The sequence below is a fragment of the Schistocerca cancellata genome, chromosome 4, assembly GCF_023864275.1.
Source record: "Schistocerca cancellata isolate TAMUIC-IGC-003103 chromosome 4, iqSchCanc2.1, whole genome shotgun sequence".
Taxonomy (NCBI): Eukaryota; Metazoa; Arthropoda; class Insecta; order Orthoptera; family Acrididae; genus Schistocerca; species Schistocerca cancellata.
The window spans coordinates 169742743-170031100 of NC_064629.1; the positions used below are offsets into that span (position 1 = coordinate 169742743).

Sequence of the window (288358 nt, forward strand, 5' to 3'; positions counted from 1 at the left end):
GCATGCTATTGCTGAAGTGGCTAACACCACACGTCGAGCAGGTAATTGGATTCCAGAAAGCAGGATTTAGAAAGTGAAAATCATCGTAGACCAACTACATATAATAAGGCAAGTGCTCAGAATTTCGCAGAGATCTTCACCGTCTTTTTGTGGACTTCCAAAAAGCGTTTGATAGTGTGAAAAGGCAAGCAATATTATAAGAATGTGAAAGATCGCAGGTTTCAAGAAAACTAATAAAACTAACGCAAGCATGTATTCAATAGACAACATGCACTGTGAAAGTGAATGGAAAGAAGCGAGAGAAGCTCAAGCTGAGGTCTGGTGTGCGACAAGAAGACGACCTCTCTCCCCTTCTGTTTACTCTGCTTCTAGAAAGAGCACTGGCAAAGGTAACAAGCCAGGCTAATGTTGTGTTAATGGCACAAAATGAGCAAGATCTGATTCAGATGGCAAGAGCGTTCATTGAAAAAGCGATGAGAGTAGGCTTGAAGATGAATATGGAAAGACCAAACACTCTGTGGTGAGCAGGGAGAACGATGACAGACCTTTAGATGCGGATGGTGAAGTCTTTGAGAGGGTAAAAGAGCTCAAATATCTTGGGGCATTACACAGTTAAAGGTTTGAGATAGACCGAGAAATAATGACAAGAATTCAAACAGAAAACATGTCTAGGTTTGCAGTCGGAAAACTGCTCAAGTTCCGTCTTCCACCGAGATCCACGAAGATTGGAATTTATAGGACTGTAATACAACCTGTAGTCCTATACTGAACAGAGGCCTGAACTCTAAACCGAAAGATTGAAAGAAAACTCGTGACATTTGAGACTGCTGCCCTGAGACAGAATTTTGGACCAGTGAAGGATGGGAACGACTACAGAAAAGGAAAAATCCAGAATTGTAGGACTTGTACAAATCACTGCACATTGTGGCTGTGGCTACAGAGAAGAGACTGAAGAGGTACAGGCATGTAATGTTTCGAGAAGGCCAGATCACCGGGTAGGTGGTGGAAGAGGACATCAGAGACGACAGACCTTGGACAAGACCACGACTGACATGGACTCACGGGATCAGTGAAGATCTGAGTACGATAGGACTAGCTGGTGAAGAACGCTTGGATCGAAGAAGATGGAGGAAGCTGACTGACGAAGCCAAAGACCGGCTGCGATTTGTGCGGCCAACCTAGGAAGTGAGTACACATTTGCATGCAGATCGGGAGGAGCAGTTCAGGCAGGGTGGACAAAAATGTGAAAACAATAAAAATACAACACATTACCATGCCCATTACGGTGTGGCTTTCAAGGTAATCTTCTCCCCAAAGCATACCACAAAGGTTCCATCATATTGAGGTCTGGGAGTGTGATGTGGGGAGAAGCGACAATTCATCCTGGTGCTCCCAAAACCAGTCGTGGAAGATGTGAGCTGTGTGAGCAGCGTGTAGTCTTGGAATACAGCATCATGGCAAAATGGTCACATAATCCTTGACAGTAATGAGACCTAACACAGTAACCACAGGGCCCATGGAACACCACGATACACACTGGACTCGCATTCGGGAGGACGACGGTTCAATCCCGCGTCCGGCCATCCTGATTTAGGTTTTCCGTGATTTCCCTAAATCGCTCCAGGCAAATGCCAGGATGGTTCCTTTGAAAGGGCACGGCCGACTTCCTTCCCCGTCCTTCCCTAATCCGATGAGACCGATGACCTCGCAGTTTGGTCTCTTCCCCCAAAACAACCCAACCCAACACCACGATATGGCTGCTCAAAACATCGCTGAATCACTTCCATGTTTCACTCTTGGCACATAAACCCTGCCAGAAGTTAGAAACAATGTGAAACAAGACCCGTCCGACCAAGTGACATTCTTCCATTGCTGCATAGTCGTGGTTTTATGGCGTCGGCACCACGTTTTCCTGTTCGAGACATTTACATCACAAATGAGTGGTTTTGGAATTCCACTGCGCCCTGTAATTCCCTGCTTATGGAGCTCCCTTCGTGTTGTTTTGGTGCTGACGGGATTCGCCAGTGGGGCGTGAAGTTCTGGAGTGACTTTTGCTGCTGTCATCCTCTTTATTTTTCGTTACAGTCAATGATCGTCCGCAACGAGCGCTCAACACATACTCTCGTCCGTCTTGTGACTTGCATGATGTTTTTCCTTTTTCCTTGCATGCGGTATAAATCTTCGATAAGATATCGAAACAGATGACAGAGGGATAGAAAAACAAAATCGCTCAAAAGAGGAAAGGCCGCTGGACCTGATGGGATACCAGTTCGATTTTACACAGAGTACGCGAAGGAACTTGCCCCACTTCTTGCAGCGTTGTACCGTAGGTCTCTAGAAGAGAGTAACGTTCCAAACGATTGGAAAAGGGCACAGGTCATCCCCGTTTTCAAGAAGGGACGTCGAACAGATGTGTAGAACTATAGACCTATATCTCTAACGTCGATCAGCTGTAGAATTTTGGAACACGTATTATGTTCGAGTATAAGGACTTTTCTGGAGACTAGAAATCTGCTCTGTAGGAATCAGCATGGGTTTCTAAAAAGACGATCGTGTGAAACCCAGCTCGCGCTATTCGTCCACGAGACTGAGGGCCATAGACACGGGTTCCCAGGTAGATGCCGTGTTTCTTGACTTCCGCAACGTGTTCGATACAGCTCCCCACAGTCGTTTAATGAACAAAGGAAGAGCATAAGGACTATCAGACCAATTGTGTGATTGGATTGAAGAGTTCCTAGATAACAGAACGCAGCATGTCATTCACAATGGAGAGAAGTCTTCCGAAGTAAGAGTGATTTCAGATGTGCCGCAGGGGAGTGTCTAGGACCGTTGCTATTCACGATATACATAAATTACCTTGTGGATAACATCGGAAGTTCACTGAGGCTTTTTGCAGATGATGCTGTAGTATATCGAGAGGTTGTAACAATGGAAAATTGTACTGAAATGCAGGAGGATCTGCAACGAATTGACGCATGGTGCAGGGAATGGCAATTGAATCTCAATGTGGACAATTGTAATGTGCTGCGAATACACAGAAAGAAAGGTCCTTTATCATTTAGCTTCAATATAGCAGGTCAGCAACTGGAAGCAGTTAATTCCATAAATTATCTGGGAGTAGCCATTAGGAGTGCTTTAAAATGGACTGACCATATAAAATTAATCGTCGGTAAAGCAGATGCCAGACTGAGATTCGTTGGAAGAATCCTAAGGCAATGCAATCCGAAAACAAAGGAAGTAGGTTACAGTACACTTGTTCGCCCACTGCTTGAATATTTCTCACCAGTGTGGGATCCGTACCAGATAGGGTTGATGGAAGAGATAGAGAAGATCCAACGGAGAGCAGCGCGCTTCGTTGCAGGATCATTTAGCAATCGCGAAAGCGTTACGGAGATGATAGATAAACTCCAGTGGAAGACTCTGCAGGAGAGACGCTCAGTAGCTCGGTACGGGCTTTTGTTGAAGTTTCGAGAACATACCTTCACCGAGGAGTTGAGCAGTATATTGCTCCCTCCTAGGTATATCTCGCGAAGAGACCATGAGGATAAAATCAGAGAGATTAGAGCCCACACAGAGGCATACCGACAATCCTTCTTTCCACGAACAATACGAGGCTGGAATAGAAGGGAGAACCGATAGAGGTACTCAAAGTACCCTCCGCCACACACCGTCAGGTGGCTTGCGGTGTATGGATGTAGATGTAGATGTCGATGTAGAAGATGCCTCTTGAAGCACCAAACACTGCGCATACGTTGGGTAAGGAAGCACCCCCACACGAATACCAACAATTTACCCATTGTCGAATGCACAGAACTCCGACGTAATGCACTCAGTCCATACAGAACACTGTTCTGACCATGGCTGACACTTGCAATTGAAGACACAGCACAGGTGCCGTTCGTGGCAGAAACAACAGTGCCACCTCCGTGCTTGGCTAGCATCTGTATTTATGTTCAAGCAAGCATTTTTCGCGGTGCTTCCATATTTTTGTCCACGACCTGTATGTCTATTCTTGGTCTCTGTTTGTACATTCGTTCTTCATATACATCAACATCTGCATGGATACTCTCCAAATCACAGTTAAGTGCTTGGCAGAGGGTTCATCGAAACACCTTCATAATAATTCTCTATTTTTCCAATCTCCAACAGCGCGCGGTAAAAACGAACACCTATATACTACCGTACGAACTTTCGGAGGAGAAAGTTTGTGATTGAAATTTCGTGAGAAGATTCCGCCGCAATGAAAAACGCATTTAATTTAGTGATGTCCACCCCAGATCCCGTATCATCTCGCTGGCCTCTCCCCTATTTCTCGATAATACAAAAGGTACTGACCTTCTCTGAACTTTCTCGATGTACTGCATTAATCCTATGCGATAAGGATCTCACACCGCGCAGCAGTACTCCAAAAGAGGACAGACAAGCGTAGTGTAGGCAGCCTCTTTAGTACATCTGTTGAATCTTCTAAGTGTTCTGCTAATAAAACGAAGTCTTTGTTTCCCCTTCCCCGCAACAGTTTCTGTATGTTCTTTCCAATTTAAGTTGTTCGTAACTGTAATTACTAGGTACTTAGCTGAATTTACTGCCTTTACATTAGACTGATTTATCGTGTAACCAAAGTTTAACTGATTCCTTTTAGCACCAATGTGGATGACTCCACACTGTTCATTATTTAGGATCAATTGCCAGTTTTCGCACCATACATTGTAATTCTGTCAGAGACAGCAAAGGACTTGCAACACCAGTTGAACGGAATGGATAGTGTCTTGAAGGGAGGATATAAGATGAACATTAACAAAAGCAAAACGAGGATAATGGAATGTAGTCGAATTAAGTCGGGCGATGCTGAGGGAATTAGATTAGGAAATGAGACACTTAAAGTAGTAAGTGAGTTTTGCTATTTGGGGAGCAAAGTAACTGATGATGGTCGAAGTAGAGAGGATATGAAATGTAGACTGGCAATGGCAAGGAAAGCGTTTCTGAAGAAGAGAAATTTGTTAACATCGAGTATAGATTTAAATGTCAGGAAGTCGTTTCTGAAAGTATTTGTATGGAGTGTAGCCATGTATGGAAGTGAAACATGGACGATAAATAGTTCGGACAAGAAGAGAATAGAAGCCTTTGAAATGTAGTGCTACAGAAGAATGCTGAAGATTGGATGGGTAGACCACGTAACTAATGAGGAAGTATTGAATAGGATTGGAGAGAAGAGGAGTTTGTGGCACAACTTGACAAGAAGAAGGGATCGGTTGGTAGGACATGTTCTGAGGCATCAAGGGATCACCAATTTAGCATTGGAGGGCAGCGTGGAGGGTAAAAATCGTAGAGGGAGACCAAGAGATGAATACACTAAACAGATTCAGAAGGATGTAGGCTGCAGTACGTATTGGAAGATGAAGAAGCTTGCACAGATAGAGTATCATGGAGAGCTGCATCAAACCAGTCTCAGGACTGAAGACCACAACAACAACAACAGATATCTTTTCTAAATCGATTTGCGATTTATTTTGATCTTTTGAGGACACTTTTGTAGTTCTTGAACACATTTTTATCGTGGGCTGATTATTAATATAGACACATATAAAGAGAAGTATGTAAAAGAATAACCATAGTTCTTTTTACGTTCCTGGGGTAGAGATATACCTATGTCACACATCCATGGATGTTATGGTTTTCGCATATTGTTTTATTCTCGTATAGCCCTATTATTGTATTATCACATTTTCGCTTTGCATTGCATATATCTTACCACTCTTATCTATGTACACCGTCTAATGTTGTAAACTTAAGATGTACGGAATGAACTTCCTTGTATTTTGATGAAGGTTTCTCGGGTCTCCAGCCGGATGGTAGCCCGGTTGCTTGTATTTTGTCGAATATTTCACTTCAGGAATTTTTAACATGTTGCAGCCCTGTCGGCAACTGTGATAAATTAATATGTCAAAAACCCGCCTCATTTGCGAAATGTTACTGGTCTTTACCCAGGTTCGAAAAAAATCATTATTTTTTCGAACTCATACGTGACAGTGTTGGTTATCATGATACGTATTCACAAAAAAAGTTTGAGCCAAAAATGTTTAAAATTGAAGGGGGAGTAGCCTGTTTTTTTCTAAGAAATTGAAGAACTGTGATCTTTTTAACACTACATACAAACGAAAAATGTAGAGAAATTATAAAAATTTTGTTTTCCTAATACATGGCAAGAACTTAGCGTAAAATAGAATAACTACGACATTATACAATATTTTTCCCAGTATGAAGGAAAAATAAATACAAGATGACACGATACTTTCGAAAATTGTATTCTTTATTTTCAGTTTATACATCAGATCACATGTACACCGTATGTGTGTGAAGAACACGCAATTACATCAAAACAACCCAGCATCGTAGGTTAATCCATCACATTTGATTATAGTTTCTCCTCTTTGATGTTTGGCGAAATCAATTTTTCGACGAACTTCCTTGTATTTTGTCGAATATTTCACTTCAGGAATTTTTAACATGTTACAGCCCTGTCGGCAACTGTGATAAATTAATATGTCAAAAATCCGCCTCAGTTGCGAAATGTTACTGGTCTTTACCCAGGTTTCAGCTAGATTAATCTAGCCTTCTTCAGAAGCATAAAATAAACTAATACATGCCAGAATAAGGCACGGTCAGACATAAGAAGCTCAAGTACCGTGGTACCATATCAAGCTACGTTACTTAGCTAAGGAACAGCCACGGCCCCACTTCGTGGAAAGCGGTCGGTTAGTCCAACGTAGCGTCCGCGGCTAACCGACCGCTTTCCACGAAGTCGTTCCGGGGCTGTTCCTGAGCTAAGGAGTTCCAACGTAGCGCCCGTGACTAGCCGACCGCTTTCCACGAAGTGGGCCCAGGGCTGTTCCTCAGCTAAGCAACGTAGCTTGACATGGTAGCACGGTACTTTAGCTTTCTATGTTTGACCGTGCCTTATTCTGGCATGTATTAGTTTATTTCATGCTTCTGAGGAGGGCTAGATTATTCTAGCTGAAACCTCGGTAAAGACCAGTAACATTTCGCAACTGAGGCGGATTTTTGACTTATTTATTTTACTTTAGCTTGCTGCAATGCTACTTTGTCCTTTTTTGCTGATGCTTGTTGCGTTCGATAAGCTTATGTGAGTCCTAATTTTGTTATTATTTCTGAAGTAACTCTGAGAGCCAAAATTATATTTCGGACACCTGTTCCATATAATACTGTGTAAACTTTCATTAACATTTTGAGTTAGACATCAAGCACACCGTGTTAGTAGTGAATCACCATTTAAACGAGTGTAAAGACGCAGTATTTTATCAAAACAAGGTTGATTTATAGATGTTTTTATATTAGAATCATGTGATCCAGACTCAATTTCTTTTGCCAATACTGATTGACAAAAGCACCATGATGACTATCCTTTCGGGCAGTGAGAATGCTGAGGATTTTTGTCAGCAGTAGCGCAATGATATATTGATGCATACATTGAATCCTTCATATTCTGTAAATAATAAATTAGTTGACACTATTACAGCTGTATAATGTCAATCATATCGAAAAGTATGTTCATAATACCTTTATATCACCTTTACATCTATATATTGCTTTTTTGTAATACTCGTCAAGATTTTTTTTATCGTTGTGTCCTTCAGCTCTCCGTGACATTTGTCATCAAACGTATCGAGTCGTCCGTTATTTATTTTTCCTTCATACTGGGCCAAATATAGTATAATGTTATAGTAATTATATTTTACGCTAAGTTCTTGTACTGCTGTAATTATCCAAGTTCGTCGAAATGCACAATGGAAATGAATGGGTGCAGGTGATCTGACAGTATACTTACGTACGTGTCACCTGTCAAAGTCGTATCTAGACGTTTCAGGAGTTCCATATCACTCCAACTGCACACGCCTCACACCATTATAGAGCCTCCACCACCTTGAATAGTCCCCTGCTGACATGCAGGGTCCATGGACTCATGAGGTTTTCTCCATACCCATTCACGTCCATCCGCTTGATAAAATTTGAAATGTCACTCGTCCAACCAGCTGACATTTTTCCAGTCATCAACAGTCCAATGTCGGTGTTGATGGGCCCAGCCGAGGCGTAAAGCCTTGCGTCGGACAGTCATCAAGGGTACACAAGTGGGCCTTCGGTTCCGAAAGACCATATCGATGATGTTTCGGTGAATGGCTCGCACGCTGACACTTGTTAATGGCCCAGCATTAAAATCTGCAGCAATTTGCGGAAGGGTTGCATTTCTGCCACGTTGAACGATTCTCTTCAGGGTCGTTGGTCCCGTTCTTGCTGGATCTTGTTCTGGCCGCAGCGATGTCGGAGATTTGATGTTTTACGGGATTTCTCATCTTCACGGTACACTCGTGAAACGGTCGTACGGGAAAATCCCTATTGTTACCTCGGAGATGCTATGTCCCATCGCTCGTGCGCCGACTACAACACCACTTTCAGACTCACGTAAATCTTGACAACCTGTCATTGTAGCAGCAGCAACCGATCTGACAACTGCGCCAGACAGTTGTCTTATAAAGGCGTTGCCGACCGCAGCGCCGTATTCTGCGTGTTTACATATCTCTCTACTGGAATACGCATGCCTATACCAGTTTCATTGGCGCCTCAATGTATGACTTATTTTTGTAAATGGAAGCGATTTTCGAAATTGCTATGTAATTCACCAACCTGTACATATTTTCAAATTATTAAAATCAGCGGTGTCATAGGGAATCCTCCGTTGACCATCCTAAAGCGATATATACAATTTATCCCCTTACTCAGGCCTGTTTAAATTGTTTTGTGTTAAATGATCACTTTAAAAAATTGAACCTGAGGTATGACATGCAGAAAGGCGAATTGAAAACATAAAGTCTGCACACTAATGCCGTATGGCTGGTTTAATAAGCATTGTCAGCATCTGAATGGAGAATAACAATTGGCTTTCTCTCGCTCTATTTGCGAGTGGAACAGATAAGAAAATGAGTTATACAGGGTGAAAAGTACTTAAACCGACAAACTCTGGGAGATTGTAGGGGACATTAAAACAAATATTTTTCCTAATGTCATTTTTTTCCTGTGAGGAGTATTTAAACTGGTTCAAATGGTTCAAATGGCTCTGAGCACTATGGGACTTGACATCTATGGTCATCAGTCCCCTAGAACTTAGAACTACTTAAACCTAACTAACCTAAGGACATCGCACAACACGCGGTCATCACGAGGCAGAGAACTGAAACTGGTAGAGGAAGATTTCTCTGGCGGTAAACTAATTAAACCAACAAACACTTTTCCATTTTTTTATGACCAAGAGACAACACATTAACACAACCCAATTTCAATTACAGTAGATTTTCAAAAATGCCTCCATTGACACGTAAACAAAGGTTACACCGTCGGATCATGTTCTGTCTGACACGGACAAAAACCCCAGGAGTACCCTGAATTGCTCCTGCTGCTGCTACTATCCGGGCAACCAGATCCTCTTTTGATGCAACAGGAGTTGCGTAAACAAGGTTGCGCATCTCTCCCCACACAAAAAAAGTCCAGAGGGGACATATCTGGGGATCGAGCAGGCCATGGTACAGGACCACCTCTGACAATCCACGTTTCTGGGAACCGTCGGAACAGGCATCGACGCGCGCGACGACTGAAATGTGCCGGCGCCCCGTCATGTTGGAACCACATGCATTGTCTTGTAGGGAGCGGTACGTCTTCCAGCAATTCAGGCAATGCTCTGGCGAGAAAATTGTAATAGTGCCTGCCATTTAATGGCCTAGGTAGCAGATACGGCCCAATTAAACAGTCCCCAACAACACCGACCCACACATTAACGAAGAACCGCACTTGATGAGCGCTAGTAACTCTGGCATGTGGGTTATCCTCACTCCAAACATGCGAATTGTGCATGTTGAAGACTCCATCATACCCGAACGTTGCTTCATCGGTAAACAACACAGAGGGTGGAAATGTAGGATGCATTTCACGCTTGTTCCAGATACCACTGCGAAAACTGTGCTCTAGGTGGATAATCAGCTGGTTCCAGGTTGTGGACACGATGTAAGTGAAATGGACGTAACAATTGCTCTCGAAGGACTGTTCTTACATTCGTCTGATTCGTCCCCATGTTACGTGCAATTGCACGAGTGCTGATTGAAGGATCCCGCTCCACATGCTGCAAGACAGCTTCCTCAAATTGCAGCGTTCTTACCATGCGACGGCGTCCCTGTCCAGGTAATCTGCTGAATGACCCGGTCTCACGCAGACGTTGTTACACAGTAGCAAAGGCCGTGTGATACGGAATACGGCGTTTACGATATTGTTGTTGATAAACCCGCTATGCAGCGCGTCCGTTGTGGTGCGCTACGTAGTACGCACCAACCATATCAGTGTACTCACTCCAGGTGTATCGCTCCATTAGTAAACAGAGACAATGCACTACTACACTGGTGGACAGCAGTGCCTACAACTGAAGATCGTAATACGGACTCTAACAACTGAAGAGCGTAATACGGCCTCCACCGGTTTAAATAATCCTCATAGGAAAAAATGACATTAGGGAAAAATATTTGTTTCGATGTCCCCTACAACCTCCCAGAGTTTGTCGGTTTAAATACTTTTCACCCTGTAGTGGTGCCGGGTACCCCCCGCCACGGCCCTTAGGGTGGCTTTCAGAGTATGTATGTAGATGTGGAGGTAGAGTGTCCAACCGTCAATACTTGACCTCACACGTTTAGTATGTGCTGAGAATATTTTAGGGCCATCAGTACTGCTCGGCAGTATTTCTAGTGTTGACAATACATCTAACCACGTCCTCAGACGATCAATATATTGGCGGTTTCATAATATTATTGAACATGTGAGGGCCACGTAACTCTGCAGACTGCAGAGTGTAGTTTTCGCTGGTCACCCAGGCACCTTTTTCTTTTAATTCGGATGTTGAGATCTTTAAGTGTATACAGCCAATCAGGGTAACTTTTTACCAGTCAAGGTATGTTTGTACCACTTGCCACACTTGTTTCAAATGGCTGCAGCTGCACCTACTTGCGTTATTTTGCACTAAAACTAACAGTTTTATTACCTCTGTGATATCCAGTTAGTATTTCAGTCGTCTTTCCACCTTCCAACAAGCTCTTAGGCGTGTGATTAGCTATTAATTGCTCTGAGCGTGAAGAGTGCTTCTGACGACTGTGATTTAAGTTGAACAATGCCAGGCCGATACCAACATCTTGATATTTCGAAGTAAACCTGCAGTACTGAATTCACAGTGTTTACTTTTACTTCTCATTAACACCTTATTTCCTTCTGGTACGATCTAAATTTACCCAGAGCATTAGATATACGAAAAATTCTTTGTTATTTAAGACTGGTCTGAAGTTTTCCTAAATGACAGTGTAACTTTGTACCAGCGTTAAAACTGAAATTTTACTCTAATAGGGCATAATTAGTGTACATTTTCACTTTTCCAAGCACTCAGTAACTGTAGATGCAAAATATAAGAACTTCTGGTGTGATGCGTAATTTGTTTCGTGTTCAGTCTTTTCAAAAAATGGTAAAACCTCTCGGAAATGCGCGTTTACAGTACTGATGACTAAGGAAAACGAATCCCACTATGAATGATTTCAAGGCAGTTGTGCGTATACTGTTAAGTGTTCCAGAGTGTCATCGCGAAATATCACAATAAAAACTAACAATAAACCGACCGTGACGTCCCCACTCCCGTGTGCAATAATACTGTGGTCGACTATTAACTCACTTCGCCACTCCTAGTGACATCTAGTGGAAACTTGCAAACTGGGCAGGTCAGCCTGCCCAGTATAGCCCGCTACCTGCCGGAGAGTTTGTAAGGGTGTCGGGTGCCCCTACCTGGAGAATGCGGTCGGTCCCTTTGTTTACGGCAAGCAGGTGCAGGTAGTCACGTTGGGCAAACTGCTGCTGGCAGTCTGGCTAGCGCTACAGGGTCCGAAATTCGTTGTATCTTGCTGTGTGTTGCGTCTGAATAACAGGCTAGCCGAGCACTGCAACGGGCAGGCTTGTGCAATTTGTAAAGTATTACAAGAATAAACGTATTTCTAAATCAGAGGTTTTGTTGTTGTAATTCATTGGAGTGGAAATAAGGCGAGGGCAGTGAGAGTCCTCTCGTATTATACACTCAAAAATTAAATGTACCAATGCATGATCAGAGGTCTGCAAGAGAACTGCGTACGTTTTATAGTCCTCCGGGGCCGGATACAGGGAACACGCGGAATAGTTACGTTCGCGCGCGCCTTTGTTCGTTCTGGTATAACTACGTGAACTTGTATAAACCGCGAGTAACAGACCACGTGCACACATTTTCTGTTCTATTGTTAAGTGCTACCTAGCGTATTCGGGACGTCGGGAAAAACAGTCTTAACTCGAGCTGTTAGTTGATGAGTCTTGTCTCGAACGCAAACTACATGCAGTTCAGACACGGACGGCGCCAACCATTTTCTATGACTTCATCTGTTCCCTCCGGAACTTCGTGCCTTCGGAGACTGCAGCCCCACCTCATCAGCTGCCAGCGTGTGGTGTCACTGAGTTCCAGTTTGCGCCGACTGCAGCGTGGTAAGTGCAACTGTTGTTGGCTTCTTCTTACCATCTGCCTATTCCCGAAATGGATTCTGTTGAGAGAACAAGATTGGTCAAACGGAGAGGTGTTGTAAAGGCCGCTCTCGCGCTGAGGTAGTTTTGTGCAAGCTGCACACAGTCCTGTCATTAAAATGCCAGACACAAGATTAAAAGTGTCACAGATTCAACCTGGTTTTGAGTCCGCGCAAGCACGGCTGGCTTCTGAAGACGAATCTGCGTATTGTAGTCGGGATGGGGCGGAATTTGAGGATTCCCGGGACATCACTGTATCGACTATCAAGAATTCAATGGAGAGACACGCTCACCTACCAGAACACAAGCAAAGTCAGTTCTTTGAAGTTACCCTGTATAAACCTGCCAAATTTTGACTATCTTAAGTAGACGTCGAATAGAGATGCCTTTTTGAGTCTAATCATAAATAATAATTCAGTTGATGATGTGCAGAAGTTTCGCTACCTCAGTTCTACTTGGCGAGGTGAAGGAAAGAACATTTTGAAACATATACCTGTCGCATCAGGAAATCTATCGATTGCTTGGGGGCTTATCATGCAGAAGTATGGTAATCCAAAAATAATTGCAGCGAGACACACAAAGGCTTTGTTGGCCATACCTACAGTCGGCTATGGAATGACAACCAGTTATAAGCAATTAATTAATAATGTATTTCAAGGCCTTAGAAGCCCTTAAATCGGACATGCCACTTCATGAAGTGACTCTTTCAGCAGCAATTCTGGCTGGTTCGCGACCCACAGACCATGAGTGGGAAGTGAAAATGTCTGTATCCATATTCACTATATTAAATAAATTGATAGATTTCTTTGGAAACAAAATGTCTGACCCTTTGAACTGATCAGATTAATGGACGTCACTTCAAAGGATCCTCCCGGAAATGCCAGTGGCTAATGTAATAAACCTCTGTCTCCTACCAAATCCAAGATGTTTAAAGCACTAAATATCGACGAGCGACGGGCATTTGTAGCAAAAAATAAACTTTGTTTTTTGTACATGTGCAGTAGTCACATCTCGAGAAAATGTAAGGTTTCTCTTTGTAACACTTATAAAGAAAATCACAATTCAAAGAATACTTTGATAGAAATATGAATCTGGAAGTTATTCTTTGGCCCATCAGGTTACGGTGAGGGTTTAGTATGAGCTGTTATGCTTTGTTGACAACAGATGTTCTCAAGATAAACAGAACGGGGGTAGACAGCAATATTCTATTGTGGCAATATTCTACTGTGGCTATTCTAGCTAGTAGGAACCAACTGTTCTTTATGTCAAACACCCAAACCACCAGATGCCAGAGAGTCGAGTCGGTATGAAACGTATATTGAGAAAGTGTCAACCAAAATTCCTATATAATTTGTGCTATGTGCTGTCGACCAGGAGAACGTGTGTAAACGGTAAACAATTAACACTTCACAAGTGGAGCACAGGAAAAGCATAACTGTGAGCATCTTTCATGTAGAGCTCCCGTGTGGAAGCTGGTAGCCGTTGGTTTGTCGTACCAAAGGTCGCAGTTTTGAGCCCTATTGATGCCAGTTTTTGTACTGTAGTATGACTGAAAGTGTTATATGGTAAAAAATGTTCCTGACATGTAAAAGGACTGTTCGGAGTTTTTAGCAATGCCCTGCTGGCTGTCTGCTTTCGCTTTGTGTATTTGAAAGTTCGAAATCTATGGAGTACGTTTGTAGTTTCACATAATAAACATTAACAGTTGGAACAGAAGAATAAAGAAACAGTTGCATCACACATGCCAAGGTATTAATAATAATTCTTCTTCTTCATCTTATTATTATTATTGTTGTTGTGTATGAGTAGGGACTCCTTTTCTGGCTGAAGGAAAATATACTTCCCTTTTGACTGAAGGATTTCTTGTTGCATAGGAAGCAGTCTGCAGAAGGTAAACATGTTACACTCCTGGAAATTGAAATAAGAACACCGTGAATTCATTGTCCCAGGAAGGGGAAACTTTATTGACACGTTCCTGGGGTCAGATACATCACATGATCACACTGACAGAACCACAGGCATATAGACACAGGCAACAGAGCATGAACAATGTCGGCACTACTACAGTGTATATCCACCTTTCGCAGCAATGCAGGCTGCTATTCTCCCATGGAGACGATCGTAGAGATGCTGGATGTAGTCCTGTGGAACGGCTTGCCATGCCATTTCCACCTGGCGCCTCAGTTGGACCAGCATTCGTGCTGGACGTGCAGACCGCGTGAGACGACGCTTCATCCAGTCCCAAACATGCTCAATGGGGGACAGATCCGGAGATCTTGCTGGCCAGGGTAGTTGACTTACACCTTCTAGAGCACGTTGGGTGGCACGGGATACATGCGGACGTGCATTGTCCTGTTGGAACAGCAAGTTCCCTTGCCGGTCTAGGAATGGTAGAACGATGGGTTCGATGACGGTTTGGATGTACCGTGCACTATTCAGTGTCCCCTCGACGATCACCAGTGGTGTACGGCCAGTGTAGGAGATCGCTCCCCACACCATGGTGCCGGGTGTTGGCCCTGTGTGCCTCGGTCGTATGCAGTCCTGACTGTGGCGCTCACCTGCACGGCGCCAAACACGCATACGACCATCATTGGCTCCAAGGCAGAAGCGACTCTCATCGCTGAAGACACGTCTCCATTCGTCCCTCCATTCACGCCTGTCGCGACACCACTGGAGGCGGGCTGCACGATGTTGGGGCGTGAGCGGAAGGCGGCCTAACGGTGTGCGGGACCGTAGCCCAGCTTCATGGAGACGGTTGCGAATGGTCCTCGCCGATACCGCAGGAGCAACAGTGTCCCTAATTTGCTGGGAAGTGGCGGTGCGGTCCCCTACGGCACTCCGTAGGATCCTACGGTCTTGGCGTGCATCCGTGCGTCGCTGCGGTCCGGTCCCAGGTCGACGGGCACGTGCACCTTCCGCCGACCACTGGCGACAACATCGATGTACTGTGGAGACCTCACGCCCCACGTGTTGAGCAATTCGGCGGTACGTCCACCCGGCCTCCCGCATGCCCACTATACGCCCTCGCTCAAAGTCCGTCAATTGCGCATACGGTTCACGTCCACGCTGTCGCGGCATGCTACCAGTGTTAAAGACTGCGATGGAGCTCCGTATGCCACGGCAAACTGGCTGACACTGACGGCGGCGGTGCACAAATGCTGCGCAGCTAGCGCCATTCGACGGCCAACACCGCGGTTCCTGGTGTGTCCGCTGTGCCGTGCATGTGATCATTGCTTGTACAGCCCTCTCGCAGTGTCCGGAGCAAGTATGGTGGGTCTGATACACCGGTGTCAATGTGTTCTTTTTTCCATTTCCAGGAGTGTATTATCTACTAAGGGACATTCATAAATTATCCCTATATGCCTCCTGCTACAAAAACATCTGCATTGATGAACTTTAACAAGAAGTATCGTGATGACTTGGTTAGAAGGACAGGGAACCTTACAACTTTTAGTTAATCTCTTATTAGACTGGGGAATTTCGCAGTTTGTGTCAGGTCCATTTTGTGAGGCTGCGATATACCTTTCTGTGCGTTAACTATAGCATTTATCATTTGTTAATACTCTGATTCTACGTCCCCAAACATATCTGCTAGTTTCAGTACTTTTTCACACATGGTTACAAACTTCGCAATCCTTTTAAATTCTGTGTCTGACTCTTTAACATGCACCTTACTATACCTTTCTAGCCTTTCCATCCCAAATTTTATTGTGTCCTCATTTTCTTTTATTGCACTTACTGTTTGTGTGACTTTTACTGCTGTCACTTGTTCCTTAGTTAACCTAAAAGTATCCTTGGAATTCTTCTCCATCTCCCCTATGTGTTCAGTATTCAGTATTCAATTTATTCACCACTGACCACTTACAGCGGAATAGGTCTGAACATTAAATATACAATTAACAATAACTTTACAGTAAAGTTTTTACAATTTAATTACTTTTCTTTTAGGAATATTCTTATATACCAATGTCAATGCTTATTTCAAAATATTCTGTTATCTTATAAAATGGGTGTTTGAGAAGCCAGTCATAAACCTTACGTTTGAAAATATTATTGGTTAGTGACCGAGCAGATGCTGGAAATTTATTGAAGAGTTTTAAACTCATTATTTTGTGTGAGTTTGCAGTCTTTGTGAGTCTGTGTCTTGGTATGTCAAAGTCCAGTTTCCCTCTGGTGTTGTGGGGATGTATGTTCAAATGGTTCAAATGGCTCTGAGCACTTATGGGACTTAACTACTGAGGTCATCAGCCCCCTAGAACTTAGAACTACTTAAACCTAACTAACCTAAGGACATCACACACATCCATGCCCGAGGCAGGATTCCAACCTGTGACCGTAGCGGTCTCGCGGTTCCAGACTGTAGCGCCTAGAACCGCACGGCCACTCCAGCTGGCCGGATGTATGTTCTCTCTGGTTTCGAACTCATTTAAGTTGCTTTTGACATAAAGCAGTGCTGTGTAGATGTATAGATTCACCACAGTTAATATCATGTGCTTGATAAAGAGGGGGCGGCAGTGTTCTTTGGGCTTAGCTTTGCTTATTATTCTGATTACTTTTCTTTGAATTTTCAGAATTTCACTGACAAAGCAAGAATGTCCCCATAACAATATGCCGTAGGAAATGTGTGACTGAAAGAGGCCAAAATATACCACCTTTAGATACTCATCAGTGACTACATCTGTCAGTCTCCAGATGAGATAACACACTCTTGCTATTCTCTTGCAGATATGGCTAATGTGTTCCTCCCAGTTTAATTTTGAATCAATGTGGAATCCTAACAATTTTATTGGTTTGCTTTCAACAGCTGTAGTTAAACCCAGAATTAGTTCTTGTGTTTTATCAGGATTACACAGGAGTTCATTAGAAGAAAACCAATCCATTACTAGTTCTAGTTTTTCCTGTGTTGCCTGATGCAGTTCTGTTGTGACATGGTGTGTATTGAGCAACATTGTATCATCTGCATAACACACAACTGAATTTGCTCCTACATGGTAAGGTAAGTCATTAATTGCAATGAAAAACAGAAAAGGACCTAGGATCGAGCCCTGAGGCACTCCAGTCCGAACTTCCTTCATTGAGGAGCATCTATTTTTAATTGATACATACTGTCTCCTGTTACTTAAGTATGATTCGATTACATCCAAAGATGGTTTGTGTATGCCATAAAATTCCAGTTTTGCAAGTAGTGTGTTAGATGGTATGCAGTCGAAGGCTTTGCTAAGATCGCACAGTATGACTGATACTAGATCCTTATTTTTGAATGTAGTTAACACCTGGTTAACAACTTCAGTGACAGCAGTAGTGGTGTTTTTACCATGTTGATATGCAAGCTGTCTGTTGGAGAGGAGATCATGCTTATCAAAATAGTTATTTAGTTGACTGTACATTACATATTCAAAAACTTTAGAGAAAATTGGGACAATAGAAACTGGTCGATAGTTTTGGGGCAGATGCTTATCTCCCTTTTTAAAGACTGGTATTACTTTAGCGGTTTTGAGTGCATCTGGGAAAACTCCAGATTCTAAACACACATTAAAAATGAAAGAAAGAGGTTGACAGATAAGGTATATTTTTTTTCATTACATAGTTAGAAAACCAATAACAGTCCATACTTTTGGAGTTGGTGAACCTTGCCACAGCTTTTACAATATCCTCTGGGGTGACAACATTCCAGTGGAAAGTATACATACTATGGGGCACAGCACCAAGATGATCTAGTGCACAAGTGCCATTTTGCTTGATTTTGTTTTTCAGCTCACTCACTGAGGTTAGGAAGTAATTATTTACTTCTTCTGGGACCAGGATTGCATCTTGTGTATGGGTTTCTGAATTATATTGGTTGATGATATCCCATGCTGCTTTACATTTGTTGGGAGCACTTTCAATGTAATGTTCACATGCTTGTTTTTTGGCCAAGGACAGTTTGTCTTTGTAGATTTTTTTACATTTTAGATAAGCTCTGTAAGAAGTATTATCTAGCTCAGGTCCTTGTTTACAAGAATTTTTATATATTCTGTACAGTCTGAGCATCTCCTTCCTAGTGAGAGCTAGCTCATCTGTATACCATTTTAGCTGTTTGTTTTTCTGTTTATGCTTAGGGCTACTTTTGATTAATGGTGAGCAAGAGTAACATAACTCTATGAGTATTTCCAGGAAGTTGTTAAACACCATTTCACCAGCACCCTTTCCAGGTTGTGTGTTGTATACAAAGTCCCAGTTAACATAAGATATTCTGTCAATAAATAAATTAATATATTCATCTTTCTGCCCTCTTACCCATGTAGCATTAGACTTGATTCTGACTGATTTGTCTGATTTAGGCAACTGATCACAGGAGAATGTTAAAATCAATGGTTCATGATCAGCTAGGGCTCCACTGGCAAGTCTGACATCGTACATATCTCTAGAAAAATTTACTGTAATATTATCTAAGCACGCCTTATCCCGTGTTGGTGTGTAATTTGTACATTGTAAATTTAGTGATCTTAAGATATTAAAAAACGTACTAGTAACATGTTCATCACTGTTGGCCATTTTAATGTTGAAATCGCCACAGATAATTAGTTTTATGTTAGATTTTAGTATTTTCCTCATAAGCAGCTCAAATCTTTCGAAAAATGTATTTACATCTTCTCCTGGTGATCTATATAAGCTAACAATTATAGTATTCTCTACGTTTAGTCTTATACAGCTAAATTCTCCATCTAGTTCTGTACAGTAAGAGCTAACACCTGTTTTAGTAAACATTATACTTTCTTTAACAAATATTAGGACACCTCCATTCTTTCTTTCACTTCTACACATAATGTCTCCAACAGCATACCACTGAGGAACAAAATATTGTACTTGATCTTCTGTCAGCCAATGTTCTGAGATACAAACAACATCAACGTTTTCAATACTGCAAAAATGTTCTAATTGTAATACTTTGTTCCTAATGCAGCGAATGTTCGTTTGCATCACAGTAACAGATTTATCTTTATTGTGTATTGTCTGAGAACACTCTCTCATTCGAATGTCGCTTTTAGCACCTAGTTCAAGTACAGGAGGTTTATTACCCGCCGATTCACAGACTTTTATACTAAAAAATGACGTACATTCCAGGTATTACTCAAACCGCTACTTTCGTAGATTGTTTTATTCCGTGTGAGTCTTTCTTTAATTATTTCATTGACACGTTCCCACACAAACTTTTTCCCTTCATAGTTTAGGTGGTGCCCATGTCTGGTGTGAAGGTTACGCTTAAGTTTACTTATATCGACCACAGCACAATTTGCGTATTCAGAGCACAGTTTCTTTATTTTAATATTCGTTCTTCGAATTTCTTTATTAACGCACCAACTATAGATTAGATCGTGCCTATGAGGCACTGTAGCAACAACTGTATTCCTTGATTTATTTTTTTCTAGAAAGTTCTGAAGCACTTTTCGCAGACATCTGCTTCATTTTTCGCAACATCATTTGATCCCGTTATGCATACGACAAAGTCATTTTCTTGCGTGGATTTTGTTTGAATGCAAGCGTCTAAAACGTGTTTAGCTCCCGCTCCAGATTTAACAACACTGGTCACTGCTAATTCTCGATTTATTTCTCGAAACACACTTGATAAATTCCTGCCATGGTGATTTCTTTCCAATGCTCCATGTCCATTTGACTATGGGTGGTATACTGTTGTGTGTGTCTTACTAATATCCAACAATTTACAAACTCTCGTGAAAAGATCACTTAAGAAATTTGACATTTGGTCAGTTAGAAGTACTGACAGAGTTCCATATCTTAAAACTGTGTGTTCTGCAAACGAATATGCTACTGTCTCATAATCTTGACATTCTATTGCCTTGGCTAATGTAAACTTACGTGGAATGTCAACTCGTGTCTCTACCAGTGTTTCAAACGTTTAAAGAGCCTACAATGTCCATTGAACACTTTTGGAAATCATTTTCCTCCATATCAGTTATTTATAATGGCATTTTTATCTTTGTCTGTGTAAGATTACTCTTTTGGCATAATAGACACATATGTATGTATTATTCTATGTATATTGTATTTCATTCCCTTCCATTGCTTATACATCTTTATCCTTTCCGACATTCTATGCATGCCTTTGTTTCCTCCAAATGGATTATCCTATGTTTCCTGTAGTATCTGTTGCTTTTCCTCAGGACTAATTTCGCTTTCTGCTTGTGCGTCTACTGATATCTCCTCACCACGTCGTATTTAAGTGCTTACTGGGGTCTGTCACACACCCACCTGATTACCCTTGGTCTTTCCTTCCAGCTGGCCTCTTGTCAGTACGCTCATTGGACGATATCCTACTAAGGGCGTATGCGTTGCTTTTCAGCCTATCCAGCTTGTAAATTACGTCATAGTCATATTCCTCAAGTTTAAGTCTCCACTTCAGGAGCTTCTTGAGCTGGGATCTTTCACACTGAACATCCTTATTAATGTTACCACTGTTTTTCTGTCGTCCCTGTATGTATAGTTGGAATTGCTTTATTGCAAATACTATAGTTAGCAGTTCTTTCTCTACGGTACTGTAATTTAATTCCACCTTGTTTAATGATCTATATGTGCAAATTTGCTAGACAGACAAATCCTTACCAATTTTTTTGCCTTGCAAGAAGACTGCCTCTAGAGTTGAATTTCTTGTGTCTGCTGTCTGAATGGTTTTGTAAAATCTGGGTACTGAAGTAGTGGTGGATTAACAATTCCTCCTTTAGTTCCTCAAAAGCATAATTTTGTCTTTCGATTCTTTTGTTGCCCTTCAGTGTGGAAATAACTTCACTTTTTCCACCTTTGCCATTTCCAGTTTGATCCCCTTATCCATGATACAATGACCCAATAAAATCACGTTTTTTCTTAAGATTTCACAATTATCTGGTTGCAGCTTTAACTTGTGCTCTCGCAACTTACCACAAATTAAATGGAGCTTCTTCTTATGCTCCTGCAAGTTTCTTCTGTAGCACTGTATATTGTCTAGGTACACGAAACATTTAATACCTTGCAGACCTGACAAAACTGTGTTCATTAATCGTTGGAAACGTCCTAGGGCTCCCTGGAGTCCCACTGGCATTACTTTGTATTCATAGCATTGGTAGTTTGAGCTGAACGCAGTCTTCTCTCTGTCCTTCTCGTTCATCAATATTTGGTAGTACGTGCTTGCAAGGTGAGGTGTCGAAAATTACTTTGTCTGCTGTAATTGACCCAAGATATCGGAGATATTTGTTAGCAGAAATGGATTGCCTACAGTAATGTCATTCAGTTGTCTGTAGTCCACTACGATTCTCCACATCTCTTCTCACTGTCATCGCTTCTCTTTGGGACTAGCAACAAAGGTGCATTCCAGGCACTCTTGCTTTTAACAATTATGTCATCGTTCAAAATCTGTTCTATCTGCTTTTCAAAACCTCCTTCTGTGCTTCGAGATTCTGTATGGTCTAGTGTTTATGACTGTCCCTGCATGTTATGCTGTTATCGGGATTCTGTGCGTCACTGTGGAGGTATGTGGCTTTTGTCACTTGGTTGATTGAATACGTATACATTCCTGTGCATGCTTCTACTAATGCACTCTTTTCTTCAGCATTTAAATGTTCCACTCTCAGCTGTTTTCGCAAAACCCTTCCACGATTTCCAGTCTTTTCTTATGGCTGCTTCACTGCATTTTACTTCGTGTACCTTTCCTAATTGCAGTAATCCTTCCATCACTAACTTGACAATCTGAAATTGCACTTTGTCTTCTGGCAGATTTGTTGCAACTACTATGGACCTGCCATTTCGCACTTTCACTAGTGATTCCGGAACATAGACTCCTTTTGAAATTTCCGATTTCGGAATAACGATTTCATTTTCCCCCCTGCTCGTAGCACCTTTCTGTCAACTTTCAGCTGCAATATCCTTTCCTCGCGTGGTCCGATATCTTCTTCAGACTCCTGATTCATCTCGAAGTCACATTCTTTTGGCTCCTTTCCACTGTTGAGTGAGTATCTTTCCCTTGTTAACTTTACACTTTTCCCACACAGTCTAATTTAACGTTGTGCTGTATTACAAAATCTCTACCAACGAACCCGTCATATAGGATGTCTAACCCTGACCCATACACATGAACATGTCTTCAATATCTCTAACACCAGGCACACTTACGTGTATTTTCACCGCTCATGATGTACTTACTGCTTCGCTGATAACACCATTTAATCGAAGCATTTCGCTTAATCTATTCTGGCTGTACAGTCTACGGCCGAATACGCAGATAGCGTGTGGGCCAAGTCTCGGCCTCTCTCTGCTTTACTCGTTCCTCTGCAGAAATATTTGGTACAGCGCGATATTTGATTTATTATTGTGGTGTAGCGTTTCTCAGTTGGACAACTCTCTTCAGCTCGAGAGAATCGTGGCAGTAGTGCTGTTTACCCACCACTATTTGTTCGTGGTATGAAGGATTTTCACAGATCCAGTAGACGGTTGCACAAAAAGAGGAAGTCGAGCGATTTATCGTCACAAGCCATTACTGCTGAATGGGAATGATAGAAGAGAGGGACTGGAATTCTCAACATATATTATGCAATTTCCTAAGTGATGTGTGATGCATGGATGCTGTGAAACAATATTACAATACCATGCAGAAAGAATTTGAGGATTTACTTGACAATGAAACAGCAAAAAAGTACAATGATCAATAGACGGGATTCACACTTTGTTCTAAATTTGCAGGCATCCAGCACGTGAAGGAACTGGTGTTATGAATAGTAAAATATCTGTTGTCTCATGCAGTATTCCACTATCAGTTGCAACTGTTTCTGACGAAATTGAACGAAGATTATGGAGACTTTATATAATACTGAAAAGTGTGTTTGTTAAGTGAAGTGGCATGCCTGGAAAGATTTTACGATTTAAAACTCGCTATTGTTCATTTTATGAAGGAAAAAGGAGTGCAGGAGCGGAAATTAGGACATCCAGAATGAATTGAATGCCTCACATTTTAGGTGAATTTGACTGCACACAGCCCACAGGCAGACACTGCAAGGTGAGAAACAATTTCTTTCTGATTTGGTGGAAGTACGTTTAAAAAGAAAATCTCGTTACAGAAGGGACACATTCTGGCAAACACACTCCAGTTCCCTAAGCTCACTGCTATGAAAGAAAACGCAATAGGTCTGAAGACTTAATTGTGGCCTTGAAAGAATTACAAGGACAGTTTCTGAAGCGTTTTGAGGACATTGTTAATCTTTCATCTGTTTTCGAGAACATTTGCCATATGTGTAGAAAGTGCTCCTGTGCATGTGCAGATGTAACTAATTGAGCTGCAAGGTAATTCCTGTTTTAATGATAAATCCTTTTACGTTACAACCAAGTCGTATGAAGGGTGCACAAGCATTTAAATGTGACTCATGCACAGCTTCCCCCTCTGCCCCTCCAAGTGCTCAGACCGCTTGGCGTAGAAGTGGAGGAAATGTGCAGTAAGTCTGAGTGCTACAACACTCATGCCAAGGCATGGCCTACAAACCAAAATCTTGCCTGCCCCTGGTCTATGGGAATACTCCTTCTCTTTAACAAACATAGCTGTGCAACTGTATGTATTAATAGCCTTAATTTCTTCCTCCTCTCTACAAAATACACTCCTGGAAATGGAAAAAAGAACACATTGACACCGGTGTGTCAGACCCACCATACTTGCTCCGGACACTGCGAGAGGGCTGTACAAGCAATGATCACACGCACAGCACAGCAGACACACCAGGAACCGCGGTGTTGGCCGTCGAATGGCGCTAGCTGCGCAGCATTTGTGCACCGCCGCCGTCAGTGTCTGCCAATTTGCCGTGGCATACGGAGCTCCATCGCAGTCTTTAACACTGGTAGCATGCCGCGACAGCGTGGACGTGAACCGTATGTGCAGTTGACGGACTTTGAGCGAGGGCGTATAGTGGGCATGCGGGACGCCGGGTGGACGTACCGCCGAATTGCTCAACACGTGGGGCGTGAGGTCTCCACAGTACATCGATGTTGTCGCCAGTGGTCGGCGGAAGGTGCACGTGCCCGTCGACCTGGGACCGGACCGCAGCGACGCACGGATGCACGCCAAGACCGTAGGATCCTACGCAGTGCCGTAGGGGACCGCACCGCCACTTCCCAGCAAATTAGGGACACTGTTGCTCCTGGGGTATCGGCGAGGACCATTCGCAACCGTCTCCATGAAGCTGGGCTACGGTCCCGCACACCGTTAGACCGTCTTCCGCTCACGCCCCAACATCGTGCAGCCCGCCTCCAGTGGTGTCGCGACAGGCGTGAATGGAGGGACGAATGGAGACGTGTCGTCTTCAGCGATGAGAGTCGCTTCTGCCTTGGTGCCAATGATGGTCGTATGCGTGTTTGGCGCCGTGCAGGTGAGCGCCACAATCAGGACTGCATACGACCGAGGCACACAGGGCCAACACCCGGCATCATGGTGTGGGGAGCGATCTCCTACACTGGCCGTACACCACTGGTGATCGTCGAGGGGACACTGAATAGTGCACGGTACATCCAAACCGTCACCGAACCCATCGTTCTACCATTCCTAGACCGGCAAGGGAACTTGCTGTTCCAACAGGACAATGCACGTCCGCATGTATCCCGTGCCACCCAACGTGCTCTAGAAGGTGTAAGTCAACTACCCTGGCCAGCAAGATCTCCAGATCTGTCCCCCATTGAGCATGTTTGGGACTGGATGAAGCGTCGTCTCACGCGGTCTGCACGTCCAGCACGAACGCTGGTCCAACTGAGGCGCCAGGTGGAAATGGCATGGCAAGCCGTTCCACAGGACTACATCCAGCATCTCTACGATCGTCTCCATGGGAGAATAGCAGCCTGCATTGCTGCGAAAGGTGGATATACACTGTAGTAGTGCCGACATTGTGCATGCTCTGTTGCCTGTGTCTATGTGCCTGTGGTTCTGTCAGTGTGATCATGTGATGTATCTGACCCCAGGAATGTGTCAATAAAGTTTCCCCTTCCTGGGACAATGAATTCACGGTGTTCTTATTTCAATTTCCAGGAGTGTATGACACTAACACATCTTTTTTCTGTGGCACAGTCTACTACCCTAACGGTGGGCTTGTTTGCCATGACAATGCCTGACTATATAGCTTTGTCACCCTTTAGTTTTCCTGAACTACTTTCCCTGTCTTGCTTGACGCTGGAATTCTATTCTTTTTCCATGTATGCCAAGGGCCTTCACAACAATCCTTAGAGTAGTGACCTGATCACGTACGCTTAAAACAAGTCACATCTTGTACCTTGGTGCATGATAAACAACAGTTATCTGGTAAATTACACGGTGAGCATCTCTGTTCACACATTGAATGCAGTTCGTTGACTTTTCTGCAATTCCCGTTTATTGTGCTGGGACCACTTTCCTTGCCCATGCAACGCATTCCAAAGTTGTGTGACCTTGTTTATCGCAATCACAGCAGAATACTTCCACCTTGTTTTTCCTACCACTTACATGCTATATGCCCTCATAAACCACACGTAAAACATTGTAACTCTTTTCTTTCCCCAGCTGACTTCAGTGTGTGTGTTCTCACTCCTTGTACACTGGGCTATTCCCCATTCTTTCATTAACAATACAGCACTTTCTTCCTGTAATGCTAATTCTACTGTGTCAACTGATCCAATTTCGTCATATCGACTTCTGACTATTGTTTGTATTCGATCATTACATAGCCTTTACATAATTTTTAACACGTGCAAACAAGATTCCACGTTCCTCTGCCTACACAAATTCAAAAGCTCAGTCATCATTTTCAATGATTTCCCCTCAGGTCCCTCTTGTTATTGTTAAAATATTTCCCTAAAATACACATCACTTCCTTGGCACTTATTTTACTGTTTACTAATGAGCTAGCTTCGCTATGGGGGAGCATTTTATAGGACTTACAATTAGCACTTTAGAACCACAGTTGCAATGGTTACAAGAGTATTTAGATACGTACCAGTTTCTCCTGATGCATGGGAACGATGCTTGCGTCTCTCTGCCTCGTGATGACTGGGTGTTATGTGATGTCCTTAGGTTAGTTGGGTTTAAGTAGTTCTAGGTTCTAGGGGACTGTTGACCATAAATGTTAAGTCCCATAGTGCTCAGAGCCATTTTTTTATGCTTGCGTCGACCATGTGGTTCTGCTCAGTGGAACAGGACCTTCCTCTTGAAGGAAACGTGGCCTTGCATCTGGCCATGGCTGCTTTCCCTGGATGCGCTTCTCCCTGCAGCTCGCCATGGGATGGATTCGCCAGTAGTGGCTGTGGGACCCTCGCAATTGTTCTGTCATTTCTCTACATTGCCCCGCACCATTCTATGACTCCGTGATGGACTCTATAGTCATTGTGCAAATTTCTATCTGGTTGAAAGCTGCAGGTCTGTACATAGGTGTCATGTAAAAAGGTTTCCGACGTGATTATGGCCACGCAATGGGAATTAATAGACTTTGACCACAGAATGGTAGTTAGAGCTAGATACATGGGACATTCCATTTCTGAAATCGTTAGGGAATTCAATATTCTGAGCTCCGCAGTGTCAAGACAGTGCCAAGGATATCAAATTTCAGGCATTAGCTTTCACCATGGACAACACAGTGGCCAACGTATTTCACTTAATGACAGATCAGTCAAAAGCTGTAACAGCAAATGCGAATGCGTTAATCAAGGCTAGTGAAGATGTAGGTCTAAGGATAAGTGAAGACAAAACTAAATACCTGGTTACTACTAAAATGTCAACAGCAGTAGATCAGGAAATGTTAAGAGGTTGGAGACATGCAGTTTGAAAAAGTGAACACATTTAAGTATCTAGACGTGGACATCACTTCGAGAAATGAGATCGAATCCGAACTGAAGAAGAGATTACGAGCAGGAAACGCGTACTACTTGTCACTGAATAGATTACATTCATCACGGATATTGTCTAAGAATTTAAAAATTAGAATATACAAAACTATTATTCTACCAGTTATGCTGTATGGGTGTGAGACTTGGTCTCTCACTGTGCAAAATGAAAAGCCGTTTCGAGTGTTTGAAAACAAAATTTTGAGGAAAATTTTCGGAGCAAAAAGGGATGACATTAGCGGAGAGTGGCGAAAACTGCATAACGAAGAGGTTCACGAACTCTATTCAAGCCCTGACATAATCAGTATTATTAAATCACGTAGGCTACGATGGGCGGGTCACGTAGCTCGAATGGATGAGGGCAGGGAAGCGCGCAGAGTACTGGTAGGGCACTTAGAGGGAAAACGTCCTGTGGGTAGACCGAGACGTAGATGGGAGGACAATGTGAAGGCGGATTTGAGGAGCCTAGGTATTGAAGGTGAATGGAAGGAAATAGCCCAAGACAGGGACAGATGGCGAAAATACGTTGCTGCAGTAATGGACTCTGGAGTCCGGTATGAGCAGTGTGCTTGTGTGCTTGTGTGTGTGTGTGTGTGTGTGTGTGTGTGTGTGTGACAGATTAGTGGCGTTTGGGTAGAGCTGTCAGTGCTAACACATAAGCAACTTTGTGTGAAATAACTGCAGAAACCAATGTTATATACATATCTGTTAGGACAGTGTGGCGAAATCTGGCGTTAGTGGGCTATGGAAGCAGATGACCAACGCAAGTATTTTTGCTAACAGCACAACATCGTCTGCAGTACCTCTCCTGGGCTTGTGACCATATTGGTAGGACCTGAGACAACTGGAAAATTGTGACCTGGTCAGATGAGTTCCGATTTCAGTTGGTAAGAGGTGGTAGTAGAGTCCGAGTGTGATGCAGACACCACAAAGCCACTGACCCAAGTCGTCAACAAGTCACTGTGCAAACTGGTGGTGTCTCCATAATGGTGTGGGCTGTGTTTACATGGACTGGGCTGGAACCTCTAATCCAACTGAATCGATCACTGAATGGGAATGCTTATGTTCGGCTACTTGGAGACAATTTGCTGCCATCATGTTCCCAAACAACCATGGAATTTTTATGGATGACAATGTTCCGTATTGCCAGGCCACAATTGTTCATGATTGGTTTAAAGAACATTTTGGACCATTCAAGCGAATGATTTGGTCATCCAGATCGCCCGGCATGAGGCCCATCGAACATTTATGGGACACAATAGAGAGAAAATCCCGCACTGGCAACACTTCCACAATTATGGACAGCTATGTGATACTGCGTGAAGAATTTGACAGAGCACTGAAAGACCTGAGTCGAAACAAGGCCCCCAGAGTAGACAACATTCCATTAGAACTACTGACTGCCTTGGGAGAGCAGCCCTGACAAAACTCTACCATCTGGTGAGCAAGATGTATGAGACAGGCGAAATACCCTCAGACTTCAAGAAGAGTATAATAATTCCAATCCCAAAGAAAGCAGGTGTTGACAGATGTGAAAATTACCGAACAATCAGTTTAATAAGCCACAGCTGCAAAATACTAACGCGAATTCTTTACAGACGAATGGAAAACTAGTAGAAGCCGACCTCGGGGAAGATCAGTTTGGATTCCGTAGAAATGTTGGAACACGTGAGGCAATACTGACCCTACAACTTATCTTAGAAGCTAGATTAAGTAAAGGCAAACCTACGTTTCTAGCATCTGTAGACTTAGAGAAAGCTTATGACAATGTTGACTGGAATACTCTCTTTCAAATTCTGAAGGTGGCAGGGGTAAAATACTGGGAGCGAAAGGCTATTTACAACTCGTACAGAAACCAGATGGCAGTTATAAGAGTCGAGGGGCATGAAAGGGAAGCAGTGGTTGGGAAGGGAGTGAGGCAGGGTTGTAGCCTCTCCCCGATGCAATTCAATCTGTATATTGAGCAAGCATTGGAGAAAACAAAAGAAAAGTTCGGAGTAGGTATTAAAATCCATGGAGAAGAAATAAAAACTTTGAGGTTTGCCCATGACATTGTAATTCTGTCAGAGACAGCAAAGGACTTGGAAGAGCAGTTGAACGGAATGGATAGTGTCTTGAAAGGAGGATATAAGATGAACATCAACAAAAGCAAAACGAGGATAATGGAATGTAGTCGAATTAAGTCGGGTGCTGCTGAGGGAATTAGATTAGGAAATGAGACACTTAAAGTAGTAAAGGAGTTTTGCTATTTGGGGAGCAAAGTAACTGATGATGGTCGAAATAGAGAGGATATAAAATGTAGACTGGCAATGGCAAGGAAAGCGTTTCTGAAGAAGAGAAATTTGTTAACATCGAGTATAGATTTAAGTGTCAGGAAGTCATTTCTGAAAGTATTTGTATGGAGTGTAGCCATGTATGGAAGTGAAACATAGATGGTAAATAGTTTGGGCAAGAAGAAAATAGAAGCTTTCGAAATGTGGTGCTACAGAAAAATGCTGAAGATTAGATGGGTAGATCACGTAACTAATGAGGAGGTCATATTTTATTGTAAAAATACAGCAACCAGCCACTTTTTAATGCGTTTTATTTATGCCAATATGCATTTCGGGTTTGCACCCATCTTCAGCTGGCAAGATCCATGTAATTTGCCAGGTGAAGATGGGTGCAAACCCGAAATGCATATTGGCATAAATAAAACGCATTAAAAAGTGGCTGGTTGCTGTATTTTTACAATAAAATATCATTATCCACGGCCACGGAGCTCAACAGTCCAAATATAATGGACAAATTGTTAATGAGGAGATATTAAATAGGATTGGGGAGAAGAGAAGTTTGTGGCACAACTTGACTAGAAGAAGGGATCGTTTGATAGGACATGTTCTGAGGCATCAAGAGATCACCAATTTAGTATTGGAGGGCAGCGTGGAGGGTAAAAATCGTAGAGGGAGAAGTTTGTGGCACAACTTGACAAAAGAAGGGATCGGTTGGTAGGACATGTTCTGAGGCATCAAGGGATCACCAATTTAGTACTGGAGAGCAGTGTGGAGGGTAAAAATCTTAGAGGGAGACCAAGAGATGAATACACTAAGCAGATTCAAAAGGATGTAGGTTGCAGTAGGTACCGGGAGATGAAGAAGCTTGCACAGGATAGAGTAGCATGGAGAGCTGCATCAAACCAGTCTCAGGACTGAAGACCACAACAACAACAACCGAGGAGGCGGAGTTCACGAAGTCTGTCTTGGGTCATAGAATTCCGCAGATACTTGTTCATAAGTTTGAGATTCGAAAATGAGCGTTATTCTGAAAAAAACAGGAATAGCTAAAATGATGTACATAAAATCTGGAACGTATGCAGTTATGACTGACTTGTCTGTTACTAACAGTTTTGCTAAGTCATCTACAGAGGTTGATGAGGCTATTTCATTTTTCTTAGCGTTCTTGGAACCTATCGCCTGGACTGGAAATTCACTGAGGAAATCCTCGGAATATTCATTTTGAAGAATCATTTTGAATCTCTTCTTCAGAAGCATAATTTTGAACGTTTGGGAAATTTTTTTAAAGAAATTGTTAACATTATGCATACAATCAAATTTTCTTTTCAACAGGGCTACAATAATGTCCAAGCAGCCATAAAAACTGTGGTTCTGTAATACATCGCTTGATCAAATAGCTGCTCGTCCTAACACAATTCACCAAAATGTGTTTTCACTTTTCAAATTGTGGTAAGTGCCCCATTTCTTTGTCAAAGATTTAGTTGATGACATTACTTCTTCAGAATACTTTCAATAACAATACCTCATCAGCTGCATTCTAAACAAGAGAATATGCTTCATCAAGTTTTTCATTTTCCGACTGTATAATTTGAGATGCTAAATTAGTCCTATTCTAGAATCATTTATTGCAGCACTATCTGAAAAATGAAATCAAATTTATGTAATTGGTTTTTTCAAAGCAACAGGGTCTTCTATTTTTTCCCTTTTCTTAGATATCGCTAATATTTTTGACAGAGCCTTAAGGTCATCTGCATAAGCATGACTGAGGGCTTTAATAGACTTGTATCTCGAAGGCCATTGTATTGGGCAAAAATTTTTTTAAGATGCTAGAAGACAGATAAAGTTCCCTACTGTGCCATAAAAGGACCTGACTTGTTGCAGCATTGTTAAGTACAAGATTTAAATGATGGGTTGCACAATGCACATATTTTGCAGTCCTTTATCTTTGTTGAATTCTCGCTCTAACATCTTTGTTTATGCCCAACACATTGACACAAACGTCATAACCCAGAGTACGAAATTTAGTTACCAAGAGTCCTTTTTCGTCTGTTGCACTTAGGATTTTCTTTTCTATTCTTAATGCACTTTCAGCTTTTATTTTACGAAAACCTAAACAGCTTTCATTTATCTTCACGTTACAAGACTTTCCAGTGACATCATGTGAAACTGTAACATATCTAAATAGCTGACTTAACTGATCAATTTTTGTAACTCCCTGTATTGTATCTGTAATAACAGAAAAGAATGGGGCACCTTTAATATCATTAATAATTTATTTTTGAAACACATGGGAAGGGACATTTATTAACTGATCTTAAATTGAAGCGCTAATGTACTTTTGTGTGTATTTTGGTTTATTTGTTAGATCCACAATACCGAATCTTACTTTGCGAGAAATTCGATAACTGCTAAAAAGTTTCCACTGTTTGATTTTTCAATTTCCTCCCTATGTCTCCACAAAACTATATTATTGGATGCCAGTGTTGTCATATCCGCAACTTCTCAAGAACCTATTTCCATATCTTCTCACTTCTCTTTAGTTCTGAATTCATATCCTCGTCAATTGTGTTTTTCTTACTCCACGAACTGAAGTTTCGAACTCCTTCCCTCATATCTAACTACGATTTCTGTCCTCCAAAGAGCTAACACTACAGTAAACAGAGCCATTTTTAGATGAATAACATAGCCATTCTCTCCAAATTCTTTGTCCTGTTAGAGTGAATGTTTAGTGGAACAGGGTCTGTTTTCCTGCTTGACATCTATGAGGAAGGACACTCTAATTGATAAGTATTTTGTCTGACCAAGAAATTTTTTTAATCATTTACATCTAACTGATAATCTGCACGATCATTTGAATAGTCTGTGATAACACACCTAATTATATTTATGCCGACTTTGTTACACCACTGAGATAACACTACCACCAGAAAGAGAAAAAAATAAATATTTTCACTACTTTGTTTCTTTTTCAAATTCTCACATTCTCTTTCTTCATTGTGCAATACGTAACTTTAAAAAAATTCATTTTCTGTAGAAGTACACAGAAAAATACGAAAAAATGTTAAAATTAAACTGTTCAAGTTAAGTTTGAAAAGTATCACACCACTTAACGATATATCTATTATTAACTTCCTGTGAAGAGAGCTCATCTGAAACTGAGTTGATTGTTGACTGGTCATTACTACACCTCAACATCTTATTGGGTATTTGACATTGTTCTCGAATGACGTTGTGAGATACGTAAGTCAGATGTTTAGGAAAATGTGCATAATACAATCTCAGGTACATTGTACGTTGGGAAAGGCTAATTATCTACCTAAATGTGATATTTTGTTATATATTTTCATTGTTGTCTTTGTTTTGTTGTGAGAACGAACTCTTTCGCGACAGCACTGTTGTATAAAACATTCTCAGACTTCTTGCCGAATCATTTCAGGGGCAGTTGCAACTAGCTGTCAAAATTGCTGCTATAGTGGCCTTTATGATCGGTAATTACATCATACATCCACCACTCCCACCATAGCATACACTTTACGACGAATATCTCTGGCTCTTTCGTGTATCGAGAGCTCGCTTCCATGCACCGCTAAGATTATATCCACCGTCACGGTTGAAGAGTTTCTAACGCGTTCTTATTTCTACAGCCTCTCTAATTACATACTCCCAGTATGTCGGAGCTTGCGACAAAACTTTTGTTTCTTCAAACCGCATTTTATGTTTGTTTGTGAAGCTGTACTCAGCAGCTGTTGATTTTTCCACTTCTCGATTTTTAATATGCTGTTGATGTTCTGCACAGCGGTCAGAAACGGTGCAGGTAGACTAACCAGTGTTATTGCTTTCCCACTCAGATGATATGTAAATTCCAGGAATTCTTAGGCCGAGGCTATCCTTAACAAAATGCAGTCGGTGGCCTATCACCTGAATGTTCAACATTTTTCACGTTTACTTTTCGTGGAAAACGGTGACTTTATATCACGTGACCCATAGCCGTTCTTTCGGAACACACACTTCAAATGATTAATTTCGGAATCGAAGTGGTTCTCGTCAGAAACGGTTTTTGCGCTGTGTACCAGTGTATTTACAGCGGCTCTCTTCTGGGCTCAATGGTGAAAACTATAGGGTCTAAGATATAAATCAGTGTGCGTCGGCTTGCGGTACACTGAGTGGTCGAGACGTCCATTTGACTTTCGTTGTAGCACATCTAAAAGCGACACCCTTCCCTCTGTCTCGACGGCGCACTGGATGTTTGGGTACATGCTGCTCGTATGTTCAGTATCCAGTCCAGAAGAAAGCAGCTTTAACTACACTGGTATACAGAGCAAAAACCGCTACATTCCTGCAGGGAGGGAAAGAGGAACGTGATAACACACATTTAAAGAATTTAAGGGAAAAGATGATGGTGTGACTCACTGGGAAAGGAAAAGAGGAGAGAGTATAACTGGGAGAAGACAGGAGCATGGGCTTTGCTATGTTACAGAGGGGAAATTGGCCATACGCGTTAATTTTTGAGGAAAACGTTATGAGGGTAACAAAAGAAAAAGTGCTTCAGCTTCTTAAAAACAACAGGCCATTGAATTTGCGCTGAGTAGAGTTTGTTCCAGATGCGGACAGTAGGGGCAGCGGAGTTTGCGAATGTTTTTGTTTTGTGAGTGGGCATAGCTAGGATATTTGATAAATGGAACCTTGCGTTTCGATTATGATGGCATGAAGTGTTTAATCGCTGATGCGGGGTAATAGGGTGCTTGTGCATTGAGGGGTCGGTGAAGAACACATATAGCGTGTGCTAGTCACGTAATTCGTCTGGCCGCTGCTACCCTAAATCGGCGTATGAAGCACTAATGTGGTTATATCGACGGATGTTGCTGATTTAACGCACACAATCATTCATGGGTTGTTCTAACTATCTTGTGTTTTCGCTACTCGTGCCATGTTGAACTTCATCACAACGGTGGAAGTTCAGTAGAACAATTCTTGCCCGGGTTTATCTTTCACATCCTGTCGTAATACGTTATGAAACTTTTTGAGGGCATAGAGGCAAGCGAAAATGTTCCGGCTAATGCCCATCCAACATTACACCGGATTTCTTCACTGTTTTCTGTTATGGTACTAGAATACCCGTCAAGGTGAATAGGAGGCGATTGTTCACGGAACTTATTGTTCATGGAACTTATTATTAAATCGGCGCAACAGGCCGTAGCGCTTTTGTTTTGTGTGTTGGTATTCCGGGTGCTGTGGTTTATTTATCGATAGCAATTTTTTATTTGTAGTCCACCGTTGCTATCTGAGTTTAGATATTGCCATTTTGTCATTTGGAGATAGTGAGTGGAGCTGTGGACGCTAGAAATTGGAGTGCTAAATGGAGCAATCTGAACATTTCCGATATATTCTTCTTCTTGAGTTCAATAGCGGGGCGACAGTAGCGGAGGTTGCCTGAAACGTCTTCGCCGAGTAAGGGAATATTTCCATTGGACAGAGTACGACAAGAAAATGGTTTTCCACGTTCAGGAAAACTTTTGAGGTTTGATGACATTCGTTTAAACGCATTAATCCACAATGATCCACGTCAATGTACTTGAGAACTTACAGATGTGATGAACTGTGATCATGTCACCATCGTGCGAGACTTCCACGCTTAGGGAAGTTAAAAAATCGGACGTATGAGTACCACATGCTCTAAGCCAAAAAAAAAAAAAAAAAAAACAGCTGGTGGCCATATGTGCGTCTCTGCTTGCTCATCATCAAATGTCTCGTGAACAAAACCGACCATTTCTAACCTGTATCGTTACTGGTGACGAGAAATTGTGTCTTTAACACAAGGAAAACAAAGGAATGGTTGAGTCCAAACAAAGCAGCAACTCCCCGTATAAAGACCTGCAGGTATCCACAAAAGATAATGTTAGGCATCTGGTGGAACAGCGACGAAGCAGTGTATTACGAATTGCTTCCCCGAGGTGTAAGCATCACTGCACATATGTCGTCCAAGAACAACGACCAGGAAGACTGCGTGAAGTGACCTTACTCCATGTCAACGCCCGCTCGCATTCTAATGGACTGACAAAAAACACTATACAGGAGCTGGGTTGTGAAGTCATTCCGCACGCACTTTATTTACCTGATCCCCACAGATTTTCACCTGTCTCTGTCGAACAGCCTTGTGGGAGCCTCCTTTCCGGATGAAAACACCCTCCGAACTTGGCTCGCCGAGTTGTTCGCCTCCAAACCACGTGATTTCTACAGTTGCGGAATCAAAAAGATACCCCAGCGTTGACAGTCTGGTATAAATAATGAAGGGAAGTATATTATTGATGACAAAAGTCTCTGTTATGTGTATCTGTTGTGTTTATTAAACTTATGGAAAAATGCTAATAACTTATTCACTAACCTAATTGTTTCTGATGGGATACTAAAATTACTTGTGACTTTTTTGCATTTAATTTAAGCCACAGTTTTATTCGCCAGTTTTGACACTGGAGACAGATCATCATTCATCTAAATGATTTCAGTACTTTTGATATTTTTAGCTAAGGTAAATCTTTTTCTGTGGTTCATGGTGTGGGTTCCTGTAGTCATGTCCTAGTTCATGAACCACGGGCAACGTATGAGTGGCCAAGTAAGTGGTCCCGACAGTCGGGATACCGGTTACTTCGGAATAAGGCTGGGCATCTCGGACATATTCTGAGTCGTGGTCACCTTTGTGCTCATATGGCAAAGACTACCAAATCCACCGGTTAGTCCCTAAACCGTTAGGGGTAATATCCAATGGGACTCGGGGCAAGTAAGGCTGGCTACCTGCTTCCCTGGTACTTTAAATATGATGCTGGCAACAATCAGAGCAAAATGCCTCGGACCTTTGGAAGTGACGGAGTCCCACCTCTAACTGACAAACAAGGGACTCCTAAGATACGACTTGGCAAACAAATGGTAATGAGATGGGGAGCTATTAATATCAGTGGGGGCTACTCTGGGAAGAAGGTAGAGCTGGCAGAGGCTGCAAGTAAGATGGGGCTGGACGTTTTAGCTGTTAGTGACATTCTGGTAAGGGGTGAGAAAGAAGAGGAAGTGGGAGAATACAAGGTCTACCTGTCAGGAGTCAAAGCAGGAATAGCACAATGGGGTGTAGGGCTTTACATCAGGAAAGAAATGGAACCCAGCGTAGTTGCAATAAGGTATGCAAACGAACGACTGATGTGGATAGATTTGACAGTGTCTAGCAAGAAAATTAGGATTGTGTCAGTATATTCGCATTGTGAAGGGACAGTTCAAGATAAGATGGATAGTTTTTATGAGGCACTCAGTGATGTAGTTGTTAGAGTAAAGGACAAGGACAGTGTTCTGCTCATGGGTGATTTTAATGCCAGGATTGGAAATCGAACAGAAGGGTATGAAAAGGTTATGGGTAAATTTGGAGAGGATATGGAGGCCAACAGGAACGGGAAACAACTCTTGGATTTCTGTGCCAGTATGGGCTTAGTAATCACAAACTCCTTTTTTAAACATAAGAACATTCACCGGTATACTTGGGAAGGCAGGGGAACCAGATCTGTCATTCACTATATAATAACAGATCAGGAATTCAGGAAGGCTGTGAGAGACACACGTGTATTCAGGGGATTCTTTGATGACACTGATCATTATTTAATCTGCATTGAAATTGGGATTGTGAGGCCGAAAGTGCAGGAGGTCAGGTCCATATGTAGGAGGATAAGAGTGGAGAAACTTCAGGATAAGGAAATCAGGCACAAGTACATAACAATGATCTCAGATAGGTACCAGGTAGTTGAATGCAGTCAATTACAGTCATTGGAAAAGGAATGGACAAGGTACAGGGACACAGTACTAGAAGTGGCTAAAGAATGTCTTGGAACAGTAGTGTGTAAGGGTAGGATGAAGCAAACAGCTTGGTGGAATGACAGTCAAGGCAGCCTGTAAAAGGAAAAAGAAGGCGTATCAAAAATGGCTACATAATAGAACTCAGGTAGACAGAGAAAGTTATGTTGAAGAAAGAAACAAAGCCAAACAGATAATTGCAGCATCCAAGAAGAAATCTTGGGAAGACTTTGGAAACAGGTTGGAGACTTTGGGTCAAGCTGCTGGAAAACCATTCTGGAGTGTAATTAGCAATCTTCGAAAGGGAGGTAAGAAGGAAATGACAAGTATTTTGGACAGGTCAGGAAAACTGCTGGTGAATCCTGTGGATTCCTTGGGCAGATGGAGGGAATATTTTGAAGAGTTGCTCAATGTAGGGGAAAATACGACCAGTAATGTTTCAGATTTCGAGGTAGAATGGGATAGGAATGATGATGGAAATAGGATCACATTTGAGGAAGTGGAGAAAATGGTAAATAGATTGCAGTGCAATAAAGCAGCTGGGTTGGATGAAATTAAGTCGGAACTCATCAAATACAGTGGAATGTCAGGTCTTAAATGGCTACACAGGATAATTGAAATGGCCTGGGAGTCGGGACAGGTTCCATCAGACTGGACGAAAGCAGTAATCACACCAATCTTTAAACATGGAAACAGAAAAGATTGTAACAACTACAGAGGTATCTCTTTAATCAGCGTTGTGGGTAAAATCTTCTCAGGTATTGTTGAAAGGAAAATTGCGAGTATTAGTTGAGGACCAATTGGATGAAAATCAGTGTGGGTTTAGGCCTCTTAGAGGTTGTCAGGACCAGATCTTTAGCTTACGGCAAATAATGGAGAAGTGTTACAAGTGGAACAGGGAATTATATCTATGCTTTATAGATCTAGAAAAGGCATATGACCGGGTTCCTAGAGGAAGTTATTGTCTGTTCTACAAGATTATGGAATAGGAGGCAAACTTTTGCAAACAATTAAAGGTCTTTACATGGATAGTCAGGCAGCAGTTAGAGTTAACAGTAAATTGAGTTCATGGTTCAGAGTAGTTGCAGGGGTAAGACAAGGCTGCAACCTGTCTCCACTGTTGTTCATATTAGTTATGGATCATACACTCCTGGAAATGGAAAAAAGAACACATTGACACCGGTGTGTCATACCCACCATACTTTCTCCGGACACTGCGAGAGGGCTGTACAAGCAATGATCACACGCACGGCACAGCGGACACACCAGGAACCGCGGTGTTGGCCGTCGAATGGCGCTAGCTGCGCAGCATTTGTGCACAGCCGCCGTCAGTGTCAGCCAGTTTGCCGTGGCATACGGAGCTCCATCGCAGTCTTTAACACTGGTAGCATGCCGCGACAGCGTGGACGTGAACCGTATGTGCAGTTGACGGACTTTGAGCGAGGGCGTATAGTGGGCATGCGGGAGGCCGGGTGGACGTACCGCCGAATTGCTCAACACGTGGGGCGTGAGGTCTCCACAGTACATCGATGTTGTCGCCAGTGGTCGGCGGAAGGTGCACGTGCCCGTCGACCTGGGACCGGACCGCAGCGACGCACGGATGCACGCCAAGACCGTAGGATCCTACGCAGTGCCGCAGGGGACCGCACCGCCACTTCCCAGCAAATTAGGGACACTGTTGCTCCTGGGGTATCGGCGAGGACCATTCGCAACCGTCTCCATGAAGCTGGGCTACGGTCCCGCACACCGTTAGGCCGTCTTCCGCTCACGCCCCAACATCGTGCAGCCCGCCTCCAGTGGTGTCGCGACAGGCGTGAATGGAGGGACGAATGGAGACGTGTCGTCTTCAGCGATGAGAGTCGCTTCTGCCTTGGTGCCAATGATGGTCGTATGCGTGTTTGGCGCCGTGCAGGTGAGCGCCACAATCAGGACTGCATACGACCGAGGCACACAGGGCCAACACCCGGCATCATGGTGTGGGGAGCGATCTCCTACACTGGCCATACACCACTGGTGATCGTCGAGGGGACACTGAATAGTGCACGGTACATCCAAACCGTCACCGAACCCATCGTTCTACCATTCCTAGACCGGCAAGGGAACTTGCTGTTCCAACAGGACAATGCACGTCCGCATGTATCCCGTGCCACCCAACGTGCTCTAGAAGGTGTAAGTCAACTACCCTGGCCAGCAAGATCTCCGGATCTGTCCCCCATTGAGCATGTTTGGGACTGGATGAAGCGTCGTCTCACGCGGTCTGCACGTCCAGCACGAACGCTGGTCCAACTGAGGCGCCAGGTGGAAATGGCATGGCAAGCCGTTCCACAGGACTACATCCAGCATCTCTACGATCGTCTCCATGGGAGAATAGCAGCCTGCATTGCTGCGAAAGGTGGCTATACACTGTACTAGTGCCGACATTGTGCATGCTCTGTTGCCTGTGTCTATGTGCCTGTGGTTCTGTCAGTGTGATCATGTGATGTATCTGACCCCAGGAATGTGTCAATAAAGTTTCCCCTTCCTGGGACAATGAATTCACGGTGTTCTTATTTCAATTTCCAGGAGTGTATGTTGAAAACAATAGACTGGCTGGGTGAGATTAAGATATGTGACCACAAAATAAGCAGTCTTGCATATGCGGATGACTTAGTTTTGATGGCAGATTCGATTGAAAGTTTGCAAAGTAGTATTTCAGAGCTAGATCAGAAATGTAAGGACTATGGTATGAAGATTAGCATCTCCAAAACGAAAGTAATGTCAGTGGGAAAGAGATATAAACGGATTGACTGCCAAATAGGAGGAACAAAGTTAGAACAGGTGGACGGTTTTAAGTACTTAGGATGCATATTCTCACAGGGTGGCAACATAGTGAAAGAACTGGAAGCGAGGTGTATCAAAGCTTCTTCTGCAAGAAGGAAGTCAGTACAAAGACTAAGTTATCTGTGCACCGTTCAATCTTTCGACCAACTTTGTTGTATGGAAGCGAAAGCTGGGTGGATTCAGGTTACCTTATCAACAAGGTTGAGGTTACGGATATGAAAGTAGCTAGGATGATTGCAGGTACTAGTAGATGGGAACAATGGCAGGGGGGTGTCCACATGTTACACGCATGGGAGAAGCAAGGTTACCCAAGAGACTCATGGGTTCTGCAGTAGAGGGTAGGAGGAGTCGGGGCAGACCAAGGAGAAGGTATCTGGATTCGGTTAAGAATGATTTTGAAGTAATAGGCTTAACGTCAGAAGAGGCACCACTGTTAGCACTGAATAGGGGATCATGGAGGAATTTTATAAGGGGGACTATGCTCCAGACTGAACGCTGAAAGGCATAATCAGTCTTAAATGATGATGATGATGAGGTAAATCTTTTGTCACATTATGTCAATGACATTATTGCAACATCTGTTGTGTATGGTCTTCGTTATTCCCCTAACTGAATTGAAATGTACAATGTGGGACAACTTCAGTCTCCTGTAAAAATCAAAAATTTGTCTTCTGATACTTGAATATGGTGAGGCATCGCTCCTGAAACTGCTTATGCCGTTTTAAAAGTTATTTTGCCCCCCCCCCACCCCCTTGCACGTCAACACGCCGTTCTTATTTCGGCATTTTTGACTATAGCTACAGAACATTACACTGTTTGTGATTGTTGAACGCCGAGTTCTAATCCCTAGCAGAGAACATTCCCTGGTGAACATTTTTTTAAGTTCTATAACTGTGTAGAAAATCATGGAATTAATAGTACATGTGACTAGTACCGATCTTCTAATTAATTTGTGATGAGATAATAAGGATTTGTGATTTCTTCGTCGTCTACTTGGAACTAAATATAATTGTGTTGAGAATGGAGTTGACTTAGTGGCAGTTTAATTTCTGTAGCTTTGCACACCTCATGGGGGTCGCAGGGAACTGAGGCACTAGGAGCGCGTAGCGCCAAATTACGTTGCGCATCTAATAAGTTTGCCTGTATTTGTATTACGGTACAGGATATTGAAATTATATATTTCGTGAGTGATATTCTTCAAAACCTCAACAATTTTGACGAAAAAAAACCATGTTATTCTTGTATTCCTGAAACATCATCTGTGAGCGTCAATGTCTCAGCTGTTTTGGCGTCGAAGAAAATCGAACATAATGAGATAATCTCAGATTATCTCTGTGTTCTGTTTTTGATGAATTGTTTTTCCTTTTCACATTAAAAACTTGGAACATGTCTCGTTCTCTTACAGGGAGAACCACCGTTTAAAAAAGTATTAATTCCCTGAAGTCTCTGAGGAAAATGGATGGTCTCTCATTTTTTGGGCTCTGTGGGGCTGGACCTATTCAAGTATGGGATTACAATTTAGTAACACCGTATCAATGTTGAAGGAAATACCGATCAATTCTTCGAAATATCTACCGGAGATGTACGTTAATTACATCTCTGCGTAATTAGGAAACAAGTGAATGAGAGATGGTGTTTGATATCTGTCTGATATAAACTTTGTAGTGGTATTGTGTATGGAAAGTGACGGAGATGTTCGGGTGGTAGTGAATGGGCGAATTTAGTGGGATGTTAGATGTTTTTATTTAATTGGTTTAGTGTTCGTTTTTGTTCTTAGTGAATGTGATATTTATAGTAGTATTAATGTTGCTAAAAGAAACCATGGGAAATCAATCCAAGTTGTCGGAAGAAGTTCCTTCGAAGGATGGGCAGCGTCATGTCACGACGCTGCTGTTGAAGCGCCGTTTAGTGAAAGATGATATTTGGTAATGAACAATTTGCATTGTTGCTGTACTCGCTACTATACATATGCATTATGAAGCACTTGTAGGCGCATTGTGAAATTATGTCCTCGAAAACTCAGAGTAGTTCCATCCGTTTTCTGACAGTAGTAAATCACACCTTTACGCAGCGTATACGCTAAAGCATTGAATAGTCGTGTATAAGGAGAGTTATGGTATTGTGAGTACTGGGGACTTTCATTGTTGTCAGCCCAGCATTTAGCTGACGCATCTATCAAAGCTCGATGTATTTGCTCCAGTGCAGTTTCTATCCCAATGGTCGAGTAATCACACTACCCCTTTCGCTACAGTTTTTTCGTCCAATAGACCTGTTAGTTCATGTTTAGCTGATACCTTACCTTCAGTGCGTAATCGAATTTGTCTTGCATGTAAAATTTATGGTATAAGATTTGTTATACGTGTTAGTGTCATTCGTAACATCTCGGCGATTAGAATTTCTTGTCGTATCATGTCATTTTTCAGTGGTGGTGGTGCATATTCTTCATGAATAACGCAATTTCACTAACTCGTTTTTATTTTTGTTTAGTTTTACCAAGAGCTTGATCTCAATCAACTCTCGTAACAAGTTTTGCGTACAAAATATATTTGCTTCCGCAGCTGTTGCTATTAAAAATTTTTGAAGAAATGTATGCTGCAGATTTCTCGATGCGAGCAGTATTTCCCATATATGTTGTGTTGTAAGAAATAGCGTCGACGGTATGCGGGGGGGGGGGGGGGGGGGGGGGCGGGCGGGCGGGCGGTGGCGCCTGGAGGCTGGAGGACACACACACACGACAAAAGAAACAGCGGTATGGATGATGAAAAGTTTACGAACTTTAGTAAGTTACCTTCAGTAGGTATCATCTTACCTTGTTTAGGGTAATATGCTGTATTGGTGATCTTAACGTAAGTTCGGTATGTTCCGTGGTTTTATACTGGATATTTAGCTACTTGTCTGCTGATCAAGGAATTTATGCGTGTACTGATTTCATGTTCTTCAGGAAATTTGAAATTTTAGTGCACTTTGTTGACATTTTTAGAGAAAGTATAATGTTTTTCAATTTCGTCAACAAAAAATAACTTTCCAACATTTATGTAACACATAAAGTAAGAAATTATGTTAGTTATGTTAATGCTGAAAAAAGTCATCCCAAAATACTTGGTTCATAATAATTAATGTTCTGATGGAAAATCCTGGTAGAATGAATGATATGGAAAAAGGACTACTAGTTACCATGTAAAAATCATTGAGCAATCAGTAGGCACATAAACAAGAAGCTGAACAATGGATCTCTGTCTTCCAACATGTACTCGTCTTTAGAGGATTGGCTTTTTATTATGTATGAATATTTTTTGTCTTTTATATTTTTTATAGCCTTTAGAATTGTTATATTGAAAGAGAGAAAAATTTCCTAGTTTCTGTAAGTTCTTGGCTATTTTTATGGAAAAGACTCTATAGGCCTATGTACAGACATTATGAAAATGTCATTTCATTTATTACTGTTATTTTAAGTTGAGCTATTCAAGCCTGCTATATCAAACGGTTTGCTTTATGATTCTGGGGCTACAATCACAGTGTTGGAGTAATGCTGTTCAGTACTTTGCCTTCAATCACTTCATTTAAAGATAAGAGTTAGTTTCTTTGTATAAATTAAACATAGCTAGTACTTCGTGACTTGGATTAGACTCAGTTTCGTGTTTGTTGGTGTTGCTGTATTTTTTTAAAAAAATACAATAGTTACAGTCTCTATTTCAAGTCATTGACTGGGTGTACTGGAGACTCATAAAAACACAACAATTTGTTTACAGTTTTCCTCAAAATATCATTAGTTCTAAGTATACGTTCTCTCATGCTCAAGTTTTCAGATCGTCTTCGATGAACTCTTCAGTTGAATAGTAACATTTCTGCACCAGTTTGTCATATAAGGTATCTTCAATATGTGTAAATTGATACTGAACAATTTTTTGAGATAAATAGTTGTAGCTCCATTACAAGTTGCATTGAGAAGTATCTTTTTTTCTTTATGGTGACTAGTTTCGGACACAGATGTCCATTTTCAACCTTCCATATCGTGTTACAAATGTACAGGCAATAGCCTATTTACAAGAACTACCCCAGCAGTGATAATCATAGCAGTACTATAGCTGACTCGACAGCAGTAAATACACCACATAATAAGGACTTTAGAGAACTGTCTGTGTGGTGTAAGTACTGTTGTTGAGATGGCAATAGTGCCGCTTTGATCATCACTAAAGGGCCTGTTTTTATACATAGGCTATCTCCTGTCTATTTGTAACACTTATGATATGGATGGTCTGATAATGAATTTAAAAAGTTACTTCTAAATGCAACTTATGCTGGAGATACAGCCATTTATTTCAGTTATAAGACAAACTGCAGACCTATGTTTCAGCTGCAATTTCATGAACAATTCTTTCTCTTTCAATTTGTTGAAAATTTTGATAGCCATATACGGTGGAGTTTGAGCATGAAGTTTTAAACAGAGAGCGGGAAGCGTAAAATTATTTTCCTTTCTGGTGTTGTAATCATTTTGAGACTGAAACTTGGGATAATCCATGTAAAATGATTTTTCATTCTGCAGCATAATTTCCTCTCTCTGATGTTATAAAAATTCTTTGTCTTTGGCTAATTCAGTAGGACCTAGATCATCCTAATACACTACCCTAAATTTCCATATTATTCCAAGCAAGCAGTGCTTCACACTAAAGATCTTTGATAGATCACAAAAAACTCCTGTGTCATGTAGGAAGCTATCTAGAGAGGGTCTCATTTTGTCTACAAACTGATTGGCAGCAGCTAATGTGCTTTTGCTTTTTGAAATCCATGTGGATATTTTGAAATTATATTAAACTTTTGTATGAAATTGTGGATTCGTATTGTTGAAAGTCTTTGGTGGGATGAGAGAGAGATTGGGTGATAGTTCCCCATATGTTCTCTTGTCCCTATTTTGAATATTGCATGCTTCACAGTATCTGGAAAACAGCCTTCTTCAAAGGACTGATTAACTGTTGTGGATAGTGGTTGTGCAATTATTTTAGAGACTACCTTGAACATTTTGTAATTCGTCTCATCCTGCTTGTGTTTTGCTCTTTAATGAGTAGGCCTATAGAATTTTCCATATCTTTTGCAATAGTTCTGCTGAATGTACTGAAAGGTTCACCTTTAAATTCCTCAGGGCCAAAGAAAATTACCTTATGTTTAACTTTCTGTATTAATGTTTGATTTATTTAAATTTATAAACAATTCATTGAACATTTCTGAAATTTGAGAAGGATTTACAATACTTTTGTCCTCTATCTTGATTTCAAAAATATTGTGAGCTCTTGCTGTAGCGACTGTTTATGCTTTGTTCACTGACCACCGAGTCTGGCCTGCAATTTGTTTTTACTGTTCAATATAAACTTATTATTTAGTAGTTCTTTTGCTGACATTACAACTTTCTTAAAAATACTTTTGTAGTATTTTTTTACATAGGTAACGAAAGCAGGACATCAGTTGTTTTTCAGTTCCATGTGTAGCTGTCTTTTTCTTGTACTAGATATGTTTATTCCTTCAGTAATCCACTTCACTTTATTTCTTACTTTTTTACAGTATACAGTAAGAGGGAAAGTTTCATTAAAAACATGCAGGAAGTTTTCCAATAATTTAGAAGAATTTTCAGATTTTAAACATTGTGTTCTATAGTGTCATCGCCCCCCCCCCCCTCTTTTAATCTGTGTTAGAAGTAGTTCATATTTTCCATGTTAGACTGTTGTTTGGCTTTGGACCTTTTTTTTTTTTTTTTTTTTTTTACAAGGTTCTATCGTTTTTGATAACTACATAAACAGGGCACAATGGTCAGAAAGTGCCAGATCTAAACCAAACTTATTTGCCTCATTATGTAATGTGCAAAAGATGATGGGTAGGAGTTACTAACTCACATCATCAGTATGTCTTTTTTTCTGTTTTGAAATAAAGAAACTTAGAAGTGTTCAAAATGTAACCATATCTTCAAATGATTTTGTGATTTAAATGTAAAATGACCCATTCTACAGCAGTACTATCTATTGTACAAAATGATCCATGGACCATTAAACTAACTAACTGCCTATAATTTGTTAAAATATTATATATGCCTGTTGCTGATCATTTGTTTATTCAAGTAAAATCAGAAAAATCGGCATTGGAACCTGATTTTTGAATTGTGTCAATGAATTTTGTTCAGCTGGTAGCTTCAGTAACTAAATCTATGTTGAAATCAGCAGTTATTATAACTCTTTTTCTTGGTTTCCTTTTTAAGTTTCCACAATAGACCCTGGAATTTCGACAAAAATAATTTCGTTAGTTCTTTGCCTGAAATTCTATACACGGATAAAATTACAGTGTTGAGGCCTAACTCTACATGAAATCTTTCAAAGACACACTCTTCATTAAGAGAATCATAATTGTATCTTGTTTTATATTCCATTGACTTTTCCACAAGTATGCAGGATCTTTCCTTGTGTTACATTACTCCTACAAAAGTTATATGCAACATGTAAATTTCCAAGGTTATTTAAGATTTTGGAGTCCTTTGTAAGCCAGTGTTCATTTGAGCAAACAGCTTTGATACTTGCACTTTCTTACAGTATGGTGTGCAAGGTGTTAAGTTTCTTCTGCTGTTTGGATGGTTTGAACAAAACCTAATTATGTTTAAGTGCATTAGGAAGGTATTTTTATTGTCGCTAAGGGCATCTGCTTTGAAAGGTTGTTTGTGCATTTTCGTTTCAACTCTGTTGTTAATTTTTACAACCCCATCTCTGCAGGCCAATTTCCCTTAGTTAATATGAATTTACAAATATCACTGTACAGACTGCTGAATGGAGCTGAGCCTAACCCTTTTAAATATAGCCCATCTTGTCCTACACAATTATTACTAATAAATTTATTAGAGTCCACAAATATTGCCCCATGCCTGTTGCACTGCTCTTTGGTTCGGTTATTTATTCTGTCTGTGTATTTATCACTCACCACTTGTCTGTGCAGGATACCACTTAAAGTGATCACTTTTCATGCGTCTTTTACAATCTTTTCCTACCTGCCATTTTGAAGCGAGTTTGTCTCGAGATGGATGAAAATACCTTTATAGCTTTCATTGCTATTTACACATGTAAATGCATTTCGTTTCATTGCCTGCATGTTTCTGAACTGATTAATTAATCCATACTTATTGCTGGGCGGACATCTGTTATGGTAGTCTGCACTGCAGTGTTTTTAATTAGTGAATTGCTAATTATCAAGAAGTAATTTCCAGCTATTTGTTCATCACTTTTTTTCTTCCCTTGCTTTTGTACTTCACTGCAATTACTTACATTTGTTTTAATTACTTCCTACCTCTATTTTGTCATAATCATCACTTGTCTCATGTTGCACACCGCTTGTAGAACTTTGAATTCTTTTGTTTTTATGGCTATTTTCCAATCACTGTTCCACAAATCCACAAACTTTTTTCGTTCAGAAATTTAGTGTTTTCTAGCTTCAAGAACATGTGTTTTATTCATGTACTTGCCTCCACTCGTTATGTGCAAGTGTTTTTGTGTGTCTTGTTATCTGTTCAGTTTCTGTCATTGTGACATAGTTTAGCCATGTCACATCCATTTTTTGTGTTTGATTAAGTTCTTAATATTATTCTTACTTAGGTTCTGTTCAGTGTTAGGGTTTACATGGTGAACAACAAAATTAGTTGTGCATTGCTGAAACTAATGATTGTGAAAAATAGAACTCTGTCAATGAAACAGTGCTTAACAATTGTGGGAGATACTGGATAATTTCATATTTATGTGTAGGTTTTGGACCAGTAACTGCTATTTATATCTGTCTGATGTATTGAATCTGTCCAGTGAATTAAAGACAAGGGTCGGTGTGTCAGCTAGCCTGGGTGTGGTTTTTTATGTGGTTTCCTGCAGCCCACTAAGTGAATACTAGACTGTTGTAAGTTCCACTTCATTACGTGCTTTTCAAACATTTAGAAAAACTTTCGCTCACTTTCACATGAATCACACTATGTGCAGACGGTACATACATTCCATATGGGGGGGAGGGGGAGCAGTGGGGTGGTGACAAGAAAGGCATCCAGCCATCCCTTAAATTAACCATGCCAAGTCTGTTGATTATTGTGCTGATGTTGGACAATGCCACAAGAAAATGATGGTGATTTACATTACATACTTCACTTCTCATGGACTGACATAAGCAGTGATTGTGTACTAGGAGATGTAAAAACTACAAAAAATAGTGTATTATATGTAACAAAAATTTTAATTCTGTGTCTGGGCACGATTGACCTTAACTGTGAACCCACTTGCACCAGATGGCACCTTTTCAGGTAATAATTAAATTTAGTACAGGATATTGCAACCACCTCACATCACATGTCATTAGTAGCCTCATACCCACATGAAACAAAACACCATGTTAACAGCACATTTGTCAGTAACTTACATTTTCTATTTAAAGGCAAAAGATTGGATGTAGTTGCTACATCTCAAATACATACTCACCAAAGGAAACAATCTGATTATGTTTTAAAATATAATAATGTCAATGTGTTGCATTGATAATCAGTCCTGTCTTGTCACAAAACTGAGGCACTTGTGATGGTATGATGACACATTTCAATCTACTTTAAAAATTAGCTGTTAAAGAAGATAGCAGATATAAGTTTTTGCCATACAAGAAGGAAACAGATTTATACATGCAAGAGCAAAACAGATTTGTAGGATCTGAGCAAGGGTGACAATGGTGATTGACCTCTACCTTAATGCTGCTATGGAAGCTGTGGAGCTTCAACTCTTGTAGCCACCAATTGTAGCACAGAGCAACTGCTACGAAAATTTTCAGAAGCATTAACAGCTTTTTCAGTAAAATGATGATCCGATACTTCAACTGAAGAAAAATCTGTCTTCAGCTCCTGTCAAACTCTTTCGCTGGTGCTTCTCCAGTGTAGATGATGATGAAAACATATATAAATCTGTCGTCATAATTTTTCTGTGTATTGTTTAATTATGCAAAGAATGAAAATGGTTACTTTCAATTTGCATTTATTAAAACCGATAGAATTGATGAAACAACAATCTTCTTGCCAACACAAAAAATTCATGGATTAATTTTAAAATTCGTGGAACATCCCGGGACAGTGTGTGAACATTTCTCCTTGGAGCAATGGCCATGATGTGTGGGTAACAAGTGGCCAGGTACGCAGAATAACTAGAATGGCTAAGGCATTCTCCCTATTTTATCATGACATGAAAGAAAAGATCAGATCACAAGAATACTAATGAGATCCCTACTTTGCAATGCATTAAATGATGAAACCACTCCTATGCATATACATTGGATTGGTGGCTGCGGAAAGTGTGTTGTCACCAACAAGTTTGCGATATATACAGTGTACAACATTAAACTTCAATTATTTTATCTTTAAGGGATTTAGAATTTTTGGGCATAAATGTAACAATGAAGGGGGAATAATATAACCTCTCAAAATTTTTTAATTTAATGACTTATTTGTGATTGATTATATGTAATAAGATTGATTTATCCTTTACTAGTTATGAGCATAAGATTTCAATATACATTTTACATGTGTCTCGTGCAGAGAAAGTTCTAGTGTTGTTTATCCAGAGTGCCTTAGGACAATGTTTTCTCTGCATGTGAAACCAATAAGTTAAACAAGAAATGTATGCCAAGATCTGAAAATAGGCTTAGGCTGCAGCTAGTAATGCATAACTAAATTGTTTTATGAAATTGCCAAGTTCCTTTGTTTGATTAATTATATATCTAAATGACCACATAGTTCTCTGGCTTTCGGGAATAAAATAATGTGGAATATCCTTGTCCTTTCTGTAACATTATTCTTTATAACTGTATGTTCTGTTCAGTTATGTTTAATGGTCTCTCTGCTGGTGTTCTTGTTCCACGATACGCTAGTAGTTTCCTTGTCCCCCCACCCCCAATTTTTGCTCATAATCACACGGCTAAGACTGCTGCTTGTGTGAGCTTTCAAATATGTGATATCCTTTCACATCTAAATCAGAACTATTCTCTGTATTTTATTTGTAGTGATTCTTTACGGCCAAGATACACTGGCCAGCCAGAACATTATGATCACTGACCTACTATTGATATAAACCTGTCCAGGCGATAGCAGCGTCATCTGGCGAGGCATGACTGCTAGTCAGGCACACGCATGGTGCATGAAGTATCAGTGTATGTGCTGTCCATGCTTAGAATGGGAAAGGTGCACAATCTATCTGAGTTTGACTGAGGGCAGATTGTGATGATCCAGAGGCTCAGCACAAGCATTTCAGAAACTGCGCGACTTGTCGGGTGTTTGAGGATTGCAGTGGTGTCTTCAACCCATGCCGAACCCAAGGTGAAATCATGTCCAGATGTTGTGGGATTCGTCAGCCACCCCTCATTAAGATGTTGGATGTCTTAGGCTGGGCCAAATAGTAAAACAGGATGGGTGGCGAACTGTGGCAGAACTAACATCAGACTATAATGCTGGGCAGAGTGTACATGTGTTACACAGTGCACCAGACACACCTGGGCGCCCGTAGCTGACAGCCCAGGCATATGCCAATGTTAACACCACGGCGTCATCAACTATGACTGAAATGGGCACGTCACCATCGGCACTGTACATAGGCTCAGTGGCAGAATATTGTGTGGTCTGATGAATCCGTCTTCGTCATACTGATGGGAGGACGCGAATCAGTCGACTCTTTGAAACCTGTAATGTGCCGTGGAGACAAGCAGGTAGCACCTTTATTATGCTCAGGGGAACATTCACGTGGGCATCCATAGGTCCAGTGGAGCTTCTGCAAGGCACCATGATGACCAAGGAGTATTGTACACTGGTTGCAGACTATGTACACATGACAATTGTGTTTCCTGATGGCAGTGGCGTTTTTCAACAAGATAATGCACCACGTCTCAAGTTCAGAAGTGTGAGGGAATTGTTTGAGGAACATAGTGGCGAGTTACAAATTGATGTGCTGGCACCCTAACTTGCCAGATCTGAACCTGATTGAACACATCTGGTATACAATTGAATGTGGCATCAGAGCTCATTGCCCCCCTCTCTGGAATTTATGGGAATTAGGTGACTTCTCTGTATAAATGTAGTCCCAACTCCCTCCAGCAACCTACCAAGGCCTCATTGCTTCCATGCCATTATGTGCCATTGCTGTTATCTGTGCCAAAGGTGGACAGACTGGCTGTAAGGCAGTTAGTCATAATGTTGTGGGTAATCAGTGTAAATTAGTTAATTGTTGTACTACTGTTACATTTGCATGAATGTCTTGAAGTTACAACAGATTTTTGTTGATGCCTTTCTGTAGACCTTTATCTTCTCTCCCAAGAATTTTGTGAATTAATGCCATCTATTTGCAAATTACTTTCTTTTTCAAGCATATTATTTGCGGTCTATTGTTAGGATGTCATTCTGATATACATGTGGAGAAATTTTTTCTCCAACAATAATAATTTGCTGTCATTATTTCTAGTACTGGCAGTGAGATGTTCAAATCTTGTACTTCTCCTTTATAGAAGGCAGGACATTTCCCCATTTGGTGCCTTACCTACATTTCTGATTTCCACATCAGTGTAATTTCCTGTCCTTCACTTTAAGTGTTTTTTTTTTTTGTTAATGTTTAGCAGTTTTTTTTGTTTGTATGCATTTTGCTATTCTAATATCTCTTCACCTAAATTGGTTTGAAGAAATAATGTGTGAGGATTCTGTGACTGTGCTTTATCACAAATAATTTCCATTACTGTATCTGAGTACTGAATTCCATAAGCTTTCAGCTCAATGTATTCTGGAAGTTTTTAAATCAATGTATATATCTTAGGATACATCTTTGATTTACCACTACTGGGATAGGACATGAACTGACAGATTCTGCAATCGATGATTTATCTTCTGATATAGTTTTATCACCTTCAGGCAAAAGAACAAAAAAACATCTGATGATGTTGCTATTTTTCGGTATGTGAATATCACACAATTTTGAAAGTGTTTCTTTGCCACTATTAATTTTTGTACCCCCTGATCTCTATGACATTGTGGTTATTTAATTTAAGAATATTTATTCTGTCCTCATTTTCTCTCTTTCCCTTCCAATGAATAGGCCTAATTAATAGTTTAGAGTCATTTGTGAGTACAAATTTATCATTTGCTGTCATATGTTTGATGAGTTTTCTCTAGTTTTTATTGCATTTCCACTTCATTGCAACCCCCAACCACCACCAGCTAATATATGGTCACATGAAGTTTGTCATAATTAATAATCTTTCCTTCATGGGGGACAACAGCCATATAGAATTTTTTGAAAGATATTTCTGCCATTTGATCGTTAATTGTTTGTTTATTCTACACAATCATCATTTCGGTATTGTAACCATTCTCAAGTGCATGTTGAAATGTTAGAATATGTCACAGACAGGTCACACATATTTTACCATTTGAACATGCGCTTGAGAACGACTAAAAAGCCAAAATAATGATTGTTGTTGTGGTCTTCAGTCCTGAGACTGGTTTGATGCAGCTCTCCATGCTACTCTATCCTGTGCAAGCTTCTTCATCTCCCAGTACCTACTACAACCTACATCCTTCTGAATCTGCTTAGTGTATTCATCTCTTGGTCTCCCTCTACGATTTTTACCCTCCAATACTAAATTCGTGATCCCTTGATGCCTCAGAACATGTCCTACCAACCAATCCCTTCTTCTAGTCCAGTTGTGCCACAAACTTTTCTTCTCCCCAATCCTATTCAATACTTCCTCATTAGTTATGTGATCTACCCATCTAATCTTCAGCATTCTTCTGTAGCACCACATTTCAAAAGCTTCTATTCTCTTCTTGTCCAAACTATTTATCGTCCACGTTTCACTTCCATACATGGCTACACTCCATACAAATACTTTCAAAAATGACTTCCTGACACTTAAATCAATACTCGATGTTAACAAATTTCTCTTCTTCAGAAACACTTTCCTTGCCATTGCCAGTCTACACTTTATATCCTCTCTACTTTGACCATCATCAGTTATTTTGCTCCCCAAATAGCAAAACTCCTTTACTACTTTAAGTGTCTCATTTCCTAATCTAATTCCTTCAGCATCACCCGACTTAATTCGTCTACATTCCATTATCCTCATTTTGCTTTTGTTGATGTTCATCTTATATCCTCCCTTCAAGACACTATCCATTTCGTTCTACTGCTCTTCCAAGTCCTTTGCTGTCTCTGACAGAATAACAATGCCATCGGCGAACCTCAAAGTTTTTATTTCTTCTCCATGGATTTTAATATCTACTCCAAATTTTTCTTTTGTTTCCTTTACTGCTTGCTCGATATACAGATTGAATAACATCGGGGACAGGCTAAAACCCTGTCTCACTCCCTTCCCAACCGCTGCTTCCCTTTCATGCCCCTCGACTCTTATAACTGGCATCTGGTTTCTGTACAAATTGTAAATAGCCTTTTGCTCCCTGTATTTTACCCCTGCCACCTTTAGAATTTGAAAGAGAGTATTCCAGTCAACATTGTCAAAAGCTTTCTCTAAGTCTACAAATGCTAGAAACGTAGGTTTGCCTTTCCTTAATCTTTCTTATAAGATAAGTCGTAAGGTCAGTATTGCCTCACGTGTTCCAACATTTCTACGGAATCCAAACTGATCTTCCCCGAGGTCGGCTTCTGCCAGTTTTTCCATTCATCTGTAAATGATTCGCGTTAGTATTTTGCAGCTGTGGCTTATTAAACTGATTGTTCGGTAATTTTCACATCTGTCAACACCTGCTTTCTTTGGGATTGGAATTATTATAAACTTCTTGAAGTCTGAGGGTATTTCGCCTGTCTCGTACATCTTTCTCACCAGATGGTAGAGTTTTGTCAGGACTGGCTCTCCCAAGGCTGTCAGTAGTTCTAATGGAATGTTGTCTACTCCTGGGGCCTTGTTTCGACTCAGGTCTTTCAGTGCTCTGTCAAACTCTTCACGCAGTATCATATCTCCCATTTCATCTTCATCTACATCCTCTTCCATTTCCATAATATTGTCGTCAAGTACATCGCCCTTGTATAGACCCTCTATATACTCCTTCCACCTTTCTGCTTTCCCCTCTTTGCTTAGAATTGGGTTTCCATCTGAGCTCTTGATATTCATACAAGTGGCTCTCTTTTCTCCAAAGGTCTCTTTAATTTTCCTGTAGGCACTATCTGTCTTACGCCTAGTGAGATAAGCCTCTACATCCTTTCTTTTGTCCTCTAGCCATGTCTGCTTAGCCATTTTGCACTTCCTGTCGATCTTATTTTTGAGACGTTTGTATTCCTTTTTGCCTGCTTCATTTACTGCATTTTTATATTTTCTCCTTTCATCAATTAAATTCAATATTTCTTCTGTTACCCAAGGATTTCTACTAGCCCTCGTCTTTTTACCTACTTGATCCTCTGCTGCCTTGACTACTTCATCCCTCAGAGCTGCCCATTCATCTTCTACTGTATTTCTTTCCCCCATTCCTGTCAATTGTTCCCTTATAATGTCCCTGAAACTCTGTACAACCTCTGGTTTAGTCAGTTTATCCAGGTCCCATCTCCTTAAATTTCCTCCTTTTCGCAATTTCTTCGGTTTTAATCTACAGTTCATAACTAATAAATTGTGGTCAGAGTCCACATCTGCCCCTGGAAATGTCCTACAATTTAAAACCTGGTTCCTAAATCTCTGTCTTACCATTATATAATCTATCTGATACCTTTTAGTATCTCCAGGATTCTTCCATGTATACAACCTTCTTTTATGATTCTTGAACCAAGTGTTAGCTATGATTAAGTTACACTCTGTGCAAAATTCTACCAGACGGCTTCCTCTTTTATTTCTTAGCCCCAATCCTTATTCACCTACTATGTTTCCTTCTCTCCCTTTTCCTACTGTTGAATTCCAGTCACCCATGACTATTAAATTTTCGTCTCCCTTCACTACCTGAATAATGTCTTTTATCTCATCATACATTTCTTCAATTTCTTCGTCATCTGCAGAGCTAGTTGGCATATAAACTTGTACTACTGTAGTAGGCATGGGCTTCGTGTCTATCTTGGCCACTATAATATGTTCACTATGCTGTTTGTAGTAGCTTACCCGCTCTCCTATTTTTTTATTCATTATTAAGCCTACTCCTGCATTACCCCTATTTGATTTTGTATTTATAACCCTGTATTCACCTGACCAGAATTCTTGTTCCTCCTGCCACCAAACTTCACTAATTCCCACTATATCTAACATTAACCTATCCATTTCCCTTTTTAAATTTTCTAATCTACCTGCCCGATTAAGGGATCTGACATTCCACGTTCCAATCCGTAGAACGCCAGTTTTCTTTCTCCTGATAACGACGTCCTCTTGAGTAGTTCCCGCCCGGAGATCCGAATGGGGGACTATTTTACCTCTGGAACATTTTACCCAAGAGGACGCCATCATCATTTAACCATACAGTAAAGCTGCATGCCCTCGGGAAAAATTACGCCTGTAGTTTCCCCTTGCTTTCAGCCGTTCGCAGTACCACAACAGCGAGGCCGTTTTGGTTAATGTTACAAGGCCAGATCAGTCAATCATCCAGACTGTTGCCCCTGCAACTACTGAAAAGGCTGCTGCCCCTCTTCAGGAACCACACGTTTGTCTGGTCTCTCAACAGATACCCGTCCGTTGGGGTTGCACCTACGGTACGGCTATCTGTATCGTTGAGCCACGCAAACCTCCCCACCAATGGTGAGGCCCATGGTTCATGGGGGGAGGAAATAATGATTGTGTAAAATAAATGAACATTTAACAGTCAAATGGCTGAAATTTCTTTAAAAATTTAGCATAACTATTTGGAAACTTGTGTTTACTTAATGCAAAGTAATTTCATTTTATACTGTGGGAATTTTCACTACATGTATATCTACATCTATACTCTGCAAACCACCATGAGGTGCATGGCAGAGGGTATGTTGCGTTGTACCAGTTCTTGCAGTTTCTTCCTGTTCTGTTCTCATATGGAGTGCAGGAAGAAAGTTTGTATGAATGCCTCTGTGTGTGCAGTAATTGTTCTAACCTTATCCTCAAAATTTCTTTGTGCGCAATACGTAGGGGATTGTAGTATATTCCTAGAGTCGCCATTTAAGGCTGGTTCTTCAAATTTTGTTAATAGACTTTCCTGGGATAGTTTTCATCTATCTTCAAGAGTCCTTCAGTATCTCTTTGACATTCTCACATGAATATCTGTAGTCGTATTTGGTATATATATATAGTTCTACACTATGTTTTACTAAATTTCATTGTTTCAGTGGCAATATTTACATAAGATGATTTTTAAGTGTTTTATAATATTTTAATTGAGGCTACATAATGTAAGAATCTTTGATAAGCTTTACTTATTTAGAAACAAGGTCCTCAATGAAGTCAACAATGTTTGCACAAAATTTTAACATTTTGCGTTCTGTCAGTATTAGCCCACTGTAGTAGTTTCATATGAATCACAATTTCCAATTTTTACCTTTTTTTGTATGAAAGTCCTTAGTTTTTCTTTTGGAGATCACTTAAAGTGCTGCAACATACATAGGTGGGTTGAGTTTTCACAGACTAGCGTTTTTATGAAATCTTTATAATTTTATTAAAAAGGAAGACACTTCCTAATGTTCTGCAAAATTGTATTTATTTGGTCATGAACTGGCTTTCAGCTTCTTATGTTGTGAGTATTTCTTACAGAAAGAGCGACTGAATTGTAAAATTTTACGGTTAGATACATTACTATAGCATTTAAACTAACAACTTAAGAAAAATCATTTTACAGTGGAGCTGTGGGAGGCTCTTCTATAAATTTCTTGGATCTTGATATACATATAAGTATAAGAAAACGTGTTTAGCATTTACAGAAGAAACATAGCTATTGGTACAGTAATCCCTGCAAGCTCCCAGCATCCAAATCAGCCTTTCAAGCATAATTACAAATCGTCAAACAAATCACTTCCAGTAATGGCTATAACTCTGCCCTGATTGATAATATTCTTTAAAAAAAATGGGTGGGGAGGTGGGTGGCAGAAAGATGACCCTACTGGAAATAATGGGAATCAACAAACATGACACAGAAAGCCAGTCTAGAATTAAATGATCAGACTCAGTTTCCATTTTCTCCCTTGTTAAATTAAGATTTTGTTAAAAATACGAGATTTAGTCTGTAAATTAATTTTATTTCTCATAATTTGTTATGTGTATCTGTATAAAAGTTTTGTTTCCCTTCCCTTTTTTAGTTAACGTAATTATCGTAATATTTTCCTATGTAAATACTTTGTCTTTTTTATATCTTCTGTGCAAATAATATCAGAGTAACTCGTGCATCATGTTTACCTGTGTTTGTGACATTCAGTTGTCACCTGAAGATAGTCTAAGAAGCTGAAAGCCAGTTTGTGGCCAAATAAATATAATTTCGCAGAGCATTAAGAAGTGTTTTTAATATTACTGTCATGTTCTGTCAAGTACTGACAGAAAATTCAATAACTTTATAATTTTCTTCAGATGCTTACATATTAATCAACAATTAATCAACAATTATGCTCTGATGAATAATGCAGACACGTCATTAGTGGGTACCATTGGAAACCGCTGAAACGCACGATTTAGGTTTGCGTGAATAGACTTTTTGTAAAACTAACTATAAAGAGAGGCTGTTCACCTTCTTAATTTGAATAAATTTCATGTAAATTGTCTAAAATCAGCTTTTTCTGTGTGTTTGTGATTTTTGTGTGTGGGGGGGGGGGGGAGGGGGGGAGAATTTTTTCTTCCTAGCTTTGTGTAATTTTTTCCTTATGTTTACCCCAGTTTTTCTTTTTAATTTAAACTTTTGCATGATCCTATTTACAGCTCTCATGAAGAGTGTGTTATTCCTAGTTATGTGAAAGTAGTATTCAAGGTGTTTGTAACTTCTTCATATTGTAATACTGTCATTTTTGGGTGCCCAAAATGTTAATCATCATCATAATCATAGTTGTGGGTTGGGTTTTAAAGAAGGTTTTATGACAAGACGCACATAACTATTCCCCTGCATTTATTTTTAATTCTTTTGAAGTAAGATGTGGCTGGGTTTTGCTGTATAGTGAATAGTAGTCATGTTTGCTTTATAGGTTTCTTCTGTCTTTTTCTCTCTTTTTTTTTAAGAAATTAATTTACTTTTTAAAATAACTATTTACAATGAAGACAAATTGTTCCATCATCATCTTTTTGTGTTTGTGATCAGTGATCATTGCTTTATTACTGAGACGTTTTACTCACATGTTATGTAGCTTCATTCTTAGTGTAACTTCTCAGGTGACATTTAGTTGAAGTTACTATCCCTATGCTGAATTTATCATCCATTATGAATAATTAAGGGATACCTTCCTTAGGAAAGAAATTCCAAATATAGTGAACACAACGAAAAATGTCCCCACAGACAGCTCTGCAGAAGCTCACTATCTTTTGTTTCATGCCTTTTTAAACATGATTCATGTGGTTTGCTACTTGTTCCATGGTTTTTAAACAAAGTATTTTGTATAAAAAGAACAATGCTGAAACAAATTGTTTGCAAATATTTGAATGTAATGCATTTTGTGAAGCAACTGAATAGAAAATGACCTAAAATTTCAGGAGAAAACACAATAGGGAACAAAAACACCATTAGTTATATTTTCTCGAGTGGTGTCCCATGCTTTGAGGATTATTCCTTTATCTTTGTGTGATACTGAAGCATGCCTTTTGCAAAATGAAATTTAAAGATGTAATTATGCATTATGGTACCTTTGATGGTTTGACTAAAATGTATTAGCATGCGCCCCCCCCCCCCCCCCCCTGCCCCCCAAGATGATCGATATATTTCACAGTGTGTAACCATGAAATTTAATGTAGATGATAGAAAAATTTTAATTTGATTTCAAAATGGTAGGTAGCAATTGTCATGTCGTGCCACTACAATGTGATCAATGCCGAAACCACCAAACTTTCAAATGCTGTAAATTGGAACTTTTTTTTTTTTAAATTGACATATACCCATTGCCATGTAAGCTGCTTAATATGTATATGCTATTTGCATCTCATGACAGGTGCCTGGTATGATTATACAAATGTGAAAAGGGGCAAATAGACCTGTTAACACTTTCTTTTTCCTCAAGAAGTGTACCTCATTGGTCAGTATGAAGTGCATAATGCAATTAAAATAATTCATTTCAAAGTGGGAAAAAAGCTAGTCCTAACTTTTTTGACTATTAGTTTCTTCCTTAGGGAGGAAAAACATGATTGTAGGGAAGATTATAAGAGAGAGGCAGATCACATGCAACCCAGAATGATAGGGACTCACCTGTTGCAAGGATGATGGTAAACCTGCCTCTTCCCTAATCTGTCCTTTTTCTACCCTGTGGAAAGAACTAATAGTTTTAAAAACTTGGACTAGTATTATCACTTTTAAATGTGTTGGCAGTATTGGAATTTTGCCTTCTGAAGGCAAGTACTGACCAGACATTTTCTTTCATTGTAATTTTATATTTTTGTTAAGTGAATTTTACTTTTGATACAAGTAAATTAACTTTTAGACCAGTACAAACATTGAAAAATGTAATAAAAATGTTAATGAGTACTGAGTGAGGTGGTACAGTGGTTAAGGCAACGATTCTTTATTAGCTATTGATCACATGTAGCAGAATGGGCTTCACAATTGCTATGCAATGTCCGTCCCTGGTGGCTGAGTGGTCAGTGCAACGGAATGTCATACCTAACGGCCCGGGTTTGATTCCCGGCTGGCTCGGAAATTTTCTCCACTCAGGGACTGGATGTTGTGTTGTCCTTATCATTATTTCATCCCCATCGACATGCAAGTCGCCGAAGTGGCAACTCGGAAGACTTGCACCAGGCGAACGGTCTACCCGACGGGAAGACCTAGCCGCACGGCATTTACATTGATATACAATAGCAATCCCTATATTAATTACTGTTCACAGTGCATGTACAAATAATTTATTCTAAATTAACCTGTTGTACAGAACTGTAATCGTAATTCTATGACTCGATTTTTGCACCACTCATATCCAAGAATTATCTCGGACTGTGGAATGGACTGTTAATGAACCATTTAAACAACTTACATTTAAAATTATTGAAAGGTGCCTTTATTGCGGAATGTGGCAATTTATTAAAAAATTTAGACATTTCACTTTGTGAGAATTGCTTGTGTTTTTTTTAATTTAATTTTTTTTTTCCCATCCTGTGCCAAGGAATGTCAATACACTTCTTGTTTCTGGTGTCATGGCAGTATATGTTCTCTTTGGTGTCAAGCTCTGCTCTTGTCTTTCACATATAACAATGATGCATAGATATAAACTTTATTACTGTCATAATTTTGGTCTTAACAAATAAAGGGCAGCAGTGTTCCTTTGGACAGATCTTACATATTATTCATAGCATTTTTTTTCTGAGTCACTAATACACCACTTATGTGACTTGAATGATCCCATAACAACAACCCATAAGATATGTGAGATTGAAAAAGTCCAAAGTAAGCTGCCCTAAGATATTAATTTGGCTACATATGAGATAGGAGACGCTATATATCTTTCTGCAAATGTGATTAATATGGGGTTGCCAGTTTAGTTTGGACTCCATGTGTATTTCAGGCATTTTTACAGGTTTTTCTTCTATGTCTTTTGTTAGTCCCAGCAACAGGTGTTGAGTTTTCTCTAGAATGCACAGTAGTTTTCTTCTTCTTTTGTTTCAGTCTCTTTGGAATATGTTGGATCAATCATTTTTTGTGTGTTCTTTCCTCAGTGTCCAATATTTCCTCATTCTTTCTGATCTTTACCTCTCTTCTTTCGAGATGATGCGTTTGGGATTTTGTGTAGATTTGTCTTGGAACTTTATATTTTAATCATTAGTAATTAATTTAGCTGTTCAATTGATAAGTGTATTTTCTGAAACCTTTAGTTCTACAAGATCTTTCTCAGTTTATTTAAGGGGCTCCGGAACGCCCTATACTTGCAATGTTAAAATAACGCTTATAAATTACATCTTTCCTCACAAAGTATTTGAGGTAGGAAGTTGAACTTTTTACAGATTATTTATTGGAATATGGGCTACAACATAACACAAGGATTTTGCAAAATTTTAGTTCAGTTATTAAAGATGATTTTTTTTCAATTGTAATGAAAATTCACAACATTTTTTTGCAATTTTTTATTTATATATTCAAAAATATACAGTTTTTTGGAAAAAGGCTGTGTTAAATTATGCAGAAGGTACTGTGTAACATTTACTGAAAGTTTGAAACAAATATGTTTGGAAGATCCTTAGAAAACATGTAATTAGTATGAGAAAATAAAAGTTTTGGGAATCGAGCGACAAAGATTGGATTAACTTTTTAGTGCATTCCAGGTCCATAGGATGGATTATCTTCATCCTCTGCAAACTCCTCCTCCAGCTTCCTCTTGTTCCTCCTCCTGTTTACTCTTGCTTGTATTTCTAGACTCTTTACAGCCCTGTCTGCAGCCCGAAGGCGTTCCTTGTCTAAAGCAAGCATCGCTCGTACCATGTTAGAACCTATCTTCATTCCCATATTTCTAAATACCTTGCACTTTACAATGTTGCCATCATTGAAAGTCGCAGCAGCATCATACACACCAAAGTGAAGTGTTTCTATTCCAACAAATACAGTCTTGGGGATTCTCGACCATATAACACTATTTACACTTTCATTGGGGGTTTGAGTTTTTCTGTGAATACACTTTTTCAACAGTTCAGGTGCTGCTAAATCTCTGAAAATAGGTTAGCCACAACACATACTTTATCTCACATCACTAAAACGTACCTGATGAACACGGACGTTAATAATAACACCATTTGACAGCAGTTTAACAGCGCCACAGTGGGTCACGCCCATGTAGAACACATTTCAAAAAAAATTTAAAAATAGTTGTAGTCTTCGGAATTGAATAAATTATATATCTATTAAAAGGTAATAGTCTGCAGATTCAGAAAACGCAAAAAAGTAAAAATTGAACTTTTCATGATTTTGAGCCTATCCGGAGCCCCTTAAACGAGTTGGGTTTTGTTTTGCAGTTATGAAAAAAGTCAAAGATTTGTTTGGTTAATCTGTTAGAGTTCATTCTGAGAAGATGCTCTTAAAAATTCATTCTCCTTTTTCTCACTGCGTATGAAAAATTTTAGCCTTTGTTGTAGAGAATTTCATTTTTGATGTATAATATCTTATTATCTTGGAATTTTGGTCCTATGATTTTCCTTAAAAATTTTCTTTCCTTTATTTCAAGTTTCTCAGCTTGGCCTTGGAAGTAGTGTTCAGTGTTTCTGCTGCATACAGTGCTTCTGGCTTAATCACTGCCTTGTCATGTGTAATTTTGGACTCCCATAAAAGGGATTTTTTGTTGTATGTATCTTTTGTCAATTGGAAGGCCAGTTAAAGTTTATTTTTTCTGGATTCCATTGCTTTGCTTTCCTCAGCATTCCAACTAATCCATTCTGAGATATTTAAATTCTTGTACTACTACAGTCTTTTGTTCTTCGACTTTGAGGTGTTTATGTGAGTTCTTGATGTTTATCATCTTAGTTTTTTCGAAGATGTGAAAATCTATCTTAGGTGCTTGTTTCTGTCGTTCAAGACTTTGCTCCTGTGCTTCTTCTATTGTCTCAGCAAACGGGCTCATATAATATGTGAAGGAAATGCAATTTACTTTAAGGTTCTTCCTTTTGCAACCCAATCTTATACCACTCATTATATTTGTGTTCCATTCTCTGACTACTTTCTCAAGCACACAGTTGAACAGCAATTGTGAGAGTCCATCCCCGTCACACTCCTGTTTTTATTTTGAAGGGTTGTGATTGTTCACCCATGAATTTAACTTTCGAAAATGTATTTGTGTTTTTAAGGGTCGCATTTGTGATATTAGTCATATCCTTATCCAAACCCATTTCTTCCGGGACTGCTGAAATAGATTCTCTGTCTATTGAATCATATACGTGTTTTGAATCAAAGAAGGATATGACATTGTGTTTTTGTCCAGGATTTTTGGTACATCATAATGTTATTGAGGTTTAGTATTTGTTCCGAGCATGATGTGCCCTTTCTAGCCCTCCCTGGTATTCCCCGATTTGCGGGTCCAGTTGCAGCTCTGCCTTGTTCAAAAGGATGTTAGAAAGAACCTTGTATGTTATATACAGCAGTGATATTTTGCTGTAATTGTTGGGGTCTGTCTTTGTCTTTCTCGGGGATAGGGTGGATGAGAGCTGTTCTCCATTCTACGGGGGCCTCCTCTCCTTCCAGCTTTTATTGGAAAAACATTGAAGGGATGTAATTGCATTTTTGTCAGCTTTTTTACATAGTTTGGCCACTATTTGGTTTTCTCCGGACACTTTATTGTTCTGAAATTACCTTTCGTAGTTCTTCAGTCATTGGTGGTTCTGAATCCAACTTCTCACTGTTATTTGGGATGTATTCCGATTTTTCAAGGGTGGGTTCACAATTCAGGAGCTTCTCAAAGTAGCCTGCTAGTATCGTGCAGTTTTATGTGTTATTGTGAGTGGTGGTCCCGTTTACACCTCAAAATTGGAGGGTGGGAGCTTTGTATCATGATAACCTGTGTTTGAACATTCTGTAAAAGCTTCTTGTGTTATTTTTAGTAAATTTTTCATAGATTTGGAGAAGAGTTTTGTTTTCATGCGTCTTCTTTATCCTTTTTATACTTTTGTGTACCAGTTTTTTAACTCTAATGAGATTTAAGCTGCTTCCTTCTGTTTTCTGTGATTACCAGTTTTGCCATTTCTTGTTCCAATGAGAGCATCATGCTCTAGCAACTACCAGGTGTGTTTATTGTTTTTTATGTTGGATGCTATTCATTCGGTTGTCATAATGAACTTTACCTTGATATCCTCCCAACTTTGGGTCTGAATCTTTTCTGTTGCTTTTGTGAATTCATCTGATTGTAAATTTTTTTGGTGTTGTACTTTTGACTTTGGATTTTTTCTTGTTTGGGATGACTTTGAACTTAATTTTAGAGAGGTAGTGGTCCTAATTAAAGTTTGCGCCCTGCGTACTGTAACATTCATGATTTATTTGCGAGAAATTTCCTTGATTGCCACATGATCCACGTTTGAAATACCACTAGGTTGGGATTTGGGGATGTCCATGTCTTTCCATTTCCATGGTAATTTTTTGAAAGCTGTAGATTTAAGAATTAGGTAGTATGCTTGGCTAAATTTTACTAGCCTGGTGCTATTTCTGTTGGTTCTTTTGTGGGCAGCATAGTCTCCAACAATTTTCTTATATTTTCATTCTTTACCAATTTGTGCATTAAATTCTCGAAGAAGAATGGCGATATGTTTATCCAGAATTTTCTGAATAATTTCATTTAGTTTTTCCTTTGTTTTTCATGATATCTTTATTAATAGGGGCTAGGGCATTGATAATAGTGTAAATTTTGTTTGTACTTGTGGGTGTAAGACTAGTGTTTCTCCAGAGGAGTATCAAAATCAACTATTGAGTTAAGATTTTGTTTTGGTCAGTTATAAAGGCTGTTTCAAAATGTGGTATATTTTTCGTCACTCTGTCCTACTTTCCCGTTGTATGTCCTAAAACCTTTGGCCTCGAAGCTATGTCCTAAAACCTTTGGTGTCGAAGCTATCTATATCTATGTATGGCATTTCTTGACTAGCTACTGTGAATATGCTGCGGTTCTTTAGTGTATCTGTAAAATGTTTTAGTTTTCCAATCTTCAACAATTTCTTCTTCTTCTTCTTCTTCTTCTTCTTCTTTCTTGGCTCTACAGCTCATGATGAGCCTTGGCCTCTTCTGCAGTTTCCTTCCATTTCTCTTAGTCCTTTGCCAACTCTCCAGTTTCTATAGCCTATCTTCCTAAGATCTTTGATTACTCCATCTTCCCATCTGGCTCTTGGTTGACCACATCCTCTCTGCCCTCCTGGCTTTCCTTGTAATATTCTTTTTCGTACTTCTGTATCATTCATGCGAGACCCATGTCCCGCCCACCTTAGTCTGGATGATTTCACTATCCTTCTGATGGGTTGGTCTTTGTATATGATATACAACTCGTGGTTGTATCTCCTCCTCCATCTTCCTTTTTCACAGATTGGGCTGATAATTCCTCCAAGTACCTTTCTTTCAAATGCACCCAGTGTTTCAATATCTTTAGTTGTTAATGCCCAGGCTTCAGAGGCATAAGTAAGCACTGGTAGTATAAGTGATTTATAGATAGTTAATTTAGTGGTAAGAGTCAGGAGCCTTGAGGATAGAAGTCTTGTTACGGCAAAATAGGCTCTGTTGGCTAGTATTAATCTCAGCTTGATTTCATAGGAGGTATCATTTAGAGGTGTAACTGTCGAGCCCAGGTACTTGAAATGTTCAACTCTCTCAAATGTATAATTGCCCATTGTTATTGCATTTGGCAGATTTTCTCTATGTGCTTTTCCAGCTGCCATATATTTTGTTTTTTGTTCATTAACAATTAACCCCATGTTCCTACTAGCCTGTTCGAGAGCTGCAAATGTCTCTTCAATTGCTTTCTGGGTTCTTGCTATTACATCTATGTCATCCGCGTAGGCCAGTATCTGCACTGATTTATAGAAGATCATTCCCCTATTCAGAAGATTTGCGTTTCTCATCACCTTCTCCAGGGCGGCATTAAAGAGAAGACATGCCAATGCATCCCCTTGTCGCACTCCGTTTTTAATACTCAATGTATTGGACATCATTCCTCCTATTCTTACACTACCTTGTGTTTCACTCATTGTCATTCTCACCAGCCTTACCAACTTTCTCGAGATTCCCAGTTCGTCTAGAGCTTGATATAACTGTTCTCTATTTATGCTATCATAAGCTGCTTTGAAATCTATGAAGAGATGATGTGTGCCAACCCTGTATTCATTTGTTTTTTTCAGGATTTGTCTTAAGGTGAATATTTGATCTATAGTTGACTTCCTGGGAAGGAATCCGCATTGGTACGGCCCCGTCTCCCTCTGTATGATTGGGAGTATTCTGTCAAAATGTATATTAGAGAATATTTTATATCCCAAATTAAGTAGTGTGATCCCTCTGTAATTGCCACACTCCACCTTACCTCCTTTCTTATATATGGGACATATGATACCCTCTGTCCATTGTTGGGGCATTTTCTCCTTTTCCCATATTCTGGTGACCATTTTCAGAAGGCTTCGTTCCAGCTCTGTGCCTCCTTGCTTAAACAGTTCTGCTGGAATACCATCTGTCACTGCCAGCTTCTTGTTTTTCAATTTCTATATTGCAGTTTTCACTTCTTCTTTATTTGGTGGGATAGTGTTGATGTCTGGGTCCTTTTCCCCATTCGTTTCTGTTGGATTCTCTGGTATAGTTATACTAGGGTTGAGGAGACTATCAAAATGCTTGCACTATCTTTCGCATATTCCCTTCTCTTCACTTATTATATTCCTTGTCTCATCTTTTATTAAGCTTGTTTTACTACCAAAAGGCTTCCATGCCACATTCACCTCTCTATAGAATTTTTTTATTTCACTTTTGCTTTTCATGAGCTCCATTTCTTGGACACTTGCTTTCATCCATTCTCTCATTATCCTTTGGTGAGTCCTCTTTTCAGTCCTCTGTTTTTCTTTGTATTCTTCTACTATCCTCCTCGTACAGTGTGATCGCAGTCTCCTTCTATATGCTTTCTTTTCTTCAGTTACTATTTCGCATTCAGTATCAGACTTGCCTTGTCTCAATACCAAGTATCTCTCTTGCCGATGTCTCCATCGTCTTTTTTTATCGCTTCCCACTGATCTTTGATATTGTCATATTCTCCAGCGTTTTCAAGAATGCGAGTTATCTTCTCCTGATACTGTTCTCTAACTGCCACTGATTCTAAAGTTGTTATATTATATTTCTGTGCTCTGGTTTGGACTCCTTTCGCTGTGTTAGACATCCTTGCCCTCCCCCATGCCCATACCAGAAAGTGATCTGTATCTATGTTTGGGCCTCTGAGACTCCTCACGTCCAATAGGTCCGATTTGTGTCTCAAATCTATCAACACATGGTCGATCTGATTTACTCTGTTTCCATCCGGCGAGTACCATGTTCCCTTATGTATTTCTTTTTACAGTGTTGATCCTGTTACCATATTTCTAGATGCTGCAAACAATATAAGCCTTGCTCCGTTCTCATTATTTGTTGCATGTTTGCTGTCAGGGCTAATTATTGGCCTATAAATCTGTTCTTTCCCCACCTGAGCGTTTGTCTCCAGCTGTTATTTTAATATCATGCCCTGGGCACTCATCATATACTCTTTCCAAAGATTCATAGAATATTTCTTTCTCTTCGTTGGATTCTTCTGTTGGTGCATGGGCATTAATTATGGAATAGTTAAAGAATTTCCCCTTTATCCTGAGTGTTGATAATTTGGACTAATGGGTGTAAATCCCATTACCAAATGCTTTAATTGATGGTGTACAACAAATCCTGTCCCCAGCTCATGATTTCTTTCGCTGCAGCCATAGAATATATTCGCCTCTTTCTTTTCTAAAACTCCACTCCCTGTCCATCTAATTTCTTGTAGTGCTATTACACTTTGCTTCAGATTCATTATTTGCTCCAGCATTACTTTCAGTGCTCCTGGTCGATATAGGGATCTCACATTCCAAGTACCAGTATATATATCTGATCTACACCTTATATTTCTCTTCTTCCTTATTTTCCCTCCTTCATTTACTTGTATTCCATCCTCTTTGTCCTTTTCCATGCCAGGTCCGTCTTCCCTCTTCCGTCTGACTTTACTTCGTAGAAGTTTCGCAACAATTGGTTTTTTACAGAGCGGGCTGTCAACCCTGCGTCCAACCGCTACCAGGGGACGGGTGATTTTTAATCAGGGTTTTCTTCCCTCAGCATTTGGAGATCCAACTCCCAACTGCAAGGCAGCAGTTCTTGTTTTGCTAGTTTTGGTCTGCCCCGGGTATTTTATTTCCCCAGTGTCCACCATATCCCATGAACATTCCCCAATCTGCCACCTAGGGAGGTGCCCGATAGGAGACTTGCAACTCCACACAGGCTTCAACAATGTGTTTACATTAAAAAGTTACTATGTATGTTGAAGTTTGGATGAGGTTTCAAGACACTCTGGCTTGTCTGTCTGCAACGTTGCAGACTCTTCAGAATTCGAACGTCTGTTGATGTTCGGTGGGTTGTCCACCTGGGGTAAAATAGTTTACATTGCACACTTCCGTGATTGATGAAAGTTATTTTGGGAGTAGCCGGAGAGCCACAAGAAAATACAACCAAGATTGTGAGTCCTGGAGGTAGTAGTTCAGCTTTCTCTGCTGTTGGGAATCTGTGTTTCCTCTTGCACCTTTGAGAACGTAGACCATGTTTCACCTAGTAACCCTAGGCAGAGGCCTTTACTGGATGCTACCATCTGGAGCCAGATGGATCCAGGTCTATTTATAAGGTGGTACTCCTTCCACCTCCTCCTTTCCTCATCACTTGCGAGATGAGGTCCTGGACTTTGAACCGGTGGTGGTGAAGTTGACAGTAGCGTATCACATGAGAACCATTTTCGTGTTAAAGTGTGTCTTATGATTTCTGGTGTAACCTCAACATATCTTGATTTGTGGTGACTAAAGCTGTGTCATTGGCATAGCAAATAACTGACTGAAAACCAACATAATGTGGCAATTCGTTAATTGCAACAGTGAAGAAGAACAGTCCAAACACAGAGCTTTGAGGCAAACCAGATGTAGCTTTGTCAGGGAAGAATGCCTATTTTGAATTGACTTTAATTGCCTCCTGTTGTTTAGATAAGAATTAATTATTTCCAGTGCTGTATTATTTATTCAATAATATTGTAGTTTGGCAAGTAAGATATCACAGGGGATACAGTCAAAAGCCTTACTCAAATTGCATAGCTCGAGAGACAGTATTCTTATTTTCAAATCCAGTTAATGTCTGATTAATAATCTCAAGGACAGCAGAAGTGATTTTTTCCTTGTCGAAAACCATGCTGTCTACTACAAAGGTCATGTTTTTCAAAATATTCATTAAGTTCTAAGTGGAAAAACAGATTCAAATACTTTGAAAAAGATTGTAGCAGTAGACACTTGTCTTTAGTACTCAGGGAAATGCTTTTTCTCCTTTTGATATATAGGTACTCAAATTCGAGGCATTTATTCATAACAAAAGCAAGTGGTTTGCAAATAAGATGTTTTGTCCTTTTTATTGTGTAGTTAAGTAGCCAAATAGTCCATGCTTTTCTTGTTAGAAAATTTTGAAACAGCGTTTGCTATATCTATGGGTGTGACAAGATCCCAATGGAATTCATGACCTCTACGAAGCTGATCACCAAGTATGTTAGTTGCTGTTGTGCTTGACTTGTTTATTTTAGATCTTAATTCATTTACTGTAGTAGTAAAGTATATATTGAGCTCTTCTGGCTAAAGCAGAACATCTTTAGTTTGGGTAGAAGTGGATTCTTGTGTTGTAATATCCTAGGCAGCCTTATGTTTGTTCGGAGCTGCTCCTACATAATTTTCATAGGCAACTTGTTTGTCAAGTTGGGATTGGTGTTTTTTTTTTTGCAGATAAGCTTAATAAGAAATCTGTTCCACATTTGCTATTACTTTTATACATATTTTCAGTGAGAGTGTCTTTTCCCCCGATACCAGCAAGGCCATTAGTTCACCATTTAAGCTTTTTACATTTTCTGTTTGGTTTCAATAGTTGATTTATCTATGTCATTTTCATAGAGAAAGTCCCAGTTTTGCATTTCTACGGCAGTCTGCGAATAACTGAATATGTTCCTCTTTCAGATCTCCAACCCATATCATGCTTTGATTCTTATTTGCAGTTACATAATCATTATCTGGCAAAGTATAGTGGTATGTCTGCTATGCTGACATTGTGTAGATCTCTTGAGAAATTAACTACAATAGTGTCCAAACAGGCATTCCCACATGTTGAGCTATTGTCAATACAGTATAAATTTAATGCTCTGAGTAGGTTTAAAAATGTTTTTGAGTCGGTCTCATCTGAACGGGACAACTCTGTTGAAATCCCCACATACTGGATCATTTGTTTTAAGTTTTAAAATTTTTTCTGGCCAGTTGTTCAAATTTCTCAAAAAATTAACATCACCATTTGGGTATCTACTCAAACTGACAATTAAGACATTCTGCATGATTGGTCTTATACAACTATATTCTCCATTTAATTGAGGAGTATGAGCTTACATCTATTTTTTTAAAAAAGTCTTTGTATTGTCTGATAAATATTGCAACCCCCCCCCCCCTCCCTCGCCCCCATTTCTACACATCATAGCTGCCAGAATGTCTTCCTTAGTTGTGGAATAATCTACTTGATTTTCTGTAAGCCAGTGTTATACATAAAAAATTTTTTAACCCACAAAAATTTTCCAAACCTAGTAATTTATTCCTAATACTGTGAATGTTGACTTGCATGAGGGTAAGTAATTTTTTTTTTGCTCTAAGTGATTAGAGGAACCTGCTTTTTACATGAAGTATTTGTACTTTGTGATGACTCTGGAACTAAACTCTTGCAACCTCCTTGACTGTACAATTTGTTGAGCCCATTCGTTTATTTGTTTCAAGCCTTTTCTCAATTATTCTGTCCACCTGATCGCACAGAAAAAGTTTCCCTTTGCAGTTTAAATGTAGCCCATGTTTGATGTGTAAAGATCATTTAATATTGCCTATTTCTATAACATCACAATTATCATACCATGAACAAACCTGTATGATCGAGGTGTTTATCTTGTGTACTTCTCTGCTGGCACATGAACTTAAAGTTAAATTGTGTCTATGAGGTATTGTAACAGTAATTTAATGTTTTGATTGGTTTGCCACACCACTTGAGCTGCTTAAACATGCAACATGGTTTATTTCTTGCCACGTTTAGTTTTTGGGCTGGTATCGTCTAGGACAGCACTCGGTTTGGCTCCCTGTTTCACAATTCCAGTAGCTGCGGTGTCACTATTTGTGTCATTAAATACACTAGTTAATTTCCTGCCATGACTGTCCGCCAAAATTGGCACTTTGTAGTTATTACCTAGTAGATTTTTGTTTGAATTGCCTCTGGCTTTAACTAGCAATTTAGTTTTCTGTTGTTCAGGAAAGTGTTTGTTGTTGTCATTGTTAATATTGCAGTCAGTGTCTGTGCTGCTTTTGTGACTTGACCTGAATTTGAGAGATTGTTGATAAAATTCACATCAAGATTAAGATTTTCTGTAGTTTCCTACATACTTCAGGCAAATTTTCATATGTTTGCTTTAAAAACGACAGAGCTGATTTAATTTTAGAGTCCAGACGAGGCTCAGTCTCCAGTGACCCTTCACGGGTGAGGTATTATACACCAATCATTTCCTGCAAATCAGGATTGTAATTTAAATTGTGAGGGATATATAATAAATCATAATGCGATTTTCTTGTAACACAGTTAGTACTTAAACTCAGGGGCTATATTTGTATTAAATTTTATGTTTCAGGTATGTTATAGATGCAAAGTGGTATCGTAATTTTCAGCGATATGTGGGGCTTGATCAAGATCCTGAAAATCCCATAATGGAAGAATTTCCAGGTCCTATTGATAATAGTGCAATTCTGACAGGTATGTGTGCAATATATTGTTTCTATTCCTGTAACGTTGTGTTGCATTTTTGAGTTTTGTTTTATTTGACTGTATGTTTGGGGACTGCTACTATGTTCTTTCTTGGTATTATGCATAAAATCAGTAGTACTTCGTGCTAGCAACAGAACTACAGAGGGAATCAACATCTCCTTGTAAGTTAAATGATGGTGATGGTGTTCGTTTTCAGTTTCTTTTCTACTTGTTCGCGGAATCTTGAGTTCAGTTTTTTTTTCTCTACTCTCTCTCTCTCTCTCTTTTTTTTTTTTTTTTTTTTTTTTTTTTTTTTTTTTTTTTTTTTTTTTTTTTTTTTTTTTTTTGTGTAGAACTAAAGTGGCAATGCTGTATGGAATATGACCTTGGTGGCATAGGGTTAAGTACCAACTGGCCTCAACATTTTGCAGTTTACAAAGATTTTATCTTTTTTTCACTTATTCTTTTCTTTTGTGGCTTTGCTATGTGTCTCTTGCATTGTCAACACGACAATTACTTCTAATATAATTGTTTTAGTTGCCTTTGGTCTTCCTTAATTTTATATCTTCACATAGTGATTGTCAGTTTCTCCTGTTCCATTGAAGAATCCTTATGTAGGAACTTATAGCATATTAAATGTTTTATTTTGGTTTCCATGATGGTCTCCATCTTCAACTGGACGTAGTTAAATAAAAGTTAATTTGAAAAATTCTAAATTGACTCATCCACATCAGTGTGGTATATTAAGTTTGTGACCCATGGGATGTTCAGCCTAACTGTGTAAGCTAGAGTAATTATTGGAGCTATGAGCATTGTTTGACATTACATTTTTTTGTATGGAAAATTTAAGTATTATATGACACTGTGTCATGTACAGGATGTCCTATGAAAAATGGTCAATGTTCAGGGTATAACAAGAATGATCATTTGAGGCAAGAAAAGGATCTAGTAAACAAGGGCTGTAAAATGCATACCTTAAAAGTTATGAGTACTTGTTTAGTGGAAGAGGTGTGTTTAACGGCATTGAAGATGAAGAAATGCTTATAGCTCTTTAAGGTATGTGTTTTAGAACCCACATTTACTAGACTTTTTTGTATCAAATGATCATCCCTGTCATATCCCTGAATATTGGTTGTTCCTCCTGAGACACATTGCATAAGGGTACTTTTCTAATGAAAACAGCTCATATCATGGGGGGGGGGGGGGGGGGGGGGGAATTCATTGTTTACCTGAGTTGATATATAATTTTGTTTATGGGAACAGAACACACTTGGAAATTCTGAAGTTTATGAATTGTGCCTGGACATCATTAGTGAGTGTTTCTAATAATCAAACAGTTGCAGTCACTTCAATAGGCAAGTTATCAAACTGCGCAGCACTATGAATGACTGGTGGAAGCAGTGAAGGGCTCCTGCAAAGATTGGTCAGTGAGTGCATAACTACCGTTCATTTTTCTTTGCCAATAAATTAGTGAACTGCAGAAACTTTATGCAGCACATGAGTTCACACAACCTTTTTGTATCCCTTGCAATAATACCAATGCTCATGAGGATTCATTCAGAGAATTGATCCCATTCTTCAGGTAATATTGACACTGGGCCATTAAAGTCGAGAAAAAGTTACCCTTGCAAAAGAAGTCTGATTTATACTACATAGAACAGACTGTAAGATTGAGCATAACATTCTTAGATAAATAATGTAGTGGGCAGTCTGGTAATAGGATACTCTGTAGTATATAGTAGTAAAAGGCATGCCAAATTGATCTGATTATTTCTACATCCTTGAAGAGACCATACATACTTGTATCTAGCAAGTGCCCTCCATAGGTCCCTTTGGAAGAATATGACTAGTAGCAAACCTCCTCTCCTTCACTCTCCCCCATCCTCGCGACAGTGCATTTTGGGATCACCTTCATGGGCATTTAGCGTGCGTGGAATGTCCATTGTGTGACATCCTAAACAGCTTTTAGATAGTCTATGGTACATTTAATTATAGATCCTTGTGGCGATATCTAGCAGTATTCACATTGACCTCATGATGTTTCACTGCTGTTTATGTTCTGTAGGTAGGAGGGTTTAATAATGTGACTGGACTGTGTATGTGAAATGTATTATTTACCAGAGTTTTTTCTGGACAACCTGAAGTATACTACCTGTCTGCAAGAAAAGCAGCAGAGAAAATTTTTTATTGTGTTTTACTACTGATGTACCTCCACAAAGAAGTTTAGTATATTTAAGAATGGATGAACATATGTGCAAAATTAAGATCCAAGTCTACCACATATGTCAGTCAATTGATCACATTAAAAAATTATTAAATTACAAAATATTACCAACTGCCAATTATTGGGATTTGAAACAGGTTTGTGAGAATAGAAAACACAGCATTATCATGCAGAAAAATAAAATAAAATTGTGATGCTGAAGGTACAATTGATGAAGTATAAATCACATATTGAACAGATAGTAAGGGAAGAAGAGGTTTGGAAGCTCCATCAGTTTGCATAAACAGAGGCTGAAATACCACCAGTGTGACATAGTATTTGATATTGACAATACTCCTATTCTTGTTGAAAATTTCCTAAAGTAGAAGTAATGATCTTTGCTGAAGATGCTCACAACATAAGTAGTTCCACGAGAGAGATACTAAAGTGAAGACCGAAAAGAGCAATTTTTCAGTACAATATTAACTGGAAGTTTTGCTAATGAACTATCACATATAAACACAATAAATATGAAAGAATGTGCAGGACTTTAAACATATTTATTAATAAAAAATTAATAGGAACACCATTGTTATGCGTATTTTGAAACACTCCAATTAAGGAACCTTCATTATGCATGTGAGAACCAATTTTAGTGATGAAAATATGCTACAAGCGTAATTTGAACTTTGTATCAGCAATTTCACCAAGAAGGTGTATAAAAATTACAATTTATCCCTTCTGAAGTTTTTCAGGAAAAACTGCCCACAATTTGAAAATAAGAATAGTGTTTACAAATAGAACATGAGATAAAAAGGTGCCCCACTTACTGAACTCTGGTCGCTTAAAAATATTTAGGCTTATAGGTGCCGGTGTGCATCTGCATATGTTTTCACCCCATTGGCTTTTATTTGCTTGTTTACCTTATTTGTGATTCAATATTTCCCTTTCAGTTATTATAGATATTTACACTGCATCTCACAGGCATGTTATAAAACTTCATTCAGCAGTGTTCCTTTTTAACACTTTGTACAGGTTTTAATTGTTTGCAACTAAAGTGTGCAACATTTGTTTCCAGACTATGGGGAACTCCGAGAACACCTTTGTGAAGAGAATGATTTTGTTCTAGTGCCAGATGAACTTTGGGTCTTATTAGTAAAGTGGTATGGCGTTATTTACAATCAGAAACCAATTGCAAGGAAGGTATGTTAACAGTTGATTTGTTACTAACTGCAGTAATTTAGTATTGGGGTTACATATGAGATACTCTGGCTCCTTCATGATTAAAGATAAGAAAAGTTTAACAATGGGGACAAAAACCATGTTACATGCTCATATAAATTATGTTTTTATCCGTTTGTGAATAGTGCATGGAGTACTATTTACTTTACATCTTGTGAAGTTTTCTAGAGATACTTTGTGCAAGGATGATGCAAGCTGATGTAATTGTGCATGAATCTAAAAGGACATAAGAAGTAATCAGAGCTGTTGTATAGAACTGCTAAAGAACCAGATGTTACAGTTTGCGTATCACCTTAATGTGGCTCTTAATTATGCGGTAAAGTGAACTGAACATCTGTCTCCACTATTGTGTTTACAACCTAAGAAACAGTGATAATAATAATAATAATAATAATAATAATAATAATAATAAAGATTTTATTGTCTTTAGGCCATTACAGCAATTGAGAATGTCAAATGAAGTTACAATTTATAATACGGTGTGATAAGGTATTGACTACTGAAATATTTTAGCTTATATTACAATAAATGTACAGTGGGTCATCTGTTGGATTACTGCATTTTACAGTTGAAGAATTCATTAATAGAACGGGTGGGCAATAAACCATTCATGCAGTCTATCTTTGAATGTATGTTCAGGAAGATCCTGTATGGCATGTGGTAGCTTATTAAATAGCTTGTGTCCTGTGACTTCATAGCTATTTATTGATTTTGATAGTCTGTGGTAAGGCGTGTATAAGTGTTTGATGCTTCTTGTGTTGTAACAATGTACATTTTCTCTACGTTTCACATCTTGTAGGTTCTTCTTCGTAAAGATTAAGAAATTGTATATATAGAGGTTTATTACAGTCATAATTTTTTGTTTAGTAAATAAGGGTTTGCAGTGAGCCTTATGTGAAGAATTTGTAATTATCCTAATGGCTTTCTTCTGCAATAATAGGATGTCATGTATATGACTACAGTTACCCCACAAGATAATGCCATAGGATATTATACTCTGGAAAAATGCAAAATAAGATGATCTGATGTATGTTTCAGGTACACAATTTCTGAGTTGTCTTAATAAATAAATTACTCTAGATAGTTTACTACTAATATAGTTTACATGTTGGCCCTAGGATAACTTTTCATCTAAATAAACTCCCAGGAATTTAACAGAACTAGGGTCATCAGATAGTGGCTTTTCTCTTAGAGTGAAGATTATCTGCTGAGTTTTATTTTCATTTAGCAGGAAACCGTTTGCTCTGAACCAATATGCTGCATGAGTGAGTGTATTTTCAGCACAGGTTTTAAGATCATTAAGATTGTTACTGCTATGGAGAAAAGTCGTATCATCTGCATACAATACAGTGGTGGATCTAATAAACGAGGGGAGGTCATTGATCATTATCAGAAACAGGAAGGGCCCCAGTACAGATCCCTGAGGCACACCTACTTTAACATTTTCTATGTTTGACATTTCCTTACCAACACAAACTACCTGTTTACTGTTGTTGAGATAAGCTTTTAATAGTGTGAGACTGTTTTCTTTGATGCCTTAGAATTCTAGTTTCTCTAGTAGTGGCATGTGCTCAACACAGTCGAAGGCCTTGCTTAGGTCACAGAATGAGACCTGAGCAAAGCCTTTGTTCTCAAAAACTTTGAGGATGTAACTGACTACCGTGTTGATTGCATCAATGGTCGACAATTTTTCCTAAACCTGTATTGTGTAGCATTAATTATTCCTAGGTTCTCAAAGTGAGATGATAATTGTTGGTACATGATGCATTCTATTACCTTGGAGAATGCGGGTACTATTGAAATAGGCCTGTAGCTGGATGGAGAGTCTTTATCTCCCTTTTTGTATACTGGGACGATCCTAGACAGTTTTAACTCATCAGGAAAATATCCCTCAAGTAAGCACTTGTTTATGCAATGGGTTAAGGGGTAGAGAATGCGGTCACACACTTTTTTTAGCAGGTTGCATGATATGCCATATATATCTAAGCTATCAGATGATTTCAGTTGTTTTATGACCCCTTGTACATATCTAGGCGATACTTCGGAGAAGGTTACCATGCTTGTATTTAGTGACTGTCTACCCCAATTTTGGGAGAGTAACTCTGATGGACTAATGTCTGGTTTGATAATTGTGTCTCCTTTTTCTTTCACTGAATTAATAAAAAACTCTTTGAGTGTTTGTGGTGGGATATTAATTTTGTCTTTTTTAGTATCTCTGGCAGCACTTTTAATTACTTTCCAAGCGGTTTTTAATTTATTGGTGGAATTATGTATGCTGTTGGCATTGTAGGTTTTTTTGGCTTGCAGGATGGCTCTTTTGTATTCATTCCTGCATTCCACATAGGCTGATTTGGCACAGTCCGACTTCATACTATTGTATATGTTGTACAGTAACAAAACTTGTTTCTTTAGATCTGTCAGCTGTTTATTGTACCATATATTTTGTCTGTTTTGAGATCTGGATTTGTGGCTGCTATCCATTATTTTGATTTTCTTTATGGGAATACTATGGTTAAATAGGGTCAAGAATGCATTAAAAAATCTATCAAATATTATTTTGGCTGTCAGGTTATTACGTGATGTGTAATGTCCATCGACACTACAATGGCCAAACCAGTCTCTGTCAGCAAGGGAATTACAAAATGTGTTAATTTTATCCTCAGTTATGGGTCTGGTAATCACAACTGTTGGGACAGGTCTGTTTGCATTGCTCCTATTGAGGGGAATTTTACTTGCATAATTTAGAGATACGAAGTCATGGTCAGAGAATGGGAACACTACAACTTCGCATGTGTTTTCAGTGGTCTTGAAGTTTACAAAGATGTTATCTAAACATGCTTTGTTGCTTGTGGGCCTGTTATTAACATGATATAAATTGTATTGTCTTAGTAAGTTTTCCAGATCTGCAACACTACCCTTACATTTAGTAACATCAAAATCAGCATTCAAATCACCTCCTATTGCAATATCATAATGTAGCCATTTAATATTACTTAATTCACTCAATAGCATGTCCATTTTTTCTAAAAATATGTTAATGCTTCCCTTTGGTGATCTGTACATGGATACTACTATTAGCTTATGACTATTAATGATTGTACCCGTAACTTCAAAGTGCTGTTCATCACACAAGGAATTTAGGTCTAGTTTGGTTATTGTACAATTGAGTGACTGGTTGGAATAAATTGCCACACCACCTCTAATGTGCTCTTTCCTACAGTAGCTATTTACTATACTAAAATTGTCAAATTTGGCAACTGCAAGTTCATTCTCATTAGCCCAGTGTTCACTCAGACAAAAAATATCAAACTGGTTATCAAGACCAAACTCATTTATGATAAGTTCTTTATCTTTCAGTCCTTGAACGTTAAGGTAACATATTTTAAGATCCATGCTCAGGAGATAATAATAGTGTACACTCCAGTATTGTTACAAGTTGAGAACTGTCTTGTGCTACATGTTTATAAGTGCCACTGAATTGATGGTCCAATAGGAATAAGAACAGAAACAGTATGTACTGTATATTTAACTTACTCTTACTACTCATAATATAACCATAAAACTATTTTCCATGTTGATGTTGATTTCTACCTCAGCTGTGTTTGTTGATTCACTGTCTGTTGTTTGATGTAGGTGATACTGATGATGAGGCTGTAACACTGTTTGCATTAAATGTTGATTGGCACTTTCCTTTGACAGTACTGCTCACACCTTGTCAGCTAGCAAATACTTATTCAAGTGTGATGTGTATGAATACACATTTCATCAAAATAAACCACTGGTTGCTTTAATTCAGATGCTTACACCTGATTACTCACTTATTTTGGTCTCTCTTACTACCAAGATCAGATAGACAGAAAGTTTCTCTCTCAGAGGTTACTTACTAGCCTTGAAGACCACTTCTTTACTACAAAGCTCTGAAGTTTCTTCAAAGCTGATGTATCCTTGTATTGTTCATAATATCATAGTAATTGTTGCATAAAAACAGATTCATCCATAGTGTCAATGACATATTTATATATGTCTTGCTGCTTTTCCTTTGTGATAGATACTTGAATCCCACTCAGCTTGGCATCATATCCTTAATGTAATTTACACACCATCAAATCACTCAGCTTTGGTACCATGTTTCATTGCTTTCATTATTGTGCTATTTCACCTTTCTCCTCCTCATAATCAATTAATGTAATGATTTTAACAGTAAGCTGTTGCAACTGCCCATGTAGACATTTTCTACTATCACTTTCCATGCTTGCACTTTGAGGTATCAGTGTGTACTGCTTTGAACTGGAACATGGCCAAGTTGGATTTCCTCCATGATGAAGTCTATGGTGTGCTCTTCTGAATAATAATTATCAGCTCTGTCTTACAAAATAACAAATCTCATGTGAATAGGAAAGAAAGTAGAACTGGTTCGCTTTAGGAATAGTATATATGAACTGGCCAGTTCAAAATATCTAGGATGTATTGGACGTAGACAGCGAATTGAATATGGGATTGATGCAATATGGCTAACATGTATTAGTGTTTTGATTGGAGTTATTGCACACTGAAGTCTTTTCCACCCAGGGCTTTAGACAAACCATGCACAATGAACCACTGGTGTTGTCATAGTTTATTAAAAATGTGGTGCTTGTTTTGGGTTGCATGATGGCTAATGCTAGTATTGCACATACAGTTGTAATTTGTTATTGAAGTATGCCATCTCTGACACATTCTGCAGTAGATGTTACACAAAAGTAGAGTGGTGAGCATATTAGAAGGTGAGTGGTGGATTCTGATTTGTGATGATTAAAATTTGAAAGGAGAAAGATGATCTGTAATGGATACATCATCATTCTTCTGTAAAAATTGTGGATGAACTGAAAATCTGTCACATTGGTTCAAAATTTGCTATATATTGGTTTAGTCACTGAATAAGCAAAGATTAGTGATCAGAAATACCCAAGGGTGGGAGGATCAGGTGAAGACAAGGGCATATGTCTCTCAGAAATGAAGTTGAGCTGGGCACATGAAAATTAAGGGGGAAATTTCCTCAGACTGTACCATTGACTGAGGTGACAGGAGCATTGTCTTGAAAATGATAACTGTGTCTAATTCATTTGCTTTTCACTGTATCTTGAACCTAATGTCTGTGTACTTATTGCCTTTTTGCTCCCTAGCCCAGCAGTGGAAGATATCTGAAGACTTTTAACCAATGGTTTATGTGCTTTAGTTTGTGCCAACCTCTGTGATCTAACAGTGATAAAACAAAGCAGTGAATGCAACACTTTTGCACAACACTACCATACCCATAGAAATTTAGGAAATACACACATATTGATATCTTGTGTGTTTTGTGAAGTGTAACCATGGACTTAATGACATGTTCACCGGTGAAAGGATTTCCATGCATACATGACAAATCTAAGTGATCTGATATTTCATTGTCAGAACAAGAGAAAGTCATCAGGTTTACTGGGTGATTCAAACACTATTGCAGACTCCTTTTATGTTTCTCCCTCTATTCCTCATCTTTGTTGAGGATTGGAGTTCAATTCTGTTGACCAGCACCTAATCACAAGTGATTGTATTACATTCCCACTCAGTGAAGGTCAGATTCTGCTACTTGAGATTGTCACACATTTCTTGTCTGTGGCAGTCATATGATGGAGTGACATTAGTAACAGTCACAGTGCAGTGTGACATTCTTTACTGATGTGATACATCTTGCCTTGATTCATGAGATTCTGAGATAGATAAACGTGCACCACCCCCTTGACACTGTTTCAGAAGTATGTTGCTTATCCCTCGATATTTGTTTTGTTTAAGTAAGCTTATGTGATGATGATGATTTTCCACACTCTCTTGTAAAATTCACATGATCCCTTTGATGTACTCCTTTTTGCATTTTTGGGATTGTTGTATTTATTGATATGTTTGAGCTATGTTATCTGTGATGGGATTGTATATGTTTTAATAGTAACTGGGAAGACATAGTTAAGATCTTTGTTATTATTTTTTATTAATGGTGGTCAATTTACCGTGACTGGGTAGGTGCATAACAATGAGGGTAAGGACCTGGGAGTGGGGGGGGGGGGGGGGGAGGGGGGGTGGACACCAAGGTAGCACCGTAGTCCATCTAAACGCATGATGTTGATGTCTTGGTCTGATGCTGGGCTGCCCTATTTTCAACACTTGCATCCAGTGACATACTTGAGAATCCTTTCTGCAATACAGTGAGTGAGGCAATACTGTACTTAGCCAAATGCAAGCAGCACCTCAGAAACGAGGCTTGTTTACCCATCATGCGATGGAAAAAGTGGCCTAACCTCTCAGGGATTTGCTGGGATAGTACTTATCCGAAGTAATTTGAATGGAATTAAGTTTAACCTGTTGGACACTTAAAACTATTGTTACTTTGCAAACACTGACTGCTCTGAGAATTCGTAATATCAGTCAAAATATTCCGAGTGAAACTAGGGCAACAGGAGTCACAAAGACGTCTAGACTGTACCGCAACTTGTGCTCTAGTCGTACGTCAGTCATTCCATATAATACGATTTTCATTCGAAGCCCCCCCCCCCTTCCCCCCCCCCCCCCCCCCCCCCCCTCCAGTGAGATATAGTGTTTTCACTCCAAGAAAGTTACATTTTGGCTAGATAGAGTATCACACTTGATGTAAAGGATATAAATTTGACAAAGACCAATCTACATGTTCAAGACACTGATTTGTATCGTCTCTGGTATAGGTTAGACAGAGTATTTTATTAGATTACTTTTTTAAGATTGTAAACAATATGATTTACCTATACAGAGTCATTTCCAGCACAAGTGATCTTTACAAAGTGCAAACTGTAGTTGTTGTCACCATTGCAGAAAATCTTTCTTCTGTAGCGTCTCCTATGTCTGTCAGTGTTGTTCGAGAAACAAAATAGGGCATGGCTGCCTAGAATACAGGCAGCTGTAATAAGAACTACTTGCAGGTAGGCTGTGAATTGCTAAATCACAGGCAAGTCTCGCTATGAAGAAGCCCCCAATAATGTGGCAAACAAGAATACAAATTTACAACACATAATAGAACAAAAAGGTGTAAATAACTGTCAGATTAATATATGCACATAAGGAACACACACCACATCTTTCTCATTTGTAGTAGTGTAGGCTCACTGGCTGGATACCATCATACATCCACAAAGAAATTGATTTAGAAATGAAGAGCGAAAGTACAGAACAGAAATTTTATTTTAGTATCATAAATGTATACATACTGTTTTTAATCATCACTCAGATGATTGAGTCATTGTCACTCAATTGCTTGATGCTACTCTCTCTTTGTAGAGAGCATCGTCCTCTGTGCCATCAGAAACATGAGAAACACAGAATTTTTTAAATGCTTGATAGACAGTTTTATTTGGTATGCATTTCCAAGATTGGTCAATCCACACTCTCACGTGAGTCAAGCTTGCACGCTTAAAATGCCCTGTAGGCTTTCATTGCCTATCTTCTTTCATTAGCCATTGCATGGACATATTTTTAAGTTTGTCCTTAAATGGTTTGTTTAAACAAACATCTAGTGGCTGTAGAATTGACATGATCCCTCCTGGAAGTACAGCCAAGCCTGCTCTACCTTCTACTAATTTTCTCTTTGCAGCCAGAGTAGTATGACCTGCATATGAATCTAGTACAAGCGTGTTCGGCAAACCTATCAAGGCGCCAGAAAGACACTGCCATACAAGTTTAATCCACCCTAATACCAAGTCCTCTGTGAACCAGCCACTTATATTAGCATGCACAATAATACTTTTTTGGAAATACCTCAGACTTAGGTAATGTCTTGCATTTAAAAACGGTGGCCATCGGCTGATCAAGCAAGCATGCAGACATGCACTGCTTTTCACCACCTGCAGACAATATTCTAACACCTTAGTTCCCCTTTGCTTCTACTGCGTAAGTTGTTGACGTATCAGAATACAATGGAGTTACCTGTCGGACCAAGAAGATAATTATTTTTGGTGTGCTGTGTGATTATGAAATACTGAAATTAAAAACATTTTTCTTCATAGTTTTCTGTGCAATTGAAGTACACCTGCGAAGAGAAATTGCCAATGTTTCATGATATGGCTAACCCACTTGCAGCTTCCTTTGATATTTATCATTTTCTGCTGTCTTACAACTTTGTGTGCTTTCACTTGGATAATTTCTGTACAGAAGGTTAAGCACTTCTTTCACTGCTCCCCAACAAAATCATTCAGCACAACATCTAATGTATAATAGTGGCCATGTTTTGGTCTGGAAAATGTCTTTCTGTTGCTGAAACAAGTTAAAAGTTGTTCTTTATGCTGTCATTGTCGTCTCATGTTATTCTTGTTGATTCCGTGTTGCTGACCTGCAGCAGGAATCAATGTTTCCTCAGTGAGAGAAATAACTTCTCTTGGTAAAATAAAACCTGACACTTCACAAAAGTGCTAAAGTAGACTGAAACAAAGAGTGAAATCGGACTGTACCTGTGTACAAACATTGTAGTGAGCACTGCTGTCATTGGCCTAGGGGTTCGTGGAAAAACATAAATGAAGTTAGAGGAGGGAAGAGAGAGTGTTGCAGTGGGAAAGTTCACCCCTTGCATACAGTAAGGATAACATACTTTGATTCGTATCAATCACCTGTAATGGTAGAAATCTCTCACAGAAGCAACAAAGTTTTGTAAAAGCTTGCTTGTGATGACACGTATGTACAAATGTGGAACTTTAGTTGTACTTGAATATGAAATTAGATTATGACAGTGAAACACTTATTGTTACATAATGAATATTGACAGCATTGAGAAATGGCTCAACGTGCATCGACATGTGCTGATAGCTTCTGAATAGAGCTCAAGTTTTCGAAATCTAGAACTTCTTACCTTTCTTGCCAGCTTTTGCAAGTTTCTTAAAAATGTCCCTTTTGATGGTGTCTATAAAAAGATTAATTTTATTGCTATGAATATTAGCAAAAATAAACTAAACTCAACTCCTCCTGAACAGGCCATGAAGGCCCAGTGGTACCGACCAGCTGCCATGTCATCCTCAGCCTATAGGCGTCACTGGATGTGGATATGGAAGGCATGTGGTTAGCACACTGCTCTTCCGGCTGTACATCAGTTTCTGAGACTGGAGCCGCTACTTCTCAATCAAGTAGCTCCTCAGTTTTTGTCACAAGGGTTGAGTGCACCCAGCTTGCCAACAGCACTCGGTACACCAGATGGTCAAACATCCATGTGCTAGCCCAGCCCGACAGCGCTTAACTTTGGTGGTCTGATGGGAACCGGTGTTACCACTGTGGCAAGGCTGTTGGCATTAGAAAAAATGCTAAATTCAAAAATTGGCAATAGTAAATTTGAATGTCCCCTATCATAAAAAAATAATTAACATTCAGTACCATACCCAGAACACCAACACAACAGCTTCTGTGACAAAATAACTACTGATGGCAGCTCCTAGCAGCATTTTTCAGAACTTCCTGGTCTTGCCCCTGAATATTAAGCCGCAGACGCATTTCTGCACCACAAAAATCAGAAAAAAAGGTCGGCTTGTATTTGGGTAAATACAGTACTCATAGTTGTGTGGATCATTGTTCAGTTTCATATCTGCAATTAGGTTTTCCATGGGACTAATGGCGTCTTTGTGATATTGCCTTGTAAATGTCTGCTAATAACAGAAGGTAAAAAAAAAAAAGGTTTAATGACCTGGTTTTTGTTATCATTGAATCACGTGGCTCTTTGAAGGAAAGAGTACTCTTTACCTAAACAGGTAACACAAATCCAGTGTATGTGAGAAGTCTTGGGGGCTATTTATAGAGGTTCCTCAACTTTTCTGTGTACAGTTTCCCATTTTATGATTATGCTAAAGTTTTGGATCATTGGTTACTGTTATTTTCTCTCATTACACATTTAAGACATACTTCTAAAATATATTTATGGTATATTGTGCAATACTGTACACAACCTGGTGGGCACAGGGGTAATGAAAGACTGAGGCTGTGTGAAATCCATTTGTCCTCAAGGCATTTCTAGTGTTCCATTATGTGCGTGCAATAGGCAACCATCAAATAAATCTTTTTCTCATACAAAGTCAAGGATGATGGTGATCGTGTGACAAGTTACTAGGTAGTTGAGAATTGAGATAATCAAACTGACACTGTGACCAAGAAGGCTTACCAGAATAAAGGCATTGAAACCACATGGTTTGTTTCCACTTGAATGTGTAAAGACTTGCAACAAATTTTATTGTTACAGTACATTTTAATTGTGTGTGAGTGTGCGTGTGTGTGCTTCATTGTTTCCTTCCTTTTATTTGATTTATTGCCTCTTCAGCAGTGAGATTACTACAGATGGTATACTCCCTTAGTTTAAAGGTGGCCATTGGATGCCAGCTACCCCACAATAGCCCACTTAATGAAGTTTGAAGTACCAGTATGAAGTGAAGAACTGGGCATATACTACTGTCCCCTGTGTATTCCTCGTGGGTTCAAGGGAGCCACATTTACAGCCAATACAGTCCTTAAGAGATTAAATTGTGTTTTCTAGCTTCTTTGTGTTTTTCAGCCATATCCCCAATGTCCCTGTCTGTATAGTTGTCTGATAGCCATCTTCTTTCACATCATATTTTGGTATTAATATTTTACGATATTTCTGAATTAACACTTACCTGATCCCACATTAACTAATGCAAAATGCAGATATATTTGTGGGTTGAATTTTCAGTATAATGCAAAGTCCAGAAATTATAGTACACACAAATGATGCTACAAATGCAAAGTAATGTTTCTTTTAAGATCATATTCTGTTTTATTTTTTTGAAGTCTTTTTGTCCATATAGTATTCACTTGCCCACCATTTCTTTATCTCTCAGATTTATTACCAGAGGCTCAAATTGTTCACCTTCTGTTTCTGGAAGTGTGTGTTTTGGGTGTGTCATTGCAAATTTTTTCTGATAGCTTCACATTTAACTTTATTTTCGTTTCCAGTGAAAGATTCTTGAAATCTCTCTGTGGAAAAAAATGAAAATATAAGCTTATAATTGCTATGTACTGATTGTTGGGAGCTAAGTTTGTGTGTAAAATATTTTATTATGAAAATACCTCTATAACATGATATTTACATCAGTTACAGTTCCAGAATCACTGTGACTCATGAAAGACCTTTAATTCCAGGTTGTTGAGTTTGGCGCCTTTACTAAAAGCTATAAAGTTGAGATCTACCTTTTGAACCTACAGTTTGCCAAAGATTTTGACTTTGACTTCATTTTGACGCACAAATTCAGCAAATCAGATACAGTGGGTAAGCATCTTCATTGTCAACTATATTGTTAGTGCTCTTTCACATACTTCTGAAGAAATTATAATCCAATAAACAGTCAACACCAATCACTTGCATAATTTAGCTTTGTGTTGAGCACTTTGTTGATTTTATGTACATATTTCTGCAACTGAACCGAAGAACCTCTGCACGTTATGAATTGAGTTTTTGCTTCACTGTGTTCACTTTATTTAATTTCTCGTAGTTATTTGTGTTGTGTCACTGCAGCTGTTGTGAGATACATTTACTACTTTTATAGTTTTAGATTGAATTAGTTTGTGAAAGTCATCATTATTGCCCTTGACCGTTCAAACCATTTATTCATAAAATCTTCTATTGCAGTTTTGGCCATGTAGCCATTTGAAGTGGAATACAGGAAAATTTGATGCTTTAGAAAACGTCAAAATAAAAAAAGTGCTATACTCAACTTGGAAATCACTATACACCTGATATTGCGCTACTACAGAATAGTTGCATGTAAAAGCTTAATGCTCACTGCTTCTTTGCCCATATCTCCTGGGGTGCAAATTGTGCTACTGTTCTATGTATTTCCTGGGCTCTGGTCTCATCCTGAGTGGACTGTGGTTGCCAGGTTCATGGGTCAGCTCGACCCAGTCCATCATTGTGGAGCTCAACTGGCCATTGGCTCCTTCCAGACTAGTCCCATAGACAGTCTCCTAGCTGAAGCTGGGATCTTATGTCTTCTGTTTTGATGGTATCAACTCTTGATCGCCTATGCAATTGCCATTTGACAGTTCCCTGATCATCCAACATATCCTTTTTTTTTCCCCCGTATGAGGTTATCAACGTCAGGTGGGATTTGTGGTTGGAATGTGCCTTTCTGCCCTCTCCAGAGGATCTCCACCTCTCCATGGAATGTGCTCCCCATGTGTTCTAACCCCCCTCCCTGGTGCTTTGTGCCCAAGCGATGAATTCGCGCCGATCTATTTCAAGGCCCTGAAAGTCTGTAGCCCCAGTCAGTTCTTCAGGAGTTCTGGGCTGCTACCATCTGTATCACTGATGGTTCTAAAGACATGGATATGCTTTTGCATCCCCTGCCAGTAAGGAACACCATTTGTTGCCAGGAACATGTAGTGTTTTTACAGCACTTCACTTTATTAAATGATTGCTGGGTTGTCTTTCTCTGTGTCTCAAGTCATGCGAATATCCCAGGGAATGAACTGGTTAACAATGTGGATGGAGGAGGAATTACTCATCCCTATTCAGTTTGTTGATCCAATGTGCGGATTTGAAGGTGTGTACAAGAGCTCTGCTCACTCAAGAGGTGGGAGAACATCTGTCTGGCTACTGTCCCCTCTAATTAACTCCACACTATCAAGAAGCTTGCTACTGCTAATGCTCTTCCTTCCATTCCTTACAGAAGGGATCCACTGTCCTATGTCGCCTCCACATTGGCCATACCAGGTTAACTCATGGGCTTATTTTATGTAATAAGCCACCACCACATAGTAGTTGTGGAGCCTAGTAGACAGTAGCTAATATTCTTTTGGAATGGCCCCTGCTTCTCGCCCTCCATGCGTAGCTCTCCAAATTCTTTGCTTCACATACTGGTAGATGATCCACGGACAGCTGAACTGGTTCTCCCTGAGATTGGTTTTTATTTTCAGGTACAAGGTTTGAAGCTGCTTTCGGGGCAGGGGGGTTTGTATTGGAGTCTCTCTGACTGCATGCTGGATCTGGGGGCCCCGATGCTATCTCCTTGACAACCTCACTCTTTCATCCCTTTCGTACTCCGTTTTCAATGCTTTTAGATGCGGTTTGTCTTCTTTTCTGCTGCTCCTTATTTTCTATTTTAGGGATAAGACTCTGTTGAATAGTGGGTTCTCTTTCAACGAATTGACTATACTGAAACAGTGATGGGACGTGTGTGAGTAGGACTACTCCCGTTGCATGCAGAGCCATGGGGCCACCCACCTGCTGCCTTACCTATTCTCTCCCCTTGTTTTTATTAGTGATGGTCCAACTGATGTCCATTACATTCTTAGCCTTCCCACTTTCACTGTTCTGAATCTGGCTGCTAGAAGACATTCTGTGCTCCGTAAATGTCTTTGCCTTCCATCAGGCTGTCAGGATTTGGATCCAGGGTGGGGCTCTTCCTGTTATTGGATGAGCCTTGGGAGACCTCTAGTCTGCTCCGACCTCCATGCTGGCCCACTCCGTACACTTCTGTGAATTCTTTCTCAGCTGTGTAATCAGGATTGGCTTCAGTCCCTTGGTCTTAACACTCCTCTGTACTTTCATCATCAGAATACATACTTTGTGGACGTCACTAATTCCGAATGAACTACCCTGGGATCGAGGTACTGATGACCTTACTGCTTAGTGCCTTAACTTACATTTGGCCAACCAACCAATGTTGCACTAGTGGATTTTGTGAATAAATTGCATAGGCTACGATGGTCTCTTTCAAAATGGTGTATACAACTCCGAATCCCAACAATAAAAAATTAATCAGAATTACATTGTGTGCTGTTTGGATGTGAAACATACACAAAATTTAGTAATTTAGCCAGTCACCTCCAAATATGGAAAATACCAGGGGAGCAGAGATACCAGTTTCAGAATGGTCTAGTAGTGATAGAACTCGTAGGTGGAGACTGTTTCACTTTGTGACTTGTGCATAGACTGGGCTATGGCATGCAGTGTGTCTGAACCTGCCAGCTATCACCAGATAATGAATCACAAACCATACCTGTATTATAGATCCCTGAGCAGAAGGCGAATGAAGGCATTAGCCATTCAGCTGTGTTGTGCCTTAACATCATATATAAGGCACTGTCCATTGTTTATAAGGGACTATCAGTTGCCATCAATTACTTCTTATGTTAATACTAGGGCCATTGATCATACAAGTCAATACTAATGAGGTATCCTCTACAAAAAGATTGTTGCAGAGTTCAGTACAAGTAACTACTTAAAAGCTTGTCTTGAATAGTAACAGAAAATTGATCATTCAAAAAGATTTCACCAAGTTTTTTTTGATAAGGTTGCAAGAAATTGAAACTTCCTGGCAGATTAAAACTGTGTGCCCGACCGAGACTCGAACTCGGGACCTTTGCCTTTCGCGGGCAAGGGGTAGAGCACTTGCCCGCGAAAGGCAAAGGTCCTGAGTTCGAGTCTCGGTTGGGCACACAGTTTTAATCTGCCAGGAAGTTTCATATCAGCGCACACTCCGCTGCAGAGTGAAAATCTCATTTTGCAAGAAATTGCCTGGGATCTCCAGAGAATGTTTTTTGTTTCTTGCACGCTACCTCCAGACAATGTTTCTTGTAGAAACATTGAATGCTCATCAAGCTGTACACTTCAGGATGAAAAATCACCTGGTAATTTGCAGACAGTCCCAAAAATTTGTACCACACTGAATTTTGGTACTTTCATTATTTGGAGTAGTATTTTAAACAACAACTGTTATATGGGAACACAAAAAGAAATACAGGTGTCTAAAAATGAGATTGGTAGGAACTGCAAAATGACAAAGCAGAAATGGCAAGAGTAGAAATGCAAAGCTGTAGAAGCATGCATGAAGCCAGATGTTGCATATAGGAAAATTAAAGAAAGCTTTGGAGAAAAGAGAAGTGGTTGTGTGAGTGTCAAATGCTCAGATGACAAGCCAATACTAAACAGAAAAGGGAAGGCTGAAAGCTGGAAGGAATATATAGAAGGGCTATACAAAAGAAACCAATTTGAAGACAATATTATGGAAAAGGAAGAGGAAATAGATGAAGATGCGGTGGTCCTTACGGTAATTTGAGAAGAGTTTGACAGGAAACTGCAAGACCTAACTGGAGACATGGCCCCTGGAAAAGATGAGATTCCAACAGAAGTATTGAGATCCTTGGGAGAACCAACTATGGCAGAACTATTTGACTTTGTATGTAGTACTCTCTGACATCAAGAAAAATGTAACAATGCCAATTCGAAAGAAGGTAGGCATTGAAAAATATGAATATTATCAAACCATCAGTTTAATAAGTCATGACTGCAAAATAATGACACAAATTAATTACTGAAGAGTGGAAAGACTGGTAGGTGCTGACCTCGCAGAGGGGTTGGTTTGGATTCCATTTTTTTTAGAGATGTAAAGAGAGTTTTTAACAGTGTCAACTGGAATACATGCAGTGAATTTCTGAAGGTAGTATAGATAAAATACATGGTGTCATGCTATCTATATAGCTTGTGCAGAAACCCAACTGTAGGTACAAGAATTGAAGGGCATGAAAGGGAAGCAATAGGGTGAGAAGGAAGTGTGACAGGGTTGTAGCCTTTCTCAGATTTCCCCTGTCAAATTCTTCTCGCGTTATCATATCTACCACCTCATATTTGTCTTTCCTCTTCCTTTTCATAATATTGCCTTCAAGTTTGTTTCCTTTATATAGCCCAACTATATATACCTATCACCTTTCAGCCTCCCCTTCTCTGTTACTGGCTTGTCATCTAAGTTGTTGAAATAGAACAGACAGTGAATGTTGATGTATGGTGATGACATTATAATCCTGTCAGAAACAGCAAAGAACCTGGGAGATCAGTTGAACAGAACGGATTTTTTTGAAAAGAGTATATAAGATGGATATCAGCAAAAGTAAAACAAGGATATTGTAATGTATCAATTTAACTTGGACAAATCAGAGGGAATTGTATTGGAGAATGAGATATTAAAAGTAGATGAGTCGTGTTATTTGGCCAGCAAAATAACGTATGATGTTCAAGTTAGAGATATATAAAATGCATACTGACAGTAGCAAGAAAAGTATTATGAAAGACAGAAATTTGTGAACAACAAATATAAATTTTAATGTTATGAAGTCTTTTCTGAAGGTGTGTGTGTCTGGAGTGTAGCCTTATACATAAGTGAAATGGGGATGACATCAGTTCATGGGCGGGCGGGGGGGGGGGGGGGGGGGGGGGGAGGAAAGATGATAGTCATGAAATAAATTAAGTTATATAGGAGAAGGTTTAGGATTAGATGGGTATGTAGGGTAAATAGTGAAGAGGTGTTGAGTTGAATTGTAGAGAAAAGAAATTTATGGCACAACTTGATTAAAATAAGAGAGTGGTTGTTGGGGCATGTCCTCATGTATATATATATATATATATATATTAAAAAAAAAAAAAAAAAAAAAAAAACACTTTGGTAGTGGTGGGAAGTATATGGTGGATAGGTGGGGTTAAGTGAAAGTTGTGGTGAGCAAATATTGATTGCAGTAAGTTGGTTCAAATGTATGTAGATTTCAGTAGTTATACAGAGGTGATGAGTCTTGCACACAATAGACTAGTCTTGAGAGCCGCATCACTTCAGTTCTCAGACCAAATACAACAACAGATATAAAGAAAGACTGAGATTAAGATGATGTAGCACAAATGAGGAATGGCACTGAAAGAGTTGTTGTAAAGTTCTTGTAGAATGCAAATACTTTAGGATTAAAGGAGACTACTCACCAAAAAGCAGAAGTGTTGTATTGTCTCGATATGCACACACAGAAGAAGGAAAGGTTGCTAGCTCTTAGAGTTATCATTTGATGAGCTAGTGGATGGACACACAAACGCGCGCGCGCGCGCACACACACACACACACACACACACACACACACACACACACACACACACACACACACACACACACACACACACATTTTCATTCCAAGGTAGCGCCAAGTGTAGAAGCAGGAAATAGCAATATGACTAAAAGTTATAGTTACATTATAAAAAACAGTGATTTCAATAAGTTTAAAGGTGCAATTGAGAAGTCAAACAAATGTTTAAAAAGCCTACAGGAAGTTGTTAATATTTCGAGGTGAGAAAATACTAATCTTAAATTGAAAATCATGAGTTACAAACATAGGCTTCAAGCAGTATTAGAAGCAGATTACCAGGTTCAAAAGTGATACAGAAAACAACAAATGATATGAAACTCGTGTGTACAAGTGGTTACAGTGCACTAGTGGACAAAAATAGCCATAAGTGCATGAACAATTCAAACCTTCTTCCCAGTGTAAATAACTTCCAAAAGTGTGTAAATAATTCAGTAAAACTTCTGTGTGCAATCAACAGCCAGAAGTGTGTTAACAACTCAAAGACTTCATATTTCTCAAGAAATCCCTAACAAAGTGGACAAAAAAGTGCTGCACTCTCAACAAAATTCGTTATATGAAACTAATATTGTGTGCAAAAACAGGTTTAGCATGCTATCAGAAAACAGAAATGACTTTGTGATGTTGAAAGCAAATATTCCAGCCAGTGTGAAGGTTACAAAATGGAAAGTTGTAAAATTAAAGTTAGCAGCAGTCATAAACACTGGACAAAGATTCCAGAATGTGATATTCACTCTGCAGCGGAGTGTGCGCTGATATGAAACTTCCTGGCAGAGGAGCTTCTGTAAAGTTTGGAAGGTAGGAGACGAGATACTGGCAGAAGTAAAGCTGTGAGTACCGGGCGTGAGTCGTGCTTCGGTAGCTCAGATGGTAGAGCACTTGCCCGCGAAAGGCAAAGGTCCCGAGTTCGAGTCTCGGTCGGGCACACAGTTTTAATCTGCCAGGAAGTTTCACTGGACAAAGAAATCCAGTTTGCTATTTCTAGTGGACAACCACTGAAGAAAGCTAGCTATTATTTTACAGGATGTGAATATGGACTTTCATGCAGCTGGAATTGTGAAACCCAGAGCAAGAATGAAAAACACAATTGAAGATGTCTCAGGAGATAAGAATATATTGAACAACAGTGATTTTGTTCGTTTGTGTGACTGGTGCAAACAATGTAGCACATAATGAAGCCAAAAATTGTGTAACAGGTTTGGAGAAGTTTTTTAGATGTAAATAAGACAAAAAACAATGTTGTTTTGATGATACCTCACAGACATGACCTAATATTTGATTCACATGTTAACAAAAGGATCCGCAAAACCAACATTAAAATCAAACAACTATGTTCCACTTAGGAGGAATACAATGTAATAGATATTAGTCGATTAGAGAAAAGTCTGTACAGTGAACATGGTGAGCATCAGAATTACCATGAAAACAAATTTCTCTGTCAAGAGAGAAGCAAGATTATAAATGAAATTTGTGAATGGAACAGTCTTGTTTTAAAAGACAGTTCTTCCATGCATGTTAATGTACCATGTTTTTTTTTTAAATAGGGAAAACATCATTAGGAGGGAAGGAAGGGTAGAAACCATGTTAAGAGGAAACTGTAGCACACTAACTCATTCAGGTAACTGTGCTTTAGAACACCCGGTGGAAATAAATGAACATGCAAGACACAGTGAAATCAAAACACTATTCTGTGTTAATAACAGTATTCTCCTTCTTCATATAAATGTACAATCTCTTAGAAGTGAAGTCAGTGAACTGCAATACTGGCTTCATAAAATCAACTGCAGTGTTTTGTGTATCACTGAACATATGGGTGAAAGAGTCTGAAATAGACATGTTTGTTCCACTTGGATATTTGCTTGTAACAAGCTACTTGCTTGTAACAAGCATGTGACATGGTAGGGTCTCAATCTACTTTAAAGCTATCTTGATTTGCATTACTCAGTCATAGAAGATTAGTAGAATATGCCTTGAAGGTACATTTGTAGTACCTGGTATGGTAATGCACACCCAAAAAATTGTAATTGTGTCATTTTATCAAACACCAGGTTCTGATGAAATAGTATTTATATAAAAAAAATTAATGCTTCAACATTGCAGTTGTCCAAATATAAACAGCATAAAATTATAATTATAGGTGATATTGACATAGATTTAAGGACAAAGAGAGAAAAAAGGTTATTTATTTAAAGTCAGTTAACTGTTACTGTCTTAATGAAATTCATAAATTGATACACAAACTAAGCAATTCCAAAACAGAAGACTATTTTGGGCTCAGTAATTTAATCATAAAGTATATAGGAAAGGAAATCAAAATGCCACTTCTTTCACTGTGTAACAGAGTAATATCATCATCATCGTCATCATCATTTAAGACTGATTATGCCTTTCAGCGTTCAGTCTGGAGCATAGCCCCCCTTATACAGTTCCTCCATGATCCCCTATTCAGTGCTAACTTTGGTGCCTCTTCTGATGTTAAACCTATTACTTCAAAATCATTCTTAACCGAATCCAGGTACCTTCTCCTCGGTCTGCCCCGACTCCTCCTACCCTCTACTGCTGAATCCATGAGTCTCTTGGGTAACCTTGCTTCTCCCATGCGCGTAACATGACCCCACCATCTAAGCCTGTTCGCCCTGACTGCTACATCTATAGAGTTCATTCCCAGTTTTTCTTTGATTTCTTCATTGTGGACACCCTCCTGCCATTGTTCCCATCTACTAGTACCTGCAATCATCCTAGCTACTTTCATATCCGTAACCTCAACCTTGTTGATAAGGTAGCCTGAATCCACCCAGCTTTCCCTCCCATACAACAAATTTGGTCGAAAGATTGAACGGTGCACAGATAACTTAGTCTTGGTACTGACTTCCTTCTTGCAGAAGAGAGTAGATCGTAGCTGAGCGCTCACTGCATTAGCTTTGCTACACCTTGCTTCCAGTTCTTTCACTATGTTGCCATCCTGTGAGAATATGCATCCTAAGTACTTGAAACCGTCCACCTGTTCTAACTTTGTTCCTCCTATTTGGCACTCCATCCGTTTATATTTCTTTCCCACTGACATTACTTTCGTTTTGGAGATGCTAATCTTCATACCATAGTCCTTACATTTCTGATCTAGCTCTGAAATATTACTTTGCAAACTTTCAATCGAATCTGCCATCACAACTAAGTCATCTGCACATGCGAGACTGCTTATTTTGTGTTCACATATCTTAATCTCACCCCGCCAGTCTATTGTTTTCAACATATGATCCATAAATAATATGAACAACAGTGGAGACAGGTTGCAGCCTTGTCTTACCCCTGAAACTACTCTGAACCATGAACTCAATTTACCGTCAACTCTAACTGCTGCCTGACTATCCATGTAAAGACCTTTAATTGCTTGCAAAAGTTTGCCTCCTATTCCATAATCTTGTAGAACAGACAATAACTTCCTCCTAGGAACCCGGTCATATGCCTTTTCTAGATCTATAAAGCATAGACACAATTCCCTGTTCCACTCATAACACTTCTCCATTATTTGCCGTAAGCTAAAGATCTGGTCCTGACAACCTCTAAGAGGCCTAAACCCACACTGATTTTCATCCAATTGGTCCTCAACTAATACTCGCACTTTCCTTTCAACAATACCTGAGAAGATTTTACCCACAACGCTGATTAAAGAGATACCTCTGTAGTTGTTACAATCTTTTCTGTTTCCATGTTTAAAGATTGGTGTGATTACTGCTTTTGTCCAGTCTGATGGAACCTGTCCCGACTCCCAGGCCATTTCAGTTATCCTGTGTAGCCATTTAAGACCTGACATTCCACTGTATTTGATGAGTTCCGACTTAATTTCATCCACCCCAGCCGCTTTATTGCACTGCAATCTATTGACCATTTTTTCCACTTCCTCAAATGTGATCCTATTTCCATCATCATTCCTATCCCATTCTACCTCAAAATCTGAAACATTACTGATCGCATTTTCACCTACATTGAGCAACTCTTCAAAATATTCCCTCCATCTGCCCAAGGCATCCACAGGATTCACCAGCAGTTTTCCTGACCTGTCCAAAATACTTGTCATTTCCTTCTTACCTCCCTTTCGAAGACTGCTAATTACACTCCAGAATGGTTTTCCAGCAGCTTGACCCATAGTTTCAACCTGTTTCCAAAGTCTTCCCACGATTTCTTCTTGGATGCTGCAATTATCTGTTTGGCTTTGTTTCTTTCTTCAACATAACTTTCTCTGTCTACCTGGGTTCTGGTATGTAGCCATTTTTGATACGCCTTCTTTTTCCTTTTACAGGCTGCCTTGACTGTATCATTCCACCAAGCTGTTTGCTTCATCCTACTTTTACACACTACTGTTCCAAGACATTCTTTAGCCACTTCTAGTACTGTGTCCCTGTACCTTGTCCATTCCTTTTCCAATGACTGTAATTGACTACATTCAACTAACTGGTACCTTTCTGAGATCGCTGTTATGTACTTGTGCCTGATTTCCTTATCCTGAAGTTTTTCCACTCTTATCCTCCTACATATGGACCTGACCTCCTGCACTTTCGGCCTCACAATCCCAATTTCAATGCAGATTAAATAATGATCAGTGTCATCAAAGAATCCCCTGAATACACGTGTGTCCCTCACAGCCTTCCTGAATTCCTGATCTGTTGTTATATAGTGAATGACAGATCTGGTTCCCCTGCCTTCCCAAGTATACCGGTGAATGTTCTTATGTTTAAAAAAGGAGTTTGTGATTACTAAGCCCATACTGGCACAGAAATCCAAGAGTTGTTTCCCGTTCCTGTTGGCCTCCATATCCTCTCCAAATTTACCCATAACCTTTTCATACCCTTCTGTTCGATTTCCAATCCTGGCGTTAAAATCACCCATGAGCAGAACACTGTCCTTGTCCTTTACTCTAACAACTACATCACTGAGTGCCTCATAAAAACTATCCATCTTATCTTGATCTGTCGCTTCACAATGCGAATATACTGACACAATCCTAATTTTCTTGCTAGACACTGTCAAATCTATCCACATCAGTCGTTCGTTTACATACCTTATTGCAACTACGCTGGGTTCCATTTCTTTCCTGATGTAATGCCCTACACCCCATTGTGCTATTCCTGCTTTGACTCCTGACAGGTAGACCTTGTATTCTCCCACTTCCTCTTCTTTCTCACCCCTTACCAGAATGTCACTAACAGCTAAAACGTCCAGCCCCATCTTACTTGCAGCCTCTGCCAGCTCTACCTTCTTCCCAGAGTAGCCCCCATTGATATTAATAGCTCCCCATCTCATTACCATTTGTTTGCCAAGTCGTATCTTAGGAGTCCCTGATTTGTCAGTTAGAGGTGGGACTCCGTCACCTCCAAAGGTCCGAGGCATTTTGCTCTGATTGTTGCCAGCATCATATTTAAAGTACCAGGGAAGCAGGTTGCTGCCTTACTTACCCCGAGTCCCATTGGGTTTTACCCCTAACGGCTGAGGGACTAACCGGTGGATTTGGTAGTCTTTGCCATATGAGCACAAAGGTGACCACGACTCAGAATATGTCCGAGATGCCCAGCCTTATTCCGAAGTAACCAGTATCCCGACTGTCGGGACCACTTACTTGGCCACTCATACGTTGCCCGTGGTTCATGAACTAGGACATGACTACAGGAACCCACACCATGAACCACAACAGAGTAATAGAAAAAGGAATTTTCCCAGAATGCCTTAAGCTCACAATTACATTACCTATGCATAAAAAAGGTGATAAAAACTTCACAAGTAACTACAGACGCATTTCAATAGTACTAACCATACCCAAGATAACAAAAAATTGTATGCATAAACAGATATACAGCCATCTTGAAAACAACAAAATTTTAAATGAGCAACAGTTTGGATTCAGGTATCATCTCTCAACTGTAAAAGCAAGTTAAGCTTTGATGAGTTATGTTTATGAAATGTATGGAAAAGGCTACCTACATCTGGAACACTTATTGATTTAAGCAAAGCATTTGACTCAGTGTCACATAGCAAAATCATCAAAAAGTTAGAATATTGTGGCATAGAAGGTAAATCACTCAGTTTTTTTCAAATCTTTTTGAGTAATAGGTTACAGCTTGTGTATGCAAATAAGGAGAGATCATCAGTGCCCCCAATAAAAAAGAGGACTACCCCAAGACTCTGTTGTTGGGCCTTTCCTGTTAATTGTCTACATTAATGGCTTTTCACATTATGTACTGTGTAAAAATATACTATATGTCATCAGCATGACATTAATAACCATAGGTGTGATTTTACAAAATGTACATGCTAACAACAGAGAAATGATGCAAATGACTAATCAGTGATGTCAGGCCAATCAGCTGTGCATGAACCAAACAAAAACAGAAGAAATAATTTTTAATCCAAAGGTAACCAAAAATCAAAATAAAACTGTAAAGCTACTTGGACTGTTCATAGACCAAAAACTCTTTTGGGAAGAACACACAAATTATATGTGCAGCAAACTAGCTAGTATACCTTTTTTTAATGTACAAATTGAGGAACCGTGTCAGCAAACAATTGCTGCTCCAGTCATGTTTTGCTTTCTTCCACTCTCATCTGCAGTATGGAATATGGTTCTGGGACAATTCCCCAGAAACTAAATGTAATTTATGATGGCAGAAGAAGATAGCCAGAATGTTTCAATAAGTTCCCATACTCAGCTCGTACAGTACCGATAAATAAGTATAATAGCATATTAAAAATTGGCAGAAATACAGTGAATTCTATTCAGTTGAAGAATACCTTAAAACTAATCAGTGTAATGTATGTTTTTCCTGAGTAGTACAGAAAATCTTTTATTTCTGAAATAAACTAGTTATTTCCTGGGTTATTTTCTGTATATGTAATTCATGATTGTATAAAAATTGACTCCACTGTAAACTTTGACGAAGCCAATTGTATGAAAAATACTGAAAGATGAATAGAAATATTCTATTCTATTCTAATTCTATTCTGTTCCATTACTTTCTGTTCTATTCTATGTCCCTGCATGGTGCCAGCTAGACTGACAGTGCTAATATTATTTTGAGGCAGGTGGACTGGTTGTGGTGGGGGTAGTGTCAGGTGGGATGGGTGGCTAGCAGCTCAGAGGGAGGCCAGTTTGCTGGCTAGGAATGGCAGGTGTAGTTGTAGTGGCTGGTGGTGGGAGGGTTGGGGGTGTGTGACGATATGGTACGGGAAATCTGTTGGGCTAGTTTTGGGGGTTATTGCCAATCTATGAAGGCCTTAGTGAGACCTTCTGCATACTATACAGGGAAGTTCTTGTCACTACAGTTATGTCGTCCACAGGTGATTAGGCTGTATGGGAGGGATTTTTAGGAGTCTACAAACAGATTTCCCATGCCATACCCTCGCACACCTCCAATCCTCCTCCCACCACCACCACCACCACCACCACCACCAAGAATCAGCTACAAAGGAAGCCCCCCCCCCCCTCTCATCACCCAGTATCACCCTGGACTGGAACAACTGAACCCATATCCTTTGCCAGGGCTTTGATTCTCTCTTATCCTATCCTGAAATGAAGGACATAATACCGAAGATCCTCCCTACTGCTCCTGAAGTGGTGTTCCATTGCCCACCGATCCTGCACAACATCCTAGTCCATCCCTACACCCTTCCCACTCCCAGCCTCTTACCAGATGGATTGTATTCCTGTGGCAGACCAAGGTGTAAAACCTGCACAATCCACCCATTCAGCACCTCTTCCAATCCTGTCACAGGCTCATCCTACCCTATCAGAGGCTGGGCTACCTGTGAAAGCAGCCATGTCATATACCAACTCTGCTGCAAAGACTGCACAGCCTTTTATGTTGGTGTGTGACTACCAACAAGCTATCCACCCGGATGAATGGCCACTGCCAAATTGTTGTCAGGAACAAAGTTGACCACCCAGTGGCACAATAGGCAGCTGAGCACAACATGTACAATTCGAATGGCTGCTTCACAACCCGAACCATCTGGATTCTTCCCTCCACTACCAGCTTCTTTGAACTACGCAGATGGGAGTTACCCTGTACAACACATCCTCTGCTCCCGTAATCATCCTGGCTTCGATCTCAAGTAGCCCATTGTCCCTGCACCCTCCACCCAACAGTTTCCCCTTCCTCTGTCCTGTCACACCTTCCCAATTCATGTCCCCGCAACACCTTCAGCATGTGCCACTTCCCACCAATTGCTGAAACTATACTTGCCACCCCTCCCTCCCAGCATTCCTAGCTGGCAAATTGGCCTCCCTCAGAGCTGCTAGTTGCCCACCCCCAGTTCCTCTCCAAGCCTCCTGCCTCCCTCTCCCCGTCCCTCTACTCACCCCACCCTCACCACAACCAGCCCACGTGTGTGTGTGTGTGTGTGTGTGTGTGTGTGTGTGTGTGTGTGTGTGTGTGTGTGTGTGGGCGCGCCTGGTGTGCGCAATAGTAATCCAACCATTACCAGCTCCTTGAACAGACATGGCCAAACTAAATCTTGCAACGAAACCCATCCAATCTAACCTGGCGTATGGAGGAAGCTATCTGTCAAGTGATGAAGCCGTGTATGTCGTAAAATAGCTCGTCAGTGTATCTCTGAAATCCAAGCAAGTTTTCCATCTCATGGCTATTGAATGCCATTGAAAGGTTGAACAGAGATCTAGAGAAAACAGCAGCATTATATAAATCTTAAACTACTCAGTGTTGCTGGACCTTGTAACAACTGGCTTTGTCAGTATTAACTTGGAATTCTAAATCCTAAATCTGAAGTAGTTCTTACAGTGTCACCACTGTGTGATATAAGATCTTGACAACTGTTGGAAAATGCACCTAAGCTGTTCATGACATCGGAGCACAATTGTCTGAGTAATGAAGATTTTCTAACGTTTATAGGGAAGAATAAAATAAACTAGATAAATGTAACAAAGTGAATCCCATACTTTGAACTGAATGAAGAATATCAGTTTGAAAATAAATTGTCAAATGCCTTATCTGTGATTTCTGTGTTGAAAAATGCCATTCAGAACAGAGAATTTGTAAATCTCGCTTTTGAATGAATCTAGAGCAAACACTTGTATTTGCAAGTGCACTTGGGGTGTTAGATGAATAGTAAAATATTTAGCTTTTTAATCTCAAACTCCATCCAAACTATATGTATTTCCAGGAACTGTGAAAAGTTCATAGGGTGTAAGCAATATTCGGTACTATTACTTTTTTTGATACTGACAGCATTTTCTTTTTGTCGCACTTTTAATTTCTATTTCATGCATTTGTTGTACACAAAGTTTTGTGAAGTTTTCCGATAATTATGTATTATTGATTTAATTTCATTCATTATAAGCATCGTGCTTGGAAAACCTGAAATTGGATCATTTGTGATTTAAATATTGAAACAATGCATCATTTACATACATTTTCATGCTTAATATGGCACATTTCGAGAATTTATTCTCATTGTCAAATGCAGATATTGACATTAGTTTTTTGTGTGTTTGCGTTCATGTTGTCCTACCTCTGTTGCACTGCAGTCATGTTTTTTGAGGTTGAACTGCAATTCGAAAACCAGACAAAATAAATTTTGGAATGTTTTCTACATGCTGATGTCAGAAATAGTATTTTTCGTCTGTCTGCTTACAGGTACTGTTCCTCCATTGTTCAGAGAACTACGCACATACACACAAACTGTTTGTTTCTTTGTTTCTTTCTTTTTTTTATGAAAATATCTTACAAAGATATTATGACAGTATGGCTTCACAAAGAGATTGCATACAGTTTGTGGTGTTACATTTTTTATGGATTGCATTATTTATATAAAGCTGTCACTTATAAATTTTATCTTACCATTTCTGACAGTTACAGACTTCTAAATTATCAGTTATGCTTTATTTTCTATTTTGTTGCAAATATAGAGTAAAATCTATGAAGAATGAACATATTTATGGAATTTGCACTTGTTGTTATAATAACTACTGCAAATTTACAGTAATTATTGTAATAACTACTCTAAATTCCATATATTCATTCTTCATAAACTCTACTCAATATTTTCAACTAAATTAAATGTAGAGATTAATCAATAATTTAAAAGTCAGTAATGGTAAGATTAAATTTATAAGTGACAGCTTTATGTAAATAATGTAATCCACAGAAAATATAACACTGCAGACTGTATGCAAACTCTTTGTGAAGTCATACTGTCATAGTATCTTTGTCACGTATTTTCATTTTACTAAAGAAACAGTGTGAGTGATGGTTTGCATGTGTGTGGTTTTCTAAATAATGGAGGAGGAACAGTACATGTAAGTAGACAGACAAAGTATACTATTTCTAATGTCAGCATGTAGAAAATGTCCCAAGACCTATTTTCTCTGATTGAAGTTTAACATAAAAAAAGATGACTGCAGTGCAACAGAGGTTGAGTAACACAGATGCAAACATCACATGAAATACTCATGTGAATATTTGCACTTGACAATGAGAATAAATTCTTGAAACACTTCATGCTAAGAATGATGGGGGTGCAAGGGTGGGAACAAACATGTGTATGGTGCAGTGTTTCATTATTTCAGTAATGAATTAATGATTCGTTAATGTTATGATATTGTGAGTTCTGAGGAGTGGAATGTACATGAACATTTTATTTTCACTTTATTTCAGCACACATTATAGAGTTCATGAAAAGGGCATTCAGAATTCCACCATCTACACCTGTGAAACTAATGGCCTGTTTCAATAGTCAAGACTATACTGAACTGAATGAAAACTCCACCGTTAATGAAGAAGGGTTGTATGTGAATCAGATTCTAGTGCTTGCCACAAAGTTTTCAGCCCAATACCCCCGAAAGAGGTAATGAATTACTTTTTATTTTATTACTGCTTACTGTTTAAGTTGAGTGAGTGCTCAGAGAAAGTATGGTAACACTCATGAACTTTTTTCTTTCTTTGCTCTATATTTTGGTATGGAAGAAGGTTTGTTCAAGAAGATTCTATGGTCATATTTAACTAACATAGTTTTCTCTATTCAAATTGAGTTATTTTAAATGTACAGACATAATGAAATAATGTTAGTGCTTGTAATGCCACTGGAAGTCAGGCGCTAAGGTTTAAAGCAACCTGGCAAAATGTGGCTCACAAGTCATTGCGTTTCAGTGGATGTTATGCTCTCCAGCTCTAATTGCATGGTGTCATCAAGGCCTCTCCACAGCCTGTGGTTTTCTTGTTTAGCAGCAGTCAAGTGAGGCAGTGTCTCTTTGACTGTTTCCTTAAAGCTTAGATTCTTGCATGTTCACTAGTTTCCCTACTTTGAAGAGGCATTGCTGTTTCATTGGTCCACTTGCTCTGTGCTCTGTGTTCTGTCCAGATTTAGCCTCTTTAACAATGGGCTATCGGTCATGTTGTCATTTTGAATATGATTGTTATTTAATATTCTGGTTTTGATTCTGATTTTTCTTGATCTACGAATATTGTAAAGGAAGAGTACTGGAGAACCATGTTTTTGGTGAGGAGTGCCAGATTAAGTACTTATTCGTATACAGTTCGTATGAAAAATACCAATGATTAGCACTGAAGAAGTACAGAATTCAAAACAATGGCAGTAATCTTGCTCGACATCTTTCTTTACTCCTTGAAGCACCACGTGAGCAGTACTCTTGTGAAGAATGATGCACTTTAGTGAATGGGGAGAAAGGGGGGGGGGGTGAGAGAGAGAGAGAGAGAGAGAGAGAGAGAGAGAGAGAGAGAGAGTGTGTGTGTGTGTGTGTGTGTGTGTGTGTGTGTGTGTGTGTGTGTGTGTGTGTGTGTGTCTGTGTGTGTGTGTCATGCTCATCGAGTCTTAAAGAAAAAGAATTTAATTGCATCTTATACTGTATGCTTAAATTAAACAAAAGCTCAAAAATGTTTGAGCAACAGTGTACTCACGAAAAAAATGTGCAACAGAAATGGCAAATGCTTTTGGTGATGACGAAGCAGCTAAACAATTTAAAACAGTCGCATTGTCATGAAACGCTGTAAAAAATTGAATTCCTCACATGAGGCATAGCATAAAAAAAAACTACATGATTTAACACAAAATGAAGACATTATTCTTCTTGTGTAGATGAGAGTACTGAATGAACAAAATTTAGTCGACTACTAATTTTAATTTGTGTAGTATTTGACAAGTTTTCTGTTTACAGAGAATTACTCACTGTAGTTTCATTGCTCAGAACAAGAGGTTTCATTATCTTCAAAGCAGTTAAAAAGTTTGTTGGCAAAATTGGTGGTTTTTTTAAAATACTCTGCAGTTTGTACTGAGGGTGCTTCAGCTATAGTTGATAGTGAAAAAGGATCCATTGCTGAATTAAGATAACACTGAATAAATTGCTTATCTTTCGTTGCATTATTCAGCAGTAAGCACTATGTGGGAAGGGTGTCAGAATGCTGACCACAGTGAAAGATGTAACGAGAAGTATTAATGTAATACAAGAGGTAATTGAGCTCTATCTCATTGAAAATTTAAATAGGTTTTGGAAGCAGCTGATCTGAAATGCTTCTTAATTCTTAAATTGAGTTGAGTGCAGGAAAATGCTTCTCTCTCTTTTTCCCCCCATTTAAAAAATAAGTTTCCAAGTTTCGAACAATGAGGTAAAACTTGGTGCTACAGAATTTGAAACTAAGCTAAAAGATTCAAAAGGATTTTTTAATTTTTTTTATCAAGATTAGCATTTCTAACATGTTTTGCAAATCATGGAAATAATTTGAATTTGCATTGGAAAGGAAAGGAACACCATATTTACTGATATGTTTGTAGGTGTTAATGGATTCCAATGTAAACTTATGTTGTTTAAATCGCAACTAAACAAGGAAAATTTGTGTCATTTCCGGAGTTGCTGTGAATTGAACCAAGAATACAATGATCTAAAATTTTTAAGATTTTCTTGCATTGTTGATGAAATTTCCAGTGAGTTTCATAGTAACTTTACAGATTTTAAACTTCTAGAACCATTTATCATTTTCTTTAATGATCCAATAAAAATTAATTTTAGAAGTGATAGAAGTGATCTCCAACAAAACAATCTGTTCATCCTATACAGAGCAAGAATCGATTCTGCAATTTTTGAAGTCAGATCATAAGACTACCCAAAACTCAGACTTCTCTCCTAAAGTATTCCCCCGCCCCCCCCACCCCCCCAGATCATCATATATTTGTGAGAGTACGTTTTCTTGAAAGTAGTACTTCAGATCTGATCAGTGTAATGCAGTGACCATTGAGTCATTGGAACATGAACTTCTTTCCACAACACAAATTGAAATCAATGTTGCAGAACTTTTCAAGACCAAGTTAAATAAATCTAACCTGAATATTCAAATTCATTAATGTGATTAAACAATGGGAAGTCCAGGCTGGTATAATGACAATGTTATGAAAGGAGTAGATTGTTACTCACCATATAGAAGAGATGTTGAGTCACAGACATGCACAACTAAAAGACTGTTATAAATTTGTGCTTTCAGCCCAGAGACCTCCTTCTGAATTAGGAAACTCACTTGTACTTTAGAAGAAGGCGTTTTTGCCGAATTCTCAAATTTGTAGCAGTCTTTTTGTTTTTTCTGTCTACAACTCAACATATCTTCTATATCATGGGTGGCAAACTATCCATTACATAATACTGTAATTAATGCAGGTGTAAGAGTTTGGGATAAATATCCAAATAAAGATCAGAGTTTTAGTAGTGTATGTCTTGTGTTGTTTGTGTATAGGGAGTAGCTGGAGCTCACGATTCGAGATGACAGATAGTCGTCCCTGCAATTGGCTGACTTGTCGGTGATGAGGCTGTGATTACACCACACAAGTTGAGTTGGAGGGGGAAGGACTCGCTCAAGGAGAATGACTCATGAACCACACTTTGCCAGGCTTGGTCTAAAGTCTGTGTCAATACTCCTTTGTCTGACTTTGTCATTTCAAATTTGTATCTTTTCATTACTGTGTTGATATTTTGGATATAAAGTTTGAAGATCTGGTGCTAGGTTAACAAATGCAACACTGAAAGGTATAAAAAAATTGCCCATTTTGTACTGTAGTTTGGATTGTAACAGTATTATATGAAGAATTTAGTTGTGAACAGCTTTGTCACATACATTTGTAACTTGGCAGTTTTGTAGTGAGGGGCAGCTGAAATAATACTCTGGGACTTATAATCTCAGTTTTAAATGTGAATTGGCGCACATCAGATCACGAACAAGAATATCAAATAGCTGATGATGGAAATTTGTCCAAATGGAACTACCCCAGGACATAATTTAAAAAAGAAATCCTTTATCACAGAAAGCAGTGCATACGGGCCATCGAATTCTCGGGAGCCTAGAACAATGTGCAAAGTGAAGGACTTGCAGTGTTCTTCTAAGCCTTATATGTAAATTAAGGACAAAAAGGATATTCTTCCCTGGTGCCCTAAATATAAACACATTTTTGAAAACAGGGAAACTAAAATAACTATTTAAAGTATTAGTTGAATACCAAACACAACTCCTGGCTGTTCAGGAAACAAGATACACAGATGAAGACATTATAGAATCTGAGAGATATAGGATTCTCAAAGTAAAGAAAGTTATTCCACATCTAGGAACAGGATTCATTGTCAGCAGAACAGCAGTAAATTCAGTCATAGATCTTTGATTCTCCAAGCAAAAGGCTCTCAGTTCTTAATGTATAATGTGCGAATAAGCCTTACACCTTAATAAACTTTTGCTCTAATAAATGAGGGTGATAAAGGAATCCAGAAAGAGTTGAAAACTTATGGGAATCACTGAAACATGATTATCAAAGATTCAGTTGAAAAATGTTTTTTAAAAAAATTAGGAGACTTCAGTGCTTAGAGTGGAAAAGAAAGAAAATTCTGGAAAACTGTTGAAGAGTATCTAGCACACAAAAGAACAAATAAAAATGGGGAAAGACTAATAGAACTACACAGAGGTCCAACATCAAATTCATGTCCACAAATTTTAAGAAACTGCTGAGGAAACAGAAAACTTGAAACTCAACTAATACAAACCTAGGAAAATTTCAGATAACTGTTATTCTGCTACTAATAAGCTCTTTGCCCTCCATGCTGAGCCTGCATTTGTTGTGGCTGTACTGCTTGCCAAATGTTTGTGCTTGTGCAGAGAGACGGTGTTCCAGCTGATGTGAAGTACTTATCAGATTTTTCAAAAACATATTAGCTGAAAATTTTGATTTTTGCTCATCTTGCAGCCTGATATATGCACTTTATAAAGAACTGAATTTCTTTTTGTTATCCCTCATGCTAACTGTGCTGCATCAAATTAAGTAGAGCATTGCACAAAATTTTGAAGGGTTTGCAGAGGTGAAACTGTGTGTGAACTTTGTGTATGGTTGATTTTAGCTTATAAATTGCTGTGAATGAATTGTAGAGAAGATACCAAAATTTTATTCAAAACTGAGAGCAGAATAATATTTCATTCTCACGTTCGTGGGTTTATATCCGACAGACAGTTGGGAACAACATGCCCAGTTCCACCCATGCAGACTTGCAGACTGCTATGAAATCCTTATCATCCATTTTTAAGAAAACAGTTAGGTGAAAAAAATTGATTTTTTTTTTCAACATCTTACAGTCTGATATCTTTGCTTGATACAGGACTGAATTTCTTCTTGTTATGTGCCGTAGTTACTTTGCTGCATCAAATTAAGTAAAACATTGCATGAAATTTTAAAGATACTGCAGAGGTAAAAATGCCTTGTGTGAACTTTGCATATGGTTGATTTTAGCTCATACATCACAGTAAATGAAATGTAGCAATATTGTGAAAAGGAAAGTTGCTACTGACAGTATAGCGGATATGCTGAGTCACAGATAGGCACAACAAAAAGACTGCACACACACATGTGTGTGAGCGCAACTCGCGCACATCTCCGTTATATGGTAAGTAGCAACTTTCCTTTTCACAATATTGTTACATTTCACCCTGGATTTTCCATTGTTTAAACAAGATATAGGAAATATATTGAAATTTTATTTAAAATTTAAAGCAGAAGGATGTCTCATTTTGCTCTCGAGTTATTGGGTTTTATATATGAAGGACGCTTGCGTGCCATGCGTCTATTCGTGTCCTTGGATGTTGCGCATCATGTGGTCATAACAGTCATCATATCTCAAACGATTCAAGCTATCAAAGCGAACTTTTCTGCAAATCATAGCACGCAATGAGGCACATACGTTATATGATAAATCGAAACTTCTTATATTCTAGAAGATGTGAAAGTAACTCATCAGCAGCAGTGAGAACTTGGTGGTTCAGGATGCATTCAGATGTCCATAGCAGCGTAGGAAAATCCAAGTGGTGTGCATATACAAGTCCACAACACCTAGGGAATGGTGAAGCATGACGTGTATACATGCCCACAGCAGCAGATGGGTTACGAATGAAGAAGAATTCATGAACATAAAAGTTAGAAACAGTGCAAATATAGAAACAAATCACTATTTAATCACAATAAAATGTCATTTTTTCCACAAGCAAGGCTCCAAGACAAGAGCATAGGCTTCATAAAATTGATACTGGAACTCTGAAAGTTAAGAAACAAGAATTCCAGGAACAGCTAAATATCATCTCAGAAGTCTAGGAGGAGGTTAAAATGAAATTAGTCAAACCCACTTTTGAAATAGCACCATTCAGAAAAGACAAAAAGCACAAATCATGGAATGAACAATGTCAAAAAAGTATTACTGCTTAGAAAAAAGGCCTGGCAGAAATGGTACCCCACCAAAGTAAATGATGACTTTATCAACTTTAAAAACAAAGGTGTCATACATCAAAAACCATAAGGGCAATCAAATGAAAGTTTGAAAGGAGCCAGCTATCAGTAAATGAGGAAGACCTCTAAAAGAACAATACCAGGAACTTCATTAAAACTTTTAAACAAAACCTCCAAACTTACCAGCCACTTAACATGTGCTTCAAAAATGAAGATGTAAAGTAAGTCATAAACAACCAAGAAAACTGTGAAATGTTAGAAAGCTATTTCAAGAAGTTGTTAAATTGTGGAGGATCAAGAGCAAAATTCGTAAAACAAAATCTGGGGTGCACTTACAGAAACTTGGCCCCTTCAGCATGGATGAAATCCAAAGCATCATTAAAGATCAGAAGAATGAGTGACTGCTGAAATGTGGATATTGCAGTTTCTGGAATAGTCAAGAAGCTAATGGAGCCTTCCAAAAAGTCTAGAAAACAGAAATTATACCAGAATATTGGAAAACAGCCTTAAATCACCCTTTCCACAAGAAAGGAGATAAAACTACTCAAACAACTTTAGAGGAATATCCCTCCTTTCAGTGACTTACAAAATTCTCTCGAAGGCATTACAAAACAGGCTGGAAAGTCAACTGGATTAGCAATTAGGAGAGTCCTGGAGGGGGGGGGGGGGGGGGGGGGTCAGAAAGGAATTATACTGTGTGCAACAAATTTTAAATCTGCGGAACAAACTTTATAATCAGGTATAGAAGAGTGCGAGCAAAAGCATTTGCATAACATTTGTAGACTTCACAAAAGCCAGGGAAACTTTATTTAGCACTTTAAAAAGAATTTGGAGTTGACAACAAACCAGTGGCAATCATAAAATAAACACTAACAAATACAAAATACAAAATTTAATTTTTAAGTGAAATCTCAGAAACTTTTGAGACCAAAACTGGTGTAAGACAAGGATATGGAATGTTCCCACTGCTGTTCAGTTGTGTACTAGGAAAGGTAATCAGGGAATGGAAGAGGAGAACAGAACAAGAGACAGCTTTAAAAACAAGCCTGTGTATATCTGGTTTGGTGGTTGGCGTGTGAGGTGTGGTGGGGATGACAGATGCGAATGAGGCACCAAAATATACGGAAGCTGATTATGGAATAATAAAAAAAGGCTGTAAAATTTAAATTTGTTGGCAAAATAATACAACCAAATGCTTAGGAAAAGGAAGCTAACTTAGCAAGAGCAGGGAAAGTGGAAGTGGGTTTTCAGTTAACAAAAAACTTGTATAACAATAAAGCTATTTCCATGACTGCAAAACTCTGTAATTAGACCAGAATGTCTTTATGATCCAGAATGCCTTTTGTTAAATAGAGTTAAACAATGAGGTGAAATAGAAAAGAAGAACAGGAAAATAATCGGGAAAGTTTTGGGACCAATATATGACAATGGGAAATGAAAATAAAAAAGTGCTAAAGAAGTTTATGAAAGAACAGAACCAATATTAGATGCAGTGAGGAAGAGAAGAGTTGTATGCTATGGACACTTAAAAGGAAAATTCAGAGCAAAAGTAAAAAGTTTGTAGGGCTTCCGGGAGAAAACAAAGAAAAAGACTGGTGCAGTACTGTCAGAAGAAAGAAGAGAGAAGCATAGGAAAAGAATGAAAAACAACTGGAAAGAAAGGAAGGAGAAGATAACATAAGTTATTACATGTGAATGTCAGTGTGTCAAATCAATAACAAGAAAAGAAGACAGTGTACTTTGTTTTAAGTAAACTAAGCTACAGTAGTACATGGGGATGACTTTGGCATTGTTTATCATATATCAAGAGCTGTTCAGCAATAATTTGAAGTACTGATGTAACAACAATTATTATTATTATTATATTCACCCTATATATACAGCAGACTCTTGACTGTCTGGCCTAATGTGGCAGAAGGTCAAACCAGGTAACAAAAAATCCAGATAGTCTGGAGTTCTATAAATTCTCTCTTCCGACACCTAGTCGTACCATTCAAAACACCCTTTTTTTATATCATAACCCAATTTATTAAAATTTTCTGACTTCTTACATAATACATGCTAGTTATAAGTGTTTGTTATATACATACTACACCCTTCAAAAATTATTCCTAGATACATAAAACAATCTGCTTTGTAAAGTATGAATGTAAGATTTCACACATGTGAAAAGCCAGGAGTAACAGCAGACATGAAACTTACAGGTTTGAAGTTTTAAAATAGTCTTTGGTAGATGACGGTTTCCCTCCTTTAGCCCTCTTTCATCCTGCAATATCCCTGTACTTACGCAAACAGATGATATCAGCTGGCATTGCTTCTTCCTCCTCGCTTATGTACTGCAGCATAGCCTCAGTCGCCTTGACCGCTTCCAAATGTGGGATGAGATGTCTTCTGTCATCTAAGTTTGCCTCTTCTTCCTGTGTTGCTTCCTCCTGCATTACCATTTCCACAATATCATTGTCAGTTAGTTCATCACCTTCATCATTTACCACCTATTCTGTGACATCCTCTGTATCAATATTCACACAGCCTGGTATGTTTTTGAACAATGAAGCAATATCATCACTTCCATCTTTGACTTTGGTTTCACCCATGGACCTTTGTGGTCTAAAAGAATTCTCAAAGACCTTACAAGTGATATGTTTAAAATATCTTCCCCTGCTTTGGCCAACCACCTTATGACATTTAGCAAGTCAATCCTCTTCAGAATATTTACACGGTCTTCATTATTACCAATTGCTGATATCTATGAATTGAGAAGACAGTGGTGATACTTCTTCTTTAGCATTCCAAGGGTGCACTGGTCCACCGGCTGGCAAAGATCAGTCACATTTGGTGGTAAAAACACTGCTTTGATACCTCCATCCCTGAGTTTGTCACTGACAGAATATGAAGTTGTGTTATCAAGAAGCAGCAGAACTTTCCTCATTAAATTGTTGTTTTTCAAATAGTTCTCTGCAGCTGGTGCAAATTCGTTTTGGAACCAGGTTAAAGATTTCTGAATTCATCCATGTTTGCTTTTGATGAGTGTAATTTAGGGGCAGTGATAACCAATTTTTTGAAAGCTCTAGGCTTCTGTGTTTTCCCTATTAACTTAAGCCTAAGCCTCAGTTGTCAGTTGTATTACTGCAAGCCAATATGGTAACTTATTCCCCACTGGTATTGTATCCAGGTGCCGCAGCGTCCTTTTTTTTTTTTGTTTAAGCAAGCATTTTGGTTTGGAGCATCTTGTAATTTACACCACTATCATCACAATTGTACAGCTGTTCACCAGAAATTCCCTCCTTGTTAATTAACTTGGAGAGGTAGTATTTAAACAATGGCACAGTCACTTTGGTGGTGGATAAAGCCTCCCCACAAATGGTCTCTCTCTCTCTCTCTCTCTCTCTCTCTCTCTCTCTCTCTCTCTCTCTCTCCACCTATCCAACTGTACCTCACTGGCAGTAAAGTGTGAATATTCCTATTTACTGCTGAAATTGCAGTGCTTTTTCCTGAAACATTGGAACAGTAATTGGCAAACGATTTCCTATTAAATGTTCATGCCACAAAAATAAAGCTTCCTCAACTTTGTTTTGCTTACCTTTCAGCATTGTCTTCCATACTTTTGTTCTACTTCCAGTAATTGGGGCAGCATACCACTTTTCAATTTCTGCTCAATTTTTCTTCCAGTCCTCATCAGTACTTTTTCTTACCCCTAATTCAAATGCAATAGTTTTGGCTGCTTACCCAGAATTGAGTCACATTACAGCTTGTAGTTTCTGATCCATAGTTACTATAAATTTTTTTGTTTGTGACCCATTTCAGATTATTTAATTAAAACACAAAGGACCACAAAAACAGTAATCAAACAGTGCACGCATTTCAGATGTCTGGTATGCAGCTGAAGAAACAAAGAACACAGGGTTGCCAACAGAGCTGCCCTCTATGTTTGTTGATTGTTGTCTGTTAGTGCTGAAAGAGGGTTTCTAAGTATCATTTGTTGAAGAATGGTTTTGCTAATTTATTCAATATAAACTATACAGTATGTAGCTTATAATTGTGACTCTAGATGTGCTAGAGGCACAAAAGATACGTAAAACATTTTGAAAAGCTACACATCACTGCAGGCGGTGCCGTCTTGTTAAAGTGGTGGAAAAGTACAGTGCGTATAATAAATTAATCCTCATTTTATCCTGGAGAAGTATTATTGTGATATTAATTAAGTAGGTGGGAGAGTCATGAGCCAGATAGTTTGGTGTCTACTGTATTGTTCATGCTTGTAATCCTTCCCAGTCTGTTCACTGAAAATTGTCAGCTGTTTATTGCCAACACTGTGCAGTTTTTAATTTCTTACAAATGCACATATTTCTAGTGCATACTTGTTCCTTTATTGAAAATATTGAAAAAAAATTTGATCTGTACTACTATGTAATTACAGGCTTCTTACAGTTTTTTTTAATTAAAATGAACAATCTGTATCCACTACAACTGTTTGTTGCCCATTTTCACCTGGTTTTCACAACTTTGGAAATACCATTTTTGTCTATGTTATGATGATCTGAAAATGGGCCTCGACCCAAAACTAGTCGTCAAGTGAATAAAAAAAAATTTGCGACTTTGGACTTGTTTTTCATTGTACTAATAGGAACAAGGTTAAACTTATGTGTTGCCATACTGCTATAGACTTCTATGGTTCTCTTAATAACATCAGACCACTGCTTAGATGCTTTTTGAACAAGACAGAGTTTGATTCCAGCCTTTGACATTGATTGACATACTTGTAAAGGAGGGTGGAAGGGGGGGGGGGGGGGAGGCAGTAATGATGGGAAATCAATCACCACTATTGCAACTTTAATTTACATTTCTATTTTACATTTAGGAAGAAGGCTTGTAAGTAATTTTTGTTATCTTCCTGTTACTTACTTGAACAATTAATTGTTTGACATATTTATATTTCAATGTCGTCATTTTGTGAAGTGTAATCAAAAAATTTTGTAAGTTAGTATTTTGACTTTGTGCCATTACTTCAATTTAGACAATTAGAAAACATAGCGTGGTGACAAGACCTTGAAGGGATAGGCACAACTGTGATGATGCACGAAGCATGTGATTACATTTGTTGAATGAGAAGCCTTTCTATAATTCTGTGTATATTACTAAAGTCCCTACCCCTGCACTCCCCTGTAGATGAGCACTACATAATAGGGGATACAAATATTTGACATGATACAGATATTGTTGTTGCAGCAGCCCACTGCCACCTTTTGCTGAAGGGCCGTGTGCTGAAGCTGAAAATCCAGTTTCCTCCAGTTCTTCATCAACATCACTGAATATCGGAGCAGAGGGAGACATACCTGCCTCATCTGGTTATTATGGCTCTGGAACTGTACAGTCATATACAAAAGTTTCTGAGTATGTGAGAACATTACCACAAAATTTATCACCGGCTTCATCATCTTCATCTTCGTCTAGTATATGTTTCCCTAATGCAACGTCAAGTCAGTCATCAATGTGGAGTATGATGCCAGAGCCGGGTACTTCTTCTGGCTACACTGCACGATCTAGGAGCAGCTCAACACTAACATCTGTCGGACCATTGTCACAAAGGTCACCGTCGTCAACTCCGAGCACGAGTTCCATGTAAGTTGCTCAGTAATGAAACTGCTTATCAGTTGTTTAATTTTGATGATTTCTTATTATTGTCTGATGGTAAGCAGCTACATATTGTTTGCAGTGATATAGGAGTTATCATAGTAATACCAGTGGGATTTTGTATTGGAGGCATCAGAATGTGTCAAAATGGAAAGTGTCCACAGGATTTATACGAAGTTCTGGCAGTCAGAGGCCTTGAAAAGTTCTTAATTATAGTCCTTTGTTGTGTTACTTATAACTGTGAAAGAGACAATTTAATAATGAAAGAATTCCTCATTTTTTGAAGCAATATTACACACAAAGGCCAAAGTGAGGTTGCTGCCAGAAGCAAAATTTCTTTAACAAGACATCTCCTGACATTGAAAATTGAGATGAAATTAAGGAAGAAATTTCTGAAAGTAAAGTATTAAATGGTGAAGTATTTTGAAGGAATAGATGAGCAAAGATATCTGTGGCTAGCCCTTGCCGGCAAAAAGACAGCTTAGGGAGGTATGTACTAAGGCACCTTGAGTAGATAACTTTACACTGCAAGCTACAGTAAAAGAAAAAGTTGTGGGGACAGAAAAAGATTTAGAATTTGGAAAACAAATTATGATACGCATTGTGGATCTATAGAGATGAAAGCATTCGTGCAGTATGTGAAGAGATAGGATTATACTTACCCATATTAATATCGGATGTTAATGGGGTTTAAAGAAAGATATAATAATACAGCTATCAGATTTTTCTGAAATTATTCACAGCATCCCTTTAAGGCTGAACTTTGGATTGGAAATTTTATAAATAATCAGTTTTTTAAATACATTTATAGGTTGAATACTATTGTGCTTTGGTGACCTTGACTGTAGAAGGGATGGAAAACTGCTTTCTGAAGAACAAAAAATACAATAGTAAGTTAAAAGAAGATGGAAGTTGTAAATAATATTCAGTATAGTGAAAGCCAATTATCACCAAACAAAAAATGTTAATACCTGCCAAATTAACTTCAAATCAATAAAATAGGACTGCATAACTGTCCAGACCTCCAGTATTTTCTTATGAGATGAAGCACTGGAATTTTAAAGTTTAAGGTAGTTCATCAAGAGCTTATTTCAAGTTCATATCTACTTGATTCAATTTCTACAGGCATGAATTGGTTATGAGGAATTTTGATCCATCTTTTTGTCATTACGGAGGAGAATTTATACCAGTTCCTAGCAGCTGTGGAGAGTTCTGTATAAATTATATGAATTAAAAGTACAACATGGATTTCAGCTAGTCATGGCTGAGATTGTATTAATTGAATCTGTGGTTTGTGAGCTGGGGCTGGAATGACACCGGTCCTCGTGTTACGTACTGTGGTTTGCTTCAGTGACAATTGTTGGCCAAGATAGTAGAATGTTTTGTGCGCGTGTGTGTGTGTGTGTGTGTGTGTGTGTGTGTGTGTGTGTGTCATGAAATGGGGATCTTGTCAAACTAAGTGGGTCACAAGGATGGTAAAAACCTCTATAAAACAATCAACTTCAAGGTCAGCTATGTGCTGTTGGATGGATGGCTGTTGTCTCAAAACATAAATTGGTGAACAACTCTTTGCCCACCTGTTGCACCCCTGTCTATTATGTGTGCTGAGAATTGCAAGGTTCTACCTACTTCTTGTAGGAAAGAAATGGCACTTATCATATCCCATAAAAGCACTCGCTGTGGTTTGGGCCAGCCGGAGTGGCCGAGCGGTTCTAGGTGCTAAAGTCTGGAACCGTGCTACCGCTATTGTCGCAGGTTCGAATCCTGCCTCGGGCATTGGATGTGTGTGGTGTCCTTAGGTTAGTTAGGTTTAAGTAGTTCTAAGTTCTAGGGGACTGATGACCTCAGAAGTTAAGTCCCATAGTACTCAGAGCTGTGAGCTGTGGTTTGGGTGTGCTGCTGGGGAGTACAGATAGCCAACAAACACTCTGCAGTTCAATCTACTTAAAGATAAATATTAAAAAGTAGCAAAAATAATAGTGATAGAACACACACTGTATGTCATAATGTGTATTTAATTGCAAAATGAGGAAGAGGTTCATTTGATATCAGTTTACACTTCAGAAAATGTTGTAAAACATTATTGGAATTCTTAAAATCATGAAAAGTCTTCACAGAAATTGCTATATCCTGTTATGCCACTATGATTATGAATCATAAATAATTTGGCAGTTCCAGCAGATAGAAGCATTTATGTTGGCATTAATCACACGAGTACCTCTGGGGTCATTACAGCAAGATTCCATCTTGGCCAGATTGCAGGTCAGATTGCAGCACCAAGCAATCTGGCACAGTGGGTAAGGCATTGACCTTGTATTCAAGAGGAGTGGGTTCAAATCCCTCTGATAAATTCCCGCTTCGAGTGTAAGGTGACTCCTTTACTGCAGAAGAAGATTAAAATGTGCTGGACACGTGTTGAGGAACTGGGAAGTCATGGAACATGGGAGACACCATGTGTTTGTGTTTGCAGAAACTATATTTTACACTTATGATGCCTCAGTAATAAGTTTCTGTACACTCCAGAGCATGGATGACTTTATTGGTGACACGGCCATATTGTCCAGATGGTTACAGAAGTCCAAGCAGTTGCTGTTAAAATTCATGCAGCACAGTGGATAGCATTATGCTTCCTGTATTTACCATTACAAGAGGGATACACAGTGAGGCCCACTTCATAATACAACTCTTCTACCCATTTCTCCTACTTAGAGGCTTTAATGCACACAAGGGCTCCATCATCTACTTACAAAGTGATTATGAGGGTCACATATACATCAACGCAAAAAAAAAAAAAATCCCTACACCAAGGAGAGTAGTTACGCAAGATAAACAAAAGTTGGTCAGTGTGTTTCCACATCTGAAAGATGATGTCTGTTCACATTTTGCACAGTGCCATAAGAGTGGCACTAGTAACACCACTATGAGAATGCAAATCAGGTTTGCTTTAAATACCTTCTGTAAAGGTCATGAGATTTAGTTACCTTTCAGATTGGATGTAGTGAGTTGTTGATAGTCACGAATGCCTTTAAGGTGACAAAGACGCCACTATCAACAGCTTGCCGAGTTTGGACAAGGTCATGTAATAGGGCTACAAGAAGTTGGATGTTCCTTCTGTGATATTGCTGAAAGACTTAGTAGCAAAGTAAGCACTGTACATGGTTGCTGACAGCAGTGTTCAAGGGAAGATATTGTCACAAGAAGTCTACACTCTGGACGGGCATGTGGCACTACAGAGTGGGAAGATGATCATGTTCAGTGTATGGCTGTGGCACATTGTACTGTGTCTGAAGCAACAATTTGAGCAGCAGTAGGCACCACACTGATAAAAAAAAAACTGTTACAAATATGCCCTGTAGCTTGCATTCCATTGATTCCAAATTACTGTCCTTTGCGACTTCAGTGGTTTTGATCACTAGTTCATTGGAGGGTCGAGTGTAGGTCCATAATTTATTCACAGAAACACTAAGGGTGCATTTATGCTACCACCTCTCTGCTTGCCGGCATGGCACGGTGATGGAGGATCAAGCCCACTGAGTCTTGCTGGTCCATTTAACCTTCACTGTTGCTGCTCACTACAATCCTCACCAGGCAAGCTGGTTTGTGTTTTGCGATGCAGCCAGTGCTATATGTCCTGAAACTTGAGTCGTGAGTAGCTGCTTCACAGTCACTCCAGGAGCATCATTTTTTACTCTGTTGGGACTCTGATAGCTATGTGAACAGCTGCACAGAAATTATTCTGGATAAGCAGCGAGGCTGCAGCGTAACTGTTAAAAGACACTTGGCAGGCAGTTTTGTGTAATGTACTACCCCCCCCTCCCCCCAACCTCTCTCTCTCTCTCTCTCTCTCTCTCTCTCTCTCTCTCTCTCTCTCTCTCTCTCTGTGTGTGTCATTTACCAACAATGGTGACCGTGGGTAGTGCAGAACTGCACTTCATCGCCGAGCACAATGCACACCATTTACCAGCCGTCCTTGCTTCTCAATCATGGCACCATTCCAAGTGCAACCATTTGTTGTGGTGTTAATGGCAGCCTCCTCACTGGACAGTAATTACTTAGACCAGCTGCTGCTAGTCTCTGACCAATGGTGCTGGATTAAGCAGGGTATTGCGGTGGGTCCGTTAGTTACTCTTGGATCCCAGGTACAGATGTGCCCTCGCCTTCCTATGCAGTCCAACATTGGGACAGTGTCACATTGGAATACCTAACAAGTCTGGATATTGTACAATTTGACCAACCAGAGAGAGACCTACAGTGAGATCACTTTCAAACTTTGTTAGGTGCTGATCATGCTGTGTGAGATGAGGATGCAGCATCTCCATGTCCTTCACTTTGATCTCTCAATATGTGACAGCGTTCGTGGTCTTTGTATATCCTACCTAAATGCGAACACCACTAATGCGTTTAGATGGCTGTTCTACCTGTCACAGAGGACTGCAACTCTAATCATTAACATTTCCACAGAGAACTGCAACTGTAATCATTAACATTTCCACTGATGTGTGTGTGTGTGTGTGTGTGTGTGTGTGTGTGTGTGTGTGTGTGTGTGTGTGTGTGTGTGTGTGGCTAGGTGCTTCAATTTGATAACAGCTTGTTTTTCAAAGTCTTTGACTATAGTGTGAGTACTTGAACAAAGAGCATTTTTGTGAGCAGAGGATGGACCAGAAAAGGATGTACACGTGATAAAAGGGACTAGCAGAACCAAAATATTTACTAATGGATTAGAGATAAGTTACCGCGTGACAGTGCATATTCCTTTCAGAAGTTGAAAGCCACTTCTGAAGTTTATATATCTGTGATTACTTTTATATGTAATTTGGAATAAATTGGCTTTCTCTGTTTTGTCTCATATAAAGGGACAGCAGACATTTTAGGAGTGTGTATTAAACATCTCAAATAAATTAACTGTATGGAACAATCATTGATTTGGAAACCAACCTTCAGTTCGTACTCTTTTTAGGTATAGTATGCAAAGTTTGAAGTATGAGGGGGAGGGACTTACCAAAAAACATAGGAAAATCATGCTCATATTTATGGCAACCATGTGCATATGGTGGTATTGGAGAATAAAGACCATACGTTTCAGATGACTTTGCTGGTTATTAAAAAAATTAACAGTTGACTGGACAACACCATAATGTTATCACAAATTTTGTACAAAATAATGACAGTTTAATGGTAGTGCAACGAGTATTCGATCTCCTCGCCCTCCCTTCTCCCTACCAAGTGAAAGAGAATCATACAGTAAAGTTTCGGATAACAACCTTTGAAAAAATTGGATTAGCTCAAAAAAAAAAAAAAAAAAAAAAAAAAAAAAAAAAATAATGGGCAGGCAGCTAAGAAATGCATGTGCTGCACAGAATATTGAGACTTTCTATGACTATGTGATTAAACAGAACTGTTATTAGTGGGCATACAGCAAGTCTAATGCACTTCATGGATACCTGTTACACAGTTGCTATGAAGTAGTGTGATGTGCAATTTTGTCATTTGGGGACATAATCCCTTGTCACAAATGAACAACAGATCACAAAGACTGTCGTTACATGTTAGTGTGTCAAAATGTTCCAGTATTTTGTTGCATGTACATATCACAGCTTTCCCCAGCTACACAATCACTGTTTTCAATGAGATAGTAGTGCAGCTTCACACACTGTAAGGCAGTGACACATGCAAGAATTGTTCAGTAACTGTAGCATCTCAAGATTGTTGATCTTCTGTGGCTGCAGATATCACCAGATTTTTCCAGTCAGGTTATTTTTTGTTGGCTAGCTTGAGAGTCTCAGCCTAGGGTACCAGATTAATTAAAATAAATAAAGGAGTTGTCAATCTGAAGGTTGGTTTGAACACAGCAGTGTTTTAACTAGCTGTGGGCCTATTGGCTTCCTTGGACCTTCACACTGACTTATTCAGCCATTTATAGGAGGACCTGCAGTTTAACGAGGACTCCAAAAGCACAGTGCAACTATAAATTTTTCACATACACTGATAATTGCCAGGGGTTTCGAACCAATGAGTGATGGGGAAAAAATCATAGTACCCTCTGGAGATGGACAACCCTGAACCATTAGGTTGTTACTGGACACTAGCCAATTGAGCTGCCAAGCCACAAGATGAATTAAAATGTATTTGAAACAAATTTGCTGGTATTTCAGTTGCGGTGTTACACAGTCATAGGGAACCTCAGTGACAGCTTTGATGAAAGTGATGTTTGACTCTTCCCATAAAACATAATGTTCAAACTATGATGATTTCATTTACAATCCTTAAATGGGAAATAGCAATGGTTTCATTTCTGCTAGTAAAATGTTTGTGCCACATCTCTTTTGCTTTCAGTGCTTCAGTGTTTTTATATTTCAGTGATTCAGTTTTTTGTATCAGTCTTTATCTACATTTTGGTTTATTTGGTGCTGCCATTAGTACCACAGGATTATGAGGTCTATTCGAAAAGTGAGGGCTGTTTGCTAGTATTTAAATGTTCACAGCCCGGAGAAAAAGTTGCACAGATGCAGTGTAAAGTATTGATTAAGAAGCCGCAAAAGTCATTGTTTTGATTCAATAGTTATATGACTGTGGGTGAAAGCAAACAGCAGTAGTCTGGAAATCATTGCTCCTATCGGGTTGTGAAGCTCATGTTGTAATTTGATTTTTGAATGCAAAAGAAACTACAGCTGCTAAAGTTCATCAAGAGTTGTACCTAGTTTGTAGGTCTTGTGTATTGAGTTAAGGAAAGATGGGACAATAATTCTGAGTCTACAAAAATAGGTGTACCAATGTGCACAATGTAGGGCACCCAGACAGTTGAAACAGTGCAAGAAGTGGATCAAAACTGCAATCTGTTTGACAATTCATGTTCAACACTCAAGCTGAGGCCTGTTCACCGATCTGCTTGTGCGAGCTGGCTTGTGCTCATGCCTCAGCAGTGAGTAGCCAACCTACTCATGGTGAGTATAAGCAAGGGAAGAGGAATCTGGACAAGGCAGTTCAGCTCAAGAAACTGGTCAGCGAGTCTATTCTGTGGCTGCTAATAGTTCTACAGAGATGTATCACTTCACAGTGGCTGATTAAAACCTTTTGTGGAAAATTTATTTCCTAGAAGTATTGCAGTGATGAGAAATTACAACGAAACAAAAAATTAAATTTATTTTAATTAATGAGGCAGAGAATATCAGAAAGATAAGTATGAAATGTGATATTTGTTATGGTTGATGTAGGAAGTTTAAGTTGACATGAACATGTATTTTGTGACTATTTTATGCACATGTTAAATGTAGAGACACTGTATGTCATCGAATTCTACATTTAAGTTGCTTTTTGCTAAAGTGTCAGTATCTTGTACCACTTTCTGAGCATGGCTAATTAGAAGCTAAGCTTTTAAACTGAAGTCTCTCACTGAGCGTCTGTGGGTAGATTTCATTCTCTTCATTGCGGAAAAAAGTTGCTCACACAAAAGTCCAAACATCAACATAATTGGAGCTTCAAACTTGTGAAGTTGTGGAAATATTTGTCGAAGAAAACTTTTATATGAATTTACAAGATTTATTTTATTATGAAACTACAGGTCTGTAAGTTCTGACTGTACCTATGCATTCTGCACTGACATGTTGCAAATTCATACTGGCATAGCTGATCATCGCTTTGAAGTTTGTAACCCAGCCTAAATGCTGCTTTTTATGGATTTTATAAGAGCTCTTCTCCACTTTCAGCACTAGACCATTAAGTATACGTATACGTAAGTATACTACAGCAGACTTCGCGTATTATCGATCCTCTGAAGACAGCACAGTTTGCACTTTCCCTGTGCTACATGATGACATCTCACAGCCCCATTTTACTGTGAGCGCTCACTACTCAGGTGGGGAGTGTGTGTCAGGGCTTGTGCTCACCTAGCTGCTTGCTCTAGCTGAGGAATTTTCTCATGTTGGATGCATCATTATTATGACTTCGTGGAAATGTGAAGTTGATTTGTAGGAAACTGAAACTGCCAATAAAAGCTTTTTTAATGGGTATTTTTTGTGGATGAATGACTCTTACTTTTTTAATATATGTTGTACATTTTGTGCTTTTCTGACAGAGCTTACCTAAATGAGATCCTGATTCATCATATCTGAAGATTACCATAAATAGATACTGTATTCCTTAGGAATGCGACAATAAATTTTCAGCATTGCCACATTGGCCTCCACATGCTCTAATTCTGTCTTAAAGCTTGTGCACTATTTTCTTTTGTTTATGTTTTTCTTCTTTCTGGGACTCATAGTGTTTGTTACAATTAGTTAAGGAGGTTTTGCATTACATATGTTCCATTATTTATTTTCTATAGGACCACCAGGTACAGTGCGAGTGGTTCTGGCTATAGTCGAATGATTCATCCATCGCAGCCTGGGATCTGTGGACTGTCAAATCTTGGAAATACATGTTTCATGAATTCTGTCATTCAGGTATGTATTTACTACTATTTAGGTATAGCTAAAAATAATAGCCCCATAGTTGGTTTAATCCATCCACAGAAACCACTGTTGTTAAGTTTGCTAAAATAACTAAAAAGCAAGAGTTGAAATTTTGTGCCAGACCGGGACTCGAACCCTAATGCTCCGCTTCTCTAAAATGGTTGCTTTGACTGCGTCTGCCATCCAGACTCTTTTTCAGAATTCTTTTACAGAACGTGCAGTCTGTCCTGGGAAGGTTATCCAATGCCCAGCATGGTAGCCAGTCCTTTATTTTTTTTTTTGGGGGGGGGGGGGGGGGTCGGGTCATCAAGTACCCATACAGTGGTAGCCCCTTCTGATACACGGATGACACTATTGATACCAGAGCTGTCACCTGCCAATACATGCTGAGGAGTTGGTGCCTGTCTGTTGGGGGATTCTGGACATTGGCCATCTCACCAGGTTGCCTTGGTTCTGGTTGGGTGATGCCTGTGGGGAGGCATCTGCAACTCGTGATCTCACAGTCGCGTTCTTGCTTCCCGAGCACGGGGTCCTGGGTTCGATTCCTGGCGGAGTCAAGGATTTTCACCTGCCTCGAGATGACTGGGTGTTTGGATTTTCCTCATCATTTCATCATCATTCATGAAAGTGGCGAGATGGGACTGAGCAAAGGTTGGGAATTGGTATGGGCACTGATAACCGCGCAGTTGAACACCCCACAAATCAATCATCACCACCACCACCACCTGTGGGGAGGGCCCTTGTTCAGAGTAGGCAGTATCATAGCAATTATTTGGCATCATGAAATGATCAAAGTTATCAGCCAGTGGCCATGAGCCTCTGGCAGTTCCTTCAGAAAGACCACAGTTCCGTGCAGATCATTATGACCCTAAGAATTTGTATTGCTTGGCCATGCCGTGGGAGGAAAACAAATCAAAGTGATTTGCAGACACTTTGCTCAGTTACGTGTTTGTACCTCTCTCTCCACTGAGACAAAGCTCTTTGTGTATAGTATTGAACATGTATTTGAGGAAATTATAAAGATGTGCCATCGTAATTAAGCCACCAAATCGTACCCAGGCCCAGGCTTACTATCTTGTGAACAGCTTGATGTACCTATCACTATAACGCCCCATAATAATCTAAAGTTGGTACAGGGATTAATTTTTACTGAGGCCTAACGCTGGAGATGGAGGAAGAATTACGCAAACACTTGGAGAGGTGAAGGATCCACGTCATTTGTCACTGATACAGGCACAGCCGTCCTTGCTTCCAGAGAAGTTCAGAATCTTGGTCTACCACTCCAGTGTGCTACCACCTGTCTGTGGGAACAACCACCATCCCCTAGCTCCAAAACATACTATCTTAATCTAGGAATGCAAAACCCAGGAACTGAATGTCACAGATTGCCTTTCATATTTTAAAGCATGGAAAAATATGAATCATTTGTATCCAGTGTCAGTGACATGGATTACCTTTTGTCACTACTGTGCCCAAGTTGTCAACAGTATCTGGCAACCTCTGTGTCAATCTGTCATGTCCTGAGTCTGGCAGTCACATGAATAAACTAGAGCATGGAGGTGATAGGTCCTCACATCTCATGGTTCTTGGAGCACAGTCTTTGGGAACAACTCCCCTCACCTAGATGGAGAAGCAGTATCCCTCTCTGACATCTACCACTGACAGGACTCATTTCCTGGAACCCTCTCACTGGAAATCCACAGGTCAGCAGCCCAAAACCAGACAGTGGCTGAAGGAGCCACAGACTCCAGAATGAGATTTTCACTCTGCAGCGGAGTGTGCGCTGATATGAAACTTCCTGGCAGATTAAAACTGTGTGCCAGACCGAGACTCGAACTCAGGACCTTTGCCTTTCGTGGGCAAGTGTTCTACCAACTGAGCTACCCAAGCACAACTCATGCCCTTCAGTTGGTAGAACACTTGCCCGCGAAAGGCAAAGGTCCTGAGTTTGAGTCTCGGTTCGGCACACAGTTTTAACGAGCCACAGACTGCTTATCTTCTGTTCCTACAACCAAAGCAGATGATCCCTCACAAGATTCTCGACTGCCAAATGTTATGAAAGAGACAAAGAAGAAATTTTGGGAGAAACCTACTGCAGTGACTCTTGAGCCACCTGTGCAGTGATCCTGGAGGCACCAGATGCTCCATACCGTCGGACTCCAAACCAATGTTTATTGATGTTGTTCTATCCCCATTGGTGACAGTGATCGTGGGACATGATCTGTCCTTGTGGCCTTTAAGGGCACCTTCAATGTGATGATACAATAAAACTGTAATGGGTATCACTGTCACCCTTCTTGGTAGCCTGCTGACAATTGCAATCATGTTCTGCTAGAGCCTATCTTTTGTGTCGCCCAAACTGAACATTGAGCTCAGGCTCTGCTCTATGGGTGCTAATAGGCCTTTCAGTATCCCCAATGTAGGTGTCACTACACTCTTACTGAATTACATATACACCTGCAGTGTTGAGAGCTTTTACTGCATTCTTAGCACACCATACAAAATCTGGGATCTTGTGGACACTCCAGAAGACTGGTTTGATGCCTCCTCGGTGAAGCAACTTGCCTACGAGATCATTGATACCCATGACATAAGATAAATGCACCACTGGAACTGTTCTTTTAGTTAATTTTCTGTATCTGGCTTGCTGCAGAACTTAGTAGCTTTCCTTCTTGTTTTGTTGTCATATCTTTTGGCTCTTTAAATTCTTGTTTGATATTGTTTTTATCACTGATATGATGGGCTCAAGTGGTCCGCGTATGGTGTCTGGGACACTTCTGATATGGATGATGATGATGATGATGATGATGATGATGATGATGATGATGATGATATTTGGCGTGTTGGTACCAGTTAGTGTGCATAGTTTTCTGGTAGATCTTGTTAGCTTGATTTGGTAGTTCTGTAGACCTTCACACCCAGGAATAGAATTGCACCATTACAGTCTGGTTGCAGAATGCACTGGATGTTCTTATGCATACTTATAATATGCTGATGGAACTTCCACAACTCTGCTTTTCGTGTGACCAAATGACGAATTTATCATCCATGTATCACAGCCAAGAGTGTGGTCAGAATTTCACAGAGCTTAAAGCAGTATACTCATGTGACTACATAAAGATGTCTCCATAGCATGAATGTTATGTCCATTTGGGGCAGCACAACAGATAAGCACTAATGCAGTATCATTGCAGTTGTAGGCTGGATATCAAGTTGTAAGAAACATAAGTACTTGCAAGATGGCCATGGATATGCACACAAAAAGTAAGAGAGCCAATCAAAATCATGGAGCAGCCTGATATCAACTGGGAAGACAGGTACAGGCCTCTGGTATTCTGGCAGCCAGTAATCCTGGTACAAAGGGCCATGTACCTCTACATCAAAAGACTTACTCCACAAGCCACTGTACAGTGCATGGTGGAGGGTATCGTGTACCACTAATAGACCTTACCTTTCCTGTTCCACTCGCAAATAGAGCGAGGGAGCAATGACTGTATGTAAGCCATAGTACAAGCCCTAATTTCTCATCTTATCTTCATGGTCTATATGCAAAATGTACATTGGCAGCAGTAGAATCGACTGCAGTCTGCCTCAAATGCTAGGTCTCCAAATTTCCACAATAGTGCCTCAGGAAAAGATGATTGTCTTCCTTACTGGGGTACCCATTTAAGTTCACAAAGCATCTACATGATACTTGCATACTGATCGAACCTCCCTATAACAAATGTAACAGCACACCTCTGAACTGCTTCAGTGTCTTCCTTTCATCTGACGTAGTGAGGGTCCCAATCACTCAGGCAGTACTCAGGAAAGGGTCACACTAGCGTTCTGTATGCAGTCTCCTTTATAGATGAGCTACACTTTCACAAAATTCTGCCAATAAAATGAAGTTGAGCATTCACTTTCCCAGTCACCAATGTGATGTGCTCATTCCATTTTATATCGCTTTGCAACAATATGCCTACGTATTTAATTGATATGACTGTGTCGAGTGACACACTACTATTGCCATATTCAAATGTTAAAGGAGCGTTTTTCCTGCTCATTTTCATTAACTTACATTTTTCTACACTTAGAGGAAGCTCCCATTCATGAGACTAACTAGAAATTCTGTCTAAGTCTCCTAGTATCCTCCTATAATTTCTCGATGATAACTTCCTGTATACCACAGCATCATCACTATAAATTGCTGTTCACGCTGTCCATTAGAACATGCTGGGTTCTTTTACTTAAACATTCATTGAGCCACACTCTATCCGGCATCCTAATCTCGTGTCCAGATGCACAATTGCGGGGCAGCAGCTTTATCAGACACTGCCATTACAATCGAGCCCAAGTCCAAAGCTGGGTCTCCAGTGAAGTTATTACACTTAGTACTGAAAGGATGTTTGGTACTGACATCAATGTGCAGCCAGAACAGAACTGACCTCCTGGACAGTGTGTGCAGGTATTTATAGAAACATCAAATATTTCAGAATATACAAACATTACAAACGTAAAGTATCACAAAACCTTTCAGAAATTGTAAGTACTAAATAACAAACAACTGCCAATGGTTGGGTTTGAACTGGCGATCCACAACACACCACAGCTCTTGGCATTGCTCCATCTTCGTCCGCAGCTCGTGGTCATGCGGTAGCGTTCTCGTTTCCCGCGCCCGGGTTCGATTCCCGGCGGGGTCAGGGATTTTCTCTGCCTCGTGATGACTGGGTGTTGTGTGCTGTCCTTATGTTAGTTAGGTTTAAGTAGTTCTAAGTTCTAGGGGACTGATGACCATAGATGTTAAGTCCCATAGTGCTCAGAGCCATTTGAACCATTTTTTTGCTCCATCTTCTGGAAAAAACAGCAACCTGCTGTTTCAGAAATTCTCATTGAAGCTGACTGCATTGCCCAGGATCTAGAACTTGTCAGTAGTCCTCTGTATGGCAGCACTGGCAGATTCTCAGGTGCTGGTCATATTGTTATAGCCTCTTCACCATGGTGAGCATTGAAGACAGCCCCTCCTATGGAAGTTTCATGATCATTCAATGAGTCTTCAGTTTCTTGGAATCTCCCATCATTGATATGTGGCCCTGGATGGTAGTAGAGCTTTGTACGGAGGACACGTGTGTCTCGGTGCTTTTTGTCTTCCCGGTTAAGGGCCATAATCCTTGACTTCAGTGTGACGTCTGACAAGCGCCGAGGGAGACAGTGTTGACCAAAGTAGCACTTAAGTAACTTCTCTAATAGTCCCACTATCCACACAAGCATAACAATCCATTCTGAGTCTCCTGTGCTGTATCACACCGGCTGTTACTTGACACTACAGTGCTCTTGGTCTTTCTCATGGACGTCCAGGACCCATATGTGAGCCAACTGTGTTGCTCCTTCGGGCCTCGTAATGAGATGTTTCAAGTATTCATCCTGAGTATTGTCCTGTTTAAAAGTATCCATTGTCACTTCAACCTCACAGCTGTGGAGCAAAAAGAATGGTGTAAAGCTCGCAGTGTCTTCCTTTGCTGTTTCGTATGCGATTGTCACAATGGGCAGTGCTGTATCCCCATCTGTCTGTTCGACATCGATGTACATCAAGAGCACATCTGCCAGTGTCTTATTGAAGAGTTCTGCGAGGCCATTTGTCTATTGATGGTAGGCAGTTGTCATACTATGGGTGATGTAGCAGCATGGAATTGTCTCCGATTGTAATCTCTTCCGGAAAACTTTACGGCAATCTGGCATCATCACACGGGGTGCTCTATGCTTCAAAATGGCGGCTTCTGCAAGGAACTGTGCAATTTATGGTGCTTCTACAGTCTGCACATCTTTGATGACAGAGTAGTGGGTGAGGTATTCAGTGCAGACTATTGTCCATAAATTCTCATTTGTTGACTTCAGAAACCCCCCCCCCCCTCCCACCCAAGAGGTCAATTCCAGTCTGAAGGAATGGTTCTATGGTTCTTCTACAGGTGGGAGTGATACCACATGTCTCGGAGGTTATTGCTTCATTTACTTCTGTCATTACCATACCTTGGATTGGTAGAGGCCTGGCCAGTGATATCTGTATCTGATTCTGTCTATAGAGTTTTCACAAATACCAGGTGACCAGGTGTTGGAGCCTCATGGAAATATTTCAGGATAGCTGGCTGTAGATGAGGTGGATGACAAGCAACCATTTTTTACCCCATTTGATCGTAGCTCTTCTTACACAATACTCTGTTAATTAACTGGATTTCTCTTTTGGTCTGTTCCTCACTCTTCAAGGCCTCTGTGGTTTTCAGCAGTACTGGATCTTCTCTCTCTCTGTTCAGCAACAGTGTCATTTAATGCAGCAATACTACTGAGATTTCATCCAGTCTGCAGTATTCTGCCAAAAGATTCCTTGAAAGGCAGTCAGTGTCCTTCTGTTTGCGTCGTCTTTTGTATTCCACTGTGATGACATATTCCTGAAGCCTCAGTGCCCATCAAACCAGTCAGCCCAACAGATCCATCAGTTTGCTCGCTTCACTTAGTTTTCATGACGTAAGCAGATAGGCCAGTGGCTGGTACCTCTGTACAGTGATGGTACATATCTACAGCAATTTGGGCAGTGACCTTGCCCATGGTATGGCAATGGTCTTCATCTCACAGGTTGACTGTAATTGTCTGCAGCTGACTGGCATAGATAGAACTGTCATAATGGTTGACATCTGTCAGTGTAGTAGGTATCGAAAACTCACATTCTTTCTTAGCAGTAACTGTGTCCTGTGTGTCCTCAGTGTGAATACACTGGTACTTTGTCCTCTGTCCTCCAAGTGTCTGTTCTTCTGCAGGGCGTAGGAGTTGGTTGTACCTCCTTTGGTCGGGTACTGGGTTGTTGTTTGATGGCTGCAGCATAAGGGTGAGTTGGCAGGATACATTCTTCCAGTTGTGTTCAGCTGCTGGCAGCAGTTGGTGCTAAAGACTGATACATTTCTTCTTCGACATTCTCTATTACCTCCCAACACTAAGTTGACATTCATGGTTCCTACCTCGTTTGTATCCGGTCTGACATTTTTGGCTGCCATATGGTGCTCTATCTCTTGGCATTTGAGACAGGTGAACTCATAGAGGTCTTGCACATCTGCCATGGGAAGTACATTTGACAGTTGGTCATACCTCTTCCATCTGACTCTTTACTGTTGCATTAAATTCACTGGTACCATTTGATGAATTCCTCTGTCTTTCTGACATCCTTTACTAGAAGAGCTTGGTACATGTCTTCTGCAGCTCCTTTCGTCATATGTGAGATTTTGTTAGGTTCATGATTTGGTATAGGGACAAAATATTTTATGTGTATGACTGTATCATTTCCCCATGAGGTTCAGCCATGTTCTTCAGTGTTTCTTGTGCTAAGTGGACTTGTTCCTGCTTGTTGCCAAAGATTCTCACCAGTTCAGCCTGGAACTTATCCCAGCTATGAGCTTCTCTTCGCCTTTCTTAAACCACTTCTGAACTGTACTATCCAATAAAAGGGCACATTTGCCAACGAAACACACGATGTCATTCCACCTGTTTTATTTGGTGACGTTCAAATCCTTTCAGCCATTTTTTCAGGTCCTGACCAGCATCTTTAGAAAACACTGATGGATGCCTGATGTGCAGCTGACTTACTGCTGGTTTGGATCCCATCTATCTCCTGAATATACAAATCTGAGGAATGATGTACTACTTACATTGTGATTCCTGTCAGTGTAGGCGGCGGCGGCTTTTGTTTCATAGTTGGAACCGTGGTGATGTAGGTGTTTTTAAGTACCCCAGTGTCTCCACCAAATCATGTCACATGTAAATCACTAGTCCAAATCCAAAGGCATGACCATCAATTAAGTGCAATGGTTATGACTAAAAGTACATTTATTACTGACACTGTTGTACAACTGGAACAGAACTGACCTCCTGGACAGAGTGTCAAGCTACTTATACAAATATAGAATATTTCTGAATGCTGGTATTTATAAAAACATAAAATATTGCAGAATTTACAAAATATTTCAAGAACATTCTGAAAATTATAAATACTGAATAATAAATAATTGCTAGTGGTCAGGCTTGAACTGGTGATCCTCAGCACACCAGGCAGAGACACTGACCATGACACTACCCGCACTACAGCTTGCGGCAGTACTGATGTACTCACACCACAGCTAGTCAGTCTGTGCTTTGAGGGAGGCTACTTAAACTTGGCTGAAACATTAATTCATTTTAGTATGTTATAAGGTGAAGTAGCAGTACACCCAGAAAAGATTTAAATGAGAACAACATTTGTTTCCAGGAACTTGCAGTGCTTTTACAGAGGAGCAAAAAGCCATTAATAGAGCCTTCCTCAACCATGTTTTAATTTGTGTGAGCAATGTCCAAATTGTTGATTGATGTCATTTTTGTCACTCTGAGGTAACTGCTATACTTTATCTCTGATGTTAGTTGTACTGCCTGTAGGTCCCAAGTCATGTGGGTATTGCAGGGAGTGAACAGGCCAACCATTTGCCTAGGTGAGATATTACTTACCTAGCATTTGCATTGACAATCAGACGTGTAGATTTGCGCTTGCAAATAAGACCTCTTCCCACTCTGAGATGTAAAAATATCTGGTCGGCTATTGCCCTCTCTAATTAACTCTGCAGTATTGAGGAAACTATGGTGCTCGCTCCTCCTCCCACCCCTCCTGTAAGGAATCCATTGTTCTCTGTCGCCTCAACATCATTCGTACCCGCTTAACCATATGTTCATATGTTATTGTATGTAATGAGCCACCCCTGCATTGTTTTGTGGCTCCTTAGAGATAGTAGTACTTTGCCTCTAATATTGGCAGATGACACTCAGACAGTTGAACTGGTGCTCCGTTTTCTCTGTAGAGGTGATCAGAGTCTGCTATCCATGAAAATGCTAATTAAGCTCACATCTACCAAGAAGAATGGAGGAAGACAAGACTAGGCTTCCAAACCAGGGAGGTTCTTTGGGAAGCTGGTGCGCTTGTAAGATCATAACTCCACAATGTAAGTCGTTATGAGGAAGCTCTACTATCACAGATATGGGATCAAATAAATATCACAGTCCATACTACAGTTAATACTCTCACTTCTCCAGAAGTACATGTACACTAACCGTTTCAATGCTCCAAACATATATATATACTAATTTGCTGTGAAAAATACTTACAGCAGTTCCTTGCTACAACTGTGTAGATGATGCATATAATGCCTACTATCTGGGTAGTGAGTTGGAGATAATTGTTGCATAAATATGCAGTCTAATTTCCAGAATACTGGAAATGCCTAGTTCCCTTTAGAGTTCATTTGTATCATAACATTACCTAGTTTGTGTGCTGCACTTTCCATGTTATTGAATAAATTGACATGACATTACTGTCCATTTATAGAAAATGAGCTGTGCTGAGTCTTCCAAATCAAAGTTACGACAAGGACTTCATCGTGCCCAATCCAACTGATTATGATTGCACTGGTAGTGATACTGATGAGCTTGTAGGTGAACCTGTCATCACAAATATTAAACATATTAGTGAACCAGCAAATGCTGCACCAGTAAAATGCATCTCCAGATTTTGATGTTCCTTTCACTACTTCCTTCAGTTCCGAAGAACAGCCTGAGCATATGCCTGACAAATCTGCTAAGAGACACAAAACAGATGATTTTGTATGAAAATACTCTAATTTGGATCCCACAGTGTATAATTTTGATAAGTGATTCCAGTTTTGTAATCAACAATTTAGACAATTCATCTACTTTCTATGACCAGGAAGCAGTTTTTTAGCCAAGAAATTGTAAACTATGTAACTGAACAACGTAATTTATATTACAAGCACCTTTACAGTGATGCCAGTGAAAATTAAAGACTGCGACATTGGACAAACACAAAAGTGTTCCCTGGCCATAAGTTTTCTGGTGGTTCAAATGAGAAAAGTTATTGGACCAACGATCTGTTACTGCTTACTGCAAGGTTTGTGCAAATCATACAAAGAGATATATACATTCTCTTACTAAGAATGTTATACTTTATTGATGATGAGGATGCTGTAGAAGACAAAATGTGGAAAATAAGGTAAATTGTGGATCATCTAAGAAAAGCATTTCCAGATGCTTCCTATCTTTTTAAAACTTAATGCAGTGCTGGGAATTTAGTTCTCTGCAAAGGTCTGTTTTCTTCAAACAGTACATTCCATCCAAACACAATAGATATGGCACAAAGCTTTTTGTGTTATGTGATTGTGTTTGACTTCAATATTTATGTGGCTGCAGTAATGGACAGAAAGAAAAACTGATTTTGGTGTAAATGTTGGAATACCTGGAAGCATTGTTCTTACTTTACTAGAACTTTACCTTGAAAACTACACAGTCAGGAGTAGTATGTAGAAAACTGATATCCATACTACCTAGGACCAAGACGGATGTAAGAACCTATGCAGAGAAATACGGGATGTATCAAAAAGAATCATCCGATTAAAAAAAAAATCATAACTATTGTGTTATTTGAAATGTGTGTGTAAACAACATACTGTTGAAAACAGCAAACACTCAAGTTTCACATGGTTCCCGCTAGGTAGCAGCAGCAGTGTGCGCCCACTTAAGTTCTAGTAAAAATTGTGTCAGGACAACAGAAAGCGTTTTGTGTGCTACATTTTGTGCTGTGCTTGTCAGTAATAACTGTTCAGCATGACTTTTTTACTTGGAATGCTGTGGATCCTCCTACAGCACAGAGCATTAGACAATGGCATGAACAATTCTGAGAAATAGGTTGTTTGTGTAAAGGCAGATCGCGGGGCAGTCTTCAAGTGTCTGACACAGGAGTTGAACGCATCAACCATAGTTTCACTAAGAGTCCGCAGAAATTGGTTCGCCATGCAGGTTGACAGCTCAACATGCTCCCGCTGTCTGTCTGGAGTGTGTTGCATCAATGTTTATACATGAAACCATCCAAAATTCATCTACTGCAAGCATTTCGTGAAGGTGACGAACAACAGCGTGTGGAGTTCTGTAATTTTGTTCATGGCAAAATGGAGGATGATAGTTTAGTGATGAGTCAACATTCAATTTAAATGGAGTGGGCCGTCATAATGTGAGAATAAGTAGTATAGAACAACCACATGAAGTAGTACAACATGAATTTTGTGCAGTTGCACAGGAAAATGTGTGTGGTCCATTTCTCTTTGCCAAGAACATTGTTAAAGGAACCACATATCTCAATATGTTAGGGAACTTTCTTTTCCCACAGTTGGAGACTGATTCGAACGACTTCATTTACCAACAGGACGGGGCACTGTCACACAGACATCTGGAATTGCGGGAATTTTTAAATCAAAGGCTTACTGAATGATGGATCGGTCACACTGGACCAAATGATACAGCTGTACATTAATGGTCTCAAAGGTCACTGGACCTGATTTTATGTGACTATTTCTTGTAGGGGTTTATAAAAGGCTCTGTTTATGTGCCTCTGTTACCAACAACAATGAATTAATTGAGACATCACAGAACAGTAGCTGTGGAAGCTGTAACTCAAGACATGCTCATTGCAGTGTGGAAAAAATTTGAATACTGCATTGACATAGCCTGTGCATCTCAAGGGGGGGCCATATTGAACACCTTGAAAAGGTTTGAAAAAAGCTTTTTGAATTTCCCTTTCATCAGAAAACAAAATTCATTGTATATATCTAAAAACAAAGATGATGTGACTTACCAAACGAAAGCGCTGGCAGGTCGATAGACACACAAACAAACACAAACATACACACACAATTCAAGCTTTCGCAACCAACGGTTGCTTCATCAGGAAAGAGGGAAGGAGAGGGAAAGACGAAAGGATGTGGGTTTTAAGGGAGAGGTTAAGGAGTCATTCCAATCCCGGGAGCAGAAAGACTTATCTTAGGGGGGAAAAAGGACAGGTATACACTCGCGCACACACCCATATCCAACTGCACATACACAGACACAATACAATTCATTGTATATGTTTATTAGTTTCAGAAATATAGACGTGCCAATTCAGATGGTTCTTGTTGATACATCTTGTACAATCACACAAGTCACTGGCCACACAGTTTATTAAGAGTGTCTGTGATGACATAGAACAACAAAATCACAGTCAGTCACAGTCACAATCTTCAGGAAACTCCACTGCATCATCAACAAATTTTACTATCTTATGGGGGTGCTAGATGGCAAGAATGGCAACCGTATCAGAGACAAGGAAGATGATGATACAGCATGGAAACAGTACTGTGGGAAGTTGTTCTGTTAACAACAGTTGTGACACTCAAGCAGCTGAAAAACTTCTGATGGAACATCCACTCTTATGCACTGAAATAGAGAACACAATTCAATACCTGAAGAATTATAAATCCCCAGTTCGTGTTGGTATATATGGGGAGATGATCAAAGAAATGGGGCAGGATGGTGTTGATGTGTTGCATGTATTGTGGAAAAGTATGGGAAACAGGGGAATGACAAGAAGACTTGTCAGTCTCTCTCTTCATCCCCTTGTAGAATAAAGGGTCAATCAGGAACTGCTCCAGCTACAGAACTGTTGCTCTCATATCCCACAAAAGTAAAATTTTGCTTGACGTATTGACTCTGCTTTTGAAGTAGTACATTCAGTCTTGCATATTTTGAGGACAAGCAGGTTTTGTTGAAGGAAAAGGAACTTGTGGATGGAACCTCAACGTACAACAAATAATTAAGAAATCATAATTGTTCTGTGTTTCCATTTTCATCTGCTTCCTTGACATAGGGAAGCCTTTGACTGTGTTAACTGTGAAAAGTTGTGGTAGGTGCTTATAGAGTTCGGTGTCCCACCACACTTGATAGCACTGATCAGAAGTCTATACAATAACCAACTCGCAGCTGTCAAACTAAGTGGTGGTATGCCTCTCTTCTTCAGTGTATCTAAAGGTTTCAGTGTCAGACAGGGTTGTGTCTTGACACATTTACTTTTTGGTGATGTCACAAGTTGCTGCTCATAAAATGGATGAAAAAACAACTGTGTGTCCATTATTAAGCAACTTGATGTCTCTAGGTGCCATTCTTCTCATGTCGTCCAAAAAATTCTTAATTTCTTTGGCCATATTGTGAGAAGAGATGGAGAAAATCTATGAAAAATAATCGTGGAACAACGGATTGAGGGCACGAGACCAAGGGAGAGAGCAGTGAGCAGATGGATACAGTAAATCAAGATGATCTCTGGTCTGCCTCTTCAAGAGGCTCTAAGAGAATCTGATAACTGTCTGGGTTGGCAGCACTTGGTTCGTGGAGTCATGATGCTCAGCAATGAGTGTTATGACTTGTGGTGGTGGTGGTGGTGGTGGTGGTGGTGGTGGTAGTAGTAGTAGTAGTAGCAGCAGTAGCTTCGAGAGGTACAGCCACTGCCAAATGTGAAGCCTTAGGGGACACTTACCTGCCCCACCCACATACTGACCTGATTATTTCTCTTACTTTATTTTATTATTGTTGACCCAAATGATATCCATTATGTTTTTAGCCTTCTTACTTTCACTGTTATGAATTTCCCAGCTAGAAAGGTGGTCTTTACTCTGTAACTGTCTTTGCCCTTAATCAGCCTGGTGGTGGGTCAGATGCTCCAGATAAACTCTCTTGACCGAGGGATGAATGACCTCGCTGTTAAGTCTCTTAACTGAACCAACTAATCGACCATTCTTGCTCTATGTGGAAGTTACACATGTGTACCCACTGTCTGTAAGCATGAAGGGGTTAATTTTATGACCATACAAAAATTGTAAGCACGAAGGGGTTAATTTTATGACCATACAGAAATGTAACTGCTAGCCCTGATATTGCCTAGCTAAGAATTTGTTGCCTAGGTGCACCAAGGCAACTTGAGACAGATTTCTTCAATGCCTCTAGTTGCATCTAAGAGAAGAACTACTTCAAAATTATTGCTTCCGCTATGGCCAGTAACGTGATAAAAGTGAGTGTGCCGGACCCCATCCCCACCCCCACCCCCACCCCTGACATATTTGAGCTTTGTTTCGAAATTTAATGGACCTATTTTTAAACAAATTTTAGAGGCTGTTTTATTGATTTTAACAACAGTAGCTTCATAACATTTTAGTGTTGCAAGAAAGCATGGAAGAGGTGTACCATTTAGTATGGAAAAGCATTTTACTGTGTTTGATGAAGAGATGATCACACGATGTTACAGATCTTGAATTTATTGTAAAAGCTTGGACTGATTTAAGTGTTAAATAATTGTATTATAAAATATTTTGAGTAGTTTGACTGCACTTTCCTCAGAATATCATAATGCTTATTCTTTCCTCATGGGATAAATGGGATAAATCAAAGTAGTTGTCACTTGACGTTTGCACTGCGAAGTTGGGGCGTTGTCACGTCAAGCACTCGCTGGAGGCAGCCGCCTCAGCGCATCGCTACCCCCGGCGATAGAAAATCCTTTTAAAGCCTGTATCTTCTACAAAAAGTAAGTAAAAAATTTCAAACCCACATATGATGTATATCTCTACAATGTCTCTCAATCTGTCAAATATCTATTCTTAATTTTAATTAGGACAAGAGTTACATTAATTTGTTTGAAACCATTTAAATTCTCGATTTCGCAAACCGCTTCTAACTTATCACGTCATTACTGAAAAACTATTGGTGTCACAGCAAAATATTTTTTTCGATTCATTAACAAAATAATGCACTCGGCAAAGAATCCTTAAAAGTTTTCGTAGTGCATCACGTTTCTTGTATATAAATTTCTGAAAACAGCATTTTAAGCAACCATATCAGTACTGAACTCGAAACAAGTATGACGTTTAAAATCTCTGTCTTCTATAAATATTATGTAAATACTTTGAAATTTACGTACAGTATCGGTCTCAGTGGTATCTATAAGCAAATCAAATATCTTTCCCTAATTTTAATTAGGGCCGTTGTTACATTAACTATTGAAGTGTGAGAAATTTTCGTGTCCGGAAAAGTTTTCTTCTTTAGATTGCAAATCTCGAAAACTATTACACACATTGTATAACATCTTGGTGTATATACAAAATGAAATAGAATTAAAATTCAGTCTAACTCACCGTAAGGAGATGACGAGAGCTGGCCAAACAATATTTCTTAGTCTCTCAACAAGAATAAGAATTAATCGAAATAAATTCACAAACACACTATTTAATGGCAGTAAGTACACTACACACTAATCAGACAATGCGAAAACACCACTTAATTCAGAGTCAGTGGAACTATCAGTCTCGCTGCTCGTATTGACAGATATAATCAAATCTTCGACACTTTGTTGTAAGATACCTTCATTGCTCCATGCGTTCTGTATCACTCCTTTCGTGATGTACTACCTTCTGCCAGTCTTTCGATGTCACAATTTCAACTGCCTCTTTCAAAAGGCATTCCACTTCGGTTAATGTAAATTTCTTATTTTCTGCAGCAATATGCCACTTAACCTGAGCCCAAATCAGCTCTTTTGCATTGAAATGGCAATGGTAAGGAGGCAATCTGAGCACTTTATGCCTGTATTTTTTTGCTACTTCATCCACAATGTAAATCGGGTTCTTTGGCTTGTGTTGCGATACAAGTTCTAATAATTCTGCCCTTGTAAAATTACTGTCGAACTGCACCTCATGTTTCTGTAACCAGCTAACAATGTCATTTTTCCTTGTTGCCTTTGTGGGTGCTTTGTCTTGTATTACTGAATGATAAGGGGTGTTATCCATAACAATGACAGAGCTTTTTTTGTTACATTCTGGAGCACACAGTCTTCCAACCATTTCACAAAAGTATTGTGGTTCATCTCTTCGTGGTAGTCGGAGGCCTTATTTGAACTGAATAGCAGCAGACAATTTGGAATGAAACCTTTTGAATTTCCGGCATGTGCTACAATTATCCTTTTTCCTCTGCCGATCGGGGCGGCCATGCTTCCGCTGATGGTACCGTCTGTCCAGCCTTTTTTTTTTTAAACTGTGTCCTGCATTCACCCACGTTTCATCAAGCCAAACAATATCATCAAAATTTGTCCCCACTAATTCTCTAAGAAAGCGGTATCGCCAGGCTGCAATATCTTGGCATTCCATTAGTAACTTTCTGCCAGAGATGGATTTATAGCAGAATCCTAACATTTTTACGACTCGTAACAAAGACGATTTACTACCCTGAAACAGGTCAGCTGCTGTGAGGGTAGCATATAGTTTTTTGAGTGTTGGATACTCCTTCCTTGAATAAAATGCGTATATTTTATGATGAATGCCATCTTCCTGAAAAGAGTCAAGCTTTGTGACCCTCTTCTCCAGTCACCTCTTTTTCCCAGGTGTCTCCAATTTAGATGAGTCACTTGAGCCTTCTTTCATGAATTTCTCCTTGCAGATTCTTATTACTGATCGTTCACTAACTTGCAGAGCAGCTGCAGTTCGCTCCACCACCTTATCCAAAGGAACGAGAGGCCTTCCTGCATCCCTCTCCCTCTCTCTCTCTCTCTCTCTCTCAAAATACTCCCTTAAGGAACACACACATTCATGCGCCTGACTGCGTATAACGACGCCATGTCAGCCACTTTTTGTAGGTTTCCGAGGAGTGGGCAGCCTCGGCCTCCCTCTCTTGCGACTGCTTTCATCAGACATTGTAAACACGCGAAGCTACAAGTCACTCAAATCTCTCACCTGCACGTCTACAACGGCTCGCTGAGGACTGTCCGGCACAATGCCTTAGTCAGCTCGGCAGAGCGAAGTGGCAACGCAGTGGCAGCCGACAGCACCGGCTGCCATTGGTTTATTGGTGGCGGGAGCCCTGCAGCACGTTGCCTGTCAAGTGACAACTACTTTAAATCAGACTATAGGTGATGTACATCCCACCACTTGAAATTTCCTGTGCTATCCATCATCACAATAGAAAAATGTTATGGTATCTGAGTCATTGCTGGTGAATAGGGCAGTCAGAAACAAAAACTTTCAGAACAGGCCCATGAAGCACTGCAGAACATAAATTGTTGTTGGTGCAACTGTATGCAGAAATGAACCAGATGAAACGTTTGTTTGGTGCTAATGAATAATTTTATGTAATTCAGATTAGTGTTTTATCACTATTTTGGTAATTTTCTGTTTCTCTGTTATGACCGATTGTTGTCACTGAAGTTAAATTGTCATTTTGTTTCAGTGTATGAGTAATTGTCCCCCTATAACACTGTACTTTTTGAATGATGTGTACCAAAAGGAGTTGAATACAGATAATCCACTTGGAATGAGGGGAGAAATTGCAGTTGCATTTGGAGATTTGATAAAAACAATCTGGAGTGGGCATAATGCTTACACAGTACCACATAACTTCAAAGTAAGTATTTTTTGTGTGTACAAGAGATATGCTGAGAACTGAGCTAAATTATAGTATTATGCTATTATTAATTACTATTAACACAACAGTGCTCGATTAGAATGTAGAACAACTGCCATGAAGAGAAAGTTACGCGCGCGCGCGGGGGTTTGTATAATCAACCCAAACTTATACAGACCACCTTCTAACTATGCATCTGATCATGTAATGCACACACACATTGCATTATTACAAGTGTACAGACAAATCATTTTGTCAACTGTTACTAGGTTGTTTATTTATTTATTTCTTCTTAGACAATATACATTGTATGGATGTTGTAAGTGAATTTACAACTTATGGTATGAAGTCTAAATATTTTCTTAACAAGTGCCATTTTACATTACTTAATAAGCATAGGTATTTTGATGTAGAACTAAAATACATAAATACAAAGCCCTGAAATACATATTACATAAATAAAAAAAGATAATTTATATTGTGAAAATAAATATACTAGGTGTGTTGATATTGAACTAGCTGACATAAATACATAGCCATAAATACATAATACATGAACGAGAGGGAAACGAAAATGTCAGGTATAACTTATGCTGGGTGTTCCCATCAATTCTTCAGTTTTCATTTAAGTTTAGAAACAATGTTCTTCCAAAAACAGGTTTACAGTTTTTTTTAAAAAGAGTACATACTTCTAATTTCTTATATATTCTGTGGCAGCTCAATAATCAAGACTGCTCTGAACTTTCAGCTTATTCTTTCTATTGAAATGGAGGCAATGACTCAAATGATCATGAATAATGTTATTCAAGCTATAATTGTCAAGATTTTTTCTGATATACATTATGGTCTGAAAAATAAACTCGCAAGGAATAGTCAGAATGCCCAGGTTTTTAAATAATTCTCTGCAATGAACCCATCTATTGCATTTTGTCATTATTCTTACAGCTCTCTTTTGTAATCTGAAAACTGTTTGTAGATTCTGGGTACTATTTCCCCAAAAGATTATTCCGTAGCTAAGGATGGTATGCACATAACCAAGGTAAGCTGACCTTACACAGGTGTCACTGCATACTGATGCAAGAACTCTAAGCACGTAGCATGCTGTGGAGACTCTCTTTGAGATAATCATGATGTGTTATTCCATTTTAGTTGGCTGTTGATGTACAGACCTAAGAATTTAGTGTTAGTTACAGCTGTTATTGAAGTGTTGTGTAGTTTTAAATTTATGGACTTGTACTTCTTGTTTTATTCTAAAGTACATGCTGTTTGTTTTCTTAATGTTGGGAGTTACTCTGTTCTCTGTAGACCATTTGTAAACATTTTCTTGTGCTTCATTGGCTTTTTCCAATAGCAGGCCAGGTGTCTTGCTGGTAATCAGTATATTACTGTCATCAGCAAAAAGTACTTTTTCTCCATGCTCCACACATTGTGGGAAACCATTAATATAAATTAAGAACAATATTGGACCCAGACCACTTCCTTGTGGGACTCCTGCATTTTCTACTCTTTACACTGTTATTTAGGGGTGATTGGAACCATTTATTTACCACTCCCCTAATTCCCAGATACTCCAACTTGTGTAGAAGAATGTTGTGATCAACGGTATCGAAGGCCTTTGATAGATCTAGGAAAATTCCAGTTACGTAACTGTCCTTGTCTAGTGATTCAAGAACAATTTTTGTAAACTGAGCTATTTTGGTTTCAGTGCTTCTGCCCGGTCTGAAGCCATGGTGTTGTTAACAGAGAAGATTGTATTTATTTAAGTAACTCATATGTCTATTTTTCATTAAACTATTTTGGAAAATACTGGAAGTAAAGCAATTGGCCTGTAATTTTCTGTTTCCAACATCACCATTTTTGTGAAGAGGTATGATTTTAGCTAGTTTCAGGTAGCCTGGGAAGTGGCCAGTCTTAAAAGACCCGTTAACGATGTCAAAGGCACTTTAATGCTGTCTATGCACTCTTCATCCCGTCCTGTTGAGAGTTTGTTTTTTAATTGTTTTTTGGTACTTCTTACTTCTCTCTCAGTAGTGGGGAGCAGAACCATCTTTTTTTTATGTAATTTTGCACTGGAATATCAGATCTTTTTGGAAATTTGCTCTTCAGGTCTTTTGCAATACTGGTGAAGTATGAGTTTATGAAGTTGATCACTGATTGTATTGCCTGATTTCTTGGTTTTAATGTTTGAGTGTGTCCTTTTTTATTTCCAGTCTCACATTTAACCAAAGTCCAAGCAGCTTTACTTTTGTTATTTGCATTTCTTATCAGTTTGTTATTAGCTGACTTTTTAGCTGCCTGAAGTACCTTTCTGTAATTTTTTTTTTTGTAGTTTTTGTAATAGCTTACAAAACCAGGGTCACTGCATGTATTATTTACAGAGCTGAGCTGTCTGAATGTTTGGGCAGATTTTGTAATCCCACTGGTAATCCATTTTGTTTTGCTCTGTGCTCCAACAGGAAGTAGGACTTCAAATTTGAGCTTAAACAATGACGTGAAATGACAGAACTTTTTGTTGGTATCTGTTTGTGCATATACATCATCCCAGGTGTTGCGACTTAACTGTACAGTAAAATTTTGCATGGCTGATTTGGAGTAGATTCTTTTGTGTCCATGTAACTTGGTTGCTTTTCCCATAGGAACATTTATTTTTGCAATTTGACAAAGATGATCTGAAAGTCCCAGATTTTTGAGTACTAAGTCACAGTTTTCTGAGCCAATATCAGTGGCTACATGATCAATAGTAAAGGCTGAGTGTGTCATTATCCTTGTTGCAATCCTGACTAGTGATGTCATTCCAAAGCTACATAAAGTGCTTAGAAAAGCATTAGTAAGATTGTATATTTTTGCTGTGTTTAAGTTAAGATCTCCACATAGCAGGATGTTACTTTTAGTATTTGATGCCTGTTCTAGACTCTGTATTAGTTTTGCACAGTGTATATCAAAATCACCACTAGGAGAACAATATACACATAATATGACAAGGTTTTCGGGAACATTTTGAGATGACAGCTCTATTGCTGACACTTCGAAGTGTTTTTCTTCAACAAAAGAGACAATGTCACTTGCAACCTTGTATTGGAGTTCATTCTTAATATAAATACATAACTCTCCCCCTTTGATTGAAACTGTACACAATAAGAAGATGCTAGTATATATGAGGGTAAAGTTACATAGGCAATTTCACTTTCCTTGCACCAGTGCTCAGTGATGTATATAAGAGAGCTTTTTAGGGTTTGCAACTCGACTTCAGGCTGCTGCACTTTTTTTTTTTTTTTTGATACACTGAATGTTTTTGTGGAACACTGTTAGACATTTAATTTTGTTCATATTGTTGTTTTTTTTTTACAAAAGCACAGCTACCTATATGAAGTGCTTCACTACAGTTGTCACTAGACACTAATGCATTGTTTTAGCTTAAGCTACTAGAAGTATCAGCTACATTACATAAAATAATTTACAGAAGACCATTAGCTGTTAAGCCAGTTTTTTCTTGTTCAGGGCAGTTTGGATGTTGGTCTATGCTACCATTTACTCTAAAAAAACATTCCTAATACCTCCGATATTTAGAATTTTGTTTAAGTCACCTTTTTCTGCGATAATTTCTCTTATTTTGTCACACACAAGATTTTTGCCTTCGAAATTTAGGTGCAACCCTGGTTTGGTATGAGGACATCTGTTCAATTTACCTATATCAACTACTCTACATTTTCCAAATGAAGCACACAACTGTTTCATTTTGATGTTTGTTTTTCAGATCTCCTTGTTGACACACAAATTATACATTAGGTCATACCTATTAGGTAGCGTTGTAACTATTGTGTTACAAGATTTATTAACTTCTAAAAAGTTTTTCAGGCTTTCAAAGCAATTTTGCACCCCATTTCTTGTGATGTCATTGGTAATAGCTATGCACACAACATATTCCTTTTCACCTTCCATTTTCCCTGCAGGTTAACATCGGTAACGTGTTTCATGCTTGCACCAGGTTTTACTAATCCTACTGCTTTGAAGTCTTTGTTATATTCTTGTAAAGTTCTCTCCAGGCCACTATGTAGTTTTGCCCCGGTTTGAAAGTATCGTAGATTCGGGGCTGATGCACAGACCAGTCTGAGTTGTAGTGGGGGGTAGTTAGTCTCCACATGACCCCTGTTTATGTTTTGTGATTTTGCTGTTTCCTCTTTATTTATTACTCTCACGTCAAATGAAAAAAAAAAAACATGAATTTCTGTCACTGTGAGCTGTCCAGTGAATTAAAATACATTCACATAATTATGGAAGGCTAAAATATGTTATTAGTTCCAGATTTTATTTTGTTTCCACTTTTCTGACAGTCAAGCATTAATTGCCTTGCACAACCAAATTATTTTTGTTGGTTTACCGAAAAAATTTGGCTTCTATTAATCTTTTCCACTGAGGCAGTCAGTTTATTTGAAACAAAGTGTTTAATGCTACACTATTGGCTAGTTTCAAGTGTTCGCTGCATTTCAAGTGCATATTTTCATCTCCTATCACATATGGCATTATGCCATAATAAAGAACCAAACATGAGATAATACAGTACTGGTACTACAAGAAAATTTACATCCAAAACTGGACATACAAATGTGCACTTTAAGCTGAATTATGCATTTTAGTATGGTTCACGAAATTCCGATGCTCTGGGAATATCATCTAATGTCTTGTTTCTTTTATGACATAATGTAAGATCTTTAAATTTTTACATGTACAAACATACGGGCTTCCTGCATCATCATAGGGGCATAAGTGCGGTGACACCCATTATCTGGTGCCTTTGGCTACTGCTGAAATGAAACTATTTTTAACAGGTCGCAGGAAAATATTGCGAATGGTTGTTTGAAAAGTGTTACTTCCAAAGTAAATTTTCTTTTACACAAGATGAACTATGTGTGAGTGTGTGTGAAGAATTTCTTAAAAAACAGAACGTTTGACTCCCATTTAAAAATAAACTCTTTGAGGATGACCATTTAAAAGAGTTTCAAGCCCAGAAGATCAGCCATTTATGTTATTGTTAAAAATTTTGCTGGCACATTTGTGTGACTTACTTAACGTGTAACACGCGCAAAAAAGATCAACATTTTGCGTGAAAGCTTAGCTTCTCTTTCAGCTAATTAATCTGCGAGATCTTTTCTTGTAGCAACACTATGTAAATAAATTTAAACCATTAATTTTTCCTATTTGTGTGCTCACGCTACTTAACAGTGATGTTGCTAATGGCTGACTACATCACATGTCCTATGCTCTGAATATCTACTGTCATTGGCTGGTGAAATTACGTGACATGAGCAATGACTGGCCTAGAAAAGTGCATCGCAATCTCGAATTCAATGCTTTTGAAGTACAAAAAAATGGAGTGTACTTCAAACATCTTTCCAAAATGTGTCCCCCCCACCCCCTCCGTCTGAATATAGTTTTCTGAAGTGCCGAAAAATTCTACGCTGGTGTATAAAACCATAACCAATCAAAGGATTCATAAGTTTTACAGTTCCCAGGAAATGTATACTGCCACTTAACTCAGAAAGAGTGTATTATCCCCTTTGTAGAAAGCGTATTTTTAACCGGGAAATCCGGGAATTTTTTTTTCCTTGTCCGAGTATACACCCTGTGTATTCCAGATCACAAGTTTTGCCTTCATAGCGGTGTCTTATGAAGGCATGAGTATGAGTTTGAAAACGAGTCTGGCATGGTTTTCTTATGTCAAGAAGCTTCACAATAGCGTACGCTCGATTTTGCAGTGAAAGATTCATTTTGAACCTTGAATCTTTTTTGTTGTCACAGTCGAGTATACTTGACATAAAAGTATTGTGCTGCATCATAATGTAAAAACCTGTACTGGGGAAACCAACATTTCAGCGGAAGTTCTGGGTATACCCAGAAGAAGGCATCTGTAACCGTGAGCGAAATGTTGGTTTCTCCAATATAGTTGTTTACATTATGGTGTGGGTACCATACTCCGAAATGTTTTATGTCAACTGACTATCTGTGGAAGCCTATGCAATCAGGTGTACTTGTTGCATCCCTGGCTAATATGAGGTTACTCCCTTTTATCCAACTATAACGACAACTGTTTGATTGTTATCTTTGATTTCTCTCCCCCCCCCCCCCCCCTTTTTAGGTGAATTGTTTAAAATTCTTCTATAAAACTGACAGAGTTAGAATCCAAATGTCTCGGTTGAAAACCAAGGTAATTAATGATCACTTTTGAAATATTTTTAATGCTCATCTGATGGGTGTTTGTACAAGCAGTAATGACTTCAGTTCTTCTGTTGCATGGAACTTGTTTTGATGATATGCTTTGCAGTAAATCTCAGGTCCAGTTTTAACATGAGTCGTAGTTTCAAAACCAGTAACATTTTCATACTGTAGTATATGAAGGGCCTTGGGTGCCTATTAAATTTTTACATGATATTTGTGCGTCACATACATAATTTTTCTTTTTCATTTAACTGCAGCACCAGGTAGGAAAATTTGCTCCACAATTCTCAGGATATCAACAGCATGACTCCCAAGAATTGTTAACCTTTTTATTGGATGGATTGCATGAGGATCTAAATCGAATTAGACAGAAGCCATACATTGAGCTACGCGATGCTGATGGACGTCCAGATAAAGTGAGTATGTTTAATTTAATATTGTTACACAGTAAATATCTACTATAATTTGGAAGTTGTTCAGATTAATGTGGTTATTATTCCATTGTGTGTAATGATGACAGAAGTTTCTAATTATTACTTGTGAAGTAAGTGACAGGCCTATACAACAAAAGTACCACTCTGTTGAATTTACTGCTAGTATGATCTGAAGTTCAGTCCTCATTTGGTCCACATAATTTTTATTGCTTCTTTCACCACTGGGAATAATTTGTTAATATGAAAAAAGTGGCTAAGTTCCATAGTTTGGAGTCCATTTTAACTGTAGAGTCCTCTGTAACTGCTTGAGTAAGTCAGTTGAAAGGCCTGAGGATGTCAGCAGCATATCACCTTCAGTAGGCCCATGCATAGTTAACCACTGTGGCATTCAAACCAGCCTTTGGCTTGAGAAATAATTTATATGTAGAATGATTACACTGTGAGAAGTTTATGTAAAAATGAAGAATGTTGTCACAAACTACACTGAATTTGTTAGAATTGAGGCAGAAGGCTTTCTTAACTTTGAGAACACAGTACATTCAGTGGTAAGACAGGCAGCATGAAGCATTATTATTTGTCGGCCAGTGTGGCCGCGCGGTTCTAGGTGCTTCAGTCTGGAACCGCGCGACCGCTACGGTCGCAGGTTCGAATCCTGCCTTGGGCATGGATGTGTGTGATGTCCTTAGGTTAGTTAGGTTTAAGTAGTTCTAAGTTCTAGGGGACTGATGACCTCAGATGTTAAGTCCCATAGTGCTCAGAACTATTTGAACCATTTTTGCAGCGTTATTTACTGGACAGTTTATACTACATACATGTTTTTTGCCTGCTTGTCTAAACAAGCATTGTGTGGGCCAGCCTATAAAAAGGTAATGTGGTGAGCCTAACATACTTGTTTTTCAGAAAATGCTGCATAGTCTTATTATACAGACATTTTGTAATGAGGATTTTGTAAATATAAAACTCATGGGTGGTTTGAAATAGAACAGTGCTGGAGAAACACATTTTCTGTATGGAGAGACATACTTAAATAGGAGGCTCTGAAGTGCAACAGTGTTATTACTCTGAACAGACATTTAAGGGAGATGGGAATCTTTGCAGTAAAGTAAGACTGCAGTCTTGCCAATCTTAATAAAAGTTGATAGAACAGTACACAGGTGATCTGCTGCTTTTTGGTGTCAAACGGGCAACCAGCTTCACACTCATGGATGGTTATGCCAATGAACACTCTGGGAGAAGCTAAAGAATAATATAAACAAAAGTTTTTTTGACGTGATAATCTGGATGATTTATTTCACTCTTAAGAAAACTAAGTACTACATATGTCTAATATAACACGTTCAGAAATTTGTGCTTTCAAACTATCAAAAATATATGTACATCTACAGACAGATATGAAAAATTTCCATTTATGGGAACTTGTTCTGGCAATATGAACTATTCTGTGAAGAAACAGATTTCTTGCACAACCTTTTTTCCCAATATGCACAATACTCACACAAAAAGAAAAACTCTTTTGCCAGAGAAGATGCATTAATTACAATTTGCAGAAAATAGATTTTTGCCAGAGAAGATGCATTAAGTACAATCTGGAGAAAATAGATTATGATGCGTTATTGGTAAAAACATTTGATCTTGCACCCTATGACTTCACTTTCCACCTGATTCTATCTGCTGTTCTTACAACAGAAAGTGTTTGTAATCTTTAATTTGGCTACAAGAATGAATACATTTTTCATGGCTTATTAGCTCATTTTGACAGACTACAGACATAATTTATATTCTGTTTTTTTTTAGCAATTATGAGGCTGATAGGGGTCAACAGGTCATATTGCCTCCAAGACCTCTGAATTTAAAACAACTGGATTACTCTGTGAGGAACCACAGATAAATAAATGGTGTGTAAGGTAGAAGTAGCAGATTGTAACAAAAAAAAAAAAAACACTAGGAATGTGCATTATTTAATGGTTGTAAGAAAGGAATTCATTGAGGATGGAGAGAAACTGCTCCTATGAGTGTTTACTTTTCCCCTAGAAGTTTTGTTTTTGTTTAAGGTACTTATCTGTGTATTTTTGTTCGCTATTGTCTGGAATGGTAGCTATTTTGATTGCACCACTTGTTTTATGTGTGAATTTATACATAAAATACATTGATATTTGAAATTGTGCTACAGTATAACCCCACTTTTACGTTCCTGGAATTAATGTTTTCCCACCATTTATGACATTTTTTATCACTCCTGTCAAATTTCCTATTCCCACAATGTTAATTCACACCCAATTTTGCGTCAACATATTTATAATTTTCCCGCAGTTTACGCTTTATTGGGGGAGGGAGGGGGGGGGAGGGGGGGGGGAAGAAACTGAAGTAAAATGATGCTGGCATGATGTTGGCCGACAAGTAGTGTTTACAAACATTATGTAGTTAAGTTTCTTGACGCCAGGGTGCTCTACTTAGTGGATTTAAACTGGGAAGTGTGTAAAAGTGGGGAGAATTCAATCTGTATCACCTGCCGCTACCAAACTACTCTGCATGGTGGCTGACAGGAGTAACTAGGTTTTCATGAATAAAGGTATCATGACCAATCACAACCATTTCCAAACTGTCTCTACATCACATGCGCAGTTTTATGATTGTTGTAATCGTTCTCACATCTCTGTCAAACCATATGTAGTGTGTTTCGGCTTTTGGCCACTTGTAGCACTAGTTGACACTTTCATTCAATTTGCGTTGCTTAAATGTTTTCAGTTTAAACACAGTGCTAATTCATATGTTCTCATGCTGAGCAGAACGTGTTTCAAGTATTTATTCTCATTGTTAATTGCAATTTTTAAGTATATATTTTTTGTGATGTTACACAAAAAACAATGTGTGTGTGTGTGTGTGTGTGTGTGTGTGTGTGTGTGTGTGTGTGTGTGGTTATCTACATAACTGAGGAAGCACACTACAGGATAACCTCAAAAAGACGACTACAGTTAAAGATATGCAGAACAACACATATCAAACACCACACAAAACACTTACTTAAATATTTGCACTTGATATCAAGAAAAAATTCTCAAAACACACTGTGCTAAGCATAAAAAAAATATGTAACTGATGCAGTGTTTCATTATTTAAATAATGAATGACAGCTGCAGGCATTCCAATAACGTCAATAATGGCATATGAAATTGAGTCAAACGTTTCTGCTTCCCAGTTATCAGTTCCCATAATATCAGAAGTTTTTATTAGATAATAAACCATTATTATATAATAAAGAAGTCTCTGATTGAGTATTTTGATGCCTATTATGTGCACATACATAAAATGCAAGGGGTTATACTAGACGTAGCTTTTACAGCTTAAAATGTTATTTCCCACATTTTACATTTTCTTGCATTTTACACCATTTTTTATAAAGTCCCTTGAAAAGTGTAAAAGTGGGGTTTCACTGTACAAAAAGATGGTTATTGCATGCAAACAATATGATAGTTGCACCTGTACTATTCCCTTATATGTTGTAGCATTACCCTGTATATGATTTTCACTGTTAGTTTGGTTTTCTTGTTATGATAATTCATAGATGCAAACAGCAGTCTTTTTAATTGTGCTAATTTGAATCTACAGTCTGATTTACTGCCAAGATTTTGTTATGGGATACAGCATATTCCTGTTGTAAAATGTTTAATGAAGTTTAGCCATCACATCTTTAGTTATGGTTCTGAGATAATAAATTTTCCAGTGAAAAAATACTGATACGTGTAAAGAAAGCTTGAAGTGTGGGAGAAATATATAAGCTAAAGTATATGTTATGAGTATTTTGGTCTCCTAGTAATTTACTCAGGCTTTCATTAGACTGATTGAGCAGTTTGTTCTGATGTAAAGTATTAACTATACAGTAATATTTTAACATAATTTTATAATAATAAACAGTTATGCAATAATGTTTTCTGTTTACATATTGTTGTATATCTGATGTCTTTCCAGAAAATTTATTGTCATCAAATTATGTTGCTTGAGATTTTAATTTTGCGGAAGTGATTAGAAGTAATAGATTATGTTAAATTGTAAATGCTAACCATATCATATTTTCCAAGAATTATGTAGAACTAAACTAAGTATGTGTTATCTGAATTTGGAATCTTTGTATTAGAACAATCATTGACCAGAAAAAAGTTCTGTAGTGTGAGGATAGTACACATTTTTTTATGCACTCGTTAAGTGTCACCATAGTTTATAAGCACCACCCTCTCTGTGTTTTCACAGGAAGTTGCAGAAGAGTCGTGGAAAAATTATCGTAGACGAAATGATTCCATTATTGTTGATGTATTCCACGGGCTGTTAAAATCTACTGTTGTCTGCCCAGAATGTTCGAAGGTTTCAATAACATTCGATCCATTTTGCTATTTGTCTCTGCCTCTACCTATCAGAAGAGAACGGGTAATTGAGGTAAGTCATATAGTATAAAAGAATTTGGTCCTGTTTGCATTATGCATACTACTGTGGAAAATTAGGAATTGTTTTAGTACACAAAACTGGGAATATTAGATGACAATGTGGAAAAACAGCGCTCAGTCACTTATTTAAAAATAATTTAAATTCGCATCTATTTTTGTTGAAATTCCCATCTATTTTTTTGTTAGTAAATGATTAGACACACAAATTTGTAAGGTTGTAATGCTACATGAGTGAAGACAAACCGAGCTTTAGTTCTCTGAAACTGACTGTTAAAAAAAAAAGTGTTTGATTGGGAACGTTTGACTAGAACATTCACTTTTGCAAGAACCTCAACACCTTTTTCTTCCAAAATATTCTTAGTTTTCTTCGTTTGGCTGGATTTACACTTTCAAAAATAATTTGTCCTGTTGAAAAGGAGCAGCATTTTTGTGTGGGTGAACTGAATGCATTTCTGATTTAAAATGTTTCTGGACATTGTTTGTCTCTTCTCACCCAGTTTGATGATTACAGAATCTGCAGATTATTAATTTCGACCTTTCGTGGGCAACCCGTGGTTGACAGTGCTACAGATAGAACTGACAAGACACTTAGAGTAGAAGTAGAATTGAATATGTGGTAACTCTATTTTAACATTAGGGGAAGAATATCAGCACATAGTCAAAAAACACAGATGTTGTTACCCAGTCCCTATAGCACAGAGTGCGGGCACTGTAGGCTATCGTGGCTGTTGGCCGTGAGTGTAAATGCACTAGAATTTGGCTGCCGCAGGGAAGAGGAAAGGTACGAGGGAAGAAGCGCCACCTCCATTTCTCAGGGCAGTGCCCTACAGCAGAACTGACATATTGAGTCACAGAGATCGCCGATTGCTTCTGGTGTTGTAAGCATCATAATCAAACTCCTTGATGGACCAGGATTAACTGCTTCACTTATTTCAAAATAAGAAAAGAAAATGATCAATGCACAACATAAAGCATTTGGGGGTGGCTGCTGCACACTGGCTTGTTTAGGTTAGTAGAGTATTGCTAATGACGTAGTCCTGGCCCGGCCTCTAACGATATTTGATGCAACCATAATTTGAAAGATCTTCCAACTAATTTACCATGTTAAAAGTGTCTGCATTGTACCATCTCTTGAGCTTTAGCTACCAAACACACACACACACACACACACACACACACACACACACACACACACACACACACACACACTAATAGTGTTGTGGCACTGCAGGCTGATTGGTTTGAGTTTTGTGTCAGGTGAAATGGGTGAGATGAGCAAGAACGCAGTGAGGGGAAGGTAGGGGTGGAGTGTTGGGAAGCTGATGGCTGGGAGGGAGATGCAGCAAGGGAATGAGATTGAAATGTGTTACTATTGAGACCACTCTGGCACAAGAAGAGAAAGCTGCTTGATGAATTGAAGAAGTAGGATAGAAAGAGAGCTGGAATAGAACAAAGGAAGAGGCAGACCCATGTGAGTTTAGAATAATGGATTTAAGTGGGAGATATGGGGACAGGGGTTCAGATGGCTTTGGAATATGGGTTGTGGATAATGAGGCCAGGTGGACTGTGGTGTGGAGGAGTTTGTTCTAAGGACAATTCCCATCTCCGTTATTCCAGAAAGCCAATATTGTTTGGAAGGGTCCAGCCAGCAAGGGTTGTGAAGCAGCCACCGAAGTTGAGCTTGTGCTTGTCAGTATTTTCTTCCACTGGGTTGTCAACTTCGCTCTTTACCTCAGTTTGATAGTGCCGATTCATGTGGGTGGGCAGCTGGTTGGTGGCCGTGCTCACGTTGAAGACTGTGCAGAAGTCTTAGCAGATTCGCTGTATGACACGACTGGTTTCATAGATGCCTATGGCTCTAATAGGATAGGCTGTGCTTGTGTTAGTAGTGGAGTGTGATGCCCAGTATGGAGGAAGAAGACAGTTCTTGTACTTGGATCTTTCACAGTGGTACAACCCATGTGGCAAGGTTTTGGGAGGAGATATGCTGCAGGGACGCACCAAGAAATTTTGTAGATTGGGTGGACAGTGGAATATCAATTTTAAAGAGGTGTGAAGTATTGGGAGAAGTTTCTTCCCAAATGTCAGGGTGCAATGCAATATTGTTGAAGCGCTGGTGGGGGATGTGGGGTGATAATGAGTAAAATTGGGGGGGGGGGGGGGGCTCCATTTCTATGCCCCTAGTTCATGGTTGTGGCTGGGGTATTAGAAGCATGTGTGTGGACAGCATGGCAGATCTATTTGTGGCCCAGGTTTGGAAGGTAATTTCTGTCAATGAAGTCCTTAGTAAGACCTCCTTCATACTAAGTAAGAGGGTTGATTGTCAGTGCAGATGCATTGCCTGTTGTCAGCTAAACTGAATTTACTTCTCTTTCATTTGCCGAGAGGTTTGCATTCGACCTAAAAACAAAGGTGACGACAAGTTGAACCTAAGAAAATTCTGATAGATAACCAGGGAGTGGTTGAGTGGGCATTAGAGAGGGTCACAATTGGGTGGAGGTGTAAACCTGTCCTGTGCAGCCACCTAGCACATCCTATTCCAGTTCAATCACAGGGATATTCTGCTGTATCAGATGTAAGGCCATATATAAAAGCGATTGTGACATAACACCAACTCTGCTATAACTTCTGCATAGTGTGGATATGACCACCAATCAGATATTCACAGAAATGAATTACCACTGCCAAACTACGGCCAACAGCAAAATTTATGATCCAGGAATAGAACATACTGAGTGAAAAAGGCTCAACTTCAGTGACTGCTTCAGCACTCATTTCATCCAGGTTTCCCCCTCCCCAATGCGTCACTGAATAATGTAAATGGGAGCTGCGTACTTCTATCCCACAAGCCTCCTTGCCTCAGATTTCAGTAGCCTAGCTGCCATCTCACACCCACCATCACCTCTGTCTCCATGCCTCTCCAACTTCAATCCATTATGCCACACTCAAACTTTTTTCTTTCCTCTCTGCGGCCACGTTCTTCCCCCTTATTGCAGCTGTTGAATCATGATCATGTGATAACTTAACCAAGTATGTAACTTAATAAATTATTACAGACTGCATAATATGGAAGTTCTTTGAGATGCTGAGCTTGGCAGAAATAAGTTTTTGCAAAATGAATACTGAAAACTTTTGAATAATTGTTAGTCAATAAAATCACAGGTATAGATAGCTAGGAAATGTCATCTAGAAATTTGTACTTTGTATAAACTTATGAAGGATGGGGTTGGGTTGTTGTGGGGGAGGAGACCAGACAGCGATGTCTTCAGTCTCATCAGATTAGGGAAGGATGAGGAAGGAAGTCAGCCGTGCCCTTTCAAAGGAACCATCCTGGCCTTTGCCTGGAGCGATTTAGGGAAATCACGGAAAACCTAAATCAGGATGGCCAGACGTCGGATTGAACCATTGTCCTCCCGAATGCGAGTCCAGTGTGCTAAAAAACTTATGAAAGATGCATATACTTTATCCACATGCTGTTTCCTTTTTAAAATTTCTTTTAGAAATACAAAGTCACACTCAACTGCTTTTATTTTCAGTAATATTTTATTCTTTAATAATTGCACTTAAGTGGTAGTTTTAAGAGTGCACATATTAATTTATTGGAATAAAGCATGTGTACTTGTCCTTCCGGGACATAATTATAAAATAAGTAAATGAAGTGGCTATTTAATTTGCAATGCATATATTCCTGTGTAGGGATGTAAATTGCTCTAATAAAAATTAAAATTCTAACATGATTGTATTTTTTCTAGGTTACATTTGTGCCACATGATACTACAAACAAGATATGTAAATACCGATTAAACATGATACGGAAGGGTACTATACAAACATTGTTAACTGCATTCAGTAGTATGACTAGAATTAAAACAGAACACTTAATTGTGGCCGAAATTCAGAGCCATCATTTCCATAAGTTTTACACTGTCAATGATCCTTTGGATAGCATTGATGAAAAGGATGAAATATTTATGTAAGTATTTTGGTTTTTTCACTGTCTTTTAACTATCTGCCATATGTATTTCAATCTATGCGAGCATAGTGGTGATATTTTTAAAATCTCTATGTAGATTTACTTTTACAGCTTTGTACTCTCTGTACATTATTATGTTTATAATTTCATATATAGTTTTGTTGTAAGATCAAGTACTGTGGTAAACTGAGCTAGGGGAACCATGCCCATCTGTTATCTACAATACTGTTTGTGGAACAGGAAACACCCATGCAAAAAGGGCTAAATTCATGCAAACTTGAAGGATTTGCAGAGCAGTATGTTAGCAATAAATGATTAAGGTTACAAAGGAATGATATACATGTGGGCCCAAATGATCAGTGTGTGGAACACAGATTTATTACATTTTGACTCGTACAGGGAGTGTTGCCACTAGAGTTTGTATTGTAGTGTATTGTATTGAATTGTGTGTGTGTGTGTGTGTGTGTGTGTGTGTGTGTGTGTGTGTGTGCGCGCTTTAATAATATTGATGGATATGTGGATATGTTTACATTGGTGATTCAGTGCTGCACTGGTGGTGCATATGCCACTGCATGTCTTCCATTACCCAAAAACCTCAAACATTTAAATGTAACATGACTACAGACGTCACAACGGTGTAACAGCGTGCTGCACTTTGACACTGCAGCAGCCTGACGTGAACATGAGTCAAGTGACAAACTGGAATCAGAGAAGTTTTTGGGATGTGGGAAACTACCCTGAGGGATGCTTAAATTCAAGGATGCTGCATGACCATGGACGTACAGTTGGTCACATTTAGAGGTTGCTGTCCATTTCGAGAATACATGCCATCGAAACCAGGTAGTTACGGAATAAAGTTCTATGCAAATTGTGACAGTTGAACAAGCTACTGCTGGAAAATGAAAGTATTTGGGAAAGGAGGAAGAAATCAGAGCCGTGTGACTTGGAGAGAATGTTGTAAAAACCCTAGTGATTGAACTTGTGGATGTATATCACCTATGATAACTTTTATATCTCTTGATTCAACTCGTTATTTGTTGTGAATAGAATATTCAGGTCTAGCAAAAAAAAAAAAAAAAAAAAAAAGAAAAAAAAGAATAAAACAAGGTGAATTGTCTGCTGATTTTATTACACATAAAGGATGTGAAGTACACTGTATCTTATTTGGTTTTCTTATGTGCCTAACAAGAACAAAGTTGCTACTGCGTTTAGCACTCTTATTGACCAACCAACAGTATTGTCATCAGAAGTATGACGACGTACAATGTCCCAAAGGTGGCATTCACATCATGGCCCAGAAGATGTGGTCCTCATCATGGTTGATGTAATTGTAATGAAAGCAATCATAATTTGGTGGATGCTTGTTACAATTTTTTTTTTTTTTTTTAACAAAAAGGAGAGAGACACTAGAGTTTCATCATTAAGTTAGGAAAGCAACTGGCAGGGGTAAAGAAGTCAATGAATTCATCAGTAGCACCATATCCAGGAAGGGCAGCGAAACCTCCAGCTAAGAAGAGATGATGTGCATGTGCATATTGTGTAGAGAAGAAAGGTAGAAAAGTAGGAAAAGTCAAATTTTAAGTGCACCAAACCTTTGTGCTCAGAACATTCTGCTATTAACTGTGGACCCTGCACAAATTTATAATAAGAATTATATTATAAAAACACTTGGTGTAGAATGAGAATAAACTATGTCTTAAAAAGGCACCTGTAAAACCAAAAAAATTATGTTTTTTAAAATGTAAATTTTAAATAAATAAAATTATTTTAAAAGTATTTACATGTCAAAGGTGGTTCATGCCATAAGTAGTCAAAATAGTGTCAATTCATACAACACGGGAGTAGAGGCATGACTGGTAGATTTTCTGGTAAGCAGAGCATTAATTTCTCATTTCCTAAGCTAATTCCCTCAGCATTGCCTGATTTGATTACACTCTATACCATTGTTTTACTTTTGTTAATGCTTATCTTTGTAACTACATTTCAAGACATAATACATACTGTTCAGCTGCTTTTCCAAGTCCTTTGCTGCCTTTGGAAGAATTACGATGTCATTGGCAAACTTTGGAGTTTTTAATTATTCCCCGTGGAGTGAAATTCCATTTCCAAATTTCTCCTTGATTTCCTTTACTGCTACCTCAGTGCACAGATCAAATAACATCAGGGATACGCTAAAATGCTGTCTCACTCCTTTCTCAACTATGGCTTCCCTTTCATATCCCTCAATTCTTAAAGTTGCAGTTTCTTTATAAGTTGTAAATAACATTTGGCTCCATGTATTTTGTTGCTTCTACCTTCAGAATTTCAAAGAGTGCAGTCCAGTCAACACTGGCAAAAGCTTTCTCTGAATCTACGAATGCTATAACCATAGGTTTGCCTCTCTTTAACGTATCTTCTAGGGTAATTTGTAGTGTCAGTATTGTCTTGTGTGTTCCTACATTGCTCCTGTGCTCAAACCACTCTTCCCCAAGGTTGGTGCTCAGCAAGATGGCACAGTGCTTAGCACACTGGACCCACATTCGGGAGGACAGTCTGGCCATCTAGATTTAGGTCATTGATGATTTCCCTAAATCGCTCCAAGTAAATGCATGAATGAATGGTTCCTTTGAAAAATGTCATGGCTGATTTCATCCCCCCTCCTTTTGTAATCCCACCGTCTGTAATGACTGCACTGTAGACAGGATGCTTAACTCTAATCTTCTCTCCTTCCATCCTTCATATCACCATGTGCCAGTTTTTACATTCTTCTGTTAGTTAACAGTGCATATCAATAGTTTGCAACAATGACTTGTTAAACTGATGGTTCAATAATATTCACTGCTGTCAGCAACTGCCTTCCTTGGAATTGAAATAATTAAATTTGGTTTGAGGGCATTTCACATGTCTTGTATATTTTGCACACCAGGTGGAATAATTTTGTCATGGTTGACTCTCCCAAGGATCTCAGTAATTCTGAGGGAATGTCATCTATTTCACAGGCTCTATTACCATTTAGATCTTTCAGTTCTTTGTCAAACTCCCCCTCCCCAGTATCATGTCTCCCATCTCATATTCACCTACTACATTTTCTCTTTCTATAACATTGTCCTCAAGTTTGCTTCCCCTATATATGCACCCTCTACAGAGGGTGGTCAAAACAGTCTGAAAAGCTTGTTAGGGTGTTGCAGAGTAGGTTGTGCTGAGAAATAATTGTTAAGAAAAAAATTTGATACTTTGCACTGTTTCCAAGTGAACCAATCAGGCTGTTGTGCATTCAAATTCAAATGGTGCCCCAAACACAATTAGTGTCAGTTGTTCTCATAGGGCAGATGATAGCACACAAGACTGCTTAGTCATTGTCTCATATTCGATACTTACTACCTTTCCGTGTCCAACTTTTTTGTTTCCCTTTATTGTTTGGTTTCCTAAAACCAAATGAAGAACACTTTTGGCGACACTGTCTCTGGGAGGCTGCTTGAATTTGCACACACAACAACCTGATTGGCTGACTACAATGCTAATTAACTCAGAAATGGTGCACTTGCTTAATTTGCTGCATTTTTATATTTTTTCCTTTCATCAGTTAAATTCATTATCACCTGTATCAATTTCTGCTACACCTTGCATTTTACAAATGTGCTGTGTCTGTGCTAGCACACAATGTCCTAAGTGAAGATGCATTCTGTGAAATACTAACACAGCCCCTCAACTGTTTCTTCTCAGGTGGGACTTCAGTATGTGTAATGTGCCATAATGGGCCTGCAACTGCCTACCCCAGGAGTCAAGCTTTAGCATGCCTCTTGTTGACAGAAGATGCTTGTCCTTCACGCAAATTATGCACTTCAGCATTTAAAATGCATTGTTCTCTGCTATCACTCTCTCAACGGGTGCAACTCTCACTGACACTAATCAGTGGAGATTGGTTTATGTGTTTCACTCCAGTGCCCGCTCTCCAGTTTGGATCAGCAAAGCCATTTCTCCACCGTACTCTTTCTTTCAGGACTGTTAGTCAAGCTACGTATGTAGAAGAGCATCTGTAAACTTTGGAAAAAAGAACAAATGTACTGAGAGCTGTGAATGCAGGTTGAGAATCGTGGCTGGATAACTTAGCTTACAAGACCACAGAAGGCGAGGTTCCAGATTAGAGTCCCAGCATACACCTCTGGCACATCGTACTGCATCTGCAGCAGCAATTTGAGCAGCAGTTGGCACCACAGCAACACAATGAACTGTTTAAAATTGGTTACATGAAGGTCAGCTCTGTGCCAGACGCCCTTTAGTGTGCATTTCACTGACCTAAAACCACAGCCATGTGCGACTTCAGTGGTGTCAAGTGAGAGCTCATTGGAGGACAGGGTCGAAGTGTGTTGTTTTTTCTAATTTATGGTGGTACTGCCTGGATGCCAGTGATTGTTTCTGAGGAGGCCAGTTGGGAACCTGCAACCATCATGTCTGTGTACTAGACATGCTGGACCAGCACCTGGAGGCATGATCTGGGGTGCAATTTTGTATGACAGTGGGAGCACTTTTATGGTTATTCCACACACCCTGAATGCATACTTGTATGTCAGTCACACGATTCGACTTCTTGTACTGGCATTCGTGAAAGGCATTCCAGAGCGCGTTTTCCAACGGGATAACACTTGCTCACGTATGACTGTTGCAACCCAACATGCTCTACACAATGTTGACATGTTGCCTTGGCCTGCTCAATCACCAGATCTGTCTCCAATTGAACATGTATGTGACATTATTTGACGACAACTCCAGGGTCATCCACAAACAGAATTAACCGTACCTGTGTTGACTGACATAGTGCAACAGGCATGGAACTCCATCCCACAAACTGACATCCGCCACCTGTACAACACAATGCATGTACATTTGCATGCTTGCATTCAACATTCTGGTGGCTATACCGATTATTGTTGTACCAGCATTTCACATTTGCAATGGATAATCTTGCAGTTACTTTAACCTGTGACCTTGCAATGTTAATCACTTAAATATGTTACCTAGACAAATGTAATTCCGTTACTTATTTTTTGGTGTTGTAATTCTTTTTTCCATCAGTGTACTTGGACAGTATTGTGCAATCTGTAGAGAGTGTAAAGTCCACTGTAAAGGAGCCCAATCAGTGCTCGTCATTTGTGGTTGATTTTTAAATTTCTAGTTTGTCCTCTAGCCTTGCAAAAAACTCTCTCTCTCTCTCTCTCTCTCTCTCTCTCTCTCTCTCTCTCTCTCTCTCTCTCTCTCTCTCTCTAGCTACTACTGGTGACAGACTGCTGGAGGAATGGACTCAAAACTGGCTTCAAGACTTTGACATTGTCTGTGTGCCATGTTTTTAACAATATCTATTGTTGTTTTGATTTTCCTAAACTTAGAATAAGGTACATGGTTTTAAATTTTGAATATTTAATTTGGTTTCTGGACCTCATACTTTATTAGTAGCTTATGCAGGAGTCACATTTGAGGGAGCGAAGAAGGTGATTCTTCAAAGCACTCAGTATTTTAACAGCAAGGTGTGTGGGATAATGGTAGCAGACTGAACCTATCTGCTGAAGTTTTATAGACTCTTTCTGTGGTCTTGGCTTGATTATAGATATGTGGTGTGTGGAAGGATCTGCCAGAATAGTATACTTGAAAAATATTGGATGCATCCTACTACCAGCCTTTGTACTGAGGTCAACAAGCTGACACACATCATCAGTTGGCGACTACGCATGTTGAGATAAGCATATGAAATACACAGTGTACCACAGCGACCTACATATTATTTTGTTAGTGGCCAGACTATGGAACATATTTAATCATCTGTGAGCAACAAGGCTGTATGTGAGTAGTAGAGTTACACGTATTTCAGCAGTGGATGTGGTGTATGTATATGTATGTTTTTCATAAAGGATGGAATAAATCACTACTTTGGCTTCTTAACAGGCCTAGGATTTTTTATTGGATGAATTTCAGAGAAGAAAGCACTGCAAACATGATTATTAGAGCTTTATTTTATAATATTTCAGAGAGCACCAAAATTTTAATGTGTGTTCACATGGGTGAAAACAGTGTGACACTCTTGGCTACTCAGTGGTACCCTTAATCATCATGTCTTCAGGTTTCCATACCAAAGACCTTCACAGTGTTCAACACTGAGTTGTATGTGATCCTAAAAGAGTTTAAATAATATGTCATTATGCAGTTGAAAAATATGGCATTACCTTGCTGGCTTTAATCTCACTGTTAGAAGGTTTTATACCAAAGGGATGAAGCAAGACTTAGTATGAGGTACAAGAAGCTATAGATGGTGAAATCAGTGATAAGACTGTGATGTCCCTCATTCCAGTCACATTGATGGCTTGAAGTCCTCATTCATTTATGTAGCTGTTCCCCTATATTAATAGAACTGACTTTCTGTTGTCCTTGTAACTCAGATTGCGAGGGTGCCTATCTAAAGCTAGACTGCTCCTTTTTGTATTCCTATTAAATTTTTTCGGACATACCAGTGATGATCTTGTGGAATACAATAGAGTAAGTCATAACCTTGAAACTCAGTTCATTACATAGAACTCATTGAGTACTGCACCTCCATTCAAACCCAAAAATATGATTCATGTTCTCAGTTTGTAACATAAATTTAGGTTCTCAAATTAGATACCTCTAACAATTCTTGTTCACAACAAAAAATATTATTTAAACTACGAAAACTCATTATTGGAAAGATGCATATGTATAAACATTCAAAACATTGAAATAGGCAGCTCTGAATTCACACACTCTGGATTTAAAAGGGACAGTCAAATGAAAATGAGACAGATAGGAAAAAAGTAAAATCTTCATGGAAAATTTTTTGCAGTTGCTTGCAGAACCATAATTGTACCCAGGCATGCACACCCTTGTCCGAAGCATATGTCTTTCTTCATGGCTCCAAAAATATTGAAATCACATGGGTAGAGAGCGGGGCTTTGTAGAGCAACCTTGGCCTCAGCAGTCAAAAGGTGCAAGCTGTTTGTACAGTGCTTGTGGCAACCAAGCCTTGATTGGGATGAAGTTCTTCCAGCCAATGTGACTGATGAACGGAATGCTCTTTATGTGCAGTTGATTTCCCTAAATCATCTTTCGATTGGCAGGAAGATCATTTCTTGCCGTCACTAAATTAAATTGGAAATTCATGGTTTTTGTGATCCTTTGCAGTTGGCATGTGGTACTTGTGTATACATTAGATGGGTTCTTCCTAATAACAATGTTGTAGTCTCATTGGCTGCAACCAAATCTCACATAGCCTCTGTCAAACAATAACCTCTCCCATGACTGGAGTTATATGGTGCTCTGCTTGTTGCTCAACTCATTCGTAAGGTGACTAATGCCTTAGACATAATAAACAATAGAGATATCCATCTGTGAGCAGACTTCACCGTAGTTCATTGTGGGCTGCAATGTCATGCTGGTCATAGGAAAACCCTTATTGCCAATGGTCTCTGAAATTCTGGAACTGTGTTCAGTTCCCAAATGGAGACATTTCAAATCTGAAGACACTCCTGCGAATTACTTATAACGTGCTATTGATCCAGCATCTTTGAGCTCACTTGTTCAGTGGTGGTCTGATCCCACATGGGTATCTTACAGTGAACTCAATTGTCCTTTGCTTACTATAGAAAAAGTGCCAGGCTGGAAGTGCAAGTATCCTTGGTGTCAGTCATTAAACTTGACAGGTTTTTGGCCTGTGCATTGAGGTTTGCTAATAACACTAGGTTGCAACAAGCATACAGGATAACTGTACCACTTACCCCACAAGAATGTCAAAACGCTATCAAAAGGGCCTTTGGCACTGGACAACATAGTAAGTACAGTAGTGTGTTCACTTTGTTAAAGGCCAATTCTTGTCTTCCTTTTTATTTATTGATGCAGATGGTATTTTTTGAGTGGGAGGGAAGTTAATGAATGCTGAGGTATTGTATAATGAGTAACATCAAATTATACCAGCAAAGCATCATTTGATAAAAATCCTCATAATGTATGAACATGAATATCTGTTGCATGCTGGGTCACAACTTTTGCTGTCTATGATATGTAGGAGGTTTTGGATTTCTAACGATCATAACACAGCCGAGGGAATTATTGGGCAGTGTTTAGAATGCATTAGATTTAAGTCACAGATTGCAGTTCAACTAATGGGTCATCTACAGTAAAATAATCTTGCCCCGTCCAGCACTATGGATTGCAATATGCAGGTCTCGTTACTGTGAAGCACGGAGGAAGTCAGAGTAAGTTTACTATTAAGGGCTATATTGAGTTTACTCATTTGCATGTCATCCCATGCCATCCCTTGGTGTTGAGTGTTGTTGTTTCCCGGTCCTTGTGCATGTAGTGCTGGTGAAAGCTGCCAGTAGACAGATAAATAAACCTATAGGAAAATTGTGTCCCTTGCCTAAACTGTGACAGAATTTCATTTCAGTCTTCCCTATTGTCCACATTTCACACTCATACAGAGATATGCCCCAAACATAGCGTCTCATGATTACTTTCTCGTCTCAGGATTGATATTTTTAGATGTTAGTAGCTGTTTATTTTTGTATGAAGCACCTGTGCTTTCCTTGCTGAAATGTCTTTGTTAGCTCTTCCTTCATTATCCATTCTACCTTAAAAATAGCAAAATTTATCCACCTCTTCATGAGTCTCTTGCCAAAGTTTACTACTTAACCATCCAGTGTGTTCACTTCCTGTGAATGTCATCACTGTAGCCATCTTTTGTTTATGCAGCGGTAGCTCATGCAAAATTTTGTCAATGTGATACAATATTACAAAAACAATCAGATTGTTTCACTATGTCACCATGATTCGTGCAATTTAACATTGTTGTGATATTAGCGTCACCTAATGCACTAAGTTCAAGTATGTTCTTTATATGTTCATGATTTATGTTATGTTTTTTGTAATGCATTAATATGTCTTAGATCTTTCACTTCCCTGTACTCCATACATCACTGTTCCTGAATAAAAAACACGGAAAGCAAAAAAGTGCATTGCGAACATTCCTCTTGCAAGTCCAACTCTTGTCATACACTTCCATATTAAATTTCCTCATATACTTGTTTTGTTTCACCACTTACTTACAAAGGTAGTAATTGTAAATAAATTTAATACAGTGAGTTTACATATATAAATTGAACTGTTCAAATGTTTTATAATTAATTGTTTAACATTGCAAGAAACGGGGCAAAAATAATGTAGTAGGGGGGTCGAACCTGAGCTGATGAATTGCCAATCAGTGCTCTTGACAACTGCACCATGACATCAGTAAATCCAGAGTGGCTTAAAAAATCTCTCATACTCTATTCATAAATACTTAATGAGCGCGCGCGCGCGCGCGCGCACACACACACACACACACACACACACACACACACACACACACACACACTCTGCATACCAGCATGCATTCAAAGAGAAATGGCATTTGGCTTGCATTTGAAGGTAAGTGACATAATTTTAGTGTGATGATTTACAGTGTACTGTTGCACATCAGCACATGATCGCCAGCCACTACTGTGTTTATGTGCATATTATAACCACCAGTTAGTAAATACTCCATTTCATTAAGAACCAAACTTGATTCCTCTTCAGTTGCAGCGCCTATTGCCATGTTATCAGCAAACTTTATCTTGCTTGTTTTTGCCATGATAAGCTACTCCCACAAGACAGTTTATTATTTCCATAATTGCCTCTTCTATGTACAAATTTATATGGTGACAATGAGCAACCTTGCCCTATACCTTTATAGGTTCTGTTATTATTTATCATTTTTTCAGCACTGACTACCCCAGTCTGCTTCACATGAAGAGAGTTAATTACCCTTCTCCCTCTGTAATTGACACATTACCGAAGAACAGAAAACATTTTATTCCATATTATCAAAATCATTTTCCAAAACAGCAAATGCAACATATGTTTCCTTGCCACAATCTTTCAATTTTCTCTTCCATTCTTTGGTGAAGTACTCTCACAAGTATTTTTGACGCGTGTGGTACAATACATATTGTGTGGCAGTTTTAAGGTCTGTGTACTGTTGCTTTCTTCAGAATACAGTGACTACATTCTTTTCAAAAATTCCAGCTCTGCCCATTGATCTGGCTTCAGTGAAGTTTAAGTCCCAGGAATCCTTGAATTCTACCCTGTCCTTACTTCCAGGTGTGCTTGAGACAACTCAAAATCAATGTTAATCAACATCAGACTGCTCAGTTTTGATCCCAGCATTTCAGTGCGTAGCACTGTCTGCAGCATGCACAAAACTCCCTAACAGTGGCCTTTTTGATTCCTCTCTGTATGGCCAATTTTGTCCTCTCGCAAGAATCAATTTTGGGAATAGGCAGATGGTAACAGGCAGCCAACAGTTGGATTTACCTGGTTGTGGTTTACATGGGCAGAACAGCAGTGATGTCATGGATACTGGCAGATGGCTTTACAATATTGAAGCTTCGACAGGAGCAGGAGATGACATCACAGAAGATGGTAGCCAACGCCGTCTGCTTCTGGCAAAGTTTTGGCTGGAGAAAGTGTCCTCACAAACATGACGATTGGCACCATCTGTGTTTGTGTTCCTCATGTTTGGAGTTCAACAAGACACATTAACCATCAGCAAACACTTGTCTCTGAACACAGAGGAAGGTGAAAACAAGTATGCAGTTTGCTTGTGGGCCTCTGGTCCTGCTCTAGTATGTTTACCGTACAGGAGGACTGACTATCCTCCCCTTCTACCCACTCAAATGAATTACAAAAACATAACCTTTGATATCAAAATACGTGTATTCTCATAATACCTTACAAAGTGCACAAGGCGTGCTTTTCCGTTCAAGACGTGTCCATTCGCTACGGTGTCCCACATTTACCTGATGCCCTGGACAGAGGACCGGATGCACCAGGAAGTGCACCCACCGCAATTACAGCATTTCCCAACAGGAAGCAGATTAGACTGGACAGGAGGACCTGTCCAGTTTGCAAGATTTGACACTACATGCCACTAGGAGTGTCAAAAGTGAGGTACTGAACTCACCTATGAACTTGTACCATATTAGGAACTAAAACAGTGCTGCTGGAACATGTTAAGTTTTTCATAGGGATAGACCAATCATTATTCCAACAATTATAGGTGGTCTAGTGATAGTTGAACTTTGATAATATTTCAAAGCAATTTTCACTGTCTCCAGCAAAAACAGAATGCCATTTTTCGACAGCTAGGAGAGGAGGGAACTTATTGTTGCATGATAAGAAATCAACACATTCAGTACAGAAGACAACTTACAGATTTGTCATTATGAAAAAGAAGCATTTTTGAGTAGACTTATTTTTTAAAAAATCCACAGTTGGAGATCAGGTAGCTGAGGGAAAATTATGTGCATCACTAAGAGGAAACATAGTTCACTTTCAGCTTGTTAAGGTGTATTTAGTGTAGGTATATTTCTACCATTAATTTATCTTTGGCATTAGAACTTAAAGTAAAAAGTCTTGAAATGTATCTTCTGCATCAAGAACAAACTTACGGAACTATCCTATAGTTTCATTTTCATGGTAGTTCTCTAGCAGCACATTACAGAGAAGTTTGTGGGTAACAGGAAATTGTCAAAGCTAATTTTGATCAGAAATGAAATTTTTGTTATAAAGTGTGTATTTCAGTTGATTTATGAAAAGTAAATACAGTTACTCTGCCATAACCTTCCTTCTTTTCACTGCCTTTCATACTTTTAGCTGTGGAAAGTTATTATTTGTGTGCTTTTGAAGTGGGACTGTAGGTTGCAGTGACAAGAAATAATTATCTGGACCTGAAGGACAAATTATCTATTCAATACTTCTTTTAATTGCTTTTATTCTCTCAATGAAATGTAATTAAATTAAATAATCTGAAATAACATATAGATGTATTCAACTTGAGTGTGAGGATGCCAGAAAAAACAGTGCTGTCACAGATTAAGAATGAGTTAAGACTAGTCTTTGAATAAGCTAGGTATATCTCTGAGCTGAGCTCTGCTTATTGTCGTTGTGGAGTCCAGGCAGATGTCACAGACTGCCAGTCATGAATTGTCAGTTAGTGCATATGGAAATGGGAGGTAATGTCACCTCGTACTATGTATAATATAAATTGTGCATTCTGTCCAAAAGTTATGTTAAAAGTGTGTACTTCCGGGAAGTGAAATAATAAGTGAGTTACACAAAAGAAAAATGCATATCAGAAATTATTTCAAGTTGTGTCCCAAAATAACCTTACAGAAACGGAATTCCACAATAAAGAAATTAAATCCTTAGAACTGCACCACGACCGAACTTCTACACAGGATCTGACGAGCAATTCATATGTCACCACCTCTTAGACAAAATTAGAGATACAAAATTCTGTTATAGCTGATTCTGTCATTTGTATAATTAAATAACATCTTTTTTAAATAATATAATTACATTTTTCATTAGCTTCTGCTACACTTCCCTAATTCACATTTGAGTTTTCCAAGTCACTGCTTTACACTCGTAGCTTTTGGTCGATATATTGTAGATATGGTACCAATATTTTTATCATAGTGTTCTTTTACCTTTGCTGTTTTTTTTAATAATAATAAGTAGTATTGTATTTTTATTGATGCAAGAAATATAATATTTGATTATGTTATTCTGTATATTTTGATGTACTGTAGATAATAAAATATTTTACTCATACTTAAAAATATTTAAATCTGTTACGTTGCAGATACGAAGTACCAGATAGGAACAATTCCAATTCGATAATGATTCCAGTCTGTATGTGGGAATATAACCCAAATCAAACATTTAATTTTAGTCAGCTATTTGGAATTCCTATAATTGTGACATTACCAAAGGATCAAATTTCTCATGCTGTGTTATATGATGCCATAATTGAGAAGTTAACTCCTTTCTTGGTGTCACAAAATGATAACAGGCTTCATAGGCTCAGTGTTGACGAGGAGTCAAATTCAGGCAAGTATTGATCATTTCAAACATAATTTAGTAGAAAAATATTTGTTGCAAATTAGGCTGATATTTATTTAGCTCAGTATGATGAATGATTCAGCATTTTCTTTCTGAAGGGTGTATGAAAACTAAATGTTTCTCTTCTCACCACACATCTATTGTTGCTATTACTGCCACCTCATTGATGTGTTATTCATGAGCTCTCCATCGTACTTTGTTTATGAGGAGACTTCAAAAAGTTACCTACACATAATTATGGCAGGCTAAGTAACTTTTATTGAATGCTGCACTATACCTCAAAGTGAATGTATACATGACTCTATTTTATAATGTAGTCATCAAGTTTCTGTAAAAATTGTTGTGAGTGTTCTACAAATCATTCATTTCCTCTCCTTGGTCAGGGAACCACCATAGGAAAGCCCCCCCCCTCCAGTCCCCTCCCCCAACCCCTCCCCCCCCTCCCCCCTCCCCTGAGTCCTCCCTCAGGCATGGGTGTGTGTGTTTTCCGTTGTCCTTAGTGTAAGTTAGTTGATGTAGTGTGTAAACCTGGGAACTGATGACCTCAGCAGTTTGGTCCCATAGGAACTTACCACCACCACACATCCCCACCCTGACACCCACTGCAGATGTTCTTTCGGCTTGCTGAAAAGATGGAAATCACATGGTGCAAGATCCGGACTTCCCAATCAGCATCACCCATGTATGTTCTGCCTTGGTCAAATTTTTGCCACTATTTCACTATGGCTGGACACAATATTGCATTTGGTCCATATACAGCCAGAATTTCATGGTGAGTATGTGTGCAATTTAGATGTTTTGCCCACAAGAATCATTCTGTCCCATGTACTTAGAGTTTGGAGAAAGTTTCCAGTTATCGTGCCACCTCGTTCGTACACAGTGTTGCACATGTTATCTATACAGCAGCAGAACTGTTTTTGCAGGAGACCCAGAACATTTACTCACTTCTGACAATGTGCCACTCTTGTTATCCAAGGGTCTTTGTTCGGGATGACACATAACTTTCTGAATTCCATACTGTCAAACTTAAAAGCTAAACTAAACTCCTTCCGAACCGGTCTTGAAAGACCCCAACGGTACTTACAAACCACCTTGTCATCCTCAGCCTATAGGCATCACTGGATGTCTGGTCCTCAATCAAGTAGCTCCTCAGTTTGCCTCACAAAGAGTGAGTGCACCCCGCTTTGAACAGCAGTCAGCAGACTGGACGGTTACACATCAAAGTGCAAGCTAAGCACAACAGTACTCAACTTCGGTGATCTGACAGGAACCGGTGTTAACAGTGCAAGGTCATTGGCACAGTCAAACTTACATTTCCATAATCACTTAGGGGATGAAAACAGGCCCTTTCACTTTGAAAAATTAAGCTCCTGGCAAGAAGAGAGCAGCAGAGGTTTATATTAGCACCTAATTGAAGAAAATAACCACCTATACTTTGTTGACTGTGATCTGCGGGACATAATGACTAACATGGATGCGGGAATGCCACAATTTAATTTGTGAAAGATATAGAAAAGTTTCTTGGGCTGATTAATGGCAGCACATATTGGTAGATGTGTGTTAAAAGCCAAATAAGACTGTATGCCATTTCATATGTGGAATACATTTCATGTTGATGGTGGTATCTGTATATCCCTGGTGGTATATTTGCCACGATTCCATACAGGCAGAAGTTTATGAAATCTGATGGCAGGTCATATACAAATATTTATTCACGTACAGTATAACATAGGTAGATGCACATTCATTAAGGCAATAAACCATCCATCACTTTCTAATTGTTTAATGGGGCACTGTGTGTGTGTGTGTGTGTGTGTGTGTGTGTGTGTGTGTGTGTGTGTGTGAGAGAGAGAGAGAGAGAGAGAGAGAGAGAGAGAGAGAACACTACTTCATCTATACAGTGAATAGTTATCGTCCCTTATGTCACCATTCATGTGTGTCACTGTATATGTAGTTGTTGATGCCTCAGGCACAGTGCTTCCTATCATGAGCAGTACTCAAGATTTTTATCTATAGTTCAGAACGAGTGGACATGTGGCTGCTTCTTCAGCAGGGTACAGGCAGGCACACCAGGTTAGGGGTTTGTTAGTTACTGAGAACTCAAATTTTAGGTGTTAAAAGTTGTGGCTTATATTGGCACCAGTGACTCCTGTTACCTTGCTTTTGAGGTCATCATCTGTGCCTACAGGCAGCTGGTGCAATAGACTATTTTCCTGTGTTAAAAATATTGTTCAGATTGAGCATAACATTTAAATAGCATTTATGGTCAATATTCTCACAAAATATCTGTTATTTTTATGTAATTAAAGCTTAAAACATCATTAAATATCAAGACTTGGTCATGTGATCGAAAACAGTCCGTTACTGGCTGGTACTCTGACGATGCCATAGGCTAGGAATAAGACAGTCATACATGTGTCTTAGGAGCTTTAGCCAAAGTTACCAGGTTTTTATGCGCTTTTACTTCAAACAGTTTAGTGATTTAATGATGGAAAATGCGATTACACCTTTTAAGTAACAATGGGAAGGAATTTTGTGAACACTGATAGTGGAGGCCTTGCGAAAGTTGATGCGTTTATGCTCCCAGCGGTGATATGTGCAATGACAGACATTCTTTTCGCTGCTCTCTGCAGTGCCATTAAACTCGCTCAAAACTAAGGAATTCTACAATTTTCGCAAATGGGTCCATATATTTTAACTAGATTGTTGATTATCAGTCATGAGCTATGACCCACAGGATAACAGAATTATCCTTGGCAAAACTTAGTGCTGATTTCCTTTGTAGAAAGCACTCGGCAGAGGTACTGCATCTGGCAGGCATTGCGTGGCGCAACAGATAGTGCATTCAGCTGCTGTTTAAGAGTTTACATGTTCGAATCCTGAAAGGGTCATATATTTTTAAAAGTTTTACATAAACTACGAAAATAGTGTTAGCGAGAACTTGATTGCAGCCATTGTTTTGATTTGTACAGTTGCGCAATCAAAAAGTTACCCCAGTCTTGGCAGACTGTTGTAAATAGTGAAGGAGAATATATTATTGATGTATATAAACTCTGTTGTGTGTGTCTGGTGTTTTTATTAAACTTACAAAAAAATACTATGATCTTATGCACCGATCCACTACATATCTACTCCAGAAGCCACTCCCTCCCTGGGAACACCAACACTGAGGACTGTGCCAGCAGTAGCCTATTACTGGCAAGGCCACCCAAGCTGGACAGGCATCAGGTGAGGGCCCTGATGAGGAGTGACCCACAACTTATGGAATGGGGGGCTGTTTTTTTCCCATGGAGCTCTGCCAGCAGTGGTTGGGTACTGGTGTGATGGCCCAGAATTTCACGAGCTGAGGGCTGGCCAATGCTATCATACTACTACTACTACTACTACTACTACTACTACTAGTACTAGTACTAGTACTTCTGCAGCAGCTGCTGCTGCCATAAATTCTGCACATGCTTCAGGGACCATCATTAGACACAGCAATGGAGCATTGTGTGTTTCAGAGATTGGTGACCTAGGCTTTGCAGCCTGGACTGCGAGAAAGATGCACACCTCTATTAAAAAAAAAAAAAACTTCAACCTCAGTGTGTGCTTTATGCTGATAGAGTGAATGGCTGCTGAAGTAAAATAATCTCAAGTGAGCAAGCTCTGGGGCAACTGCCCCCTCCTCTCAACCCCCTCCCAGTTGCATAAGGCTTGCTCAAGCATGCAGGTATCTGCCCGAGTCGATATTTGTTTCTCTAACAGCTTGTGGGAGCCCTATGGAACAGACTCAGTTCACATGTGCTCCTGAAGTGACGGATGTACTGTCTGCTAGTATCTGCACCCACTGAACAAAAGAAAGTTTGGTCGGTTTATCAGCTCGAGTAGTAGTCTGAGAATTACAGTAACTGTGTGCTAGTCAGCCATAACACTTTTTTATCATAAAAAAGAAAGCATAGGGAGCCTTTGAGAAGTCCTTTCTATATTCACAAAGTTTGTTGCTGGGGTCTGGAGGAAGTATTAAATGACTGTAACAAAACATTCGTAGTTGAAACTGCCACGTCACACTAAGTATCTATCTAAGCTTCTGGGATACAAGGTGTTCCCTGATCACCCTGTTGTGGCTGAGGTGCATAACACCTTTAACTTCTGTAAAGGCATTGTTACCTACTCCGCTGTAATAAAGCTGGACCCTGAGTAGTTATGTGAAGAATGGAAAAATGTGGGTGTCATGGAAGTTCAGAATTATATGAGGAGAGTCAATGGCACATTGGGACAAAGTGCTTCTTTTATTCTTATCTTCAGCATTCCAGAATTACATTCATACATATTCTAAAGGCTAATGTCTTGTCGATGTAACCACTCTCTTCTGTCATTGGCTGTTCATGTTAGTAACTGTCACATCCTGCCCTCTTCTTGATGCCTTCCAGATACTTCATTCTAGGCTATCCTTGTCCTTTCTTTCCCAGCACTTTCCTTTCAGAATATTAATGATGAAGGTGCTGCATCTGATGACATGTCCAGTAAATTTTATTTTTCTGTTTTCTATATTTCCTTTAACATTTGGGGCCCCGAGCCATAGCGCATGAAGCTCTACCACAAGGCCTAGCTGTTTTTAGCGTATTTTAATTTACTACAACTCTTAAATGGTTTTTGTTATAGTAATGACATTACCCTTATTGAAGAGCCTGAACTTTTCTAGTTTGAAGCTATGTATAATACTTCGTTCTTTTAATTAATATATGCTTTCATGAAACTTTCAATTATAGCATTGTTTTTGAAAAGAGGAAAAATTGGTCAAGGATATATGCACTTAATCCTCGGAAGGAAAACTACATTATTTTAAACAAGAATTTCAATAATTATTTATACTGCTTGTTTTATATACAGTAACCTCCTTAGTCTTTATTTTAAGATGCAATTTTGGTCTTTGTATGATAAATCTTGAAACAGGGTAGTTTGCACAATACTAATGTGCATTCACTACACTGGTAGCTTGTGTCTTTGCGCCACACTTTCCCAGTAAGCTTTTTGCCTCCCAGAGAACACATTACACATTGTTTTTGCTTCTGTTTCTTGGCTATTTCTGTCTTGATCTTTTACAGAAAATGGTTCGAGATCTCTGGTGTTTGCAAGACCTGCAAAGGTAGTTGTCATAAACTGTGATGTTGTGAGGCATTTTCCGGTTACCTTGTTGTACAATATACTTGAATTTATCATGACCATAGGTATTATGTGAAATGACAACTTTTTCCACCACTTCACAGTTCAATGCTCAAAAGCCCTGTATGATAGTCATTGGTCTGATAAATCAACACCCAACTTGTTTTTGTTATAGTCCACCACACAGGCTGGTTTTGACTTCTCTCTGTCTCTCTTATCAATAAACATCACAATCTCAGCCAGTGTGCCTTGTACTTATCATGTGCACATTTCTTTTGTCCTTCCAACAGAATGCCAAGATATTTCCATTACGCCTAAAAATTAGTTCACTTAGCTGAAGTTTCGGATCTTTTATAGCAGAAAGTAATCCCTGTCTAGATTTTCTTGTAGTTCCCACAAGAGCAGTTTTTGCAGCTTCCAGTCCTGAAGCAAGGACTGGACTGGTGTAGAATCTGTCCGCAAACAAAGTGTAACCTTATCCTGACAGGTTCCCAAGCAATGTCTTTATGAGTGTTACTGTGTCAGACCTCTCACCTGCATAAACAGAAAAATTCCAGACATAACCTGTCTCTGACAACGTGTACAGTTTTATACCATATTTATTTGGCTTCTGTGGCAGGTACTGCTGGAAATACACATGGCCACGAAATATGCACATGCAATGTAATGTTTTGAGAGTGTGTATATGCTCACTGGAAATTAGCAGACACAATATCCAGGAGGGGTCTCACCTTGTGCAGTGGGTCATAGCCAGCTTCTCCTTTTTTCGTAGCAACTGATTTGTCACTGATGTGAAAGTTTCTCTAAATAGAAAGAAACCTGTAATGGCTCAGGATGTTTGGACAGAAATTAGATGACACAACAGGATTCTTGGACCAATGCTCTCATATATGGGGTCTCACACGTATACACATATAGACTACAATTTCCAGAAATTTTCTTATTTCTATGAGAGTAACTCCTTTCCACTTTGATACCGAGCTGGTTGGGGAAAGGGAATTTGTGCTTTATAATTTCCTTATGCTTTGTTGTGCATAGCGATTAGTTTGCTGCTTTATATGATTCGCCATACTTTCTATAAGTTAACACAAAAAGAAGTCTAGAGGTGTGCTGTTCTGGTCCAAACTGGTAAGGTTGCACTTTCCAGTGTCCTGAGAATGGATAGATATTTGGCACATCATCAGTAGTCGTCCAGCCTTCCTCAGAATTGGTACGGTGCAAAGTTCTCACACTCACCCTTGGTCGCCCACGCACTTCAAGTGTGGTATCAGCAGGAACAATGGCAATACATGCTTCTGAAGAACTTTGACATTCGCTCTCCTCATCTGAATCTACCGTAAAACTAGTATTTGCAAATAAAATCACTTACTACAGTAGTTACGCATTGAAAGCTCTTTCAATTGAAATCTGAATAAAAATAATGTGTGTTCTGTTATCTTGATTCCTTACCAGAAGACTCAGAATCTTCTTCTTGAATATAGTCTGTCATCATCAGAATCAAGCAAATCATCATCCTCCGAAAAATCAACATCAATTTCTTCAAACTCACGCGATAACTCACGAGCTACTTCATCATCCGTCAAACCACACTTCCCCATGACGACACAACTGAGCCCGCACACGGCAGAATATTCCCTCTCGCAAAGCCTCAAAAAAAAAAAAAAAAAAAAAGAGAGAGAGAGTGGTTCTCCCTTGTCCAGCATACCCGCACCATCTAGCGTCAAATACTTCAACTATAGCCTCTGCTGTGCCTCCCAGACCATTGGGGGCCCTACGAACATGTAAACGAAGGAAGGGGAAGATCGAGCATACGTGCCCGTAAAATCATGGGCATCGGATTTTCAGGCTGGTCAGGTGCATCCATATTTTTACGGGCGTTGGCTTCTAAGTGTTAACAATCTTCTCTTTTTGTTCACCCCCTTAAGCCTTCCAACCTGGTTTTTCTTTTTATCAGCCTATTCTTGTCATTTTCTGTTATATTCACATTTCAGCAGCTTCAAGTCTATTCCTTTCCAGTTTATGCAGAGTCCCAACTTCCACTTCTCTGAGTGTACTCCATGCAAATGAGTTTACAAAGGCTTTTCTGACATCTATGTTCATATGTTTGCTGGTTAAAATGTTTTCTTAGTCATAAATGCCTGCTTTACCAATACTATTCACTTCCATTAAGCATCTGTTGTCCTGTGTGATTTTACTACTGAGATAACGAAATTGTTTCACGTGCTCAATTCTGAATTCATCGATTGTATATTGTTTTTAATTTCTCCCATACTTTTCCAAACTACCATTACTTTTGTTTCCAGTTTGCTCAGAGTCTGCAACTATCATAATGTCATCAGAAATATAATACAATCCTTTTAACATTGGCTTTTATTCCCTTTGTCGTCTCCTTCATAATCTGAATAGCTTCCTCAGTGAAGAAGTTAAATAACTATCTGGATTGGGGGACATCTTTGTGTAACTCTTTTTCTAATCTTGACCTCTTCCCCTATTTTATTGATGTTCATTTTTGTGCTTTGGTTCTCATCCAGATAATTAGTCATTCTTGTATCCTTCCAGTCAAGTCCTTTTTTTTTCCATACTTGTAAAGAGTAGCTGCCAGTTCACATTGTCAAAAGCTTTTTCTAAGACAGTGAAGGTAAGGTAAGTTGTTCTACATATCTAGCCTTCTCTCCAATAGCACTCTCAAGGCCAAAATTGCTTCTCTTGTTCTCTAAATCCAAACTGATCCTCTCCAATATACTTATCTACTTTTCCTTTTATCATGTTTTTAATTATATTAATGAGTATTTTGGAGGCATGTGATAGCATTGGCTGTGTTCAATAACTGGTGCAGTCAGTTGCCTTTCCTATTTGTGGTACGAATGGTCCTGCACTGTCTGGAGTCTTGTGGCATTATTCCTCTTTTGTAGTAGTCTTTTTGTTGCTCTGAATAAGTGGTCTTCTGTGTTGCTTACCTCATTTTTTTTCAGCAATTCTGCAGGAATGTCATAAACACCAGTTGCTTTTCCTTCTCTGAGGCTTCAAAGGGCATGTTCAAACTAATGTCTCATGATTGGAGGACCCTGAACTTCTCTTTCTCACTCATTGATGTCTTCAGGTTACTTTCATTCTTGAAGCTCTTATCATCATACTGGTCTTATATGTATTTGTTCCAATGAGCACATATCTCATCATTGTCTATCAGTAATATTCACTCTTTATTTTTTACTACTACTACTACTACTACTACTACTACTGATTTTGTTCTAGTTTTGTACTGAAGTGTTCTGCTTTTCTTATGAACTTGGTCCTGTGTTCCCTATTTCTGATCTTCTTCTATGTCTTTGGCAACACTTTTGGTCCATTTACCTTTTTCTCCTCTGCATTTTATCGTAATTTGACTTTTAATTCTTTTGTAGTCGTCCACATTGATTTCCTTTGTAAGCTTGTTCCTTTCTTGAATTAAATGTAGTATTTCTTCTGTCATCCAAAGTTTTCTGGGTTTCACTTTTCTTGTTCCTAAAACCTCATTGTTGCTTCTATTATCCCCATTTTGATAGTATTCCAGTGCACTAGCTCATGATTTCCGCTAGCTATTTTATTCGTTCTTTCTTCAAAATCCATATTTATTGCTTCTTCTTTCAGTCATTCTACTCTCCAGATCTTGGTGATAAAGCTCTTGGTTCTTTTAAATTTAAATGTTACACATGGCTAATACAAGTGCATGGTCACTATCAATGTCTGGACCTGTGGCATGATTTGATCTGATTGCTTGACCTTTGCATCATTAGCATATAACCTAACTGAAATCATCTTTCGTGTGCTGCTTCAGGAGTTGAAAGTTAAGAGAGACATACCCTATGGTAAGCTAAAAGAGCTTTCAAAGCTATGCAACCTCCAGTGTTTGCTACTTTTTTTTCTTCGGCCCTTAAGAAGCCAGTTGCCAAATGTGATACCTCCACGCAAAGCAAGTTCAGAGATGCAAGTGTGAGTAGTTGCACTTGTCAGTGTACTTGTGGGGAGGAAAAGCTACAGCAGAATCCGAAATCATTTAGAAGCCATTGATGTTGGCCTTGGAACCTTAGCCACAAACTGCAGCACACTATGAGAAACTCACTAAACCATCGTCTCTGCCTGTGCAAGAAACTCCTATAAGTAAGAAAAAGTCATACAAAAAGTCATTCAAAGTGAAAGTGAACAGCAGCAAAACCTTTGGATTGGTGAGCACACTCCCTTTCTGATGATGGTTTTACTGTCAAGAATACTTTTATTCACATTCAGGAACTGGAGAGCTGAGCACCATCTAACATTCCCCCTGACCTCTCAAGTCACTGACACGCCTACATTAGGGGGTTACTACACCTATAGGAAGAGTGATGTTACTGGAGACAGGGCTAACATTGAGGTGGCTGTTTTCATTGAAGACAGATGCCACTCCTCTCCTGTCCCTCTGCTGCCTTGGAAGAAGGAAAAGGACAACCTTTGCTGATCAATGGTTCCCACAGTGCAGTAGAACTTAAATGGGTACCAATTGAATTTGGCAGAATTACAGCTCCCAGCTCAGGAGGGACCATTGTGCATCTGCTTCAAGAACCTCATTTTAAAGTCACTGACACGCCTACTTTAGGGGGTTACTACACCTATAGGAAGAGTGATGTTACTGGAGACAGGGCTAACATTGAGGTGGCTGTTTTCATTGAAGACAGATGCCACTCCTCTCCTGTCCCTCTTACCACAGCTATACGAGCAGTTGCAGTGGGCAGATGAACCAACAGAATTGTCCATTTAGATAGTATCTGCCATATGAACTCTGGTCAGATAACACACTTTTCTACAACTACAAGGTCATCTGCAGTCATTGACATTCGTGTTTGCTCCCCAGCTATTGCAGATGCAGTTTAGTGAGAAGTGGCCACAGATTTGCATTACATCAACAACTTTCCGATATGGATTCACATACTGACTCAGACAGTGGTTGACAGTATACCACGAAGACGGATGCTTCCAAGTGCAAATTGATTGTGATAAAGTCAGTAGTCCTTCTTTGAACAACAGGAATGTACCTAGGAGATGATGAACCATACCACATGTGTGACCTAACAGGCTGTCATCAATTCCATTCACCTAATGTAGCAACATCTGCATATGATGGCCTGTCCCATGCTTGAATGATGTAATTCAGCAATCAGAGCCAGGTGTGTGGCTTTGCAGCAATTTTAAACACCATGCAACTACAGAAAACCTTTGTGACTTCAGGTCTGTGAGAGCACAAGCAAGGCAAGAGGTAAAAGAACAGAAGAGGAACTCCTGAAAGGAATTCACGACTTCCATTGGTTGGTCAACTTTCACGGCATTAGTTTGGGACCCAATCAGGCAAGGGTACACCCCCCTATATGGCCTTGTAGAGACATGGAGTGTTGGTGGATGCATCTAAAGACATGGCTTAGGTTTTAGCTGAACACTTTTTTACCATCACTGTGTCATCTGGACAGACTCCTGGGTTTCAGATGTCCCATAGGACAGTGAAGATGAGGAGACTCTGCTTTTTTGTGTAATGAGGAGATCTACAATGTTCCACTCTCCACGTGGGAATTTGAATTACCTCTGCTGCAGCCAGACACTGCTCAAGGACCCTATCAGATTCATTGTGTCATACTATGTGATCTGTGCCGTGCAGCCAAAGACAAGCTCCTATCTTGTTTAAATCACATCTGGTATCATTGACAGTACAGAGTCACTGGGAAGGAAGCAATATTAATTTCTGTATGGAAACTAGGCAAGTATAATGCCAGTCCTAATAGTTACTGGAGTGTAGCCCTTACCAGTTGTGTGGGTAAGACTCTCAATCACATGGTCAGCCACCACCTCGTCTGTTTCCTCAAATGCCAGAGGCACCATGAAGGCATTTGGATATTGACTGGAGTCTTTCAGATCAGTCCACTGCAAAGTCTGTGTGTAGTGGCTGCTGAACACCACTCTAGATTTGGCAGAACCTCTTGGCTCAACTGGCACTGAAAAACTCAGCATTGCCTCAGTCATTGGCATTTAGTGTGGCAGTCACCCTAACATTGAGCAGCTGTTCAACAATTGCTCCCATGTGACTAAGTCATTTGAGATATGTGCTACTGACTGTTTCATGAATCTGGATACGTCAGACCTCTGAATACACAGCTAAGTATGGGACAAATTGGTGCCTTGGTGTCTTCAGATGCCCAACAACTGTATTTTATTCAATTTTAAGTATGTACCACAGTTTTGTTGTTTATACAGATTGATAGCAGCAGAGGAGTATCTAGCTTGTTAACTCTTTTCCCTGATAGCATTTTTAAAGTGCATCTTCTGGAACAATTTACAAATTATGATGCAGACTTATGCAGCATGATAATCACACTGGAGTGGATTCAAAGGCATCACAGTACAAGGTTTCTCATCTGTTCAGACTTGCTTGGTGTGCTACAAGCTGTCCATCAAATATACCCAGTAGACCACTTGATTCAGCTCATCTAGGACTGTCTACAGTGGCTCCAATACCATGGCAAGGAGGTAATCTTTTGTTAGGTACCTGGGCACCCCAGGATACAGGGAAGTGACGTAGCTGAGAGAGCAGCCAAATTAAGATGTTGGGATGGTGGTGTATATCAATGTGCCATCCCCTTTCGTGCCATCACCTCATTATCTGAGAGACAAATTATGCATCAGCAGGAAACTAAATAGTTGGAGATGGTGGAAAACAAACAGCTGTTACTCAAATTGACCACACTGGCATGGCGGAATTCATACCACCCTCACCAGTGGGAGGAAGTGCTGCTCACCAGACTGCACATTGGACATACCCCTTTAATACATAGTTTCCTCCTCCCACAAGAGGATCCACCACTCTGTGAAGTATGTGTTGTGCCATTTTCAGTCCAACATATTTTGGGTATCTGTGCAGTGCCCTGTATCAAAATAATAATAATAATAATAATAATAATAATAATAATAATAATAATAATTGTCGTCGTCATCCTGAAGCCACTGTACATGCATACAGGTTGGTACTTTGTCCCATTGGTGGTAATTCCCTCTTATGTTCCACTCGCAAATGGAGTGAGGAGAAAAATTATTGCATGTATACTTCTTTGCAAACTCTTAACTCCCTTATTTTATCCTTAGAGCCCTTACATATGTGAGAATGTTGGAGGGTATGGAATCATTCCCTAGTCTGTTGCAAATGCTGCATCTATAAACTTCGTCATAGCTGTTTGCTAAAATATTGGATGAATTCAACCAAGGATTCCCATTTAATACATAAAGCATTTCCATAATGCTGATTGAACTGACCAGTAACTATCTAGCCCCAACTCTGTGAGCTGCTTCAGTGTATATTTGTAGTCTGATCTGGAGGGGTTTGCCAAACACTCAAGTTGTGTGCAAGAATGGGTTTATCAAGCGTTCTGTACACTGTGTTCTTTGTAGGTGAGCTTCATTTCCCTGAACTTTCCCATTATATTGTAGTCAGCCATTTGCTGCCCCTATGTGCTCATTCCATTTCACTTTGTGTTACAATGTTATGCCTGGATTTTTAATTGATGTGACTGTGGCAAACAGCACACAATTAATATTGTATTCGCACATTAAATAAATATTTCTCTTACATGAAGTTACACTTACCCACATTAAAGAAAGTTGCCACTCATTCTGCCAAATAGAAATTCTGTCCAAGTTATACTGTACTCTCTACAGTCACTCAGTGACACTTTTCCATGCACAACAGTGTCATCAGCAAACTACTGTGTTGTAAATACAGCTCAGTTTATTTGTACAATGATCTTGCACCTGCATGTGTGGAAGCCTATCACTGTCAGGCTTTGTGGCAGCCAAGGACATTTCTTTCTATTAATTAGTTACAGCACAAAGTCCCAGATTGCTACCTATGCTATCTGACAGATTATTTACATTATATATGTAGAGAACAGGAGCAAGACTGGCACACTTGTCTGGGGCATTCTTGACAATATCATTGTCTCTGATGAACACTCCCTGCAAGTAGAATGTACTAGGTTGTCAAGATGCAAGCCACATCTGTGGCATAAGTTACTCGTGATGCTGTTGCTGTATAATTGTTGTGAAAAGTTTGTTGGCAGACATAAGGTTTTAACAGGCATCGTAGGTGTGTTTATATTTGGGCGGAACTTGTGCAAATGCATAACTATAATTGTGTGTAATATGAGATTTTTATAATAAATTGTTAAACCCAAGGTATTAGACTTTTCCTGTTGTAATAGTTACTGTGCTTTTATTTGTAGTATCACATCAGCTGATAGAACATCAGAGTGAAGACACTGACAACATTAACCAACCTTGCAATGGTGATGCCACTGAAGATCAGCTATTCACTCTGTGTGTTGTCAATCCAGCAACTACATCTGTTGTGTTTAAAATACATGCGGACCTTGTTCCATTTGAATTACCAGGTTAGTTCCAGAAACTGTATCATTTAGTACTACTAAAAAATATTTTTTAATTAATTTAGCGTATGTTACAACACACATTTTTCCTCCAGCAAAGAGTTCAGTACAGACAGGAAAATAAATGTCTGTGTAGGGGGACAAGTTTAAAGTTAATAGTCAGTAGTAAGGTAAAGTAACATTTTGTAAAAGTTATCTGTGGATGCCCTTTGTTGCAACAGTACATTTGTAGCATTAATATTTAAAACTGGTTTTATTCTCTTTGGTTCTACTTGAGATAGCTCATGAAATGGTACTTACTGAAGATGATAGTTTAGTGGTATGTTGTCTTTCGGTGGAATCATGGTTTAACCAACATTGTTTTAGATGTTATTGTTAGTTGTACATGCTTTGGGAGATCTGTGCAAGTGCTTTAATAAAGTAAACACATTATCAGTAGGACAAGAGTTATGTTTCAAAAAAGTATCTAATGAGAAAGTGTCAGATTCATGTACTCCATGCATGCACAAACAGGTTCTGTAAGTAGCGCAATAATTTAGAATTGCATTTTATGTGATTCCAGCAATGAATTTAATTGCAGATATATTGCAAATAGTTTTATGATAGCTTTGATTTTATTTTAAAATTATTTAATTTCTGTTCAGATATACTTCTTGTTTTGGGCTATTGATTAATTCGCAGAGTTAATGTAAACATGTTGTCACCAAATGACACAGTGTTTGTAGCTCATTTTCACTCATTCCTTGAAGTGAAGTGTCTCAAGATGCAGACTGAGCAAGTTTGCCGTGTGGATTTCAGTGGTATAAGTGAATTGACAGCTAGTGCTACTCTTAAGGTGCAAGGAAAGTTTTACATACAGTCCCAATTTTTTAATGAATGGTTATTGTGAACCATTTCTGAAATAATTCGCCCCCACCCCCAAATATGTTAAGATAGATGGGTGCAATAATCATCTCATACCTATAGGAGATCATCATCCCTATCACATGGGGCAAGATTAGTAGTGTAGTCTGTAAACTGAAGAGTGAGCAGCACTTGTGGTGAGGGAAGTGGTCTTTCCAAGAAGAATGCTAAAACTGCTTACTGGATGGTCAAGAATCAGTTTCTTGCAAAGCATTGCAGCATGCGGTGATTTTTGTAGATTCTGTTGGCGTGCGTTTATTTTGTTGTAGATATTGGGTACTAGTTCTGTATATCACATGTAGTGTTAACACTTTTGGTGAGAAATAAACACTCTCTGCATCATCTGTGGTTTGAAAGGTGCATTGCAGAAGGATCAGTATATGTTTGTGAAACAGCTTGTAGTTTCTCCTTGTGATGCAGTGGGGTAGTGAGAGAGAGGGAACTAGTTTGTTTGCTCTTCAGTTTAAAGACAGGTTATATTTGGGTAACACTTAATGACTACGAAGCCTGTTGCAGCTAAGTAACCTATACAATTTTATTAATATTGTGGCCATCTTAATGAAGGATCAACAGGTTTTTTTCATGCAACTTTCCACTGTGATCCTCATAGGATTATGGAAATAGCTATGATTTCCCTCTTGACAGACTGTGACAGGTGTACCTTCATCTTCAAGCATCCATGTTTTGCCATGAAACTCTGTTGCAACTATTTGGTAATAAAACTAGGTTCTTTGCGCTTCTAACACTGCTATTCACAAAGCAAGGTGCACCTTAATTGCTAATATTTTGAAGATTTCATGAGTGACAATGTTCCATCCAGCCCATCAAAAATAGCTTCCATACTTCAGTGTGGTCTTGAATATTTGAATGAATTGGATGTACAGACTAGTCCAAAGATTTCTTTGTGGTGATAACCTGCACGCCTCTCATGTACTGCAGCAAATGTCCTATGGAGGAGGCCAGCAGATAGGATCATCAAGGGTTTAACTATGCCTATCATATACACTGAACCATCTGAATATTCTAGAGCACTGAGGACCGCCTTCTCTGTTCATGTAAAACATTTCCTTCATCAGTTTAAAAGAAAAACTCCCACAAAATTATACAGTAATTTCTTTTACTGTGACTGTGTCTGTTGTTAACTGATAGACAGCTATGTAAAAATGATAGGGGTTGCCTGAGCTGCTCCTTTGCCTGTGAGGACAAGTTAGAAATATGTACATAAGCATGTTGTTGCTTGTTCACCTTGAGTCCAACATTGCAAAACTTTCCAAGTACCTGTTTTGTTTATTCAGTCATTTATATATGAGGGGTTATTTGTTTAATTAGTTGTATCCAATAGTCGAAGGCATAAAAATAATAAGTTTCAGGGCATACAGGTGGTCAATATATTGTCACTCAATGGAATCAAAATACCAGACAGCAGTATTACCAGGAATATGATGTCCAGTCGGTGGACTCATTCGAGCCGCGCCATCGACGCAGTAGCACCAAACTGTCTCTCCAGGATTGTATAAGCCTCTACACAATGACTGAGAAGTTAGGAGCAGATGATGCATGGTGAGAATTTAAAGAGTTTATTTGTTTTGTAACGACAACTTTTTTAGCACTAGTTTACCTGTTTGTATTTCACTAATAAAATCTTTTATATCTGAATCAAGTGCACAGTAATACCAGAAGTGGTCATTATTTGAATAAATAAATAATTAAAAAAATATTCTCAAATAAATTATCTGTGGATAATGAGGTTATTTCACTCTTTGAATAAAAGTAATTATTTATTATTGATAACTAACCAATAACATAGACTACCACTGTGTTTTCGTTGTTTATTTTTAATCATCACTTTTTCACATGTAACCAGTGTTTGTTCATGTGGCTCAGCACAGTTTCTGTTTGGTAGATGATTTATTAATTCTGTACACAGAAGTGTGTCCCTGTGGGTAAATTCCAGACCAAAAATCTAAACGTTTGGTTTTTGATCCCCCATTGATTGTACGATTTCTTGTCTTTCATTTCTAGCAGTTACGTTTTAATGAGAAAAACGCTGAGTTCTTGGTTATTATAAGTAGCTGGGTAACTGTATTCCGAGGCAAGTGCGTACCACCCCCACTAGGACCATATCTGGTAGAACACTGCAGTTCTCAAACCAACTTTCTGGTTGAGGGCAGCTTTATGTACTTACCACTTTGAAGAACAGATTCTGTGTTAAAAAGACCACACCGGAGTATAGGTCGTGCTGCAATTTTCTCAATGTGTGAGCCACCTACTGCTCGAAAACTGGACTTGTTTCATATGAGAACAGTACACAGACATCTTGTGACCTGCCTGTTGACTGGTGCTGCCTTCTGTTGTCAATTCCGACAACTGTTTCGAATGAAACATTAGCAAATGTAACAGTCGCTCTCATGAATGGCTGAGCCAGTATGATTGCATTGACGTAATTTTGTGCTTGTACTCATTATGTTTCACAGTTTGCTGTAATCCTGCTAAAAGTATGACATGTTTGTTGAGTAAGAAATTTTGGAAGGTCAAGAGGAAAAATTGTGCACTAACTCACCTCACAATTTTTACTTTGGAGGGTAGTTATACTTTCTGTCATCATTATTTTAAAATTTGTAATCTGCCAAAGAACTACAATAAATATGAAAAATAAATCTTGAAGCTTGGCCCTTTTTAGTATGTATTACTCTTAAATATCCATCAGTTACACTGCCACTAATGCACTAAATAATGGAATAAATTACCAATTTCCATGGCCCAATATTCTTCTAAGTGGCTGGCATCCAGAGTGTTAACAGCATACAAATAAGAGAAGTGTTTCATAGCACAACAGCTACACTAGCAATGCAACCCAGTTCATTGGACTCTGCATGTGCCGTGATTGCTAGACTTTCTCCCCCTGCCAACTGTGCGTAACTAGAAGAACGTAAACATTTTACTAAGTTTACTAATGCTGTCAGCTATGGGTCTTGTTAATACAATTACAGAAGTCTCTCATGTTTATAGTGCTGCAAAATGAATCTATTGCTGGTAATCATTGTCATCATCAGGCTTAAAATAATAATAATAATAATAAAGTGGCTTACGTGAAGGTAGTCCACATGAAAATGATACTGTCTTCATTGTCTCTATGCATATTCACGCAAGGTTGTTGGAATTGTTAATTAAACATGAAATGTTTTGAGCCATTTGAAATGAAAATCCGAAAAAGAAGCTGTCAAAGATATCATGCTCATGCTAAGCAAATGAAAAAAAAAAGGACAAAGAAGGCTTAAAATGGTGAATTGTCTAAGAATGTTTCACACAATACATTTGATAATGATATTGCTAAGTTTTTCATCCAGTCTGTGCTCTTCCTGGATGCGGTTAAAAGCCCGATGTTATTGAAATGCTGAACAACTTCAACATTTCACATTATAATATAAGCCTAATTAATTAACCAAAAGACACTTACTATGAAATAAAAGATTTTTTACCAGGAATAAGTTATTATTGGTTGAGGTAGAATGTATACTGGTATATACAATTGTGGACATATGGTCAAGTTATGAAAGGAGTTTCTACAGAGGCAACAGTGCATAGGCTTGATTATAACCTCAACAGACAAGCAGATAAGATGTTTCCTGGAGCTCGTACCTGTAATCATGTAGCCACAGTGTTCGGTGAAATTCACACAGAATTCAGTTTAAACTGGAAAAGGATAGAGCACTTGCCCACGAAAGGCAAAGGTCCCGAGTTCGAGTCTCTGTCCGGCCCACAATTTTAATCTGCCAGGAAGTTTCATATAAGCACATACTCCGCTGCAGAGTGAAAATCTCATTCTGGACAAGAGTAGTTGCAACAGTAACTGATATAGGGAAGCAGTTTCGTGAAAGCATTTTAAGTGTGTGGTGTGTTTATCTATAGTTCATTTGAGTCACAGTAAGAGGAAGGTATGCTGCTGCTGATGGTGATGACGACGATGACAACGACAATTTTGTTTATGCAGATGACTATAGAAAAGGTGAATATTTAGAAGTCTCATAGAATTTTCTAACAAGTGATAATGTGTATATCAGTAGACATAGTATCCAATTACCATCATTCTTTTCATGCACTACCCATTTTCTGAATTTATATGCTGCAAATGATGCTAATGTTGTCCTTTAAAATATTTATGAAACTGAAGAACACACTGCCTTAACTGAAATGAAATGCATTGCAATCTATAGAAAAATGTGGTTATTTATGGAGTGCTGCTGGATGACCAAAGTCACTCGAAATGCCAAAGTGAAAACATGCAGCTATTGTAGCACTATCTTACCCACAGTTTAAAAATAAATAGTTCACCTGTATTGCTCTCTACAATGAATGCAGGCCTACAACAAACTTCACACATACAGTAACCAAATAACTGTCAAAGGAATTGAAAGACTGGCCTCAAATGAAAAGAAATGAAAATTTATTTTTTGATTTTGAGTTGTGTGTAGAAGGTGGAACTAACATGGAACCACAGCAAAGTTATTTGCGTAAAACAATAGCAAACTTGATGATTTACCAATCTTTTGCTTAACAAAGTTTTGATATAAAAATCTTAGGTAATTATCTGAAAATGAAGTTGATGGTTCAAGGGATATAGTGCACTACTAACCTCTTTGGCATCTGTGGAATGTGATCAAATAAACATTCTGATGAGATTCTGAAAACTAATTTGAGAGCAGCAGTGTGTAAATTTGTTTGATAAATGACAAAAGAACTGGAGCAATAAATGTTTTTGGATTCTTTTATTCGCAACCATTTTTATTCACAAATGACAAACTTGTTTTTGTCCACTTAATTAATTAAGTTTCAAATAAATATTATTTGTCATTCTTGAATAATGAATAATAATTTCTATATGTATTCACTAGACATCATTTGAATAAATTTTACCAAGTAATGTAAATAAATATATGCTTCTGTTTTGAGCAGATGAGGTTGATTTTTTTGTGTCACTGTAGACAGGAAGATTCACAAAGAAATGCAAATATTTTAATATATTATTCTGCAAGTAAAACTAAAGAAAAAAGTTCATATAACCATATGTCAGCAAATGTTTAGTTACAGCTAATAAAAGATTTTGCCTGAAATTTTGCAACTTTGCTAATATGAAGCCATCGCAAAACTGTACGAGGTTAAAGTAAAGCACGGTTTCCATTTATTTTGTTGTTATTGATCTGGTGAATCGAATAAAACATGTTCCAGACGTGTATCTGCAGTAGTTTTCCAGAACATCCAGAGAAGCAAAGAAGTAATTTTGAAAAATTTGTAATTGATTAATTACTTGGCTCAATTTGTTTTTTAAATTCCAGACTGTTGCACAAAGTTTTCAACAGAAGTAGTAGAGAATTTAATTTTGAAAAAATGGTGGTAATAACATTAACTGAAACTGTATGAATCTGTCAGATAATCTGCTTTTATTAATACCATAGCACCTGTGAATTCATGTTAAACCAGAAAAAACAAAGCTCAGTGTTAAGGAAGTTGTACAGTGTTCATACAATTTCACGATAAATGTTCAAAAATGCCTCCACAGAGTTCAATGCACTTAGCTGCACATGTATGAATAGATTTTGTTGCTTGTTTGTTTCAGTTTCACAGGGTTGTTCTTAATTTCACCTATTGCATTCATAATTCGAGCAAGTAATGCCTCTCGTGTATTGACTTTGTCCTCATAAACTATGCCTTTCATCCATCTCCATAGACAAAAATCCATTGGTGTTAAATCGGGCAATCTGGGTGACCTCAGAGGTGTAGCACCACAACCAATCCATTTCTGGGGAAAATGTTCATTTAAATGTGTAGTAACAGCATTGGTGAAATGTGGGTGTGTGCCATCATGTTGAAAATACATTTGCAATCACATAGCAAGTGGAACATCTTCGAGCTGGTGAGGCATTTCTTCTGGAAGTAATTGTAAATAAGTCTCACCAGTCAGACGTCTGGGCTCCTGTAACATTCGAAATACTCCACTAATGGTTTGTGCATTCGGAATCCTCAGAGTTGGATAACGTATGTGACGTTCGTTAACTGCAGCCATAGCATTACCATCACGTTTGCCACAAATAAACACCATATCGGCGTATTCCTCTGTCGTAAATTTGAAAGGCATCCCTACTTCATAAATAATCTACAAACTAAAACAGTTACTATGTGATTTCACTTAAATGCACTGTTGTTATTTTGTTCTTTCACTGAACGGTACAGAAAACTAACTCGTTTCAAGATTAGGAAACTACTGAAACAACTCACTAACGGTTGCCAACAATGACTTAAATGTTCCTGCATTCTTAATGGAAAGTGAACAAACTTACTTGTATAATAATCTTTGCTTCTCTGGATGTTCTAGAAAACTACTGCAGATACACGTCTGGGGCATGTTTTATTAGATTCACCAGCAAATAACAACAAAATAAATGGAAATTGTGCTTTACTTTAACCTTCTACAGTTTTGCGATGGCTTCATATTGGTGAAGTTGTTAAATTTCAAGCAAAATCTTTTATTAGCCACAACTCCGTAACTAAACATTTGTGGACCTATGTTTACATGAACTTTTTTCTTTAGTTTTTCTTGTAGAATAACATATTAAAATATTTGCATATCTTCGTAAATCACTCTGTATAATTAACATAGGAAGGTTAGTTTACTTATCAACATTGACTAAAGGGGGATCTCCATACTCCTTTTGGTGCCTGCACCATGTGACATTGTTATCATTCTTTGTGTTACTTCTTAAAGGTTGTCTTCAGTTTTTATATATATATATATATATATATATATATATATATATATATATATATATATATATATATATATATCTGAAAACAAAGATGATGTGACTTACCAAATGAAAGTGCTGGCAGGTCGACAGACACACAAACACACACAAAATTCAAGCTTTCGCAACAAACTGTTGCCTCATCAGGAAAGAGGGAAGGAGAGGGAAAGACGAAAGGATGTAGGATTTAAGGGAGAGGGTAAGGAGTCATTCCAGTCCCGGGAGCGGAAAGACTTACCTTAGGGGGAAAAAAGGACGGGTACACACTCACGCACACACACACATATCCATCCACACATATACAGACACAAGTTTGGGGTGCGCGAGTGATTTACAGGGTGCTTCAAAAAGAAAGAACAGATTTCAATTGTTGATTACTGACCAACTATGAAAGATAGAAACACATTGTGCATGTCATTGGGTTTTGTGTTCACACAAAGGCTATACCATACACTCAACATGAACACCATGCATTGCCAAAGAAACATCAAAACAATAGTCCATTTCATTCCACAAATGAATCAACAGGTCCCTGTTTATGGAACTGACTGCTTCAACAATTCGACTTGCCAGCCCTTGAAGAGTAGCTGCCATAGGTGGGACAAAGGCTCTGACTTTTAAATACCCCCACAGGAAAAAAATTGCAAGGTGCGAAGTCTGGTGACCTGGGAGACCAAAAGCAATGAACAAGATCTTGTTATTCACTTCTTCCAATGTAATGTTGTGGTTTGGTGTTAAGATAATATTGGAGCTCAAGATGGAAGTGAGACTGAGTGCTGTTGTCAATAAAAATGAAATCGTTGGAATCTCTGTGAAGTTGAGGAAACAACTAATTTTGTAGCGTGTTCGGGTATGACATACCTGTCACAGTTTGGTCCATAAAAAAAGAATGGTCCACATACTTTGTGCACAGAAAAGGCACAAAACACATTCAGTTTCACTGAGCCTCTTTCGTGTTCAATGACAATGCCAGGATTTTGTGACATCCAGATTCTTACATTATGGCAGATTACTTTGGCTGATAGATGAAACACTGATTTGTTCAAAAGAATGAGTCATTTGGAAAAAGTGTCCTGGAGAACTGAAATGCAAAGTTCATACCTTCTGTTATGCTCACAGGGATGCAATGGTTGCACTAAATGCAACTTGTAAGGCTTCATATGCAGGTGTCATTTTGGAACATGCCACACCATTGTTTGAGGAAGCCAAAATTCTTGGCCTGCCCATCTCGTGGACTTGCAAGAGGGCAATGTGTGAATACATCTCAGATAAGCTTGACAGTTTCATCAGATGTGTGTGGCTGATCAGTGGATATGCGTATCCAACACACTTCCAAGAATTTTACATGTCTATCATAAATCTGCTTGTGCAGTGGTGAATTCTTGCTGATTCAACAGCGGAATACACATCAGACTAGGACAGTGGATTGACTTTCCACGAATTCCAACACGCAAAATGATTTCTTTTGGGGTGTAGTCACCCTGTTGCTACAAACAATCAAAAGTGCAGCTGCATCAAAACATTGGATGTTCCTCTATCTGGTGACATACACAATGTGTTTCTATCTTCGATAATTTGGCTGTAGTAAACAATTGAAATCTGTTCTTTTTGTTTGAATCACAGGTTGTGATATATGCACATGTTTGAGATGTGTACAAGAAATTAAAATTAATTTCAACTGTTATAGTTGTCATGACATTTGTTTTGTGATTGAGGGAGAAGAGGCTTTTAACCGATAAGCAATGCCATTTCGTTTGATAAACAGCTATTTGATATCCAGCATAAACATGTTGCCAGGACTAACCGAAGGAAACCTGGAGTCACTCATGATTTTGTAATAAGGTAAATGACTCAATTAGATATATGACTTGCCTTGACTTGTATTCAGGAGGAAACAGTTTCCAGTCTCCATATAGTGATCTTGATTGAGTTTCTCTTTAGTTTGCTTGAATCATTTGGATGTTGAGGTCATTTAATTACCTTCATCTTTTGATATCTAACTAAGCAGTGATCTGCCTCTGATGTTTTTTATGCTAACAAGATTTTTATTTTGTTTTGTGAGCCATTGCGTTTCAAATTAGTCACGTGAAACTAGAGAAAATGGTTGTCCATGCTTAAAGATGCATTTTGAAATTTTTGCACCACTTTTTATCATATTTGTTATTTTGTTATGTTTCAACTCTGGACCATAAGTGAGGATAGTCAGGAACAAAGTGCAACTACCACAGAGCAAATCAAGTATAAAACAACTTATTGCTCATGATCCACCTGAATCAAGGATGCAGTACTTATGACTTTCTACAAGTCATATTTCTTTACCTTGTTTATCTATAATTAAAGGGCATCCACCATCCTTCATGTTTGGGATTGCTAATCACTGTGATAAGGCAGTCATTCATTTAGAGATATGATTTAAATACTAGTTTTTGTGTTAGCAGAGAAGCCAACACCGCGTCAAGAGTGGAGGTCAAAATGGACGTGTTTTAGCTCACACAGGCTGGTGTGAGGAGGGAAGAACTATACTGACGTGAGGTCTGGAACATGACAAGTAATGAGAATTCAGAAAGCGGACGTAATTAGTTTGATACTTAACTTTAATCCATTAATGATGAACATCGCTCTTGATGGTACACGATTCCCAATATTATCTGTTCAGAATACATTCTTGAAGGTAGTACTTTTAGTAACTGAATATGGCGCCTTACTAGGTCATAGCAAATGACGTAGCTGAAGGCTATGCTAAACTGTCGTCTCTGCAAATGAGAGCGTATGTAGACAGTGAACCATTGCTAGCAAAGTCGGCTGTACAACTGGACGAGTGCTAGGGAGTCTCTCTAGACTAGACCTGCCGTGTGGCGGCGCTCAGTCTGCAATCGCTTATAGTGGCGACATGCGGATCCGACGTGTACTAACAGACCATGGCTGATTTAAAGGCTACCATCTAGCAAGTGTGGTGTCTGGCGGTGACACCACACTAGTAGTGAACTGTTTTCGCGATCTGAATTTGCTAGGCAATGGAGAAAGAAACTGCATGCTTGTGATTGGCACATGCCTTGATTGGCACATGCCTCAATAGCTATCAGTAAACAAAATTCTGTGGCCAGAGTTGGAGTTCCAGTCCAGCACACAGATTTGATGTCATCAAATTCACATCTACAGCTGCCTAACATATTCCATCTAGTGCCAGGAGGCTACTTCTCTCAAGGAGAGGCCAATGATGTTTATGGCTTACATATTGTCCGTCATGCAACCAAAATACTGGCAGCTAATGGCAACAGGGGGTGAGATTGGAGGTATCCAATGGTGAGCACAGCATGAGTGACAAAACAACAGTGCTACTGTGCTAGTAGTGCCGGCCAGTGTGGCCGTGCGGTTAAAGGCACTTCAGTCTGGAGCCGCGTGACCACTCCGGTCGCAGGTTCGAATCCTGCCTCGGGCATGGATGTGTGTGATGTCCTTAGGTTAGTTAGGTTTAAGTAGTTCTCAGTTCTAGGGGACTGATGACCACAGATGTTAAGTCCCATAGTGCTCAGAGCCATTTTTTTTGTGCTAGTAGTGTTGATACAGAGCAGAGCAATGGCAACGATAAAGAAAGCAAACAATGCATTATATGTACAACAACAGTTGCCAAAGTTGACTTTGTGTCTGAAAGGAAGCCAAAGAATTCTGCAGAGTGAGAAGGAAGCGGCAGATGAAATATTAGTGTTTCTATAAGATGAGTCAGTGGAATGTGTGGTGTTGTATATGCTCAACTGTGTGGACAACGTACATGAGGAGTACAACAATTACAATACATGCTTAACAAGTGAAAGTGATATTGAAATAGGTATTGAGCCATGTAGATCATAATCCTTGTCAGACAGGGAACCAAGACTCCCATCTCCAATGAAACGCAGTAAAGGACAAACATTGTCCAAGGGGCAAGTACTAAACATAATTAGGTACATGGAAGATTATCTGCAGCATAATAAAAAAAAGATTATGAATAGTTTTTGAATAGGTTCACAGCAAAATAACTATGTAATGCGTAAGAAAAATTACAGATATTCAGCGGAGGACAAGGCGCACTTGTTACAAAAACTGGTGTTCGCATATTTCAAGGATGTTCAATGCAATTTACAGGATGTTCATGATAGTGATCTACTTATGTTACGCACATCTGATTGCACTTGACATAGATTACAGTGATTTCAAGGGAAGCAGTGGATCGTTGTATAACTTCAAACAGTGCTACAGAATTGGAAGACATAAAATAATGAAATTTCAAACAAAGTATCAACTTCATGATGCACAGAAAACTGGGGAATTGGCCTGAAAATTCTTAGATAATATAAACAAACTTATCCCATCATAGAGTAAGAAATTTGTTTTCAACTCTGACCAATTGAGATTTGAAGAGGATATGCATATGAAAGGAACCCTGGAAATTAGAGGTACCAAGAGAGCTATATCATGATCAACTAAGACCAGTACCTTAACACATTCGTATGCAATTATGCTGACTGTTAATCTGGATGGTAAATTGGCTGGAAAGTTATTTATTTTGCTGCCCTCTATAATTCTTTCTCGTGTGGGTGATCTTGCAAGGGAGGGAATATTTACGTCACAGCAAGCAAAAATGGGAAAATGGACATAAGAGAACTAAAACTATGGTATGAGCGTTGCTTTTGGTCAGTAACTGGTGGTGAAAATAACTTGCTTTTGCTTGATTCCTGTTCTGTGTGTAAAAATCATACTCCTTTAGAGAAAACTATCCCTCCTGAAAAGTGTGTGACATTGCAATTCGTACCACCCGGAACCACTGGACAAACTCGGCCTCTGGATGTTTTTTTTTTTCTGTACCTATAAAACATATTATTGCACTACCTGCAGCTATGCTTAAAGGATAATCAGTTTCACGATAAGCTTGGCATTCAGTTGCATGCCATCACATTCCATCAGTTCTCAACATCCCGTTACACCAATATGATTCTATATGCATTCCTTAAGAGTGGGTACCTAGCTTGTCCTGCATGGTTTGTAACTCCCAATGAGTTTGCCTTTGATCTTGATGGTGTGAACCTTCGTGGTCACTGTGGCACGCCATTTTTCATTTGGTGTTCATGGTGCAAGTTATTGGTTTGTTTTTTAACATCTTCACCTCCAAGACACACATTTTCTATCCCCTTCCACATGCACAATGGTGAATCATTAGCAGGTAACATTTTTCCTGTCGTAATTGTTAACACAACACTTACAAATGAGCCTTGCTAAAACTTGAACTTGGGACCTGAAATCAGTAGAAGAGACTCGGCCTATAGAAGTAGAATCCACTTGGTACTGTGTAAAAGGTAGCATAACTCAAGTCCAGGAAAGTTGCATTTTGTGCAACACCAACAACAAAAGGCAGAACTGGATTACTGGTGAAATCATCCTGGAGATTGTGGATGAATAAAGGTAATATAAAACCAGAGTGTCCATAAAATAGAAAAATCTAGGCATATGCAGAAAATACAGAGGAGCGAGGGAATCGTGGATGCTTGTGAAATGTAGAGAAACTGATATCCTTCAGGAGAAATACGGTTACTAACTTATATAAGGAGGTGAAAGAGTTCAGTGGCCTACAGAGGACGTGACATGGACAAATACTAAGAAATGCATATATGGAAAATATCATAGGAGTTGAAGGAAAACTCAAAAGACAGACGGAATATATCAAAGGACTATTCAAAGATGATCCTCCTCTACCTGACACAAGAATCAGTTAAGTCAACCATCAAATAGCAGACCAGTGTTAAAGTCACTGGTCCAGATGAAGTTCATGCTGAAGTTATTAGAGTTTTAGCTGAACAGGAGTCGATTTGCTTCTGCCTCCTAACATTGTTTAGTGTTATCTATGCATCAGGAAAAGTATCCTCTGACCACTGTGATCAACTTTTGTATCACTGCCCAAAAAGACCAGCTCCTCACAGTGTGAAGACTCAAAATTTCTGTGAATCATACACTCCTAGATTTACAAGAAATGTAAATCCCAAATGGATGTGACTGTTTGGCTTCTGAAATAGTGTCACAACTCGTGAAGAACTCTTCTCCTTAAATGTAATAGTGCAGAGAGATGAATGTTGATGATGTGTACACGTGTTTCATCAACTGTAAAAACTTGTTGATGGTGTGACACATAAAAAGGTGGTGGAGATTTTGAGGTCAACTAGTACTGACAAAAACGATTTGTGCATCATCATCAGCACACTGTATTCAAATCAGACTGCAGATGTAAAAATTGACTAAGGAGCACCAGAAACAACTACAGTTAGTAAAGACAAAGTGTTGGTGGAAGAAAGCAACAAGATTATTATAAATGGAAAGATAATTTACAATGTTAGGTATGCAGATGACACTGTTGTCATAGCCATAAAAAAATGATATACCTGTACCGTAATACATCATAGAAAATGTAATGCAGTGCAGTGAAGATTTTGGCATATTTATCGACACTTGCAAGACTAAAGTTGTTGTCTTCTACTGAGGAATCCAAGCAACTTTGTCAATAAAAGGAAATAAGATTGAGCAACTAAACCACCTTGAAGTACTTGGGCACTGTGATGCATGAGCTGTGTGACAGCAAGAAGGATACCAGATCTAGAACAGAACAGGCCACTTGACAATTTATTAGCATGAAAAAACTTTTCATAAGGTCGGAACTGCAATTGAGAATGTGAATGATTCATTGCTCTGTGTTCTCCATTTTTCTCTATGGATGTGAAAGCTGCACCCTTGACCAGCATCTAGAGAAAAGGGTTCATGCTTTTGAAATGTATCTGTATCACTATCTCTTATGGATACCTTGAGTGCAGAAAATTTGAAATGAAGTAGTCCTTTATTTGATGAAAAGCGAAAGTAAACTATTTCTCACTATATCCAGGACACATTATAAGAGGCAGAACTTACCAGTTATTAAAACTCATTGTTGAAGGGAAAATACAAGGGAAAAGGTCTCTTGGTGCACGAAGGAACTCACGGCTGAGGGACATTTGGAGATGGTACAATTGCACGTCAGGAAACGCCTCTGGACTGCCAACCCCTCAGTCAGGTGAAGGCATTTAAGAAGAAAGATTATGCTCACAAAGTCTTCCTGAACAACCTCTGAATGGACACCTGTTGTGGAGCATGTGCTATATTGTTTGAGAACATCTATTAATGCATATGTCTTGAAGAAAGTACTTAGAGAAATTGTGAAGGTAAAATAGAAGGTGTGGGGTTTAGTGACCCATCAACATCAAGGACGTTAAAGTAGTGGCTCAGGTGAGCAAGGATAAGGGAGTTGGCTGTGATTGCATAGAAGAAACCATCAGCTTTTCACTCATTTGATTTAGGGGAAACCACAGAAAACCTAAAACTGGATGGTCACATTTAAGAACTGATCCTTGGAATTAAGTTCTTGGTAAAGCAAGACTTCCAATTACTTTCACAACATTTTTCAGAACAAAACTGAAAGTTAAGAATGTAACTAATAAAAATTTCTGTAATCATTGTTTGTGAGTTACTCTACAGAAACATACACAACCTAAGAGGCATGTTGTGTTTTGACATGATGCTTGTGTGAAGTCAGTGAGGCTTTCAGACAAATCTCCTTGCATATCTGAGTGATAACTGTAACATATTGACTTTGTGATGCCTGATGACGAAGAAAGCTATGGTTAATTTACGGAAATCCCACTTTGTCACTGGCTTTTCTATATTAAATTCTCCTCTTGTTGCCTTCATTATCAATTTGTGGTAATTTTGTACATAACATGGGGAATGCAGAGGAACAAGGAGTCTGTGCCTAAATTAGGGAAGGAAGCATTACGTGGGGTGTTCAATAAGTAATGCAACACATTTTTTTGTGAAAGCAGATCGGTTTTATTCAGGATTCAAATACGCCATATTATTCCCCATTATTTTGGCTACAAAGCCCTATTTTTCAACATAATCTCCATTCAGTGCAACTGTCTTGCACCATCTTACTGAGAGGGCCAGTATGCCCACATGCTACCAGTATACTGTTCAACTTTGGAGCCATTGCTGCATCGATAATCTCTTCATCATCCATGTACTGCTTCCCATGGAGTGCATCCTTCATTGGGCCAAACAGATGGAAGTTGAAAGGTGTGAGATCTGGGCTGTCGGGTGGATGAGGAACAACATTCCAATGAAGTTTTGTGAGCTCCTTTTGGGTATGCAGACTTGCGTGTGGCGTTATATTGTTATGGAGAAGGAGAACTTCATTTGCATTTATGTGGCAATAAACAAGCTGAAGTAGTTTCCTCAATTTCATGAGGGTAGCACAATACACTTCAGATTTGAGCGTTGCACCACGAAGTGGAACATCAAACAGAATAACCCGTTCAGAGTCCCAGAAGACAATCGCCATGACTTTACCAGTTCAGTGTGCAGCTTTAAACTTTTTCTTTGGAGGAAAGGTGGTGTGTTGCCACTCCATGGATTGCAGTTTTGTTTATGGTTCAAAGTGATGAACCCATGTTTCATTGCCTGTGACGATGTTGGACAAAAAATTGTCATGGTCAGCCTTGTAACATTTTCACTGCTAGGTCTCCGTAGACATTCTGCAGGCGCCTACGAATGTCTGCAATGGCCTTGTTTTCCACCAAAAGCAGCTCAGCAACAGCGCTCAGCTTGGAATGCGCCTCCGTTACAGATGCCATTTTGAAGGCTACGAATAGCGCCGTTATCTACTGGAACTTCACCCCCTATAGCTTCATGAAGTGGGAATATTACATGATGTCCCACAACAAATTATGCATTTTTCAACTGCAATTGACCGAGAAAAAAAAGTGTTGCATTACTTATTGAACGCACCTCATATTGTGATGATTATAATAAATTTGTGTGTGTGTGTTCTGTTTTTTTAATTAGTTGTGGAGAAATTGGGGATTTATTTATGTGTGTTTACTTTTCCAGGTATTGCCCAACCTGCAAGAGACACATGTGTGCAACAAAGAAGTTTGATCTTTGGAACCTTCCTGATATTCTCATCATTCATCTGAAACGTTTTTCATACAGCAAGTACAGAAGAGATAAAATTGACACACATGTGGACTTTCCTCTGCGGGAACTTGACATGTCGAGCTATGTCATTAATTCAGAGCATCCTCCTGCAGTATATGACCTAATTGGTGTATGTAATCACTATGGAGGAATGGGTGGTGGCCACTGTAAGTCAGTATTTATTTACTCTTTAATCCATACAATCATATTTCTGAAATAAAAGATCATCATGTTTATGAAGGAGTTATTGCATACCCTTGTTGTCAATAAGACTGTAGAAAAATTTAGGTGGGATCTTGAGAGTTTGAACTTGGTTAAACAAAATCTGTCGAGACTAAGAGGAAAAACGTAAGTACGACAGACCAAAGTGTAATTCTGAAACAGTTCATGATGATGATGATGATGATGATGATGATGATGATGGAGTTGGCAGTCATGTGTGCATGCGATATGCTTGCTAATGTGTGTGAATGGTGTCTGTCTCTCTTTTACTGATGAAGACTGTGGCCGAAAGCTTTATGTAATTGTCTTTTAATAATGCCTTTCTGTAACTGGGTATGTCTTCTGTACAGTAAGTAATAATGTCTCTTTTTCCTACCTTGTTGGTATTTCTACCTGGCATTTCCATTGTTTGATTTAATTTGAAATTATGTTAGTTTAGGTAGTATAAATTGCTGCAATAACAGACATCATTTTTTTTTTCATTGTGTGTAGTGTTAAAGCTTTATAAAATCAATTGGCTGTGGGTGAAATTTGAATGATGACAGTTGAAGAGGGAAAAGGAAAAGAGGTGCTGGGAAAAGGTGCAAGCAAATGACAGATGGAGGAAAATTTTGTTAGCAGATTTGAAGTTTGCTAAGTGATAGATTTCACTTGCTACCGGAATTAGAGAAGGAAGAGCATCGTATAAATATAGAGGAATGCAGGATACAGCAGAACAGAACTAGGAAACTTACAGGTAAGTTGGGCAAGAAACACAACACAGAAAGGTGATTTCTGCTGCTAGGCAGCAGTTATGAGAGGGGTGTAGGCCAGCAACCACAGGAAAAATTTGGATGAGGGTATACTAGGTCACAAGTTTTGTGAAATCAGTTGCAAGTCTTAGCCAGGTAACAGAAAACTTACGATAATTGTTTCTGGACTTCAGCAAAAAAATAAATAAATAAATAAAAAAAATAAAAAAATCAGATGTTGATAGTTTGAGAGTACTGGAACAACCTGTCTAAAAATGAAAATTACAATACCAACAATCTAATAATGTTAGGGATGATCTGGACAAACTAAGAGTAACTACTCAGCAGAAAAGTGTGGGTTGATTGTGTTGTCTGTCAGAGAAAAAGATGGGCTTATTAATTTGTGGTGATTTTAATGTAAATCTGAGGGAAAAGTGATCAAAAGATGCTGTAAAGTTAATTAAGAGGTGCTGTTAACCACTTGTGATATACTATAAGTCATAAATATTGCTACCAGTGTCGCTCAAAGTAGTATACCTGTACAGATAATGTTTTCATACAACAAGCGAAAGTTAAGGAAATGCGTGCCTATTCTGAGGTAAGTGGATTGTCAGATGACAATACACAGTTAAGTCACATTACATACTTAGCTCTGTGTTCACTTCAGAAACAGCCAAAGAACACAGTTGGTCTGATTAATGATGAAACCACTAAAATTTTTTGAAGAAGTGAAATTTACAGTGAGCCTAAATTAAACCTAATCAACCTATTCTTCAATGAATTTGTATTCATTTTTGGAAAAAGTTTTTGTAAAAAATAATTAAATGCTATACTGCGAACTCATTTAAAAAATCATGAATCAATACAGGTGAATCTTCACAATGAAGAAGAGGTATATACTAAATAGGCAGAACAAACAATGATCCAGAAAGACATTCATATTGGAAACAGTACTGTAACATTTGAAGAAAAGTTGTAAAAAATTCAGAGTATGCACATTCTGCCTGAAATTGACATATCAGACAGTAAAAGCATATCAACATCGAATGTTGTTCAAAGATAACAAGATGACATTAAAATCACTGTTTGATTAAAATACTGTTGTTACAGCTCCGTGTTAAACAATGATTTTTACATGACTGAGCTGAGTTATTCGGCATCTATATCTACATCTACATAAATACTCTGAAAGCCACTGTACGGTTCATGGCAGATGGTACCCTGTACCACTACTAGTCATTTCCTATCCTGTTCCACTCACAAATAGAGCGAGGGAAAAACAACTGTCTATATGCCTTTGTATGAGTCCTAATTTCTTATATATTATCTTCATGGTCCTTGTGCACAAATATACGTTGATGGCAGTAGAATTGTTTGGCAGTCAGCTTCAGATGCCGGTTCTCGAAAAGAATGTCACCTTCCCTCCAGGGATTCCCATTTCAGTTCCTGAAGCATCTCCGTAACATTTGTGTGTTGTTCGAACCTGCCAGTAACAAATCTACCAGTGCGCCTGTGAATTGCTTTGATGTCTTCCTTCAATCTGACCTGGTATGGATCCCAAACACTCAAGCAGTACTCAAGAGTAGGTGGCACCAGTGGCCTGTATGCAGTCTCCTTTACAGGTGAACCACTCTTTCCTAAAATTCTCCCAATAAACCAAAGCCAACATTTGCCTTCCCTACCACAGTTCTCACTTGCTGGTTCCATTTCATATCGCTTTGCAACATTACGCCCTCATATTTAAATGACTTGACTGTCAAGCAAGACACTAGTAATATTGTATTTGAACATTACAGGTTTGTTCTTCCTACTCATATGCATTAACTTAACCTTTTTCCACATTTAAGGCTAGCGGCCATTAATCACACCAACTGTGTCTTCCTACAGTCACACAACTTTGACACCTTACCGTACACCACAGCATCATCAGCAAACAGCCGGAGATTGTTGCCCACCCTATCTGCCAAATCATTTATGTATACAGAGAACAGTGGTCCTATCACACTTCCCTGGGGTACTCCTGATGACACCCTTGTTTTTGATGAACACTGACCATCGAGGACAACATACTGGGTTATCCAGAATGACATTTTCACTCTGCAGTGGAGTGTGCGCTGATATGAAACTTCCTGGCAGATTAAAACTGTGTGCCTGATCGAGACTCGAACTCGGGTCCTTTCGCAGGCAAGTGCTCTACCATCTGAGCTACCGAAGCACGACTACCAGCTACCAGTTTCATACTGGGTTATATTATTTCAGAAGTCTTTGAGCCACTCGCATATCTACAATGTTACTCCATATGCTCGTACCATTGTTAACAGCCTGCAGTGGAGCATTGTGTCAAATGCTTTCCAGAAATGTAGAAATATGGAATCTATCGCTTGCCTTTCAGCCATAGTTTGCAGTACGTCATGCGAGAACTGAGTTTCACATGAGCGATGATTTCTAAAAAGCACTAGCTTCTCAGTCCCAAGAAAATTTTGTTATATTCAAACAGAGTATTGTCAAGGATTCTGCTGCAAACAGAAGGTAGAAATAATGGTCTGTGATTTTGTGGGTCCATCTTTTACCCTTATTACATAATGGATTCACCTGCGCCTTTTTCCAATCACTTGGGACTTTGTGCTAGATGAGAGATTCATGATAAATGCAAGCTAGGTAAGGGGCCAATGCCATACAGTACTCTTTGTAAATTTGAACTGGGATTCCTTTGGGACCTGTTGATTTATTTGTTTTCACGTCTTTAAGTTGTTTTTCTATGCAAGGAGTGCTTATTACTATGTCGTCCATATGGGAGTCTGTCCGATGGTCAAATGATGGTGTATGTTTGTACGATTATCCTGTGTGAACGATTTCTTAAATGTGAATTTTAAGGCTCAGCTTTCTTTTTGCTATCTTCAACTGCCACACCAGACTGGTCTACAAGGGACTGAATGGAAGCCTTAGACCCACTTCGCGATTTTACATAAGAGCAGAATTTTCTCGGATTCTCTGCCAGATCTTTTGCTAAGGTGTGACGGTGGTAGTTGTTGTATGCTTCGCACACAGATCTTTTCACAGACGCCCAAATCTCTACTAAACTTCACTTGTCGTCATTTGCGCATTCTCTTTTGAACTGAGAGTCCAACAGCCTCTGCTTCCTCAGCCTTTTTGCAAATTTTATTATTAAACCATGGTGGGTCTTTTCCATTCTTTGTCCACTTACTAGGCATGTAACTCTTCAGGCCATGCTTTTCAATCTGCTTAAATTTTGTCCATAACTCCTCTACATCAGTCTTACTGGAACTAAGTGGCGCCAATTCATTGTCTAAATGAGTTACTAATATCTACTTATCTGCTCTATCTATCAGAAACACACCCCTAGACTTTGTGACTGATTTATTATCTTGCATAATCATAGTTGCTATAATGACACCATAATTGCTAATACCCATTTATAAATTGCATTGTCGATAAGGTCTGGCCTATCTGTAGCAACAAGGTGTAAGATATTTCCATTGTGTGTGCTAGCCACTCAAGACAGTTCTCGAAAAACACATTCAAAAGTATTTTGTATGGCTGCCTGCCTGTACCCCACAGTAAAAATTACATAAAACACTTACCAAGCAAGCTTTAAAAAGAACTGTAACTAAACTCCATGCAAACAGCCCATGAAGGCCCAATGGTTCCGACCTGCTGCCGTGTCATCCTCAGCCCACATGCATCAGTATATGTGGATATGGAGGGACTTGTGATCAGCAAAACACTCTCCCGGCCATATGTTTAGTTTACAAGACTGGAGCCGCTACATCTCAGTCAAGTAGCTCTTCAGTTTGCCTCACAAGGACTGAGTGCAGCCCGCTTGCCAACAGCGCTCGGCAGTTGGGATGGTCACCCATCTAAGTTGTAGCCCAACCCGACAGCACTTAACTTCGGTGATCTGATGGAAACTGGTGTTATCACTGTGGCAATGCCATTTGACCTGTAAAATGGCTTTGATAGCAGTAATCTCATTTATAAGAGTTTGAGTGCGGAGTTTCCAAGAGTGTGTCCTATCAACTTTTAATAATAAACAGTTATATTATTTTGAGTCCCTAAACACTTGCTAGTAGGGGGTTGAGTCTGCCTGTTGAGAGTGATGAGCTGATGTTGTTCATAGATATTCTTTGTCAGAAAAAGTGGAATATTGGACCGTATGTAATTGGAGGTTATTGAGGGTGCATTAAAAAAAATTGTATTTGTATTGATGGTGATTCTACTTCCTGAAACAGAAACTGTATGCATCATTGCATTTTTTAATTTTTTAAACAGTTTTCCTGTTACAAAAGATTGAGTGGAAACTAGGTAAAAGTTAACAAAACCTCTGCACACACACACACACACACACACACACACACACACACACACACACACAAATGTATGTCAATTATTTTGTCATCCCCACATTTTGAACAAATTTCAGGGAGTATTTGAAACCCTGATATATTGAACTGCAACTGTTTGTGTGTCTGTATTACCTTTCATGATCACTGCTTTGTTGTTTTTCAGGAGTTAATTGTGTCTCTCTGTCAAATCAGTTTTGTCATCATTTTATAATCATCTCAAAGTAATTTGTATACATGGGAGTGTTGTATTTATTTCCTTATGGAAGTTCCAAGTTTCGTATTTTCTGCATCATGAACATTTTATGTTCCACCATCATGAATTTCATCGGAGTTGGGAAGTAACAAACATTATGTGCTTGACTCCCGGGTTTATTCTTGTATTAAGAAGTGGAATGTTATGTTCGTAAAACTTTGTTTGCATTGTTTATGAACTGCAGAATATTGTTTGTTCTCACCACACTTAAAATATTTTTTTCTGCTATTGCTAAGTTACTGTCCACTGTAAGGTCTCCTGTTTGTTGACATAAAATAGCATCTCCATCACTGTGTTACTGTAAAAAGGAATTTGTGAAGTGGAAATCTTCAATACCTACATTAGTTTTTATTTCATCTTTGTATGTCCTATTCCACAATATGGAAAAGTTTGTTGATCATAATTTGCTTCTTGTCATATATAAAGGTATTAATTACCAACCAGTCTCACTCCTTACCTCCTGCCCAGAGGTACTGCAAAATATTACGTATGCAAGGACACTAAACTATATATATTGAAATGATATACTTAGTTTCAGCTTGGGCTTTGAAAGGGTTTTTCCACAAACCTTGCCATTTTTCTATTCATGAACCAGATTATACAAAATTTAAATGATGAATTGTTGGCAACTAATAATTTCTGTAATGTACTGGAAAGTATACTACTTTATACTTATAGGCTACTATAAACTATTCATTCATCTTCAAAGCTGTATATTTTCCAAAATATTACATGTACAAAAATATGACTGATTGACTGATGCCTGACTAGAACTGTAAGCTCGCCAAGTTTGCATTTTGCCCTCTAAAAATGTTCTGTGATTGCCACTCTGGTCACACAGCACACACCCAAGCGGTAGTTGAGCTCATTCCATATGTTATGTAACAACACACTGTCTAGTCATCACAGTAGTATTGATTCATTCTCTGAGCTGTTCCAGTGTTCTTGGCAATGTGGTGGTATGTAAACACAGTCCTTAATGTACCCCGAAAGGAAAAAGGTACAAGGCTTTGGGTCAGACAAACTATGGGGCTAAGGAAGCAGAGCCACATCATCATATCTACCCCAATCCAGTTCGTTGTTTAGATTGTTATGAACATCGATGTTGCAGTGAGGGGTGTCTTTTTATCTTCAGCATGGGGAATAATCATTATAGGTGTACAGCAGAAATTGATATTGTGTCCACTCCTGTCCTGGTTATGCATAAATATGTTCCCATCTAATGGGCAAACTTCAACACTTGGGTTACCTGCAAAGGAAATGTCACTGAACTTAGATAAAACAAGATACAGGCAGTTCTGTATTGTACAAGATCAGTTTGTATTTATTTCGTGTTTTAATATATTCAGCACATTCTGTGCATGTCTTGCTCATCAACAGGTGTATTTGTGTACAGGTTACTAGTTATATAACAATAAAGCTTACTTAATTAACCAGAAGCTATGGAGATATTGGGTATAAATCCTTTTTAGCTGACATTATTACAAAGATTGATAAAATAGAGGCGTACATTGAAATTCTTCACATTCAGTGGCAAGCTACTCAGTGTTATAACACAGTGTTGCACAGCAGTATGACGTAATGGTTCCAGAAGAGAATTTGAGAGAAATGGCAGTATTGGAAAGCCAAAATAGCTTGATAAAATGACATGCCATCTTAATTTTAAAGTCTAGAATTCTGTGCTGTGAGTCTCAGATAAAGGTTACAGTTGTATATTGCTTTATGATGAACATAGTTCTAATCTGTTGCAACAAAGTTCATTTTAATTTTCTGTGAGGAAATGATTTGGTTGATACTTAAAGAAATTGAATTTCTTCTGTATATTTAAGATCACAGTTTGGCTCTCCTGTCAGCTGAAAGAAATCTCTGTGTGTACCATTTCAGTGTACATTGCTGGCCATTAAAATTGCAACATTGGGAAGGGTAGCAAATAACGAAATGTTACTTATATTGTGTTCTGCTACTGGAAGAATACTGGAATATATATTTAGATGATTTGGGGATATACAAGGTGTGAAATTAGTACACCACTTCTGGGAAAAACACAGCTGGACACAGAGTCAAACTGAGCTTGGATGCCAGATACGGGTGTATCATTACATGCTGCTTCTGATCTGTGGCACAGTTCATTGCCTGAAATGGCTGGCGAGTGATGGCAATCTTTGACCAGATGTTTTTAGTGTGTGAGAAGTATCTGCAGAATGTGTTGCCCTGGGCAACAGCGGTGTACCCTTGGTACTGAGGTAGGGCAGCACAGAATGGGCAACATATGGTATTGTGTTACCTTGTTGAAAGATAATCTCATAGAGAATTTGAAGATTGGGCACAGCCACCAGCCTTAATAGATCAGAAATGTACTGGCTGCTCTCCAAATTATCAGCTGTGTACACCAGAGGTGATCATGTTGCGTACCCAATGGCACCCTATACCAACGTGTTAGGTGATGGGCCTGTATGACAATGACAGGTGTAATCTGGCATCGAGATTCTCGTCAGACACTCCACTCATGAATACATCCATCCTGGTGCTGTACACAGAACTGGGACTCATTTGAGATAGAGGCGGGAAAAAAAAACCCTTTGTGCCACTCATATTTCCAGTTTTGTTGCTGGGCATACAACTATTGATGGACCCCTCTCAGGTTCAGCATCAAGAGAAGTCACAACAATGGTTGATATGCTGGTAATTCATTGAGCCCCAGGCATTGTCATATTGCCTGTGTCGATACTTGTCTCGTTGCAAACAAGCTCATTTCCTGACTCTTGGTTCATGCCCCAGCTGTAAGAGTGTGCACCATGGAGCAAACTAGCTGTCCTCATGGATGCTAGTCACTTGTGGCCATTGAGCCTTGACGTGGTATTGACTGTGGTTGCTCTGAATGAGTCGGTTCCATCATCACGTAACAGTTGTGAGATCCTGACCGAAGAAAGTAGCCATATCACGGAATGATAAACTTGCATTGGTAAGTCACGATCCTCCTGCTGTCGAATTCTGACACACGTTGGCAGCTGATTCTTCCTCTTACGCTAGGTGTAACACAATTTTGTAACAATTGACGAACATTCAAATGCAGTTTCTTTATGAGAAAGCCACTGCTTAATCTTTACTTGTATGCAGAATGTAGATGGCATTACTCCTATATACTTCGTACATTTGCACTGAAATGCTGATCATTTGTATGTCAAAGGATGTGGTACACTTCTTACCATTAGATGTTTGTTGTATGTCACCTTCACAATGTTGCAGTTTTAATGACCTGCAGCGTATTTGTCTTATTTGTATTATCTGCAGAATAAACTGTGGTCTTAAAAGGTATCAGAATATGTGTGTGATGAGTTTGAATATTTTTTTCTTTCCAGATACTGCATATGCAAAGAACAGACTTGATGAAAAGTGGTATTGTTTCGATGACAACAGTGTTACAGAGATTTCGGAACAGAGTGTTGTGGTATGTATATCAGAATGTAAGATTAAAAATAGATTTAGATCAATATTGCTGAAATAATACTTCGTTCAAAATATTGAAGCATTTTGCTGCAACTTTTGGAATATGGAGAAAATTTAGGTATTTATTTTATAATAGGCAAAAGATATGTAAAATGATAGATAGAGGCATTACAGTAATCCTCACACATCAGGTTGTTGGCTGTGAAGAACTTGTTGCAACACGTTCTTATTATGCAAAAATGGGTAATTGAAATTAGGTGTGACATTTAATTAAAAATGATGAGATTCTTTAATTTGTCAGCAGTAGAATGTGAGAGCCAGTTTGATTAAACTGGGTTCAGAGACAGGGATTCATGTGAGATTATTCTGCATATCACCGAAACAGCTTGTATGGGCAACGTTTTAGACCTCTTAGTATTTAACAGATCAAAATTTATTGTATCTGATTATTGATGACCTCCTCTACATAAACATAGCGCCATCATAGCATGAATGAATAAAATTCAAAAGCATTGTATAATATTCCTTAGACCAATATGTGCTGAGCAAGATAGTGGAGGGAAGAGAGAGGCCCCACCATGTTTCAGTGTCTATGTTACGAAGTTGCTGTGATACCAAAGAGTTTTTTCACAGCTTTAAGTCAAGTCAAAATTTTACTATTCTGTCTCTCATTCTTCATTGTTATTCCACCAGTGTAAATGTTGCTTATTGTTTTGAGGTATTTGTGGTTCTGCTGGGGCATGTTTCAGATTCTTTATCAGTGTCTTGTCAAAGTTTACTGCAATGCACTCTTCTCTCTCTTCATTTCATCTGGTTGGGTTAATAGCGTGTTAAAATGAAATGTATTTATTTAGATTTTGACTTCTGTATATACTTTAGTACAGGTGTGTTCAAAAAGTAAGGTGACTTTATATTTTTATGAAAAAATATTTATTTACTCATCAATATTCATGTTGCTCCTTCAAAGTAATCCCCCTCAGATACAATATACCTGTGCCAATGCTTCTTCCAATCCTCGAAGCACTTCTCATAAGCACTTTTTGGTACAGCCTTGTGTACTTCCAGTGGTGGAGTTTTTATTTCCTCCGTCTTTGAAAATCTTCATCGTTTCGTAGGTCTCTTCAGTTTTGGGAACAGGAAAAAATCGCAGGGGATGAAATCTGGCGAATATGGTGGCTGAGGCATGATTGTCTTGCTATTTTTGGCCAAGAAATCTTTCACAAGCAACGATGAATGAGCAGGTGCGTTATCATGATGCAAAAGCCGTGAATTGTTTTCCCACAATTCCAGACTTTTTTTCGTATAGCTTCTTGCAAACGGTGCATAACATCAAGGTAATACTCCTAATTGGCCATATGACCTTAAGGCAAAAATTCATGATGCACTATGCCATGGTAATTGAAAAAACCACTGAGCAAAACTTTGACATTTGATTGAACTTGGTGTGCTTTTTTTGGTCGTGACTCTCCAGGATTCTTCCACTGGGACAGTTGGGCTTTGGTTTCACCACCATAACTGTAAACCCGTGTTTTGTCACCAGTTATGACCTTTTCAAGCAAATCAGGATCATCATTGACGTCTGAGAGCTCCTGAGTGATGCTCATGCGACTGTTATTCTGATCAAAATTGAGAAGTTTTGGAACAAACTTCCCTGACACAAGTCTCATGCCCAAAACATCTGAAAAAATTGTATGACACCAGTTGACCAATATGCCAACATCTTCTGCAACTTCGACAATTTTCCAAAACAATTTTCTTCACAGCTTTGACGTTATCGTCCGTAGTCGATGTGCTGGGGCGTCCAGAGCGAGGTTCGTCATTGGCATCTTATTGGCCATCGTGGAAGAGCTTGTACTACTTGTAAACATTATTTTTACTCAGAGCAGACTCACTGTGTGCCACTGTCAAAAATTCAAGTGTTTTAGAGCACTTGATTCCATTTTTCACAAAATTTGATGCAAATTCTTTGCTCCATTTTTTAAAATAATCGAAAATCGCTGAGCACACTAAAACACATCTAACCTTTCAATCTGCCAAAAAAAAGTATGCTGTATACTTGAAACTGTGAACATATGTTCGGGACATGTGTACCAACATAACAGAAAAAAAAAAAAAGATAATCGAATGTACGTTGCCCACGCAATTCGAAAAGTCTCCTTACTTTTTGAATAGCACTTGTAAGTAGTTCACTTGAAAATACAAACAAACACCCAGTCTTCATGGATTTCAACAGTACAATTAAATTCGGACAGAATTGTGCAGGTGGATCTCTTTCATATTTGGAGTAGTAATGACATTAATAGCCGTTATTGTACCAGTATGTCCCAAAGTTGTTATTTCCTTTTTAGCTTGACAGACAAAAAATTAGTCATGGGGCATATTGAAGCTAATAATAAATTTAGGTGTCTACAAATGGTATCCTTAGTGACAAGGAGTGATTGTATATACACTATAAAAAATGAACTAGAGGTGACTCCTAGTCTATTTGGAATTCATGTCAAAATTGTGAGCAAAAGATCATGATGATAATCACACTACCATTCGAACAACCTCATTTTTGTCTCAGTAGATGAAATGGTTTGTTTACTGAGATGCCGTGCATTTTCACTGGCTCTGCACAGCTGGGCATGTCCACTGCTTCCCTACTCCCTCATTCTTACTGCTTCTCCCCTTCCTATCATTCCCCTCAGCTTGCACCCAGTGCTGCCACCACTTCTTTCTGATAGCCTAGCAGCTGCCAGCGAGAGGCAGGGAGTCGTGAGGAATGGTTTGTTTGGATCTGATTCTCGGAGACTGTTGACGCAGTGGCCGGAGACGGCAGTCGTGTGCATGAGTTGTGTCTGAGTGATTACACTCACACTCATATGCCTGCAGGCCAGGTCTGTTTGCGTGTGGTGTGGCGTAATGTGGTGGATTTTCATGGTTTATCCATGGACCCAGGACTGCGATGCTCCTCGGCAGGCAAGAAGCTACAGGTGATGGATTTCAGGAATTGTGACTGTCTCATCGCAGGCACATTGTACAGTGTGACATTTTAGAGACATTTTATTTATTGTAGTATGTTTTGGCACTCTGAAAATAGTTCATAATTAGAAAGTGCGGACGATAAGAAGAAGAAAATTGTGGCAGTCGCTTGTGGTTTGTACGCTATGTACTCATATATTTCGCAAAAGAAAAATCACACAATACCTTTAAAATGAAGTGATGAGGACAATACAACACCTAGTCCATGTGCAGAGAAAAACTCCAACCTGGCCAGGAAGTGAACCTGGGCCCACTGCATGGTAGGCAAACACGTTACTACTTTTTCAATTTTTTTACTCCACAAAAACAGTAACAAAAATAACTAGCTTAAAATGAAGTGACATAAATAAGGTGACAGCTAATTGCAGTCATAAATTACAGCACTCACAGAATGAGGAATGATATTTAGTCTTTAGTAGGTGCACACATTTAGCATCTTCACTGTCACCTTCAACTGGTGGCAGTTCAGCACTCACATTTCCTTCTTCTGCAGTGTGAGGTTCCTCTTCATCACTTCCTAGACCCAACTTAATCATTCAGTAAATCCTTGATGTGCAGGAGATACGCAAAATAATGGGAACAGTGGTAGTAATGGGATGGTTGTCTCTTCACGGTCAACAATGCAGGTAAGGCACATGTAGCACTGGATTGTGTGTGTTCAGTATGGACTAGTCATCAGTGCAGGTTGTTCACGAGTAGTGCAAACTTCATATTTGCATTCAGAGACCAAGGTCGATGTGCAGTGAAAGACCTAACAGAGTTCCAAAGAGGGCATATTGTGGGGCCCTGATTAGCCGGAGTATCAGTAACCAAGACAGCCAACTCGTTGAATGTTTCAAGAATAACTGTTTCAACAGTCAAGACAGCCAATGCAAAACATGGAAAGGCATCGTTGTGGAAATGTAATAGTGAACGCGAATCAAAACTGAATGACAGAGATTGTCATATACTAACGCGAGTTGTGTCTAAACAACTCAAAACTATGGCGGCTAAAGTGATTGCAGAGCTCAATAATCATCTTAGAGACCCAGTATCTATCAACACTCCCTGCCGAGAACTCCATAAAGTGAATATTCATGGATGAACTGCTATACCAAAAACATTAGTGATGACAACTAACACAAAGAAACATAAAACATGGTGTCAGTTGCATAAATTCTAGATGGCCGATCAGTGGAAACACGTCATATGGTCCGATGAGTCAACGTTTTCGTTATTTCCAACATCGGGTTGGGTTTACATCTCATGAACGCCAAAAGAAGCCTACAATCCTGATTGCTTGATTCCAACAGTTGAACATATAGGTGGAAGTGTGATAGTGTGGGCAGCCATATCGTGGTATACTGCTGGTCCCATCATTACTCTCACAGGCCGTTTTACAGCCAACAATTATGTGAAAACTTAGGATCAGTTGCACCCCATGATTCAAATGTTGTTCCCCAACAATGATGCCATATTTCAGGATGATAATGCACCCATTCACACAGCCAGGACAGTACAATCATGATATAAGGAGCAAGCAACTGAACTGCAGCATTTTCCCTGGCCAGAACAGTCCCTGGACTTGAACGTTATCGAACGCTTGTGTATTGGAGTGCAGACTCCGGAGCAGATTTCCGCCTCTCTCTTCACTCCAGGAGTTAGAAGAGGTTCTGATTGAAGAGTGGCATAACATTCTGCTAGAGACTGTGCAATCATTATATGCCAGTATTCCAAGAGGAATGGGCAAATGGGGGGTCCAAACCCTTATTAATAAACCATTCCCAAGTAAGTACAGGTGTTCACATTATTTTGCCTATCCCCTATATGTTCCTAAGTCTCCTCCAGTGATAATTAAGTAGACAGAGCAACAGTCCCGAGCAGCAACATCACAGAGTCCTTCACTGCCTTGTCATTTTTGTCATTTTCAGCCTTCTAACCATATCCTTAGGGAGTTAAAGATCTTCCTTTATAACAGGCACCAGATGTTTGCCATCATATTCTTGTATTTGCTGTACTACTAATTTATTTTTCCATATGTGACTTGTAGGTGAGGTTAGGGTCGGGAACACACCACGGAAGTAGTGAGTGGGGCCTCTCCGTCACACTGCTAGTGCTTCATGGCCCAACCCACAAGGAATCCACTTGTCCCTAATCTATACTCATTCTGTAGAAGACAGTTCGAATCGTGTTACCATATTTCTTATTGTGGTTCGGATACTTAAGTGTTTTCTCGAATTCATTTTCCATATACATCTTCTATTTAATATGTTCATTACGCCCAATATTTTTAAAAATGTAACTTGTATATTTGCCCATTAATCACTGCGTTATTTTTGCCTGAGGGTAGTAACTTTCTTCTGGTGTGAAGAAAATGTTAGTTGGTACATTGTTTGTGGAAGTTCTTGTTATTTGAGCAATTTTCTCCCTGGTCCACCTACAGTTGATAACCTTATCTCCATATGTGTACCGTTGAGGCACAGTATCAACAAGGTTATATTTACTGCAGAGGTTAGTGTCACTTAAACTCGTGGCAAAGAGACACTCATTAGTGCTATGTTCTCAGGTCCCACCATAATGAAAACCTCAGAAATAGCGACGTATTCGGAAGAAACAACCAAAAATTAGTGCCAACAAGGATATAAATTTCGCAGATGTGCTGTTGGGATTATTATTATTATTATTATTATTATTATTATTATTATTATTCTTTCCTGTCTCAGACGTTATGTCTGGTTAAAAATGGAAAGTGACGCAGACCTTGATCAAGCGTGTTTTCCTTTTAACTGTACGGTATATGTTACATTGCATTTAGAAACTTTCGGGTAATTGAACATGTATCAATAATTACAGATTTCTGTAGTTGTATATATACATTTGGATGTAGCTGTATTGTGTTGATGTACTGGTGGATATTGTGTGGTATGACTCCTGTAGTTGATAGTATAATTGGTATGATGTCAACTTTATCCTGATGCCACATGTCTTTGACTTCCTCAGCCAGTTGGATGTATTTTTCAATTGTTTCTCCTGTGTTCTGTATATTTGTTGTATTGGGTATGGATATTTCGATTAGTTGTGTTAATTTCTTCTTTTTGTTGGTGAGTATGATGTCAGGTTTGTCATGTGGTGTTGTTTTATCTGTTATAATGGTTCTGTTCCAGTATAATTTGTATTCATCATTCTCCAGTACGTTTTGTGGTGCATACTTGTATGTGGGAACGTGTTGTTTTAGTAGTTTGTATTGTATGGCAAGTTGTTGATGTATTATTTTTGCTACATTGTCATGTCTTCTGGGGTATTCTGTATTTGCTAGTATTGTACATCCACTTGTGATGTGATCTACTGTTTCTATTTGTTGTTTGTAAAGTCTGCATTTATCTGTTGTGGTATTGGGATCTTTAATAATGTGCTTGCTGTACCATCTGGTGTTTATTGTTTGATCCTGTATTGCAATCATGAATCCTTCTGTCTCACTGTATATATTGCCTTTTCTTAGCCATGTGTTGGATGCGTCTTGATCGATGTTTGGCTGTGTTAGATGATATGGGTGCTTGCCTTGTAGTGTTTTCTTTTTCCAATTTACTTTCTTCGTATCTGTTGATGTTATGTGATCTAAAGGGTTGTAGAAGTGGTTATGAAATTGCAATGGTGTAGCCGATGTATTTACATGAGTGATTGATTTGTGTATTTTGCTAGTTTCTGCTCGTTCTATAAAGAATTTTCTTAAATTGTCTACCTGTCCATAATGTAGGTTTTTTATGTCGATAAATCCCCTTCCTCCTTCCTTTCTGCTTAATGTGAATCTTTCTATTGCTGAATGTATGTGATGTATTCTATATTTGTGGCATTGTGAACATGTAAGTGTATTGAGTGCTTCTAGGTCTGTGTTACTCCATTTCACTACTCCAAATGAGTAGGTAAATATTGGTATAGCATAGCTATTTATAGCTTTTGTCTTGTTTCTTGCTGTCAATTCTGTTTTCAATATTTTTGTTAGTCTTTGTCTATATTTTTCTTTCAGTTCTTCTTTAATATTTGTATGATCTATTCCTATGTGTGTGTTATCTGTTGTCTGATAAAATTTCTTTTGGTTTGCGTTGAATGTTCGGTTTTGTTTCCTTCTATTTTCACTTTTTTTGTATCTTCTAACTTGTTTGGCCAATGCTTGTAATTTCTGCTTCTTTTCATCTAATTGCTCTATTGCTTCTTGTTGTGAGATTTTACCTAACCTTTTATGTTTTTTGTCTGATATTTCATTTCTTATAAATTGTGTTAGCTGTCCGATGTCTCTTCTCAGTTTTTCTATTCTGATCTGTAGTCTGTGTTGCCATGCTGGTTTTGTGGGTTTCTTCTGTGTGTTGGTTGGTTCTGATCTCTGCCTAGTGTGTATATTTAGTGTAGTGAGTGCTCCTATAAAACCAGTAGTTGTAACTCTTCAATAGTTATATTTTCATTTTTTTGTTGTGTATGATTGTGTTAATAGTTGTTATTGTTGTTTCGACTTGTGGGTTATTTGGTGGTCTATGCAATGTTCTATTTGTGCTTGTTCTGGTGGCCATCTTAAGATGTCGTTTTCCTCTGATTGTTTAATTGATGCGTGGTGTTCTTTGATTGTTTGCTCTGGGATTTTTGAGTCCATTACTGTATTTTCTTCTTCTTGTGATTGCACATTATTTTGTACCAGTATTTGTGGTACTTGTTGTTTGATGTTTTCTGATTCTGACTGGGGTATCCTGTTATTTTTTATTATTACACGGATCTGATCAGCTGGTCGTTGTTCTGGTAAAAATTTTAATTCTGGGTAGCTGGTAATAAATTTTGTGTATACTTGTGATCTGTATCCAGTTGTGTTGGTTCCTAAGTTTGTTGCTTGGTAATAACAGAACATGAGGTGTCGGTTAACTTCATCTGACCATCTCATCCTCTGTCTTTGTTTTCCTTCGAGAGTGGTTGCAGGAAGCATATCCTGCAAAACACCTCTTTGGATTTAAATCATTTTCCGTGGTGGCTAGCAGTGTCGTTACCATTGTGGACAGGCCTAGGGTTCAAGCGTCGTCCCTGACCATGACAGCGCTTGTCCGAGGCTTCATTAGTTCTGTCATGAACCAACTAATCACACTAAAAGGGGGGTTAGCCCTATTAGTGGTTTGTTCTTTTCATCGCCTTTTACGACAGGCAGAACATACCGGAGGCCTATTGTTTTCCCGGGCCTCCACAGGTTTATTATTATTATTATTATTATTATTATTATTACTATGGGCTTCGAAAGCAAAAAAAAAAGGTAGGAAAGAGAGTGATCTGAAAATTAACATAAACTATTGCGCGCGCGCGTGTGTGTGTGTGTGTGTGTGTGTGTGTGTGTGTGTGTGTGTGTGTGTGTGTGGGGGGGGGGGGGGGGGTTGGCAGTTGCTTTGTCAGTAAAACAGTTTGTAGTTTTTGATAGTCAGATATGTTAAAAAAATTTCATAAAAAAAAAAAGTCGTCTTGCGTTGGGGGTCGTCTGGCGTAGGGGGTCGGGTCGTCTGGCGTAGGGGGTCGTCTTACACTTGGGTAAATGTGATGTTAGACTTGACTGTCAAATACAGAACTGTTTCTAGTTTGTGTTGCCTGCAAAGATCATTATTATTTTTCATATTTTTCAAGACACTATTTAGAAGAGTTTTCAGAATTGTTAGATTAGTTCACTAGCTCTGAGTTATTTATTATTTGCTGCAACTGTAATAAAAATAGTAGAAATGGATTTGCAGCCTCAACGGAATTCATCCACGAATGTTTAGAATAGGCACTCGTATTTTTGTCCCCTCTGTGGAGCATGTTATAATTCTATGTACCATCCTAATTGCAATTTTGTTGTCATGAGTTTTTAATTGTTGTATATGGATGGGTGTTTAATTTTATTATCTATTTTTTAAATTTATTTTCAGAGTCATGCAGCCTATGTTTTATTTTACATGAGAGAAGGATGTGAGAGTAAGTATAAACAAAAAGTTACCACGACAGACATCAACAGGGAAACTGACTAGGCAGGGCATTCAGAACCGATGCTAAATCACCAACTTGTGCCTGTTTAAGTTTGTGCTAGTAATTTATATTACAGAGATGTCTAATTAAACTCATTCTACTGTGATAATTATATTTACCAGTATGTATATAAGTATTTATTCTGTGGGTGGGAGTTGTTTATCAATGTTTTCAGTATTTGTAAATTATTATTCAGTGAGTTGATTTCTGGCACAAGTCGAAACAGTTAATGCTATTTTTTAATGTACACTCCTTCACTAAGAAATATTGTGGGTATATCATCCTTCACAAACCTCTGTTGACATGTTTGTGTTGAAGTGAAAAATTTTGTGTTAAGCGTCGTGAAATGGGTTTCTGTACACACACCATAAAGTAGAATTTTGCCTAGTAAACAGGAGGAAACTGAGCTATGACCAGCTATTTATTAGCACTGTCTTTCCATGATGATACCTTGAAAAAAAAAGAAAAAAAAAGATTAAAAAAATCAATTCTTGGTGTAACGCATTAGATGTGAAATTTACTAATAATGGATGTTAATTAAACAAAATAAAAATGTTGGTACACAGAAATCAATTCAACACTGCAATGATTAGTCCATTGGTGGTATTGTCTTTGAGATTTGACAACAATTTTTATGCTGTTGTTGTTGTGTAACTTGTTGTCAGAAAACATCATGTGGTTACTGATTCTCATCATCTTGGTGTCATTTGTTAACACTACATTTGTGATATGATGTGTGTTGTTAATTTACTGTGTTAGTGTAATATGTAGATTCTATTTATAAATGTGTTTCTGTGTGTTGTCATGCTGCCCATGAGAGGCGTAGATATTACAGTACTAGATGAAATATTCATTGTCAAAAACTGTTTTATTCTATACTTTCATTTGTGTTTGCCAGCTTAACTTACAATTCTGTTTACCTTAGTTTCTGTTTTACTTCAACTGTCTTACAACTGGCACTACCTCTCACTTTTGAACTTAATATTCTCCTTGTTGACCAAACTTTGTGAACTTCTGAGAACTTATACTTTTATCATTATTGTGACACCCAGGTTTGATTCCTTGGAGTGTACGTTAATAGGCCTGTACTGTTGATAGGTATTCAGAAGCTAAATTTGTGTACATTCTAAGTCATAGTAGTAGCGCTGAATCAACTCACTTTTCAGAGTTGTGTTTATGTTCTTATTACTTAAGCAGTTATTTTAAACTTATGCGGAAGTAAGACTTCTTACAAATTATAGTGAAAAATAACTGGGCCTGATTATCAGATTTTCAGATTTTGTGGCATTGAATATGTGTATTTTATATAAAAATATGTGAAGATGTGTACTTTCTATAATTATCTGGCTGAACCTCTACAAAATTGGAAGTCCTCAATACATTTTCTTAAGTGTACCTGTTGTGCACATAAGCATTTCAGAGTGTAATTTATAAAAATAAAGTAACATTGTACTCATGTACTGGCCTTTGTCTGGTATCCAAAACCATACTTTCCATTTAATCCTGTGTCAGAATATTAAATGTTATTCATATAAAAAAGTGAACTTTTAGATGTTGAAGATCTATTATGTGATATATATATAATGCACTATGCTACAGTGATACCTCTAGGTTATGGCAATGTCATTGTACACTTTGGCACATCCTTTTCAGTGGTTATCAAATAAGACAAGTATTGTAAAAGTGAAATGAAGCTTTATTTAAAATTTATGGTGGTTGTCGCATTTATTGATAGAGTTTAATATGCATTTTGCTAGTTGCTCCAGTGAGTTCTGCATTGTTATAAAGACAGTGGCAAATGGGTCAGTATCCTTCTGTAGACAAAAAAAGTTAAAAATAGAACCAAACTATACACAATAGGATTAGGTGTCTGAATGTTTTTATAAGTGATGGTCTTTGCCTTGAAAAATTAAAAAATGAAAGGAGTAAGTGAATAATTCTGAGCTGTGACAGCACACAACTATGGGATAGTGGTGAAGGACAAGATACAGTAAGCGTTCAAACACCACATTGGGTTCAAGGTAATTGTCAGTAACAGACTGAAGATGATTACCAAATGTTGCTCAGTGCAGACAAAGGATTTTACATAATACACCACTTTTTAGTGTTGAGCATTTGTTGTTATAGTATGCTGATCCTTGAAATAAACTTAAATATACCCTTTAACAGACTAGCTTGAAGAAACATTCCTACCACATTAACATGAGAGATTTTTGTAAGCATGGATGTATATGTCGCCAAATAAGATGATGATATGGTAAAACGGTGCTGTTTTACATAGGATGAGTCAGGTTGTAATTCAGCATTGCATTGTTCCATATATGCTATAGAAAAATAATGAAACAGCGACAATGTTCCATGATAGCGTTATAAATTCTTCTTACTAGCTGTCTTTTTGTAGTGCAGTGTTGTTTTTTGGCTTGCAATGCTATTAATGACAAAAATGCATTTTGTTTTTCATTTTTCCTGTATCAGTGCTTGGCTTGTATAGATTAGTATTGGGGTTATTATCTTTCTCCATTCTTTGGGAGTAATTTACAGCTACAAGAGCCATTGAAGTTGATGTATCTTAACAAACATTGCTTACAAAATTTCTGATTTAGGGTGTAAAGAGTGTTTTATGTGGTAGATTGTATTAAATGGACGACAGGTGGCCAGCAAAACCATAGCAGATAATACACAACAGGGTCACTTATGCAGTGGGTTGTAACCCATAAATTATAGTACCTCCTCTTACTGTCAAAAGTAATAACCATCAATGTGAAAAGTAGTAGTCTTACTTCCTTGTGAAAAGGTACACTTGTGGAAGGCTTCTTGTTTTTAATTATGGTAGAATACAAGATATCTGGTGTTCATTGTATCTTTAGTTTTACATAGCTTCCTTGTTCAATAGCCTCTGAAACTGTGAATAATAATTGCAAATTAGCTGTCAGTTTCTACAAGCTTTGGGAAGTTACAATTTTGGCATTTCTCTAAAAATCACCTCTCTGCGAGGTTGGTTAGCATAGCATCAAGCACACCCAAGGACACTCTGGCTTGCACTCAACTGTGTTGATCAGAATGGCTACAAACTCAGTGACCTGCAAAACTCATCTGCCCACCTTTAACACTTTGGCAACCAAGCTCGAGCATAACTTAGGTCTCAGCAATGTTTTCAATAGACTTCCCAAGTGTATCTCAGGCCATGACTTTTTCAACACACGAACACCTGTTATTCAAAACCCAAACTAATTTTGTATAGGAAAAATGTACTGGTGTCTCACTACCAGCCACTTGATAGATGCTGCCTTATGTTGTCAATTTCTAGAATTATTTCAAAAGAAACAGTAGCAAACATAAGAGCTGCTGTCATGACTGAATGAGCCATTTCTGCTTGTGTTGTCGAGAGTTTCGGGCTTGTACTCATTAGGTTTTTCAGTTTGCTGTAATTCTGCTACAAATATGTCATGTTTATTGAGTGAGAAAGAAATTTTGGAAGCTCAAGAAGAAGAAGAAGAAGAAGAAGAAGAAGAAGAAATCAATGATTCTTGATAGGAGTGGGAACAGTCTGAAGAACATTCATACTAAGATAAGCTGCAGCCTGTTGCAGTTTTTCCTCATTAATATTGTTCCTCCATATACTGCTGCTGTAATTACAATCTAGTTCTGTTTTGTCTCAATCTCGTCTTTTTTTTTACAGATGTATCTTGTAACAAAGCAACATCCAACACAGATTTCCAAGGTTTGATTGGGAAATATGAGACAATTTACTGGCAAAACAAACAGGAAAGAGAGAGAAAGGAATTAAATACGTTAGCTGCCAGTGGGCATTGATTTAAATCTCTGAGGGAAGTTGAAAATATGTGCTGGACCGGGATTCAAACTGCCATCTCCTGCTGGAATCCCAGTTCCGCACAGATTTGCAGCTTTGCCCACTGACAGTTAATGTCTTGAATTCCTCTGTGTCTTGATTCATAGTGGCTGCAGGCTCAAAAATGATGTCTGTTCTTTCAGATATGTCTGAAACAACAGACACCACATATATAAACAAGAGAGAAAGAAACTGTTGTTGTCCTAATTGCAGCATACCTCTCTGCATGCCAGAATGCTTCAGATTTTTCCATAAAAAAGCCAATTACATGTGAAATTGCTGAGTAACTCACCTCAGACTTTTTTGAGGGAGGTTATGCTTCCTGTCATTCTTAGTTTAAAATTTGTAATCCTCCAAAAAACCAAAATAAACATGAAAAATCAACCTTGAAGCTTGATTTTTTTTTTTAGTATGTATTACTCTCTAAGATAGATCAAACACTAACATGGTAGTAACATGGCATAAACGACTGGTTTTCTGGCCCTGAAATTCTTCTAAATGGCTGGACTTAACGAGTATGACACCAACGTACACTTTGTTGAGCTGTTCCGCCATCATGATCAACCACACCTTGATGGAGCTGTGAGGCGAATCAATGTGGGGTTAGGGACGGCTCTGAGGACAGCCAACTCTGCTCATGTTTCTCTGGTGCCTGTCAAGACTTTCAACAGATGGCGTTTCGCTAGGCATGGCCTACACCTAAACAGGACTGGGAAGGGAAGATTGGTACAGCTGATTCATGATAGTATAGGTGGTGGATCTCGGGCCACACATGGTCAAATACCTGCTGTCATAGGTAGGAACAGTAGGTCTTTTTTAGGACAAATCCAGACAACAGGTTCCCCTGCCTAAAGAGTATCTCTAGCAACTTAAAAAGTACTAAACAATCACTCACAAGACATATTTTAACACTTCAGATATTACACATACCAGATGTCACAAAGAAAAACAAAACATTGGAAAGAGTAACATGGGGCATTTCACAGACTTAACAATCCTCCATCAAAATGTGCAATTAATAAAAAAATAAAATACAACTATTAGAAGTTGAGCTCCAATCTTTGAACTGCACAGTAGTTTGTTACTGAGCACTGGTGTACACACACAGAAATCCAACATGTAGTATTATCGTTATATGGAAGGGCAAACTCTAACTGCAGAACTGCTTCAAGGATTGGAGGATGATGCATATATATCAGAAAAGGAACACAGTCAAATCAAGACATGACCTCAGTACAGTAAGTGAAGACAAACACTTTGAAATATCAGCTATTGAATTAACAGGGCTTGGTATCACCAAGAACTTAATCATTTGTGCTGTGGACACTTTTTTCAATAAATTAACAGAAGTTCTAGATAAAGTCTCAAGTACAAAGATCAACATAATTCTGTGTGGGTACATTAACATCAACACTAATATCATAAATGAATCCAGCAGCACCTTCATAAATATCCTTCAAAGTTTTGGCATGTCCCTATTGGTCAATAGTGCAACAAGTGTTACCACAATGACTGCATCAAGCATCAATAATTGACCATGTGGCCACAAATATGGACAGGGAAAAATGTGACATAGCTGTAAAGGATCTCAGATTATCAGACGATCTCTGTCAAATAACAGTAAAATCAGGCATCTAATCATTCCCTAAACTACACGCCTACAAACAACGTCTTTCAGAAATCAAAATAAAAGATTTTTCAAAAGAACTAGAAAAACAAAGCTGGGATGAAGTGTATCAGGAAATCAATGTGAATATGAAATATATAATGCAGAGAATAAAAGCAAAGCAGTCTGGGATGTTATAAAAAAGGAAACGGGGAGAGGCAAACAAACACAGAATAACATACTGCTAAGAGAGGGGGATAAGGTAATAAATGATACACAGCACTTAGCAAACTATGTAAATGAACATTTTTCAAGTATTGCAGAGAAGTTACAGCAAAAATTCCCCAAAACAAATATAACCCCTGTAAATAATGTTGCACTAAATACAATGATGTTACTTCCAACCACAGAAAATGAAGTCAATAAAACTTCAAAAATAAAAAGTCAGTAGGCTTAGATAAAGTACCAGTGTGTGTACTGAAACAATGCACAGGGATTATACGAGGCTCCTTAACAAATATGATAAATGCATCCTTCACATCAGGGACATTTCCAGAGCAGTTAAAACAGGCAAGAGTTGTATCTTTGCTTAAGAAAGGTAATGCAGAAGACACAGAAAATTACCGGCCCATTTCCCTGCTGTCACCATTCTCAAAAATAGAAGCAATTATGAAAGAAAAATTAATGAATTACCTGAATAAATACAATCTTTTAAGCGAATCACAGTTTGGTTTCCGAAGTGGCAAAAATACGGAGTCGGCCATAGTAGACTTCCCAAAAGTTATAATTGATGCTCTTGACAAAGATGAATGTAGAAGCGTTAGGAATAAGAGGGATAGCTAATGGCTGGTTACGATCATACCTAGCAGATAGGGTACAAAGAGTATAGATAACACATACCGTACGTCAAATACATCTGAACATTTAGTAAAACACTTACCAGAACCAAAATACATTAATATAGGGGATCCGCAAGGTAGCATATTAGGACCGATATTATTCCTGATATACATCAACAACTTTACCAGTAGTGTCACTCATGGTGAAAAAATTCTCTTTGCTGATGACAGCAATATTATAGTCACTGAGAAAACAGGAGAACTCCTTGCAGAGAAAGCAAATGAAACTCTCGAAGTTTGTGATTGGTCAATAAGCAATAAAGTGACATTGAACAGAAAGAAAATTAATGCCATGACTGTCAGTATGAAGAGGAAAAATGAATTTTCAAACTCCAGAAAAGAGCCATAAGAATAATAACCAAAAATACTAGTTGAGCTCATTGTAAAGATCTGTTCAAAACACTGGGGATTTTAACTGCTCCATGTGAATACATTTTCCAGTCAGTTGTACACATCAAAAATAACATTGATAACTACTGCACAAACAGCTCTGTCCATGACCATGCAACAACAGCTACACTCAACTTATATTTACCAAGAAAAAATAGACATAAAACTCGAAACAGCATTTTCTACCAAAGAATAAAACTGTACAATAAATTACCAAAAGAGATTAAAGAAATTGCAAAAATGCACTTATTTAAAAAGGCAGCAAAAAAGTACCTGTTGTGCAATACATTTTATAGATTTAAGGATTACTTAAATAAAACAGATTAGGAGTTTGATAAAAAAAAATGTTATACAAATAAATAATAATAATAATAAAACATCCAGCATTCCACATAACACCTTCACTTTGTTTTTTCCTTTCTAGAAATACTTGCCTCCAAACTATGCACTGCACTATACTAACACATCTTCCTCTTTTTGAGCTCAACATCTCACTCATTATGGAGGGGTGCTGACTCACTTTTTCAGGACAGCAAATGGGAAGTTGCGGTAGTACATAAAATGGCCCAGAGATCACTAGTGTGTGTGTGTGTGTGTGTGTGTGTGTGTGTAACTTGTAAATACCTTGACATGTAAAAGGAGATCTAGGGATGAATATAGCTACTACTACTGTTACTATTAACTACAGAGGTTCATTTTATGCTGCCCTCCTTGTGGCACATCTGTTTACTTCATGTTAAGTTATAGTCCAGGGACAAGGTTGGTTAGCCTGTAAATAAGTACTTATCTGCTGTGGTAGCAACAGTATATATTGTTGAGGCCCTCTGTTGTCCACCTAAATTAGTATACACGAGTTTCACATCTGGATCAAAGTAACTTGTGCTTCAAAGTAGAATCCAAGTAACTTTCTTTGGACCCACTAATTTACAGTAATTGTCTTCCCAGCATACTCTCGAAGGACTCATGAAACCAATGAAAAATTAAACAGACGAGCTAAAGTTAAGTACTTGCTTCTGCATATACATGTTAAAATATTCCTACCAAATGGGATTTAACTTGCAAAATGTCAGGGTACTGAAACACTGCTTGAGAACAATACGAACTCAGATTTCTCTCCTTTCCTCATGTTTTATTATCTCCCAAAGTTTATAATTCTGTGTGTGTGTGTGTGGGGGGGGGGGGGGGAGAGAGAGAGAGAGAGAGAGAGAGAGAGAGAGAGAGAGAGAGAGAGAGAGAGAGAGGGGGGGGGGGGGGGAGATCTGCTTTCTAGAAGGTTCAAGAGGCCATGTTGGCATCTCTGCTTTTAACCTCTTCTACTCACATTAGCACTGTCAGCCCCACTGTCTTACATTGCCTCTGTTTGCCAGGCTGTTCTTCCTTGCGGCCCTTCGGAACAATGGAAAATATGGCCCCCATGTTTGTCTCCGAATTTTGCTGCTGTGTTACCTTCAAAGCTGAAGAAGGGGCAACACTGGTCTCACTGTTATGTACAGAGTAGCAATAAGCTTGGACTTCCCAGCTGTATGTTGCTAAACACAAGAAACAATAATTCCTGTTTAAATAATGTTAAGTTGTTATGAAAATTTATATTTGGAAATTAGTGAAGACAGGGAAGTAAAATAGCACTCTCATGTTTCAGGACTTTTGGCCAACTTGCAATGTTTAATGTGTATCTTTGAAGTTGCTGATGATGTGAGGCATCACAGTTCATCTCTGGTGTGAGACATCTTATTTTTGCTATGCTATTTCAGTTAATCATTATTAGAATTCTATTTCAGCCAACCAGTTTAATTTTGATACTTATGTATAGTCATGATATAGGTGGTAATAAGGGCCAAGTCATCTTTTTCTGTGTGTTAACCTTATCTGCTATGACTGGAAATATGTGCATGTGCAATGTTGGATTTTGTTTGTGAACTGAGGTCTGGAAAGCCAACAGCTAGCCACAGTGGGGACGAGAGGATGAGGTTACTACTGAGAGACACTCTAAAGATACAGGCTTATTTATGAGACAACACTGACAATGAGAGGGGCAATAATTCTGATCATCCGGTCTAGCTAAGCTGCTGACTCTTATTGTTCAATCCGGCACCCTCCTGGTGGCTGCTGCAAACTTCTTCCATGAACTGTAGGAATGCAGTGCACATTATACATGTTGTAGAGGAAAGAACTTCCCTGTTAGGGAACCTAAGAAAAACAAAATCAAGTTAAGATGGGACATTTTTATTTTTATTATTTAAGAACACACATAATTTCATTTAAGAATACTCAATATTAATGTGTTTTAAACAATATGTCACTCAGATGGCTGCCTCCATTGTTGATGCATAGGTTGAGCCATTCTGTGAAGTTGTTCGTTACTCTGCGAGTAGTGTCAGGCCTGATTGCTTCAACTTCTTGTGTTATCATTCCGTAGAGGGCTTCTAAAATTGGAGGGTGATGTTGGTACACATTGGACTTGAGATAGCCCCATAGAAAAAAAGTCACAGAGTGACAAGTCTGGGGAACATGATAGCCATCCAATATCACCTCACAAAGAAATGACATATCCAGGAAACATTTCCCTCACCAGTACCAGTGATTGGCGTACTGTGTGGATTGGAGTGCCATCTTGGAACCACACATTCTCAAGGTCATTTAACAGTTTGCCTAGTTTTCACTGTAGGAAATCACAGAGCATGGCACAGTACCAATCGCTGTTCAAGTAACACTCACAATTTTCTAAGGAAAAAAAAAATAAATTGGACCAATCAGACTGAGATTAGAAACAGCACACGATCCTGTTACTCTGGGACTAGGGAGGGGTTGTTGAAGGAGTTCCTGGGTGTTATTTTCAGACCAGCTCCTGCAATTTTGTTTGTTTACTGCAACTGACAGACAAAAATGTGTTTAGTCTGAAAAAAATCATGTAATCTCCTCAATGAACATTCTGCAGCATGTCTTGACACTATGTTTTACAGACTCTATAATCTCTTCCCCTTACTTCTTGAACCAACACAGTCTTGCAGGGATGCATTTTCAAATGTTGATGCAAGTTTCTCCTTACATTTCGATCAGATAGTCATTAGGCTAGTCCATGCTTTCTTCTGGAATGTCAAGGAGATAGTTGAATTGAACCTCTCACTGCACCAACGATTTCTGGGCCTGTAGCAATCCGTCGCTGACCTTGGGGTTTATATTTCAATGCAGAACCTGTGTCTCAAAAATTCAAAACCTACAAATAAATAGTTTTTACGGGAAACGGGGTCCTGTTGACAGAGCGTGAAGCAAATGCAGAAGGCGCATGGAGAAGTTATTGGTGATCTGCCATTTTGAATTAACTGCTCATCTGACCACGCTGTGGCGTACTCTGAAAATGGCATGTATACAGCTACACTATGTGATCAAAAGTATCCGGACACCCCCAAAAACATATGTTTTTCATATTAGGTGCATTGTACTGCTACCTACTGGGATATCAGGGACCTCAGTAGACATTAGACATCATGAGAGAGCAGAATGGGGTGCTCCGTGGAACTCGAGGACTTCGAACGTGGTGAGATGATTGGGTGTCACTTGTGTCATATGTCTGTACACAAGATATCCGCACTGCTAAACGTCCCTAGGTCCACTGTTTCCAATGTGATAGTGAAGTGGAAACGTGAAGGGACACGTGCAGCACAAAAGTGTACAGGCCGACCTCGTCTGTTGACTGGCAGAGACTGCTACAGTTGAAGAGGGTCGTAATGTGTAATAGGCAGACATCTATCCAGACCATCATACAGGAATTCCAAACTGTATCAGGAGCCACTGCAAATACTGTGACAGTCAGGTGGGAAATGAGAAAACTTGGATTTCACAGTCGAGCAGCTGCTCATGAGCCACACATCATGACGGTAAAAGCCAAACGACGCCTCACTTGGTGTAAGGAGCATAAACATTTGACGATTGAACAGTGGAAAAACGTTGTGTGGAGTGACGAATTATGGTGCAAATGTGGCGATCCGATGGCAGGGCGTGCGTACGGCGAAAGCCCAGTGAACGTCATCTGCCAGTGTATGTAGTGCCAACAGTAAAATTTGGAGGCGGTGGTGTTTGGTGTGGTCGTGTTTTTCATCGAGAGGGCTTGCACCCCTTGTTGTTTTGTGTGGCACTATCACAGCACAGGGCTACATTGATGTTTTAAGCACCTTCTTGCTTCTCACTGTTGAAGAGCAATTAGGAGATGGCGATTGCATCTTTCAACACGATTGAGCACCTGTTGATAATGCATGGCCTGTGGCAGAATGGTCATATGACAATAATATCCCTGCAATGGACTGGCCTGCACAGAGCCCTGACCTGACACCTATGGGATGTTTTGGAACGCCGACTTTATGCCAGGCCTCACCGACGACATCGAACAATTATGCCATTGGCCAGTCCTGTGCAGAAGTTTTTCATTGGTGAATGATATTTTGTGGGTAGACTCGGTGTAGAGCATGGACAGGAGACATGGTTTTTAGATATCCTCTAGGTGTAGAGCAGCACACACTTTTCAGTTTTGGACTACAAGCAAAAAAACTGTTATTTCAGTCTTAGAACAGACTTTTCTCTTCAAGTCACTGAAGGACGCAATGCAGCAGCAAGCAGAATTCCTAATTTGAAAGGGGCCTGAGCGATATCTGACAAGTTCCAGGAACAACCACCAACACCATATGCAGTCTACATTTTGACCCAACAATTATAGTGAGAATGTCGAGAGCCTTGAACAGCAGGCTGAAGACAGTTTTAATTAATACTTAACATGGTATACACTCTTCACTGTGAGCCATGTGAGGGTGGCCCATAAAATGTTTACTCGCCCAATATGAGGATCTCATTCACATGGCTCGTCATGCTAAATTATCAGTAGCCACGGCCTTCTTGTTCATTATATTTTAACAAGACTTAGTTTCAAATAGACGAGGACTGTCAACTTCATGCCATGTAACTTTATGGTTTGCATTCCATTTAAATCAGGGTTGTGGGACACTTCATCCTCCACACATTTATGAGACTCAAAATGAATGCCACCCTTAATAAGGAGATACACACAGAAGGTTTAAACTGGGTTGCCCATTGCTTGAAAGCAAGATCTGCTAGCCATAGAACTGATGATATACAAGTTGAAAAATATCTTATTTGGGGCCACTGTCCTAGGTATCCAAGCATGTACCAATGAAGTTAGCTTAACATTACAAAGCAATGTCATTGTAGAGTCTTACCGACATTATACATGCCATTTGGTACGATGTCATGGACATGTTCTAAAGAGAGAAACTTCATCACTTACATATTGTCCCGACCCCAGACTGTGCCACTTATAACCTGGGCTCAATGGCACACGTTTGTTGTGTGGGACGATCAACCGATGCCGTGGAACTGGTTTTCATCACACAAACAATTCTGGAGACTGTGGACTTGCCCTTTATCCTGAGACCAGACGGTAACTGTATTTCGTACCAGCCAAGTGGCACGCATGTCTATAGTTACCTGACCATTATAATGGTATCTTCCACACATTACATACGATGCATCCGGACTGACCTGACTTCTAAGATTATTTAAGAAATCAGCACTGCTATTTGTTTCAGCAACTGCAAGGACAATATCAATGTAATTTTTACAAATTTCTTTTGTTTTGTTGTACCCTTACCTTGAGTACTCCTTCGGTACAGCGTTTCAAATCTACTGTGAAGTGATCGGCAATTTGTCACTGTCCTCCGGAGGCTGCCTTTTTCTTCTGTTTCCAACTGAGCGTGTACGCGTGAGTTTCTGAAAATGGTGCTTTCATGAGCAGATCCTGGCCATCTAGCCACGATATTTAAACATAGCACCTTAGCGTCTGAGATTGCTTGTACGCACATTTAAAGAAAACCAACTATGATGATTTCTAAATAACTCAGCATTTAAAGAAAATCACCCGCGATGATTTCTTAATAACAGCATTGTCACCACCGGGAGCTTTGATGGGGATATGAGTGCAGTGTGTAGTACCTAGAACACTAGGAAAATGTGCTACTTGATAAAAATCAAGCTTGGTGTTCCTAAAGTCATTTTCATTCATAGGCATGTTGATAAATTCATTTTTCAATGAGGCAATGCAGACCGATACTTTATGGACAGCTCGGCAAGCTGTTGCTACGACTGCTTTAAACAGTATCACCAACCACCGTTTGAAAGCTTCCTGAGGCGTATAAAATCTTAGAGTTAACAGCAACATGCACATTCCAGTCAGTGGCTGATTTCTTTTAGATAGTTTCATCACAGAATCTCTGAGCCTTAGTTACAACTACTAAACAGTACTTATCTCCAAGCGAAGCCTCTGTCATTCAGACTTGTTATTTAACCGCAAGAGTGCGTTCATGCTTTCACAGAACTTGCGGGGAGCTCATTGGATTTCGCCCTCGGTGGACACATCTGAATACTCAGATATCTGTAAAGTAAACGAAAAGAAGCAATGTGATTCATATGACGCGAGGATGTTGCACACAGACTTTTGCCCAACAATGGTCCAGAACTCTCGGAGAACAGAAAGTATGGCGTGATTACAATGGTACTGAAAGAAATGGCATGATATTATTGTTATAATCTTTATGACGAATAGAGTGGAGAAATTAGTAACAAATGGAAAAAAAATTCGAGAATTAGCGTGGGATCGAACATGAGATGTTTTGCATTGCACTCCTGGACACACCTCTTTCTTTTATTTTTTAAATTTTGTTCGTTACTGTTCGTGGCATTTGGTCTGGGCGGGCGTCACATGACACCCGTTCAATTTCAGTTCTCGCTTCCAACGCCCGGGTTCCCGGGTTCGATTCCCGGCGGGGTCAGGGATTTTCTCTGCCTCGTGATGGCTGGGTGTTGTGTGCTGTCCTTAGGTTAGTTAGGTTTAAGTAGTTCTAAGTTCTAGGGGACTGATGACCGTAGCTGTTAAGTCCCATAGTGCTCAGAACCACCCGTTCAATTTCAGCGTTGATTTCTTCACTCAGTTTTTTTAATTTTTTTATTTTGTTACAGAGGGCAACCAGGACGTGTTCGGTAGTTAAAAATTTAGTTCGAGTTGCGTAGTTACTACTACTCGAACCGAGAAGGAACATATATGACAGATGTTGAATCGTTATTGATTGCTGCCAAAATTAAAATACGTAACTGTTCACTGCAAGTATTTCGAATTTTCCATTTTTACTCTGCTGCTAAGTGTTTATAACATGGCTTTGAACTAATCACATCAAGCACGAGTCGTCTCCCGAAAACAGTTATGAGATCAATCATTATGTACACACGATAGTCCAAATTTCCTTAACCTAACCTTCCAGATGCACGAGACAGGCGAAATACCCTCAGACTCCAAGAAGAATATAATAATTCCAATCCCAAAGAAAGCAGGTGTTGACAGATGTGAAAATTACCGAACTATCAGTTTAATAAGCCACAGCTGCAAAATACTAACGCGAATTATTTACAGACGAATGGAAAAACAGGTAGAAGCCGACCTCGGGGAAGATCAGTTTGGATTCCGTAGAAATGTTGGAACACGTGAGGCAATACTGACTTTACGACTTATCTTAGAAGAGAGATTAAGGAAAGGCAAACCTACGTTTCTAGCATTTGTAGACTTAGAGAAAGCTTTTGACAACGTTGACTGGAATACTCTCTTTCAAATTCTAAAGGTGTCAGGGGTAAAATACAGGGAGCGAAAGGCTATTTACAATTTGTACAGAAACCAGATGGCAGTTATAAGAGTCGAGGGGCATGAAAGGGAAGCAGTGGTTGGGAAGGGAGTGAGACAGGGTTGTAGCCTCTCCCCGATGTTATTCAATCTGTATATTGAGCAAGCAGTAAAGGAAACAAAAGAACAATTCGGAGTAGGTATTAAAATCCATGGAGAAGAAATGAAAACTTTGAGGTTCGCCGATGTCATTGTAATTCTGTCAGAGACAGCAAAGGACTTGGAAGAGCAGTCGAACGGAATGGACTGTGCCTTGAAAGGAGGATATAAGATGAACATCAACAAAAGTAAAACGAGGATAATGGAATGTAGTCGAATTAAGTCGGGTGATGCTGAGGGAATTAGATTAGGAAATGAGACACTTAAAGTAGTAAAGGAGTTTTGCTATTTGGGGAGCAAAATAACTGATGATGGTCGAAGTAGAGAGGATATAAAATGTAGACAGGCAATGGCAAGGAAAGCGTTTCTGAAAAAGAGAAATTTGTTAACATTGAGTATAGACTTAAGTGTCAGGAAGTCGTTTCTGAAAGTATTTGTGTGGAGTGTAGCCATGTATGGAAGTGAAACATGGGCAATAAATAGTTTGGACAAGAAGAGAATAGAAGCTTTCGAAATGTGGTGCTACAGAAGAATGTTGAAGATTAGGTGGGTAGATCACATAACTAATGATGAGGTATTGAATACGATTGGGGAGAAGAGAAGTTTGTGGCACAACTTGACTAGAAGAAGGGATCGGGTGGTAGGACATGTCCTGAGGCATCAAGGGATCACAAATTTAGCATTGGAGGGCAGCGTGGAGGGTAAAAATCGTAGAGGGAGACCAAGAGATGAATACACTAAGCAGATTCAGAAGGATGTAGGTTGCAGTGGGTACTGGGAGATGAAGGAGCTTGCACAGGATAGATTAGCATGGAGAGCTGCATCAAATCAGTCTCAGGACTGAAGACCACAACAACAACAACAACCTTCCAGATGGGAAAAAAAGTATTTCCAGCATCAGCGACATGGTAGTGGTGTAGTCACATATTTACTTACCATTTTTTGTGTTAATAATAACGTATTATTATTTCATTTTGTGTTTGCTGAAACCAAAAGCGATGTTTCTTAATGCCGGTACACTACAAACTAATGACTACAGCTGAACATGACTTTGAACCGCGAATTTTGGCCAGTTAAATGTGATCCGACATCACGGCGGTATAATCTGGGATTAATATTTATACATTATCACATTCAGACTGTCCTGAAAAAAATTTTTCTCCAAATTATTGATTGAAATATCAGCTAAAACGCCAGAAAGGGGACTACTCATACTTAAACTATGTTTCTACGAATGTATATCAACATTGAATTCAAAATAAATACACTCTACAATTAATGTAAGCAACTCTATGCACTCACTGATTTTATTGTTGGACAATTCATTTTGTGTTATAAAATAATCGGAATGTTAATAAATACAGGGTATTTCAGATAAAGTGTAAGTCACTGTAATTTACAAAATAAGAGGTGACAGGACTATTTATTGAGGTAGGTCCACATAAGAAACGTTACATTTTCTGTGTGGCTATGAACATAACTTATTGAGTTATTGTCCAGAGAGTTACAGCAACGTTATACAAATTTTTAATGTAACATTAGTTTTTTCTATCATGTAGCTTATGTATTTAAATCAGTTTAAACCATATTTCTGCCACATTTAGTTTGGGAGGTAGAAACCTTTGAAGAGTTATGGGTGGGTGCAACATGCTGTTGGCTGCGTGCAGACTAATTTCTGCTGGTAGGATGTTGGTGTAAGTGAAATATTCATGCTCACGTTCATGAATGCGTAACGCAATACGCCTTTTAAACAACCTGCGGACGGGATGTAACATCGCCGGTGTCAAGCCTCCTCGATGACCTGTCAGATGTCATGTTCGTTACATTACCGACCGTCATCTTACACTGCCGTATTCACGGCAAGATGGACTCAACAAGCAAACGGGATCCAGTGTGCAGCGGATACTGACGTCGAATAAAGGTGGCACACACATCCGACGAGTATGTTGACATGTTTCTGATGCTCGGCCAATGCCAATATGATGCCATCGAAGCAGCCATGACGTATGCCGTGAGATGTCATGGTCGAAGAGCTCCGGCAGTCACTGCATTCTAACGTACTGAAAAACAACTTCGGGAAATCAGTAGTTTGAGAAAGTGCGGCGGTACCAGATGAAGACCAACAAGAAATAATGAGATGGATGTGTTTGTTTTACTGCATTACAGCACGATCCTCATGTGAGCTTAAGAGATGCTGCTGCAGTCGATGGTGTCAGTGTTATATCTGTACGGCATATGATGCAAGGTCATAGGTTTCATTCGTACCACATGTCACTGACACAGGAGCTGTGTGGGATCGATTTCAATTGCAGAATTACTTTTTGCAAATAGGACATGTATAGTTTCACTCTGGACACCTTACAAAGTGCTAGGTTCTCTGATGAATCCACGTTCACAAATTATTGTGCAGTGACTCATCATAATACACTACTGGCCATTAAAAATGCTACACCACGAAGATGACGTGCTACAGACGCGAAATTTAACCTACAGGAAGAAGATCCTGTGATATGTAAATGATTAGCTTTTCAGAGCATTCACACAAGGTTGGCGCCGGTGGCGACACCTACAACGTGCTGACATGAGGAAAGTTTCCAACAGATTTCTCATACACGAACAGCAGTTGACCGGCGTTGCCTGGTGAAACGTTGTTGTGATGCCTCGTGTAAGGAGGAGAAATGCGTACCATCACGTTTCCGACTTTGATAAAGGTCCGATTGTAGCCTATCGCGATTGCGGTTTATCGTATCGCGACATTGCTGCTCGCGTTGGTCGAGATCCATTGACTGTTAGCAGAATATGGAATCGGTGGGTTCAGGAGTGTAATACGGAACGCCGTGCTGGATCCCAACGGCCGCGTATCACTAGCAGTCGAGATGACAGGCATCTTATCCGCATGACGGTAACGGATCGTGCAGCCACGTCTCGATCCCTGAGTCAACAGATGGGGACGTTTACAAGACAACAACCATCTGCACGAACAGTTCGACGACGTTTGCAGCAGCATGGACTATCAGCTTGGAGACCATGGCTGCAGTTACCCTTGACGCTGCATCACAGACAGGAGCGCCTGCGATGGTGTACTCAACGACGAAGCAGGGAGCACGAATGGCAAAACGACATTTTTTCGGATGAATCCGGGTTCTGTTTACAGCATCATGATGGTCGCATCTGTGTTTGGCGACATCGCGGTGAACGCACATTGGAAGTGTGTATTCGTCATCGCCATACTGGCGTATCACCCGTCGTGATGGTATTGGGTGCCACTGGTTACACGTCTCGGTCACCTCTTGTTCGCATTGACGGCACTTTGAACAGTGGACGTTACATTTCAGATGTGTTACGACCCGGGCTTTACCCTTCATTCGGTCCCTGCGAAACCCTACATTTCAGCAGGATAATGCACGACCGCATGTTGCAGGTCCTTATGGGCCTTTCTGGATACAGAAAATGTTCGACTGCTGCCCTGGCGAGCACATTCTCCAGATCTCTCACCAACTGAAAACGTCTGGTCAATGGTGGCCGAGAACTGGCTCGTCACAATACGCCGGTCACTACTCTTGATGAACTGTTGTATCATGTTGAAGCTGCATGGTTACCTGTACACGCCATCCAAGCTCTGTTTGACTCAATGCCCAGGCGTATCAAGGCCGTTATTACGGCCAGAGTTGGTTGTCCTGGGTACTGATTTCTCAGGATCTATGCACCCAATTTGCGCGAAAATGTAATCACATGTCAGTTCCAGTATAATATATTTGTCCAAAGAATACGCGTTTATCATCTGCATTTGTTCTTGGTGTAGCAATTTTAATGTCCAGTAGTGTATGCATTATTGGACCACAGAAAATAATAGGTATGCACGTTCTGTCGATTGTCAATGGAGGTGGTCCATTAATGTGTGGTGTGTAATCATTGAGGAGGAGATCACTATTTTGCAGGATGACAGCTGAGAAGTATCGAGCTTTTATCGTCGACAATTTGGGTACTCTCCTTGAAAATGTGTGTCTAGAAATTAGAGGCTGTATGCGGATGAAGCACGATGGTCACCCAGCCCATTGTGCTCTTAGTGTTGTGCAAGAGCTGTACGATAGATTCCCTGGAAATTGATGGGGCGCAGTGATCCTCGGGAATGGCCCACACAGTCACCCAATTTAACCCATGAGATTTCTTTTTTTTGGGGATATCTAAAAAATTGTGTTTATGTCACTGAACCCACATCCTCAGATGACTTCAAACAGCACATCGAAGAAGATTGTTGCTCCAGGTCAGCAGTATATTACATTTTGTCCGCAGGTCATTTAGAACGCGCATTATGTTGTGCATTTATGAACATGGACACACATTTGAATGTCACTTACATCAATAATTCCACCACTAGAACATCCATCTGCGCACAGCGAAATATTATGTTCAGCATGTTGCATCCACCCCTTACACTTCAAACGTTTTTAGTTCCCAAACTAAACGTGATAGAAATATGATTTCAGTAGATTTGTAGACAGCTGATTTAAGTATATCAGCTACACGATAGGAAAATACTAATTTAAAAATCATATCTCGTGGCTGTAACTCTCTGGAAAATAATTGGCCCGGCCGCTGTGGCCTAGCTGTTCTAGGCGCTTCAGTCTGGAACCGCGCGACCACTACGGTCACAGGTTCGAATCCTGCCTAGGGCATGGATGTGTGTGATGTCCTTAGCTTAGTTAGGTTTAAGTAGTTCTAAGTTCTAGGGGACTGATGACCGCCGATGTTAAGTCCCATAGCGCTCAGAGCCATTTGAACCATTTTTTGAAAATAACTCAATAAACTATGTTCATAATCCTGCAGAAATTGTAACGTTTCTTATATGGAACTATCTCAATAAATATTCTTGTCAGCTTTATTTTGTAAGTTTCAGAGACATACATTTTATCTGAAACACCCTGCATGTTAGTTACGAAACTAATTTCATCTCATTTCACACTGGTACATTTTTAATTTTTTGTACTACTTCATAACGAATTTTCACAGAATATTGATGGTTAAAAACAAAATACTTGTTTAAAAACTCGAAAGATTTTTTTCTTATTTTACTAAAAGGGCCACTTCCACTGTTAACAGTTGGACTAACAGGCAAATCTCTTTCATGGAGGATGTGGGTTCATTACTCTTGAGTGGCAAATTTCTTTATGAGATAAAAATTCACTACATTCTTTTAATTTTTCATTAATTTATTCATTGTCACCTATTACAATTTCTGAATTTCCCTTATTCGCTTATGTGATAATTGCATCTTCACTTTTTAGTTTTTTATTAATACTAACTATTTACCATTCATGTTTGTTTTGGAATTGTTATTAGTTTCCCTCCCAATAATTTTATCAACTGCCACAGCTGTCTTATTTTGTTCAAATTTGGTGGTAAAACAGTCAGTAGTGCCTATAAATAGGGATATTATATTTTCAAACTTGGAATAGCATTACTTCTTCATGTTCATCAACGATAATATTGGTAAAATTAAATACTCCAGGATAAAATTTTAAATTCGAGCTGCCATCACTATAAACATTATCATTGTGGCTTACTAGATTTACAAGTTTTTTGTTATGTTGAAGTCTTGTGTCAAAGTCAACTTTCTCCACTGCTTCATATCCAAAGATAAACAAGTGATAAAACATCTGGGGGCAAGCAATGCAGATAAGGCAGAATGCAGCTTATACAATTAACAGCTTAAAACTTGATTTTTGAAGTAAAGGTCCCTAATGCATATTAGTGACTTCACATTTTCTTTTGCATTTAAACACCTTTTTGTTGTAGTTATTGTATTGCATTGTGAAACAAAGTTAATGCATGTTGTCAACGCATCACACATGTAAAGAGATTTCTGTAGATTAGTATGATGTACACTGAAGCTAGCTGAGCTGTAGATGTAAACAGCGGCCTACATGTGAACACAACCTTTGACATAAGTAGTCCAGTTCGGACTATATAGATAAGTGGTTTTATTGTTTTGACTTACATTTAATAGTATGTATTTTGTTACTGACTCACATTTATAGCTCACAGAACCAGACATATAATAAGGCATGTGTGTTATCTTATTGTAACCAGCGCTTTATACGTCTTTTACCACTGAAGGCGGCCACACAGTGACCAAAACCTGGATTTGCAATAAACATTACTTGTGCCTGATTGCTATACTCTTTTCTACTCGGAATATTTTTTGCACTACAAAAATTCCATGCTTTTATCCACAGAGCCAAGTTCCATTTATCATCAGCTGTAAGCCTGTGAATCATTCTTTGACCCTGCCTCAAAGCTACCTCATTGAACAGCTCACCAGCCTCAATTAGACGATGATTCTCAGCAAGTCATGGATTATGCTCCCATCACTGGAACCCATATCGCAGGTGCCATGGGCACAGACACAACATTAAAGCAAGTGCATCAATACATCTTGAGGGGACGGCTGGACTGGCTCCTCAGCCAGAAATATACTCCACCGCAGCACTATTTTCATCTGCGACACAGGATCCTTTTAGTGGATGACATTTTGTTATCAATGGACCAAAAATCTTCACAAGTGGTCCTTTCACAACGCCTTCAGCTGGATATCCTGCGCCTCCTGCATTGTGGGCGTTGCGGGTGCGTCTAATACAAGGCAGTGCTCCATGTTAGTTATCTACCGTGCCAGTACTGACCGGCAGATCAAGCCTCTCATACGAAATTGTCATAATTAGCAACACTGTAAGCAGCATTTCAACAGTCATTCTCTCCTTAGCGGGCGTCCTCGCAACCTTGGGAGAGAATTCATCTCGATTTTGCTGGCCCTTATCTGGATACAGCTTGTCTGATAATCACAAACGCTTACTCGAGATTTCCCTAGAATATTAACAACTGTTCCACCTGCATAGAAGCGTCTATTAAAGCACCCAAAAACTTTTCGTCATGGAAGATCGTCCGCACTTGATTGTGTTAGATTACCAGCCACAATTCCGTGTCCAGCTTCTTGACACTTTTTGCCAGCAGAATCGCATTCATGCCCGTTTTCAAGAAGGGACGTCGAACAGATGTGCAGAACTATAGACCTATATCTCTATCGTCGATCAGTTGTAGAATTTTGGAGCACGTATTATGTTCGAGTATAATGACTTTTCTTGGAGACGAGAAATCTACTCTGTAGGAATCAGCATGGGTTTCGGAAAAGACGGTCGTGTGAAACCCAGCTCGCGCTATTCGTCCACGACACTCAGAGGGCCATAGACACGGGTTCGCAGGTAGATGCCGTGTTTCTTGACTTCCGCAAGGCGTTCGATACAGTTCCCCACAGTCGTTTAATGAACAAAGTAAGAGCATATGGACTATCAGACCAATTGTGTGATTGGATTGAAGAGTTCCTAGATAACAGAACGCAGCATGTCATTCTCAATGGGGAGAAGTCTTCCGAAGTAAGAGTGATTTCAGGTGTGCAGCAGGGGAGTGTCATAGGACCGTTGCTATTCACAATATACATAAATGACCTTGTGGATGACATCTGAAGTTCACTGAGGCTTTTTGCAGATGATGCTGTGGTGTGTCGAGAGGTTGTAACAATGGAAAATTGTACTGAAATGCAGGAGGATCTGCAGCGAATTGACGCATGATGCAGGGAATGGCAATTGAATCCCAATGTACACAAGTGTAATGTGCTGCGAATACATAGAAATATGGATCCTTTATCATTTAGCTACAAAATAGGTCAGCAACTGGAAGCAGTTAATTCCATAAATTAACTGGGAGTACGGATTAGGAGTGATTTAAAATGGAATGATCATATAAAGTTGATCGTCGGTAAAGCAGATGCCAGACTGAGATTCATTGGAAGAATCCTAAGGAAATGCAATCCGAAAACAAAGAAAGTAGGTTACAGTACGCTTGTTCGCCCACTGCTTGAATACTGCTCAGCAGTGTGGGATCCGTACCAGATAGGGTTGACAGAAGAGATAGAGAAGATCCAACGGAGAGCAGCGCGCTTCAATACAGGATCATTTAGTAATCGCGAAAGCGTTACGGAGACGATAGATAAACACCAGTGGAAGACTCTGCAGGAGAGACGCTCAGTAGCTCGGTACGGGCTTTTGTTAAAGCTTCGAGAACATACCTTCACCGAAGAGTCAAGCAGTATATTGCTCCCTCCTACGTATATCTCGTGAAGAGACCATGAGGATAAAATCAGAGAGATCAGAGCCTATACAGAAGCGTACCGACAATCGTTCTTTCCACGAACAATACGAGACTGGAATAGAAGGGAGAACCGATAGAGGTACTCAAGGTACCCTCCGCCACACACCGTCAGGTGGCTTGCGGAGTATGGATGTAGATGTAGATTCAACACACCAAGTTACCACGTTTCCATCCCTAATCCAGTGTGGAAACTGAAATACTTTTCTACACTTTCATAACCCAAATGAGAAAAATATGTCGATGTAATCAAGTACAGGTGATACCTTAACCTTTTATCTGAGTTGATACACGGCTGTATCTACCTGGCAGAGCTGCACCACAGCTGCTAGCTACGCACATTCCTGCACCTCCCACTGCTGGCTCCCACTGCACAGCCCAGCCTAATGTCTCTACGCTCTGTTGCGGCCACATGTAGTGAGCGTTGCTTCACGCAGTGGAGAATGGCAAAACAGAGGCAGCCGGTGATCGCGGCATTGCGAAGTAGGCGCGGCACAGATAGCCTTGCTGACAGTTGTAGTCTACCAACAGGCTGACGCAAGGACGCACGCAGACCGAGCGCCGAGCGAAGCCTGGAGAGTGCTGAGTAAGGGAAGTGAGGCCAGCACGCTAAGTTATGCTGAAATATACTGCAGGAGTAATAACAAGAAGCTGCCACCGAGGGTAAAAAACGTCCTCCTGCCGGATATAAATAGTGGAGCGCTGGCAGCAACGGACAGAAGCCTTTAGGAAGCAGTTCGGATCTGAGGACGGACGTGGTCCGTGTCCGAATGTTCAATCTTCGTAGGCGACGATTCCGGAAGTCTGTTCCAGCTCGCAGGAGTCATCCGTTCGCCGCCAAATGTCTACTTCAGCTCTGGGGGTCGGCCCGAGTCTGGTCGGCACCATGGCTGACTACAGCGAGAACTTCCAGCAGGACCAGCCGCAGCGCGGTCTTGGTCACAGGCGCCGCCGGGGACTGACGCCCGGACTCCACGGCAACCCGTTCATGGCGGGACCACGCGGACATCGCGACTGATGGCTTCCCAGCCACCGGTGCAGCAGGCGTCGGCAGCTGACCTCACGGCGACGCGGCTGAGCGGCGACGAGTTCATCTCAACCACAGGGCATCCTGACTTCGGCGGAGCACTTGGTGGCACGCGTTGCGCGCATTGTCGGAGAATCTACACAGCAGCAGCCAGGCGGAAGGATTCGCAGGGCTGGGCAGCGACGACGAGGGAGAAATTGTAAAGAAAGCGCAATAAATAATTGTAAAGTTCCACGCCGTCTCAGTCTTTGGCGCAGCCACTGTGTCTGCTGCTAGGAAGTACTGCAGAAGTCGTAACAAGTGACCATCTGACATAAGCCAGGGGGCAAGGGGTTTTGGGCACCAGGACAAATGGATCCCAGCAGTAATCCAGCGGCAAAGGGACCACTGTGTGTTCACCTTAGATGCAGGTGCTTCTATAGTGACGTGACATCAAAACAGTCTGCCTGAAGTTGGGTAAGCGCCACAACAGTTTCAGATCATGCTTTTGGCAGCTCCCTGACGCTGTGAGGACGGGGCGTGAGTCGTGCTTGGGTAGCTCAGTTGGTAGAGCACTTGCCCGCGAAAGGCAAAGGTCCCGAGTTCGAGTCTCGGTCCGGCACACAGTTTTAATCTGCCAGGAAGTTTCATATCAGCGCACACTCCGCTGCAGAGTGAAAATCTCATTCTGGAAACATCCCCCAGGCTGTGGCTAAGCCATGTCTCCGCAATATCCTTTCTTTCAGGAGTGCTAGTTCTGTAAGGTTCGCAGGAGAGCTTCTGTAAAGTTTGCAAGGTAGGAGGCGAGGTACTGGCAGAAGTGAAGCTGTGAGGACGGGGCGTGAGTCGTGCTTGGGTAGCTCAGTTGGTAGAGCACTTGCCCGCGATAGGCAAAGGTCCCGAGTTCGAGTCTCGGTCCGGCACACAGTTTTAATCCGCCAGGAAGTTCCACTTAGTTTGTCTGGACATTGCATAATAGCTAATGACCAACGATCGAAGGATGCTACTTTCACAGATTGTGTTCTATATTTTAGGGTGAGCTAACCCAGTGTCTCACACATCATGCATTGACAGTGTCGTGCTGAAATACGATTTTTTCGATTTTGTACTACATGGCTTTCATTACCATTTTTTTCCAGCTGATCCATGTCGTCTGCGGTGTAGTATCAGACACAAATTTTTTACCCTTTTTTAGGTATCAGTATTTAGTAAGAATATATCCTTTTGTTTCTGAGAAACCGGCAAACAAACTTCCCAATCTTATTGTTTACTTGACTTTTTTTGTTTTTTGGTACAGGACCTCCGACTTCCGCCCACAGCTTTGAATGCTGTTTCGTTTGTGGTCTGCAGTGGCTGACTTAAGTCCCATTCGCAGTATCGTACCGGCGCACAGAAAGAGCTGAATTGTTTTTAAGTTGGTGCAAACACTTTTTTTTCCTTTGACTGTGGTCGGTATTTACTAAATGCAGCATCCATTTCGTAGAATGCTTTCTCAGATTTAATTCTTTGAGCAAAATGTACCTTACTCTTCTTTCTGATGTACCTATGGACAATATACAGCAGTGGACAGGACTAAGATGTGTAGACCAGTTATTGCATACTACGGTTCACAGAAGAAAGACATGTGGTCGCCAACATCCATTAATGGATAAGCAGCAGCAGAAGAAGAAGATAAGAGTGAGATATTTCATACACTTTTAATCGCCTTTTGTTCAATACCATACGTGTAATTTGTTGATGTTTTTATCTTTCATTACAGCTTTGGGAAATCTTAGACGTGGATATTCATCGAGAGTAATCCCTCTACTCTGAATATAAGAACTCATTTCTTAACTACGAGCCGGCCGCGGTGGCCGACCGGTTCTAGGCGCTACAGTCTGTAACCGCGCGACCGCTACGGTCGTAGGTTCGAATCCTGCATCGGGCATGGACGTGTGTGATGTCCTTACGTTAGTTAGGTTTAAGTAGTTCGAAGTTCTAGGGGACTGATGACCTCAGCAGTTAAGTCCCACAGTGCTCCGAGCCATTATTTTGTAGCTCCGTCAATGAAGTCTAACACCATACAATGACGGTATCAACAAACTGGTCTCTCGTGGGGAGCAATGTGTTCGTTGCCACGGTGACAATGTCGAGAAATAAACATGCAACGTGAAGAATAAAAATTTAGAATGTTAATACGTTTATATCATTTTGAAAGTTTTAAAAGTATTCACATAACAAATGCGGAGGCATTTTTCAGCACCCCTTCTGACTTAAAATAAAGTTACGGTTCCCATACACACCTTTCCCAACTTAGGAAGCATTGCCGTAGGCGACAAACGATACAAAAGGTGTTTTACACCGACGCAGTGTTCCAGTTTATCGAGATGAACGGATAATCTATACAGGGGCTGAACAAAAACCGCTAAAATGCCTGCATGAACGAAAATGCAGGTGCTATCCAAGACAGCAGATTGCGCTATTGTATTTGGCCACGAACGGCATCTGTGCAATGTACTCTATGCGTTTCCATTGTCAGTCGTGGTCAGAAAAACGTTCTGCGTAGCTGTGAATGTGATATGTCGGATACCACTTAGTAAATGAATCGACTTCATTTACTTCCGGTACGATGGACGGGGAAGAATTGTGGCCAAATTTTAAACACATTGTAAATCACGCATTGGAGAAGTATGTGCCGAAAAAGTGAGTTACGGACGGAAAAGACCCACCGTGATTTAACAGCGCAATTCGGAGAATGCTCAGGAAGCAAAGGCAGTTGCACTCACGCTACAAGAAAGATCGAGAGAATGAGGACAGGCAAAAGTTAGTAAAGATTCGTGCTGCTGTAAAAAGAGCGATGCGCGAAGCATACAACCACTACCACCGTCATACCTTAGCAAAAGATCTTGCTGAAAACCCAAGGAAATTCTGGTCTTATGTAAAATCGGTAAGCGGGTCGAAGGCTTCCATCCAGTCACTCAGTGATCAGTATGGCCTGGCAACGGAAGACAGCAAAACGAAAGCTGAAATTTTAAATTTAGCATTTGAGAAATCTTTCACGCAGGAGGACATAGTGATAGACATCCCTGGAGTTGTGAAGCAGCTGAATGGGTTGACAATAAATAAATCGCCAGGTCCTGATGGGATTACAATTCGGTTTTACAGAGAGTACTCTACTGCATTGGCTCATTACTTAGCTTGCATTTATCGCGAATCTCTTGCCCAACGTAAAGTCCCGAGCGACTGGAAAAAAGCGCAGGTGACGCCTGTATATAAGAAGGGTAGAAGGACGGATCCTCAAAATGCATCCTTAACATCAGTTTGTTGCAAGATTCTCGAACATATTCTCAGTTCGAATACAATGAATTTCCTTGAGACAGAGAAGTAGCTGTCCATGCATCAGCACGGCTCTAGAAAGCATCGCTCCTGCGAAACGCAACTCGCCCTTTTTTCACATGATATATTGCGAACCATGGATGAAGAGTATCAGACGGATGCCATATTCCTTGACTTCCGGAAAGCGTTTGACTCGGTGCCCCACTGCAGACTCGTAACTAAGATACGAGCATATGGGATTGGTTCCCAAATATGTGAGTGGCTCGAAGACTTCTTAAGTAATAGAACCCAGTACGTTGTCCTCGATGGTGAGTGTTGATCGGAGGTGAGGGTATCATCTGGAGTGCCCCAGGGAAGTATGGTAGGTCCGCTGTTGTTTTCTATCTACATAAATGATCTTTTGGATAGGGTGGATAGCAATGTGCGGCTGTTTGCTGATGATGCTGTGGTGTACGGGAAGGTGTCGTCGTTGAGTGACTGTAGGAGGATACAAGATGACTTGGACAGGATTTGTGATTGGTGTAAAGAATGGCAGCTAACTGTAAATATAGATAAATGTAAATTAATGCAGGTGAATAGGAAAAAGAATCCCGTAATGTTTGAATACTCCCTTTGTAGTGTAGCGCTTGACACAGTCACGTCGATTAAATATTTGGGCGTAACATTGCAGAGCGATATGAAGTGCGACAAGCATGTAATGGCAGTTGTGGGGAAGGCGGATAGTCGTCTTCGGTTCATTGGTAGAATTTTGGAAAGATGTGGTTCATCTGTAAAGGAGACCGCTTACAAAACACTAATACTACCTATTCTTGAGTACTGCCCGAGCGTTTGGGATCCCTATCAGGTCGGATTGAGGAAGGACATAGAAGCAATTCAGAGGTGGGCTGCTAGATTTGTTACTGGTAGGTTTGATCATCACGCGAGTGTTACGGAAGTGCTTCAGGAACTCGGGTGGGAGTCTCTAGAGGAAAGGAGGCGTTCTTTTCGTGAATCGCTACTGAGGAAATTTAGAGAACCAGCATTTGAGGCTGACTGCAGTACAATTTTACTGCCGCCAACTTATATTTCGCCTGAAAGACCACACAGATAAGAGAGATTAGGGTCCGTACAGAGGCATATAGGCAGTCATTTTTCCCTCGCTCTGGTTGGGAGTGGAACAAGGAGAGAAGATGCTAGTTGTGGTACGAGGTACCCTCCGCCACGCACCGTATGGTGGACTGCGGAGTATGTATGTAGATGTAGATTCGAACACGGGCAAATTGTAGGTGCTCATATGGTGGGTGCTTTTGTAGCCGAGATAGTCGACGTGTTTAATGTATCAAAAGGCACTGTATCGAAGATTGATACCATATACAGCAAAGCGGATAAACATCATTCACTAATTCACAACGCGGTCGAAAGTGCTTGTTGAGCGATCATGTGTGTGTGAATTCCTAAGGGACCAAACTGCTGAGGTCATCGGTCCCTAGACTTACACACTACTTAAACTAATTTATACTAACTTATGCTAATAACAACACACACACCCATGGCCGAGGGAGGACTCGAACCTCCGGCAGGAGCGGCCGCGCAATCCGTGACATGGCGCCTCAAACCTCGCGACCAGCCCTGGCGGCTGACCGATCATGACGGACGGTCACTGAAGAGGACTGAAACGAAAAATCAGAGGACGGCAGCTGCAAAAGTCATTGCAGAACAGAATGCAGCACTCGCTAACCCTGTGCGTACCAAAACATCACGAAGGGAGTCCGTAAGGAGGGAACTTACAGGGCGAGATGGAATTCCAAAACCACTCATCAGTGACACAAATGCCCATGACAGGAAACATGCTACCGAAGCCATAAAACCCGGACTACATCTACATTTATACTCCGCAAGCCACCCAACGGTGTGTGGCGGAGGGCACTTAACGTGCCACTGTCATTGCCTCCCTTTCCTGTTCCAGTCGCGTATGGTTCGCGGGAAGAACGACTGCTGGAAATCCTCCGTGCGCGCTCGAATCTCTCTAATTTTACATTCGTGATCTCCTCGGGAGGTATAAGTAGGGGGAAGCAATATATTCGATACCTCATCCAGAAACGCACCATCTCGAAACCTGGACAGCAAGCTACACCGCGATGCAGAGCGCCTCTCTTGCAGTCTGCCACTTGAGTTTGCTAAACATATCCGTAACGCTATCACGCTTACCAAATAACCCTGTGACGAAACGCGCCGCTCTTCTTTAGATCTGCTCTACCTCCTCCGTCAACCCGACCTGGTACGGATCCCACACTGATGAGCAATACTCAAGTATAGGTCGAACGAGTGTTTTTTAAGCCACCTCCTTTGCTGATGGACTACATTTTCTAAGGACTCTCCCACTGAATCTCAACCTAGTACCCGCCTTACCAACAATTAATTTTATATGATGATTCCACTTCAAATCGTTCCGCACGCATACTACCGTATATTTTACAGAAGTAACTGCTACCAGTGTTTGTTCCGCTATCGTATAATCATTCAATAAAGGATCCTTCTTTCTATGTATTCGCAATACATTACATTTGTCTATGTTAAGGGTCAGTTGCCACTCCCTGCACCAAGTGCCTATCTGTTGCAGATATTCCTGCATTTCGCTACAATTTTCTAATGTTGCAACTTCTCTGCATACTACAGCATCATCCGCGAAAAGCCGCATGGAACTTCCGACACTATCTACTAGGTCATTTATATACACTTCTGGAAATTGAAAGAAGAACACCGTGAATTCATTGTCCCAGGAAGGGGAAACTTTATTGACACATTCCTGGGGTCAGATACATCACATGATCACACTGACAGAACCACAGGCACATAGACACAGGCAACAGAGCATGCACAATGTCGGCACTAGTACAGTGTATATCCACCTTTCGCAGCAATGCAGGCTGCTATTCCCCCATGGAGACGATCGTAGAGATGCTGGATGTAGTCCTGTGGAACGGCTTGCCATGCCATTTCCACCTGGCGCCTCAGTTGGACCAGCGTTCGTGCTGGACGTGCAGACCGCGTGAGACGACGCTTCATCCAGTCCCAAACATGCTCAATGGGGGACAGATCCGGAGATCTTGCTGGCCAGGGTAGTTGACTTCTAGAGCACGTTGGGTGGCACGGGATACATGCGGACGTGCATTGTCCTGTTGGAACAGCAAGTTCCCTTGCCGGTCTAGGAATGGTAGAACGATGGGTTCGATGACTGTTTGGATGTACCGTGCACTATTCAGTGTCCCCTCGACGATCACCAGTGGTGTACGGCCAGTGTAGGAGATCGCTCCCCACACCATGATGCCGGGTGTTGGCCCTGTGTGCCTCGGTCGTATGCAGTCCTGATTGTGGCGCTCACCTGCACGGCGCCAAACACGCATACGACCATCATTGGCACCAAGGCAGAAGCGACTCTCATCGCTGAAGACGATACGTCTCCATTCGTCCCTCCATTCACGCCTGTCGCGACACCACTGGAGGCGGGCTGCACGATGTTGGGGCGTGAGCGGAAGACGGCCTAACGGTGTGCGGGACCGTAGCCCAGCTTCATGGAGACGGTTGCGATTGGTCCTCGCCGATACCCCAGGAGCAACAGTGTCCCTAATTTGCTGGGAAGTGGCGGTGCGGTCCCCTACGGCACTGCGTAGGATCCTACGGTCTTGGCGTGCATCCGTGCGTCGCTGCGGTCCGGTCCCAGGTCGACGGGCACGTGCACCTTCCGCCGACCACTGGCGATAACATCGATGTACTGTGGAGACCTCACGCCCCACGTGTTGAGCAATTCGGCGGTACGTCCACCCGGCCTCCCGCATGCCCACTATACGCCCTCGCTCAAAGTCCGTCAACTGCACATACGGTTCACGTCCACGCTGTCGCGGCATGCTACCAGTGTTAAAGACTGCGATGGAGCTCCGTATGCCACGGCAAACTGGCTGACACTGACGGCGGCGGTGCACAAATGCTGCGCAGCTAGCGCCATTCGACGGCCAACACCGCGGTTCCTGGTGTGTCCGCTGTGCCGTGCGTGTGATCATTGCTTGTACAGCCCTCTCGCAGTGTCCGGAGCAAGTATGGTGGGTCTGACACACCGGTGTCAATGTGTTCTTTTTTCCATTTCCAGGAGTGTATATTGTGAAAAGCAATGGTCACATAACACTTCCCTGTGGCACGCCAGACGTTACTTTAACGTATGTAGACGTCTCTCCACTGAGAACAACATGCTGTGCTCTGTTTGCTAAAAACTCTTCAATCTAGCCACACTGCTGGTCTGATATTCCGTAGGCTGTTACTTTGTTTACCAGGCGACAGTGCGGAACTGTATCGAACGCCTTCCGGAAGTCAAGGAAAATAGCATCTACCTGGGAGCCTGTATCTAATATTTTCTGGGTCTCGTGAACAAATAAAGCGAGTTGGGTCTCACACGATCGCTGTTTCCGGAATCCATGTCGATTCCTACAGAGTAGATTCTGGGTTTCCAGAAACGACATGATACGCGAGCAAAAAACCTGTTCTAAAATTCTACAACAGATCGACGCCAGAGCTATAGGTCATGGAGCCATGGAGGAAAGTCAGTTGGTCGAATGAGACTTGTTGCCCACTGTTTCCAGCTTCTGGCCGAGTTTGTGTTCCAAGAGTGAAGTAGGCCTATGGCTTGGGTTGGCTGATGATTTGTTATGTTATTCCATGGGCCTCATGGTTATTCTGTAAGGGCTCATTACTGCCAAGGATTATGTGACCATTTTAGCTGAACAGATTCATACCATGGTGATGCCATGTTCCAAGGCGGTAGGGTCTCTGTTTATATAGTTCCCATCGTCCAGGATTGGTTTTGTGAGCACGAGGATGCAGTGTCGCATCTCCCCTGGCGGCCACAGTCACCAAATCTCAATATAATTAAGCCTTCGTGGTGTGCTTTGGTGAGGAGGGTGCGTGATCGCAGTCCCCTCCCTCCTCGTTACTTGAGCTTGCTATTATTTTGAAGCAAGAATAGTATAAGTGTTGTGGACTGGCAAGACAGCCAATCCACTAGGAGGAAGCCGAAAGGCACGCGTTTAAGCTCACGCAGGCTGGCGTGAGGTCTGGAACAGGACACGGAATGAGACTAGTAAAAAACGTACGTAGCTTCTGGAATACTTAACTTTAATCCATAATTGGTGAACATCGCTCTTGACGGTACATGTGTTACAGCATCAATAGTAACTGGTAATGGCGCCTTGCTAGGTCGTAGCAAATGACGTAGCTGAAGGCTATGTTAACTATCGTCTCGGCAAATGAGAGCGTAATTTGTCAGTGAACCATCGCTAGCAAAGTCGGCTGTACCACTGGGGCGAGTGCTAGGACGTGTCTCTAGACCTGCCGTGTGGCGGCGCTCGGTCTGCAATCACTGATAGTGGCGACACGCGGATCCGACGTATACTAACGGACCGCGGCCGATTTAAAGGCTACCACCTAGCAAGTGTGGTGTCTGGCGGTGACACCACAATAAGAGTCCCTTGAAAACCCTACCGGTATTTATTCATTCCGAGACGGCTGGAAGCTGTTTTGAATGCCAACGGTTTTCCTACACCGTATTACGCATGGTAATGTGTTAGGTTACTGGGGCTTCCATGTTTTTGTCCTCCACCTGTACAACACAACTACGTTAAAAATCCGAATCAACAAAACTGTTCCGCAGATCAAATAGATTTATTACTACACGTAATAACACGAAGAAGAACAAAATTTCAGGAAAATCAGCTTCATCACAACTGTAGTATTATTACAAGTTAAAATAATTAATCTCGTGGGATAGAAACCGACAGATCTCAAGGAATACTTGTTTTGCAAATCAAACTGCCTTTATTTATCCCATACGCGTTTCGCCTTCTCCTGTTCTAAGGCATCATCAGTGGGATCTATAACTATACAGTTTTGTTAGTTATAGATGTCAAACAGTTCACTTCGCGATTTTTTGTAAAAATGTAATTACTTCGGATTTGCTGATCTGCGTTTCCTCACATCGGGTCTGGAGGTCGCACTACCACTTTTATCACTGTTCTATATTTACATCTTTGTGTTCTCACCATCCACACACTGTTCACCATGTTTCTCACTCTTTTTTGTGGTGGACTATCGTTCTTTTGTCACTAGATACAACTATTCCGTCGTACACTTCTTTTCACAGCGTAAATATTGCGACTCCATTACGTGTTTTATCGTCTTTGGTATGTTTATCTATTTGTTGCCAACCTTACGAAGTATATGTTCGTTACTAACTTCTGTTTATTATGTTTATACCGTGTGTGTGTGTGTGTGTGTGTATGAGTGAGAGAGAGGGGGGGGATAGAGTCTTTTTTTTTGGTGGGGGGGGGGGGGGAGGGGGCGGTTGTACTAGCTGTTAGCGAGTGGCTGAAAACTTTGGTGACAGCTGGTTAGACTTTTTGTTTCAATATTCAGGGGAGGGGTCATGGATGAGTGAGTGTAAAGAAGTTGGGTTCTATTATTATTACTTTGGATAATATTATTATATTTATCCTTTTAGCGAACATTATTCTATTATTTTATCTATTAGTGTAAATAATGAATTACTTGGCATGTGTACTTGGTCATTCAACAGGATTTTCCCCTCTGCTTTGGTTTTATGTATGTGGTAATTTTCTTGCATGGTCAGAAGGTGCTTGCTTTTTATTGTTGATTCTGAATATTCTCATGTTATCTCAAGGAATATGAGGAATTGTTGCAACAGATCTCCGGATAGTGTTCCGCGTACACAATGAAAATGACGTTAATTTCTCTTTGATTTTGGCATAATTTTAGCTTTGGTATATGTATATGCTAAGCTTTCCCTTTTTCAGAAAAGGTAACTGGCTGCAGTGTAACTACATGTCTACCTCATCTTGCTGATAAGCTGCTACCACATGCTTCGATCTCACTTTAGTCTGATGACATTCGTGCCTATTGCGCTGTTTTCTGTGTTAGTTCCTAGTCAGTTAGCTTCATTAGACAATCTCGTTTAATACTATTGCATTCTAGAGTGAACACAGAGAATCTAACCCGGCGTTAGCTAGTGACATTAACAACTGTGCCAGGGAGGAGGTTTACCTCTCTAAATTCGTGGTCGTGAAGGTTTGGTCAACCACCGCAGGTAAGTCGGATGCTGGTACTGGTTGCTACAAGTAAGTTTACTGCCCGAATTAGATTCGGGGTAATAAAATAATCCTCATACGGATAGGCCCCGCCAACAGGAGGCTTCGCTGGTGTGACATATGGCTTATGCAGCTCGTGCCAAATTACGAGCCTGCCAACTGTTGTCGCAACACAGACAGACGTTTGCCAGGCACTGCGCTATTTTTTCGCTTTCAAACTACCGTACGTAAATCTCTACCGAACTTTCAGTTATTTGGTTTCACCGCTTTCATCTGAAGTTGACTTGATATGTATGCATGCATGAGGAATGCTTGTTCCACAGTCCACTTTTCTATAATTTCTTCCGCTGTACAGTGCCTACTATGTCAAATATGCTACAGAATTAGGTTTATTGCTACTTATAAATCATAGTTGTCCACATTAATGACTTTTGGGTTACTGTTTTTACAGCTTCTGGTAAAACGTTTATCAGCACTGGAAACACTCATAAGGTAAGTTTTTATGCTGTATTATTGTCTATACAGGCTGATAATATAAAATTGAAAAACAATAAACCAACAATCAGATAACCATAAAAATACGCGAAAATTGTTATCGACACGTGTGCTGAAGAACGCAGTGATCTTATGAACGACGTCCATGTATCATTAAGCACATCTGTATTCCGAATTTCGTTTGTATTGTGTCGTGTACGGTATTTTGATCCGGGTTGGCAACAAGCGAACTAGTTTGGCGAGACTTTCTTGTCCCGGTGTAGCGGAACCTCTCTGCTTCAAATTGTTTTATCTGGGCGAACGGGCGAGCTTTGGGGGGGGGGGGGGGGAGAAGGAAGTTGGCGGCAGAGTGTGTAACAGTTTTACCGACGAACGCTGGAGAATGGCACGCTGTTTGTCATAAGCGGGGCTCGGGTTTGGAGCGCCGCTGTTTATTTAATGGAGGCTACGGTGGACGGAGAAGTTAGTGGTTCACACCGTTTGTATGCGAGAGACAGTGGCTTGCAGCAGGCGGCCTGTACATAACGTGTCTCTGGAGGACAGATGCGCGAAGTGAAATGCTGCTGTTATGCTAATGGAATATCTACTACAGGTACTGTCGCTCGCCAATATTACTGTCGTCTTTTTTTCGCTACAGAATTTGATCGTGCATCCATTTCTTGCTACTGATCTTGGTGACTGAAATTGGTGTTTTATAACTGTGCAGCTTTATTCTAGAGACTAGAAAGCCGCTCAGAACGTATTTATTAAATATTACCGCGTAAATAAGATGGTACTATATAAGCAACTGGTTCAGGTCCAGTTGCTGAAACAGTTATTGACGCGCTGGTGTTAGGCCACGGTAATGGCTTGAATGATTAAAGTTGAAAGAATAACTGTGCTAGTGGGTTCAAGGAGATTGTTTATGCAATTATCTAATACTGAGCTGTTGCAGTTGTAAGAGCCGCCGAGCGGTCTGAGGCGCTACAGTCATGGACTGTGCGGCTGGTCCCGGCGGAGGTTCGCGTCCTCCCTCGGGCATGGGTGTGTGTGTTTGTCTTTAGGATGATTTAGGTTAAGTAGTGTGTAAGCTTAGGGACTGATGACCTTAGCAGTTAAGTCCCATAAGATTTCACACACATTTGAACAGTTGTAAAGCCAATCTTGTATTGTATTTTTATCCACTGGCAAACTAATACTGGATTCTAGGGGCCTGATAGTGATGAAGCAGTGCCCGGGAGACGACCAGCCGTTTGTCAAAGAGGGGAGCTCAAATGGCTCTGAGCACTATGAGACTTAACATCTGAGGCCATCAGTCCCCCTAGAACTTAGAACTGCTTAAACCTAACTAACCTAAGGACATCACACACACCCATGCCCGAGGCAGGATTCGAACCTGCGGCCGTAGCGGTCGCGCGGTTCCAGACTGAAGCGCCTAGAACTGCTCGGCTAAAGGAGAGCAATGTTCTGTCCCAGATTATGTACTACACAGTGAGCATTAGCATCTAGTGCTGTAGACGCTTTTCTAAAGTGTGAAACTGGCAATTAGTCACTGAATTGTATTTGTATGAGTGAGAGAGGCAGTTTTTTTTTTACGATTTGCCTAAATATCTTTAAAATATATTGTAGGATAAACTACTGGTTGCTTTATTAAATTTCTAAGTTTACTGATTTGAGTGAGAGGCCCTTGGTTCCTTTCTAAGATTTTTGTCAGAACTAAACTATTGTTTTTAAATATTTGATTCTCAAGGTAATTGTTGTTTTAATGTTTAATACTATTACAGTAATTTTAGACCAATCTAAAGAGAAATTTTTGAAATTTTATGCACATTTGTTCTTTAATAAATGTTTTAAAAATGCAAATGTAATCCATACTCAGTCAATCTTCACCCTTTTGCACTGTGGCCCAGCTACCTGTAACAGTATGTACAGTATTTTCAACATCACAGCCACTCTGGCGATCTCAGCAGCATGTGACGTCATACATTTTTATTTTTATTTGCGTTAACTCTCCCGATGCCCGAGAAGTTTTGTATTAAGAAGCTAGTCAAATGTAACATTCACTGAAACAGAAACATGGCTCAAATGGTTCAAATGGCTCTGAGCACTATGGGACTTAACATCTGTGGTCATCAGTCCCCTAGAACTTAGAACTACTTAAACCTAACTAACCTAAGGACATCACACACATCCATGCCCGAGGCAGGATTCGAACCTGCGACCGTAGCGGACACGCGGTTCCAGACTGAAGCGCCTAGAACCGCACGGCCACACCGGCCGGCAAACAGAAACATGTTTTGGCATAATTGTGCATATACGAGTAATACTTGATCGTATATTTCCCTGACATACCAGGAACTTTTCAACTTGTACATGCAATTACTTACTTGCGGTTGATTTGTAATACAAAACAATGACACATTTATTGCTTCTCATTGCTATTAGTTTTGATAGAAACGTTAAATATTATCTTCACGTTTAATATTATCTACACTTCGAAAAAAATAGTACATCTGGAAAGATGACGTCGATTTTTATGCTATAACGACATATGCCAACAGGGGAGGTAGGTACTGGTAATACAGGGTGAGTCAAAATTATGTGGATACTATTTGAGAGAAAGCATTTATTCAGAGTTTTCGTTATACAGGGTCCCTACATGACCACTATCACGATTAATGCACTCAGACCAACGTTCAACAGTACAATGCAGAGCCAGAACACACATTTGTGGGGAAAAGTTGGATAGCACACATTTTATTCTGTCCTTGAGTTCTTCCAGGCTCTCACTTTTGTACTATACACGCTCTCCCTTATCATACCCCATAGCCAGAAGTCACAAAGTCACAGGACGTGAGAATCGGAGATTGGGGAGGCCATATTAACGGTCCGTTGCGACCAACCCAACAGTTTGGAAACGTTTGATCAAGATAAACCACGAACAGAATGAATGCGACAGTCCACCATCACGTTGAAAGTACACTTTTCGTCTAAGTTGTGGGGAAATGTTATCAACGGGAAAGTCTTTCAGCGTTTTCAAGTAGTCACATGCATTCACCATTGAGGTTGTAAAGAAAAATGGGCCAAGTACACCAGTAACGGTCACGGCATACCACACATTTACCTTCGGGATGCACGTTCATTCTCACGAATGATACGTAAATTTTAAGTACCCCAGAAAATTGTATTATGACGATTATCATGACCACTGGAATGAAACGTAGCTTCGTCACTGAAAATCATTTGCCTAACAATGCTCGACTGCGTCTGTGACATTCTACCAGAATCTCACAGTGATCTACTCGTGCCTGTTTCTGCTAAACAGTCAAACCTCGAACGATTTGTAGGTGATATGATTGCATGCCAAGGTCTCTGGATAGAATTAGGTCCACTGTCCTTTGTGGAATCCCCGTTTCCAGACTGCGGTGTCTCATCGATTTTGATGGACTCCATAGTATGGCCTCCTGCACTATATCACTGTTTACTTCACTTCTGCCGGTTCTACGTCGCCCCGCATTTCCGTGATAATTGTCTGCTACTGATCCAGCTGCTACAAAATCCTGGTAAATACAATAAATTGTTAAACGAGTTGGTTGCCGGTATCTCAAAATCGTTCTGCAAACCTTCCATGCATTCCTGTCGCCGACCACACATCCTCCATTAAGCTTGAAACCACTCTTCTCTGCTTCAGTTTGAGCCTGTCAGCAATGGGTACCAACAACCTGGAATAGAAAATGAAATAAAATTATGATTGTTCCCATAATATTGACTCACAATGTAGTTACAATGTCCTCCGCCAGCAGACAGAGTAGTGACACACACTACTGGCCATTAAAATTGCTACACCAAGAAGAAATGCAGATGATAAACGGTATTCATTGGACAAATATATTATACTAGAATTGACATGTATTACATTTTCACGCAATTCGGGTGCATAGATTCTGAGAAATCAGTACCCAGAACAACCACCTCTGGCCGTAACAATAGTCTTGATACGGCTGGCCATTGAGTCAAACAGAGCTTGGATGGCGTGTACAGGTACAGCTGTCCATGCAGCTTCAACACGATACCACAGTTCATCAAGAGTAGTGACTGGCGTATTGTGACGAGCCAGTTGCTCGGCCACCATTGACCAGACGTTTTCAATAGGTGAGAGATCTGGAGAATGTGCTGGCCAGGGCAGCAGTCGAATATTTTCTGTATCCATAAAGGCCCGTACAGGACCTGCAACATGCGGTCGTGCGTTATCGAGCTGAAATGTAGGGTTTCACAGAGTTCGAATGAAGGGTAGAGCCACGGGTCGTAACACATCTGAAATGTAACGTCCATTGTTCAAAGTGCCGTCAATGCGAACAAGAGGTGACCGAGACATGTAACCAATGGCACACCATACCATCACGCCGGATGATACACCAGTATGACGATGACGAATACACGCTTCCAGTGTGCGTTCACCGCGATGTCGCCAAACACAGATGCGACCATCATGATGCTGTAAACAGAACCTGGATTCATCCGAAAAATGACGTTTTGCCATTCGTGCACCCAGGTTCGTCGTTGAGTAGACCATCGCAGGCTCTCCTGTCTGTGATGCACCGCCGAGGGTAACCGCAGTCATGGTTTCCGAGCTGATAGTCCATGCTGCTGCAAACTTCGTCGAACTGTTCGTGCAGATGGTTGTCGTCTTGCAAACGTCCCCATCTGTTGACTCAGGGATCGAGACGTGGCTGCACGATCCGTTACAGCCATGCGGATAAGATGCCTGTCATCTCGACTGCTAGTGATACGAGGCCGTTGGGATCCAGCAGGGCGTTCCTTATTACCGTCCTGAACCCACCGATTCCATATTCCGCTAACCGTCATTGGATCTCGACCAACGCGAGCATCAATGTCGCGATTCCATAAACCACAATCGCGATAGGCTACAATCCGACCTTTATCAAAGTCGGAATCGTGATGGTACACATTTCTCCTCCTTACACGAGGCATCACAACAACGTTTCTCCAGGCAACGCCGGTCAACTGCTGTTCGTGTATGAGAAATCGGTTGGAAACTTTCCTCGTGTCAGCACGTTATAGGTGTCGCCAACCTTGTGTGAATGCTCTGAAAAGCTAATCATTTGCATATCACAGTATCTTCTTGCTGTCGGTTAAATTTCGCTTCTGTAGCACGTCATCTTCGTCGTGTAGCAATTTTAATGGCCAGTAGTGTATGAGAGTTTCTAGCATGGGTTGATACCTGGCACCTCATAACCGCTTGTGCTATTGATATGTAAATGTAATCATTTCAGGTACTCCATATGCACTGTTTCAACAATAAATCTTGAATGAATTGGAAACCGCTAAAAGATTGTATTAATTTTTTCTTTCACAAAAAATGTAAATGCAGATCGTCAAGCACATTTACGTTCTGCTACATCATATAACAGTGAGAAACTATTGTACCCCGCGGGGAATGTACCTCGATTCCAGGGTACAACAGTCAAAATTTCATGAGAAAATCTTAACTATTCATCCAGGTCGTTGTCTACTTCCCACATATCAAATTAATCCCTTTAACTATTTCATTTTGCTCTTTTTCAAATCTCATTATCAGATTATACTTTTAACTTTGCCCTCAGTAGATATATTTAATCAGAAAATCATGGAACCGCTACGTAGATGCTCAATTACCATAAGCGTGTGATTACATTACACTATCGTGTAGAATATACGTGGATATCATTTTTTAATTTTCTGTTATTTATGCTGTAGTTTTGCATGTAACAGCAGCTGTTTGTTTAGACAGTGTCGAATCGTATAAAATGGCAACCAAAAGACGAAAGATGCCATTTTAAGGAAATACAAATTGGAGCGTGATAAACACACTTTCGTTTGTGAACAAAGGCTGCCTTTTATTTTGTTGCCTTGCTAGATGTGGACTCTGCCAACAATTTATTGGTTATGAACTGTAGATTAAAACTGAAGAAATTGCAAAAAAGTAGGAAATTTAGGAGATGATACCTGGAAAAATTGAAAGTACCAGAGGTTGGTGAGAGTTCCAGAGGGAGCATTAGGTAATGATTGACTGCATCATCAATTTTGCCATGCACAGTATACTCTAACGGCGACGACACGCGAATATGTCACAAACTTAGCCGTTTCGGAAACGCTTCCACCCTTGACCGGAAAGCCAATGATAATGCTATTTTGGATGTCAGATAAATCGCTCCAGGCCCACATTACGACAACGACTGCACAGTTTCTGCGTTCCCCCGACGCGCTTTATATACCCTCCAGTACCAGTACGGCCACATACTGTCTGTGAGTGGTTACTGCACGTTGACGTCGGGCATAGGTGGTGGGCACATTAATTTGACTGGATCGTGTAGTTCGTTTATCAAATATACGCTAATTAAGCATAATGTAAAATCATATTAGCTTGCACCACTTGTCCGTGTTGTAACGTACCTACAACAAATAAAGCCTATCTTCGTCTGTAAAAATGGACTCGATAAGCAACCTGAGCTACCAGTAATCGGAATCTGTCCTGCATAACAATACATGCGTGTTGTGTGTGTCAGTTTCACTGTCATTTAAGCACTCAACAGATCGTTACACGAAAAACTTAAAACTAACATTTGGATAAGATATCTGACGGCGTATTTGAATATTAATTTACGAGTGATGCGGAATCTGGCAACGGAGTTTACTGGATCAGAGTACATGACATGTTGTGTGCCAGTGTCCCTCTATGTGAGAAGTGTGTCAGAACGCACCCTAACACTGATTAAATATTGCATTGAGTATCGAAAACATTATAGCCAAGGCTATTCTTTGCATTGTGTAAGATTCTGCAATTCTGTATGGAAATAAATAAGCACTCACATACCGATAGTAACAATCTGAGGTCGAAACATGGGAGCACGATTCTAAGCATTTTTATGAGACGAGGCCCGTCTGCGAGAGTAAAAGTTCAGTAATGTTGGTCGAGAGCTCTGAAACAGAAGACGTGTCGTGCTGCCCTCACTTCGGTGATGGCAGATCTTACTACACCCAAGGCCTGATTACATTTATATGGCCAGGAGAGATTTAGATGGCTTAACTACGGTTGAGGATGGAATTCAAGGTAAAATTCGCAGTTGCAGGGTTAGGCTCGTGATTGTTAGTTTGCAATAATCCCACGTTTTGCTTGTCAGTTGAAGAAGACTCCTTATACTTCAGATAATAATAATTATTCTCCACATCTAATTCATAAATATGCTGTGGTTATTAAATGTTAATGTACACTACTGGCAATCAAAATTTGCTACACCAAGAAGAAATGCAGATGATAAACGGGTATTCATTGGACAAATACATTATACTAGAACTGACATGTGATTACATTTTCACGCAATTTGGGTGCATAGATCCTGAGAAATCAGTATAGGCCTACAGAACAACTACCTCTGGCCGTAATAACGGCCTTGATACGCCTGGGCATTGAGACAAACAGAGCTTGGATGGTGTGTACAGGTACAACTGCCCATGCAGCTTCAACACGATACCACAGTTCATCAAGAGTAGTGACTGGCGTATTGTGACGAGCCAGATGCTCGGCCACCATTGACCAGACGTTTTCAAAAGGTGAGAGATCTGGAGAATGTGCTAGCCAGGGCAGCAGTAGAACATTTTCTGTATCCATAAAGGCACGTACAGGACCTGCAACATGCGGTCGTGCATTATCCTTCTGAAATGTAGGGTTTCACAGGGATCGAATGAAGGGTAGAAGGGTAGAGCCACGGGTCGTAACACATCTGAAATGTAACGTCCACTGTTCAAAGTGCCGTCAATGAGAACAAGAGGTGACCGAGACGTGTAACCAATAACACCCCATACCATCACGCCGGGTGATACACCAGTATGACGATGACGAATAAACGCTTCGAATGTGCGTTCACCGCGATGTCGCCAAACACGGATGCGACCATCATGATGCTGTAAACAGAACCTGGATTCATCCGAAAAAATGACGTTTTGCCATTCGTGCACCCAGGTTCGTCGTTGAGCACACCATCGCAGGCGCTCCTGTCTGTGATGCAGCGTCAAGGGTAACTGCAGCCATGGTCTCCGAGCTGATAGTTCATTCTGCTGCAACCGTCGTCGAACTGTTCGTGCAGATGGTTGTCGTCTTGCAAACGTCTCCATCTGTTGACTCAGGGATCGAGACGTGGCTGCACAATCCGTTCCGCCATGCGGATAAGATGCCTGTCATCTCGACTGCTAGTGATACGAGGCCGTTGGGATCCAGCACGGCGTTCCTTATTACCCTCCTGAACCCACCGATTCCATATTCTGCTAACAGTCATTGGATCTCGACCAATGCGAGCAGCAATGTCGCGATACGATAAACAACAACCGCGATAGGCTACAATATGGTACGCATTTCTCCTCCTTACACGAGGCATCACAACAACGATTCAGCAGGCAACGCCGGTCAACTGCTGTTTGTGTATGAGAAATCGGTTGGAAACTTTCCTCATGTCAGCACGTTGTAGGTGCGCCACCGGCGCTAACCTCGTGTGAGTGCTCTGAAAAGCTAATCATTTGCATATCACAGCATCTTCTTCCTGTCGGTTAAATTTCGCGTCTGTAGCACGTCATCTTCGTGGTGTAGCAATTTTAATGCCAGTAGTGTAATTCATAAACATGCTGTGGTTATTAAATGTTAATGTAACTTTGAAATTGAAATAATTTGTTAATCTTGCACTCAATAATTATTGATACTTAGAATGTCATTGTCAGGTATTTCGCCATTATTAATACTTGTCAAGCTCTTATTGGTCGTGATGATGTCTGAAGATTGTAAATAGACTTAATTTATGAAATCTCTTCTTACAAGTTATTTAGTAGTTAACAGTTAACAAACTCCTTTTTATTAAATTCATTCTTAGTAACATTAAGCTTTAGCCGCTGTTGCTGCTTGCTGCTGCGATTCGCTGCAAACCACTTTGAAAAGAGGCAGTCATCTAAAGATGTGAGAGCAAAACTTTGGGCCAAAACAGAGGCACTGACACAGCATGTCATGTACTCTAATCCAGTAAATTCCTTTGCACAAGCCAGATGCTGTATCACTTGTAATTTCATGTTCAAATACACAGTCAGATAGCTTATCCAAATGTTAGTTTTAAGTTTTTCGTGTAAATGACAGTGAAACTGACACTCATACAACACGCACACAGTGTTATGCAAGTTAGATTCCGATTACTGATTCTCAGGTTGCTTATCGAGTCCATTTTCACAGACGAACATAGGCTTTATTTGTTGAAGGTACGTCGCAATGTAATAAACACTGAACTGTGTACTTGTAAATATATGTAAGGGGACCATTGATAGGTTTACTGATTTTGTGCCAGACATTATTTGTGGCTTGTGTAATTCACAAACAAGGAGTCAGACCGTGAATCGAAGCTTACAGTGGATGAATCATCCAAAAGAGCCTTCATGTCGCTTTGTGACAGCATTCGGTAACGGCATTAAGTGACCTCTCTTACCGCAAGCGAAACGGAAATGACTGAGATATAAGGCAGCTGCTTATACGACGGAAAGAGCGTGCACGGGTAACTGTGTGTAAAACCAGGAAGAAGTTCTATGCAGATATCTAAAAGGCATCTGCCATTTCCAAGGCACTACGTAATGAAGCACATAGTGGCACTCCATTCAGAATAAGTGTTAATCGTGACTTAAATCAATAACAATAATTATTATCCACCCCAAATGCAAAGAGACGAAAATCATAATACTGACACTGTCCTTTAATTTTTAACTACAGCCGGCCCGAAGTGGCCGAGCGGTTCTAGGCGCTACAGTTTGGAACTGCGCGACCGCTACGATCGCAGGTTCGAGTCCTGCCTCGGGCATGGATGTGTGTGATGTCCTTAGGTTAGTTAGGTTTAAGTAGTTCTAAGTTCTAGGGGACTGATGACCTCAGAAGTTAAGTCCCATAGTGCTCAGAGCCATTTGAACCATTTTTAACTACAAGGTAATTACTATTGCAGATATTAGCATCTGCGCAGACCTCTACCTATAATCTAAAACGAATGCTTCGTCACAGCATTATTGTAACACGAATCGAAGTTTAGGCTCAAATACGCAAATGTCTTAAAATTAGAGCAACAGAATAAATAGTAGATGCTGGTGAAATGCGAGTTTCCGGCTTCATAGGGATTGCAGTTCGTCCGAGCGAAGGCCGTCACCATTCCAGCAAGAAACCCTGACCAGCAGGTGAAGGCAGCTCAATTTGTAGGCTGCATATTTCAGGACACGACGCCGTCTTCTCGGCTGCTGCAACCAATTGTGATTAAGAAATGGAAATGTCACTTCTGCTATCAAGTTATTAGTGATTCATTATTATGTAGGTGTTATGTTTTTTTATCCTTAGCACGCACACGACCTTGCTCCAAAAATGTGCACAATTTCCCTATCTGTAGGTCACTACAATATAGTTCGCTGTTTATATTTCTGTGGCGAATGTAACACGAATTTGAACTTCGTGTAGTTCGCAGTGTTGTCTACAGAAACCATATGTTCATAGAAACGTATTTTATGGAGACTTGACAAGGATTCCATTAACTGTAAAACGTAAAATGATTCAATACAATGTCTTTTATAGCCAAGGCATGTAGCATTACCTCAGTATACAGCAATATAGTCACTAGGGAAATATTTACATCTGGAAAGATTTTTGGTGGAACTGAGAAACACATAGCGAAACTCACTGAACACCAAATTTACCAGCTTAACCGCAAGTCGTGCATGCTCATGAACGATATATCTACTCTGGTTCATACACAAAAGTAAAAACTATGCGTCGCAAAAAATTAAAAACTTACAATAAAACCTCTTGAGTTATAACATAGAATGTGGTCACAATTGGCCCTGACAAATAGATGCAAACAGCAAAGAGATTTAATGGAAGATAGTTGGAGTTAAGCATATAATATATCAGCTCTCTATGTATAATCTGAAAGTTGTGACTTATTCATTATTCTTTACACACACAAGCAGAACACTCGCCATTTAAAAATTTCAGTGCATGCATATAAAAAAAAAAAAAAAAACGTGCAGTACTTACGTAGAGAATAGCTAACGTAGCAAATACCGAGAACATCGAGTGTAATATCATTGGAGTAATTAAAACACCAGTTGTTAATTTATATCACTGACCAGTTTTAATCCAGAAACAATAAAATTTTGTTTAAGACGTTGTTTTCGTAAATTACACTAGATGTTGACAAAATAGTCCAGCCAATAAACAGTTATTACTGGGTTTCCGTATTGGTCTGGTAATCCTGATTTAGGGTGTCCGTGGGATGTCCAAGTCAGCTTAGGCAAATACTGGAACTATTATTTCACTAAATCCACGGATTGTCCCTTCCCCATGACTGTCCATGTGAACTACTCCATCTCCAGTGTATCGCTAGCGGTGAAATTTAAACTCAAAGTTTTCTTCCTTTTTCTCTCTCGCAGTATCTGTTGAAATTTATTTATCTCTCTGTTTAAGCTAAATTCCGCTAGTACAAAGCTTTAATAGCTGTAAGCCTCGTTAAGAATTCCTGGCATCCAGTTTTCCCAAACAAACTGCACGAATGGTCGATATTCAGGTACACGACAGGAACGATGTTTCTAATAGAAAATGGGCTTTAAAAATGCATAACTCAAGACTTACAAGCACTTGTTTATCTTAAATACTGCGAAACAAATCTCTTCTGCTGCAGGCTCTTTGCTTTCCATTTGCCTGGAGGAGGTACTGTGGACCAAAGCAAGAAAAAAAATTCCTAGTAAGGGTGGACTCTAAAGTGCCCACTTTAAGAGCTATGCGCACTTGTTTGGTAGAAAAGATGTGTTTCATAGTAGCGAAGATGAACAAGTACTCACAGGTGTGCTTTTACAGCCCATGTTTACTGGAAATTTTTTCCTTGCTTTGGTCCACTCTACCACTTCCTAAAATATGACAAGCAAAGAGCTTACAGTAGAAGAGATTTGTTTCACATTATCTAAGTTTTCATAGCTTTTAAAATATGCATTTTAGAGACCAAGTTTACTGGACTTTTTTGTCTTCCAGTGGTCGTTCCTGTCACATCCCAGAATATTGATAATTCCTCCTGGGGCACCCGGAATACTCCACATTTAATTGTAAGAATTCTTCATGCACACTACCTGTTACCTCGTTAATCCGTCTATCTCGTTTACCACATGTACAAGTGTACTCTTATTTCGAAAGTTATATGCAGTACAATTCCGAGCTAATGATCATCGGATTAAAGTAGCTAGATATTAATTACGAAAAGTAAGAAGCCCAATAAGTATTTTACTTGTGCAATAATAGTCCAATGAAATCATTTCATAAAAATTCGCTCTATAAAATATTTCTTATTCTTGACTTCCTTGAAGAATTTGCAGAGACCATTAAGCAAACATTCTTTTGTTTAGATGGACAGCTGTTCGCCTTATTTAATACTTTTGTCGATTTTGATGATAACCGTCTGTGAGGAATGTGTCTTGTCCCACATTCTCTCTCAGCGTTCTAATTTACCAGAATGAACTATTGGAAAGGTTAACCAATCTGTCCTTCTGCGCAGAACTGAAATGAAGGCCTCACATATATCAGATTCTTTGAGCGCAAAACTTTTATTCATATTCCAGCAATGACTCACTTTCCGGTCTCTTTCACGCTAACAGCGCGAGACTGTTACGCAACAAAGCGTCTGACTCACGGATACTAGGTTAATTGACTTATATTAAACTTCACATTTATTTCAGTTGCTTCAGATATGAGTTGCGATGAATTATACGTTTATTTCCTCAAATTAGAAAAAAATTACAAAAACTGCAATAGCTCTGGAAAACGGATACATAATAACTACAAAGTGATAGAACACCTAGAGAGGCAAAACCACATTATTTACAGCATCCTGGGGTGTCATTCCATTCTGTCACCCGCGAAAGGAGACAACTGAGATAAATAACTAGGTCAAATGACGTTCATGCCTCATTTAGCGTATGAAATACACACATAAAAGAAAGTTTTACATCACCTCGGTTTAAGAGAGTTCCGGAACCTGTACAGAAAATTGGAGTAGAGATCAACATAGACATCATTTCCGCCCTTTTTGTTGCTCATGAAAACCACACATTGTATGTTGTACCACCATACAGCGAGACCTTCAGAGGTGGTGGTCCAGATTGCTGTACATATCGGTACCTCTAATACCCAGTAGCACGTCCTCTTGCATTGATGCATGCCTCTATTCGTCGTGGCATACTGTCCACAAGTTCATCAAGGCACTGTTGGTCCAGACTGTCCCACTCCTCAGCGGCGATCCGGCATAGATCCCCCAGAGTGGTTGGTCGGTCACGTCGTCCATAAAATGGCCTTTTCAATCTATCCCAGGCATGTTCGATAGGGTTCATGTCTGGAGAACATGCTGGCCACTCTAGTCGAAAATGACGTTATCCTCAAGGAAGTCATTCACAAGATGGGCACGATGGGGGTGCGAATTGTCGTCCATGAAGATGAATGCCTCACCAATATGCTGCCGATATGGTTGCACCGTCGGTCGGAGGATGGCATTCACGAATCGTACAGCCATTACGGAGCTTTCCATGACCACCAGCGGCGTACGTAGGTCCCACAGAGTGCCACCCCAAAACATCAGGGAACCTCCATCTTGCTGCACTCGCTGGACAGTGTGTCTAAGCCTTTCAGCCGGACCAGGTTGCCTCCCAACACGTCTCCAACGATTGTCTGGTTGAAGGCATATGCGACACTCGTCGGTGAAGAGAACGTGATGCCAATTCTGAGCGGTTCATGCGGCATGTTTTTGGGCACATCTGTACCGCGCTGCATGGTGTCGTGGTTGCAAATATAGACCTCGCCATGGATGTCAGGAGTGAAGTTGGGCATGATGGAGCGTATTGCGCCCAGTTTGAGTCGTAAAACGACATCCTGTGGCTGCACGAAAAGCATTATTCAACATGGTGGCGTTACTGTCGGGATTCCTCCGAGCCATAATCCGTAGGTAGCGGTCATCCACTGCAGTAGTAGCCCTTGGGAGGCCTGAGCGAGGCATGTCATCGACAGTTCCTATGCCTCCATGTCCGAACAACATCGCTTTGGTTCATTCCGAGACGCCTGGACACTTCCCTTGTTGAGAGTCCTTCCTGGCACAAAGTAACAATGCGGACGCGATCGAACCGCGGTATTGACCGTCTAGGCGTGGTGGAACTACAGACGGCACGAGCCGTGTACCTCTTTCCTGGTGGAATGACTGGAACTTATCGGCTGTCGGAGCCCCTCCGTCAAATGGGGTGCTCATGCATGGTTGTTTACATCTTTGGGCAGTTTAGTGAAGTATCTGAACAGTCAAAGGGACTGTGTCTGTGATACAATATCCAGAGTCATCGTCTATCTTCAGGAGGTCTGGGAACTGGGCTGATGAAAAAAATTTTTGATGTGTGTATATAAGGTATCATAACGACCAGGAGAGCGGTGTGCTGACCACACGCCCCTCCTCTCCACATCCTCAGCTGTGGATGACACGGCGGTCGGATGGTCCCGATGAGCCACTTGTGGCCTGAAGCCGGAGTGAGTGATATAAGATGAAGACTAGCCTGTGACAAAAATGACAACAATTGACTTCTCAGTGTCTTTGTTATAGAAATTTGTTTGATGTGTGTAGTATAGAACACCGTTGACTGATTGAAGGCAGGTCTATATCAGAGGTGCTCCGGGCGCTCACCCTACTACTGCTCACTGATCCATTTCTAATGACCTTAGTGTCGACGGGACGTTAAATATAATCCTTCTCCTCCTGTTGCTTATAGACTAACAACAAGTTGTATCACAATTTCAGCAGGAACAGAGAACTGCTATGTTCTCCACTACATGCTGCTGTGTTCTGCAAGGAATAGGTCTGCTGTCACACCCCAAGGGATGTTGAAAGAAATTCGGGCTTGCCGCCGGCAGTCGTTGGCTGTACTCCATGAAACTTGGACTAGGCACCTGCCACTGATCCTCAGGTGACCCATAGAAGGCGGGCGAACACGTACCCCGTTCCACGGTTTATTAACTAGCTGTGAGTATTCTGGAATGCGTCAAGATGGTGATGGCAGACTGACGTTATTCGGTGGCCAACTCCCTCTCTGGTAGAACTGCAAAACTCGGCTGTCCACGGGGTTGCTGTTCGCCACGGCACACCCACGTACTCTGTCTTTCCATTTCGTGTGAATCGTGGAGAGGAAATCGGAGACGACAAAGCTCGCCGATGGTTGCGGCGAGCGACAAAGCTAAGGACAGCCGAGTTCTGCAGTTCCACTAGCGATGTGGCTGCCCGCCGGGTGTTGTCAGCCGGCCGTTGTGACCGAGCGGTTCTAGGCGCGTCAGTCCGGAACCGCGCTGCTGCCACGGTCGCAGGTTAGAATCCTGCCTCTGGCATGCATGTGTGTGCTGTGGTTAGGTTAGTTAGGTTTAAGTAGTTCTAAGTCTAGGGGACTGATGACCTCAGATGTTAAGTCGCATAATGCTCAGAGCCATTTGAACCCTTTTTGTCGTGCCTCCCTCCGACACCATTTCAATATGTTTATCGTCTGGTCTAATACGTGGGAAATCCAAGCAAATCCACAGACCAGACCAGCCACCATCTTTGGTCCACCACTCGGTGTTTCCGTCGTCCAGACTCTCATCTCTCCATCTACAACAAACCCATCCGCATGATTAACACAATAAAGTATTTAGGACTAACCACAGACAGAAAGCTGACATGCACACCTTCTTACCATCCAGCACAAAGCCCGAAACTACACTACTGGCCATTAAAATTGCTACACCAAGAAGAAATGCCGATGATAAACGGGTTTCCATTGGACAAATATATTATACTAGAACTGACATGTGATTACATTTTCACGCAATTTCGGTGCATAGATCCTGAGAAATCAGTACCCAGAACAACCACCTCTGGCCGTAATAACGGCCTTGATACGCCTGGGCATTGAGTCAAACAGAGCTTGGATGGCGTGTACAGGTACAGCTGCCCATGCAGCTTCAACACGATACCACAGTTCATCAAGGATAGTGACTGGCGAATTGTGACGAGCCAATAGCTCGGCCACCATTGACCAGACGTTTTCAATTGGTGAGAGATCTGGAGAATGCGCTGACCGGGCCAGCAGTCGAACATTTTCTGTATCCAGAAAGGCCCGTACAGGACCTGCAACATGCGGTCGTGCATTGTCCTCCTGATATGTAGGGTTTCGCAGGGATCGAATGAAGGGTAGAGCCACGTGTCGTAAGACATCTGAAATGTAACGTCCACTGTTCAAAGTGCCGTCAATGCGAACAAGAGGTGACCGAGACGTGTAACCCATGGCACCCCATACCATCACGCCGGGTGATACGCCAGTATGGCGATGAAGAATACACGCTTCGAATGTGCGTTCACCGTGATGTCGCCAAACAAGGATGCGACCATCGTGATGCTGTAAACAGAACCTAGATTCATATGAAAAAATGACGTTTTGCCATTCGTGCACCCAGGTTCGTTGTTGGGTACACCATCGCAGGCGCTGCACCTGCATCTGTGATGCAGCGTCATGGGTAACCGCAGCCATGGTCTCCGAGCTGATAGGCCATGGTGCTGCAAACGTCGTCGAACTGTTCGTGCAGATGGTTGTTGTCTTGCAAACGTCCCAATCTGTTGATGCAGGGATCGAGAAGTGGCTGCACGATCGGTTACAGCCATGCGGATAAGATGCCTGTCATCTCGACTGCTAGTGATACGAGGCCGTTGGGATCCAACACGGCGTTCCGTATTACCGTCCTGAACCCACCGATTCCATATTCTGCTAACAGTCAATGGATCTCGAACAACGCGCGCAGCAATGTCGTGATACGATAAACCGCAATCGCGGTAGGCTACAATCCAAGCTTTATCAAAGTCGGAAACGTGATGGTACGCATTTCTCCTTCTTACACGAGGCCATCACAACAACGTTTTACCAGGGAACGCCGGTTAACTGCTGTTCGTGTGTGAGAAATCGGTTGGTAACTTTCCTCATGGCAGCACGTTGTAGGTGTCGCCACCGCCTCCAACCTTGTGTGAATGCTCTAGAAAGCTAATCATTTGGATATCACAGCATCTTCTTGCGGTCGGTTAAATTTCGCGTCTGTAGCACGTCATCTTCGTGGTGTAGCAATTTTAAAGACCAGTAGTGTAACTAAAACTACCAACAGGCGGCACGTGGGCGTCTACGTTCTTCTACCATTATCCTCTCTTATAAATACCTCATCCACGAGTACATTTGCCTGATCTCCACCCCTCCGAAACTTTACAAGTCCCTTGAAATCCTGGAAATACGAACACTCCGCATCGCCTTCTGCTTCCGCCTACCTTCCCTAACTGGCAAGCTATGCCAACTCATCCAGTTCCCACACCTTCCATTCTACTGATCTAGTACTGTGATGTCGTCCGAAGAAGGCGTTTCAGGGTACAGTTGATACCTCAGATCGGCACCATAAGCGAAAGACAGTCGCTGCGAGGCGCACCCATGAGTGAAAGTCGTCAGCGAAGACACGCCCTCATGAGGCTTCGTACGCAGCCGCTGCCGGAAGAGCGCAACGTCACTCAGCCCGCTCTGCGATCGCCAATGAAGACTGCAGCGTCAACAAAACAGTGGTTCAAATGGGCACTATGGGACTTGACATCTGAGGTCATCAGTCCCCTAGACTTAGAACTACTTAAACCTAACTAACCTAAGGACATCACACACATGCATGCCCGAGGCAGGATTCGAATCTGCGACCGTAGCAGCAGCGCGGTTCCGGACTGAAGCGCCTAGAACCGCTAGTCCACAGCGGCAGCGTCAACATAGCTCAGCGCCGGCAGAACTTGTACGAGGGTCACTCCGAAAGAAATGCACACTATTTTTGTAATAATACAGTTTTCATTCTCCATGTGTGAAAGTTTTACGGTGTGTAGATACATCCTTCCCGCTTGTTTTCAAACTTAGTTCAACCTGTTTCCGTGAGTGGCGCCGTCACGGCACGTCTTCAAGATGGCTGCTACACTTGACGTTCGTCAGAATCAACGTGCTGTCATAGGATTCCCGTGCTGTGGAAACGAGACAGTGGGAAACATCCACAAGCGGTTGAAAAAGGTGTATGGAGATGCTGCTGTCGATCGCAGTACAATTAGTCGGTGGGCAAGCAGGTTACATTATGAAAGCGGGCGCGGCAATATTGAGGACTGTCCTCGCAGCGGCAGGCCTCGTACTGCACACACTCCAGACAATGTGCAGAGCGTTAGGGAATTGGTGACTGCTGACAGACGCATCACAGTGAATGAATTGTCACGCTACGGTGGGATAGGGGAATATCGGCAAAAGCAGGAGTTTTTGCCGTTGCACGACAATGCACAGCCACATATCAGTCAAACACGTTGGAAGCGATAACAAAACTTGGATAGACAACACTGAAACACCTGTCTTACAGTTCTGACCTGGCTCCATGTGACTATCATCTCTTTGGGAAACTGAAAGACTCTCTTCGTGGAACAAGGTTTGAAGATGATGACTCCCTTGTGCACGCTGCCAAACAGTGGCTCCAACAGGTTGGTCCAGAATTTTACCGTGCAGGTATACAGGCGCTGGTTCCAAGACGGCGTAAGGCAGATGAGAGTTATGGAAATTATGTGTAGAAGTGGAAATATTGTTCCTAAAGGATGTATCTACACACTGTAAAACTTTCAAACATGTAGAGTAAAAGATGGAATTTAAAAAAAAACATTGTGTGCATTTCTTTTGGAGTGCCCCTCATATTATTAGTCAGAACTGTGTACCAAAGTTTAAAGTTAATTTGATATGTGATCGTCCTACAGTACTAGTCAAGTATAAACAATCTCCTTCTAATCAGCGATAGTAGTATATATTATCCGTCATTCAAGTGGACATGGATTGTAGCCACGTTAAGTATTGACGTTAAAGTGTCTTACTCAGGTTACTAATTTTTTATGTGTGTTGTAGTAACTATCCAACCTCCTCCTGAAGTAAATATGGGCTTTCTACGATACACATAAAATATATTAGTAGGGAAGCCCAGTCCAGCGCCAAATATCCCACTCGCTAGTCATCAATCCAGGTACCCTGCTTCGCCAGTACATCCATACTCCACCTTCTATGCACTTTCATGCCTTATCCATCCTCTATCGCCGGAAATTTTAACCAGTTCGCACTCCCCAGTAATGAAATCATCGCGAGATATACTTCCCGTTGCAATCCCAGTCACAACACACCGTCTCACACCATCCTTCCATTTTCCTCCCTCTCCCTTCCTCCACCTTACTGACTTTTTGTCGCTAAGTGCGGTTCCACAGGGCCCCATAGCTGTACTCATCGTTCCACCTCCGTCATGAACGTGATAATTACCATGCATCACGAGCATCACCATCATACCACAGTATTATCCACATTGTTGTTGTTGTGGTCTTCAGTCCTGAGACTGGTTTGATGCAGCTCTCCATGCTGCTCTATCCTGTGCAAGCTTCTTCATCTCCCAGTACCTACTGCAACCTACATCCTTCTGAATCTGCTTAGTGTAGTCATCTCTTGGTCTCCCTCTACGATTTTTACCCTCCACGCTGCCCTCCAATACTAAATTGGTGATCCCTTGATGCCCCAGAACATGTCCTACCAACCGATCCCTTCTTCTGGTCAAGTTGTGCCACAAACTTCTCTTCTACCCAATCCTATTCAATACCTCCTCATTAGTTATGTGATCTATCCATCTAATCTTCAGCATTCTTCTGTAGCACCACATTTCGAAAGCTTCTATTCTCTTCTTGTCCAAACTATTTATTGTCCATGTTTCACTTCCATACATGGCTACACTCCATACAAATACTTTCAGAAATGACTTCCTGACATTTAAATCTATACTCGATGTTAACAAATTTCTCTTCTTCAGAAACACTTTCCTTGTCATTGCCAGTCTACATTTTATATCCTCTCTACTTCGACCATCATCAGTTATTTTGCTCCCCAAATAGCAAAACTCCTTTACTACTTTAAGTGTCTCATTTCCTAATCTAATTCCCTCAGCATCACCGGACTTAATTCGACTACATTCCATTATCCTCGTTTTCCTTTTGTTGATGTTCATCTTATATCCTCCTTTCAAGACACTATCCAATCCGTTCAACTGCTCTTCCAAGTCCTTTGCTGTCTCTGACAGAATTACGATGTCATCGGTGAACCTCAAAGTATTTATTTCTTCTCCATGGATTTTAAGACCTACTCCGAATTTTTCTTTTGTTTACTTCACTGCTTGCTCAATATACAGATTGAATAACATCGGGGAGAGACTACAACCCTGTCTCACTCCCTTCCCAACCACTGCTTCCCTTTCATGTCCCTCGACTCTTATAACTGCCATCTGGTTTCTGTACAAATTGTAAATAGCCTTTCGCTCCCTGTATTTCACTCCTGCCACCTTCATCCACATTATGGCCAGTGATTATATTTTAACTGTAATACAGGGTGGTCCATTGACAGTGACTGGGCCAAATATCTCACGAAATAAGCATCAAGCGAAAAAAATACAAAGAACGAAACTCGTCTAGCTTGAAGAGGGAACCAGATGGCTCAATGGTTGGCCCGCTAGATGTCGCTGCCATAGGTCAAGCGGATATCAATTGCGTTTTATTAATTAGGAACCCCAATATTTTATTACATATTCGTGTAGTACGTAAAGAAATATGAATGTTTTAGTTGGAACACTTTTTTCGCTTTGTGATAGATGGCGCTGTAATAGTCACAAACGTATAAGTACGTGGTATCACGTAACATACCGCCAGTGCGGACGGTATTTGCTTCGTGATCCATTACCAGTGTTAAAATAGACCGTTTACCAATTTGGGAAAAGGTCGATATCGTGTTGGTGTATGGCTATTATGATCAAAATGCCCAACGGGCGTGTGCTATGTATGCTGCTCGGTATCCTGGACGACATCATCCAAGTGTCCGGACCGTTCGCCGGATAGGTACGTTATTTAAGGAAAAAGGAAGTGTTCAGTCACATATGAAATGTCAGCCACGACCTGCAACAAATGATGATGCCCAAGTAAGTGTTTAGCTGCTGTCGCGGCTTATCCGCACATCAGTAGCAGACAAATTGCGCGCGAATCGGGAATCTCAAAAACGTCGGTGTCGAGAATGCTACATCAACATCGATTGCACCCGTACATTGAACGTCGTGTACACTTCTGCCACTGGGCACTAGAGAATGACAGATTTTTTGCACGCGTTCTATTTAGCGACGATGCGTCATTCACCAACAGCGGTAACGTAAACCGGCATAATATGCACTATTGGGCAACGGAAAATCCACGATGGCTGCGACAAGTGGAACATCAGCTACCTTGGCGGGTTAATGTATGGTGCGGCATTATGGGAGGAAGGATAATTGGTCCCCATTTTATCTATGGCAATCTAAATGGTGCAATGTATGCTGATTTCCTGCGTAATGTTCTACCGATGTTACTACAAGATGTTTCACTGCATGACAGAATGGCGATGTACTTCCAACATGATGGATGTCCGGCACATAGCTCGCGTGCGGTTGAAGCGGTAATGAATAGCATATTTCATGACAGGTGGATTGGTCGTCGAAGCACCATACCATGACCCGCACGTTCACCGGATCTGACGTCCCCGGATTTCTTTCTGTGGGGAAAGTGGGAGGATATTTGCTATCGTGATCCACCGACAACGCCTGACAACATGCGTCGGCGCATTGTCAATGCATGTGCGAACATTACGGCAGGTGAACTACTTGCTGTTGAGAGGAATGTCGTTACACGTATTGCCAAATGCACTGAGGGTGACGGACATCATTTTGAGCATTTATTGCATTAATGTGGTATTTACAGGTAATCACGCTGTAACAGCATGCGTTCTCAGAAATGATAAGTTCACAAACGTACATGTATCACATTGGAACAACCGAAATAACATGTTCAAACGTACGTACGATCTGTATTTTAATTTTAAAAACCTACCTGTTACCAACTGATCGACTAAAATTGTGTGCCATATATATTACAGCGCCATCCATCCCAAAGCAAAAAAGGTGGTCCAACTAAAACATTCATATTTCTTTACGTACTACACGAATATGTAATAAAAAATGGGGGTTCCTATTTAAAGAAACGCAGTTGATATCCATTTGACCTATGGCATTGCCATCTAGCGGGCCAACCATAGCGCCATCCTGTTTCCCGCTTCTAGTCCGCCGCTCGTGGTCTCGCGGTAGCATTCTCGCTTCCCGAGCACGGGGTCCCGGGTTCGATTCCCGGCGGGGTCAGGAATTTTCACCTGCCTCGAGATGACTGGGTGTTTGTGTTGTCCTCATCATTTCATCATCATCCAGGAAAGTGGCGAAATTGGACTGAGCAAAGATTGGGTAATTGTACGGGCGCTGATAACCACGCAGTTGAGCGCCCCACAAACCAAACATCATCATCATCTTGTTTCCCCCTTCAAGTTCTTTGTAGTTTTTTCGTTTGACGCTTATTTTGTGAGATATTTGGCCCGGTATCGATCAGTGGACCACCCTGTATATTGTCTATCAATGTGTTTAAAAAAACTTCATTTATTCCCATCTGTTTTCATGTAGAAATCGTAAATATTGTCCACCAACGCGTGTTTCCCAAAATCGTCATTTTCTCATACGTTTTTATGTATTTTAAAACATCTTTCCAAGTTGTGTAACCACTGGCTAATGAACAAAATGGTTCAAATGGCTCTGAGCACTTTGGGACTTATCTTCTGTCCGCAGCTCGTGGTTGTGCGGTAGCGTTCTCGCTTCCCACGCCCGGGTTCCCGGGTTCGATTCCCGGCGAGGTCAGGGATTTTCTCTGCCTCGTGATGACTGGGTGTTGTGTGCTGTCCTTAGGTTAGTTAGGTTTAAGTAGTTCTAAGTTCTAGGGGACTGATGACCATAGATGTTAAGTCCCATAGTGCTCAGAGCCATTTGAACCATTTGAACTTAACTTCTGAGGTCATCAGTACCCTAGAACTTAGAACTACTTAAACCAAACTAACCTAAGGACATCACACACATCCATGCCCGAGGCAGGATTCGAACCTGCGACCGTAGCGGTCGCGTTGTTTTAGACTGTAGCGCCTAGAACCGCTCGGCCACTCCGGCCGGCGGCTAAAGAACATTTTTATTCGCTGCCAACTCACTTTTTCGTAGAGAACTTAAAACTCTTCGTCCGTCTTCGATGGCCGGCCGGAGTGGCCAAGTGGTTCTAGGCGCTACAGTCCGCAACCGCGCGACCGCTACGGTCTCAGGTTCGAATCCTGCCTCGGGCATGGATGTGTGTGATGTCCTTAGGTTAGTTAAGGGACTGATGACCTCAGAATTTAAGTCCCATAGCACTCAGAGCCACTTTTTAAACAAGCCGCCGCTCAGAGCTGACGTGGAAAGGCCTCTGGGTTTGCAATTATGGGACCAAACTACACTCATGCTCATAAATTATGGCTAATGCTGATTAATGGTGAAACAACGCTCTGGTGGCCAGTTTACGTGGTTTAAATCACCTCGGGGTATGACCATGCAGTGCATTTGACCTGCGGTCGTCGCACGGTGGCGCTGGCAGCAGTCCACATACGCAGAGGTGTGTAGGTTCATGTCAGAGTACGGTACATCGAGTAAGTATGCAGACGTTTTCAGACGTGCTAATGGTGACTGTGTGTTGAAAATGGCTCAAAGAACACATATTGATGACGCTATGAGGAGCAGAATACTAGGAGGCTGGTCAAATACATGAGATCGCAGCACGGGCCCTCTGTGTTCTACAAAGTGTGATCTCAAGATTATGGCAACGATTCCAGCAGACAGGAAACGTGTCCAGGCGCAACAGTACGGGACATCCACAGTGAACAACACCACAAGAAGACCGATATCTCACCTTCAGTGCCCGCAGACGGCCACGGAGTACTTGCTAGCGACCTTACTGCAGCCACTGGAACCGTTGTCTCCAGACCCACAGTCTATAGACGACTGAAGAGACATGGTTTACTCGCCCGGAGACCTGCAAGGTGCATTCCACTGGCCCCTGGTCACAGGAGAGCCCGTAAAGCCTGATTTCAGGAACACAGTATATGGTCATTGAAACAGTGGTCCCAAGATATGTTCATGGAGGAGTGATTCTCGCCGGGTTTTCATCTGGCGTGAACCAGGAACCAGATACCAACCCCTTAATGTCCTTTAAAGGGCCCTCTATGGAGGTCGTGGTTTGATGGTGTGGGGTGGGGTTATGATTGGTGCACGTGCACCCTTGCATGTCTTTTACAGAAGAACAGTAACAGGTCAGGTGTATCGGGACGTCATTTTGCACCAGTATGTCCGCCTTTTCAGGGGTGCAGTGGATCCTACCATCCTCCTGATGGATGATAACGCACGGGCCCACCGAGCTGCCATCGTGGAGGAGTACCTTGAAACAGAAGATATCGGCGAATGGAGTGGCCTGCCTGTTCTCCAGACCTAAACCCCATCGAGCACGTCTGGAATGCTCTCGGTCGACGTATTGCTGCACGTCTTCAAACCCATAGGACACTTCAGGAGCTCCGACATGTACTGGTGCAAGAATTGTAGGCTATACCCCAGCAGCTACTCGACTACCTGATCCAGAGTATACCAACCCGTTGTGCTGCCTGTGTACATGTGCATGGTGATCATATCCCATATTGATGTCGGGGTATATGCGCAGGAAACAGTGGCGTTTTGTAGCACATGTGTTTCGGGACGGCTTTCTCAACTTATCACCAATACCGTGGACTTAAAGATCTGTGTCGTGTGTGTTCCCTATGTGCCTATGCTATTAGCGCCAGTTTCGTGTAGTGCCACGTTGTATGGCACCACATTCTGCAATTATCCTTAATTTATGAGCACCAGTGTACTTAGATCATCGGTCCCTAAGCCTACACACTACTTAAACTAACTTACGCTATGGACAACACACACACCCGTACCCGAGGGAGGACTCGAGACTCGAACCTCCGACGAGGGGGGAGAGGGGGCGCACGGACTGTGACAAGGCGCCTCAGACCACGCAGAGTAGATCTCGATAATGAAACCACTCCTTCGCTTCAGGCGTTTATTTACACAAATTTCGCGGCCGAAAACGACAATTTGCAATTCGATGAGCAACAGGACAACTTTCTTCACAACGTTCAACACTACTGACTCCTCCCGGACGATTCCACTCTACTCTTTGGACATCGCGGTGCTGCAGCCTCATTGAACGTGATCTGACCCCTTTGGATTGTAGTGCGACCGGAATTTTTCTTCTGGTATAAATTGTGGATTCACTAGGGACTGTGCAAAACCACTCAATGTAATCTGAATATGGCCTGAAGCAACAAAGGGTGTTTATGCTTTTCCAGCCCTCCTGCTTCGCGCCCTCCTGTGGAATGATCATGGGGGTGTGCAACAGTGATATGTGCGTTTATGAAGTGAGAAAGGGTCCTTCTACGAACTCCCAGTTCGACAACACCCTCGGTGAAATCTGCACACGTTTATGAGCACTTAAAAAAAGGCCCTGTACAAAGAAATGCATACACGGACTACTACGCACCAGCGGAACATGTACGAGGCGTGTTTTTTATGTAAGTACCGTTTTGAAATTAAAAAAGACGTGCTAAGATATCTCAATAATTTTATTTTTACATTAAACCCTGTACCTTAATCTACGCACTGACGCCATTACAGTCTGATTGTTACTTGTTTACGTTGTGTACTGAGTGTTTAAGATGCCTCCGATAATCTTGAGTCCCGCCGACTGTGAATTACGGGCTGTTATAAGACTTCTTAGTGCTAAAGGCCTAAAAGCGATCGATATTCATCGTGAGACCTGTGCAGTTTACAGAGAAAACATTATGAGTGATGGAATGGTAAGAAAGTGGGTGAAAGCATTTAAAGACGGTCTCACAAATGTGCATGATGAACAACGGAGTGGGCGTCCTTCGGTCGTTAATGAAAGTTTGGTGCAGGAAGTGGACAATAAGATGAGAGAAAACAGACGCTTTACGATTTCCTCCTTCCGGGATGACTTTCCTAATGTTTCTCGTAGTGTTTTGTACGGCACTGTGACAAAGCACTTGAATTACCGAAAATTGTGCGCACGTTGGGTACCGAAAATGTTGACGGATGTGCACAAAACCAAACGTTTAGACAGTGTATTGACTTTCCCTGAGCGGTACCACAACGACGCTGATGATTTCTTAAGCCAAATTGTTACGGGCGATGAAACATGGGTGGCCTACGTCACACCAGATCAAAAGAACAGTCCATGGAAGTTGAGTAAGGGCATCGTTTTGCTGCAAGACAATGCTGGTCCGCATGTGGCGAATCAGACCAAAGATCTCATCACATCTTTTCGATGGGAAACTCTAGATCATCCTCCGTACAGCCCCGATCTTGCGCCCAGTGACTACCATCTGTTCCTGCACTTGAAGAAACACCTGGGCGGTCAGCGTCTTCAAGACGATGACGAAGTCAAAAGAGTGGTGATGCAGTGGTTAACAAGTCAGGCGGCAGACTTCTATGAGGATGGTATTCAAAAATGGTACAACGTTATGACAAGTGCCTCAATATTGACGGAAATTATGTAGAAAAGTAGATTAAGATACAGGCTTTCATGGAAAAATAAAATTATTGAGATATCATAGCACGTATTTCTTTAATTTCAAAGCAGTACTCATTTAAAAAACAAGCCTCGTAACACTTTTGGCAGCCCTCATAATTCACATGCAACCAGCAGGCGTTAATGCAGCGATATAGCGACACTCAACTGAGGTTGTAGCAGTAGGGTTGCCTATACCACCAGCATGTAGCCACAGGTGAGTGGATGTCTCAGTACAGAGACATTTTTCAAACGCCCATCGTGGGAAGCACGTAGGGTCTTGCCGAACTGTGCGGCGTGTGTGTGTGGGGGGGAGGGGGGGTCTTAAACGGAACCTTTCCCCTTTTGTTCAAGTGCTTATCAATGTCACACTCCACCGTGATCATGACACCATAGGGCGCGAAGGAGGAGAGCTGAAAGAGCATGAACTCCCTTTGATGCTTCAGACCACGTTCAAATTTCTTCGAATATATTTGAACAGTTCATAGTGGTTCCATCTGTATACTGTAACCTCCCCCTCACTTATCGACCTTAATGACAGTGAAAAATTAAACCGCGTGTACCTAATGGAAATTTGGGAAAAACAATCGTCACCGAAGTTAATCTGTCGGTAAAGAGAGAGGAAAGAGTTACATCTAAATGCAAGGAAAAATGCAAATGAAACTGGTGGAAATTAATTTTGAAAAGGGGTAAAGTTAATAAAGAAAGTAAATGTGCGGCCGTTACGTTAACAATTAACTAGCGGTAATTAGATATTTGAGATTTGGGGAAAATTACGGTCGCCAGTTCTCTGGACAACTATTATAATAACTGAAAAAGAAAGGTTATTGCACATATAATTAGCACTAAAAGCGTGGCAACTGAAGGTTGACACGTGTTGTGTGAAAACTGAAAGTTTGTCAGAAGTAATAAATTTCGCTACACTCTGACTTAATCTAGCAAAAGAATTAATAAAACCGGAAAATTGAAAGTTAATTTAGTGACTGAAATTAATAGTGAGATTTGTTTCTGAAGCACTACGAAATTCAGTAAAATAAGGTTAGTCTTGGGCTACCTCAACAATCATTTCAAAAGCTACTTGAATCTACGCAATTTAGAAATAAGAGATTTAACTTTGAACTTGAATTAAATGATTCTGAACAATTAACAATGGTAACATTTAGTACGTACCAAGACGAGCTGCAGTCACAGGTAAGCTAAAATATGGTAACAAAACTCGCACTCTTAATTTGTGCTTGCGTAATCTAAATACTGTAGCCAGCTATGAATACATTAACTGAACTTTGAAATTAAAGCAGTGAAATGGAATGATATTACTTCAACGCTGGAGTCTGAATTTCAACGACACTCGGGTTCATTTCGGAAAAGGAAGGGACCCTGCTTGGTAATGCAATTGGGACAATGAACAACAAAGGTTCATGCTACGTTGCTGTAATTTAGTGAGAAAAATTTAACAGTTTGAAAAGCTGAGGCCTGCCATACAGTTCTAAAACTTTACGTGCTACCAGTCTTCCTTGTTGGTTGATTGAAGGTTTGAAGTCGTCGATCGAGGAGGTGGCGACAGTCACTCATTGTCGGCCGTCGCTGTTGCAGAAGCTGGATGTTGGCGCGCCTTCTTCTCGACACGGTCTCCAGACGAAACGGGCTCGATGTGTGTCAGCTAACGCTTCCCGTCCGCGACACCATGTCAGAAACTAACATGGCAAGTGGAGCGCAATTACACGCTGCCAAACCCCGAAAGCGCGGCAACTCGCGGGAGCGTCACACAACACACCTGCTCCACTGCCCTCCTCCAGCCAGACTCCGCTCTGCCCGCACTCCACGCGGCAGAGTTAACACTGCCAAAGATCCTAAACACTTTGCTTCTCCACACGACCTATCGATGTAGTCGTTCGATAGCATAGTTCTCCCTAGGCCAGACCCAGCGTAAAAATACAAATAATATTTACGAAACAAACCAATTATACATCGACATAAATGCATAAATATATATATACAAATAGTAAAACGATTACAATATATAAAGACACAGAAATGTCATATCTTCAGGTAACAAAATAAAGAAAAAAATTATAGTACAATAGATGGAAATAGGAGGATATGCATTTCCGGCGTTAAAATACCAGAACAGAAATTGCGATCGCGCTCCACATTAGAGGTTAGATCACGTTCAGTGGGGTTGTAACATCATGGTGTCGTTATAGAATGGTTCTGAATCGTCCTGGGGATGTCACCAATCTCTAAGGTTGTCAAGAACATCATTCTGCTGCACATCGCATTGCAAACTGTCGTTTTCGACCGCGAAATGTTTGTAAATGAACGTCCCAAGGCAAGGCGCGGTTTCTTCGACGTCCCTTTATACCAACTCCCGGGGCCTTTTCGTGTCGTCTCTGAACTGCGGTGTATCTGTTATGTTTTCTGCGGCCTCTCATAAGGAAACCATGTAATTTCATCGCTGGACGCCGCGCTTCTGACTTCCATTGCAGAGACATCAAGAGAAGGTGTGTGATGTGAGTAAGCGATGTGTGATGACCTTCGTATCGTGTGACATGTCTACGGCGATGTTGAGAAGAACTGTGGTGAAATTTGATGTCAATGTGACATCATTAACCCATCTTACACCGAGCAAGAACACCTGAGCTCTGGCCTTTTTCGGCATGTGTCGACACCATGCTGTCTGAAGCGTCTCCGAGCGCGAGGATGATGTTGCAGGGCGCCTCGCTTTTCATCTACATCTGCAAATATACTCCGCTAACCACCAAGCGGTGTGTGGCGGAGGGCACAATACGCGCCAAAGTCATATCCCCCCCCCCCCTCTCTTCCACTCGCGGATCGCGCGAGGGAAAAACGACTGTCTGAACGCCTCAGTACGAGCTTTTATTTCCCTTAGCTTTGAATGATGATCATTACGCGATTTGAAAGTTAGTGGTAATAATATATGCTCTACATCCTCGGTGCAGACTGGATTTCGGAATTTTGTGAGCAGCCCTTTCTGTTTAGCGCGTCGTCTATCTGCAAGTTTGTCCCACTTCAGACTTTCTGTGAGATTTGTAACGCTCTTGCGATGGCTAAATGTACCAATCACGAATCTTGCCACTCTTCTTTGGACCTTCTCAATCTCTTGAATCAGACCCAACTGGTAAGAGTCCCATACAGACGAACAATACTCTAAGACTGGACGAACTAACGTATTGTAAGCTATTTCCTTTGTTGAAGGACTGCATCACTTCAGGACTCTACCAATAAACCGCAATCTAGAGTTCGCCTTAACCGTTACTTGTGTTATCTGATCATTCCATTTCAGATCATTTCGCATAGTCACACCCAGATACTTGACTGATGTTCAAAAATGGTTCAAATGGCTCTGAGCACTATAGGACTTAACATCTGAGGTCATCAGTCCCCTAGAACTTAGCACTACTTAAACCGAACTAACCTAAGGACATCACACACATCCATGTCCGAGGCAGGATTCAAACCTGCGACCGTAGCGCCTAGAACCGCTCGGCCACTGCGGCCGGCTGACTGATGTTACCGCTTCCAAAGACTTATCATTTATTTTGTACTCGTACATTAATGGGGATTTTCGCCTTGTTACACGCAGTAGGTTACATTTATTAATATTGAGAGATAACTGCCAGTCATTACACCACGCATTTATTTTCTGCAAATCCTCATTGATTTGTTCACAACTTTCGTGTGATACTACTTTCCTGTAGACTACAGCATCATTGGCAAACAGTCTAAGGCCGCTGTCAATACCATCAACCAGATCGTTTATGTAAAACGTAAAAAGCAGAGGACCTATTACGCTGCCGTGGGGCACACCTGAAGTTACTCTTGTTTCTGTTGAAGTTACCCCGTTCAGGACGACATACTGCTCCCTGTCTGTTAGAAAACTTTCTATCCAACCGCATATGTCATTGGATAGACCGTAAGCGTGCACTTTTTGTAGCAATCCTTCTTCCAGTCCCGTGGAACTTTCCGCCCTTCCAATGATCTCTGATAGATGACGGATAAGAATGGTGCTATATTTGTAGCGTAGTCAATATAAAATTTTACGGGGATACCGTCTGAGCCAGATGCCTTTCTGGCGTCTAAGAATCTTAACTGTTTTACAATCCCAGATACACTAAACACTATGTCAGTCATCTTTTCGTTTGTTCGATAATGGAAAGGGGGAATGGTGCACCGATACAGACCTCTGCGTCGCACTGGGAGAAAATGGGAGGGGGGGGGGGTTTCAAAGAAATGACCCTTGAATTGTGTTGCACAGTGTAGGTGGGCAGGCGACTACACTCTCAGCCTCGCAAGCAAGTTAACAGCCAAGTACAATCGTATTTTATGACTCACTATGTAGGTGGCGATAGATAATAATGCAGATGGTGGTCATCAGCAACGCAAGACCATTTCATGTACTGAGTGGCCAATAGCGATAGGAAGGCAAAGGCACACGAGACTATCGTCGACTGCCCAAACTGATGGGGTGGATTAGCCTCCGTAATGACATGGTAGAAACGTGCATCCTGACATCCCATATGAGAATTGGAGGCAATCTAATTAACAGTAGACCGACGATGGGCCCATATGGCTTTGTGGAGGCGCAGGCGTCTGTTCGCCAAACGCTTGTGGTCGCCCTTCGCGACGGTTTACGCGCGTGGTAACAGTATCTCTGTGATACTAAAGATCCACCCTAGACATTGTTGATTTCGGAAAACCGAATTCTTGAGTAAACTTCGATATGCTGTTATCCATGAGTCTTGCATCGATTATCATCCCACTTTCTGTGGCGATTAACTCGCAACGTATTGCTGTGTTCACTACACGCCTGTATGTAGCAGGCTGCCCAGATATTGCGTCTACGCTAGCTTAATACTCTGTGTCAAGCTGAGAAATTCTGACGTTATAGCGGCACATCTTCAAAACGGATAAATATCCAGTGGCATTAGCCCACTCAATTTAAGTGATGACATTTACTGTACCGAATTTCGAGCGAGGTCTCCGCGTCTAAATGCTATCGTACTTGCGTGCAGGGCAGCACCATAAGGGCAAACTTGGTTATGATGAATTTTGTTGGTGCCGGTTGCCTACATCAGGGGCAGGTATGCACTCAGGGGCAAACCTATTGTTCTCCTTTGATTGACAGATCATTTACCTACTATAGTGGTCCTTTGATTGACAGGTCTTTGACCTATTGTTCTGCTAAAAGGATCCTTCCTTTTGACTGAAAGGTCCTTAACCTATTGTTCGTCCACCCCTCCCCCAACCCCCCCCACCCTTCAGGAAACTTTCTTCCCATCCTCTCCCCCTCGCTGATACAGGTACACTTTCAGGTCTGAGTTATTCGAATACCCCACACTTAGCAGTTTGATTGATTACTTAATTAAATTGATCAATTAATTCACCCCTCCCCTCTGGTAATCCCCTCACCTCCTCCTCCCCTCAGCCCCTCCCTTCCTCTACCTGGAAATTGGTGGCTATGTTGTAGAGAGGCTGCATCTCATGACACAAAAATGAAGGGTATATTGTTTATTTATATAAAAATAATCAGTTTGCAGAGGTTGGATTTCTTTTACTCATCATTCTCTGCTTTTTTGGAAGCTGCAGTTCTTGTAAAAAGTAATTAAATCGATCACCTTTCTTTTTTTTCTGATTACACAAGGAATATCATCATGAAACATACATCACATGCAATCACACAGTTAAAAATCTTTCGATCGTGAAGCACGCACTGCCAGCTGTCCCCTGTCCACTGGACTGCACAGAACGCCACCACATACGCTGATAGAAGTCGGGGTACACCGGCGGCCCCCTGTAAAGCGCCGACGTGGCCGTCACTGGCGAGCCACGCCCAGGTGTCGGTTCGGGTCCCACAAGCATGAGGCGGTGGCATCCCTTTCCTGTTTGACACCTTAGAATTCCCATCAAAACATGTGTTTACCTAGTCAAAGTGGCTGACGCATAGCCTTTGTACCTGCAGTCCAGCAAGATGCCTGCATAGCAGCTCACCATCGCAGGTGCAGCTAAACGGTTGTCAGTGTTGTACCGTTATCACATGTCTATGTAAATAACAGCCAAGTCTCCCTGTGGACGTGTTGTAGAAATCTGTTGCAATGCTTCCCTGAATAACACAGGATGCACTCTTCCTAGCAATGCTAATGGGACAGTCTGTCGTCTATCATGTGTTATGCTGTCCTGTTTTCAGAAATGGTAATTGTTCACCCTTATTCTCACTAATAAAAGCCTTCATCATGCCTATGCATGCTTGCGAAAACACTATATAACAGCCAAGTCTCCCTGTGGACGTGTTGTAGAAATCTGTTGCGATGCTTCCCTGAATAACACAGGATGCACTCTTCCTAGCAATGCTAATGGGACAGTCTGTCGTCTATCATGTGTTATGCTGTCCTGTTTTCAGAAATGGTAATTGTTCACCCTTATTCTCACTAATAAAAGCCTTCATCATGCCTATGCATGCTTGCGAAAACACTATTAAACATGAAAGCATTCTTGTTGTTTGGAAAGAGAGTACTGTCTGAGCACAGATGGGAAAATCAGAATAATTATGCAAACAGAATTCGCAAGTTACTCTCAGAACTTTTCGTAGATACCTTGCCCCATCTTGTACCAAACGGTCTGTAGAAGCTCGTATTGCTCAGCACCAAGGATGTCTTGTTGATGAATGGAGCATTCTGATTGGCTCTTACTGAATTTACCTGCCAAACTGCTGCTGCTGCCTGTGTGGGAGCACTGTCCGCCATTTTTTTCTGCAGATGAGACTTTCAGCTGCAAAAATATGTTGTACAGATCGTCGTATTGCACTGGCAGTTAAAGCCTGCAAAAGTGGTCTATAGACTGTCAAGCACATCCTATGTACTTACTGTGCTGCAGTCCAGCGCCGATGGAGGAAGCTGCCACAATAAACGTGGCCCATGACAGCAGCTGCGGAAGTGCTTGTCTGCCAGAGAGAGGCCAGCTAACCATGGATGACCTCTCACCCGAAGAGGAACTGAGTGGTAGGAGTTCGAATGCTATCAATACCGCGAGTGCAAACACTCATTGTGCTGAATCTTTTCAAATTCCTACAGAGTATACATGCAACACATATGGACTCGAAGGCAACTCAATGGAAACTGTGGATTAGTTCACTATTCACCCATCCAGGGGAAGTCACAAGCCAAATTGTCATAAGCCAGAAGCTTTCTTGGACTCTCTGAACTGGTGTACAAAGGATGGGTAAGCCCCAGTATGGAACAAAGACGTCTGCTGAGATGCTGTTTACAGCCCCAACCTGTTTGGTTGCCGCTACACTTTCTACGGCCATCTCCCGACTCACAAAAACATTGGGAACCAGGCACATATTTATCAGTGTAAAAACAATTAAATATTAGGATTGCTGCTGCAGTCCGACACTGAGCAATATACTGGAAATGTCTCCGCTAGACTGCTGTGGCTCTAAAACGAATGTCAATGTCCACAATTTTCCAAATAAAAAAAATCTCTCATTCCCCTTACGTCTATCGCAGTTCTCCACATCAAATCCATACCTCCTCATGATAGGACACACAGGCAGCAGCAGCAGCAGTTTGGAAGGTAAATTCAGTAAGAGCCAATCAGAATGCTCCATTCATTCACAAGACATCTTTGGTGCTAGGAAATAGGAGCCTCTACAGCCCGTTTTGAACAAGATGGGGGCAAGGTATCCATGGAAAGTTCTGGGAGTAACTTGTGAATACTGTTTGCTTAATTCTTCTGACTTTCCCATCTGTGCTCAGACAGTGCTCTCTTTCCAAACAACGAGATTGGTTTTATGATTAACGGTGTTTTTGCAAGCATGCACAGGCATGATGAAGGCTTTCAGCGGTGAGAACAAGTGCAATCGATTACCATTTCTGAGATGTAGGTTGAAAGCAGGGACAGGCTGTCCCATTAGGTTCACTAGGGAGAATGCATCCTGTGTTATTCTAGGAAGCATTGCAACATGATTTCTATAGCACATCCAGAGACTTGACTGTTATTTATATAGAAATGCGACATCAGTATAACACTGGCCACCTTTTATCTGCGCCTGTGAGGGTGAGCCACTAGGCAGACATCTTGCTGGATGCAGGTACAGAGGCTATGCGCCGGCCACGGTGGTCTTGCGGTTAAGGCGCTCAGTCCGGAACCATGCGACTGCTACGGTCGCAGGTTCGAATCCTGCCTCGGGCATGGATGTGTGTGATGTCCTTTAGGTTAGTTAGGTTTAAGTAGTTCTAAGTTCTAGGGGACTGATGACCACAGATGTTAAGTCCCATAGTGCTCAGAGCCATTTGAACCATTTTGAAGAGGCTATGCATCAGCCACTTTGACTAGGTAAACATATGTTTCAACAGGAATTTTTGAGGTGTCAAATATAAAAGGGGTTCTGCCACCTCATGTTTGCGGGACCTGAATGGACACCTGCACGTCGCTCGGCAGCTGACAGCCACGTCAACGCTTTGTGGGGGGCTGCAGGTGCACCCCGACTACTCACGGCATGTGCAGTGGCATTCTGTGGAGTTCAGTGGACAGGGGACAGTGGGCAGCGCGTGCTTTGTGATCGAAAGATTTTTAACTGTCTAATTACGTGTGATGTGTGTTTCATGACTGTATTCCTTGCGCAATCAGAATAAAAAACCAAAGGTGAGTGGTTTAATTACTTCTTACAAGAACTGCGGCTTTCCAAAAAGCAGGCGTGGGAGAAATCCAACCTCTGCAAACTGATTTTTTTAATAAATGAACAATATACCCTTGATTTTCGTGTCGTGAGATCTTTCCTCTCCACCACAGAGCCACCAGTTTCCAAGTAGAGGAGGGGAGAGGCAGAAGTGAGAAGGAGGTGAGGAGGTGCCGAAGGGGAGGGGTTAGTTAACTGATCGATTTACTTAAGTAATCAATCAAATTGATAAGAGTGAGAGGGGGTATTCGAATAATGCAGACCTGAAAGTGTACTTGTATCTGTGAGGAGGAAAGGATGGGTTGGAAGTTTCCTGAGGGGTTGGGCGGTGGTGCGGAGAGGTGGGGAACAATGTGTTAAGGACCTGTCAAAACAATGGAAGGATCCTTTTAGCAGAACAATCAAAGAAGAACAATAGGTTATGACCTGCCAGTCAGAGGAGAACAATAGGTTTTCCCCTTAGTCCCTACCTGTCCCTAATGTAGGCAACCTGTACTAACAAAATGCACCAAAACGAAGTTTGCCTTACTACTTAGATGTGCCGTAATATGAGTAGGCCTCCACCAAGGGCACAGTGACAAAAGGGACACAGAAACTGGAAAAAAAGAAGGTGAAAGAAAGGCGGTATAAGAATTAATTGGGGAACGTATGTGAGATTTCCCACAACCCCATGTTCCCATCTTCTGTCTACGAGAAGAAGCCTTTTCCTCGATTCGTGACTAAAAACGAACGTTAGTGTCGCAGTCATTTGTACAGTGTCGTTTCATGCAGGCAGTGTCATAAAAAAAGACTATTACGGAACTGATGTACTTAGATAACATATTTTATGTGTCAACAGTGTACTTATTTATACAGCCACCGGGTGCACAGCTCATTCATGTTCAACAGTGAATTTTTTGCTGCTGCAGTATTGCAGGGCCTCAAATGTAACCTATAGGATAAAATAAAAAAAAAAACGGCAAATATTCTACTTAACCGAAGCATAAATAAGTAGTCTACGAGTTTGTTTGGGGGAGGGGGGTGAGGGGAGAGGGGCGGCCAGTGACGCAGTGAGCATCATAACTGACGCTCGGGGCACGACACTTAATGTCCCCCTCCCCCATCCCAATTGGCGCGCTCAGCCTCCTGGGCGCCCAGGATACTACACATTTTACTGTCTCCCCCCCCCCCCCCCTCTCCAGAAACACGTACAGTAATATAATATACAGAATTTACTCTGATATGCCCATTCCGGAGACCATTTGGCGCCCCTCTGCAAGTGGCGCCCAGGGCACAGAATGGAAAGTACACTGTGTAGAAACTCAGGTGAAATCCGCGCGCCAAAATTTATTGCTCATGTGCGAAGACTCC

General features: G+C 40.1%; 1 protein-coding gene and 1 pseudogene across 5 annotated transcripts; one reads left to right on the forward strand and one right to left on the reverse strand.

Annotated features, from left to right (window-relative positions):
• The first annotated feature begins 41960 nt into the window (after positions 1-41960).
• Positions 41961-218613, forward strand: LOC126183279 (ubiquitin carboxyl-terminal hydrolase 15-like). 5 transcript variants are annotated; one of them, XM_049925103.1, is made up of 17 exons: positions 41961-42325; positions 71915-72036; positions 75309-75433; positions 86642-86768; positions 103057-103246; positions 114380-114772; positions 123105-123222; positions 140359-140532; positions 147003-147161; positions 151425-151607; positions 155368-155588; positions 168295-168542; positions 181970-182137; positions 184399-184594; positions 198775-199028; positions 207791-207879; positions 216809-218613. In XM_049925103.1, the coding sequence occupies exons 1-17, from the start codon at positions 42204-42206 to the stop codon at positions 216905-216907; spliced, it is 2988 nt and encodes a 995-aa protein (XP_049781060.1). In that variant the 5' UTR covers positions 41961-42203; the 3' UTR covers positions 216908-218613. The 5 variants fall into 5 exon arrangements, with proteins under 5 accessions (XP_049781060.1, XP_049781061.1, XP_049781062.1 ...); XM_049925104.1 differs by having other exon boundaries at positions 41962-42325; positions 114383-114772; XM_049925105.1 differs by having other exon boundaries at positions 41963-42325; positions 184405-184594.
• Positions 84668-84785, reverse strand: LOC126185584 (5S ribosomal RNA; annotated as a pseudogene).
• Positions 218614-288358: the final 69745 nt, after the last annotated feature.

Bases quoted from the DNA above. Each gene is read 5' to 3' on its own strand.
- LOC126183279 (XM_049925103.1), top strand. From the start codon at position 42,204: ATGTTGCTAAAAGAAACCATGGGAAATCAATCCAAGTTGTCGGAAGAA. The intron at 114,773-123,104 runs GTAAGTTGCTCA...TATTTTCTATAG, and splicing joins ACTCCGAGCACGAGTTCCAT to GACCACCAGGTACAGTGCGA. The intron at 207,880-216,808 runs GTATGTATATCA...ATTTATTTTCAG, and splicing joins TTTCGGAACAGAGTGTTGTG to AGTCATGCAGCCTATGTTTT.